The sequence below is a fragment of the Uloborus diversus genome, chromosome 4 (genome assembly GCF_026930045.1).
Source record: "Uloborus diversus isolate 005 chromosome 4, Udiv.v.3.1, whole genome shotgun sequence".
Lineage (NCBI taxonomy): Eukaryota > Metazoa > Arthropoda > Arachnida > Araneae > Uloboridae > Uloborus > Uloborus diversus.
Window position 1 is genome coordinate 157,041,445 of NC_072734.1, and position 247,362 is coordinate 157,288,806.

At 33.4% G+C, this 247,362-nt stretch overlaps 4 protein-coding genes across 4 annotated transcripts; 3 read left to right on the forward strand and 1 right to left on the reverse strand.

The window, feature by feature from the left end:
• The first annotated feature begins 678 nt into the window (after positions 1-678).
• Positions 679-11,622, forward strand: LOC129221396 (transmembrane protein 127-like). Its single transcript, XM_054855868.1, has 4 exons — positions 679-818; positions 5,007-5,344; positions 9,770-9,940; positions 11,276-11,622. The coding sequence occupies exons 2-4, from the start codon at positions 5,056-5,058 to the stop codon at positions 11,620-11,622; spliced, it is 807 nt and encodes a 268-aa protein (XP_054711843.1). The 5' UTR covers positions 679-818; positions 5,007-5,055.
• Positions 11,623-39,914: 28,292 nt separating this feature from the next.
• Positions 39,915-59,163, forward strand: LOC129221397 (centromere protein F-like). Its single transcript, XM_054855869.1, has 7 exons — positions 39,915-39,987; positions 47,386-47,572; positions 48,779-49,182; positions 51,615-51,777; positions 54,344-54,523; positions 58,336-58,491; positions 58,860-59,163. The coding sequence occupies exons 1-7, from the start codon at positions 39,962-39,964 to the stop codon at positions 58,992-58,994; spliced, it is 1,251 nt and encodes a 416-aa protein (XP_054711844.1). The 5' UTR covers positions 39,915-39,961; the 3' UTR covers positions 58,995-59,163.
• Positions 59,164-68,416: 9,253 nt separating this feature from the next.
• Positions 68,417-159,451, reverse strand: LOC129219886 (synaptic vesicular amine transporter-like). Its single transcript, XM_054854198.1, has 14 exons — positions 159,388-159,451; positions 134,920-135,073; positions 129,006-129,420; positions 127,017-127,075; positions 109,263-109,346; positions 107,724-107,906; positions 107,031-107,132; positions 104,521-104,695; positions 102,628-102,679; positions 102,477-102,540; positions 101,353-101,472; positions 92,466-92,511; positions 90,467-90,554; positions 68,417-68,558 (listed from the first exon to the last, which is right to left on the reverse strand). Exons 2-14 carry the CDS (start codon positions 135,047-135,049, stop codon positions 68,460-68,462), a joined length of 1,617 nt encoding a protein of 538 aa, XP_054710173.1. The 5' UTR covers positions 135,050-135,073; positions 159,388-159,451; the 3' UTR covers positions 68,417-68,459.
• Positions 159,452-160,992: 1,541 nt separating this feature from the next.
• Positions 160,993-211,047, forward strand: LOC129220945 (uncharacterized). Its single transcript, XM_054855379.1, has 10 exons — positions 160,993-161,167; positions 162,437-162,495; positions 163,878-164,019; positions 166,901-167,065; positions 171,311-171,447; positions 191,860-192,037; positions 193,312-193,370; positions 198,637-198,778; positions 202,556-202,720; positions 210,782-211,047. Exons 1-10 carry the CDS (start codon positions 161,018-161,020, stop codon positions 210,941-210,943), a joined length of 1,359 nt encoding a protein of 452 aa, XP_054711354.1. The 5' UTR covers positions 160,993-161,017; the 3' UTR covers positions 210,944-211,047.
• Positions 211,048-247,362: the final 36,315 nt, after the last annotated feature.

A 247,362-nucleotide genomic window follows, 5' to 3' on the forward strand; every position in this document is an offset into this window, starting at 1 on the left:
CTTCTGAGAAAACCAAAGCAATTATATGCTTTCATCTTCACCTGAATACATTTTGTGTTTAAAAGTTGAAATTCTTCGGTATGGATTCAAGTCTATGAAGCCATGCCGGAATGAAGCCTGCTCAATGAAAGCGTTAAAAACCCGCACATGCAAGAGACAGCCAGTGAGACAGCAAGTTTAGCAAGAAACCTTCTGTATTTGTTCAGAACACAGTGAACTTCTAACGTGAAATCTTTGAATAGTCTACAAGAGAATTGTGGTACGTTTTTCTTATGACACATGCCGAGGATCGAGACGTATGGTCTTCTGCGTGCTAAATATACCGGAGGTTTTCATGTAAATTTCTTTGAGTTCTTATTAAAATAGCTATATGTTCGAAGCATTTTTCTTCTTTATAAATGGCCAGCAGTAGAGTCCCTATTAGCCCATGTATTTCCCCATCCTCCCAAATGACCTGATGCTGAGCTTCAGGTCATTTCGCTTACCAAAAAGTTATCTTGTTATCTCAATGGCATGGTTAAGCGGAAATTTTCAAGGTGCGAAATTTAATAAAACATTACCAGAGTTTTGTTATCAGAAAGGTTACCAGAGACCTAACATTTGCTGTAAACTTCTAACTGTAACCGTACTCTTGTGTGACTTGTTTACCAATTTCTCCTGATTTGGCAACAGTTTTTTGTTGTAATTGTTTACAAAGTGTACTTGGGAAAAATGATGTACTTAAATACATATTTATGACATATTTGGCATAAGTTTATGACATAATTTGATTTGCGTGTACTAACATTAAAATACACAGTTAAACAATATGCAAAATAGTAAGTCAAAATCCGTCGTTTTTTTTGTTTCGTTTTTCATTTTTGTAGAAATCTGATTAAATGTTTCTCTTAATTTATAATAAACCAAGATCGTTTTCGTGTGTGTGTCTACATTTTATGAATCATTCAAAATGTTTTTGTTCTTATTTTTCAGTATTGATCTTTTGTTTTTTGTATGGGAGTTAAGGCTCAATGAATATATGAGCCAGTTCATAAATCCGTGACATCCACCTTCTTAAATTTCTACAGAACTACTTTTAATTTTATCTAATTTCCTCTGAGTGTTCCACATTGGCTTTTGTTGAATATTTCGTAAAATCGAAAAACTCTATGAATCAAAGGGATACTGTATTAATAACCTTGATTATTATGAAGTTATGATTAATGAAAAATATCATTTATTTCGTCTTAATGAATGCAAATTAAACTCTATACCATTGTAAAATATTTTTTCGATTTCTCGTCAAACGTAAACTTTTCAAATATTTCTCTTTCCTAGCATTTATTAAATATCTAGAATTAGAAACAACATACAATTCAATAAGAATAATGGGGGAGGGGGACAAAATTTTTAATATATGTATTTGAATGATTAATTTTCTTGAAAAAATAATTTGCCATGAAAAATGTAGTCCCAAAGTTATTATTATTCCAATTGTTTTATTCATTCTAAATGTTAAAGAAAAAAAAACATTTTCAATAGCTTCAGTGTCTATTTTTGATATACATGGCAGTTTCTGACATTTTAAATCAGGGTTTCCCAACCCAATCTGAAAACATTTTTCCATCGACCCCCTGAGAAAATTGCACTAAATTCTTCAAGAAAACCTTTTTCTTTTCTTTTTTTGTATCACAATGGATATCACTAGACTACAAAGTTAAACATTTGTTTGTTGCTTGAAGTTTTGAAAAAAAAAAAAAAGATTTTATGTCCTACAGGGTTGTTTGGTTTAAACCATGTTGGTTTAAACCAAAAAAAAAAAAAAATAAAATAAAATTAATTTGAATTCTGAAATTTTGAATTCAAATTATGTTTTTCGCAATCACGAACTCAGACAGGACCCTACTCATTGGAGTTATTGTTTCTAGAAACAGCTCCTGTCCCCCCCCCCCCCAAGCCTGCCTCTCCTCCTGGGCGGTTACGTGTGCATAGTTGTGTGTGTAAGTGTGTAGGATTGTGTGTGTGCATAGACCTGTGTGTATGCACATAGGCGTGTGTGTATATGTGTGAGTGTGTGAGCGAGCAGCCGCACCGCGTGCAGAGGACGGTGGGCAGTGGTGCTACAGAGGCTTCTGGTCCAAGCTGAAAAAGGCACGGAACATCGAAAACAGTCAAATGAGAACAATAAGCAATCGTGATTGCTCAAAAAAAAAAAAAACATGTGGTTTTTTCAAAACTTTTTTTTTTTTTTTTTTTGTAAAATTTCATTGTTTTCTCTCAAATGTTTTCATAAATTTTACATATTATTGCAAAGAATAAAATCTAATTGATGCAAAGTAACTAGCAAAGCTTTATAGATGAATTACAGATTTAATAAATTTAGAAACTTATATAATTGTTAAGGTAATGCAAGATTGCTAAATAGTTTTTTTTTTTTCTTTTTTTAAATATATGCAGCTTTTCTATTAGTTACATAAATATACAAGGCAGATCAACTAAGTTTTTCTAAAACTACAAGGGGAAAAAATCCAAGTAACTCTTTTATAATTTTTGATTATAATTATTTTTCAGTCTTTTGCATTTCAAAATGATCCAAAAAGCATATTTCAACCAAAACTTCATGTACTACCTAATTTACTTGATTACTTAAGATTTATTGAGATAGATTATGCAGCATTGAAGCGATGCATAGTGTAAAAATATCTTAACACTAGAATATTTAAATAACAAGAGAAAAAAAAATAATTAGAAAAGCCCAAGAACACTTAGAGTAGGCATAAAATTGTGCTTATACCTGCACAATTTTTGTATCCCTGATAGACGATGCAGTCAGAGCAAGTAAAGAAAATGTATAAAATTATGAGAATGGAAAACATTCATGTAACTCTGCTCTTAAAAAAATAAATTAATGCCAAATTCTCACCTTTCAAAGAATTTTTTCATCCCAATATAATAAAAGAAGTCGCATGTATGAATGGTGGAGGAATCAATAAACATTAATTTTTATGACATTATTAAAATGTGTATCATTATTAAAATATATGTTAAAAGAGTATTTTTGTTTAAGTTTTAACTGAGGCTTTTAATTAAAATGATTTTTTTTTTCTTTAAAAAAATATTTTGGGCATAAAAAAAATAGTATTCTTAAATGCATTAAACCAGGAGAAATAATGTCTGCAATGGAAAACATAATGATTTTCTTAATACTTGTCTTTTTTCTATTATTGTTGTTACTGATACATTAGGTAAATAAATTACATGATTTGTAACTTTTTAAAAAAATTTTAGACAAAATATCCTTAATCTTTTGATTTTCAAAGTTGTATAAAATGTACATCAGACTTACGATTAATTTGTAGATAGTGCAAAATACTTTTCCGTGTTTAAGAATGAGTGATTTAAATTTCTTTTTTACTTTTTGATTTATAGTAGATAGCTATGATTATGAGGAAATTAATTTTCAAGAATTTATTCTTGGTAATTTAACTAATGTCTGAACCGGCATTAAATTATTTCTTTGATTATTTATACCAAGACCCATTTATGTATTGTATTTTTTATAATAGTTAAAGATTTTCAAACAATATTCGCTTACAGAAATCTCTAAGTATGAGGAAATGAAATTATAAGATTTTACTCTTAATTATTTCATTAATTATAAATAAATTGGTATAAATATGAATGTTAAACATTCCTTAACAATTAATTCATAAAATCTTCATGATTTCCCTAAAATAAAATTAATTCTTACAAATAGTAACAAAAACCAAATAAACCCAGTTTAAACCAAAAAAAGTTTTTTTTTTGTCAAAAAAACCGGTTTTTATACCAACCCTGATGTCCTATATCGTTGGTGCTAAATCTGAATTTTCAATCCATTTGCTTCTACCGTGTAAAAGTTTTCTTTCATAAATCACTTTCACGTGTGTTATATTATTCAGCAAATTTCATTAAAAACATTTTCATAATGCTTTTTATTTTAAAGAGAAAAAATATGTAATTATATATGATGCAAAAGTAAAAGCATATTTTTTATAATATGTTGATTTCAAATTTATCACCTGACTGATGTAATATTGTTGCTTTATCTGGACAATTCGACCAGATAAAGCATTACGACCATTTCGATTATTAACAAAACAATTTCTTTCATTGGTTTGACTTGATTCTTGACATTTTGGTTTAAAAAAAAAAATTGAAGAACAAAACTGCAAAAATTTCCCAATTTTCTGATGTTTTAATACATATATAAAATTCTAATTATTCAGGTCCTGATTAGCGCGCAAGCCACCTAGGCCCCCATCTTCCTAAGGGCCCCCGAATTTCTTAAAGAATTATGCATAGCATTACAACTATATATGAAAAATGCATGTATTTTTAAAACAATAAAAAATTGTGTCTTATTAATTGGAAAAAAAACTTCCTTAAAGAGGAATTTTTTATCATTCTGCCAGTTACAAATTTATTTTGTCACAATTATGAAGGGCCCCAAAGGGGATTCATGAATGCACATAATAAATGATTTATACATAGTTCTGTGATTAGACAAAGAGGCCCCCAAAACGGCATTCCGATGTGCCCTAAACCTGTAAATAAACCACTGCATAGTCTTCAGGGGGCCTCCAAATTAATATGGACCTAGGATCTCACTTTTTGTTAATCAGGTCCTGCCACTATTGGTGGTTTAATCAGTTGGATGGAACCCTGAAGACGGCTCTGGTTTTTTGATCCAAACCAGAAATTTCTCGGTTTCTGGTTTGGTTCAGCACCCCCAGAGGTATCGTTTCACTTGGAGTACTGTGTGAGCACAAATATATTTAATGTCCCCGCAGTCACCATTAATATTAATTAAGACTGGCATACACCTATTTCTAAACCTAAATTGTAGTCTTCCAAAGTTGGGTGCAATTGAGGCATCAGCCTATTGAAAATCAAAGCAAATGCTTTTAAAGGAAACCTTTTATATTATTTTAATTTTAAAGAAAATGTATAATTAAATTATATTCTTATATACTTCTTCTTTTCAGGAAAGACATTACCATGAACTCATAAAACAAGAAGAAATTTAAATTTATCATGCATTCAGTGATTCCAGCTCCTTTTGCTCCTCAAGTAGCCCATAGAACCCAAGCCCGAGAAAGGCTGAGAAATGGAATTGCAGCTTCATTTAGCTCATTGCTTATCATGCTTATAGTCATAGCTTTAGCCCTCCCAAATTGGTATTTGCTGAAAGGGGGTGGATGTAGTCGTCAAACTCTTGGTGCTGAAGAATTCTTCTATGCTGGGTCTTTCAAAACTGTGACAGTTCCAAGTGTGGAAAAAAATGTTTCCTATTCCATGTTTACTTACTATGGATTAAATGAAGGTAAGTATCAGTTGTTCTTTAAATCAGTTCTTAAAACCCTATACAGTAAACTCTCGATTATTTGCGAGCAGACTATCCACAGGGTAGATTATCCACAAGTCAATCAACAACGAGGAGCTTGTATTTTCCCAGAAAAAAGCAAATACCAATGGCTTGTTGAAAATTGTAAATTTAAACACAGTTTTTGTTTTATTTATTTGTTTATTTTTTGTACTTTCTTCATGGTACATACACTTGTTCTAAGTTTTTTTTTTGTGCAAAAATATAAAACATTTTTACTGTATTTTTGTTGTTTGAAGAAAGCATTATACATCATCAATCACATCTGAGTTTTTGAGGAAGGGCCATTTTTACCTTATTTTGTTCCTCATTTTAGTCTTTTTGCGTTTTATCCGAGATTTTTCTTATCGGCGGCACTTGTGCCACCCTATTCCGTGGATAGTCGGAAGTTTACTGTATTTATTGGTAATTAATAAGTTACTAATGCTTTTATTGTTTAGTGAACTCTGCCATGGGTAGGTAAAGAGCAGTAACTGCAAGTTTTTCATTTTTCATTCTTTTTACTTTTATGTCATCTATTGTACGTTACCTTTACTGTACAAGATCTCTTATTCAGTTCCCGCCAGAAAAAAAAGCGTGAAAAAGAAGTCGAATTCCAACATTTCCCTAGTGTTAGAATCCAAACCACGTTTCATCAAATATGCCAAAAACTCATTCCATGGCAGAATTAATCTTCTGAAGTTTTTGAGGACAATTTTATTTATTGTTAAATTTTTAATTTGCATCAGTGGTAAATTGTATTTTTGCTCCAAGAAGTGCATTAACTAATATTAAATATTAGATTTTATTCCCAGTCTTTTTCTAAAAAAAAAGGGAAGAAGAGAATGGCTGGTGCATACAAGCTGGAAACATTTCGAATTTAAAATATTTTAAAGTTACGAAAATTCTTATTCCTTTAAAATGAATAATAAAGTCTTTCCAAAATGATTGTAAAATGTTTGGCTTTAACAAAGTGAAAAATTGAATCAGCATTGTTGATCCCCCTCTTCTCCTCCCTCCTCCTACTACCAATTTTAAATTTTCAACTTTTTAATTGTAACAAAAGTCTAAAAAAGTCAAGTTTTCAACATGTAATTCCATAATGATAAAGTGCTTAGATTGACCGTGCTTCATTCAAATGACACGCATGCTTGAACCAGAAGACAGTAGGCCGTGATAAGGTCAACCAGATGATCAAATTTTCAAAATTAAAATTTCTAAACAAATAAGGTATCCTTTTAAAGGTAAAGAGTTGTATATTTTGAAATGCCTATCCAAAATTTGTTAACTTCAGTTATAAATAAGTTACAGAAGGTTAAACTAAGGTCAACATCTTGAGTATTTTCAAACCATACTTGGTAACTCTCAAAGAAATTCTGTTTTTTTTTCCAAAAAATACATACTAATATTATGAATTGAGATGAATAACCATTTAAAGATACAATCTGTTGCTGGTGATGTTGAAAAAATGTGTCAAAATATAATTCATTTTTATTCCTCTGCGGTACATTGAGTGTGTTACATCTGACACTAAAATGTGCAATTAATTATGCTGATCCAATAATTTTAAAGCTACGTACATGTATTTTTGGGTACAAAGTAAGATTTTCAATCTCGTTGATGTAACCTATTTTCATTTTGTAACAAGTGAATATTTTTTATTAAAACTTAGGTGTCGGACGTAAATTTTTTTTTACATCCGACACCATTTACGTCTGACACTGTTACATTCCTTTAAACAGCATATGTTTTCAACTGTGTTTCTCCTTTTGTTGTCTTTAATTTCAAGATTAAAGTGAAACATGCATAAAAAACAGCTTAGTGAATTTACTGTATATTCATATAGGGTTGATTGGAATAAGTAAGACCCTTTTGAGAACAGTTCGTTTTTGAAAACTTATAAAAAAGTTTCGAAACAAAAAAAAATTAAGTTATTGTCTTATTTTATCTTGGATATTATTAATAACCAAAAGTCCATCATTATTTTCTAAAATAATGCTTTAATTATTCCCGAGGATTATATTTTTTAAAAAATTGAATGGGTGTCCCCACACTTCATAGTAAGGGGCAAGTGGGTCACCCCCCTTTTAATAAAATTTAAATGAAGCATATCTAAAAAAGAGTTAAGGGAGTTATACAAGATAAAGTATGTAAGTTTTTTGTGTAAATTACTTTTCAATGCATCAATTCATAAGATATTTACTGTCTTTGAAATCTGCATCAAGGAAAATTTTAAAACAAAAAACAAAACAATTTCATTTGCGAAATTTATTGAAACTCTTTTGGTACATATTTTACTTTTACATATAAAGGTGTGTTGAATGAAGGTGATTTGATTAAGATCAATTTTCGCAAATTAGCCAAAGTTATAAGTTGAAAAGAAATTGAAAACACTAAATGACTGTGTCTATGTAAAGTTGGCTAAGGAAGAACCATTATCAACATTAGACCTATATAAATCTTAATGGTTTTCTTTCACGTAAGTTTTACAAATAACTAATCACCAGTTTTAGCAGTTTTTGTAGCTGAACGATCAATTCCTACTAAGTCATCGTAGTTGTCTTGTATTTCACTAATACAAATATTTCATCAGAGTTTTTTTTAATTTTCAAATCCTCAGTTATGGGGGGAACCAACCTATCCTATTCCTATTCAGAGTCACAACTGACTACAACTGTATTTATGTCTAGGACTGCATACTAAGTGCCTTGCCTCCATTATTTTATATACCGATAGATGGCACCGGATCGAACAGTTAATGAGAATTTAGAACTAATCTAGGAGCTAATAGCTACCTAGTGCTAGCACCCCCAGAGGTATCGTTTCACTTGGAGGACATTGAGAACACGAGCATATTTAACGTCGCCCAGTCCCCTTTAATGACGACGGTGGGTCTTCGACCATCGAGGTTCGAACCCACTTACCCCATATTGTGGGGACATCAAAAAGCGAAGGCCTCCTCTAAAACAGTTAATTATAATATTTTGTTCAAAAATTCTGGTTGCAGTATGCACTTTAAATTAAACTGTACATGAAAGTTTAATGATCATAAAAAAATAATAAAGAGCTAACTGGGAAACACTTCTTTGAAAATGTTGCTTGAACTCGCCAAAAAATATTTTTCAGATTTTTTTTTTTATTTGACTAAGTTTTCTGACCTAGAAAAAAATTCCACAAAACCCAAATATATACAAAACTAATCACTGTGCTTATTTTAGGGTTCATGTTGCTTATTATACTTGACATACTACCTGGATTTTAGGTCATTAGGCCTTTGGTCCCAGTTAGTTTGAATAAACAAAACTGTACTGCAATATTTTTTGCATTAAAAAATTAATTGATTTAAAAAAAAAAAAAAAAACCTTCTACAAAATGTTTTTAGGAATTTCAGCTGGTTCACAGACCAAAAAAGGTTGAAAAACATTGTTGGAACATTCCACTGAAAACGGTTATGTTGTCCTGCACGTGACGCCTCATATATCTTTTAAAAAATAATAGGCTTTAAAATATCAATAAATAAATTACAAACTTGTGTATGATTTCTTTTGCAAAACATTTTGTCATTATCCTTTAAAATTATTGCTTTTTATTGAAATATATGAACCTTCACTTGTGGGACAAAGGGTTGACTTTTTTGTGGAATGGCCCTGTTCTAGATTATTAAAAAGTGAAGCATGTAGATAAATTTAAAATTCTTTCTTTTTAACAAGCTAGAACACTGCAATGCCTCAAATTGGAGAAAAACCTAATCAAGTGCCTTATCTAGTTTATCAATCACAGTGGCACCCAACCTCTATCTTGTATCCATATGCAGCTCGCAAGCTGATCCACGTGACCGTTGTGTTGAATGCTACAAATCAAAAACTATGTTCTGGAAAACTTCCAAATCTCCAAATCAGCTGATTATATTCATTCAGTATTAAGAACGACTGTAGCAAATTCAGAGCCCATTAGTGGGATACTGGTTTCTAAAAAACAGAAGGAAACTTCGTATTAAAATAAGCAAGTAGTAATGTTAGCGATTTTTGTAACGATTTTAAACAATTTCTCAGTTTATAATTTTCTTTCCTTTTCCATGTTTGCTAGAAAACACTTAAATGTATTTAAATTTTCTCAGTGTTTGGGTCTGCAAGGTTAATTTTAATATCAGATGTAGTTCTCATGGAAAATAAGGATCACCACTGATCAATAAGTTGATTGTTAGATACAAAGAGTGGAATGTTTACTATTATGATTTCAAGAGCCTTTTTGTCTCTTTTTCACTATTTTGTTACATTTATTTATTTTTATAACGTCTGTCATTTCATAATAAACATATAAAGGTAAATAAACATACTAAAGTAAAAAGGTTTTACGTATATTAATTGCTTGTTATTTTTTTTACAGGATTAAAAGACTGTGTTACACCAGAAATAGTTGTAGTTCAAAGGGTCATCATAGCTTTATGCTTCCTTACAATTTTCTTCAGTTTGTGTCAATTTTATTTTGATGTAACTGGAGTTACATTAAAAATGCTAAAGTGCACTAAAAGGAGTGGTCTTGGCAGTATTTTATCAGGCAAGTAAATTAAAATTGTTCATTATTTTACTTTTCTATAATTTCTGTTTTGATTAACGTCTGTTTGATTAATCTGAAATCATAATGCATATTTCTGTATATATATATCTATGTATAAAAAACAAAATATCAGGTGTCAGCACACTTCTGTAATACTCCTGCAAGTGATAAATAACTAATAGTGCCTAATAAAGTGCCTGTTGTTTGTTTCCTTAAAAGAAATTAACAGCGTAAATCAGTTGTTTTGTTGCAAATAATTTTACATGTTTGTTTTATCATATCATTAGCAGTGGTGATATTATAATCTTTAAAGAAAAGGGCAGCAAAAGGCCTTTTTCTCCCCCCCCCCCCTGCTCATGACAAAAAAAAAAGCATTTTGATACTTTTTAAGGCGTTACAAATTGATACATATTTTTTTGCTGCAGATTGGAAATCTATAAAGGGACCATCTTATTTTTAATTTTAATAGAGATTTTTGCTGTTGCTTATATACTGATTGTGAGTGTTAGAAAGAGTGTTAGCATTATTAAGGAATTGTTGTTCTGAGACTTGGGAGGATTTTAAAAGAAACATGTCTTCATTTGAATAGGGGGATTTTTCGGGACTGTTGTCCCTTTTCTGATGAGTTTTTTTCCATATCATGATAGAGATTTTTAGCGGGATGGTTGATGCTATTTGAAAACTTTTCTTTATTCTGTCGGAATTTTTAAGAACTCATGTCTTTAGTCTAATGGGGGTTTTGCAAAGTTCATTTAAAATATGTTTATTTAATTTTTTTATCTGCTTAAATATGACTTTTTTTTAATAGTGCATTCTTATTAATAATAATAGTATGTTTTGTTTAAATTATAAATGTTCCCATTTTTTACTGCTTTATTGTGGAGTGCACATCTTAAAATGTACTTTTTAAAGTATTATTTTCATCACGATCGAAAACCAGAAATGATTATCTGAAATTATGCAAAAATATAACTTTTAGTAGCATGGAGCAATCAGCTGTAAAACTTAAAATTCAAAAAGAAAAAAATCAAAATAAATGAGTAAATAAGAAAAGTTAGAAGTAAAATTGAAACAATGTTTAAAAACTTGATTGCAAACTTTAATTGTAAAAATTTCAATTTGTCAGAAATAAATTCAAATTGAGAGAGATGTTCATGCATTTGTAAAGATTATTAAGGGAACATATTTGTATAGTACCTATCCCAGTTAAATCACATTTCTGAAGTACTATTGCTCTTTTAAAATGCTTTTGATTTTTAAATGCAATAAAAATATTACATCATATGTTTTTTTTTTATTTCATTAATTTAGTTTTTCCTTATCTTGCTGTTTCAGTGATAACTATTGTTGTGATTATCGGCCTGTGCTACCATGTGTCAGAGCTCATGGAAAGGCAGCAAGAAATGACCAAACTCTATCCTGCCACAAGGATTGAAATAGCGTTTGGAATGAGCTATTACTTGATAGCAGCAGCTGGTATTGTTGCTGTATTAGCTACAGCATCTAACCTCTTTCGTTGTGATCATTTATCAGGGAATTCAGACATTAATGTACTATTAGATGATCAGAATGAGGAAGAAACTTTTTCTTTCTCACTACCAAATTCGCATTCATTTCCTCAGGTATCTGACCAAAGTGCTTACTTACAAGATCTACCCCCTCCGCCTCCATACACTCCTTAAATAATATTTCATGTTACCTTTGAACAAGTAATGCAAGATATTGTCTCTTACCTAATAGAAATTTTTACTCTTTACATTGTGTGAAAAGTAATCATTCTATGTGGTAAAGCACAAAACACTAATCAAGGAATATGTTATAATTTTTTTTAGTATGTAATTTTTTTATTACTTATCAATTATTTATATTTACTTAAATCAGATTATAGTCACCACTATCAATACTTTTTAATAGTTTATAATTATTTTAATCTTCAGAGAGGGCTCAAAAGTTGCATACTCAATGCAGATTATATCAAAAAAGAGCAAAAAAACACCTGTATATTTGGGAGTACATTGATTTTGTAAAGGGGGGGGTCAATTGCCCCACTTTAGCCCCCAAGTGACAAGCTCGCGCTTAATATTTTGTTATTGTAAAAAGGCTCACTCTTTCAAATAATCCTAACTAGTCCTTGAAAAATCCTTGAATGTTCCTTGAAAAAAAAAGTCCAATTTTATGGACAAACAATGAGCCACCAAGTTGTCAAATCATAATAACTTCTTAAATAAGTTTTAGAAGATGATTCTTTTTCTTGACCTCAAAATACAGAAATGAAATGAAACATGCAAATTATTTGTGTTAAAAGTGTATTCTCCCAATTATTTTCCCCAACTAAAGCACTGCAAGAGAGTTATATAAATATTTCTGTAGTTGCTTAGTTATTGCTTTTTAAATCTCTTCCATTGTGTGAGGAGCAAAAATCATTCTTCTGTTACATAAAAACATAAAACTGTAATCAGAATGTGGTATTTTCATCACTTTTTAAATGTAAATTTTTTATTTACTTGTGATTACATTAAAAACTTACTTTTAAAAATACTTCTTAGGGTATTGGTAAACCATGCTGATTTTTTGCACTATTAATGAGTCATCAATAGTAGGTTTTCGAAAGAAATATATTTTTCTGTACTTTGAAAATATTCTTTAGGACAATTGCAGTGCCTAAATTAATTTTTGTGCTACTAAAAAAAAATGTTCTCTTGATTTGTATTGGTAATTTTTTTATTCTTTATTATGCTTTTTACTGTTACTAAGAATTTTATGTAGTTATCTCCTTCTCTTTTAAAAATATTTGCATATGCTTCGAGCTTTGTCGGTACTTCATATTTCTAAGTGTAGGAAATTTTTATTTTGGCAGTTTTAAAACAAAAAATAACTCAACAAAGATCTTCTCTGCAAAATATTGAGTTTTTCATCTCTTGAAAAAAAATAGGAAAAGTTGAAAAAATTTTCCTTGCAACTAGAAAATACAAAGAATTTTTCATTTAAAAACTTTTTTGAAATAAAATTTTGTGTTAATGTTTTTTTTTTTTTTTTTTTTTTTTTTTGAGTTTAAGTTTATTTCTAAAAATCTTTTTTTATTTAGTGATATATTTCACTTTAAATGCAAGTTTAAAATGGCTTAAAAATATTATTGTGCTTTATAAGTTAACTTATTTGGCGAAAGCATCAATAATAAGAATAATCTTCTTGTTATAAAATTCGTTCAAATCAAAATCTAAGCATGTGGGACATTTATACTAAGTAACTACCAGCTTCTGCACAGATTTCTTTCTGTTGAATTATATCAGTATAACCTGCATTGAATTTAAATTAAAAGAGGTTTCAGTGCATTGTTGACCAGAATATACTTTCAAACTTTTTGATTAACTGTGAGTATGATATATTGTGCATTTTATTTTGGGAATAAATATTTTCTTATTGACACAATGCTGTACAATTTAAATTTAAATAGTAGGCTACAATCTGGTGAATATAATATATCTATATTCAAAATTTCTTGTGTGATTTTTTTTTCTTGTAAATATGATGAGTTTTGTTTTTTAAATCTTGTTTGTATGTACCTCATGTATATTCATGTGCCAGGGAGTATTGACGCCGTAATGTAATAGAACGTTGTTTGAGAACCCCCCCCCCCTCCCCTACACTCTCTCTCACACACAGAAGCACATGTGAATAATTGGAGTCATTTTTAAAAATAAAATTTTTTTTTAAGTAAGAATACTTATAGGAAGTGTATTTTATTTAAAAATCTCAAGTTCTATAAGATTACTTGATTAATTGAATATTCAATAGCAATCCCTGTCTCATTTTCTAAAAAATATGAGTGATGTGCTTTGTCTCTGTCCCAATCTCTTTTAAACTTTTCAAAAATTTTACTAATGTCTATGAATAAATAAATGCGTTTTTTCTACTATACTGATTGTTCAAAGTAACTGCTTTTGTGTGTGTGTATAATAGTTGTATTGGATTAAACTTTTCCATGAAAAGTACAAATAGTGCTATAAGAGCTTTGAATGCCTTAAATGCTCACTAATGATCAATAATGCATTGAGATATTAGTCAAGAGTTTTTCTAACTAGTAGTCACAGATATTCCAGAGATTGTAATAGTTGCCTGCTAATAATTTCTTCAACTAAAACTACACCTTTTTATATATATCAGTTCCAGTGTGCTCTGATTTTACCTTTTTGTTACTGTAGGCTATGTAAATTACTTTCCTTACAATTGGTATTTAAACCATTAAAACAATTTTTAGACCCCAAAAAAGTGATTATTCTTTTGGTTTCAAAAAACAATTACCAACCTGTTATGTTTATTACGGGAATGATATAGTTTATCCAGTATATTGACTTCTTTTAATTCTTTTTTTAAAGAGATCATGTAACAGTAACATATCTTTCAAAGACTTTTTTTTTCTTCCTAAAAGCTTTAAATGGCTTTTGCATTAAGTATTTATGTGCTTGAAAAGTTAGTGATGTTATTCAACGAATCTTTGTTAATCAGTATTGTACATTTGATCCAATGAGAGTGCACCTTGCTTTGTTGCATAGATGTTGTGAAAACATAAGGTACTACATGATATTTCAAATATTTGCACAACTCATATGTGTATAAATTTTGTGTCAATGATGAGCTTAGATATATAGAATAAATTGTGATATGCATAGAATTGTGCTGACTGAGGAAAACAAAAATTTATTTGTATCACTGCAATGTGTAGCGGTATTTATTTTTCGAGATTATTTTGCATTTAAACAATAGCATTATTTTAAATTTCATTCATACAGTGAAATCCGGTTAGAACAAATTTTAAGGGACTACAGATTTTTTTCAATGCAATGAAAATTTCGTAGTAATTCAATTCAGGCAATATAATGGCAATTAAATTGAGACTGTTCTGTTGTATTGTTATTTGTTGTAATGGAATTTCACTGTATTTCTTGATGTTGTCTCTTTTATAATTTTGAAACTAATTTTAGATTTTTTTTATTTTTTTTTGTAAGTCAGTATCATTTATATGTGAATAATTTATATGTTTATGCATTTCAACATCATATATATCATTGTGATAATATAAATGTTGAAATATTTTCAATGAAAATCGTTGTATGATCTAGGAATATTTCTGCTTATTTAACTTTTCTTATATATTTTCTCCCATGTCTTGTAGATTTCTATGAGTGCCTTTCAAATTTATTTTATGTTTACTTGTTTTTCATTTTCATCATTTTTGTATCCCTCTCCCTCTAATAGATCATATTGCTTTCCAAATTACATGTCACAAAAAAAAAAAAAAAAAAGACATGTAGTTCAATTAAATTTATTTTATGTTTTGTGCATTTCTACAATCGAAATCCCATTCTCTTTTTTATTTAAAAGGGACATAAAATCAGTATTTCAAATTTATTTATTTATTCATTCAGTTGTATGCATTTATATTTAATTTTTTTTTTAAATGTTTTTAAAATAAAATTGTATATTGCCACCAGTAAGATATCTTACTGCTATTTTAATGCCTAGATGTCTTACTATTGCTCTGAGGCAACGGTATGTTATATGCATAGTCATCCAAAGAGGTGTGTGAGCAGGGTCTGTGGCAGCATGACATTAGAGGGTGCCAAAAGCCTTATTGCAATTAGAAGTGCAACATCCATGTGCATTTGCAGTTAAAGAATAATTTTTACAAGTCTTAGTAATTCTGTTTGAAGTGCTGCAACAACTACTTTTACTTATGTTGCGTTTTTTTTTTTCCTTTTTTCATGCTACCTTTTGCAAACAAATTACTAATTTCTCTGTTATCTCTTCTTACTAATTTTCTCTTTCACATTAATCTTTAAGTAACTTATTTTTAGTTTTTGTATTGTTCATGTTAAACATTAAAGAGGTTGAAAGTTATTTCTGTTAATTTGTTCATTTAAATATATGCACAAGTTAAGAAATCCTTTGCATTACATAATTTGAAATGCTAATAATTTATCATCATTATTATTATTAACTTTACTTTGGCAGTTCAAAAATCTTAGCTATAAATTAATTAATACAGGCTGTAAACTCAATTTTCTCTTAAAAGCATTTAATAGTTTAGTACAGTGAAAAAAATCGCGAAAAAATTCGATGTTTCAAAACGTTGATGCTGCATCCCTAGTTACTAACTTTTAATGAGGCGAGATCTGCCTTTCTTAGAGAATTCAAAAATAAGTCTATGAAATCAAAAACCTTGACATGAAAATTGACAGAAATAATTTTGTTTTTATTTGCAACAATATAGAGTTGAGAATCATATTTTTCATCTAGTAACAATTCAGGGGGAGGGGTGAAAAGAAATGTGTGCTGTAACTTCTAAGGATAGTCCTGGATGTAAGTAAGCAAATATTTAATCAAATAAGAAAATTTGGCCTGATTAATTGGTATTCATGCATAAACAAGTATGGCTGAACTTTTTAGTGAAGTAAGTGCCTTTTTAAACTTTGAATTAGTGCCTTCTTTTTATGTGAAATTACATCTGTCTTTGTTAAGTTAATATCAAAATTTATCCTACTGTACAATGAATCTCCATTCATTAAAATGTGGATTTTTATGTGAACTGTATTTCACTTGTAATTTTAATGTAAAAGCAAGTTAAAGCATTTAATAATTATTATTATTACAATTTCTTTTATATTTGCCTTTTAAAAAATACTGTATACAGAAATCAGTGATAAAACAAAGCATTCACTAGATGATTTGCTTTGTAATGTTGTAAATATTTGTTTATATGCATACAAAGCTTGTAACAAAGAATTCAGAAAATAAAATGATACTATTTTATTCACTTGCAGAATTGTTTAAATTCCACTGTTATTTATTATTTGTTGGTGTACTGGATTCACTAGTGGGAGGTCGTGCAGTCGATTCCCGCCGGTGCCCTGGGTCTTATTAAGAACTGAAAGTAACCAATTATATGCTATCCGGCATGTTAAGTTTTTAAGCAAAGGGGGGAAAATGCCATTTGTGTATTATAACTTTATTGAACAAAAATGGAAAGCTCTCAAGCTGTTATTCTTTCAGAAACTATGTTTCAGCAGTTAATCTTCCTGAAAAATTCATCATAAGAAAATTTGTCTTATCACTTATTCAGGGGCGGATACAGAAAAATCTTTTGGAGGGGGCACGGGAAATTGAATCGCACTCCCCCTTGCCCACAACAAAGCTTTAATGACTTTATTTTTAAATGTGCGTGTTTTTTAAATTTTTTTCTTGGGATTCTTTCAGGTCAATGAATCTATTTCTAAGTACATGAATATTATGCACTAATATACTTTTAATGTGGACGGAAAACATCTTTAACGTTTCAAGCCATTTGAATACTAAACCCAATTTAATGTCACCGAGATGCTAGACAATGAGCAGCTTTTTACTTAGGAGCATTGTCATAATGATTATAACACGAGGGCAAGGTTATTAAATAAACCCATACCTTACTTGAGTTTTTTTAAATTAATTTATAAAGAAAATCATAACTTCATAACATATAAGTTTAACTGAAGAATTCAGAAACTATTTTTGTGTGAATTTCAAAACAGTTGCTGATTTGTTCTTAAAGCCATGATACAGTTGAGATAACATATTGATACCACATGCCGTTCCCATTGAAAATCATGGTTTTTCCAAGAAATGACCATATAATTCTTTCATTTTGCATTTTTTATAAGCTGAAAAAGAAATCTATTATTTTGCAAATAGGTTTCTGAATCAAAATGACTCTTTTAGGTGCGCCTACACATTAAAAAAAAAAAAAAAAAAGTTAATTATTGATTCCATCAAAGAAGAATTGGTGGACGAATCGCGATGATACGGTCCATTGAATTCGAAACCAGTGAGTTAAATGTATATTCTGCAACTGTGGGCCTCTGACTCCAGAAATGCTTCTTTAGCAAATAAAAATGCTTTTATTCAAAATATGCTGTGTGTTTTGTGTTCTTTTTAATTATCAACGTAAAAAATGCAAAAGAAGGGTCAATTAAAAAGTAGTTAAAATAGTGAAATTATTTCATCCTTTTGGGGGGCACGGACCCCCTGCCCCCCCTCCCCCCAAAAAAATCCGCTGCTGCATTCCACCTACTTACGATTATCCTATACAGGAGCGGACTGGCCCTTTTTATCTTATTTATTTATTTATTTTTTTTTTGCGCATTTGCCCCCCCCCCTTTTTTTTGTGTGCGTGTGTGTCAAACCAGTGCAACTTCGTTTTTATCTTTCTTTCTCTTTTTTGTGCCCTTGGACCTGAGCGCCTTCCTTTTCTATTAGCCCTCAAACCTGTGTGCTTTCGTTTTTTTTTTTTTTTTTTTTGCTCCCTCAAGCCTGTGCGACTTGACTTTTACTCCTTTTTGGGATTTTCATCTCTCAAAAACCTATATGCCATTCTTTTTTTTTCCCTTGAACGTGAGCGTCTTTTTTTTTTTTTTTTTTTTTTTTATTGTATTCGCAAAAAAATTTTCACCCAAAAATCGGCCTTAATTTTCATTTTGCTCACTCCCAAATGAATATAGAGTTATTTTCAACCCGACCACGCGTGGATATATGCCTAAGAATATATAGACAATCGAAATATCCATTTTGAAAAGATCCGCGAATTCATTATAACGAGTTTTCACGTGACGTCCGTATGTATGTGTGTATGTATCTCGCTATTATCATAACATACAAGTTTATTTTACAGTTAAATAAATAGAAGAAAAAAACGTTACATAGAAATAATACGGTCTTGTTTTCTTTCACAGGTTTTAGAATGTACACCCTTGTGCAAATTAATTGAAACAAACTTGAAAAATCGAGAAAACTAAAAAAAAATGGTTTTTTTTTTAATTTTTATAAAATCAGAAGTTTTTAGTGCATAATATAATGTGTTGGACTTTTTACTAACATTTGGACACGATTTGGCGGGGAATCCACCATTTTTTTACAATCATTTATGTTTTGGTCATTGGCCCAAACATGAATTAGAGCAGTTTTTGTCTTCTCCATAATTAAACAGTTCGTATGTAATAGACGATTCTTGTCTGTATACCAAAGATTTTCAATTGGCTTGATGTCAGAAAAGTTCCGAGACCATTCCAATGTCTCAATTTCGTTCTTAGACATGAATTTCGTGACCATTTTGGAAGAATGCAAACAATCTAAATCCCGCTGGAAAATCCTCGTTCCATTCGTGCATCGTTTTTTCAGCTCTGGTAAAACCATTTTTTCCAGAATGGTAATATATTGCTCATAACACATCATACCCTAAACAGGCTGCAAGGAACCAACACCATCGTAACCGAAACAACCCCAAAAGATATTCTTTTGGGGGTATTTTACAAATTGGTTCATGTTCTTTCGCCTGTGGAGATCTCGACACTTGTTGAGTTTTTTGGCCTAGGGCAGTGAAATTGCTTTCGTCGCTAAATAGAACTTTCCTTCAATATTCAGCAGATCAGTTCTTTTATTACTTCCTTTTACAAAAAAAGAAAGTATTGTATTCGCGAAAAAAATTTCACTCAAAATTCGGCCTTAATTTCCATTTTGCTCACCCCCGAATTAATGTTGAATTTTTTTTCAAAACCCGTGCACTCGCGGATAAGTGCCTAAGAACGTATAAACACTCGAAATATCCATTTTGACATTCCCCGAGTTAATTACAACGACTTTTCTCGTGATGTCCGTATGACCGCATTTATGTATGTGCATATCTGCGGATGTGCGTATGTATGTCGCATAACTCAAGAACGGTTTGTCCTAGAAAGTTGAAATTTGGTACGTAGACACCTAGTGGGGTCTAGCATCGCACCTCCTCTTTTGATTGCATTCGAATGTTCCAAAGGGGGTCTTTTACACCTCTGTTTGGAAGGGGAGAATCATTGTTAATTTCAATGCAAACAAATGGTGTTAATATTTGGCAAACACTTGGCGATATATCGCCAAGCTTTTGGTCGCCAAGTTTTTTCGGCAACTTGGCGGCAAATTTGGTGTTTTTGTTTTTGGTTTTTAATCTGGTTTCAATTTGGCTACCATTGGCGGTATTTTGAGAGTTAACTATTGAACTACATTAAAATGTCCAATATTCGCAACTCCAACGAACTATAGGGGGCACTGAAGTCACTGTCTAATGGCGGACTTAAAAACTAAAACAAACGCACATGGTAACGAAGAAAATGCTAAAAGTGTTGTGATTTTTGTTCGTACGTATGATTTTTTCGCTTTATTCTTTTTAAATTAATTTTCAAAGTCTTGTGGATATTCTGGTCCACGTAGAAAGAAATGATAATTCAAGAAGCATTACTAAACGTCAAAGATTAATGCAAACTACGTAGTTCGTAGTTCTGAGCAGCTATTTCCACGATGTTGAATTCGATATTTATCAATTCTTGATAAAACTAAATAATAATTGTGGCCTTACAAGAACAACAACTAATGCTAGAAAATTTAATATGATATTACAAATTATTATCGAAAGAAGATGATACTTCTTTGCCTTGCTTGGCTAGCGCTTTTTGTTTTCCATTTGTAGCTGAGTTATTTCTCTCGAATTCCCGAATCGGTTCATTTAAAAATTTTCTGTTTCGATTTTTCTAATTTCTGAATTGTGTCATGTTATGCAAATCATCAACGAAATTCTCACGGATATATGGTGGTAGTTTTCTTTTCAGTTGATTGACCATTATTTCTTTTCACTTATCGAATTCTGTAATCTTACTACCATTTTATTCCACTCATGATAAAAATTAAAAATGGTTTAACTAAAAACGCGAAATCTCGCCAAGGCTACTTTGCTCGCACAATACTAAAACTATAACCCTAAACAAATTTGGCGAAACCTTTCAGATGAGAATAAAAGGAATAAAGTAAATTCTTTCTCGGTTATTCATTTTGTTCTACGATAATATATTCAAGAAAATATTTTGCATACTGTCCATTCCAACTAAATGCTGCTGTAAAATATGGTAAGTTTAATTAATTTAAGATTTAAAAAAAACTCCATATTCTTACAAATTCATACAAAACAATAAAATTTTTTCCCTTGTATAACGTTATCCAAGTTTGTTAATCCAGAATTTTCGCTTTCACCATAATTATTAAGGAAATAATGAAAACTAACATTATTTTGAGAAGCTCGAGAATACTACTAAGGGACGAATTAATTTCTGTAGCTGAAAGCAAACTAAGACACATTGATTGCGTTAATAAATAATCAGAACAAACTGCCTGTGTTTACGTCAACAGACACACGTGGAACGCAACGTGGCAATGTTTTAGTATCATTTGCAGTTTTGTAAATCACCGCAAGGTAGCGTATTCGAGCGCTGGAGTTCCGAATTGGGAAAATTAATCTTTATAAAATGTTTCTTTGCTTCGGTTCGCAATATACTAGAAGTAAAAACATTTAAAGTGTTTCTTTACTTACTCCAAGGCGCTATTTTCATTGAATTAGCATAAAGAAAGTCATGTGATGCACACATCAGCTCGTTTTTTTCTTCCGAACCTTCAAACCTTCCGGTTCCAAGTTCCTTCGGTTTTCTTTTGCACCCTCGAGCGTGTGAGCCGTTTTTTTTTTTGTTTTTTAAGTTTTTTTTTACTGTGCTTCCTTTGTACGCTTTTGTGTCTTCTTTTTTTTAATTACTTTTTTCCATTTTTTTTATGTGTTTTGTATCTAATTTTTTTTAAAAAATTTTTTGCACCTTGTTTTTTTCTTTTTTTTGTGTGTGTTTTCTTTCTGTTTTCTTTTTGCGCCTTCGTTTTTTTTTCTTGTTCATTATTTATGTTTTTTTTTTTTGGTGATCCTTCTTGGGGTCCTCCCCCCTGGCCTCTTTTTTTTTGCGCCCTCCAGGGAGTCAAGGACTCCAGTCAAGGTTGGCGCTCTCTTGCGAGTCCCAGTACGTCCCTGATCCTATACTCATCAATTGTACCAATTTGAGACACGAAAATGTTTCGCAACTTAAACCATTCTTCAAAAAGAATTTAAAAATGAATAAAATATTTAATTAAAAAACATATGCCTTTAAAAGAATTCTCTTGCACAAGAATTCGCTTACACAGTACAATTCAAATGATAAGCAGTAGCTGAAAAATTATGTATATTTTTTCTCTGAATGCATATTTATACTGATAAATAGAATAACTTGATTTAATAATGCCTTAAAGACAACATAATCCTAACAAACCGAGCGTAAAATTTGTAAAAAAAAAAAAGGCAAGAATGTCACTGAAAACAATTACCGAAGTAATGATTCATAATAGTTGCTTTCCTGGTTGCTTCTATCCTGTTTTCAGCGTCACCTGTAGTTGCTTTCCATTCCTAATTTCCTTCTTTTGTGCTGTCTACAGGGACTGTAGGACTGGCTTCTCTCCATATATATTTTCCTTGTTCTATGTATATCTTTTTTTTCCTTCAATGTGCATGCTAATCTTGAAAATAGATCGTTACTTTTGGAACGCCTAATTTTAGTATTATTATTTTTAAAAGTCAAATCTATACTCTCACGTGACATTTTTCTTCTTTCCTCTCCCACAGTTTTTTTTAAAAACTTCACTGCGAGTCTTCGATTTAAGAAACTGAAACCGTGACGAGTTCCCGCTGTTTTTGAAAATTTCTCGCCATGTTTTTTCCTTTTTCCAATTATTTAAGTGAGTATTAAAGGCATTTTTTAACTATTAATTTGTTTATTGGACAGACCTTATACAACGTGCTCTGATGAAATGTTTATTTCTTTTGCGAAGCGTAACACCAAAATATATTTGCATTTTATTTTGACCCAGTGCGTGAAACTTCTTGAGTTATCACTATGATTTTGTTATTTTGCAGGATTTTGAAAGGAAGTCTAGATGTTATCTGATATGGATGAAAATTTGGCTTTTGGACCTTGCACTACTTCTAGTAATCTTAACAGATCTAAAAGTTTAGGTTCTTTGCTAGCAAAACCAGAGAGTAAATTAAGCAATTTGAAGAAGCGTGGAAATTTCAGAGAACCTCAAGCTCCTAAAACGTCTTACAAACCAAGCATACCTAAATTTATAAAACCTTCCACATATCTTAAACCTTCATATAATTCTTTAAGATATACTAATAACTCTGAAAATGTTCCCGTAAAAAGTGTTCATAATCAGGTTAAAGATTCACAAATTCCACCTCTTATTCGGTTGCCCTTGAGGAACTTAAATGAAAGATGGGTTTCAGTTAGATGTTCTTCTTCAGCAAAGCAAGTCACTATTCATGGAAGAACTCCAAAAATGAGAAAACCTGCTCAGAATACTTGCGATTTAGGTGATCAGCTAAAAAATTTGAGCCATGAGCATGGAAATTTAATGGTGAGTACAAAAATGGCAGGTAAGTGTCCAAAAGTAATTTAAAAACGGCCTTGTAGGAATTTCGTGTTTAAGTACTCTTTCTTGTAGTTCCTAATATTTTTATTCATGTTACGTTAGTTTCATTTCATATTTTTGCAATTAAAAGCAGCGTTAAAATGTAAAATAATAAATCCAAATCCATTACTAATCGCCAAATGACCACAGTACCATACATTCGCCAGAGCCTTGCCAAGTTTATGAAACTGAGCAAAATGTTTGTATATTCATAAGATATGATTTTTAATTCCAAACAGAAGATGCTATAAAGAAAATGTTTGCATGTATTTGGCCGTTCCTGTCGAAAAATAAATCTTTGTTCGACGGTAACTGGGGGTAGGGGGCGGTCTCTATTTCATAACTTTATTTAGTTACCAGATAATTATGCAGCAAAAATGCCCGGCGATGCCTGGGTTTGTAATAATTGTGAGAAACAATCACTACTTTTATTCGTTCTCTGCTGTAACTGAAACAACTCAAAACACGCCGCTTTGACTTGATTAAAAATAGAGCTTCTTTCTAACCCATAAAAGTAAAATGGCAATAAGTATGAAAAACAAAATAGTACTCTTTTAGAAACGAAAAAACGATACTTAAGCATGTACAAATTTGAGGAATTTTCAAAATATGAAATTAAACTTCACTTGTTTAAAAAGATTTATCTATCTTTTTTTTTTCGAACATAATCTAAAACCTTCTCTATATTGCTATTGAAGTACAAACTTTTAAAAAATGTAGCCGCCCGTTATTCCTTACTGCGATTTAAAATGGTATTAAATTTGCATTAATCGTATTAGGATACCTTAAATGAGGCTCCCCCTCCCTACTTTGTAAACAGGGGTCTGGCCAGAGGATATTTGGGTCCGTTAACGGACCCTTCACAAAAATCCAATCAACCAAAACGGACCTTTCACAAAATTCCGATCAACCAAAACGGACCCTTCACAAAATTCTTAAAAACAAGATCGGATCTTTCACAAATTGTTTATTGAAAGAGCAAATGTGAAAGCAAAATAACGCATATTTTTGTGTATAAACCGTTAATTTTTGGAACCTTTTCTGAAGTCAAATTAGAGGGATCAGCTTATACAAAATCGTCTAATTTTGCAAAAAAAAAAAAAAAACACCGGCACTCTTGCAATGCTCCTGCAAACGATAAATAATTGCTACTGCAAATAAATATAATGATTGTTGTTTGTTTTATCACAGCTAATTAGCAGCGGTGTTGTTGTAAACTTTTCTGAAAAGGCGTTGGTAAGCATTTTCTCCTCCCTCATGATTTAATAAACAATAATAATATATATCTGCGAAATGAACTTAAAACTGCAAAAGGATAGTAAGGGTGGGGGGGGAAAATATGATCGCTTCAGATAGGGTTACCAACTTAAAAATTATCACCACTTAGAGTCTGGCATTGAACCTTTATAATGACTGGATTAGAAAAAATTCTCATCATTTTACCAGCTTGTCAATATTTGCGTTTTTAAGGTGCGGTGCGATGTTTAACTATTATTTTGGGAGAAAATTATATGGGTTTTGATTTTTTGATGCTAACAAGGATGATTAACTTTAAATAAACTCTTTTAATTACCGTTTTTTTTTCTTTAGATGTCTACACTTTGAAAAATGCAATCCTTTAACATCCGATATGAGAATCATATTTTGTTCTTTTTTCAAGCTAACTTCGCTTTATTAGGATGCAAATAAATGAAAAGTCTTTTTATTTTTGTTAGATCTCTCATTTCAAGTTTTAAAAGCAAAATTCCATTCCCTTTTATGAGGATAGATATAGATGGTTTATTTATTTATTTATTTTTTTGCTTCAACCGTGTATACAGATATTAATGAAATGTTTATCATAGGACTCTAAAATGCAATTTTAAAAATAATTTAATCAAAAATATTTCTTTTACAAGCTGTTTTTATACTTTTGATGCCTTTACTTTGAGAATTGCGATCTCTTTGCATCCACTATGGGAATCCGATTTTTCGAATTTTTTTTATGTTTAGTACGCTTTGTAAAAAGGTAAACAATTAAAATATCTTTTTATTTTTGTTAAAATCACGGAATTTATAAGTTTTAAAACGAAATTCTGTGCTTTAAAAGTAAAAATTTGGCAATTGTTTGAATTTAAAGACAAATTAATGAGTTTTTTGTGCTGTTTATGGATTTGCTTAATTTAGTTGGCGAATTATTTTACGTGTTAACAAAATTAAAGAAAGAAATATTAAAGAAATGGCGATGTTTGGTTACATGGTGAAAACCGAGAAACAGTATTGAGTAGACTTTAGCTTCAAAAACAGCAACAGTTGAAAAAATTTCCAAATGCCTTAGCTATTGAAATGATTCCACAAAAAAAGTTTTTCTAGATTCCTGCTGATCGATTAAATACCCAGTCAACAGAAATAAATATAAAAAAATGCATTAATTGCCTCAAATGCTTTAAAATTGAAAATAATCAGCCAAATCCATGTATTATTTGCCAATTTTGTGCAAAAATCTTACTTCAAGATTTGACTTGAGAAAAGCCTTGAACAGTCACGAAAAGCAAAGATAATCAACAATACAACAGTTGTCGCTATTGACAGGGAGTTGAGATGATACACTTAATACTGTATTGAGTTGAGGAAAGCCTTCGAACATGGAACTAAAAAGCTCATAACTCGTTTTTTATTCTACTTAGAAATTTCGAAGAGATGCCATCATCAGCAGAAAAATCAGAGTTTTCGATGGACATATAATGTAAATATGTGCAAGTATTTTTTCATCCCTATATTAGAGAATTTATACAAAAATTGTGTTTTATTGCTCCCCTAAGGGGGTTTTGCCCCCATAGCAGGACGAAAACTACCCTATGTGTTATTCTGATGCATAAGCTATATTATTGTAAAGTTTCTTTAAAATCCGTTCAGTAGTTTTTGCATGAAAGAGTAACAAACATCCATTCATCCATACAGACAAACTTTCGCATATAGTAAGATAACTTTTTGGTTATTTTTAATAATAAATGAACAGTATTACTATGATTAATGTACTTTTTATATTGAAAGTACGGTAGATAAAAAAATAAATATTGAAATATGATATTTTCAAAATATATATCATGATATATTTCAGATCATGATTTATATATTGTGATTTTCGTGATTTATATATCGTGATGTATATCGGCAAACCCTGTTCGGGGGTGATGTAAAATAAAGAGTTCACGCAAGCAGGGTATTCTCAAGGGCAATGCGAAATAAAGACTTCACAATTTCAGTAAGAGACGGACTAAGTGAAAAGAGTGCAGTAGTGAATTGTTGTATTTTCCCTATGTCGTGGGATAAATGCTCATTTTTAAAAAATATGTAATATTGTTGCAGAATTTTTTTTTTCCTCGAATTAATTCAAAATAAGAGCAACATGTAACAAAAAATCGTAACAGCAAAATCGAACCCTTTGCGAAAATCATGATCTCAGAAGTGAGCCCTTTCTGTGAAAAAGAATAAAAATTGAACATTTTTTAAGGTAATAATGTTCATTCTATTTCATTTTTCTCCTGTTTATAATTTTTTTTTTCAAAATGAACGGTAAAACTTTCCCAATATTTTCTGAAAGTAGGATCTTGACTTAGATGCGGGTGGGTTTTCGTTGTGAACAATCAGAGAAAAGGCAACCTTCCTTTACAAGAATTGAGGAACAGAACTGCTAACATTCTTCTTTGAAATCTTCCAGCAGGTGATAACATATGTATAATCTGATTACACCAGGAATTCTTTCAATATTTCATTTTTAATACTCTCTGTTGATGATATACGATAAAAACAAAAAAATAATGGAGGATTCCCCTCAGCTGATCAAGTGATTCAAAGCATAAAAATTCTCTGAAATAATTTTTATTTGCAGATGCCAACCAAAAACCCATTTACAACCAGATCAAGAATCAAATTTGCAAAACATTGTTTGTACATAGAATGTGCTTTTAATGAAATTAATAATGCATATAATGTAAGAAGAAATATTACAATTATAGTAAAAAGAAAAATATTATAGTAAAAAGTAATTATAGTAAAAAGAAAAATATTATAATAAAAGTAATTATAGTAAAATTAAGAAAATATTTCTGTCTTCAATTGTTGAAATTTGCAAAATACACTACACAACTTTCATGATTGTTAGGAACTCCTTTTTAAATGCAAAAGAGTTGAGCTTATGAATGACAAGAATTATCTCGTCATTAAGAAAAATTTCGCATTTAATATAAGATCAGGGGTCTGGCCAGAGGATATTTGGGTCCGTTAACGGACCCTTCACAAAAATCCGATCAACCAAAACGGACCTTTCACAAAATCCCGATCAAACAAAACGGACCTTTCACAAAATCCCGATCTTACAAAACGGACCCTTCACAAAATTCTGATAAACAAGATCGGATCTGTCACAAATTGTTTATTGAAAGAGCAAATCTGAAAGCAAAATAACGCATATTTCTGTGTATAAACCGATAATTTCTGGAACCTTTTTTTAAGTCAAAATAGAGGGATCAGCTTATACAAAATCGGCTAATTTTGAAAAAAAAAAAAAAAAAAAAATCGGCACTCTTGCGATGTTCCGATGCTCCTGCAAGCCGATAAATAATTGCTACTGCCAAATAAATATAGTGGTTGTTTGTTTTATCACAGCTAATTAACAGCGGTGTTGTTGTAAACTTTTCTGAAAAGGCATTGGTAAGCACTTTTCTCCGCTCATGATTTAATAAACAATAATAATATATATCTGCAAAATGAACTTAGAACTGCAAAGGGATAGTAAGGGTGAGGAAAAAATATGATCGCTTCAGATAGGGTTACCAACTTCAAAACTATCACCACTTAGCGTCTGGCGTTGAACCTTTATAATGAGATTAGAAAATATTCTCATCATTTTGTGGGCTTGTCAATATTTGCGTTTTTACAGTGTGGTGCGATGTTCAATTGTTATTTTGGGAGAAAATTATATGGGTTTTGATTTCTCGATGCTAACAAGGATGATTAACTTTAAGTAAACTCTTTTAATTACCGTTTTTTTTCTTTAGATGTCTACATTTTGAAAAATGCAATCTTTTAACATCCGAGATGAGAATCATATTTTGTTCTTTTTTCAAGCTAACTTCGCTTTATTAGGATTCAAATAAATGAAAAGTCTCTTTTTTATTTCTGTTAGAACTCTCATTTCAAGTTTTTAAAGCAAAATTCCATTTTCTGTTATGAGTCAAAAATTAAAATGCTGAATAGATGGTTTATTTTATTTTATTATTATTTTTTTTTTTGGGGGGGGGGGGGGTCAACTGTGTTCACAGATATTAATGATATGTTATCATAGGACTCTAAAATGCAATTTTAAAATAATTTTATCAAAAATATTTCTTTTACAAGCCGTTTTTATACTTTTGATGCCTTCACTTTGAGAATTGCGATCTCTTTGCATCCGCTATGGGAATCCGATTTTTCGAATTTTTGATGATTATTACGCTTTGTTAAGAGGTAAACAATTGAAATATCTTTTTTTTTTTTTGTTAAAATCACGGAATTTAAAAGTTAGAAACGAAATTTCGTGCTTTTTAAGAGTGTCTTGGGTCAAAAAGTTGAATGCTGAACCCTATTCTGAATTTTGTTTTATTTATTTATATTTTTGTTACAATTATTTTAAATACTGTGCAGAAATATATCTAGTATAATTTAACATAATGCAGAATGGTAGATAAATATTGATACTTGAAAGAGCGATGCCCCCCCCCCCCCCGCCAAATATCAGAAAAAAAATCCAGAATGATTTTCTCGTCATAGAAGAAGAAAACAGTCAACTTTAAGTTTAATTGATGCAGTTTGTGCCATCTCTAAATTCTAAAATTTCGTTTTAACAAAAAAAAAAAAATTTTTTTTTTTTTTTTGCGAAATTTTTTGATTTTTCACAAAATTAATTCATTTTTCACAAAATTATTTGATTTTTCACAAAAAACGGACCCTGTGAAAAATCCTGGACAGACCCCTGAAGATGCTATCTCATTTTCATAAAAAAGTTAAATGGGTTTGACACCACAGATAAATGTTAAACCTGCATTTGATTTTCAATTTAAAAAATGTTTCTTTTAAATTAATATTTTATTCATATTACTCTCGCATGAATTGTATGAAACAATTTTTACTTTCAGGTGGAACATGCAACACTTCGAATGCAGTTGATAGAAAGTATTTCATTTGATAGATTATCACAGTTAAAGACAGATCAAGAATGTAGGTCCAATCCCGATTTGAAGCTGTTTTCTATACAAGAAAATTCTAATACCAATGCTCGTTTAAATTCACATGAGAAACAAATTAAAGATCAGAAGACACTTGCTCTTGATTTACAAAATGAAAATGCTCGCTTACAAATGGAAAACAGAAAGCTGCTCAGAATGAAAACATATTGGGAAAAGGTAATGAATTTTTGTGCAGATTTCTTCTTAATATTTCAGAAAACAAGTGGTAAATTTAACTGTCGCCCTTCACCCTGACTTGCAATTTTGTTGGTTGCTGGCAAAAAAAAAAGAATTGTGTGTATGTGGGAGAGGTTAGACTAACTTTTTTGTTATCTGAATTTATTTTTCTTATTTGTTTTTACTCTATTACCATTGTTTTAAATGGCCCTTTATGTATAGCCCCCTCAAATTTTCTCCTTTTATAAAGTTGAGACACAACATTCCTTACAGAAATTTGTTTTAAACCTTTAACTAGAGCTTTTTTAAGGAATATTCACTAGGCGACGCAAGTTTAAATATTAAAACCTTCCCAATAATGTTCCTCTTTTCTCAACAAATGTGTGCATCTATCGTCTCCTCAAAGTGGTATTCCTGTCAAGGACGGATCCAGAAATTTTCGTAAGGGGGGTCAAGTTTCAGCGGCCAACGCTATATCGTCTAAAACAGAGGTTCCCAACCGGTGGTTCGCGAACCCCCAGGGGTTCGCGAGGTGCAGGAAGGGGGTTCGCGAAAATTTCGGTGCAATGGCGGATTTTTCCTAGTTTGGTAAAAAATTATAAAATATTCAATTTCACACATAGTTACTAAATCTTTTTTTTAAATTTGAAAACGCGCCAGACTCTTGTATTAAAGCTTAAAAAAAAAAAAAAAAATCTTTCAGCGGTTTTATAATCTTGGTTAAAAAGAAATTTTCTCATTTTTTTTTCGATAGACAACAAAAAGAGATATCCTTCCTTCTTTATTGCGAGGCGCCATGCAGAAACGTTGTATTAAGCTGTGGCGGGGATCACGATGACCTTAAAAAGGCGCCACCGCGTGGAGTCAATCAAACAATATACATAATATACATATGTCGAAAAAAATAAAGAATTCTCAAACAATGCATCATAGGGGTATTATTTCTAATCTGGTTGAAATATAACTCGGGAATTTCCGTCGAATTCAGTCATCGAATAGCAGACATGACAGCAAAAGGCTTCAAACTTAAAATTTATTGCTGGATTTTACCCATCTGTTCGTTTTCAAAAATATATAACATCAGCATGCTCATAGTTCTGGGGAAATAGTTGTTAACAGGACGTATTTAGAGATACTTTAGAGATGCTGGAAAACAAGTGATTTTGTTTGTAATTGGTTTTGCTACGTGAACTTGCTACTCTGTTTGTGAAGTTATAATCGTGTTGGTAATTTTTATGATTTAATAACTTTCTGCTGTTATGGATCGATGGTTGAAAACTGGTAGTTTGGTTGAGCGACAAATGGACAAGCAGTCAATCGATCAACCCTCAACATCAGCAGTAACTTTCGAATCAACACAGGATATTGAAATAGATAGCTGTAATGAACTGCCTCCTCCCCTGACTAAACAGAAAAGTGAACTAGGGGAGAAAAAAGGAAAAAAGCGAAAATATGACAGTGACTATTTACAAATGGGCTTTTATTTTACTGGAGAAGAGTCTGAACCTAGACCGCTTTGTCTTCTCTGCAACGAAGTTCTAGCGAAGAGCAGTTTGAAACCGTCACTTCTGAGAAGACACCTCGAAACAAAGCATCCGACACACAAGGACAAACCTATCGAATATTTTAAAAGAAAATTGGAATATAATAAAAAGTGTAGCATCTCTACGTTCCTGTTAGAATCCAACGAAGATAGTAAAATGGCCCTTGAAGCTTCATATTGAGTCAGTTATAGAATTGCAAGATCTGGACAGCCACATACAATTGCAGAAAATTTAATTGGACCGTGTGCTAAAGATCTTGCTAAGTGTATGCTGGGAGAAAAGTCAGCAAAAAAAAATTAACCTGGTTCCGCTATCAAACAACACAGTATCACGCAGAATTACTGATTTGGCAAGTAATGTGGAGAAAGAACTTGTGAATAGAATAAAAGAGAATAATTTTGCGATTCAGCTTGATGAGTCGACTGATGTAGCAAACGCTGCAATATTACTTGTCTATGTTAGGTATATTTTTAACGATACAATTAAAGAAGATGTACTATTTGCAAAACCAACACAACTGGAGAAGCAATTTTCGAACTGGTCAACAGTTGTTTTGAAGAAAATGGAATAGATTGGTCTTTGTGTGTGGGTGTGTGCACGGATGGTGCAAAATCAATGACAGGAAAATTTGTTGGCTTTGTGGTGCGAGTAAAGAAGATCAACGAGAAAATTGAATGGACTCATTGCTGCATTCATAGACAAGCATTAGCATGTAAGCGTATTCCCGCAGAATTATCCGCTACTTTGAATGATGCGGTAAAAATTGTAAATTTCATAAAATCACGTGCCACAAACTGCCGTCTATTTCACGCGCTTTGTGAGGAATTGAGAAGCCTTCATGTTACTTTACTTCTTCACACAGAAGTTAGATGGCTTTCCCGTTGCAAAATTTTGACACGCTTATTTGAATTGAAGTCAGAAGTCCAAGCATTTTTTGTTGATCATCCATTTCACTTGTCCACTTGCATACTCGATCCTCTTTGGATGCAAAGGCTTGCATATTTAGCTGACATCTTTTCAAAATTAAATGAATTAAATCTATCCTTGCAAGGTGCAGTTGTTAATATTTTCGTTGTATATGATAAAATTGAAGCTATGGTAAAAAAATTGAATTTCTGGATCCAATGCCTGGAAATGGGTGAGTTTTCTTGTTTCACTTCTCTTAGTAGTTTTTTATCAGAAAACTCAATGAAACTTGATGAAAGCGTTAAAAGAAATGTATGTGAACATCTGCAACATCTTGAACTAACTTTTGACGAGTATTTTCCTAATAGGCGTAACGTCCCTCTCTCAAACAACTGGATACGCAATCCTTTTGAAGGAAATCCATGCTTAGAGAACACCCTGACATTACCTGAAAAGGAAATGCTCATCGAGTTATCCTGTGATAATTCATTGAAAACTACCTTTAAAGAGCTCTCGTTAATTGACTTCTGGCTCAGTGTAAGAAATGACTATACCGTTTTGTCCAAAAAAGCAATTCGAATTTTATTACCATTTTGTACAACATATCTGTGCGAGAAAGGATTTTCCTCCTATACTTATCTCAAAGATAAATACCGAAGCAGATTGAATGCAGAGCCTGATTTAAGACTCAAACTGTCAGACATTGAACCAAACTTTCAGTTTCTTTGTTCCGTCAAACAGCCACAAATATCGCATTAAGGGTTTTTTCCCCAATTTAAAGTATGCTTAAAAAAATAGTTGGTTTATAAAACTTCTTGTTTATAATTTTTCTTGTAGATGTAGTTTTAACTTTTTATTAATGTTTGCACTTAATGATATTTTACAATTATATTTTTGTTTATTGCAATCAAATGCTGCAAAAAATGGAAAGCAAACATGCTGTTTTTTTATTGTTTCTTACATGTTACTAATTTCAACATCAGGGGGTTCGCGAACTTTTTTGCCTCTTTCAAGGGGTTCGCAAAGAGAAAAAGGTTGGGAACCGCTGGTCTAAAAAAAAGACCGAAAAAATATCAGTTTCGCAGAGACTCCCAAGGGTGATGGCGAACATTCTCATATGCTACGGAACATCCCCCCTCCAAATGAAAGCAAAACCCTTCTGAATTCTTCCCCCCCCCCCTCTCCTAAATTTTCCAGTGGCGTAGCCTGCTCCATGTTCCCTCAAATTTTCATCCCGTTTCTTAAAGCAGACAAACTAGTCACGTTAATATGAGAAAACAGCTATGAAATAATTGGAAAAAGCACCGATAAAACACACACGCTAGACAGTGGTCTGAGGTGGAAGAGTGCTCTGAAAAAACGTTAAACTCTTTAGAGGTGATTGTGCATTTGAAATGAACAAAAACCCAAAATAGCATAGCCCAGTAAACAAACCCAGTCAATCCTTTGAATTATGACGCGCTGAGCAGAAATACCTTACAGAATCAAGCTAAAAACAGGTCAACATTGATTCCGTGTACCTACTTTTTTTTTTTTTTGATCTGAAAATTTGAAGTTTGGTATTAGTCTTAGCAAAATTCCTGTCACAGGGGGGTCAGCTGACCCTTTGACCCTCCTCTGAATCCGCCCCTGATTCCTGTAATCAGTACTGTTTGTTCTAAGGTGACTGTATAGGCCTTCTGATTTAAGAGGAAGCCGATATATGAACCAACCGTAAGTGTAATATTAACTCCGAAGTAAAGGGGACCAGGGGGTTTCTCCCCCGGAAAATTTTCTAATTTGTTATTTTAAAAATGCATTTTAGACGATCTTTGGTAATGTCAGAGGAGAAAATTTTCGGTGGCACTCCCCTGTCTATTTTTCGAAATTGTAGCTCCAAGAATGCAGTTTTCGACCATCTTTGATGTTGTTAGAGGGAGACACGGAGAAGAGATTTGAGGGCCCATCTAGGAAATTTTTTCTGAATCTTGTAATACCCCGCCCATTTTTCGAAATTGAAACTTCAAAAACTGAACATTATCTCCAATAATATTAAGAAGAGGGAAGTTCGGAATTTCTCCGGCGGACTTTTTTTTGCAATTGTAGAGCCAAAAACGCAGCTTTATACGATCTTTTCGTGATGGTATGTGGAGGAGAAATTCGAGGGCCCACACTAAGAAATTGTTCTAAGTTGCAGTCTTAAAGATGTATTCTAATCATCTTTGGTAATGGTAGGAGGGAAGAGGTTTGGAGCGTAGCCCCAAAATTGTAGCTCTAAAAGCCTGTTTTAGACGATATTGGGTAATGTTAAGGGGAGGAGAGAATAAAAGGCTCATCTCAGGAAATTTTACCAATTTATAGACTTAAAAAACGCATTCTAGACAATCTTTAGTAAAGTTACGGGTGAAGAGATTCTGAGGTCCACTCCCAAAATTTTTTCAAAATTGAATTCTTTAAACTGCCAATGTAGGCAGACCAGCAATTTTTCAAAATTAAAGCTCCAGAACGTAATTCTTGAAGACTTTCAATGATTTTAGGGAGGGAAGAGTTCTCCCCGGAAACATTTTGAAACCCAAGCGCTTAAAACAAAATTTAAGCCTATCTTGAACGATGTTGGTAAAAAGGACAAATTCCCTCCCCTGGAAACTTTTACAAGTTAATTTTTAAAAGGTGGTTTGTAGACGATCTACACACATGAAAAAGAAAATGCTATTAAGCTATTTAAATCAATTTTTGTCATCCGAAAATTCAGTACAGCGTGTTCTTGTTCTTTATAAATGTAATCTTTACTAATAATAATGCTGAAAGTCTGTGGGTCTGAATCTATGTCTGTGACGCGCATAGCGCCTAAACCGTTCGGGTGATTTTTATAATATTTGTCATAAAATTAGTTTATAGCATTATCATAACATGGAAGATTAAACCCGACATTGATTTATATTCTTATTAGACTTCCAAGAAATAAAAAGGATTTCTTCATATTTAGCTCTAAAAAAGATTTTTTCATATTTAGCTCTGAAAAAGATTTTAAACTATTTTTGAAACTTTTTCAGGGAGGTAATGGCTATCCTCTCATTGTTTTCCTTATTGTTAGACTTTGTATGTCTTATAAGCAGAGGTGCCGACCTAGGTAGGGTCATTTTCATAGCGCAGACTGCGCCATTAAAATTTGGGAGGGGAGGGGGGGATTTTTTCATTTGGGGGCTTTTACTTTGGGGGATCTGCGCAATATTGATCGGTTTTGCCCTTGCACTTAAGGGGGGCACCCCTGTTATAAAGGAATATTTTTGCGTTTTTTCTCAAAAAAAAAGGGGATTTTAACTTTTCTTGAAATTTTCTCGGAGGGAGCCATGGCCCCCATGGCCCCCTCCCTGGATCCGTCCATGAAAAATATTCAAATTGAACAATTAGGGATACCCAAAATGTAACAGGGGCCTGGAGCTGGAGTTTTAAATTTTTCTCTGCTCCAGGGCTCCTCTTGTTTTTATTAATAATTATTTACTTATAAAAAAATTATATTTTCCCACTCCTTTAAGTGGACTTGGAAATTGATATCTTTTGTAAGTAGCCGGTGGTTGCAGTGGCGAATACTGGGGGGGGGGGGGGTCACATGACCCCTCCCTACTGCTCCGGGTTTAACCCAGAACAGTATTTGAATGTTTGCTCGAAAAAATTAAAAACTTGATCGAAACCGTAAGAAATGGATACAAGGAGGGAAGGGGGATCATGGGGGTCGTGATCCCCCCCCCATCAAAATCTGCGACAATATTTTGTAATCTGCTTTAAGGTTCATTGCATTTGAGTAGTGAAAATAAGTGCTTTGAAAAAAAAAAAGAAAAGCCGAACCGAAACCATAATAAGAGACAGTAAATAATTTAGGAATTATATTTTTTTTGGGGGGTATTAACTGTCACTTTTCTATTTATAGTATGTAGACAGTAAAATAGCTTGTCATGACAGTCTCCAGTGCTGTGTTTAGGAGCCAGTATAATGAAAAGTAACAAAGAAGTGTGTGATGCCCGATCGCTTTTTATGCAATAAATTTAATCAACGATGGTTATTGTAAAACTGGATCCAAAGCAGCAGGCATCGCTTCAATCGATAAAACAATTAAGTGTGTAAATAATTTTTTTAATGTAAAGTCTCTGTAGGTTATAATTTCTTTCTGTTGTAATTTTTAGATAGTTTCATTTTTAGTTGTGCTGAGTTTATTTTTAAATGTGCTGTAAATAGTTAATTAGTTTAAATCAGTGTTTTGAATTTAATATCGTGCAATAAATGTAAAATTCCAATGTTGTGGTAGTGCAAATCCTCATTATACAAAACTTCTGGTAAACTAGCCCCGTTCGTTAGAAAAGACCTACTTATAACAGGGGTTCCCAATTTTTTCCGACTCACAGAACCCTTTGATGAATTACTATTTTTTCGCGGCACCCTAATCTATTTCAATAATACACGCATATTGAAAATATGAACAGCTTGCGGCACCCTTCGCCCCTCCTTGCTGTTAGCATTTTAGTCAAATTTCTTTTAGATAAATAAAAAAAAATGAAATAACCCACTGTTATTTCTTCTAAAATACATTTTTGCCCTATGCAGATCGTGTTCGGTCAAATTGCTCCGATGTAAACAACAACATTGAATCGGTAGTGACGTCATTCGGACGATTCACTCATCTGAACTGGATTGGGTTTTGATTAGTTCTGTATATTTTTTCAAAATGTGTCTATATTTTTTTTTAAAAATGCCCTATATTTTGTCAGTTGGTCACTTGGATCCCTGATAAAACAGTCTGACAAATGCAACATTTTTGTTTAAATCCATTCGCTTATAATGTTTTGATATTTTCTTTATATAATAAAAATTACAATTTAAATAATGAAAATTACCTCTGAAACTCAGAAGCATATATAGTAAAATTGCGACAGCCGAAGCAAACCCTGAGCTGGAATCAGAGTCATAGCTTATTATATAGGAGCAGAGCTGGAGCATCAAACTTTTTCGGCTCCTTGTCTCTGAATGGGGCACAGGTTTATTAAATAAATTAACATTCTTTTATGTGGGTTAGTTTAAAATTGTATGAGGGGAGGGGAGGGTTGCATTACAGATCTCAATCATTAAAGTTTAGATATCCAGTAATTATCAATCTACAGTTATGTATGTAATTGCTACATAATTTTGCTTTTAGATTTTAGGTACTGAATCACTTGGTAATGAGCTTGACAGTCATAATTCTCAGCAAGAAGTTACAGAGAAATTACAAAGCAAAGAAAATGGTAAAGTATATCTTTATTGGTATTTTATTCTTGAAGATTGGTGAAACATTTTATTGAATGAAGTAGCGGGTTTTAATTGTGAAAGGTTTCTTCTTTTCAATTATACATTTTGTTTTCTGCAGTTCTTTAAAAATAAGAGTTTTAGTAGTAGTTTTCTTAATTAGCTCTTATAAGAGAACCTGTTGTTTTAACTTGCAGTATTTAATCAAATAAGACTAGATTTGTAATAGCAAAAATTACCTTTATGGCTAGAAATCAAAATCAAGGTAAAGTAACTTACAATATTTATTTGTCATCAAATTTTCTGGCCATATAATCAGAGGACTTGTAGACTAAACATTTCATTTAATTTCATGTATCTATTGCAGTTCATATGACTACGCACAGCTTTTTATAATTTGAACGAGTAAAACCAGAGCTTTAAGTTGTCCTGAAATTCCAGATTTTGTTTTCATGACCTGGCCTATCCTTGAATTTTACACAATGTCCTGTAATTCCTGAAATTTCAAACCTATCCTAAATCCTAATAATCAAGCCAAGGTTCAGCGCATGTACTTTGATGGCATTCTTTCTTGTGAAACGATCTCGCTCTACTCGGTGATTGAAGGGTTCACACCTTCGCCACTGACACTGTTGAAAAACTGAGGTCTATTTCTCATACTCTCGATCGGAGTCGATAGGGGCGTGGTTTGTCACTCCTGACATCATCTGCTGACATTTTCGTCTACCTGTCCATCAAAAGCGTTTCTGGCACTGTTTGAGCGATGTAGATCAACATCAAAAGTTGTGTTCGTTGATAGGGTGGTTCGGAGGGGCCGATCACCGAGTGATAAAGTAAAATCAATGGCAACCAGCTTATTTTTCTGACATATCGTCGCCTCAGTGCAACAGTAAGACATCTAATCCCAGAAATAACACTAAGATGTTCTACTGTTTCTCTGAGGTGACGATATGTGAAGGTTTTATAGAAAGCATTCAATCTATATCTATTTAGTTAGATGTTCGAAGGAATATTCGAAATCACATCGGCAGTGATTAATTAAACTAGTAAATGCTAGTTACCCATATAAATTAAAATGTTTTTCAAAAAAAAAGTGATTATAAATGAATCAAAAAGTAAATAAAGAAGTTTTTTCTTCAAAATAATTAAATTTAATTGAAATAATTAAAATCAATAATTTTAATTTATCTGGCTTATCCTTATAATTAAACTATACCTGTAAAATAGATTATCGAATTTATTTTAATTTTTGCATCTTTTCTTTTTGTGCTATTTACAAATAATATTGTATGGGATAATGTTTCTGTTTTTTGATCCCTTTTGGCAAATTGTTTTTAAAAAATAAATAAAAAAAACTTGTAAATATTTACAAGAAATTTTACTTGTAATTTTTCTTGAGTGCTAAGCATTGGTGCACAAAAAAAGTGTATGTTCAGAGGAAATGTGTGGGGTGGGAGGGGGCAGGGTAGGTTCGTGGTGCCACTAAGGCTAACTTTTTTTGAAAAATTGATTATATGAATTATAACCTCATTATTAATTAAAGGACTATCTCTAAAACATTTGGGAAACAACCTCAGAAATCGTACAGAAGGCCTAAAGTAAGACTCCTTCCATCCAAATCAAAGCTCCATTTTTATTTTGATGAAATAATAACATGTAAAAAATACAAAACACACTATTATTAATAGAGTCATTCTTCATTTTTCTGTTAGGTCTTATAATTTTTTCTGGGTTATCGGGTACTAAATATATTTAATCGTATTTGTATGAAATATAGGCAAGTCTGTTTACAGCAGAGATGGAAGGACCAAACAAAAATTTTGTTATAGGTTTCCTTTTATAAAATTACAAAATTTGATCATTTATAATTTCATTATAAAAAGTTAAATACACATTACAATATTAAAGGGAACTGAAGCTATTATGTAGCCAAACTTGCCATGCATGTCTTTGCTATGAATGAGCATGACTGTATGTTTTATTTCTCTTAATTTTTTTATGGGATTGTCACCTTTTTTGGGGCTGTGTCCCAATTTCTCGCTTAAGCCTGGTTTCTTTCTGCTGTTAAAAATAATTTTGAATAAAATATTTTTTTTAAAAAAATGCCACAAACCCTCTAGAGATTAAACCTTTAGGAAGTTAAGTTTTATTGCAATTATTTATGTGTGCTCTCACTTTTTATTTTTTCAGAATTTTTGATTATTAATAAAAAAGTTCAAGAACTTGAGAAGAAATTAACTGAAGCCAACTTAGAGTTGAAAGAGTATCAGGATAATCTCCAGAGTAAACAACAATCGTTAGATGACCTGAAACGTGAGAAGGATGATCTTTCCAAAAATTTGCATCAGTGTAAATCTGCTTTAAAAAGTGCCTCAGAAAATATTGACTTTCTTCACAATGAGAGATCAACTACTGCTGAATCTTTACAAGAATCTGAAAAATCACTTCAGGCAACAAGAGCTGAACTTGTGAAAGAACAGGACAAATTCAAACATATTGCTCATCGTTATCAAAAGATGTGTGAAGAAATGAAACAAAAAGAGTAAGGTTCTTTTTATTAAAAGTTTTTTCGGGGGGGGGGGGGGGGGGGCTCACTTGAAAAAACCAATTATCTTGGGTTTTTTTTTTATTTTTTTTTCAGTTTTTTTCAGAATTCATTGCATATTGAGAGCATTTACTTCAGAAACAAACTAAATATTATAACTATATTAATCAATACTAAGTCGAGAAATTATCATCTTCTTTCGACAATTTATTAAGTATTGGAAAGTAAAACTGCATATGATTTCACAATTGTTTTTTAAAAATAAATTTCAATTTATTTTCATTTATTTATTTATTAGTTTTTTTTTTTTTTTTTTTTTTTGCATTGTTGGGGAAAATGCTTTGTTAAACTGTAGCAGGAAATGTCATTTTTAACAGAGCTTAGTGCAAGGTTGCCAAGTGAGAAAGCTAGGTTAGAATAATCAAAGGAAATCAGTCAAAAAATAGTAGACCTGTGTGATATGGCTGCACCATTGAGAAGGAATACTAATGGAGGGAGCAACAGCAAATGTCTCAATGAGATAAGCTTGGCGCCCGATATTTCCCAGGTCGGGTGACTAGTTTGGCTGGGAAGTTGTCGCGTTTTGGCACGCAATCGCTCTTTTGACTTTAAACATTTTTCATGCGGCGGCGCTATGATGTCAGGGCTACAAATCAGAGCTGAAGAGTTGTAGAAAAAATAAGACTCTGGCTCCAACTCCTTTACCCAAAACACAGTCCGACTATGATTTCAACTCTGAGTTTAAAAGCCGTGACTCTTTGCATCAAAATCAGTCCAACTCCACAGCCCTGCTACTAATTAGGGATGTGGAGTTGGAAGTAAAATGACCAACTCCGAGAATTTAGAGCATTCAAATCCGACTATTTTACTTAAAAATCAGTCCGACTCCGCAGCCCTGCTACGAATTAGGGTTGTGGAGTCGGAAAAAAATGACCAACTCCGACTCAGGGAACTTTAGAGCCTTCAACTCCGACTCCAAATCCTTTACGCGAAAAGCAGTCCGACTCAGATTTTGACTTGGAGTTTCGAAACCTTTGATCTCTGACTCCGACTCTTTAACTCCAAAATCAGTCTGACTCGGACTCCACAGTCCTGCAGCAAATTAGGGTTGCAGAGTTGAAAGAAAAAGAACCGACTCCAACTCAGGGAATTTTAGAGCCTTTTTTGACTCCAACTCCAACTCTTTCATTCCAAAAGCAATCCGACTCCGACATTCAACTCGGGAGTTTCAAAAACTTCAAACTCTGGCTGCGACCATTTTACTTCAAACTCAGTCTGACTCCAAATCCGGGAATTTTAGAGCCGACTCTGATTCGGAACATGCAAAACTAGCAATCTGTAGTTGTACACCAAGCTTACCAAAGTAGCAAATAATATGCAGTGCAAATCTTTTAATAAGGACTGATTTCGGATGAATTGTATTTTGAATTGTGCTTCAGCACATAATGTAAAGATTTGTTTGGTTTGTTGATTTTATTATCTTGAATTTCGACTCTTAAACATTGATTGTTTACCAGAAGGTTTTCAGAATGTGTCTTTCTTCCTGTTTTAATTATCTACGTAAACAAATATGCAACAGTTTTTAGCATTACTAATTTATATATAATTTTTACAAACATTTTCTGGTGGATCGAGACAGTTTGTGAAAATTAAAAGAATCTCTTTATTTTGGTAAAGTCTGCCTGTCTCTGTTCAGTTCAAATGAATATGAATTGTGAAAAAATATTGTCTGCTTCCAAGAAGCAATATTACTAAAAAAGATTAAAGCCAAGCAAGAAGAAAACAAAGAATTATTCAACTGCCCAATTTTTTAATTTATCGTCTGCGTAAATTAATTTTTATTATGTTTTGGAAACATGTTTTAATAAATAACTGTATGTTAGTTTTTCTGAGAACATTAGATCGACCAATTGTGTTGTGAGGTAAGCGAAAGTTATCAGACTGAATTATTGTGATGAGTTTTTATTGTTGTTCATCGTTATAGTTAAATTGAGTGCGTGTGTGTGTTTTTTTAAAAAATAGTACTGAAACTTTCCCTATAAGAATTATTAGAAGATTAACAGAGTTTTGAGCAATGCTGAAAGATAAGTTCTAAAAGGTATCATTTCTGATTATTGTTACTGGCATAGGCAACGCCGCAAACCTTTTTCCAGATTTAAATAATTGGACTCCCCCTCTCCCCTTCTTCTCGGGTTTTAAAATATAATATAACTGCATTTTTCATTTGTTTTGATGTTTATTCCTTGTAATGATGGGTGTAAAGAAATATATGTTTAAAATATTTTGTTATTGACTGAAAATTTATGGATTCTTATGTCTTGTAATCAATATTTTGAAATTATTTCATACGCAGGCATACTAATGTTTAAATTCAATCAAATCTAAAACTTGTTTTAAATGCATCAACTGTTCACAGGCACTTGGCGAGAAGCTACTCGCCAACAAAGCAAATGTACACAAAATACTTGAGCGCCGTTAAATTAATTAATAGTTTGTTAGGTAGAAAGTGTTTGTATGGAACTAAAATGTTATTTGCATTTATGATATACAATATTTTATTACATTTATAGGTAAAATCAGTACAAAAACTTAAAAATTATAGACAACTGTGGGATATGTACTCATTGAATGCATAGATAAGTTTTCTTTTTTTATTTAGAAGTAAGAAAACATTCGACCTGTGAAAAGTTACTAGACCTTCTGGTGTATCTTTTTTTTTCAGTTTATAATACTACAATACTGCACTAATGCTATAAATCTAATTTTTCCCTTCTACAGTTAAATGTTTTTATCATTCATCTCTTTAGCTAATGAAAACTTCTTCAGCGGTTACGGTCAACTCGATATTGCTGCCCAGGTCACATGGTACTGTTGCCGTATCGGGATAGTAGAGTTGCACTCTCTCCATCTATTCCTTCTCAATGGGCTGCACAATATTCCTTGAACTGTAGCACTACCTGCATCTATAAAAAGATATTCCCCTATTATTATACATTTATTTTACATTGATAATATGTTTGAGATTGTTTAAAAATATATTGCAAAAAAACATGTTCCAAGTGATAGCTATCGCTTTTGGCTGTTTTCTAGAATCATAAGGTAACATTCTAAAGTTAACTGCAGTGTGCTCAATCAGTCAAGTTCTACAAACATGTCAAGAAAGGCTATCTCTAAGATCAGTTAAAGTTCTAGTGTTATCACAATTTACAAGATGTTTCAAATACCTGCAAAGCTAAAAGTCACATTGATTGAGGTTTGCGTATTGGCAGAGCCTCAGCAAGAGTTAGCTGATGACATGTTCTTCTATGTAAAGTCAAGACTTAGGAATTTTCTAAGTGGCCAGTGGCCACTAGACCTCAAAAACTTAATGGCCCCTACTTTTGGCAGGTTTTGAAATACAAACTGGGGTTAGGGAGAAAGGTAGTTTTTGCCGCTTTCATAAAAATAAATTAATAAATGAGTAGAACTTCTCATTCTGAGAGAGAAGTATTCAATACTGTTTTTATGTATGTAAAATTTTAGTTAAAATAAATTTTTGAGTTTTTTCTCAAAATAATGAATAAATAAATGGAGAAGTCGGCAGGAAACTGCATTTTGAATGAAATAGTTAGTTTATGGCAAAGCCTCCAAAGCATTGAGGATTAAATACATATAAAATTTCCTTTTTCAAGAAAACTATTAATTAAAAAAACCCATATTTATTGCACATTTTATGTTATTTTCAATAGTTTGCTTTGGAATGAACATCCAATTATTGTGTTTTCAGAAGTTTAGGCAATTAAGTCTCTTCTACTTCCAACTTGCGAATGACCAAACATGGTGCTTACGCGAAAAAAATTAATATATTTTTTAAATTGTTGCATAAAGGTAATTATAAATGATTAATGAGCCTCAAAAAACTTCAATTTAGTTGAAACAGTCAGTTTTTAGCACATTTGTGTCTAAACCAAGGAGGATAAAATAATATTCTGAAGGGGAAAAAAATGCATTTTTCAAGAAAATAATTAAGAATTCCATTATTGAAAACTTGGGCACTTTGAATCTTGTGTACTTCCATCTTGGAAATAACCAAACATGGTGACCATGCCAAAAATTAATTTATAAATTTTTAAATTTGTAACATAAAAATATTTTTTAAATAAAAAATCCTCACAAAGCTACAATTTAGTTGAAAAGTTTATTGCACATTTGCTTCCAAAGCAATGTGAATAAAAATAAGTTTTAAACATAAAAAATTATTCATTTCTCAAGAAAACTTTAAAATACTCAAAAAAAAAAAAAAAAAAAAAGGTTTTGCATTAGTTACATTAGTTTGCAGTTGAGTAAATATCCAATTATGTTTTGTCTTTGAAAACTTAGGCATTTAAGCATCTTGTCTACTTCCATTCTGTGAATGACCAAATAAGACGGCTATGTTTTAAACGTAGATGTTACATAATGAAATACTGAAGCATCGCCTTTCCAATCAAAAAACGATGTTCCCCGACCTTCCCTCTCAGTGTTTACTCTCAGACTTATGCTTCAAAAGCAAATTTTCTTTTCCTCTGTGCATCATTCCTGTTCACCCTAAGAATTGTTTTCTTGGGAAAGAGAGAAAAATGGCGACTGAGGAAGTTTTTTTGAGTCGCCACGTGGCGAGTGGTGACCCTGAATCTTGACCTTTCCTTCTATGAAGTGATTTTTAAGAATGTCTTTAAAATGAGGGCTAATGTGAGGGTCCCAACGGGTAACATTGATGAAAATGAAGGTTAAATCTAAATAATTAACCAGTTGCAAATATTTATTTCATTAAAAACAAACTCTGGTGGCAAGATTTTGCTCAATTTTTCTTTTCAGTTCAGTCAAACAAATTTGTATCCCTTCTAAAGCTCAAAACTCGCGGTCGCCAGTCGCCAAATGCGACCAATTTCCAAATTTTGGCGACCATTATTTTCACTTCAGTCGCCAATGTGGCTACCATTCGCCAATGCAACATTCCCTGACCTATAGTCTTGATATATGACCTTTCCCCAAATTCTTTTGTCCACTAAAAGTTTGTCTATCGGATCGCCAGGGATGAAGGGGGGAAGGGGGGAGTATTGTCCAATTGTGCTATGTGTTCTTGTTCTGAATAGAAAACAAAAATCGCAATCACGATGGCAAATTCGTTACAAAACTTGCTATTTCGAAAACTCGGCTTTCTTTACACGCAATCGTAAAAATAGACAAATTTCATACACCAATTTAGTAAATTACGCTTTTTTGATCTTAAATTCATTTTTCAACATTATTTCTCCTTAACAAATGGCTATTTCTTCGTTTTGCGGTATTTTTAAACTACGCGTTTTCAAAATGGCGTCACTTTGTTATTGTTTATTTTACCAGTTAAGACGAAAATGTCCTTTCCAAAATAAAAAGAATTAATCTTGTACATTTGGTTTACATATGAATAAACAAAAATGGCGCCTTTGAGTCAAAATGCACCGAGACAAGGTAAAAACTATATCGCTGAAAAAAAAAGTTTTTTTGCAAGATTTTTGATTTTTTGTTTTAATCATATTGTTAGTTTTTCCTTTTTTTTTCTTTTTAAAATAAATCACCTACTGGAGGAGAGGACATATCCGTTTATTTACTTTATTTCTCCTTAAAAAAGTTGTTATTTTTAAGTTCCGCGGTAAATTTTCAAAATGGCGTCCCGCATTTTCAAAATGGCACCACGTTGTAGATTGTCCATTTTCACCATTTAGAAGAGGAAAATGTGTGTTCCAAAATAAATAAAGCGAAGTATAATCGTATTTATAAAACACATAAATAATAAAAAAAAAATGGCATTCCTGCATCTAGAGAAGGTGGAAAGAATACGGCCGAAACCCTTTTTTTCTTCTGCTGGATCTTTTATTTCACTTTTTATTTTATTTGTTTTCGTTTTGTTTTATATTGTTTACCTTTCTTTTATTTATTCATTTTTTGACACTCTGGCTTCGATTTTTATAAAATTCTGCATGCATTTGTAAAAACAAAAAAATATTTTTGTAGAATCGCAAATGGTTTAGGTTTTACATTCTGTTCAAGTTTTTGGTATTTTGTTGTTTTCTTTATCAAGGAACTAACTCGTGTTTTGGTTGAAAGCTGTGATGTTTCTAGAAGTTTTGAAAGCTGAAAAAAAAAATTAATAATAATAATAATCTTATTTATTTATTTTTTTTTTATCCTGATGTGTTTTGCTTAAAGATAAATTAATGCAGATTATAGTTTGCAAAAGATGTGTTAAATAATATCTGGGCAGGGGTGCCCGTTCCCCCAAGTTCAATTCCCCCCCCCTCCAAAATTTTTCCTCAACCCTCTTTTCCTTTTTTATTTTTAGCTCGTTTTTATTTTATTTTATTTATTTTTTTAATATTTTTTATTTACTTACTTATTTTTAATTATTATTTTATAAGAAACGTTCTTTGCTACGCCAATGACATATGCACAAATACTAAATAAATAAACGGATTAAAATAAATTAACTAATTTAAATCTAAATAAAGTTTGCTATCATTTTTTGAGATTTGGCTACCATTTTGTGAGGATCTGGTAGCCATTGGCTACCAATTCAAAATTTGAGTTTTGAGGTATAATCCCTTCATTGTGCTACATAAAATTGAGAAATAGTTTCAGTACTTGGCAATTTTGAAGTAGAGTTGATTAATTATTGCCGCCCTGTATATTTGGGTAGTTGAGATTTTAATATAGTCACCAATATTTAGACAATAACCGTTCTATTTCTATGTTCGCAATATGAACAAAACACTTTAATAATACCATACTCTTATGGGATATATTTACCATACTCTATGGCATTTAAAAGCTTGGAAACAGTTGAAAAATTTGCTAAGCTGTTCAGCTTTCAAAATATTTCTCAACTCATTATTGCAGCATTTCCATTTTTGTTAGTTTTACCATAATGTGAAATGCTTGGGGAGTTTTCAAAATATTTTGCTAAACTAGTTAAAACAAAGTACTTATCTGCTTATCAGAAAGCAGACCTAGATGAAATTTAAAATTGTCTGCAAAAATCAAATAATTTCTAAAAAAGATTTCTGGCACGCTTTTCCCTCTATGTCTAGATTTCTGCCAACAGCAAAGTGCAAAGATATATGTGACGTGACTGACATGGTTTTTCTGTTATATCTACTTCTTTTTCAAAATTATTATATCATTGTACTACAAAATTGGCACAGAAAATTCCAATAAAACAAATTAGAAAAGAAAAAAAAAAGAGTCACAACTGTGCAAACTTTGAAAATTTTCTTGAATGGGGTTCGTGTGTTCCTCTGGGGCAGTCAGAGGGAATACCTGGCTATAATTCTTGATTACAAAAACTTTTAGTTTGTCTGAAATGAATTTAAGTTTTATTTTTTCTTCTGTTTTTAGTTTGTCAATTGAATTGCTGGAAGCAGAATTAGACAGAGCTGAAACTACCCGTCAAGATATTCTTTTGAAACATTCATCCGAACGTGCGATGATGCATACAGAGATATCTCAGCTGGCAAAAGTTGTTGAATCTACTCTTGCTTCAGCTGCCCAATTTACAATAGATAAATTGTCCATTGGAAAAGATGTAAGTCATTTTGAAGACACAATTTACCACATTTTAAGTTTTGAGAAAATAAGTTTGAAATATTACATGCATTGTTTCTGGAACTACAATGTTCAAATAATGAGCCAAACTGTGAACTTGTATACCACCAGTTCATGGTTCCAGTACATTAAACTTTGCTTATAAAAATAAAAGGTGCCTGCTTCACCATCAGTAGCAATGACTCTGCTACTGATTTTAGGTATTTATTGTCATCATTGAAACCAAAATTTTATTTCTTTTCCTTCGGCTTGGTGGGAAAAAAATATATTCTTACAGAATTTAGGAAGTAAAATTAATATTTTCATCTTTAAATCTTTTGCTCTTTCCTTTGACTTACTTTCAGTGCAAGTGCCCAACACCCCAGCAAACAATGGGGGGGGGGGGGCTCAATCACCCTTTGATTGAGGGGCGACTACAGGGTGGACACCCCTGGTAATTGCAATACATATTTTTTACTTCCACCTTGTAAATTTTGAATGCTTATCTCATCTCTGCATGAGAAAACTGAAAATGTACCTGCTCACCACTATGAAACAAGATGAATAAAATAACAGTGCAATCATTTAGGTTTCTAAACAAGAATAAAAAAATAAACTTAACCTTGAAACTGTGGTAAATATTCTGTCATGTAATTGACTATCTGCAGAAACGTTTTTAAATTAGTGGAAGTTTAATACATTAAAAGCAAGATACTAATCGACATAGATATTTAACTTAGTTCTTCAGATATAAAAACCATCACTTTTTGTATATTTATTGACTTTTTAAATCAGTTAAGAATTATTTGAAAAGTGCTTAAACTTAGGCCTTTATTTTCTGGTTCTCACTAATTTTTCCTCATTAAAGTATACCTTTAATGATTATGTTGAATTTTTACAAATGGTTCATTCTTTATTTTTGAGAAATGTACCTGTGGAATCAACCTGGTGTAACAATCAAAAGTAAAAGTTGATGTTTTTATCAAGTATTTCTTTTTTTAAAAATTGGGACTCATTTTTCGAAGGGTAAATTTTGCAAGTGTACCTTCTTGCGAACATGTCCCCTTTCCCCTTTCAAGCTCTGTTTGAATGTACTCATTGATTTTCAAAACCTAGTACCATTGATAATTGCTATATAAGTTACTGTTATTTATCATATCTGTTTTATTAAAATAAAAGGTAGTTATTTTTTATTATTATTTTTTAGGTGTTTGAAAAAATAGTTTCTACATACGACAATGAAGTACATTCTGCATCTGAACGTACTCCAGAAACCATTTGTGATTCCACTTCTATAAAAAATTCTGTAGAAAATATAAACCCTACTAATGGTGAATTGAGTGATACTAATTCATCCAATAAAGACAACTCCCCTATCACTCCTATTTCGTTCACGCCTATAGGGAAGACGACTCCTTTCCGACGTGGGAAACAGCAAAGCATTGGTAATGATAGTTCTCTGACAGAATTTTGTAATACTGAAGAACTACGGAAGGCTTCACTTAAAAATGAGCTGAATAAACTAACTCTGCTGATCAGTAAATGTGGAGCAGCAACACAGTTCATTCAAAAGAAGTTTATTTCAAATGTTAAATCACTGAATGAAGAGATGTAAGTTCTTTATTATAATGTTTTATATGTGTTTAAATGGTATTTTTACAATTAAATTTTGTAATTTCATAAGCTTCTTAGCTAAATTGAGTAGAAAGTCTCCGTCAAAGCTATCGATTGAACAATACTAAAAAAAAAAATTCTTGTGCCACTTGAATAAAAAAACTAATTCTGATTTTAATCCTGCTTTGAATATTTTTAAAGATTTTGTTTACAGATGTTATGCACTTGTTAGTTTTCTTTAGTTTCTCATTTATAACCATACAATAATATTTTAAGCAGATAGTTAGAGAAAGACTTGTTTAAGTGAAATTTTAAGGAAACAGTAAGATTTTTCTTCTGACTGTATAGAAAATAAAAAGTTCTATATGAGCACGATATTAAACTATAGCTTGGTGATGAGGTAGTTTTCTCATAGCAATGAAACAAAATTATAATTAATTATAAAGAATTTTTGATACTTTTTAGAACTCTCATATGAGATGTTTTCAATTATGTAACTCCTAGCAATTGTAATATAGTAGATTAACATTCATTAATGTTAGCTTTATGTTAATTTTACCTATGAGTTTTTATTTTGCCTAAAAAAATTATTGGTATGCAACTTTAAGAAAAGTTTATTACATGTGTGAACTTGAAGTGAGAAAATCTGAGATCTATTTTTTGCATAGTAGATTAACTTTTGTCTTATTTTGAATATTTGCTGCATTGCGTACAAACTGAGAAAAAATAGTTACTCTCCTAAAATGTATTTATTTGTTTTAAGCATAGAAATGCACGACATTTTGTACACATAACACGTAGTTGAAACCATTGCAACTTGGCCTCTCAGTATCTATTTATTTTGGGAGTTTGATACGAGGCAGTGGTCTTAACTTCTTTGGTGATATCACATCCCTTTGGCAACTCTAGTTGCCCTTCTGTTTCCTTGATTGTTTTTTTTTTTTTCATAGGGTTGCTTTTTTTGCATTGTGCATTTTGAATAAATCTGCAACTTCAATCTAGATTTTTTTAAATTTTAAATACTAGATTTGGAATACATATTTTTTTCCTTTATATCTTATATGAGATGTGGGGGAGTATTACTCCTTGATTAGAGTTTTCTGAGCTGCTGGTCTGACTGACCGGCACTTGTTTGTGTCTGTGAGTATTTTTGACCAGTGCTAAGTTTTGTGATTCGTTCCCATAATTTTCTACAATTTATTTTAACTAAATCAAAATGAAAGTTTTACTGTTAAAATGTAAAAGTTCTTAAGCCTAGTAAAAAAATTTCTTGTTTAAAGTACCAACTTCAGTAGTCTGCAATTTTTTTTATAAGTTTGTATTCTATGCCAAATGTCAAAAGAGGTTTAGAAATGCTCTGTTAGGTCACTCTAGTGACTTCCCCGTTGCAACAAATTTCAAGGAACCGTCAATTTTGTTTGTTGTTACAGGAATTTTAATGCAATGGAATTCAAGCCATGTCAGGGAAATTAAATTAGGACAGAAGATATCATTTGTTGAAATAGATATTTTGTTGTAATGGGAGTTTACTGTATATGCTAAAACAGGGGTGCCCCCTAAGGGCAAGGGGTCACCCCCCTCAGCATTGCAGAGACCCCCCCAAAGCAAGAGCCCCCCCTCTCCAAAATGAGAAAAATACCCCTGAAAACACCCCTTAAAAATTTCAATGGCACAGTCTGTGCTATAGCCCCCTTAGATGGACACCCCCTGCCTAAAGTTTTACTTTGATGCCTATGTTCACATGATGTAGTCCATCTGAAAACAGGGAAAATCTACTATGATAACTGAATTAGTGAACCTGTGTAATCATTTCAATAAACTCGAATCTACATCTGAGGCAGTGAGAAGCAAAGGGATGTAAGTGTCAAAATTAAAAAATTTGGAGATTACCTGTGCAAATAATAGATGAACCTCTCTTCCGTCTTGAGGCAAGAGATGGTACTAGTGGCCCTGGTATGCTCTGTTATACAGCATGATTTAGAAAAAAAATTCAATGAAAGCCTACCTGGGACTGGAACTTAAGACACAATTTACTCAAAACTTAGAAAATGTCCACTTTCATTCTTTTGCTGCCTCACGTATAAGGTAAATTTCTATTTTGTAATAACTTAACTGCAAACATTTATTAAGCTAGGCAAAGTCTAAGTGAATCCTCAATATCTGATATTTTTTTTTGTTACCTTTCATCAAATTGAATAAAAACAGCCCTGCTGAAATCTATTGTTGGAAGAAATGAAATCTTAATGCAGCAGATATGAAACATTAATGGAAACTCCACCAAATGTCCCCCCGAAAAAAAAAAAAACATTATTTTTACATGTAGCATACTGTTTGGTGTATTTAAAGGTTAAAGGGTATAGTTTGTTTTTTAAACTTTTGTTGTTTTGCAGTTTCTTTGGTATGAATCTAATGTGTTTTGTGTTTTTCAGAAATCGCTATGCTGAAGAACTGCGTTTGTTTAAATTTAAACACTATGAGCTGAAAGCAGATTTTGACATTCGGAAGCACATTGTAGAAAAAAAAAGTAGTAAAATTGCAGAACTTTCTGAGGAATTGAGGAAGCATAAGAAAAACCACGAAGAAGAAAAAGAAGTAATTGCTTACTTTTACTAGACAATATATTTTTAAACAGAAATGCTCACTTTTTGTAATTACTTAAAAAATTCTTGACAGTACAGTCGAACCCGCTTGATGAAATGGCCATTTTGCCACGAAAAAATATTCTAATAAGTGGGATATTCTTTAACTGAGATCAAAACATTGCATTACATTGGTTTGGTGCATTGAAAATATATTATTTAAAGCGGGATGTTCTTTTAACCGATATTCTAACAAGCGGGCTCAACTTTTTAATTTTTGAGAATAGTATTTTTTTTAGCTCTGTTGATCTCTAAATATCTCTAATAAAATTGGTTAAAAGTTTAAAAAGAAAAGAGGTACAGCTACATACCTTGTTGTCTCTGTATCAGCTTTAAGATGAAACCTATGCCTGTTCAAAAATTTTAAAGTTACGACTAATTTGGAGGTTAAATTTATAGGTACCATATCAAGGAGATTTTTTTCTGATTAGAGCTTAAGCGATAATACATGTACAAAGGAAATCAATTTTAAGTTTATCATCTGTTTGACAACTTTAAGTTAATCTTTCTCAGAATGTTTACTCTAAAGGAAGAAGTGATTCCACAAACTTTCTTCAAAAACGTAATTTAGAGCCTATGTAAATTGATAAAAAGGCACCCATTAACCAAGTCTTGAGGTAAAAATTCTGCTAAATGCGTTTGATTACATCAGTTTTAAATATATGATGCATTCTGATACAAAAGGCTGTATTTAGGATTTTTGCTCTAAAATTGATTTTAACAATTATTCATTTTTAACAATTATTCATTTATTCTTTTCCTAAGGCATACATCTTAGTGAATATTGCTGGCAAGGTTAAAAATAGAATTTGTCATTCCTTGCATCAATTTTTGATTCTACTGTACTTCAATTTTGCGATGTGTGAAAAACTTAAATATTTAACTAAAACCTATGGTTTGTGACAAACATTTGTGTTAAAAAATTTAATTTGTAAGTTATCGTCCTCAAGCTGGGGTTAAGGCAGAACTACAACCAAATAGCATATGGTTCAAGGAACCACTTTTTTTGAATTTTCAGGTTCTAATTCTTTAGTTTTGTTCCAATATCTCGAAAGTATTTATAGAAAATTTATTCACAAATAATGTTTAGAGAAAGCTTAAATTTCCAAATTTTTGGTTATTTTGTCATTTTTTGTCATTTTACTTTGAAATATAGCTCCCATTTCAACACATAAGTTAGTTCGGTATAATTTAAGTAAAGCTCATTGTCAGCTCTATTGTAAGTAAAAGTCCAAAAAGTAATAAAATAACCAAAAATTATGAAACTTTGAGCTAGATTTAAATGTTTGTTTGTGATGAAATTTTGCTATAATTACTTTTAGATATATTGAATCAAAGTTGAAGGGTAAGAACCTGAAAATTCAAAACTATTTTTTTTTGGCCCGCCCTACCTGGTTTGAGGGCGGTAACTTACTGCTCATTACCTGAAAGCTATCATTACCTTTATCTGATCCGATGAGCTGCATCACACCACCAGCTTGCATACTCTTGCTGGTGTGCTAAATTAATTTTAGCTACAAAAGGCGAAAAACATATATAAAATTAACGTTGCTGCAGAGTGTTTGTAAATTTTAAAAGAAATCACAAAACATACTGTCGAATCTCGATAACTCGAATATTCCACTATCTCAAAGTTTTCATCCGGTCCCAAACTCTTGAGACTGTTGTGCAAACTCCTTATAACTCGAACGTTTGAGCCGGTCCCTTGGGATTTCAAGTTATTGAGAGTCGACTGTATTTAATAATACTAAAATTTTTATTGAATGAAGAGTTTTTGGTTTCAGAACAAAAGAAATAAGATTCATGTTGTAATTGTATGTATGAACAATGGATGCAGTAACTGAATAACAACAACAACAAAAGTTTGAATTGGAATGAATATTCCTGAAAATGTTTGGTGGGGGAAGAACCGACTCGCACCCATAACTATCCATTTCATAATCTCCTTTTGTTTTTTACAAAAATTATGCATCATTGCAATATTTAAAAAAAAAATGTATGTATTCTTTATTTAATTTTTTTTAATTCAATATTATTATTTTAATTTTTAATTCATAATTACATGTTACCTTTTGTTTTTCAGAAAATTACATTTATTTATTGTTTGTGCACTCAATTAGCCTGGTTACTTATTGTAGACATACTTGAAGTACTTTTAATTAAAACAAGCTTTTTCTACCAATTAATTGGTGAAAATTGCTAGATTATAAATAATCAGCAAAGTGGCGGATTAATCAGTGCATCCCTATATCCCATTAAAATGTTTATCAATAATTACTGGGGTAAAATCTGCTTAAACTCATTGTGTTATTTGTTTGGTTGCAGAAAAAATAGTTTAATTTTTTTAAAATGTCAAATGGATAAAATAGGATAGGAGTGCAAATTTTTTTTGTGCTATGTTTTCATGATCGGCTTAGTAATTTATTAGGCATATCATTTGTTCTTTTGCCTACGGAATTTTTTATATAAATAAAATTATATCATTTTATTTTTCTAACTGTACATACATATGTTCATAGAAATTGTTGCAGAAAATCCACAAGTTGAATGAAGAAGTTCGTTGCCTAGATGCAATTAATGCAGAGCAGTCACGGCAGATTTCGAATGAAGTTAAACAGATGATTAATGTTGTTGCCGAATCCAATGGTGATTTTGAATTTGCTCAAGCATTGTCTGATAGATTAAGTTACAAACAAGAAGTAAGTTAAAAATGTTTTAATTTGAATTCTTTATTCAATAAATAAGTAGTATGATTTTTAAATTTATGTTAATGTTTAAAAGTTAAAAAGTTTGGATTCCTCGTTTAGTTTTTGAGTTTGAAGGATACTTAACTATCTTTTTCATGCCATTTAAAATTACTTTTTATTGGAATTTAAATAGGACATTTCTTATTGGTCAACGTAGCAGTCAGGTCAACTTCAGTCCAATTTAGATTTTTTAAAGAAAATTCAATGGCTGAAGAATAAGAAATCTAAATTAAGACTCAAGGTAGCAAAAATTTAACTATCGGAAGATTCATTTCAAGTTATGTTTCAAGATAATAGTCAGCAGTTATATGAATGTCTGCAGTAGAGTCGAAGCTTTTGCTAGTCAGCAGATATGAAATTTAATGTAATTTTAAATCCAGATAAAATAAGTAAGTGGGGGGCTAAAATCGAGACTAGTTGAGCTCTTAAGATCACGGTCCATTTATTTAGGCTTAGTATGAATATCCTGCAGCAAACTTCCAACATCATATGAGTTGATTATTGAAATAGAGCAACTCATATGAACTACAATAAACACCTTAAGTAATACTTATCAGAAGCCAACCTGTCCCAATCTAAATTATTCTCTATTACTACAACCACATCTTATTGGAGCTATAACTCATTCCTAGGAAGGCAATAAGTTAGCTGATACATAGTCATCAGTTGAGGCAGCAAGAAGCAAAGGGATATAAGTGGACATTTTCAATTTTTGAGTAAAAAAGTTCCGGTCCTAGTTAGGTTTTCTTAGTTATGTGGTATAACAGCACCTAACAGGGATACAAGTACTATATCTTGCCCCAAGACAGAGGAGAGATTCACCTATCTTTTGTACTGATTAACTCCAAATTTTTAATTTTGTCACTTACATCCCTTTGCTCAAGACGGTGGATGGGCAAGTGCTGCTATGTATTTGGTCATTAGTTGCACTTCTAGACAAAATATCATAGATGATAGTGTTTTAGTTACTATATGTTATTTATCCGAAGTGAAAACCCGCGAAAGACATTTTGGTCATTTGCTGGCATTTCTACAGGGCATTATATCAATGCCGATGTTTATTTTCAACCATTTGATGTTTGAAAAACTCAACCTTGCAAAGGGGACTTTTTGACAACTATTATTTGTAACTTGATCTTAAATTAATATTTAATTTGTGCTTTTGTGTTTTAACATAACCAAAGAGTAGCTAAATATAGTAGTAAATACTTATTAACTGCTATTAGTAGTAAATATACTTATTGGTTATTGGTTTAGGGGTGGAAACATGTATTAATTTTACTAACCCTCTCGCTGCGTATCCTGCAATTTCGATGTACATGATGTAATTCAAAAACCTTATTCCTCTATTTTATCATTTAAATATCAGTAGTGTATTTTCCTAAGTATTTCCAGTGACCGCTCGTCCATTTTGCAAGCATACCTCTTAAATTAATAAAGAGTTTTACCAAAACATGTGGTGTTTGCTGCTCAAAAAATGGAGGGGGGGGGAGTTGTTATGAAACTGGAATTTAGAGTAAAGAATATGAAGTCCAAACTTTTCCTTGAACCTTGTCATAAGATTTATCATACCAAGTAATTTCTAGCTTAATTTGTCTAAATTTAATAGGGAAATGGTGAAATATTTACTCTGCTTTTACCGCCATCTATCTGGTAATATTTCAGCTATGTAGTAGCACATGTAATGTATTCCAGTGTGGAAAAAAATTAGCTCCTAAGATTAAAGCATATGATAATACAGGCAATATTCAAAAATATATTGTAATATTTTGCTCTAAATCAGAAATTATTTTTAATATTGTTTTTACTAGTATTTCAAATATTGAGACCTTCTAATATTCGATGCAGTATTTATTTTGTTAATATTTAAGCTAATTTGTATTTTAAATGTTTTGCACAATTAGTCAAGTACGTGTGGGACAGAGTGAATGAGGCAAAGTGAAATTGTTAATTTCATTTATTCATTCAATCATTTACTAAATCACTTACACATTCATTCATTTATTAATTTATTTGCATTCTTTCAATGCTCTTATTTATTCATTCAATTTTCCTTATTCATTCACTATTTTATTCACTCATTTTTACTTTCTTCTATATCTAATATATAGAAGAAAGTATTGGATTCGTGCAAATTTTCGAATTTCGAATTTTGACGGATTCGAACGTTTTGAGGTGTGCTGAGTCCATTTCGACTATTTTTGGAAAATGTCTGTCTGTCTGTGTGTGTGTATGTGTGTGTGTCACGTCTGTGTGTGACCAGTTTTTTGTGGCCGCTCTACAGCAAAAACTATCGCATAAAATTGAACGAAATTTGGTACACATATGTGACCCTATGTGAACTTGTGCCCATTGGTTTTTGGCGCGAATTCCTCCAAGGGGGGTGGAGCAATGGGACGTTTTTTGAGTTATGCGTGATTGCTATTCCTCAGGAAGTAACTGGCGGAATCAAACAAAATTTGGTCCATATGTTGCCCCTAACTGGAGCAGGTGCTGATTCAATTTTGGTGTCAATAGCTCAAACGGGGGTTGAGTTATAGAACGTTTTTTGTCGTGAATTGTGACTGCTGTATCTCAAGAAATAACGAACGGAATCAAACAAAAATTTTTTGACAAGTAGCCCTTAGTGGGTATAAGAGCTGATTTTATTCTGGTGTCAACAGCTAAAAAGGGGGTAGCGCAATCGCCCGTTCTTTTTTTCCATTGTGAGTGCCCTATCTCAAGAAGTAATGCTACGCTCTGTTTGAAATTTGGAATATATGTGAATCCATACGTAAACAGGCTTTGGTTCAATTTTGACTCCAATCGCTCCAAGAGAAGTTGATTTTTTTTTTTTTTTTTGCGAATAAAAATAGTTTTATTAATGCAACAATAAGAAAGATAAATCATAATAGATTGTCGTCTGCGTATTTCTCGTGATTTTAATTGTATGGAAATGATCGGAAATATTATCTCAATGATTTAAAATTTTTAACTGTTGCCATCTTATGTTTTTTAATAAATAAAATATTTGTAATTAATTCACTTAAGGCTTTTAAAGTAACTTTCAATTTTCGCTCTTTGCTTTGCTTTTACAATAATTCAGACATTGGGATGGTCGTCAAGTTTTTGCATGTGTCATTTTGTTTTTGTTAGGAATATTGCTTCCTCGTCAAGCATGGGGAGGGATCAGAAAAAGGAAAAATATAGAAGAAAGTTTCGTGATGGCCACAACATACTAGTTCTTCATATGTTATGTTTTCATTAATTTATCTATTTAATTATTTCCTTAATGTTTCATTACCTTTTCATTTATTCATTCAACCTTTTATTTACTCATTCAATTCATAATTTTTTTATAAAATGGAATAAAAAATATATAATTAGAAAAAAAATTTATTTTTCACTTAGCCCCATGAGAAAAAAAGTGATTTTTTTTTAAAGTTGGAATTTATTGCCAAAAATAATGTTTCAATGCAAGTTTTATCATAAAATACAATGTTCTATCTTCATGTACTGTAATTTATTTCCAATTTGTTCATTTTAAAAAAGCTCAGCCATCTCAACTATTTCACTTTGCCCCACATAGAATTTATATTTGTTTTTATTAATGAAAAATGTGCATATTTTTAACTGACTTCATTAAGAAAGTTGAGCAGTGAGAGGGTTGAAAGTTCTTATCTTAGTGGTTAAGAGTTCAGAATTTTTTATCGAGAAACAATTAAATGTAGTGTAGTGTAATTTTAATTTAAAATTTAACTAAACACGTTTGTAATTTTCTTAAGGTTGCAAAATTAAAGACACAGCTTACTGAAAAAGAACAGATTTTACAGCAGTTGGCTCAGAAATTTGAAAGGACTACTGCATCGTTGGAAGAAAATTGGCATGATGCAGAAAAAGAAGTTAACATTCTCGATGAAGTAATTAAGGAAGCATATATTGTAAGTAGATATTTATTTATGTTTTGGTTAAATTAGAATAAGTGTCCATCAGAATTGTTTCATAGTTTCATTGAACTTACTTAGTTGGTTAATAAATTCCTGTTACAGTGGACGCAGAGGAATTGAATCAACCACTTTAATGAATCAATTCATCAAAAACAAAACAAAATCAAGGTTTATTGAATTCGCCGCTTTATTGAACCATCCACTTTATGGAATCAAAACTGCTTTGAACAAACGTTATTCATATTAGCGGCGTCCACTGTTACATGCCTTAATAGCGTTAATTGTGTTTAGTATTAAAATTAAACATTTTGTTACAATGTTTGTGTTTATCATTTCCGTTAAGTGCATTTCTTTTCTTTTAGATTTTAAAATGTAATCCTGAATTAGTTGAACATAATGAACCTTTAAAGAAGTTATTCTCTTTGGTTTGTGGCAAGTGTTCATTATCTGACATAGATTCCCTTTTGAACTTAAAAGAAGAAGCACTTTGTACCTGACACTATATAAAATTTGGACTATAAATTTGCGTTTCTTAAATTTTATTTTTTATTTAAATGATGATCATATAATGAATGTGAGACATAAATATTTGTTGATGTATATTTTGATCTAAGTAATTTATGGACTGATCTTAATTTATTCCATTACATGTACAAATGTATTTCATAGATTTTAGAAAAATTTAGCGTGATTGTGAAATTAAATTTTATATAAATACTATGTAATCCTGTGTATAATGTAAATAACTGTGAATGATAACGTGCATTGATCTCATTATTTTGTGTGCATAAGAAAGTTTAACCAAGGAATAAAATTTTAGTAATGATAATTGTGTAAAACTGATTATTCAATGACTTGTTTTACTATGCTTAAATTTCAATCCTATACATGATACTATGAAACATATGAAGAACAAAATAGTAGCTTAAACCAAGGAGAAAAGTAAGCTCTTTGAATATAAACAAAGTCGCCCATATGGAGGGGAGGGGCAAGTGGGGGCTCAAGGCCCTCCCCCCTTGAAATTAGAACTTCCTTGCTTTTTGTACTTTTTCTTTGCCAAAATGTAAAAACATTTCTTCTCCAGCAATTAATAAATAAGTTATTAAAAATGTCCAATTTTAATAACTCTAATCTGTACTGAAATCGGTTTCTATGGGGAAAATATCCTGCTAAACCATGGGGAAAATATCTGAGCCCGCACCCCCCCCCCCCCCTTCAAATTTTGCATTATGGCACCCTTGAATATAAAATAAATGAATATGAATATATTTTTTCACAATCCTGCTGTTTAGGCTTGTAAAGTGGTTGATTTATTTGTACTTTTTATATTCCTATAAACTAAGCTTATCATTTTTAACCAACTTCAAAAAAGGTGGTTATGATTTCATCTTGCGACTTTTTATGTATGTTTTCGTAGTACTCCAAAAATATTGGACCGATTTCAAAATTCTTTTTTGTTTGGAAGGGTATACTTTCCAGATGATCCCATGTTAACTTTGTCTGGATCTGATGAGGGGTACAGGAGAAATCTAAGAAACTTTAAATTTCATATGCGTTGTGGCCAGTGGCGTAGCTACACTTTCTGCCGCCCGGGGCGGTTCCTCAATTTGCCGCCCTTTTTGATGGGAAAAAGTTGACACATTAATGAGTCAAAAGTATTTCAATGTGATTTTAATAAACAAGAAGAGAAACTTATTTTTTTCTCTCTTGTTTTTCTTGCAGAAGAAATAAAAAAGAATTCAGAGCCTCACCGAAAAATTCCTAAAGTTAAGTCAAAATTCAGAATTTTAAGTAATATTAAAATCGAAACTTAGAAAAGATGCTTGGAGCTCCTTCCAGATTTTTTTTTTTTAAATTGAATTTAGTTTTATGCATTCTTTGATGACGTTAGGGGGTCAAGACTTCTCAAGGAAATTTTCCGTAACTGAAGTGTTAAAAAAGCAATTTTAGGCTATCTTTGGATACGTGAAGATATTGGGGAAGGTTCGGAGGCGCTATCCGGAAAGATTTTCAACAAAACTGAAAAACAGGTAAATGTAAGCTGTATCTAGGGGTGTAAGATCCTAACTCCAACAAAGACTGGATTTTCCTGCCGAAATATTTTCAAAATTGAAATCAATTTTAATCTATCTTTGATGACGTTAAAGAGAATAGGAAACGTTCAGGAGCTTTCTGGAAATTTTTCGATGCCGAAGTTTCAAAAACGCAATTGTAGGCTATCTTTGACGGCATAAGTTTCCAAATATTTCCAAAAATATTGGGAAGTCAGATAGTGTTTCAGCCTCCCCCAGAAACTTTTTGAAAATTACGTCCTAACAACGTGATTTTAGCTGTTGTTTGATGGACAACATTTTGAGAGAGAGAGTTCGGAGGGGGATTTTCTCACGCGAAATCTTTTTCGAAACTGTTGCTCATTTTGTGCTTTTCACTACTGGGAAAAAAAGGATTTGCAGTCTTCCCTCAGAAATTTCTAAAAACGAAATTTGTAGCCAACTGTATTACTTTAGGTGATTTCGTGCACATCTGGGGTCCCTACCTCAGAATTTTTTGGAAGTTTAAGTTTCAAATTTAAACTAATTTTGGAGACATTGGATGAGATGTGGATTTTAAAGATCGAAGTTGATGTCCTAAATACACACTTTAGACTATCTTTAATCATTACACAGGAAGGTTCAGAGCTTGACCGCCCTCAGGAATTTGTTGATATTGAAGTCATAAAAACTCAATAACCAATATTAGGCTAAAAGAGGGGACGTGAAGGGATGAGGTGGACGTCATCCCTTGGAAATGTTTCGAAACTCAAAGCCTAAAACTGCACTTTTGGGCTGTTTGATGACGTTAAGGGATAGGAAGATTCGGTTGATGTGACATTTATGGAGGGTTTAACAATGAAATTTTAAGCAGTCTTCGGTGGTTCGAAATTCTCCGGGCCTCAAAACACATTTTAAGTTTATCTTTGGCACACTTTAGACAGCGAAATGGGGGGGGGGGGTGAAAATGGAACCCTTTAAAACGTTGTTTTAGCTATGTTTAGCCAAATTAAGGGAGGAAGGAGTGGTAAGTGGCTCTCCTCCTTAAATTAAAGTCATGGAAATGCATTTTAAACTTTGTGGCAATAGGAAGCAGCGTAAAAGGTCAATTGGGTTTCCTAAGGGAGTTAGACCCTCCCCCCCCCCCCTTTGGATCCATGCTTGAGAGACTCACCTAATGTTGACAAAACCAGAAGTTGCCACTCAGGGTACGAACAAGACTCACTTTCCTCCCCTTCTCTAGATCCGGTTCTAGGATCTAGAGAAGCTATATTATAAAATTTGGATAACTCTCTTTTTCACTAATAGAGGTCGAAATTTGAAAGACTTTGTAGAGATCATTTTACTAATTAAAAACCTTTCCTTAAAATAAATGACTAAATCCGAAACTCATTGTATAAAGGAATTTGTTGATATAATAGAGTAGCACAAGCAATTATTATTCGAGCTGTGAATTTTTTTTTGTAATGAACATAAAATTCACTCTGTCTTGGTGAAAATTTTGTAGTCAATGGTCAATGACCAATCAAAGCAATCGTTGAAACAGGTTATGCTATCCTGAAAATGAGCAACAAATCGCCCACCATTTGAGACCTCTCTCCCTTTACTCTTGTTGTCACTTTCTTTTAAAAACGGTGGTTTCTTAAGAACTTACTTAAAATCAAGTGGTAGCGTCATCATACAACGAAAGGTTATGAAATTTATTGTTTCCTCAGTAATAGTTAACCTTAACAGCAAAAAGAAAAAAAAACATGGTCCCTTGACTTCTCACTACCACCTCCCTCAGTCTGTAGCTTCAGATGAAAGAAGAGGGGAAAAAAACAATAGTGCTGAGATGTCCACAAGAAAAACACATGTTTTTATGAGTCATGACATGAGTCATATATGACATGAGTAATTTTATTATCATAGTCGTACATATACCTTACAATTCGAAAACATTTTTTTTTCTTATTTGCCTCCAGTAATAGATCAAAAGCATGATTTCCTTATTGTGATAACACGTTAAATGTTTTCGTATCAGAAGTGTGAAATTGCCGCCCCCAAAAAGTGCCCCTCCGCCCCTCCCTAGCTACGCCACTGGTTGTGGCTACGTAGCCCAGCTTTCGTCAGCTTTTATTGATGGAAGAATCTTGTCTTGAACAATATTTAATTCTCACACATTGGAATGTTTGATTTTCATGGCGGCACCTATTAATTTTAATTATCGTCTTACTAATGTTTTTATTACTCATGTATCATATCAGTAAATTGAATGAATTTTGCTACGAAAGTAGTTGAATTAGTTAACTTAATACAAAAAAATTTTTGCTAATAAATAACTTCGTTTAGCCATTATTATTATTTTCAATATTTCAGTTTTGAAATACATTTGTTCAATTCAAGGGGAATTGAAGACGAAAATCCCCCCCCCCTCCACTCCCTCCGATGGTTAAATATATATTCCTCAATAAATATATCGTAACTGGTGTCCAATTTCTGAAGTTTGACAAGTATTCTAGATTTGATATTTCATGATGCTGTCAGTTTAATTTACAGTTATGGCAATGCTAATTATCAGACTTCGTTGGAATTTTTTTATGTACTTTTCTCCCCGATTATTAGAAGACACCTGGACCAATTAGGAAAATTATTTTTCTCTTTGAAACGGTACACTTTTCCTGGTCGTCTAATGGTCTTCAAGTCCAGGTATGCGGGATCCTGGAATAATCAAGAAAACTCTTCAATTTTAATACTCGCACTTTGTTGTTTGTAAACTCATAGCGTCTCACTTAGTGAAACGATTTTTATGGATTTTTTGTTTAATGAATAGGAGTGATGTAACTTAAGTCCCAAAACTTTGCTTCACCACTTTTGTTCTTTAGAAAAAAATTATGGGCAAAAAACAATAAACTTCATTTAATTTCAATATTAAACGACTAAATATAAAATCCATTGTTAAAGAAAGTGCCATAAAACTAAGGTACTTTCTTTACTCAGTGTTAAAGAAAGTACCACAAAAAATATTAATCATGGGAACCCCCTTCAGGGCGGGCGGGGGGGGGGGGGGGGCGAGTACTTTGAGGGACAGTTTTAATTTTTAGGGAGGCTCTTGCTTTGGGGGGAACCCCCCTCCCTAAAGATTTCCCCCATATTAATCATTAGTAGTCATATCGCAAATTTTGAATAAAGACTCCTCTGAAGCAAACAGGAAATTCATTTAGCATCATTGCTCAAGTAGTATTTTGATCTTCATATATACAATATCACAGTAGATACTCTGTTTCTAGTGTGGTGTTGATCTATAACGGGGCCAAGTAAAGAGAAATGTGAGTTTTTTCACGAATTACATGACACGTATTATTGTGAAATATAATATAGTTAGGAAAACCATTGACTTTAAATGGTTCTAATTAAATTAGCGCACAAATAAATCCTGGAGAGAAACAAAGATCAGTTTTTAGTGCCAATCGTATAAAATGATATGCGCATTAAGATTTTTTCATTTTTTAACCGACTTCAAAAAAGATGTTCTCAATTTTTCGGAATCTTTTTATGTATGTCCCCCGTAAACTGAAACACTAGACCAATTTGGAAAATTCTTTTTCTCGTTTGAAAAGGTATATACTTCCCAGGTGATCCCATGGTCATTAGGCCAGTATCTGAAGATGAGATCTTTGAAAAGTCAAGAAAACTTCTCAAATTCTATGGGCAAAGTTAAAGCGATTTCTGTTGTTTTTTTAGTGACTTGTGAATTTGTTTCGGAAAGCATACTTTGATAAAGTCAATTTGATGATGAAGACTATTTTTTTTTGTAAATAATTGCACATTTTAAAAAGCCTTTCTTTGCAGTCTTCGGAATTCTCTGAGACTGTGCTCTATTTCTTTCTCTATTTTGCTCATCTTAGCTGTACCACATACTTAACCCTATGTACTTGCCAAAATTTTTGATCACTGAACATCGTTAATTAAAAATCTGAAAATTAAAAAGCATTATTTTCAATTATGGGTCATTCTCCAGAAAATGTAACTTTTGAACACAAATATTTTTCAATTTCGAAACCTTTTGTTTTCTTTTTCTTTTTTTTTTTTTAAATTCTTACATGAAAGTACTACCTGCTGGAAGTAACCATAAACAATGGCTCAACTAAGTTCCAATTATTTTACTCATAAATAAAATAATAAATTAATAAATGACTATTTCACGGAAATAAAAAAAGTAAAAAAAACTTTTAATATTTAAAAATAGAGACCAATTTAATATCAAAGTAGTAATTTTGTTAATTGTGCAAACAATCGGCTTTTTTAATGATTAGTGGGAACATTTTATTAAGCTCTCTTAATTAAAGTATGGCTTAATTAGTAGTTTTAAATGTATGTGAAAAATAGTATTTAGTAAATTTGAGGATATAATGGCAATTTATAATTTTGGTTGAATGCCTATTATTGATGTATTTCCCCTCCATTTAATTTCACCTCAGAAATTATGACATTGATAAGGTCTATCACCAGGGTTGGCAAGGTTTTAGAAACTATGGTAAAAATCATGGTTTTTACCGTCCTGTCCAAAACTGTCCGAAAGTATCCAAAACTAGATTTTTAGAAAGATTGTATTTTGTGAGAAAACATCAGAAAACAGAATAAAATGTATCAAAGTAATGTTTTATATTGAACATTTATTTAATGTGAACATTCAACTTATTTATGCAGCTGATTTTAATCTGGTTGTATAGAAGTTGAATTCTTGATTGAAATTTCAATTTGTATGCATGAGTTCAATTTTATTTATTTATTTTTTGATAATAGTTACCGAATTTCCCTTTGTTTATGCATGTGTGCAAATGAAAGCAGGATTGGCAAGGTTTTTACCGTCCTGTTCAAAACCCTTGTGTTGAAAACTCCAAAAAAAAAAAAAAAAAAAAAAAAATCCAAAACTATTGTTTGAGAAACTGTTTTGTGAGAAAATATCAAAAACTGAACAAAATATGTCAAAAAAAAATTTTTTTTTTTGAATATTTAATATATTTATTCAATGTGAACATTCAAGTGTAAATATATGGCTGATTTTAATCTAGTTACATGGAAATGAAATTCTTCAGTAAAAATTTCAATTTGTACGCATGAGGTTTTTTTTTTTTTTTTAAATCATAAACCAAATTTTTCGACATTTATGCATGTGTGTAAAAGAAAGTATTCAAAATATAGTGCAATAATTGACTTAAATGCAATAAATGACAGTTTTTTGTTGTTACAGAATGTATTATATTAAAAATGTGAACTCAAAAAAGGATAACACAAGTTTTAAAATATAAGTGTTTAATCATCAATTTCCTGTTTTTTAATCCATGATTTAAAAAAAATAATTTTCATTAAAAAATCATGTAAAACTTATTTGCACAAATCATTAAAAAAAAAAAAAATCAGTTTTTTTTTCACCTAAACATTGCACATTTGCTAATATTCCTTTGAGTTATAAATGGAACTGAAATGTGTTGTCCCTGTAGTGCTGTGAATTTCCTTTCATAGTTCTACCAACTGTTACATAAAGAAGTTTTTATGTAATAGAATTATTGTCAATTTTTTAAAAGATATTTTTTACATGAACATTTTGTAGAAAAATATTATCAAATGCTCATTAATTAAACCTCATTAATATCTGTATCTTCATGAGTATTGCAGTAAAGAGGAATTGATTTGATTACATCCTTTTAGCTTTAGGATAGTTTTGGACAGTTTTGAAGAGTAAAAACCTCCTGTCCTGTCTTAAACCAGTTTTGCACAGTCCAAAACCCAACTCTGTCTATCATGGAGGTGAGGAATTTTCCTTTAATATAGGCCAAATAAATACATTTTTCAGGGAATTTTTCTTTTCTTCATTGCTATAATCTGCACATGTTAAGCATATGAAAGCATGTTCACTTCTTTTTTACATTAATTTACATCCCTGAAATTCAAGTTCATGGAAGTGAAAGGTCACTAGTTTTTAAGGCAAAATCTATCTTCTTGTTTTTTGAAAAAAATCTCGCAACTTCAACTATGGCTGAAAATAAACAAGGGAGCTCCCTTGTATCATGAAAATAAAATTCCACATCATTACTGCCACGTGTTAATGAGGAATGGTATTTTGTGTTCAGGTAATGGAGGTAAGAGTTTATTCTGACTCCTGTGAGACATGACTCCTTGTCCTACTAATACAAACTAAAACACAATATTGAAAAATTAAATATACTTAAACAATTAGTATTTGAGACACTTGTGAAAGGAATAATCAATAAATAAGTATATACTTTTAATTAAACAAGTTATTAAGCAACATAAACAGTCACACAAGGTGTGTGACATGCCACGGAGGTGCGAATTCACATGTTGTGAACCAAAAATATACTAAAATAAAAATTATTGTTATAAAATTGTTGGTAGGTTTAAATAGTATATTTTTCGATGAAATTAAATATCTTCGTTAAATGAATTGTTCCTTAACGTTTTTACTGTAAAAGGCATGTGACAAAAAAGTTAACACTTTTTGAAGAATGACCCTTATGCAAAAATAGTTTGAAAAATTAATTTCTTTTCCGTTCTAATTTGCGCGACCGACATGACGCTTCATTTGGTAGCAACAGAAAATTAAAGGTTGGAAAATCTACCTGTAATTCTATACAACTGAAGTGAAAACTTTCGATTAGAACTTATACATCACATAAAAGGCTTCATCCTGAGCAATTCATTTTAGCCAAATAAATCGCTTTGAGAGTCTGCCCTCTATCAAATTCGCTAAGATCGCTACCCTTCCCCGTAACTCGCAAAAGAAAGAGTTCAAATGAAGCCTGACCTCCAGTCCTAGTTATAAACCAATCCACCTTCATAACCTGGTCTCCCCGTCATTCAAACGAGTTCTTTGAAAAATTTAAGGGTGGTCGTAATGCTTTGGCTCTTCAGTGCACATGTAATAATATCTGGAACTGAAAGTCGATTGTGTTCTTGTTGAAGTGAAATAATAATTTTTTTTGAGCAATCACGATTGCTTATTGTTCTCACTTGACTGTTTTGATGTCCTTGGATTTTATTTTCCCACCGCAACCCTCAGCAGCATCACTGTCGACCGGCTCCTCACGATGCTGCTCCTATAGCGAAAGCCGTCTCCAGGTTGCATCCATATCCTACACACACGCACATACATACACAACTACACATACACATTCATGCCTGCACACCGACACTAACACATATGCCTACACACACATACACATACCCCCCACACACACATTCATATACACAACTACCCACACACTTATGCCAGCACACAGACACAAGCACACATGCCTACACACACATACACGTACCCCCCACACACAAACACACATGCCTACATACACACACTCGTGATTGCGAAAAACATAATTTTAATTCAATATGTCAAAATTCAAATTTTTTTTTTTTTTTAGTAATTTCTTTTTTGCTCCAAATCTTTTATGTGTATTTACATGTAACTGAACCCCTTACTTGGAAGCAGCGGTATTCAAACCGGTGCTTCCAAGTGAGAGCCCAACAGCATTATTTTCCAATTCTTAACGATGGAAGATTGTATTTATATATAATAGTTGGGAGAAGATTTTAAGTGAGAAGTCACTGCAACAGTAGTAAACAATGTAGATGTAGATAAAGCAACTGATTGCAGAGGGGTTCCAAGGGACACCTTTCTCAATGCAAAGAAGTGCGAGCTTTGGAATATAAAGCCAAAATGGGGTTCCTTGAAACCCCGAAACACGTGTCTGCAATCAATTGGAAATTTGTACTTCATCTATGCTGTTTATTACTGTTACTTTGATGCAGAAAGGCATTTTTTCATATCGTAATTTACTATACTTTGGCATAAAACCAACAAAACATCGCGAGTGTTTTTATTCACACAGAAAAACAATATTTGTATTTATTTTATTAGTATATTTTTCCAACTTAATAACAATTTTTTTCTGGCTTCTGTAATGGGCTTTCTTCGTCCTCATCATCATCATCATCCACATATTTCCCTGAACTGATTCTCCTTGATATTATCTGTAATGGAAGTTTGTTTGATTTTAAAGTTGCAAAATAAAATTGATTAAAACATTTTTAAAAATTAAACTGTATGATTGATATAATAGGGAAAAACTATTTTACCACACAAATATTGAATACGAGTTTTTCGGCTTAACAAGGAGTCTTTACTTACATTGCTTTCATTAAAATGTTCATATATTTATGTGTTGAAGCTCTCTTCACATTTTAAAGCACTCCCAACATTTCTAGAACCAGCCCTATTTTTTTCTTTTTGTTCATTTATACAGAAGCCAATCAGCTTCACCTACATAGTAGGACTCGACCGATGCATCGGCGCCGATGGTTCAACAATTTAGCCATCGGCATCGGCGGCCGATGCTAACTTGCAGGAAACATCGGCCCATCGGCCTTAAAAACATCGAAAAGCCGATGGAATTGGCCGATGTTTTCGAAAAAAAAAAAGACCTTTTGCTGTTTTACTTTTTAATGCAAAGTAAACGGAGTTATTGTTTTCATATAAAATTGTTTACTTAAACTTCAGTATGAATTTCTATTTTAGTCACCCCTGAAAGAGTTTTTAATACTGCATTCAGGTACCAAACAAGTTAATTATTGTGTTGTTTATTGAGGCTGGATGTACATATGTATCTTTCATAAGTCATAGCTCAAAAATAGTAAGCTGTAAAAGGTTAAAATTTCGCATGTGGGGTGTGCGTACTAGGGTGGACCGAAAAAACTTTTTTTGGAAATCTGGTTTTGGATAGTGCGGAAAAGTTGTTATATGGGCCCGTTATTACCCATAAAAAATTTCGCTAAATTTGTTTAATATTTAGCCGGCGCTATTTGACCTTGAAAAACTGAAAAAAGGGCAAAAATGCACTTTTTTCAAAAAAAAAAAAAAAAAAAGAAAATGGGGGGAGGGGGGTTAAAAATAAAAACTTGAAGCTAGTTTCAGCAAACATTAGAAGTATCTGTCAGTGAATTAGTTGAAATCCTCAAAGACTTTTATACATTTCGTAGAATATTTAGCTACGCTCCTTTAAGACTGACACATGGGAAAAATGAAAAAAAAAAAATTTTTTTTTAAAGGTAGTTTCAAAATAAGTAAATACTGAAATGTTACGCAATACGTCACTTAGAAAAAATAGTGAAAATTCAATCAATTTTATGCGACATTTGTTCGCCAATTTTAAAAAATGCATACACTTAAATAAAAAATAGTTACATAAGATGCTAATTTTTTAATCTTCGGTTCCAATTGTTTCTCCTGGATAATAAACGGCGCTCAACTGCTTCTATTATTGCTAAGATTATGTTATAACTATTTTATATATGTTTGACAAATAGAGCCCTTGAATATTAAAAAAATGTGAATCCTCGGAAGTCTTTTAAACGGGAGCCTGACATTTCGAATGTCATTGCATTATTATCTTTGTTTTGGTATACAACACGACTGTTATGTAGAAACGCGCGAAAAAGAAAGTATTGCGAGCAAGCACAAGTAGTCTTCTATTTGGACCTGGAAGAGATTTGTCTCCTCCCGATGCTTTATTTCTTCCAACATATGAGGACATTATCAGATGTTATCAAATCACTAAGATGCAAATAAAGGGAGAAGGAAGTAAGCAACCATCTTCAGCAAGTGTGGCCGCTGTAGTTGCAAAAAAAGTTATTGATATTTGGGGGCGTGCTTCCCTTCCCCTTGTTTCGATAAGAAGAGTGATTGCCATGATTTTATCTTATTATTCTAAATATAATAGCGCAACAAAAAATGCTAAAAATATAAAGACGCAACTTTTACAATCAAAGCTAGGCAAATTTAAAGCAGAGGAAACGACTTTGTTTGACATTTGTGCCTGCAAATGCGCAGATTTATATTCGTGTAATTGCAGAAAAAAAGCAAAAGTCCCCGATAGAGAAAAACAATTTCTAATTGATCAAAGGACAGTTTGAAAAATGGCTATTGGAAAAGTGGATAAGGTAACAAATAATGCATATTTCGCTCATCCTGAAGAGCTACTGTTGACAATGTTGCTTGACTCAAGAAAATGCATTCGGGAATTAGCTGTTAGGTGCATTCTGAACTCTAGAAATAAAAAGACGAAGAGCTCGGATGGTTACGATTTTTTAAGCGTCCTAAACTCAATTTTGAAGTTATTGATTATGCTGATTTAGTCCATTGGGCAAACTGTGTTGCAGCAGAGCCACCTCTTACAATGCATCTAAAAGACCAACAATTGAAAGAAATGTACAAAGAACAGCCTACAGCTGTTTCGAGAAATTTCCCTGTCACACGGAAGCTGTGAAACGTTGTGTGAAACTAATAAACGAAGCTGCAATATAAGTTCGTGGTGAAACTGCACAAGATGGATACATTCCTGCCAAACTTCAAGCTAGGAAAGAGCTTCCATCATTTGATAACAAGAGACAATATTATTCCAAAAAATAATATTCATTATGCATGAGGTATTATAAATCAATGTAAGAGTGAAGGCTTTCACGGCCGGTGTCAATATTATGAAAGGATTCCGGGCTGTTGTGCCGTGGTCTGAGTGTATATTCTCCAAACGTTTCGGCTGCATCTGCGGCAGCCATCCTCAGTGGTTCCGAGTTCGTAATTTCCAGGGAAGAGACTTCTTGGCAACTGATGCAAGTGACGGGCGTCTAGCCGCAGCCCCAAAAACTTATCACAAATGCTCCGATTCACATGCGCATGCGCAGACTTGCTTAACTGTAGCCGTATTGCAGAACCGCGCTCGCTCATTCATTTTAGCGTTGTTGATTTTTTCGCACGTGCTGTTTCATCTTGTCACAATGAGTTTTATTTTCCATTGCGTTCCCACAAACGGCCCTTTTCAGGGCCAAACAAACGGCCCTTTTCAGGGCCAACAAAACGGCCCTTTTCAGGGCCAAACAAACGGTCCTTTTCAGGACCAACAAAACGGCCCTTTTCAGGGCCAAAAAAACGGTCCTTTTCAGGACCAACAAAACGGCCCTTTTCAGGGCCAAGAAAACGGCCCTTTTCAGGGCCAACAAAACGGCCCTTTTCAGGGCCAACAAAACGGCCCTTCTCAGGGCCAAAAAAACGGCCCTGCTCAGGGCCAAACATGTGATGCTTCTTCACAGGATGTGAACCACTGCCAAATTTGTGGTAAACATTTCAAGTTTATGAAAAATTTGAAACGTCATGTTGCTGAGAAGCATCCTGAAAGCTTGGAAACTTTATTTCCAACCAAGGCAAAAGCCTTCAAGTGCACTTTTTGCACTCGTCAATTTACCAAGTTGCACCATTTGAAATTTCATGAGCGGCGAGAGCATGACTTTTCAGCACCGAAGAATATTTATTTTCAGTGCAAGTTCTGCTCGGAAACCTTTCCAAACAACAATCAAAAAACTCTTCATATGAAAGATGCTCATAAGGAGGACCAACAATTTGAAGATTCAAAACGATGTGTCTGTTGCAATGCATTTGTGCCATCAAAAGAGATTCTTTCTCATTATGATAATGTGCATGACATTTCTGTGACTACGATCGAGTTAAATTTTTTGAATTTGGATGATTTTATGAAGTGGAAGGATGATGAAGAGAAGAAGACCTGCACTTCATACGTAAAAGCCAGAGCTTCGAAAGATTTAAAGAGTTCTACCTATTCATCATTTTATTGCCATCGATCTGGACACTTTAAAAGTCACTCTTCCGGAGAACGATGCATCAAATTGCTAGGTTCAAACAAAATCGATGGCCATTGTCCGGCGAAAATTTCTCTAAATCAATCGAAGACGACTGGCCAGTGTGTTGTGAAATTCACCAGTACACACATTGGGCACACCAATGATATTGGAAGGCTGAAGCTTTCAGCTGTAGATAAGGAATTTTTATCTGCCAAGATATCGGCAAAAGTTCCATTTGACACCATTTTGGATGAAATTAGAGACTCTGTTTCACCAGAAGGATTTCAACGCCTTCACTTACTGACCAACAAAGACTTGCACAACATTGAAAAGTCTTTCGGCCTTTTTAATGATGTCGTTCGACATGAAAATGACGCTGTTAGTGTCGAATATTGGCTCGAACATTTGAGGGATGAAAAGAATTGCACCATATATTACAAACCACAAGGTACTCTCTGTGATGACGAACCCCTGTTAAAAACTGATGACTTTATTTTAGTGATTATGAACAATGTACAGAAAGAAATGCTGAGGAAATTCTCCGGGGACTGCATTTGTGTTGATAGTACCCATGGCACGAATCCATATGGATTTCAACTGTCGACAGTTATGGTAATTGATGAGATGCGACAAGGATTCCCATGTGCTTTCCTTATCAGCAGCAAGGTGGACACAACTGTTCTTTCTATTTTTTTCAAAAAGATAAAAGATGCTATTGGGGAAGACATCAAGGCGAAAATATTTATGTCCGACATGGCTGAAGAATTCTTCAAGGGCTGGATATCTGTCATGTCACATCCAGACCACAGATTGCTCTGTATTTGGCATGTAGATAGAGCATGGAGACAGAATTTGAAAAAGATTAAGGATTTGGAGATTCAAGTCGTTGTCTACAAATATTTACGGACAATATTACAAGAAACGGATCCTGTTGCATTTGAGAAAATGCTTGCTAATGCAATCGCTATGTGGTCGAATGACCCTCAAACAGCAGAATTTGCCAAGTATTTTGACAAACACTATTCCTGTAACAAAAAATCGTGGGCGTATTGTTACCGAAAAAATGTTGGAGTGAATACCAATATGCATTTGGAATCAATGCATGGGAAACTTAAGCGAATCTACTTGAAAGGTAAAAGCGTGAAGCGGCTTGATAAATCGATCCATGCCATAATGCGCCTCCTTCGAGATAAAATTATGGATAGATTAATCATGCTACACAAAGGAAAACTAACAGTGAAACTTCAAGATATCAGAAGGCGACACAAAAAAAAGTAAAGAAATCAAAAATATGACCCTGTTGAAAGTTGGTGAAGGACTATGGAAAATATCCTCAACAAACCATACACAGTTATACGAAATTGAGGAAAACCCTAGTGAGTGCACATGTTCCTTAATTTGTGAACACTGTAAAGCCTGCATCCATCAATATACATGCTCGTGTATTGATTCTTCAATCAAATGGAACATGTGCAAGCACATACATTTTCTGTGTCAAGCAAAACTTCAAGAAACAGAAAGTGAAATTTCAAAGAAGCACTTAGATGTAACAGAGGAAAATCTAGTAGTGGATGATGGAAAGCTGCAAAAAATACAAGAAAGTGACTTTTTGCTTCAAGAGCTACAAACAAGCGAAGTCGATCTTCTGCCAAGTAAACAGAGATTGATTGAAGAATTCACAGCATACATTAATTCCGTGAAAAACTATGACGAACTTCAAAATGCGCGAAAGGTTGTTCAATCCTTGAGGTGTGACAAATTGCCGAAGCATTGTGCAGCAGTAAAAGAAAGTGCTCCTCCAAATAAAAAAATGTGTACACAGAAAAAAATTTATTCTGTCAAAAAGCAAAGAAGCAAACCTGTACATAACTTTTCAAAGCCTACCCTTGAAGAGGAACAGCAAATAGCATTGAGTTTGTTACTTTGTGACTCTAAGCCTGTACATGGCAGTTCTTCTCAAGATTCAAAAACTATGGACAATTAGCCAAAAGTTGTTGTGTATTTTGCATATTAATGTATTGATTTACTAATGAAATGAAACTGAGTGTGATTAATATAATATTTATGATTAGAGTTTTAAATTTATTCTGAAGTAGCAGAATATAAATAAAGCAATTTAATAGGTACTTCTCTCTCTATTTATTCTCTCTTTTCTAATATATTATATTATAGTAGAGTTGAAAAAATTTTCTTTGATTTTACATTATTTCAGCCTGCAGTATTTGCTTCTTTGTTGTTTTGTATCACTCCTGAGTATTGAAGTTTTAGCATTGGAATGCATCTATGATCCATAAGTTTTAATGTTCTTAATGTTACTCGACGGTTTTAGTTCTTTTGGTTTATAGTAAAACCAACTGATATGATTAATTAAATCACAGAACATTTTAACTAAATATTAAATGTTATTTATATTAACAGATAGCATAATAACATTGAAGCAAAGTGAATTTGTTAGAGTGGGATAGTTCAGATTTTTGCATGTCTCACCCTTTTATTCGGTTCCATTTTCTATGAAAATGATACATGAAAAGTTTGAACAATGTACTGAAATATTTGGAGGTAGCTCAACACCCGCAAAATTAACATATTAGCCAAAATGACTATTCCTTGAAACTTAACATATGCGTTTAAAATTATTGAATTATACCTAAACCTGTTTTTATGCAGTGGATAGGAACCGCGTAAAAAAAATTGTTCGAAACGTCACGAGTACTTTTAAAAAGTTGTTTTTGCAACAGAGTAAGAAAAGGCTTACATAGAAAATAACCCAAAATTGTAATCTTTAAACCAAATTCAAATAAACCAAGTAATTTTTTTGAGTAGTCAGACAAAATTTCCCAAATAAGGAAATTTTTGGGAGGTCACACTGACTTCCCATCAAAGTGCCTACGTCGTCCTCTTGAGAGGATGTTACCTCACACTCTTTTAAAAATAATTTCGGCACTTGAATTCCAATCTGATTGAAATTTTAATAAAACGAACAAAAAAAAATCGCATATAAACAGGTTTGAGTGTACTTTCAAACTTTTTATTTAAAATTAAAAGTCTTATCATTGCAAAGACTGAGACTTTTTTCTCTGCTAGCATAATATCTAGACTTTCAATACCTAGATTGTAACAGAAAGTGCTGATTGAGAGCCATGAGTTTGGTGAAGTGTCCCATGGTTGAATTATTTTAAACTACAGTAGACTAACATTACAATGCGATTTGACTTTTTCACCGACGACGATTTTTTCACCAGTAAAGAATTTTAGACCTAACGCGAATTCCTCGCCAGCAACACAAAAATTTTCAGAAAGGAATTGCGGTGTGAAAGTATTGGCTACTAAAAATATTTTTTCATGAATGGATCTTCATCCCTTTAGCATCACTGGCAGCGAAAGTTCCCACACCATACTAGTCTGAACATAGCTTTGTTTGCATATACAAATAACTATTTTGCCTTTAATATATTTCTTTCTTTCTAAATGCAAAAGTTGATGAAATATAATGACACCTATGAGCACTGTTCCGTCTAAAGTTTGTGAAGACCAAAAGAAAAAGTTTGCGACAATTAAAGAAAAGCTAAAGATTCTCAATGTGCTGGAACAACTAAAAAATGCGTGAAAGGTAGTACGACAAAAAGGTGTGAGTGAATCTTCCCTGTGTACAATTAAAAGACAAGACAAGAAGTTCCGTCTAGAACTAAACGAGCCTACTTTCTCGTATACCCATACAACTTTCTAATTACCTGATAAATATTCTCAAAAATAAGTAAAATCACAAATTATTTCAAACATATTTTTTAAATATTTTAAGCTGATTCCTAGGAATAAAATATTCCTCACTCATCTAAAAAGTTAGATGCGTAAAAAAAAAAAACGAACAAATAAAATATCAGCACCTTTTAAACAAAGTAGCTAATACACTTTTTTCCATTAAAAAAATTCTTTAAGAGCTTTCAAAATGAAAAAATAATGATTAAAATTAATAAGCTCATTAAAATAAATACATCATATCAAAAAAAAAAAAACTTTTTTTTCCCCCTGTTGCCAAAAATAATTTTTAAATGAATTAATGCCCTTACCAAAATAAATAAAAACCATAAAATGTCAAGAACTCATTTTCATTGTGAAAAAAAAAAATCGTCTGCCTATATCTTTATGTAGAAACATAAATGACTTTCAGTTTATTCCCCGAAAACTGAATACTTAAATTAAAACTTTAGCATGAAAATAAAAACAAGTCATATCAACAATTATTTCACAGTTAAAGCCATAGCTGAGTAGTCTGAGTTGGAGCCAATCTCATTTTGGGATAAAAGAGTCTGAGTTGAATATCCAAGAATCGGAGTCGGTCATTTGTCCTCCGTGTATAAATTTTTGCCAAAGCTTCTAAGTCGGGGAGTCAGAGTCCGATTAATTGTCGGCACAAGATTTGGAGTCAGAGTCAGTTGCCCCTAAGTTGTCGGAGTTTATCGTCAAGAGCTATTTCCACCAAAATTTGTTTGAAGTAATCTCGCCTTCAAGTACGGAATCTACATTGACTTTTTTTTTAGCCTTTTTGAATATGTTTTTGAGTCTTATGTATATATATCTTGTGTCTTTTATATATGTGTATGAACTATATAAAAGCAAACAAAATTTAAAAATAGATATCGAACACCAAAACTTAAATGTGAACAAAAGCAGTGATGTATTAAGAAAAGTAAATATGTGAACTAAATTTAAATCAGTGTAAGAAAAAAGTAGAGCAGGACATGGCTTGTTTTTTGTGAAAAATATTAGACAAAAAAGAAAATAAATAAATAAATATAAAATAAAAATAAATAAATAAATGTAATTAAGAGAGCTTCAATTAGTAGTTGGAGTGTTGGAGTTACGGTTTTTTGCATCTTTAATCTCCTGTTTTATCATTTTATATAATATAAATACAAATACAAAATACAAAAGTGACGACCAGCAACAGGCTCTGGGCCCAGCTAGACTGGTCCTAGTCAATTTACAATCCCCAGTGAAGATCAATGGCCCTCTTAAAACTGTCTACTCCTTTGCTCATTACCACCTCTTCCGGTAAGCTGTTCCAAGGTTCCACTACCCTGCTAAAATAATAATTTTTCCTAATATCCATGTTAGCCTGAGATTTAAATAGCTTAAAACAATGACCCCTTGTCCTGTTTTCAGTGCTAAACTTTAGCCCCGTAACATCTTTCGTTTTAATAAATTTAAACAGCTGAATCATGTCCCCTCGGTCTCTTCTTTGCTCAAGACTGTACATTTTTAGCCTTCTAAGCCTGGAATCATAATCTAAGTGGGAAAGTCCACTTATTAGCCTTGTAGCCCGCCTTTGAACCCTTTCCAATACATTAATGTCTTTCTTAAGATAAGGAGACCAAAACTGAACAGCATACTCCAAATGGGGTCTTACAAAACTTCTATATAAGGGCAGAAGAACTTCTTTAGATTTATTTGAAATAGATCTATTGATAAACCCAAGCATCTTATTGGCTTTGTTGCTAGCAATGCTGCACTGTTGGCTAAACTTTAAATCCTGACTTATTAGGACCCCCAGATCAGTAACTTTGTCTACCTGACTAATGACTGAACCTTGCAAATAATAACTTGTACACTTTTTCCATGCCCTAAATGTAGCACTTGACATTTCCCAACATTAACAGCCATACCCCATTTATCAGTCCACTCCGTAATATGATCTAGATCCTCTTGCAGCTGATTTGCTTGTTCTTCATTTTCTACAGTCCCCATAACTTTGACATCATCAGCAAAACAATTCATGTTCCCAGAAATATTTTTGTGAATATCGTTCATAAAGACAATGAACAAAACAGGCCCTAACACCGATCCTTGAGGAACCCCGCTTAAGACCTCACTCCAATTAGAATAATTTCCCCTTACAACTACTCTTTGTTTCCTTCCGGTCAGCCAATTTTTTACCCAAATGAAAGTTTTCCCTCCTATTCCTATATCAGCTAATTTGCTAACTAGAGCAACATGCGGTACCTTATCGAAAGCTTTTTGAAAATCAATGTAAACAACATCTACAGGCTTCTTATTGTCCAAAGCCATGGTAACTTTGTCATAGAAATGTAATAAATTAGTTGCACAAGATTTACCTTTCCTAAAACCGTACTGAAAACTAGTCAATAGATTATTAGTCTCTAGAAAATTTACTATCTTAATTTTCATCAATGTTTCAAAAATTTTGCAAACCACCGAAGTTAGACTCACAGGTCTATAATTTCCCGCACTCCCTTTAGATCCTTTCTTGAAGAGCGGTGTAATGTTAGCCAGCTTCCAGTCCTCTGGCACTGTCCCCGAATTATAAGAAGCATTGAAAATGTTTGCGATTACATCTGCTAATTCCTCTGCACATTCAACAAAAATTTTCGGATAAATATTATCTGGCCCCGGAGCCTTAGTCTCTTTAATTTTTTTCAAATGAAGTAAAACGTCATCCCTGGAAAATACGAAGTCCTCAAGCTGTACTATAGCTTGTGTCTTGTTGGTGTCAACTGTTGAGATACAGTTATCGTTAAAAACACTCGAAAAAAAGTTATTAAGAACATTAGCAATATCACTATCGTCCTGAATTAAAATTCTGTGCTCATCAACCAGTGGCCCAATATGACTATTTCGAACTTTCCCCGAATTAGCATATGCAAAAAACCTCTTGGGATTCCTGTTTATGTTATCTGCCAGTCTTTGCTCCAACTCTCTTTTCTGAATCCGTACCAAATACTTAAACTTACGCCTTGCCTTACAATATTGGAGCTTATCTGCATTGTGACCTGTTTCTCTAAACCTATGAAAAGCAGCTTGCTTGTAATTTAGAGCGTCTTTAGTTTCCCTGGAGAACCACATTGGCCAAATTTTAGTGTTGACACCCTTTCTCCTAAAAGGAACATGATCCCTAACCATACTCGCTAGATTTTCCTTAAACTCTGCCCACTGAAGATTCACATCGCTATTGTCCAATCCAGAAGAAAAAACTGCTTTCAAACTCTGCCGAAGTGCCACAAAGTCAGTATTTCTGAAATTGGGCACAAACCTAAAATTCTCTACTTTGTGCATATCAAATTTAATCCCAAACCTAATACTGTTGTGGTCACTATCTCCAATGTGTTCCCCTACACATAACCCCTGAACAGAGCCTTCCATGTCGCAGAAAACTAGATCTAAAATCGCGTCCTGTCGAGTACCCTGAGTTACAATTTGATCTAAGAAACAGTCACCAATTGCTTTCAAAAAATCCTCTTCTCTGCTATTACTATGGTAAAAATTATTCCAATCAATTTCTGGAATATTAAAATCTCCCATTATGATGACTGACCCCTTGCTAGAAATGTCACTAATAATACTAAACATCTGTTCGTCTTTACCCTGGCTTAAGTTGGGTGGCCTATAAATATTCCCCAAACGTAGTTTTTTGCCCTTATTACAAATCAACTCCATCCAAATCATATCAATCTCATCAGGTTTATCATTAATTACCAATTCATTGCAAATTAAAGTGTCTCTGACATAAAATAAAACCCCACCACCTTTTTTACCTACTCTATCTTGTCATGTGTGTCTTTATCATGTCACACATGTTTCTGTGTGTGAAATATACATAGTTGCTACAAATTGATGCAAAATTTAACTTTTCGCTGCTGCAAGCTGCTCCAAATTTGCAATTTTACTGCTCCAGGCTGCTCCAAATTCACTGTTTTACTTCTCCAAACTCACCATTTTCCTGCTCCCAAGATTGCTCTAAAAGCGAGTTTAGGACGGCACATCCCTGTGTTTGAAAAATCTAGGGAGAGGGGTAGCAATTGACCCGCCTAATGTCCCAAATGACGGGCCTGCTTTTAGCTTCAATTATTTTCATTCTTAGTTGCATTGTCAGGAAAACACACTTCAGTGTGCAAATAATTCTTCACTGTTTAAGGTCACAATGAGGGGCTGAGCAGTTTGGAGGGAAGGGGGAATGTTCAAATTCACAGAAGATTAGGTTTTAAGTAATATACTACCTATTCTATTAATGTATTTTACACACAGCAGAACCTCGTTTAGCCAGCGCCTGTTTATTCGGATCAAATTTGTAGAAAAAATATATTTACGTAAATAATCATTTAAAATTATGATTTCAAGAACAGAAGTTTAAATGCGCCAAATATTCTGTTTCATTTCAATTAAGCATACTACTCCTGCAAAGGACGTACAATAAAGTATAGTACTAATTTAGCAAACAATATGATATACTTTGGATGTCAGCCCAATACTATTGCAGCTGAATTATAACTGATGAAGTAATTGAGAAAAAATGGTATGATATAGTTTTGTTAGAAAGCATTGTTTTTTGGTGCAATAAAAGATAAGTCTGCATATTTAAGAATATTATTGATTATTATCAGGATTTTCGTTTATTAGGATTGCCTTTGGTCCTATCTAGTCCGGATAAATGAGGTTGTATTGTACATGTAAGGATCGTTATGAACCCCACCTCCCAGAAGGAAATTTCTGGTTGGGCAAGAAAACCTCAGTATTTATCCATTTTACTGCTTGTTTAGATTCAAACCTATTATCTGTTTACAATATATTGCAACAAGTACTGAGAAAATTTCACAAACTCTTTTGTAACATATGTTTTCAGGTTTTAATATTGTAAGATAATGCTTAGCAAACTAAATAGGAAGAGTTTTGATGCAGTTGTAAATTACATTAACAAACGTAATTACTTAGAATCTACAGAGCGGCAACAGTTATCGCTTTTTGTGAAACGGCCCAGATCAAAACCCCTTATGAGAAGCAATATTAAACAATGTATTGACAGCCCATTCAACTGTTCCTCCATCTCTGTTTTTCCAAAATATGATTTTAGTTGATTAAGAGAAGACAGTGTCGTAAGTTACCAGGCAACTTCAAAGAGAAAGCTTTTTAAAAAAAGTTCTGTACACAAATTTGAACATTAAAGCTAATTTTAAGTCAAATATGCACAATTCTTCATTTATTTTTTTCTCCAATGGGAGGGGTTTAACCCCTAAAACCCTCCCCTTGGACACGGCTCTGGCATCAACATCTTCATTTTATAAAGTTACAAATGGGATTAATGGATTTACTGCACAGTATTATTATAGTACATGATTTTATTATTACTAATGTACTGTATATATGAAGTAAGACAAAACAACGTTAGAAGAAGCACAAATCTGCAAAAGTATTTATTTATCTTAATTGTATATATGGTTTATTTTATGTCTCCCTTCCCCGTTGATCACTAATTTTGTGCACTGAAACGTTATTTTATGTTAATTAAAACAGCTTTTTTAAAAATAGAAATAAAAATTCATTACATATTTCTCCGTTAATAACCTACTTTTTCTTGCTACGGAAAGAATAATACTTTTTTCTACTAATAGCGGAGCAGCAATTCTCAAAGTGTGTTCTGTGGAACCTTCGCTAAAGTTTCCTCACCCAATGTTCTTCTCTATAGAAGAACCTAATTATGATAGCTATGCATTAGCAGATCCAGACCCTTAACATTCTGTCTTTTAGTCATTAACAAGAAGGGGGTGCTTTCAAGTGAATGTAAAGCACTAAGGATTCCGTGATGAAAAATGTTTGGGAACCGCTGGTTTACAGGAAATACTTACGAATTCAAAATGTCACACATGCAAATGGGGAAATTTGAAAACATGCTCTTAACTAAAATAAGGGACTTAACCCCTTAAGGGACCCCTTTTAAGGGACAGGGCTCTCCTGTTTCAATGTTCAGAGCCTGATTACCGCAGGGGCATGTGGGGCAAAGGCCCCTCCTCTTAGATTTCAGGGGGGCCCAAAATCCCCTTAATTTATCATGTTAATTAAAAATAAATGATTTAAATCAGAATCTAGAGTACAATGATATCATTGATAGTTTTGCAAATGCCAAAACAAGGAAAAAATCTATTTGTTGATAAAAATTCCCTTTAAAAATATGATCTCTTTGCAAATCAGAAAACTACTCCAAATTTAGTCAACGTTTACTGTAGTACATTTATATCATAGATAATTTTGGTATTTACGGTTTACTGCATTGGGCAAAGTTTAACCACATTTTTATATTTATCATATACTACTATATCTCTTCTACTTTTTAAATGTATTTATTACATTGTGATATGAGGTACCACCAAATTTAGTATGGTTGTGTAAAAACGCAAGTATTGAAATATTTTATTGATTCAACATGTAAAAAAAGCTGGAATGGGGGGGGGGGGGGGGCACAAAATGAATTTCGTTCCCAGTGTCTTCAAAAATCTTAGGGGGGCCCTGAAATAGAAATGTGCCCCATGTTCAATGTCAGGATGATCAGGCTCTGTCAATGTTCACTTGGAGCTTTTCATTATACGGGACAGAACCTTAAAATCTGGGACGTTTGGCAATCCTGCTAATAAGTGAAGTCAAATTGTCAACAATAGTGAAGTTTATTTTTCAGAATCGCTTTTCTACCATAATCTTCAAAAACAACTCTCTGAAAAACGCCTCAGTATTATAATCAAGAATATTCTTAATCTTAATATTTTTAGCATAAGCCTGGTCTGAAGGTAAATTTCAGCAGATATCTAAAAAACAAAAAACATCACTACAAGCATTTTTATTTTGTCGTGGATCGTGAATATATATAGCGCAAATGATGATAGATCATTTTTAAGTGCAATAATAATGAAAATTTTGTGTGTTAACATCAGATCGATAATCTATTTTGCGTAAGAAGAAATAATTTATATTTTTGTTTATACGATCGGAATCAAGCAGTTTGAAACTAAACACTTAGTTTTTGCGACAACGGGTTTGTCTTATGCAATAAATGACAACTTCTATGACAACTGTAAACAAACAACATGGAGGCCGGAAGTCCGAAACTCGGACATCCGCAATGCGCAGTATGAATGCGCAGTGAAGAAAGAGCATTTGTGATAAGTTTTGGGGCTGTCGCTAGCCGCGAGTATGCAAGTGTCGAAGTGCTGTCCACATTTATAGGGTACGGGTCCTCTTGGTTCTGGACTGGGATTGGCTGGTGAACGTCTGTCTTCATCGCTTCCTGATTGGAGCTTAGGCTCTCCTTTCCCTGCTCGGGGATTGGCTGCTGGGGATTCAGCGTTCAATCTCGCATAATAATGGCAAGTCCTTGAAAGTATTTTTGTCTCTTTGAATTTGATGTCATGGTTCCCCTCACTAAAAGTGTGTTGCTGGAGGTTCTTGTTGTTTTGATCCTTTTCAGTATGGGATGCCAGAGCTTGTTTATCTTTATTCCTTCTTCTTTCTTATCTTTTCCCTGTTCCTGCGGATCTACCTATATTGGAACTACTAAGAGAAGCGTCAACACTAGAATCAAAGAACATCAAAGAAATTGCCGACTAGGCCACACTCAGAAGTCAGCAGTCGCAGAACACACTTTTAGTGAGGGGAACCATGACATCAAATTCAAAGAGACAAAAATACTTTCAAGGACTTGCCATTATTATGCGAGATTGAACAGAGAAGCCATCGAGATATTCAAACATCCAAATAATTTCAACAAAAAAGAAGAAGGAATAAAGATAAACAAGCTCTGGCATCCCATACTGAAAAGAATCAAAACAACAAGAACCTCCAGCCAATCAGAAACAAGGACGGACCTTCAGCTGAATTCCCAGCAGCCAATCCCCGAGCAGGGAAAGGAGAGCCTAAGCTCCAATCAGGAAGCGATGAAGACAGACGTTCACCAGCCAATCCCAGTCCAGAACCAAGAGGACCCGTGCCCTATAAATGTTGACAGCACTTCGACACTTGCATCAATTGCCAAGAAGTCTCTTCCCTGGAAGTTACGAACTCGGAACCACTGAGGATGGCTGCCGCAGATGCAGCCGAAACGTTTGGAGAATATACACTCAGACCACGGCACAACAGCCCGGAATCCTTTCATAATATTATAAATCAAATTTGGATATTTCTTTTTCAAAATTTTACTATCTTTATATGTAATTCTAGGAAATGTATGATATTATTGCGTGATAATAATTACTATGATTAATAGTGCTATTTAATTAATTAGTCTATGATTCAATTTTGAAAAATAATTTTCACAATGGTTTTTAAAAAAATTCAATATTTTTTCATTTTTCTCATATTTTTTGATGTCCGAAAGGAGCGGTTAAATGCTCATTAAAATTAATGAAACATTTTATGGGATCGAACTGGCTCATTATATAACATTTTCGGTGCATTCCATCAAAATATTTGGAATTTAGTTTTTAAGAAAAAATTTCGACAAAAATGCATTTTTCTCATTTTTTTTTCGGTTTTTTAGTGTCGAATAGCGCCGGCTAGATATTTTTTAATATCCAAGAAATTTTTTGTGAGTGCTAACTAGATCATCACGCAACTTTTGCGCACTATCCAAAAATTGATTTCGAAAAAAAAAATTTTTCGGCTCACCCTAGTGCGTACGTTCCAGTTGTGCACTTTCCTTTTTGTTTTCGATCGGGTGTTCTAAAAACCTATATACTATTTTTTTTTTTTTTTTTTTTGTGGCTATGAATTACTTATTTAAATACAAAACTAATATAGCGTCTCAGATTGACGATCATTTGGTGATACATTCTATAACAAAAGAATCGACGCACCAAGAAGGAGTGATCCGATTGAGACGAAAATTGGTGGATAGGAAGACAATGCACAGAATAGTAAATGATTAAATTGTTAGAACAATTGAATAATTTATGTCAGAGTTACAGTAACAAGTTCAATAAGGTATTGACCCGCCTCTAGCCTAGGTACAAGCTGAAGCACGACGTGGGAAACACCGATGAAGCTCCCGGAGGTTGTCCTACGGTATTTCCGGCTAAATTCGCTCCAATTGCCGGACCAGGTTAACAATATTCCATCCCATCATATCCCAGACATGCTCGATGGGAGAGAGATCTGAGAATCTGGCAGGTCACGGAAGAGTTTGACAAGCTTGCAGACAGTTCATAGCAACATGTGCCGTAAGGTTATCGGGCATTGTCCTGCTGAAAACCAGCCGAGGGTACTGCAAAAGGAACGGCAGCAAAACAGGTCTTAGAATGTCGTCGACGTAAAACTGTGCAGTAAGTGTACCTCTAATTACGACCAAAAGGGTCCAGTTATCAAAGGAAATATCACCCCAGACCATAATGCCTTGTTGAGGGCCAGTGTGGAGTGCAAAAGTGAAACCAGGATCCCTCCTCTGCCCTGGGTGTCTCCAAACACGTCTTCGATGATCGTCATGACATAGTTGGAAGCGGGATTCGTCGCTAAAGACACCAAATCCCCAGTCGGCACCATTCCAACCTAATCGAGCCATGCACCACTGTAATCCAGTGTTGCCAGATTGGGGGAAATTTCCCCATTTTGGGGAAATTTGGTACTCTCTGGGAAAATGGGTTTTGAAAGGGAAATTCGGGGGAAATTTTTTTTCTTGGGGAAAACTTGGGGAAAAAAATTGTAATTTAATTTGCGTTTTGTATCAGACAGGTTGGTTTAGCTTTGCTCAACGTTATAGAATTCGCATTTCTTATTATGTGGAATATTATGCTACGGAATTTGCATTAATAATTTTATGTGAGTTATTAGTTGATACATGAAACAGGCAAAAATAAGTGTGATGAAGAATGTTCTTGGATAAATATATATAAAAATCATAGATTAAATGCACATACAGAAGCAGAGTAGAGAAAAAATATTTGATTATTTCATATCTCTCGGCCAGCCGCTTGTATTTATGACTAGTGGCACCCGCAGGGCTTTGCCCGTAGTAGAAAATTAAAAGGTATTTTGGTTTCCCTGTATATTTACAAATAATGCATGATGAATTTTTCGCCAATTGGCTTGCCCACGTTACGGTTCCACATTATGATAACTTGGTAATTTAGTCGTCCATCTTATGATAATTTTTCTCAGGAAAATGTACTTAAAATTAGAATAGAAAAAGAATAATATCGAATTTTCGAAAAATCGCTTAAATGTGTACACCCCATGCTACAAACTGATTCTTTGCCAAATTTCATGAAAATCAGTCGAACTGTCTAAGTGCTATGCGCGTCACTGAGATTCTGACAGAGAGAGAGATCCGGAGAGAGAGACTTTCAGCTTTATTATTAGTTAAGATAAAAAAAGGTAAAGACAAAAAAAAAAAAAAAAAAGCGAAAATGGGAAGAAAAAAAGTTGGGGAATTTTATAAGAAAATTTGGCTATTTGGGGAAAAAAAATTTTTCAAGAGACAAAAATATCAGAGGAAGTCGATTCATTTTGTGAAAATATTAGTGGAAAAATAATTTTTTAACTTGGGGAATTTTGATAAAAAACATCGCTTTTTGGGGAAAAGTTGGAAGGGAATTGGGGGAAATCTGGATTTAACCATTTGGCAACACTGCTGTAATCTGACTCGGCAGTGTGTAGGCGTCAGTGACAGGTGGCGTAACGGTCGGTGAGCGTAGATTTCGTTGTCCCAACCGTCTGTAAATGGTCATGATGGACACTGGTGTTTGGGTTGAATGTCTGATGGTTCATAGAGCTGAAGAAAACGCTGTGACAGCTGATCGGACAATCCCTCTGTCATCATGATCTGTTGTGACCCTAGGTCGACCGCTACCGTCCTGACGCTGAATTCTGCCATTTTCCACCCATCCTTTCCAGCATCTTCGAATCGCCGCATCACTTCGACTCTAATGACGAGCGATTCTCCGATTTGACCAACCGGCCTCTTTCAATCCAATGATGTGACCTAGTTTAAACTCTGACAGTTGACAGTTGCTCGTAATGAGTACGAACCATGCGACGAGGCATTTTTAAGTTGTTGAAAGGTAATCTGAATCGCAATCAAACCGAAAGTTTTAACAACTATTGAAGAATTGCTCTTTATATACATCTGGATGCGCAGTTTCGATGCGCTGGAGATCAAACTATCCATTCATTGGGCACCAAATTTTAATCATTTGCACATCTGGTCAAAACAATCATGCATACAAAATTTCAAATCAATCGGATAATTGATTTCTTGATGCTTCGAGTTTTTTTTTTTTTTTTTTTTGTTAGAGTGTATATTGCCGAATTGGAGACCATGGAAACAAATATGAGATGGCGAAGCCGGTTTTTGTGTCATTTTGTTAGATTCCCGTTGAATCGATGGTAATTTTTAGAACACTCTTGCGTGCCCCACCTCCCCCTGCCTGTATTTCTTATATTAAACTCTAGTTGCATTTCCGAGTTGTTTAAAACTAACACCATTCATAAAATTAGAGATTTTTTTTTCAAACGTAATCTATTGTTTAGGAAGAATTTAGAGCATTAATGTAAGAAATTGATTAAAGACGTTTTGAATGTTTACATAATTCGGAAATCAAAGAGTCTTTTGAATTTTTTTCTTCGGAAGTGCTGAAGTCGACTCAGAAACTCTTCCGAGGCGTTGGTGGTAGCGGTTTTGTACTAAACAAATGAGGCCGAAGGGAATGAGGGAACGAAGTTTAATGTTGTGAGTTCCTCCAAAATCAGCAGGTGACCCCCGCCCCTTCCTCGTCGTTTCAAGCATTTCTTAAATATTTAGTTATTATTTATTTTGCTCAAGAAATGTCATTTTACGTATTTCTCATTCTTGTTTCATCTTTATTTCGTAATTAGCCATCTTTTTTGCATCATTTATGGCGATCGATTTTTTCTATTGTAAGTAACTATTTTCATGTATTTTTATAAAATCAATGAACGAGTTATTTTCGTTTTCATCATATATTTAATAATATGTTATAGAAAAGTTTCAAGGATTTTCTATTAAGCAATTATTTAAATTTCAGCAAAATCTTGTTAAATTGAAAATTTTAATTTCAACTTGTTTGTAGTACTTCATAAAAGATTTTAAACAATCAAATTGTTCAATATTATGTGTGCAAACATCAGATCAAGTAGTATATATATTCAGTTATTATTAACTTGGAGTAAATATCGAGTTTGTTTATTGTAGCTGCGTTTTAAGAACCTCACTCTTTTCATGGCTATTTTGTTTTCTGAAAAATTCATGTTACTGTTATAGCTTTTATGAAAAATGCAAATGTTTTAATTCATAATTTTTAAATAAGTATAAAAATATTCCTATTACGATTTAATATTTTAATTTATCTGTTACCTTTTTTGTTTAATTTCATGACTAAAAATATCTACGTGCAATCTTTCCACTTTAACTGCGTAATTTGTTGACGGTTTCATATTTTTACTCTTAAATTTTTTTGAATGATTAAACAACATAATTTAATGTTTTTTAACTATGTATAGTGTACATAATCCATACATTATTACAATATTGCTAAAATCTTAGTTATATGTTCAATTTAAAAAAAAATCAGTTGGTTACTAAACAGTGTCTTTGTTTTTCTTCCTTTTTTTTTTTTTCTTTTCCTTTTTTTGGCTGTTGTTCTTTCTCTATCGTCATACAACAGTCAAAAAAGAGAAGCATAACTACATCCTATATAGATTGTACGTAGTACGCGATCCAAAATTTCGGGGACAAACTGCATAAAACTTGACCCAGAATAGTTCACATTACCGAAGCACATCCACCTTCAAAGGGTCACCTTGAGGGACAATGTACTTCTGCCAGTGTTTATATAACTTTAGGAAACACTCCTGGAAGCCTTTTTCGCAACCTACTATGATGCAGCTTTATCTTCTCCTGACGGAAGAAAGCGGCGTCCATGCAAATGTTTTTTTGCTGGGAACAGGTAAGAGTCACACAGAGCTAAGTCCGACGAAACATTATGTTATTTGTTTGTCGTATCAGAGCATTGATCAATCAAACCGTGCATCCTCAACATGAAAGTCGCTTTCTTCCCAACGATGAAATTAAAGCAGCAGCGCAAGAGGCTTTACAGGAAGTTCCGAAAAATGGCTGCCAGGAGTGCTTCTAAAAGCTATACGAACGTTGACATAAGTGCATAGTCGTTGAAGGTGACTGTTTTGTAGATAGATGTGCTTCGGTAATGTGAACTACTCAGGGTAAGGTTTTATACTGCTTGTCCTCGAAGTTTTAGATCATACTACGTACGTATGAGTTTTCAACTTACTATTCATAACGTTTCTGCGTGACGCAAGTTTACGCGTATAAAGACATCACAAGAGAACTTGCGATAATTAACTGAGGAGGTGTTCAAAATTAATATTTTGGTCATCTATATGTTCTTTGGTACATATGCTTGTACAGATGCGCCAAAAAAACTTGTGAAGTTTAAATTTGGTGATCGTAAAATAGAAAAGACGTCAAAATTTGATATTTTTTTGATTAGAAGTCCTCATTCGTAGAAAGGAAGTAAAGTGAAATGAATAAATGATCCTTTAAATCCCTGGCAATCTTATCGCTTTATTTCCGTTAGATTTTTTTTTTTTTTTTTGCCATCGGCCAACAGCATCGGCCATCGGCCATCGGCAATCGGCCATTTGGAGGAAAACCATCGGCAATCGGCCATCGGCCAACTTTGAACAATCGGCCAACAATCGGCATCGGCCCATCGGCCAAAAAATGCCATCGGTCGAGCCCTACTACATAGAGGACCGTGTAAAAATTATCTTTGCATCCAAGCAAACACAAGAAGAGTTTACAATACAAAGAGTAGGAAAAAACACTAAAGGAAACAGTCGGATTCGAACCAATCCTATGGCACATCACTAAGAGGTGGGGTGATGTGGTGCAAAGTCGGTATCGAACCCACAACCTGCAACAAATGAAGTGAAGCTTTAACCACATAGCAGTGCTGAATGTGAGATTTATCCGAGTCTGGCGAAAACTTGAAACTGTCGTCCTGACCCAACTTCTTTTGTGTTTTTATTGAAAAAGAAAAAAAACTGAAGCAGATATTGGGTGAATTTGCGCCCCCCCCCCTCCAGAAGTTTCTAGACCTCATTTCCAGAAGCAGGCTTTAGACCTCATATTTCGATAACGAGAGGGGACAGCAAATAAGTTATGCATCCAAATCAGGGGTGCACTCCTAAGAGCAAGGGTTCCTTCCCTACATATCGCAAAGACCTCCTAAAAAAAATTACCCCTTGAAACACCCACCCTAAAAATTTCAATGGCGCTGTCTGTGCCATGATCCCCCCCCCCCCAGGTGGGCACTCCTGATCCAAAAACATGTTTTACTATGAACTTCGGTAACTACTTAATTACATTCTTTTCATTTTTCACTATCGAATGATTTCCTGGTTAGAGTAGACAGTTTTTTTTTTTTTTTTTGCAGTATACTTACTTTTTGTTCATTTTTTCCTGGTGGATTTCTAAGGAATAGCATCAACGGAGCATACAAGAAACTGATGAGTGCTACTGCGCATACTGATCTGTAAGATAAGATAAATTCTTAGAATAGAAAAGAAAATGCTCATTTATGTCATTCAAAAAACATTTTGTGATTTTAAAGTCTTCTCTTCTCAAGAGTATTTAAAATTTCCAACCTAAAATTTTTAAAATAATCAATATTTGATGTAAATCTATGGGAAGTATTAAATTGTATTAGCTTAGGGTGCCCAACAGGGATGAGTTCGTAAATTTTGAAGAACCGGAGGGGTAAGTAATAAGGGACCAATCTTATGTGTAAGGGTAAATTATTTTTTCACCAAAAGGAAGTTCCGGTGCTGATTCAACCCTGATGCCCATATGTCCTGATTTTTCAAAGATTGTCCTGGTTCTGAAAATGCCTTGAAATGCCTTGAAATTCGAGTCCCTATCCTGATTATTTGTGCTGAACTTCTGCAAAATTTTCAGATATTATATTGTTAAAAGCTAAGCTTGCTAATTTTAGTCCATGGAAAGATGGAAAATTTCATTGCACTGCCTCTGAGTAAAAGTGACGATTTACTATAGTATATATTTTTCTGGCGCGTTGAGCAAGACTACAGGACATAATAGTGATGTTCGTATATTTTTTATCGGTTTTACGAATCCTTCCGTGCCATCGTTCTGCATTAATCTTATGCAGAAAACAAAAGCACTTTCGAGTGATATATAGAATGTTAAGATATGTGTGAAATCTTTCACCCCTTTGCAAGCTTAGCTTAAAAAAATTAATAACCAAAAAAAAAAACAATTCAAACTAAAAGAAAAAATGCTCCGAGATTCAAACTACCAGAGTTTGAAGTAATTTTGTACTAAATTCAATGCCTTAGGTGCTATAGGGTCTCCTAGACACAGACCCGCCTCAGACATCCTTTCACAATTTCTTGGACGTTACTTTTTTTAATGTACAGAGAAAATGTCTAATTCACTGTAAGATTCAGTACAGGTGTATTATATTAACTGTAATTTATCACATTTTCTTGGGAAAGAAATCGTTTTTACTTATAATTCTACTTTCTACATTATTTGAAAGCTATTCAATGGGTTACCAAAACGTCAATTCAATAATATAATGCAATAACTACTTACATAAATTTTATATCTTTTTAATTTTATTCTTCGGCTTTGAATTTTTTGCTTGAAAAAATTTAGATTGTAAGGAGATTTTTTTAGGGTATGATTTCTTAAGCTATTAGGTATTTCTATTTTATGATTCATGAAAAGTCATTATTTCCAAGTCTTCCCAATGTGTAGGAATTTATTAAAACTTGCTCTCATTTTTCTAGATACTACGCACAAAATTAATTTTCGCTGTAATGCTCATAACAATTTAACATGAAAAATATTCTACTTTATTGTTTTGTAAATGAAATTGGTGACAAAATTATTCTGTTACAATCAATTATAATTGGAGCAAACCTATCGTGGTAGCATTGAGAAGGGCGCCCATATGCAAAGTTGTAAGAGGGGGCTCAAATATTTTCCCCGTGTTTAGCAGAATATTTTCCCCATGGAAACCGATTTCAGGACATATTAGAGTCATTAAAATTTGACATTTTTAATAATTTATTCATTTCTGGATGGAGCAGAAAAGATTTTACATTTTTGCAAAGAAAAAAAGTACTAAAAGCAAGGAAGTTCTAATTTCAAAGGGAGGGCTCGAGCCCCCCCTTGCCCCCCTATATGGGCGCCCTTGGATCAGGCCCTGTGTGAAGGCTACGCTATCCTAATCACAGCATAATGACGCCGCCTGGTGGGGTTTGCCCCACCCAACTGTAGTTGCTTCCTTCAGAACATCAACTTAAAAGTTTCAAGTGCTTTGTCCCTGCTAATCACATTGCTAGGAATATTTCTAATGAAAATGGATAGGTTTTTTTACCATTAAAAAAAAGCTGAATTTCTTTTTGCACACTTACCCTTCAAATCCTAGTCGTTGGACAATCGTGGCACTGAGAAGAGGTCCTAGAAAGTAACATGTACATTTTAATAGACACTAGAAAGCTTTAAAGAAAGAAGTTTTCATAAAAGAGAAAAAGCGTTAATTGATAAAAATCTCTTTTTTATGTTTCATATTAAAATGCAGATTCTCCAACAAGAACTGGAAACGTCTATTGTATGTATGTCATTCTAACTTCTGGAGAACGGTAGCGATTTGAGGTTCGAACCAGGTATCGAAAGATTTGCAATTTTTTGGTGGATCATATTTAGCCAACTTGCATCTTTGTATGACTTTAACTAGCGGAGGTATTAATTAAAAACGTCATTTTCCTATCTCCTTTCGTCGTGCGAAATTTCGTATCTGCTACTGGCAAATTGCTTATAATTCCTCTCCCTGTCTGCTTAAAGCAGGAGTGACTAGTAAACGGGAGGAGAGAAAAATCCGGTAGAAAGTGATTAGAGGTACGCCGCGGAACTCGGAACGGTTCGAACGAAAGTGAATTAAGTAAGAGGGACTATGCGCCGAAAATTAATGTACAAATAAAAGTTTAGGGATTTTAAAAAAAAATTAAAATGTCTGTTACAATTAAATGAAATAAAATTATAGTTTAAAAAACTAAAAAAAAACACGGTTTCGTAGCAAAATGAACTAAAAAGTGAAAAATAATCTTTGAATGAGAGTAGTTGACCAATCACTCAATTTTAATGTAGTACAAAACCCCGTGGGGGGCTTTTTATCAGTTGTCTTGAATTTCTTCCATTTGTTGTCCAAGCAAAAATGTAAATAGACAGCACCCCACGCTTTTTTGTATTACATTAAAATTAAGTGATTGGTCAACTACTATCATTCAAAGATTATTTTTCACTTTTTAGTTCATTTTGCTACGAAAGCGTGTTTTTTTAGTGTTTTAAACTATTTTTTTTTTCTCTGCACTTTATTGTTAAAATATGAAAAACAAGACGGAGAAAAAAAAATTACATTCCTTTTCCTCAATGTTTGCGCTATTTTCTGCTCCGTGACGAAATGACACTTTTCTGAACCAAGTTTTTCGACTTCTTAGAACAAAACGCTATTTTTGTGAAATTTTGTAACAATTCAATCTTTTAACTGACGAATACTTTCGGGATAGAGAAGTAACAATAAGAAACTGTTAATTTAAATAATTTTTCATGCACTAGGTTGATAAATTCAAGTTTATGCGTTTTGACGGAATGACTGCGGTGGAATGGCTTTTAAAGTCCTTTCATTACTATAAAAATAATAGTTTAAAAAACTAAAAATACACGCTTTCGTAGCCAAATGAACAAAAAAGTGAAAAATAATCTTTGGTTGATAGTAGTTGACCAATCACTTAATTTTAATGTAATACAAAAAAGCGTGGGGTGCTGTCTATTTGCATTTTTGCTTGGACAACAAATAAGAGAAATTCAAGACAACTGATAAGAAGCCCTCACGCTTTTTTGTATTACATTAAAATTAAGTGATTGGTCAACTACTATCAACCAAAGATTATTTTTCACTTTTTTGTTCATTTTGCTACGAAAGCGTGTTTTTTTTAGTTTTTTAAACTATTATTTTATTTTATTTTATTTCATTTTTTATTTATTTATTTTTTTGTGCGGTATATGAAAATTTGTATCAGATTGGGACTCAATTAACGAAATCTTACTAATATTATATCATGGCCCCACTGAATACTTAACGGCCGTGGCAATCGCTGAAACTCATGGCAACAAAGAGGGCGCCACTGGCTACCCCTGTTTTTGTTTCCACTTGGCGTGATTGTGAGCGTTGGCGCTTTGGCATCTGTGAATACGTGATTTCTCGACTTATTATCGGGCGTACGTCATTTGATGAAAATTTTAATTTCAAAAGAAGGAATGAAGAGAAAAAGTGCTGAATAAACATTGTATTACAAAGGTGAAGAGCATTTCTTATTGTTATTTTAATATCATATCAAAAATTACGTGTAATAAGAAGTTTTAACTAAACACAGAAAACATATGATTTTTTTTAATATTAAAGCGTAATTCTTAATATATTTTTTCAATTTTTTTTTTTTTTTTGAAAGCTTTGCAAATAATTTCAAATTTTTTATTGAAAATCCCCTGGGGTTTCCTTTTTGGATACAACAGTTCTAAGATTGATGATGTATGGCAGGCAGCCCTCATTTCTAATTTTACATGCTCATTTACATGCGATTTTTTTCTGCTCAATAAATTACATCGAAAAAGAAAAAAAAAAAACACGCTCCGCAATCTGTAAATACATTCATTTTTCAAAACTTGAGAGGGTCATTCATTGCCCCTTTTGACCCTGATGGGGATTAGAGGGAGGGGGGGGGGTATAGGAATTTACGTTAACAATTGCCATTCTTTTCGCTCGTAATGTAGTATATATTTTACAACGAACAGAATCTAATTAAAAACGTACGAACAGGCCCGACATTTAAAAATTCGCGGGGGGGGGGGGCAAAGGTTTTGTGTAGGGGAAAAAACAACAAAATACGAGCAAAATGCCTAATTTTAGTATGTTTGAAATTTAGGGGTGTCATAATTGCCTCCTCCCCCCCGTGATATCCCCACTTGACAGGCCTGGTTAGAATTATTCTTTTTCAAATGAAGAAGAACAATAGAAAAGTTAAAAATATGATGGCAATTTAAGAAAATGAACCATTAACATAATTTTAAAAACATTTAAAATCAGAGTGTGACTAATACATGGTTCTACGACGGGTCCGTGGTTCTCGCACCAATATTGTACGGACACCAAAATAATGTCATTTATCTATTTCCCCTTCCATTTTTAGCACATCTCATGTTATAATAACTTTAGTATAGATTTTAGTAGTATATTAGTACACAATACGCATAGAGAGGCACAAACGCTTAGTGCACAAGAGCTATTTCGAAAAAGTGCAGATTTTTTTTCTTACAAAAGGAAATTCATAGCATAATCAAAAAATAAATAAAAATAACATGGAGCTAGAAAAAACTTTCATTTTCCCGAAGCTTAGTTTTTAATTAATTTTTTTAAATGTCCGATTTTGAAAATAAAGCGTGGTCTTTATGACGTCACAAATGATGTACTTTGGCGCATCTGTCTACCGCGTTTCTACGTTATGATGATCAAGAAGCGAATTACATATTGCACTCTACGCTTACTATCAATCATATAGTTGCCAACACTTGTGAGTAAAGAAACTAATTGAATATTGTGCTCTGTGAGTGGCATCAGTGAATGGCATTTCATCATTTGTGATGTCATCGGCAGAAGCGTAAACAATGAAAGCGCACCGATTAATGCATTTTTTAAAAAATATTAAACTTAGTCAAGTTATTTTAAAAAATGATCAAATCCTATGATTTTAAAAATGTTCTTTCAAAAAAAAAAAAAAAAAAAAACCCTTAAAATTTCGGAAACGACCCTGTTGCTTCACACGCTTTGAGCATTAAAAAAATGTATATATATACACCCAATCCTCTTTTTATGCGGTGAATAGGGACCGCATAAAAAAATCGTGTAAAAAAAATGCTTGAAACTTCACCAGTAGCTTTAAAAAGTTTTCGCAACTGAGTTAAAAAATATTTTTTTATGCGGTGGATAGGGACTGCATAAAAAAGTCTCACGTAGAAAATACCCAAAATATTATATTTAAACGAAATCAAAATAAACCAAGCGATGATAATTTTGCCGACTCCCGAAAAATTTCCCGAATCAAGAAATTTTTGGAAAGTCACAGTGACTTCCCATCGGATGCCCCTGTCGACCCTTGATGATACTACCAAGCACTCGTTTGATAAATAATTTTCGATCGTTTTATAAATATTTTTTTATAAACTACACAAAAAAAAGTCCGCACAAAAACAGGTTTGTGTGTACACACACACATCGGAAGGCGCACAGACCGGAGAGCGTTCACTTTAGCTCAGGTTCTATCCCCACCCCCAGGCTCCCACCTTACCTATAGCATCCCAGGTGCTATTACTTCAATATATTTTTCAATTGTTATAAAGTGTTCACGCAGTAAATAATTTTTATGATAAAGGTCAGATTCGGCCATAAAATATTTATCTTTCTTACGGCCTCGTATTACCTATTCTAAAAAATCAACAGTCATATTATGACGGGTGCAAATTTCTTGGTCATTTCCATTTCATTCCATTTGTAGAAACAAGAAACCCAACGAGTAGGATCCTATCGCAATTCATGATCGTGAATAACTTAATTCGAACTCATCAAGCAGCCAAAATTCAAATTATTATTATTTTTTAAAATTTATTTTTAACATTTAACAAATACATGCAATAGGGAAAGAAACTCCTCAAATATCTACACATGAATTTGTGAAACTAATTTTTAAAAAAAAATGGGGAACAGATTATTTTACAAAATATCAACACTGTTGATATTTTGTAAAATCCTAGCAGGGGAGAGTTCCGTACAAAATTTATTTTGTCCTTGCAAAAGCAAAACAATGATATGATTTTTTTTTACTTGCCATTTCTATGATATTTTTAAACATACATTCGATTTGCGATAGCTCGAATGCAAAAAGACCGACGGAAAACTTCGACTTATCGAAAGTTTGACTTGACGATAGTTTTGGTTTTTGATATTTTAATATTAAAAACCATCGAATACTTTAATTAATATGTACATATAACAGACAAAATTACAGAACTTAAGTTTTTTAGCACAATATGCACAGTTTAATCAAATGTATTGATAGAAAAAAATCAAAAGCATGCTGGAACCGCTTGAATAGAGCTGATTCTACTTCAGGAAATGTGCACATCTTCATTCCTTTCAAATTCGGATTGCAAGTGAAGGTGAAATCATTATTCTCCCATAGTCACTTCTTTTTTTTCTTTTTCTTTTTTTCGTTCTAAATAATTTCGAGTAATCTTAGAAAAAACTTCGAGTTGAAAGAAGTTAACTTCGAGTTATTCAGAATAATTAAAATGGAATTAAAGACTAAGTTGTCAAGACTTGATAAAAATTTCGAGTTATAGTAATATTCGATTTATCGGACTTCGAAGTATCGCAAATTTACTGTACTTTTAAGAAAATTAAAATATTTAGCGATGTAAAATCCTGTAAACATTGAATTCGTCATAAAAAACTATTTTCTACACTTTAAGCATGAATGAGAAAGGAGCTTTGAACTAGAAACTTTGCAGGAAATTTGATCGCCAAGTTTGGCGAAAATTAGAATATGAATTTTCTGTTGGAAAAATAAAATACACACACACAGTAGACCGTCAAGTATCCACAGGAATCTAAGATCTGCTTACAAATTTTTGTAATCTTGTTCTAATAGTATAGCATTAGGAGCAGCTCTAAATATCTAGCATTTCTTAAAATAAAAAAAAGTGTGGGGGGGGGGGGGTAATTTTCCGTGATAGGTACGTAGCGGAGCATTTTTTAATCTGGCGATTAGTTTCAATTTTATTTTATTGTCGGGGACTATTTCAAGTTACATATGAAGTATTTATTTGGCGATACCATAAACTAGTTTGTCTTTTTCAAAGACTTGTAAGCGAAGCGATAAGCAATAGAAACAAAATCTAAAAGTCCATTAAAATAAAAAATAATCCTCTGAATAATTATGTTTCTCCATTAAGCGTAAAATAATCCATCAAATGATACACAAGCTATAAATGAACATGTAAAATTAAATTAAAAGAAATTGCCTAACCAACTTTAGATCCACCATTTACGCATTAAATAATCAGCTAAATAACTTTACTAATTCGATTCGAATTGGTTTTCACGGTATATTTCTGAGCATCTTGCGAAATATTGATGTTTGTTACATGTTCCATTTATTAATTAAAATAAACAAGCTTTGAAACTTGTCGTTGATTGGTGGATGCAACCGTGGCTTGTGGCGCCTCCTTGCGGTCAGAATGGGCAAATATGAAGTTTTGAAGTTTTTCCATCTATAAAAATAACTCGATTGCAAGCTTTCTTGGCTATGGAGAAATGAGCTGCGGCCAAGTGAAGGAAATAGTTCCTTGCGCTTTGCCAGATAATCGGGGGGAAATTACGCACTTTGCTTTAGAAATCGGATTAGTTAGTTAAACCGACGCAAAAGGGACATTTTTTTGTCATAATTTCTGTGAATCGTCAAATATTTTCAATTTTAAGAGCGGTGCAGCGCGGATCCATACATTCATTTGCAACTGAACGAACCAGCCAATCAGAGCTCACAAACAGTTGGCGATCTCCGGATATTCTGCGTTTGGCGCGATTTTGCTCAAGTGCTCCACTCTCGTTGAAGTATGCCAAAGCGGATTAATTCGCCAAGCAGGCAACTGCGAGTGCGGTGTCTTATCGGAGATCCTCCTTACAAACCTACAGGCGGTCTTTTCACTCAGTGTTTTTCCTCCGCGCGTAATGACGTCACTGACAAGTTAACTTGCAAGCTAGTATAGTTTGACCATGTTCAAGTGCAGAAATAGTTGCCCCGGTTTAACACAAGAAAGTCAAAAATTGTCAAGGCCTGGTAAGCGCCAGCGCATTCAGTGGGGCCATGATTATATATGCGAAAGTTTGTCTGTATGGATGTATGGATGGATGTTTGTTACTCTTTCACGCAAAAACTACTGAACGGATTTTGATGAAACTTTACAATAATATGGCTTATGCATCAGAATAACACATAGGGTAGTTTTCGTCCCGTTATGGGGGGCAAAACCCCCTTAGGGGGGCAATAAAACACAACTTTTGTATAAATTCTCTAATATTGGGATGAAAAAATACTTGCACATATTTACATCATATGTCCATCGAAAGCTCTGATTTTTCTGCTGAAGATGGCACCTGTTCGAAATTTCTAAGTAGAATAAAAAACGAGTTATGAGCTTTTTAAAACCATGTTCGAAGGCTTTCCTCAACTCAATACAGTATTTAGTGTATCATCTCAACTCCCTCTCGATAGCGACAATTGTTGTATTGTTGACTTTCTTTGCTTTTCGTGATTGTTCAAGGCTTTTCTCAAGTCAAATCTTGAAGTAAGATTTTTGCACAAGATTGGCAAATAATACATGATTTGGCTGATGATTTTCCATTTAAACGGAACTTTAATGTAATTAATGGTTTTTATTATTATTTATGCTGATTGAACACTTACTCATTATCCAAACAACCAGCAGATCGCCAAAATTTTTGCAGACAGATTTCCGTAGCTGATGCATTTGGCAGTTTTTTCAACTCGCTGTTTTTGAAACCGAAGACTACGTTATAATGTTTCTCGGCTTTCACCATGTAAACAAAATATCGCCAATCAAAGAATTTTTAAAAGACTTTTTTTACTGTGTTAAATAATCCAGCAACTAAATTAGGCAAATCCATAAACAGCACAAAAACTTCCATTAATTTTCCTTTTTGTACAGTTTCAAACAATCACCAAATTTTATTACTTATTTTGGTAACATTTCGGATGAAACTGTTTAAAGCCATTTTATGGTGACCAAAAATATCTCAGCATCTGGCGACGATATCTCTGTAACGAAAATTAATGTCATATCGTCTTACAAAGTAAGGAAAGAATGGGGGAGCATCATCGAAGGTACCCCGAAACGACTTTCGCAAATTCGGTAAAATCGCACCAAGAGCCACAATGATTGAAATTTCCCGAAATAACTAAAGCAAGTATAAGGGGATTACGAGTGCAGCTACTTTTTTTTAATCACTTCGTACTTCATTAGCCATACAGAGAAGGTTTTAGACTCCATGTTAAAAAAAAAGTATCAACAGATTAATCTTTTTAAACATGAGAAGATTAATTTCATGTTTTTTAAATTTGTATATGCTTAAATATAGTGCTTTCGTTTCTAAATCAATACTACTTTGTTCTTAATATTTATTGCTATTTTAGTTTTATGGGTAAGGAAGAAACTCGATTTTTAATCACGTCAAAAAGATGTGTTTTAAATTCTTTCACTTAAAACTGAAAACAAAAGCAAGTAACGATTTTTTCTAATAATTATTACTGACCCAGGCAACGCCGGGTATTTTTGCTAGTTATTTATAAAACGATTGCGAGGTAATATCTTAAAGTTAAGACAAGGGCACCCCGATGGGAAGCTACCGTGAGTCATCGATGTATGTTTGCGGAAATCTTATTAAAATAACTTTGAAAATTTGAAATGCTGCATTTGAATAAAAGTTTTGTTCAACAATGGTTTGATCAGCAATGAATTTCCAATTGTAGGCTCACCTAAATTTTGGCATGAAATTAGTTAAAAACAATTATATTTCCTGTTCTAATTACCTTGGAACATTGGAACAAATTTTGTCTGATGCAGAAAAATTAAAGGTTTTTGTAGCTATTTTTAAATAATTTTTGCGAGTATTTTTTGACGTATTTTTTTAATTTTTTCCTTTTTCACATTATTGGATTTCTGCCAAAATATTGATTAAAATTGGAGGAAACTAACAATTGAAAGACTTGATTAATTAATTTGATTATAGAATATTGCATTTTCTTCGGGTCTGAGGTGGCGTGCCAAATTTCAAAAGAATCCGATCGCAGGAAGTGGGCGAAATTTGAGCTGCAAGATTCCGTTACAAGATACGTACGTACATACATACAGGTGAAGCTAATAAAAGCGTGTTAAAAAACAGTAAAGGATGGATAATCCATGGTGTAATAAATGGTACACCGATTACATGAAGTTCATTGGGTTAAACGCAGTGTGCAACTATAGCATTTGAGCGATATTTTATAGTTTATTTACTAAAATAAAAAGGAGCAGCATTTTTTTAAAAACCAGTTTTGTCTGGAGATACTCGATATTGGCTGTTAGATGCTATCTTGAAATCAAGCAGCGATAATGATTTTAGAATATTTTTACCTAGAATAAATCCCAGGCAAAAAGCGATATCTGCTATTGCGTAGACGCCTCCATAAACAGCAGTGTGTCTGATGTCCACCAAGTACCCCAATAACGGCATCATGGAAGAATCAACCATTCCTGAAAAAGCATTATTTAACAACAGCTATGTCAGTTATTGTAAAACTAGCTTACAGTGCGAAGCATTCGCTCACGAGAGAAAGAATTTAAAAACCTGTCTTTTTTTTTTTTTTTTGACTTCTTTTTTTAAACAGCAAAAATGAGATTTGTTTTTGGTTTATTTTCGCTGATAGCGGTGCAAAAAAAAAAAAAAAAAAAAAAAAAGCCTTTCTTTTGAAGTTTGATAAAGTATTAAAGAAGGTATGGCGTATCGCCCTCCCCCCCCCCCTTAAAAACACCTGTGAGAAATAATGTATGTGATTTGCCCTGTTGAAAACAATATTTCTGTTTTTCTGATTTCAGTGTAACAATACAACTGCGGTTTTGAGTCCTCCCCCAACGAGTTAAGATCATTTATTCATAGAAGTTTGGACCTGAATTCAGCTGAAGAATATATTCGAAAACTACACTGACCCACGGGAGGACTGATCCCATGACCGGTAACAGGACGCTCATCTTAACTACTGATCTAATGGGCTTCTATCTTTGGATGACAAATACTAAAATAATGCAGACTACAGCGACAAAATAAATTTAAATCGGTGCCTTTATTTTACTAAAATATATTTTAAAACCCATTCTACGGTTTACAATGTGAAAAAAAAAAAGTCCTTATAAAGTCAATCATGACCTTATTGGACTATAATATATTTTTTAGGACTTTAAAATCATATGAAAAAATGATGGTACACAGCGATATTTTTCTTCTTGAACTCATCAACTACTTAAACTATGCTTTCTAGAGCAATAAAAAAAAAATGCTAGTAAACTACAGTAAACCTTGAAAAATAAAATTTATTGCAAAATAAGATCAGACAATTATGACAAGTCCCTTTTGTTTTTAAAGTTACTGCATTTTGGCCGGTTGATAACAAACGGCTAGTTGTTAACTCTTTATCATCAGTTAGGCTTTCTGATGACGATAATAATTTTCAAACATTAAAAGAATTTCTTTAGTTCATTACCTATCGCAAATCCAATTCCCGCATTGGTTGGAATCAATTCCTCGACTGATTTCGCAAACGGAACCTGGAATAAATTTTAAAACTTATCAACAATTTTACATTCTACAAAAGTGAAGTAGGAAATGATTGAAAATAAAAGTTAAAGACTCACACAAATCAGGCAGACACCGATGACAAGTAATCCAACCATAGCTGTTAACCATCTATATAACGAAAAAGATCTTTGAGTATGGTGGCTTGGAGAAATTTGTTGTTTCCATACATGAAATGTACTACATCATTGTTCAAAACTAACTTTTCAGTATTTCATTGTAATTTATTATATGCATTCTATTCTTTGCACCAGTGGCGTAGCTAGACCCGACTTTCGGGGGGGGGGGGGGGTTACTTCTTATATATATATATATATATATATATATATATATATATATATATATCCTGCTTTGCACCATAGTTGTTACCCGATTATCGCCCAAACTGTGGCCTTCAAACCACCCGTATTTAGCAATAACTACATCTACAAAGCAGCGAAATTCAATTATTGTTATTGTTACTTCATAGAAAGGAATAGGAAATGCCCGCAAAACTGGTTAAGGGCATTATGTGGGTTATAAAGTGCTGCTATTGCGCAACTCCTGAAACTCCTCCCTATCAATTCCACTCCTTGCCGATAGTGTGCAGTCCTTGTAGATAATCAACTTTTTAGCTAAGACCGTTACAGCGAAAATCTCGCTATCGCGAACACTTTTGTAATGCTCAACTCAAGGTCAAACTTTATAAGCACAATGTAAACATTCCCAATGTTGGTGAAACGAAATTTTGTTACATCAATGGTTTCGCTTGTCCCTTCAACTTCGTTAAAAAGGGGTTCAATTATATTGCTGTCTAAGTGGACCTTGATCCAATATAAATATTCGATTGTTTTTCAAGAGTATGAAGTAGTTACCAAGTCCTACTTCAACCGTCAAATTGTTCCATCGCCTCTTTTAGCATGAGTTTTGTGCTATGCCGGGGTGTACATACGGGCTGGAGGGATTGGCACAACAGCACGAGGGCGGCAGATTTTCCCAAGATTGTTTCGAGGAAACTGCTTAGAATTTTAAGTAAATTATTTTATTGATTGTATTGGCAGAGAAATTAGTAAGAATATATAGACCTTGAAAGGAAAAAAAAAATCTCTAATTCTGAGAGGAGCAAAAAAAAAAAAAAAAAAAAGAAGAAGAAGAAGAAAAAGCAGAATTTTGCATGTGTTGTGTGGAGTATTCATAGGCTCCGCTTAAGACTCATATCCCCAGTGGGGTGTCATGAAAAGATGGTGGAGGACGGTTGCCCAGGATGATCCCTTTCTTCATTGAAGGGCAGACATCGTATTACTTGCGGTGGGAAAACAAGTATCAAAACACATTTTTCAAATAAGAGAAATGTATGCAATACTTTATCTGTTTTGATTGAAAAAGGGGGAAACAATTGTAGTCTGAATCTGAGGCATTAGTTTCTGAAGACAAATCTAATCTGATGCAATTCCCCCCCCCCCCTCTTTCCCTTCTAGACATCAAAGAGGTTTGTTTTTCGCACATATTGTATGTGCTATCATTTAAGTTCTCCAGGAGCGCACACTGCCATAAGTGTGCTACGTGTGCTACGGCGTCAATATCAACTAAAAGTGACTTGGATGAAATTAATTCGGCCCATTGTGGATCAAGAAGACCTTTTCCCTAAAACTGATATTCAATTTTAACGAAGCAAGAATACTGGATTCAAATCGAGGGCTAAATGTGTTCCTTTGAACCTATGAAGACTATAATGGTGTTAAAGACAAAAAGCAAACTAATTCTTCTCTAGTTTCAAGAAGTCAAAAAAGAAAAAAAATAAAGTCAATCATTGTAAGTTTTAAGGTATCTTTTGGTTACAGAGTAGATGTGAAGCCGAAGGTCTTTTTCATACACTATGAGCAAGTTTTCAAGGCTTAGTCAAATTAGTAAATTTTACTGATCTTCAAATTGCCCGATGAATCGGGAAATATTTCGACGGAAGAAAAAAATACCTTCCGATTTTTGTTCCAAGTGGTCCAAACAAATTTGTCCCAATAAGGTAAGAGAAGCTGGCCGGAAGGAAAGCTGCACCTTGTTGCCATTTTGTTGCATCCATAGTATCCATCATCCACAGTGGTAACGAAGGTTCTAGTACGGCTATTCCAATGTTGGAGAATGTGATTGCACCTGTCACAAAAACAAGTACAAGTAAACTACTGAGAAATACAACTGGAGTAAGTTCCGTGATGTATTTGTTTTCCATGAAACATTTCTTAATTTGATTTAAGAGACACATCAAGTGTCCAGTAACGGATAATTCAAAGATATGAATCCTCTTCCATCCGATAAAGAAGTATTCTATCTAAAATAAAATACCTCTCTATCGGAGGTATATTTCGATCTAAAAATGGCAATCGAAAACGTAAAACAGAATTGAAATAATTGAACAGACCCCAGTTTTTTTAACAAGGGGAGCGAACAAAATCAGGATGTGTCAGAGCAGTTGCTTGTCCACCATCTACATCGAAGGAGCCTATACTTATTGGTGACGCTCTTGCTGTTCATGTATTTAAGTACACACCAGTTATTTATTTATATTTAACCAATTTAATCACTCAATAAAATAAATAAATTACAGAAAATTTATCTAATCAGATTTTCTTACTTGAAGATTTCTTGTTAGTTTCGAAGATTCAGAACCAATTTGTGTATGGTGAGAGATTTAAAAAAAAAAAAAAAGAAAAAAGAAAATCGTTTTATCTTTAAGAATATTACAAAACAAATTAACTAAGTTTTTTATATTACGTACTGTGTGCTTCAAACTGACAGTGTTATTTGTATATATATATATATATATATATATATATATATATATATATATATATATATATATATATATATATATATATATATATATATATATATATATATATATATATATATATATTGAAAATTGAACTGAAATTTTAAAAGTTTTACAAGTACAAGAAAATAGTGCTCTTAGTGTTTTTACATTTTGAAGCACTCAGAAGCAAAAGGGTGTAATCGACAAAATTAATTGCTTGGAGATAACCAATACAAAGGGCAGGAAAAACTTATGTTAGTTATGTGGTAAGAGATGGTTCCAATAGCCCTGATAGTTGCTGCTGTACAGAATTAATTAAGAAAAATTTCCGATGAAAACCAACCTACGGTTAGAAATTTTCACGCTTTAAACTCAAAACTCAAAAAAGCATTAATTTGCTTCTCACTGCCTCATTTCATTTTTGAAATGTCAGCCCTCGCTTTTCTGAACACGACCCAAAAGCTTACGTATATAAAAGGGTGTGTTCAAAGTTTCAAGACTGGTCTGAGAATACAAAATTTACTAAACATTTTTGTACAATGGATTAAAAGTCTTTGAAATACGACCCTTTGGTATCAAAACGCCACTGCCAGCGTTTTTTCCATTGTTTGTAGACTCCTTGAAAGTCTTCGCACTTAAGGACCTCGTTAAAGCTACCTTGACCTCTGAAATCACGTCAAATTGCTTTCCTTTCAGTTTTGGCTAAGCTTAACGTGTCAATACTGTCGCAAGCCCCCTGCAGCACCGACATCGCGTTCAGCTACTTTATTTATTTCCCAGGATTAAGAAAGGCCTGAAAGGGAAGCGATTCGACCCGATTTCAGAGGTCCATGTAGATACGATACGTTCTCTTAATACTCTTGCGCACTAAGACTTCATGGAAGCCTATTAGCAGTGGATAAAACACAAGCACCGGTATGTTGATGCCCAAGGGTCATATTTCAAAAACTTTCAGTTGGCTGTACGAAAATGTTTAAGAGATTTTGTATTCTCAGACCAGTCTTGAAACTTTGTGAACGCACGCTCACAACGAACGTGCGTATGTATGGAGTTCTAGCCGAATCCCCAACTTTTCTGTGACGTTTATAATATTTGTTGACCAAGACCCACCTCTTAACAGAGCTAAAATATACGTTTTCTAAGAGCGTAGAAAAATACTTAATAAATATATGCTGATACTTTTCAGTTATAGAAACATCTACTAGAAAACAATGGTTTTGGTTTCCCCCCTTCTTTCTAATAGGGCTGTGTTAAAAGTTTCTTTTTGCAGACCTAGTGCGATCCCCCGACTTGCCATCCAGTCTTTCATGAGCCACCAATAAGGCGCAGATGTCTAGGTACAGAGAATTTTGACGCCCAGATTCCAACCAGATGGAGAGACCTGGGTTCTCTCCGACGCGAAACTGCACTATGGTTTTAATTTTGCCGAAAGTACTCAATGGTAAATGATAATTCAAAGGATCTTTTACTTGCCAAAAGGAAGTTTTTATGAAACGACATAGGCGCTGACGATTTTATGCAACTCGAAAATTCACCGACTGGTCACACGGTCCTTGGATCAGAACGAGATATTCAAAGGTGTATGAATGTGGTAAATGCGTGATGGTGCCTTGCCATCACGCCAACCAGTGCCACAATAATTTTAAAAGAAAGTAAGAGCTATTTGAACTTATATACCAGCTGCAACCATGATGTACGGATCTTTCAACAGAGACAATAGGGGCGTATCTTCCTGCTCTTGCTTCTTAATCTTCGGTTGTAATACTAGAAGCTGCAAAACTAAAAAGAAACAACGTGTTAAACGATACTCAAATGACTACGCAAATAAATAAAAACCATCTTTTAAAGCTAATAATGTGATTCAACTACCAAATTTATTTGTATTGATGCTATTTTATGCTCAATCCATATTCACGGTTGTGATATTTTAATGTATTAATTTGTATTTTATTCCCGAAATTTAAAGTTTAGCTTTTGATTCCTATATGTTTGAGCATAAGGAAAGGAATCTTTATGAGTCATAGTATGAAGTAACATTTTTTCCAAAAAAAAAAAGAAAATGATAAAAATATTTTTTAGAAAGTTGATACTCTATGTTATCATACTTAATGGTTCTCTTTACTCAAGCATATAGACACTAAAAGCCAAAGTTTTAAATTCCTCGAATAACGTGCAAATGTATATGTAAAAGTATCACATCCGTGCAAATGGAAAAAATATTAAATCCTTGTACAGTCGTGGCTGAGGGGGGGGGGCGGGGAGAGAGATCGAAACTCGTTTTTATTTGAGTACTATTTACAATAAAAAGCATGAAATGTGTCAATTTATCAAGAATAGTACAATAACAATACATTCTAGCAGCAAACTTACTTCCATCGAACAGAGCTAAACATGCTAAAATGAGAAAAGGCGAAGCTTTTCCCACAAATTCGTAGAGCGTTCCTCCAAACACAGGTCCAATGAGCACGCCCAATGCCAGTCCACCCAGGGCGATGCCCATAGCATTGCCCCTCTCCACGTCATCTGGATACTTTTCGGCCAACATACCCATACCTGTTAGAAAATTCACATATTATTGATTTGTGGAGTTGTTCCAAAAGGATATCTCCTCTAATCTCACATAAAAAAGAAAAAGTGGGACATTAACGTTGGAATTCACAGTGTGGAATACACTCATAGCTTCCTAATGGTTTAAGCAGGGGCGATGGGAGATCACGGTGACCATACAAAAATTTCCTTATTCGGCAAATTTTGTTTGACTATGCGGCAAAATTATCATCATTCGGCGAAACTTTCAGTTCCATTCTGCAAAATAACCATCATTCGGCTAAATTTTCAGTTCCATTCAGCAAAATAACCATCATTCGGCAAAATATTCAGTTCCATTCAGCAAAATAACCATCATTCGGCGAAATTTTCAGTTCCATTCAGCAAAATAACCATCATTCGGCAAAATATTCAGTTCCATTCAGCAAAATAACCATCCTTCGGCGAAATTTGCAGTTCCATTCAGTAAAATTATCATCATTCTGGAAATTGAGAATTTGAATTTACACCCTCCCAAAAATTTAGTTCGGGTACCCCTAGGTTTAAGTGTAATGTACAAAGTATGAACATTTTTTCCCTCAGGAAAACTAAATGTTTATCTATCTTGTTATAAAGTTCAAACGTATTTTATCTGTATTGTTAGATTGACTTCTGTTGAAAAAAAAAGCTTTTAACTACCTTGCTTTACACATATTTCTGTTGAAGCCCTCACATGAGAACAGTAACTGAAAATAGCTATGGGATGTTAGGAAGAAAATATAAAATGTCTCTTTAATATAAATCTGAATCTTAAAAAAATGTTACTTACGTCATCTCCAAGGGGGAAATGAAAGTTAACGATCAGTTTTTATCAACATGTAAGGAACACGTACTTTGAAGAAGCACATTTTATTTTGTTCATATACCATTAGAAAGTACATGGTTCCGTCTTCGTCATGTGGTATCCGACAATTCTATTTCACTGTTTTAGGAAGAAAGCTCATGATCATAGCATTTTGCGGTAAAAGCAGGAGTTTTTTTAATTTTCAGAAAAACCAAAGTAAATGCAGACAAGCTCAACAAGTGACGTAGAGGATACTAAGACTTTTTCTCACATTTAAATGCGCGCAAAAGTTTAGGTTGTCTCACTTAGAAACGCTGGAATATAATGTGTTCACCGATCGCCCCTGTGCTAGACAGAACTCTGCTTTCAAGAAGGCTAGACGAAGGGCCATTTCGTTGTGAACGCACAATTATGTTGTCTTCTCTGTTAATAGATCTAAATTCATCAATGTCCGCGTTATAACGACACGCTCGCATCAATTTACTTTTTTTTTTGCATGCAGAATTTATCTTGCGTGAAAACATTTTGCTAATACTCACCTGCTACACTTGTGCATGAAGACCCAATACCTTGGAATGCTCTTGCCAAGAACAAAGCAGTGTAGCTATTCCCAATAGCAAATCCTGAAATTAAATTTAATAGATAGTTATTTAGTTATATACATCGTACAGTTCGCTAAAACTAAAGCAATTATGCCGCGTCGTCTTAACTTCAAGAACATTTGTCATAATGTCTTATCACGATGTGAATAATTTTAGTTCCTAGTCTTGACGTTGGCGGACATTGAAGGAGCAAAATACATAATTCTTTTCATTTTATGTTAGAAAAACTAAAGTACAATCAATTTAGGAGATAAATGCTGATAAAAAGGAAAGGAAGAAAGTTCCATTCAGGTTTGTAAGCTGTGTCTCATTATCATTGGCAAATCTTTCTGTGGTACATATCAGATAGCTTTCATTTCTTATCGGTGTCATGTAACTCTGACTGGGAGTCAGTCCGGTTTGCAGCTTTCTTGTTTTTGAATCTAAATGTTACAAGCAATGATATATACCCAGACTTTATTGTGTGTAGTAACTAGCGACCAACTACATTATTTCCTGCTGTTAAAGACGCATTTTTTCACCTTAACATTTTGTTTTAAAACATGGAATATATCTTATGTACCCAAGGTGGAAAATTTGGTTCTGTAGTAAAATTTACAGATACTAGCCTTTATATTCTGCACTTGAATTAGAACAATGAACAAAGTACTGTTAAATCTTTTGTGAACGGTGAAATTAGTGACGCCATGATAGAGAGAGGAGTATTTCTTGTATTAAACTCATCACAATGAGAAAAAGAAGAAAAAGCAAAGGAGCTAAACGTGATAGACAGCTCAGAATTAGATGGTCAAGTACCCGAGCTTTTAATGCCTTCAGAGATATTTGAGGCAGTTGTCATGTTTGAACTACTTCAGCTGATGCTGCAGTTTTCCATTGAGTTCTTGTTCATTGTGGCTTTTAGACAACGAGCAAGCGGACCATACATTGAAGAATCAAATTATTATCTTCCAAGTAACTAAATTTACAATAAATAACATTATGCTGGACTTCGTATCAAATATGGGCCCGTCCTATTTCATCAAGTCACTGCTGATGTCAATTCAAGCATGACATAGCTGGAATGCCTGTACGTGACTCAACCTCAAAAAATGTTGTTCCCAAATCTTTCAGATTATAAGTACTGCAATCTTCTGATCCTTAACGCGAAATATCTGATTGCTTAATCTACATAATACAACACCTTTTTGATTTGATGTATAGAGCGTTGTTATTTTGTTTCCTTTTTTTTTATTTTTTGGCACTTTTTTTCTACTTATCGACAATCGTTTGGCGCAGTATAACCTACCAAGGCTCTGGCGCCAATAAACTCAATAACTCAATAGAACCAGTCAGCTAGCTGAAATGAACTGTGAGTGTCCGCGCGACTCCGAAGATATTATGGCCATATTCATGAGATGTACAGCCCGACTCTTTATAGGACGTAATCTATTTGCCATGATCATGTGTAACAAATAGGACTATAGAAAGTTTTAGCTCCCAATTGAAGAATGACACAGCTGTCAAGATCTAAGAGTCTCTATTTATCTTCGAAAATTATTATTCCTAAGTTTACCATTCCGCAGTTGTAGTCTTCAAACTCGTTACGAAATACAGGTAAAGACCTTAGGCAACATCTTTTATAAGTTGGACTAAGGAACACGCTCATTTTCAGTTTAAGCGTGATATGTGTCAACTTGACTCCCAGGATTTTTTTTTTCACCCAAATTTACTTTATGATTAGTGCAATCTTGAGGTTCCTTGCAGAACATAATTGATTGCGATGTACAACTTGTGCTGCAAAGGGAGAAAAAAAACGAGTTTATTCTGGGGCATTTATTTGTTTTTTTCCTTTCTAAATTACAAAAATTCATGTAAATTTTCAAATAGCTCATTTTAAATTTATTTTTTAAATTTGGCTTTTTAATTTTTAACGATTTAAATTTTGTTACTTGTTAAAGTTGAAAATGGAAAACACGTAACTTTTTTCCCTTAAAATTCTATGTGACATAAATTGTGACGAGCATAATAGTTACATTTGCATTTAATAACATGTTAACAATACAAGGTTAAGTCATACTGATGATATGAATAAATATTGCCTATTTTTTGGAGATCAACAACCAATTCGAATGAATTTCTTACGAAAAAAATATAAATTTCAACACTTGATTGTTTTTTTAATTTGAACAACCGTTTGTTATTGAGAATATCCTAAAATGTTTAGATAGCTGAAAAAATATTGCATAATCAATGCTGGCATTTATTAACTCAAAAATTTCCACTGTTTTCCGAAAGTTTATTCTCCGAAACTCCTAGTTTTATTCCCGCAGTAGAAAAGCTGAGTTTTAGCTTCTTTATGAGCAATACAAGTTTCAATTCAGACTAAGGAATTACTTAGCTGCTGCCTTATGTTATTCAAGAAAATTGACAACTCATATTCATCTACACACAAGGAGTTCGATTACCTTTTCAAACAGTACTGAGAGACAAACGATGGCAAAAGACTTAAGCTAGTTTCAAAAGCAGAAACTGAGTTCCTAATGGCAGTGACTGACTAAAATAGGAACTTTGTGTGAAATTCGTGTGATGGTCAGATAAGGGTTCCCGTTGTGTGACGATCGCGAATAGCCAAAGTCAACAACAGGTCGCAGCCACACCCAAATGTCAGCCCACGGCAACGTTACAAAGTGACATAGTTTCCATAGTGAAAACCGTGTGATGGTCCATGACCCCACTGAATACTTGCGGGCGTGGCAATTGCTGAAACCCATGGTAACAAAGAGGGCGCTACAGGGCACCCCTGTTTCCATTACTTTGCCATTGATTGGTAGATGCAGGGGCTCCGAGTGGCGCCACTTGCGGTCAAAATGGGCGACGTCCAATCAAAAATATAAACAAACTTTGAAACATTGATTATGATTGTTGGATGCATGAGCTGCATTGAAACATTGACATTGATTGGTGGGTGCATGAGCTGCATCGGTTTAACACAGAAAAGTAAAAAATTGTTAATGCCCGTGTCATGATGCGCGCGATTAATTTTGCAAAGTTATTCGAAAACCAAAAAGATAACAATTTTAGGCCGTGGAAGTGGAAGCATCGCAGCCGCGCATAACCACAGATCAACGACTGCCTTGAATGCCAAAGAACAAAATTTAAAAGAGACTTACCCAGGGGTTGTGTGTTTGTAGACGATATTAAGAACAAACTTCATTACCATACATTCATTTATTCGATGTTAACTTCAGAGCAGACACGAAGACAGGCATTTGGCATGGTGATCACCAGAACATTTCTCACTTAGTAAAAAAAAACATATGCCAGGAATACAGACTTAAGAGTTCAAAAAATGGAGCTGGGGTTTGTTGCTAAGTTCGTTAAAGATAAAAAAACGGAGAGTTCTCTCGGATGGTGGTGAAATAAACAATTTAAAATGGACGGAGGACGGACAGTTCACTATGAAGATGGTGGGGTGTAATTCAGGGATGGCTCATGGGTAAAGGTGTCCGTTGCAGGCCAATGTACGTTGAGACAAAAATGGCGCTGGCAGGTGATCTCTATGGTGACAATGTTGAGATCGTCACACGCTTAAAAATGAATCAGGGTACATTCGAGGTAATTGCGGATCCATGCCGTCACCTCATGCTATGTTGATTATCAAAAGGGTAGTTACTTAAGGGAACGATTCAGGTGCACTCTGCGTGCCGCCATCGGACGCCATCATACAAACAGGTTGTATTTTACTGTGCATATGCAAATTTATATATTTATACTTTTCCTGTGGCAACGCCTCTGGGATTGCAGTTTTATACTGCGGTCTCTGGGACGAGCGCCAGAAAGAGTAAGACTGCGGCGGCATGATGTATACAATATAATTGTTCTTCAATAAAACCAAGCAAAACTACAATTGTGTCAGCCTCAGCTATTTCTCAAAATAAGTTATTACAGTCCACTACCAGCGATCAACATATGGTCCAGCAGCCGGATAATAAAATGGCTAAAACATATAATAAAGCTGAGTTGAACCGATTAAGGGGACGCATAAAAGCAAAGCTCACGATTATAACTAAATTTGATGAGAAAGATAAAGAATTGTGTGAGAAGACTAAAGTTGAATGCGAAAGTAAATTACGTGATATCTCGGAATTAAAACAAGAATTGAAAAGGCTCTTCGAGTTATACGGTGAGTTAAAGTTGGATGAAAAAGAAGAATTCGAGTATGATGAAGTCTTCATGGAATTGGACTCTATCTGCGACACTCTGGAGGTAAACATTAAATATTTCCTTACTGGGTTTCCTGATAAAACGGATAAGTCTAAAACTGAAGACTTTAGCGCTAACAATTCATTAAAGTTTGATTTGGCTCCTAAATTGCCTACTATCCCGTTACCTAAATTTAGCGGTAGAATTGAAGAATTTGCTAACTTTAAGGGTCAGTTTCAATCCATGATTTCTGCTAATGAAAACATTTCAGAAACTCAAAAATTTTTCTATTTAAAAGCACAAGGTGAAGCAAAAATGTTAGAAACTAGTGAGGACACGTTTAAATCCTTGTTTAGTGCATTAGAGGCTAGGTACGAAAATAAACGTACAATAGTGGATCTCCATATTCAGGAAATATTGGGATTAGAAAAAATAAATTTCGAAAACTCAAAATTATTGAGAAATTTATCTGATAAAGTTAAAAAGAATTTAAGAGGCTTAAAAGCGCTTAATTTAGAATGTAATGATCTTTCAAATGCGATAATAACGAACATTGTTCTTCAAAAGCTAGACAAAGATTCTAGAAAGGCATACGAATTATCTGTAGCTACTAAAGAAATTCCGTCATTACATGAATTATTACAATTTATAGATAACAGATCTAATGTGCTTGATCAATTAAATACGAGTATTTCTAACAAAAATGTAAAAGGGTTTCAAAACCCTATGTCAAAACCCAGAAATTTATTTATTAATGCCGATAAAAACATTAAACTTTGCTTTATGTGTAATGAACAACATTCTTTATTTAAGTGTAACCAGTTTCAACAATTTAAATATTTCTCAGCGCTTAGAATTTGTAAAGAATCACAAATTGTGTAGAAATTGCTTAAGGCAACACAAATCTAATTGTCGTTCAACATTTAAATGCTCTGTATGCTTTGAAAGGCATAATACATTGCTACATTATGAAAAAGGCAATAATTGCGGTAAATTGAAACCTTCAAATGTAAATGTTAACAATTCGCTTTCCGCGATAAAAGAATTTTCGTACAAACAAGAAGCGTCACTCGTCAATGTGCTTCAAGGTCAGAAACCTGAAAATAGTGGGGTAAATCAGAATGTTTCTATTAAAGAGTTGTATAGCGAGGAATATTTCAGTAAAACGGCTAAACGCGATGATTCTGGTAGAGATATAGTAAAACTTCCAATAGAGGAAAAGAGTAGGTCATTAAGCAATTTGAAAAGCTCCAGAGATGTCGCAGAGAGATATTCGCCATTTCTTGCCACTCGTACTCGAGGGACTTTGATAGATGAAGGACATCAAGATTTTCCCGATGCATGTGAAGTTGCACGCGGGGACGTTTGTGTCAATGACGTTCTGTCAGGTTCGGAAATTTTGGATCAGGCAAAGTTCCAACAGTCTGATCTCATTCAAGTTTTGCATAAAGAAGAAATGGAACTCAATAAATCGATGTCTAACCATCCCGACTTACTACACACAAACTGTGAACATTCGTTTACGCCTCAAGAAATGACTGGAAAGACATTGGAAATGTTGCGTTCAAGTTCGGATTATTTTACATTTAAGGTGACTGTGAATCTCAAGGAAAATTACACGAAAGGTGAAGTTCCTTTTACGATTTCTAGAATTTTCGAACCCCAGGGTCCAATACAACCATTCATTTCGAAGGATAAAATGTTCCATCAGAGACTTTGGGTGTTTTTACTCAACTGGTCGGATCTTTATCCCCCTAAGGAGTGGTGGAGTTTTTTGAAACAACATCCAGTTATAAATCAAGTGCAAATTCCAAGGTACAGTCATCTTTCTATCGCAATTACTATTCAGCTACGCGGATTTGCTGTTGCTTCAAAACAAGCCTTTAGAACAGTCGCCTACTTGAATTCGATAGATGCGTTTGGATGCGCAAATACGAGTCTCTTGTGCAGTAAATTAGCTGTAGCTCCTCTAGAGACCTCAACAATTTCTCGTTTGGAGTTGTCAGCGTTCCTTCTATTAGCGCGACTTACATCCAAGATTGTACCTGTGTTGCAGTTGCTAATGGACCATATTCACCTGTATAGTGGCTCGACCATTGTTCTCACCTGGATTAAAACCCCTCCCGAGAAGTTGAAGCCGTTTGTTTCCAATGGCATCAAGGTAAGTCAACCTATGGATCGAAATTACCAGTATCAACATACCTCTTCTAAAGATAATATAGCGGATATTATCTCCCGTGGACAAGATGCAAGTGTTCTCTTGTCAAATCAGGAGAGGTGGGAAGGACCAAAGATTTTAATAACTCTATTAAGTGAACATTATTTTGAACTGAATGATCTCAATCAATCGTTATATTTCAGTAAACTGAAAGATACTCTTGAAACTGTTTTAATTGTTACAAAAAATGTGCCTTTGGTAAATTTCTTGAATTTGAGTAATAATTATCGAAAATTAATTAATGTATTTAGTTATATTCTTAAGTTCAATTATAACTGCAAGAATGAAATGAAGAAGGTTGAACCTTTTACTGCAGATGAGGTCACTGCCAGTGAATTGAAACTTTTATCGTTTGTCCAGCATGAATGTCTTAGTAATGAATTTCAGCAGCTAAAATCGGGAAACCCGGTTAAAATCTCAGGTAAATTAAAATTGTTACCTTTTCATGATAAAGATTTAAATATCATAAGACTTGGAGATCGTTTATCAAATTCCGAATTATCCTTTAATGCGAAGCATCCAATAGCAATGCCTAAACATCATAATTTATCAAGACTTATTTTATTAGATTTGCACGCTAGAATTTCCCATCTAGGTGTGCATGCACGATTGCATGCATTTACATTAAAATTTTGGATAATTCAGGGGAGAGATCTCTCTCGGAAAATTGTACATGAATGTGTGATTTGTGCAAAATACAAACCACGAATTTTAGAACATAAAATGGGAGACCTCCCGCCCGAAAGCTGCAAACAAACCTTTCTCTTTTTGAATACTGGCACTGACTTCGCAGGTCTATTCTATATTAAAATTCAATATCAATTTAAAGATGCATTGCAAAAGGTATTTACAATATTTGTATGTTTATCATCCCATACTTTTCATTTTGAAATTGTGTCGGATTTAGCATCTGATTCGTTTATTGCTTTGCTAAAGAGATTTATGCTTTGTCTGGGAAAATGTGCTGGTTTATTTAGCGATAACGCAAGAACCTATCTCGGTGCTCACAACGAACTCTATCGTTTGCACAATTTAGTAAGCCAACCAGATGAGACTTCATCAAATTTTATTTGCTTTGAAATAATCAAATGGAATTTTACTCCATCTAAATCTCAATATGGTGTCAAATCAATTAAATTTCATTTAGAATGCGCAGTGGGTAAATTGAATTTTACTTACGAAGAACTTTTAATAATCAGAAATCAAATCGAAAGAGTTCAGTGTAAAGTACATTTGCTTTATTGTGTATACATATTTTCATGTTTGAATGTTTTGATTGTAATTGAGTATTATATCTGTTCAATTTACTTCTGTGCATTTTATGGTATTTTACTGATAATTTTATTGGTTAATATTTTTGAAATCTATCAATTTCAACGCCGGGAGTATGTATTTTACTGTGCATATGCAAATTTATATATTTATACTTTTCCTGTGGCAACGCCTCTGGGATTGCAGTTTTATACTGCGGTCTCTGGGACGAGCGCCAGAAACTGTAAGACTGCGGCGGCATGATGTACACAATATAATTGTTCTTTAATAAAACCAAGCAAAACTACAATTGTGTCAGCCTCAGCTATTTCTCAAAATAAGTTATACAGTCCACTTACCAGCGACCAACACAGGTGATGGATCTTCTATGCTCTCATCATCGGCTGCGACGAAGTATAACGGTCTTGATTATTATATTTTAAACATATATGAAAAAATAAGACTTTCACCTCATCCTGAGGTCTTAACCATATTGCGGAGAGCAACGGCCGTCCCCTGACGCCGTGCACACTTCCATCTCTTTCGCCATCATCGGAGAGAAAACGGAGCAACGAGAAGCACGTCCGGTTGCACTGGAAGCAGCAAGCAGAGTGAAGTGGGGTGGAAAAATGAATCGGCAAATGAGCGATCAGATCCGGGTACGCGGCTATACGCGGGAACCAATGAGTGCGTTTGGCGCCCAAACAACGAAGGGAAGGGGACGCTACGTCATTTTAATGGCCGACAAGAAGATGCAAAAAATCGGATCGATGCTTGGAAAATTGTCAAAAAGCTAAACGATGTTAAAAGTGAATAAGTCACACATTTGATATCATAAAGTGCGTGAAATTTAACGGGGGAACGCGGGGAAAACGTGGAATGCACAAGAAAATAAAAAACAAAAACAAAATGGGGGAAGAAAACGATTAAAATGACCGAAAACATGGGAAAAATGTAAATGGGTAAAAAATGTGACATGCATTATCACATACACTGGCAAAGCAAAAGAAAAAAAAGAGAAAAAAAAGAAAATTTTAAGTCCAGCTCCAATTAACCAAAACATTACACAACAAATTCATACATCATACATATTCAAATGCATAAAGAGTTGTAACATCCAAAAAACATGGGATACAGCTTTATACTATCGTCAAGGTAGAAAATGGGTAAGTCAAAGAAAATGAACTGTTTGCATTTTCTTTTTGCATGTCATGATTGCACCCTGCTCACAAAACAATTTGCCACACACGACCAACCAAAAGGACAAAAAAAGTACACACAGTTGTGATTATGTGAACAACACATAGCATACCAAGAGTTAAAAATATAAACATTCAAAAAAAACTACACAACTACCCAACACATGTAGAAGGTACGAAACAGGGAACCCCGCTCTGCTATGCCATCTAGGGCTTCCAGAGAACTGACCTTTCGGCCGGGGCCCCCTTACCCGTAAGGGAACGAGATCTAAACCACTTACGACTCTAGACACCGTGGACCCAGGTACGGACCTGACTCCGGTGGTGCCCATTGCCTACTCACTGTCCCACTCGATAGCCGTTGGGCAGATACAAATCTGCTCACACGCAAGTAAAGAGTGGTCGTTTTACATACGTGGATGCTACACCATCGTAAAACCCTCCCCATTTACCCGGGCTTGGGACCGGCATAGGGACGGGCCTGGCCCCTAAAGACCAGACCCCACCTACGGCTGGGTTCACATGTAGAAGGTATGAATACAAAAAATGCAATAACCCTGAAATATGACCATTCTCGATATGCATTAAATTATACAGAAACATATTAATGCACAAAAAACATTAGAATCATTATCTTGACTATCTACGTCAAGTGTTACACATTAGGGTAACATGAGTAAAAAATTTCAAGTAGATTTTTTTTTTTTGTAAACAGTTCATATTATTAAAGAGTTCAACAGCGTAGTGCACCAAATTACCAGGAGCACACTCAGTACTAAATTTGTATTTGAAAAAAAATTGAATGTTGAAGACACACTAAGATTGAGACGGACAAATTCATAAGCATGAAGAGTAAGACATAATAAGGAAAACCGGTTGTAGATATTAGGACATAATCGAGAGATTGACATTATTTTGTGGAGGAAAAATTGTTACGTTCATGTTGACATACATATGTTGGTACCAACAGCAAAAAATATGACAGCGTCCTGTCATACGTAAAAATTAAAAAAAAACACACATAAAAATACATTTCCAAAAAATAGAAAAAATGAGAGCGACTTGCCGTGTATTAACAATAAATTCTCATCACTGTGCCCCTCAATGAAAACAAACATGGGGGAGAAAAAAATTACGTTCATAAAAGACATAGAGAGAGTCACAAGCAAAATGATACGGATTCCGGAATTACAATCACGACCAGCACGACTGCCCGTACATAACAGCAAGACAGCAAGTGGCACGCCCTATGACTAAATTACTTACGACTACGGAGAAAGTAACGGGTTTGTTGACTGGCATGCCGAGGTTGGTGGGACACATTGTTATCTGTGTTAACAGACATTAAATTGCTTTTGCGAGGTGGGGCTAAACGTAAACGATTGACATGAATTACAAAAGGTTGCGCAGAGTCATCGCCTAAGAGTTTAATTTTACAATTTACATCCCCTACTTTGCTTACAACAGTATAAGGACCATCAAATCTAGGTTTAAAAGTGTCAGCCGACTTCATGTAAACAATATCATTTTGTTTAAAATTTCGACTGTGAGAAGCAGGTGTTTTGATTGATCTGTTTGAGTTGTAAAGAAGAGTACGCCTCCTCATAGATTAGGCGAAGATCCTGCAGGACATTTTGTATATAATGTGATGTGTTAAGAAATCGAGGTAGCACGTCATTATCAAAAGTGTCAAAAAACAAGGATAGTTCCCTTCCCAAGTGCAACTGTGTTAGGAGTGAAACCAGTAGATGAATGAGTTGTCCCATTATATATAGACATGTGAACCATAACAGCAACCTCTAAAGACACATTTTGCTCAAGTAAGGACAGTAAACTAGACTTGATTTGACTATTAATTCTCTCAGAAATCGAATTGGACTGGGGATGAGCACGAGAAGAATGCTGAATTGTAACACCTAAGGCCTTGTTCAGAGAGTGAAACACATCACTGTCAAACTGACGGCCTAAATCAGACAGAAGATACGACATTCTACCATATAGAGAAATGTAATTCAACATGTGCTTAACTATTGTGTTAGCAGAAATATCTTTACAAGGATAAAGGACAACGTGACGAGAAAAATGATCAGTAACCGTCAAAATATATCCATATTGGCGAATTGGGCCTACCAGGTCGATTGAACAGAACTCACCAGGTCTCCTCGGAATCCAAATATTTTGCAATGGGGCGGGTTTAATGGAATAGGGCTTCAGTCGAATACAAAAATCACAAGATAAAACAAAATTCGATACATCCCGATACATTCCTAACCAAAAATATTTACTAACAACTACCTCATACGTTTTCTTTATTCCTGTGTGAGAAATGTGACAAATCTGCAAAACTTTAGCTTTCAATGTGTCGGGAACAACAATAGTAGGTAAACAAGTTTTGTTGCGAACATGCATTAATAGGTTTGTAGTTGGACAAATGAAAAAATCCTTAAGCTTGTAAGCATGCTGCAGATTAGGCTTTTGCAAAAAGGAAATAGCTTCTTTAATGTACGGGTCATTAAGTTGCTCACGTAAAAAGGTATTAATAGATATTTCATTATGTGCATCAGTTTGGGCACACACAAATGAATGAGAGCTTAAATTATGACCTGACTGAGGTTCACATAGGGAAGTAGGGTGCGGTCTTAAATAATTAACCACATTAGTGGATTCAACACAAGGAGTATTAGAGGGTATATCACACAGCATATTGCCTGGGGTGGAAATATCAGTAAAGGGAAGGATCAACTCCTTATCCGCATTGGGTTGAAGAGCAGATTCATGTAAATTGGGGTCAGGGCTCCGAGAACAGAAATCCGCTAAAATATTCTGAGGGCCAGGGATATATGAAAAAGTATAGGAATACTGACCAATTTCTAACAACCAACGAGTAACAACATCGGCTGGCGAGGTTACATTGCTGTAACGCTCTAAAGGCTTACTGTCAGACATGAGAATAAATCTTCTATTAAAGAGGTACGTCTTGATGCTTTCATTCCTTTATATATAGCATACAACTCGAGTTTAATTGGAGGATAATTACGTTCAGACTTTGACAAAGCTTTACTAAAATAAGACACGGGTTTCAGAATACCATCTCTCTTTTGCATCAATACAGCAGCAATTCCCTGAAGTGAAGCATCGGTATTTAAATAGAAATCATCATTCCAATTTGGAAGAATCACAAAAGGCTGCTTAAAAAAGGTAGACTGGAGATCATCAAAAGCTTTTTGGTGAACATCATTCCATTCAAAAGGTTTATTTTTTGCGGTTAATTGTGTCAAAGCATGGGTGCGTTCAGCATACTTGTGAATTAAATGCCTATAAAATCCACATAACCCCAAGAATTTCTTGACCTGTCGCACAGTGCGAGTGGGGCAAATTTGGTAATTTTGGCAATATTAGAAGTAATAGGTTGAATACAGTTGTGTGATATGTGAAATCCCAAATAATCAATTTCGGTCTGGAAAAAAACACATTTAGATGGCGATAAAGTTAGATTATGTTTGGAAAGAACAGAAAAGACGGCCTCGAGCTTAGATACCATCTGGTCAAAGTTTTCGGCACAAACCAAAAAGTCATCTTGAAAGGCATGAATTCCGTGAATTCCTAGCAATTTTAATTCATCAATTAACTGATCCACGGCAGATTGGAAAATGTTGCTACTTACCTTAAGGCCAAAGGGCAAACGGTTATGAGCGAAAGAGCCAAATTCGGTCGAGAAAGTCACAATATCTTGGAGATGATTGGGAAGGAGAATTTGCCAATAGGCCGAATGCAGATCTAAAACGGTATAGTACTTATAGGATGAGACGGCATTGATTAACGTAGAAATTTTGGGAAGTGGGTATGTGGAACTTTCGATGACGGAATTTAATAATCTTAAATCTAATGCCATACGGTACTTAGGTGGTTCATTAGGCCCAGATTTCTTACGTACCATTATCATAGGACTCGCATAGTGGCTCACATTTCTAGAAATAAATCCTGCCTCAATTAATTCATCTAATTCTTCCGGAACCTGTCCTTTTAACGCCTGAGGAATTTCAAAAGGTAAGGCCTTAATCGGATTATTGTTACGCAAAATGACTGAAGGAGTGACAATGTCAGAACATCCTAAAGCTTTGACAGATTTACTAAACACAGAAAATTTTTCATCAAAATGTTTAATAAAATATCTTGTTGTGAAGTATTTAAGTGATCTAATTTAAAATCTGAAGGACTAAGTTCCTCTTTCCTGATTTTTAATACTTCGTCTGATGCAATAATTTGGTGACAAAATTGGGATTGATTGCTTGAGCATGTAGTTTCATTCAAAGAATCATTTAAAATCTCAAACTGTTCAGTGACATGACCCATTACCATACCTTTATTTAAATGAAGTAGATTATTACCAATATTTCTAATAATAGAGGAGAAATTATGTTTCTCGACTAAGTGCACAGCGGGATGAATTTCACAAGTTATGTCATTAACAGTAGGAATAAAATAAATTTCAGATGATTTGACCGGTATGTCAGATAACGAAAAATTAGCAATGGCAGTTTCCCCCGGTTGGATAATTAATTTGTTTTTAAGAGCAACAGAAATAGCCTTGTCACTATGCAGAGAACTAATTTTGGCCAAATGTTGTGAGATGTCGGTTTGAGGCATTAAAGGAGCTTTAAAATTATCAAAAGTGGCACTGCCGGTCTTAGTGTCAATTAACACATTGAAACGGGTTAAAAAATCATACCCTAATATCCCATAAAAAGAGGAAGGTGCAAAATCAGCAACAAAAAATGGGTGCTTAAAGAAATTTTTACCAATTTTAAATGAAACCTCAGCGCACGCAGAAAATGATAAATTAGAATTTACAGTCCTGATTGTGACTGTGCGTGAGAGAAATCTGCATTTTGTCAAAGATATAATCTGTTCAAAAACAGCTTTGGAAAATAAGCTGACCGAAGATCCAGAATCCAAAAGCATTGTTAATATCTCATGACCAATTGAAATATTGAGTATAGGTAAGTCGCTAAACTTGTTATCAGAATGAACATTAAAAATGGATTCGGATTGTTTGCATTGAGACTCATCAGGCTTTGAAAATTTCGACAAAAATTCCCCAATAGTATCTTTACCAATGGAGCTATTTAAAAAGGTATGTAAATCTGGATATGTATTATGTTTCTTACATTGAACAGATTCAGTCTCCTGTACACTAATATTTTGAGGGACCAGAGATGAGAAATCAGTTACCGAGGCCAAGCCGTCCCTCATGGATGACCCCCTCGCCAGTTTAAATTGTCTCCATTTTGTGTTGGAGTATTAAGTCTTACTTCCGGTGATGAAAATCTGTTTTGCGACGGAAATTGTTGGGGTGGAACAAAATAGTTGGGGAAATTAAAGTTACCTCGTGGCCTAAATGGAATACGAGGGGCAAAAAAATTTTGACTTTGAGGCCTATTTTGACCTTGATTTGAGAAATTGTTAAGGGGTTGACCCCCATTGTAAATCCGACAATTAATCATTAAGTGGTTTGTTCTACCACAAAATACACAAAAAGTGTTATTAAAATTTTGAGAGACTTTTTGCTGGGGTTTGGGCAAAACAGTTTTCTCATTAACGGAAGAGACGCGGATGTACAAAGGACATTCAACAAGTGGGTGTGGACTTTCCCCACAAAGACGACAATTTGACATTAATTTAGTGACACATGTTGTTAAAGATCGTAAATTTTCGGCCAAGGCATCTATTTGCACTTGAGCACTAGTCATAGCATTTGTCAATTTTGGTTGGCCTGTTACATGTAAACAGTGTAACTTATTAGCCTTGTCGACTAAATCGGTAAACTTTGACGTGTCGACATCAAGTAGTTTGTCCTCGATATTCAATGGTATAGCCGCCAAAAATTGGTATGATTTTATTTGTGTGAGAGCAGCACTATCCGTAATAAAAGGATATGCTGAGTGAGCCGCACGTTCAACACGATGTGCTAAACTCTGTATACTCTCATGAGTTTCAAATTTGATATTTTGAAATTCTGAAAGGGACACAGAAGAAGGGGTATGCATTTTGAAAAATGCACGCAATTTGTCACAAGCCTGGTTAAAAGTCATAGACTCCTAGCAACTGGGATTGGTCGCAAAAAAAATACAAGGCAGAGCCAGAAAGTTTTGACTTCAAAAGCATATATAAGAGTCGTGGGATCATCCCAACCGTTTAAATTCTGCAAGTCCTTAATTTGTGATATAAAAAATTCAACAGTTTCTGGCTCGCCTGAATATGAGGGAATGGGGAAGTTAAAATTCCTACTCGCCACAGCACCTTGAGGTGACTCATTGGCCATATTCACACCTTGGGGTGGGCCGGTTTGAGTACTACCAGTTGACATGGCAACAAATGTGCCGTCTTTTACTTTAGCACAAAAATCAATGAGCATCTAATATAATTTTCACTTAATTCACACGGTGCAATCATGAGAAACAAAAATTTAAATGCAAACATTGTTGAAAGCACATGCACACATGAGAATAAATGAAACTAATAAAATAAAAATTGACATCAAATTTTTGAACTAAATTAAAAATATAAAATTCATATATCCCCCCATTAACATCATAGAAATACAAAAAGCCATATGAAAAAATCAACAACAAAAAGTGCATATGCATTCAACTTCAGAAAAAAAGGCATTCAAGACCTGGTCAAAAACGGCGCCATTTTGTCATGATGCGCGCGATTAATTTTGCAAAGTTATTCGAAAACCAAAAAGATAACAATTTTAGGCCGTGGAAGTGGAAGCATCGCAGCCGCGCATAACCACAGATCAACGACTGCCTTGAATGCCAAAGAACAAAATTTAAAAGAGACTTACCCAGGGGTTGTGTGTTTGTAGACGATATTAAGAACAAACTTCATTACCATACATTCATTTATTCGATGTTAACTTCAGAGCAGACACGAAGACAGGCATTTGGCATGGTGATCACCAGAACATTTCTCACTTAGTAAAAAAAAAAAACATATGCCAGGAATACAGACTTAAGAGTTCAAAAAATGGAGCTGGGGTTTGTTGCTAAGTTCGTTAAAGATAAAAAAAACGGAGAGTTCTCTCGGATGGTGGTGAAATAAACAATTTAAAATGGACGGAGGACGGACAGTTCACTATGAAGATGGTGGGGTGTAATTCAGGGATGGCTCATGGGTAAAGGTGTCCGTTGCAGGCCAATGTACGTTGAGACAAAAATGGCGCTGGCAGGTGATCTCTATGGTGACAATGTTGAGATCGTCACACGCTTAAAAATGAATCAGGGTACATTCGAGGTAATTGCGGATCCATGCCTTCACCTCATGCTATGTTGATTATCAAAAGGGTAGTTACTTAAGGGAACGATTCAGGTGCACTCTGCGTGCCGCCATCGGACGCCATCATACAAACAGGTGATGGATCTTCTATGCTCTCATCATCGGCTGCGACGAAGTATAACGGTCTTGATTATTATATTTTAAACATATATGAAAAAATAAGACTTTCACCTCATCTTGAGGTCTTAACCATATTGCGGAGAGCAACGGCCGTCCCCTGACGCCGTGCACACTTCCATCTCTTTCGCCATCATCGGAGAGAAAACGGAGCAACGAGATGCACGTCCGGTTGCACTGGAAGCAGCAAGCAGAGTGAAGTGGGGTAGAAAAATGAATCGGCAAATGAGCGATCAGATCCGGGTACGCGGCGATGCGCGGGAACCAATGAGTGCGTTTGGCGCCCAAACAACGAAGGGAAGGGGACGCTACGCCATTTTAATGGCCGACAAGAAGATGCAAAAAATCGGATCGACGCTTGAAAAATTGTCAAAAAGCTAAACGATGGGAAAAGTGAATAAGTCACACATTTGATATCGTAAAGTGCGTGAAATTTAACGGGGGAACGCGGGGAAAACGTGGAATGCACAAGAAAATAAAAAAACAACAAAATGGGGGAAGAAAACGATTAAAATGACCGAAAACATGGGAAAAATGTAAATGGGTAAAAAATGTGATATGCATTATCACAGCCCGTAAGCGTATTTAGTGGGGCCATGGATGGTCACATCCCGTTGTGTGACGAACACGAATAGAAAATGACAAATCAGCAACAGGTTGCAGCAACACCCGAATGTCAGCCCACGGCAACGTCACAAAGTGACATCGATTCCATAATGCTCATAGGGAAAGTCGTGCGATTTTTACAAAAGGGTTCTCGTTGTGTGACGATCACAAATAATCAATGTAAAGCTATCAACAGGTTGCAACTTAACCCGTATGTCTCATGTCAGTCCACGGAAATGTCACAAAGTGACATCGAATGCCAATAGTGAAAGTTGTGTGATGGTCACATAAAATGTTCCCGTTGTTTGACGATCACGAATAGCCAATGAAAAGTCATCAACAGGTTGCTGCGACAATCGAATGTTAGTTCACAGCAACGTTACATTGATTCCATAATGTCTTATAATGACCAATCATAAGTTAATTACTGCAGCGACGTCTCAGTGAAGTCCCATGAAACGTGTCACAAGTGTGACACTCAGTGACTCCTTTGAGACGCGACAATTCTATCTTTGGGACTGTGACTGTTGGGACTTGCACTTGCAGTGACGTCCGTGTAACCTTGCTGTGTCATGGCTTAATATCAGGTTATCAGGGATAGTGCGATCAACTCATTAATTATTTCTAGGCCTTTTAAAGAACATTTATCTTGTGAAATCAACAGAAAATACACAACTACTCGAAGTTGCCGTGATCAGAATTACCACTTTAATGGAATCATTTAGTAGGTAATCGAAATGAATAAATAAATGAAGAATTTTTAGAAGTAATACTCACCCACTGATGTTGTGAACAGAATTAAAAACCCCACGAAGAGTATGACACTATAACCTATTCTGAAACAAAAGAGATGAAAATACTAGCTCAGGCAAGTCATATGAGATTATAAACAATTCATCACTGTAAATGTGATGTTTGCAATTAAAGAATGTTTTCCAGATATTCCGTAAAAGTTGTCGATCGGGAAATACTCTCGTGTGGACTAGTCATGGACTATTTTGTATCCCGCTTGACAAAAATGACACTGAATACTGCTCATATTTCGCAAATTGAGGTAGTAAGACGCAAAGGGTAGCTGCAAAATTAAAACTTTGCAGTAACCAGTTACCAGTACAAATGGTAGGCCAACCTCTCCTCTGTCTTGGGGCAAGATATAGAACTAAAGCCCTGGTAGGTACTGTTATATAGCATGATTTATAAAAACTTTTCAATAAGAGTCTATCTAGGACGTTATCTTCAAACTCGTTTAACTCAAAAGTTGAAGATGTCCACTTACATCCCTTTGCCTCTCACTGCTTCAATTGTGCTTTGAATTACTATATTTAGTTTGAGTACTAAGAGTACATTACATTCATAGTAGGCTCTAACGATGCCAGATTAACGATCACATTATGGTGTTGAGGACGGCATATCATATATAGGGAACACAAAAGCAAATTAAGCCTGACTGGTGTTATGTGCGTTACTGTCGGTCATAAGCTTCAAAATATGACTTTATGATCTGCAGCAACGTCTAATCTACCAAAACAGAAACAAGTTTTGTTCTCAATTGTAGTGACATTCATAAAGAGTAAAGTAACGTTAACTGTTTTTCATAGATAATTTAAAATTGCATTCCTAATATTTTGATGCAACGGCTGTGACTTAGACCTTACACTACTCGAAAGAATATGCTCAAATTCATATTTATTTTTCGAATTCTATTTTTTCTTATTTCATTGTAATTGGCAGTATTTTCATTAATTTCTGATCACGTATTTCATAGGATCTTGCAAGGTGTTTTTAGCCATTAAAAGTAAGCTAATGCACTATAAAAAAACTATTGAAGTTGGGTTTATTGCAAAAGTTTAACCTCTAAAGCATAGGAGCGATTATTATAAGCAAATTATTTAAAGGTCTTTCTTTAAAAAAAATTCCCTCATTGCTTTTCCCTGCCAATGTATTGCTGGAAGAATAGTCTTAATTGGCCTACTTCTTACCAGAATGGATCGCATTTTGTTTTAGACCATTCATAAAATCACGGTGACGTTAAGAAATAAATAAATACCTCTGTTCCAGTAAGTAATAGGAAATAACCAACGTTTTGCAACACAAATATACAGATTATTGCTTACATATTACAGAAAACTTTTGTTTTCACCATACGAGAAAAGTTACGACAGCAAAATGCAAAATATTCCCTTGCCACTCTGCTAAATATATTAAAAATTTACTTTTTATTTCGCACTAAATGTTCAGTTAAAGCGATTTGTGATTTTTAATGCATAAGGGCAATTCCACGGGTAACTGACTGACATTTTTAGAGCAAACCAGAAGGTATTTTGTAACGTTCAACGCAAAAAAAAAAAAAAACTTGGTGCAGACGATCTTTTCTCTTGGAATATTGCATTTTTTAAGCTGAATTTAATGGTCTAGGTAAATTCTCAAAGTATAATTTGGTTGATTTTTAAAAATTTGTTAAAAATATGGTAACTGACTGTCATTTTAAAAAGTAGCATGTCAGTCAGTTACAATGCTTTCGGTAATTTTTTTTTTGAATCATCAAAAATGTATTTTGAGAATTCAATTATACCATTAAGTTAAGCATAAAAATACATTAATCAAGGAGTCAGTTATCCGTGGAATTGCCCATAAATAATACTGCAGTAATTAAACTAAAACGGATGAGCCAAAAGGTTATTTGAGAAAACAATCTTGAAAGAGTGAGATACAAATCCTTATTTATAACTACTAACTTTGTTATGGTAACAATCATTCATTACTAACTTGTTGCTCAGAGTTCCTATGAATGGATTTGCAATGGCCTGAGTAAACGGTTTGGAAGCAAACAAGATACCGACTTCGAAACTTTCATCCACCAGTTCTTGGTGCCTGATAAGTTTTTTTCTCTTCCACTCTGCATTTTTAACCTTAGTACCTTCAGACGATGTAGCGACCTCCTTTGGGATTGCTTCAGTATAACTCTTCTCGAACACATCGTCGGGGACCAGAGTGATTCCTGGAACATCCCAATCTGAATCTTGATCTTCGATTGGTTGGGCAAAACGACTCAAGAAATAGGGAAAGTTCGAATTCATTTGCGGAACTGGAACTTGATGGATTCCCTGACTCAGTTCGTGAGTGGAAGTAGTTGTTTGCCCCGGATGCTCCAGATGATATAAAAAGGATGGAATGATAGGAACTGGAAAAGAAAAGATAGAAAATATCGTTACTTTTTACTTACTGCCCCCCCCCCATGGTACAGTACTAAAATCATATCTTTTTCCGACACATCATTCTTGTATATTTTGTTGTATAAGGTTCATTCAAATGTAACCAGGTCACTGCGTCTAACTTTACATTAGACGTTAGATGATGCCACGTAACTGCATGTATGGAGACACCACATATTGGTGGTGAGACTGACGCATGCGCAACGTTTCATGTTGCACACTGACAGTGGGGTTTAACGTCGAAGAGACTCTGGTCACACAAGTTATCGTCCACTACGACACAGGTCCTTTTTTGACCACACGGGCCTACTCAGGGGGAGGGGGCTCACTGCTTGTCGAGTTCCTGAAACGGGGAACCACCATCAATGCCCAGCGTTATCATGTCACTTTACAAAGTCTTAGACGAGCCATTAAGTCGAAACGGCCAAGCATGTTGTCCAAAAGCTTCCACATACAGCCAATGCGGTGAAGAAGACATTGCAGTAGTTTCGGTGGGAAACGCTGGAGCTGGAACATCCACCGAGCACCCTTTCACCGTGCAGACCTTTCACTGTGTGACTTTCATGTTTTTGGGCCTCTAAAACAAGCTATTCGCAGATGATGCACCTGATATCGCGGATATCACAATGGACGACGAAGTGTGTGACTGGGTTCAATCCTGGATCCAATAGCAACCTACTAGCTTCTTCAAAGATGGAATTGTCCGCCTAGTGTTGTGATGGGATAAATGTGCCAACAGTTTTGATGACTATTTTTGAGTTAATAAAATCGTATCCGATACTTTAGGCTAGTGACCACGTTTCATTTGAATGCCCCTTATAATTCTCTTAGCCCCTATTATTAGTGAGGCACAGGTTAGGGTAACGGCACCAATCACAGACATGTTTAAGACATTGCTTTCAGGTGAACTCAATTTTCTGAGCCTTTTAATGTATTTAGCCTTTTTAAATTATTTTTCTCTCATGCAACTACATCTCATCTAACGTTTGGCTGCTTCTGGATCCTCTGAATCAGTTAATTCCATTTTTATTTTATCGATTTCGAAAAACGATCACACCCCAGTAACAGACACCGAAAAATCTGATGATTCCTGAGTAACAGAGAGGATGAGGCAAGGATGAGTAATGGACATAATTCCCCTTTTCTTTTAAACTGTACAAAAAGTTCTTTATTTTTAGAACTAAAGCTTTATTAAATTCAAATGAACATGAAACACCAGCTGACCTCGTGATGGCTGTTTATAACCTTCCACGACTGCCAACTGGCTCATAAAATTCACTCTGATAACACGAGATGGTTGCACCGCATTCATGGTTCACAGAAACCGCCGCAGTTTTAACTGTCTAAAAGGTTTATTATTTAAATCCAAACTTATGACTGTTACTGGACCCTTGTCCATTACTGGTGACCTTGTCCTATTATTTAGACACTCAATTGAATTACGTTAGCTTAAAATCTCAAATGGGCAGAAAAACAAAGTTCTTGTAAACTTTGAAAGGGAAGCATTTTAAAATGAATTAATCTTGACAGTTGTCAAAACAAAATTGAGTCTTGTATGATATCTTTATTCATCAATAAGATTCAAAGTATTGAAGTTTATAAGTAAATGGTTTAATTAAAGGTTTTTTACCGTCTTTCAGGTTAAAGCTTTAGCCATTAATATCAATTTTTCAACGTGCCTATATCGTGACAGCGACAACGAATGTAGTTATTTTCATGTCTGTTTTTGCAGTCAACCAACTATTTTAGCTTTTATGGCCACCAGTTATTAACTTCATCTTCATTTATCTACTCGATAAGCTGTATTTTATTGTAGATCATATTTTAAGCGTTAGGTGAAAGCTTAAACGAATCTACTAAAGGGAAAGGTGTACATATGGGCACCCTTTTTTGTTTTGATTTAAAGTTACTTTTAATTCGAAAAATTCTAGATTTTTGTGTTTCATTAACAACTACAGCAAGTATCCTATATGCGAGAAGGCGTAACAATGATTAATATCAATGATTTCATTTCAAAAACGGCAATTTACTAAAAGCTTTAAAAAGAGCACCAGAAAAAAAAGGGATGTAAATATGGACATCCTTCAAAAAAATTCCTAAAAATAAATTAAAAACAGAATAAAACTACACAAAGTTGTAGAGAACTTATTTTTTACACAAGAAAAAAAAATATTTACAGAAAGCGAAAACATAACCGGCTCTTTCAGCCCCGGCACAGTCGAATTGTGCCCACATTTGGCACACTTAGATTGTGCTGGATGTGGGGTACACATTTCACTCACACCTGTTCCCGAGTGTCTTCAAGGGACTTCCATCTCGAAAGTTGTAAGTTGCATCACTTGAGAAATAATTTTTGTTTCTTTAAAACAAGATGTGGCTCAGTTATGGGTAATTTTAAACTTGGAGCCCATATTTACACCAACTATAACTAAGAAAGATCTCCCATGCAACGTAAAAGCGAGCGTGACTAAAGGTGTAAGGTGTGCTTCTAAAAGTAGCTTAAGATCTCCGCTTTCCGGATGTCACTGTGAAATTGTTTTTAACTAAACATAAGAACATGAAAAGAAAACGATTTCACATAACTCTAAAAAGTTTGTCGTCGATAAAAACACAAATTTTTACAATAACTCATGCTGCATCCACACTTTGAAAGAATGTTTCCAACTACTCTCTGCTATCTTATATTAATAAATGGCACCATAAACAGTCCTCACCGCCAGTCTTCAGTGCCCCCCTTAGCCACTAGGGAGGGGCACTAATATTTACACCTGTGTCCATTTTTACACCTTTCCCTCTATTAGTATTGCAAACAATATTTTCTCAGGGGAATAAAAACTGCAGTTTCATGACTGTAGTTTGCAAATATAAATGCGGTATTTACGTTTATAACAGAAATAAAATAATAGTTTAAAAAACTAAAAAAACACACGCTTTCGTAGCAAAATGAACTAAAAAGTGAAAAATAATCTTTGGATGATAGTAGTTGACCAATCACTTAATTTTAATGTAATGCAAAAAAGCGTGGGGTGCTGTCTATTTACATTTTTGCTTGGACAACAAAGGGAAGAAATTTAAGAGATAAGAAGCCCCCCACGCTTTTTTATATTACATTAAAATTAAGTGATTGGTCAACTACTATCATCCAAAGATTATTTTTCACTTTTTAGTTCATTTTGCTACGGAAGCGTGTGTTTTTTAGTTTTTTAAACTATTATTTTATTTTTCTGTTTTTTAGTCTTATGTTGGAGAATTATCAGACGACGAAATTATTTATTAAAAGGAGTGCGAGGTAATATGTTAAAGTTAAGACAAGGGCACCCCGATGGGAAGCTACTGTTAGTCATCGATGTATGTTTGCGGAAATCATATTTATATTACTTTGAAAACTTGAGATGCATATTTGAATAAAAGTTTTGTTCTACAATGGTCTGATCAGCAATGAATTTCCAATTGAAGGCTCACCTAAATTTTGGCATCAAATTAGTTAAAAACAATTATATTTCGTGTTCTAATTACCTTGGAACATTGGAACAAATTTTGTCTGATGCAGAAAATTAAAGGTTTTTGTGGATATTTTAAAACAATTTTTGCGAGCATTTTTTAATGTATTTTTAAAAAATTTTCCTTTTTCACATTGTTGGATTTATGCCATTAATATTGATTAAAATTGGAGTAAACTAACAATTAAAAGAGTAAATTGATTAATTTGATTATAGAATATTGCATTGTCATCGGGTCTGAGGTCGCGTACCAAATTTCAACAGAATCCGATCACAGGAAGTGGAGGAAATTTGAGCTGCAAGATTCCGTTACAAGATATATACATACATACATACATACATACATACATACATACAGGTGAAGCTAATAAAAGCGTGTTAAAAATTTGAATCATTAAGTTATTTTGCTCTTTTAGAGCACATCTTATATATTTTGTAATGACTCTCCTATCCCCACCATCACTGACATAAGTAAGACATAGACTAACATTTGGACACTCAATTGAATTTCATTTACTTAAAATCTCATAGAAACGAGAAAATAAAGTTCTACAACTAATATTTTTTGAAAGAAAGTTTTAATTGTTAATTATTTTTTTCAATTCATTTGAATTGCTTCATTCGTTTATTCATTCTTCTCTTTTCATTCATTTTAAGAAAAATAACTTAAATGATCAAGTAGAAAGTTTTCATTGGGAAGATATTTAAGTTTACTTTTGTCCCATGTGTGAGACGTAGTGACAACTAAACTTTTCGCTTTTATACGAAGGTACAAATCGTCGCCTCGCAGCAACAGTAGAATATTTTATTCCTGGGATTAGATGTCTTACTGTTGCTCTGAGGCAACGATATTCACTGGGAAAAAAGAAAATAAACATTTCAATACGAGTTATGCTGTTAATGGTATTGCTCGCTTTTCATCTATTGTAATTTTCGAATCAAATTTCAACTTTATATTATTTCGAAAAAAGGTAAGTTACATAAAATATTTCAATTCGCAACCATATTCTCTTAACTTTAATCTCTTCCAGAAAAGACACCAGAATTGGCAACACAAGCTTTTTTTTAAAAAGAAGAAAAGATTCTGAGTGGTGTCAAAATAAAATTCTAAGTGGTAAGTGCATTTTTAGGCTTAAAAATAACTTTAATGTAATGGGCATAATATGTATTGCTTTGTAATTATACCGTTAATAATTGCGCAGAGAAAATACATTTGAATTTAATCCCACTTCAGAAGTAATGTCAACAGAACGAGCAATACGTTTGCGGTAATTTCGTAGCATATTACTTCTCATAAAGCGATTTAAACGTTGTTTTTGGTACTTGTGTCTTGGAATTTAGGAGATCTTGAGTTAACTGAGCTATTGCGATAAGAGTAAAATTAGTGGTAGTACCAAAAAAAAAAAAAAAACTTTGATGAACCGCGAAGAATTTTAAAATCTAAGTTTTAAAGGTTTGCATTTCATATAGAACTTTCTAAGTTGCATTACGATTGCTTTGAAGTTCTCATTTAATAAGTTCTTAAAGTATTCAGCTTTACAATCTACATATGAGGCAGTGAGAAGCAAAGGGATGTAAGTGGACATTTTCAAGTTTTGAGTAAAGCGTGTTTAAAGATAACATCATAAGTAGTCTTTCACTGAATTTTTTTTTCTAAATCATGCTGTGTTAGCAGCAATAACTACCAGGGCTACTAAAACCATATCTTGCTCCAAGACAGAGGAGAGGTTCACCTACAATGTGTATTGGTTATCTCCAAATTTTTAATTTTGCCACTTACATCCTTCTGTTTCTCGCTGCCGCATATCTCCTTGTGTAGATATATCCCTTGATTGTGAACTCTACAATGTACGTATTTCCCTCTTTAACACCTTTCGAAAATAAGCTAAAATTGATTTATATAATTAATTTTTATCCGATTTCTGTTAATTCTTACATTACTCAATTTCTCTGAAAATTTCAACTTACCAACAGAAGTCAAAAGCATATTATCCAGTAAAATTGCAACTGAAACTATAAATAGTATGAGTCCTCTTGATTCTTTTATGTGTGACAGACATCCACAGCAAGTAGATTCCACATTCCTGTCATCAAGCATTATGCAAATGTATCTGGTCACTGCCTGAAAATAAAATATAAAAACATGAATTTAGTTTATTTTCTTGTTTTGATTCCTCTTTAATATTTAGAACAATGTTGCTCAAAGTTTTTCTGTGCATCTACAGTTTCACAAACTAAACTTTATTAAATGCCTTTTTAGGAATAATCCTCGCCACGTAGACGAATTGTAACCATGATGACGAAAATTAGTCTATATAAATAAAAATTAAAAACGACCTGCTATACTTATTCTCGTCTTCATGGTTATTTGAAAAACTAAAGGAATCGACTTCGTTCAAGTGAGTTTAATAAACAATTCTAGATTTCTCAATATATTTATATATATATATATATATATATATATACATATTGGCGTCGAGGCCGACGCATCAGCTTAAGTTTAGCAATTTTGGATCGGATTTTTCATTGTTGCACTGCTAGGGTTACCACAACAAAAGTTTCGGATTTCGCCAAATTTGCCGAAAATAGTATTTATTTAATAAACAATTCACGTGCCGCTAATAATTGCTCACAGTGAACAGTCACCAGACGAGACAACTCGCCAGAAAAAACAAACCACTCAAACACGCGCGTCGATCCAAAAAGGCTGATCTTAAGCTGATGCGTCGGCTCGTATATATAGGGGCCTTAGGCCTATCTATATAGAGACTTTAGGTTGTTCTATGTAATGACGTCATCAGCGTCAATTTGATTGCTTAAAACAATCACAAAATATCATCGATAATTAGAATTACAGTGAAGCACCGTTTATACGTTTCTCTTTTATACGTTTTTATCAATGATACGTTTTTTAAATTGGTCCCTGCGAAGTCTAATACACATTAACCTATTATACGTATTTTCATTTGTACGCTTTTTTATTCAGTCCCTTCAAAAACGTATAAACGGTGTTTCACTGTATATGTTTCAGTTTGGACGAATCTTAAAGAGGTACATCAGTAGCGTGAGATTGAATTAGCACATATATTTGACATAAAATATTGATTGCAGAGGAATAAATGCTTTAAATCTTGGTTTTCTTCAGTTTTTAACAACTCAATAGTTATTATTCCGTTCTTAAAATCCAGTGTTGGGCATTAATCAACTAAATCCTCAATCGATTAAAGTAATCTGACTCCCATTTAGTTCAGACTAATATTTTAAAAATTTAATTCAATTGCAGACGAAGATTAACGTTAGTTTAAACTAACTCGTTAGTTGATTAAAAAAACTAATTTAGTTCAGATTGATTTAGTTCAGATTAAATTAATCAAATTGAATTTAGTCAGATTAAAAGTAATCAAATTGATTTGATTAAATTTTTAATTCAGATTAAATTCGTAAAATATAAATGTCACATGAACAAAGACACATTTGTATTTCTACGTGTATGTGCATATTTACGCAAGCATACACGAGTTAATACGTGTATATACGACTATGTGCGTAAATATATGTATATAAACGTGTTATCCCGCGTATGTTCGTGTACGGAGGTATATTTGAATTTTTAAGTGAATATACATATTTATGTGTGCATATACGAGTAAATACGTGTATATACGAGTATGTACGTGTATACAAGAGAATATGCATATGGATACGTGTTACCCCGAGTATACTCGTGTACAGAGGTAAATTTGCTTTTAATTGTGAAAACACATACTTATGCGTGCACAAAAGCGAAAATACGTGCATCTACGTGTACGCATGAGAATATGCGTATAGATACGTTTTATCCCGAGTCTAATCGTGTAAAGAGGAATATTTGTGTTTCGACGTGCATATACATATTCAAGCGCGCATATACGCGAAAGTACGTGTATATACAAGTATGTTCGTGTACACACGAGAATATGCGTATAGATATCTGATACCCCGAGTATACTCGTGTAAAGAGGTACATTTGTATTTGTACGTGTATATACATATTTGTGCGTGCATATAGGAGAAGGTACGTGTATATACAAGAATGTTCATGTACCTACGAGAATATATATAAACATACGTGTTACCCCGAGTATACTCGTGTACAGAAGTAAATTTGCTTTTAATTGTGAAAACACATACTTATGCGTAAACGCAAGCGAAAATACGTGTATGTACGTGTACACATGAGAATATGCGTATAGATACGTTTCACCCCGAGTGTACTCGTGTAAAGAGGTACATTTGTATTTCTACGTGTTCATGCATATTTAAGCGTGCATATACGAGAAAGTACGTGTTTATACAAGTATGTTCGTGTACACACGAGAATATGCGTATAGATATTTGTTACCCCGAGTATACTCGTGTAAAGAGGTACATTTGTATTTGTACGTGTATATACATATTTGTGCGTGCATATAGGAGAAGGTTCGTGTATATACAAGTACGTTCATGTACACACAAAAATATATGTAAACATACGTGTTACCCCGAGTATACTCGTGTGCAGAGGTAAATTTCCATTTAAACGTGTATATACATATAGATGCATGCATATAAGAGAAAATACGTGTATATACGAGTAAGTACGTGTACAAACGACAAATAAGTGTTTAACCCTAGTATACTCGTGTACGAAGGCACATTTGTATTTCTACGTCTGTATGCATATTTATGCGCTTATAAACGAGTAAATACATATATATACGATTATATACGAGTACACACGATAGTATGCGTATAAATACGTGTTACCCCGAGTATACTCGTGTACAGAGGTAAATTTGCTTTTAATTGGGTATATACATACTTATGCGTGCACACAAGCGAAAATACGTGTATGTATGTGTACACATGAGAATATGCGTATAGATACGTGTTACCCCGAGTATACTCGTGTAAAGAGGTACATTTGTATTTCGACGTGTATGTACATAACATATTCAAGCATGCATATACGAGAAAGTACGTGTACATGCAAGTATGTTGGTGTACACACTAGAATATGCGTATAGATATGTGTTACCCCGAGTATACTCGTGTAAAGAGGTACATTTGTATTTGTACGTGTATATACATATTTGTGCGTGCATATAGGAGAAGGTTCGTGTATATACAAGTACGTTCATGTACACACAAAAATATATGTAAACATACGTGTTACCCCGAGTATACTCGTGTGCAGAGGTAAATTTCTATTTAAACGTGTATATACATATAGATGCATGCATATAAGAGAAAATACGTGTATATACGAGTAAGTACGTGTACAAACGACAAATAAGTGTTTAACCCGAGTATACTCGTGTACGAAGGCACATTTGTATTTCTACGTCTGTATGCATATTTATGCGCTTATAAACGAGTAAATACATATATATACGATTATATACGAGTACACACGATAGTATGCGTATAGATACGTGTTACCCCGAGTATACTCGTGTACAGAGGTAAATTTGCTTTTAATTGGGGATATACATACTTATGCGTGCACACAAGCGAAAATACGTGTATGTATGTGTACACATGAGAATATGCGTATAGATACGTGTTACCCCGAGTATACTCGTGTAAAGAGGTACATTTGTATTTCGACGTGTATGTACATAACATATTCAAGCATGCATATACGAGAAAGTACGTGTACATGCAAGTATGTTGGTGTACACACTAGAATATCCGTATAGATATGCGTTACCCCGAGTATACTCGTGTAAAGAGCTACATTTATATTTGTACGTGTATATAGATATTTATGCGTGCATAAAAGAGAAGGTACATATTTATACAAGTATGTTCATGTACACGCGAGAATATATGTAAACATACGTGTTATCCCGAGTATACTCGTGTAAACAGCTACATTGTACGTGTACGCACGAGAATATGCGTTTAAACCAGTGTTGTGCATTAATCAACTAAATCCTCAATCGACTAAAGTAATCTGACTCACATTTAGTTCAGATTATATTTAATCTGATTTTTTCAATTGCAGACGACGATTAACGTTAGTTTAAACTAACTTGGTTAGTTGTAGGAAAAAAAAAAAAAAAAACTAATAATTTAGTTCAGATTGATTTATTTCAGACTAATTTAATCAGATTGATTTAGTCAAACTAATTTAATTAGATTGATATAGTCAAACTAATTTAATAAGATTGATTTAGTCAAACTAATTTAATCAGATTGATTTAGTCAACTAAAGTAAGCAGATTAAACTTCGTCAGATTAAACTTTGTACTAAATCTAGAGAGATTGAAATAAATCTACACCGTATGTACTTGTATTTTCTCATGCATGCACGCATAAAAATGTATGTACAATCTTAAATACAAATGTACCTCTACACACGAGTATCGGTGTAACATTTATCTACACGCATATTCTCGTGTGAACACGTACATATTCGTATTCTCTTATATGCACACATAAATATGTATATACACGTTTAAAAGCAAATTTCTCTGTGCACAAGTATACTCGGCGTAACAAGTATCTATACGCATATTCTCTCGTGTGTTCACATACATAATCGTATATACATACGATTATGTAGAAGTAAGCTATATAGTAAAAAAAAAAAAAAGATTAACATTGCTTGCGATTAAGATTCCATCGTAAATATCGAATCAAAACCCAAGTAGTGACGTCACAGGCATAAAAGATTGAAGAACGCTTTTTTCGACTGATGCGTGAAAGGACATGATGTGTTCAGCATTAAAAAAATTGTAAAAAAAAAAACTATTGCGTATTTTTAAGAACTTTTTTCTTTTGAAGAGGGCGAAATGTTTTTACTATAACCAACCTAAATTTCAGAAATGAGGCTTTGATACTTCTCGCAGGATGATATTAGAAAAAAATAAAACCCGGAAAAAACTGCAAATTAAAGGTTTTTTCGAAAATTCGTAAAAAATACAAAAATTGCTCTGTCTTCAAATTTTTTTCATTCATCATACTTAAAATTAAACTTCCTACACTACAGTACAAAATATATTTGTGTGGTGTGATTGGTTCGGGGTCTGTGAGGTAAAAAGTACTAAAAAGTGCAAAAAAACACATAAATTATTAAATAACTTTTTTCCTAATTAAAATATCAAAAATCGAAGCCCGAGGTGCACAACTTCAGCAAAAACTACACCTGTATACCAAATTTCATCTTTCTAGGCCTTACCGTTTTCCCGGGATACGCGCCACACACACACACACACACAAACATCTTATTTTATTATATGTATAACGAATATACTCGGGATAACAGGCAGAAATGCAAAAAAAAAAAAAAAAAAAAAAAAATGGGTTTACACTTATCTACTCGTATATACACGTATTTACTTGTTTTTACACGTACTTATAGGTATATACACGTAGAAATACAAAATTTCCAGTATACACGAATATTCGGGATAACACGTATATATACTGTAACGGATTCGGTGCGACTTCCACTTTCTTGAAATGAAGACACAGTTCTTGATAAAAACACAGGAAATTTATTTACACTATGTACAGGAAAGATCTTCAACAACTGCTAAATTATTCATCAGCAATTAAGCAATTATCACACAACACCGTAAACTCAACGTTTACACGCGTATTTACTTCCAAATACGAAAACAACACAGCGAAATGCCTCGCTATAAACAGAGCAAATCCGCTCTCAGTTCGAAATCTGAATCGAAACTCCAAACTCCCTATCCAGCGTAACCGTTTATATACACACCGAAAAGAGAGATCTCAAATATTTCAGAAAAAGCTACAACGTTCTACAACTACACTTTCATTGATAAAATCAGTGAATGAAATAAGAAAAAAAAAGAATAGGGGGTTGTATACTTTACCCATATGTTAAGGGGTTGTATATTCATTACGGGAAATTATTTACAGGTTACGTTACTACAATAATTACTATTTACAGGATTTGTAACATTGCCCCCTTCCTAAGGACTGCACGTCCCGGGCAGTACAATCCCCAGAAAGGGTGCAAACACAAGTCTATCACAAGTTCACAAATACACACATTAATTAATAACTAACAGATACAGAAAACACAATAATAACAAGAAATATTACTAAACATTAAAAGCAAAAATTAACTACAACTTTTATGTTATCAACCATGGTTGTTTACGTAATACTCATGAACTATGGCCATAGTATGGGGCTAACCGATCATAATGTACAACCCTAGGTTTTGCATTAGGTGATTTTTGGATCCTCACTACGACGTCATTTAGTCGGTTAAGGACTTTGTAGGGTCCATCCCAATGCGACTGCAATTTGGGTGACAGACCTTTCCGTCGGATGGGATTCCATAACCAAACCTTGTCGCCTTCGTTGAATTCATGTCCAGTAGACCTTGTGTCGTATCGGGTCTTCATCTTCTCCGCCGCGATGTTGATTCGCTCTCGTGCGAAGTTATGAACGTCTTCCAACCGGGCCTGGAGATCCTGGATGTATTCCTCTGGCGATGCAGGCGCATCCGGAGGACGACCGAAGACGAGATCACAAGGTAGCCGAAGCTCTCGTCCGAAGAGCATCTGAGATGGGGCATATCCGGTAGTCTCGTGGACAGCACTGCGGTAGGCCAGCAGGAACAAAGTGGTGTTGTCCTAGTTTTCTCAATTCCGAAAATTTGACATAGGCCCTTAAACACAGCAGAGATGAAATTCCTCCCTTGATCGGAATGAATCTGCAAAGGTGTTCCGTATCTCGAGATCCAATGTTGGACTAGGGTCTCTGCTACGGTGGTAGCTTCTTGATCTGGAATGGGATATGCTTCTGGCCATTTGGTGAAATAGTCGATGGAAACAAGAATGTATTTGTTCCCATCAGCAGTTCTTGGTAGAGGACCCAGGATGTCGATCCCAATTCGTTCGAAAGGAGCTCCAACGTTGTACAGATGTAGCTTCCCTCTGCTTCTCTTCTTCGGTCCTTTACGAGCAGAACAGTCGTCACAAGAATGGCACCACTTCTCCACGTCATCCTTCGCCTTGCTCCAGAAGAAGCGCTCCCGAACTTTATTGAGGGTTTTCAAGACACCAAAATGTCCTCCAGTCGCACTACTATGTATTTCTTTCAGAACATCTGAAATCCTTGATCGGGGAAGTAGTAACTGCCACCTAGATGTTTTGCCGTCGTCAGATTCCCATTTCCGGTGTAGCACGACGTTCCGTAAATGGAGTGAGTTCCATAAAGCCCAGTATCTTTTTGTTGCAGGACTGAAGATGGAAACGTCCTGCCAGCTAGGGCGTCGACTGTCACTTTCCATGAACTCTAAAATTGGTTTTATGTCGGGGTCTTCAAGTTGATCTTTTCGAACTTGGTCATCACTCCATGGATCAGGTTCCGATGATGTTGGAGTCACTGTCACCTGATAGGCGGTAGAGCTAGTCGTTCCATACTGTTTCTCGATTCGGGAACAATAGTGGCAGTTCTCAGGACAGGGTCTTCTTGATAAAGCGTCAGCATTACCGTGAGATAACCCTTTTCGATGCTTGATCTCCATGTCATATTCCTGGAGCCGCTGTATCCATCTGGCTATCTGGCCTTCCGGATTTTTGAAGTTCAAAAGCCAAGTTAATGAGGCATGATCTGTCCGAAGCAGAAATTTTCGACCGTAGAGGTAATGATGGAAGTATTCTATAGCTTTCACTATGGCTAGTAACTCCTTTCTGGTGACGCAATAATTTCGCTCCGACTTTGATAAGCATTTGCTCCAGTAAGCGATGACATGTTCATTTCCGTCAATTTCTTGGGATAAAACAGCTCCGATGCCCTCGTTGCTCGCATCAGTGTCCAGGATGAAGGATTTTTCAGGCTGAGGATAGGCGAGGATAGGCGTTGATGTTAAAGCCTCCTTCAGTCGTAGAAATGCATCTTCGCATTCTTTGGACCATTCAAACTTTTGCTTGCTCTCCGTCAGCTTATGCAAAGGTCGTGCAATGTTGGAAAAACCCTTCACAAACTTCCTGTAGTACGTGCAGAGCCCCAGGAAACTTCGCAGCTGATGGATGTTTTCGGGACGACTCCAACTCTTGACCGCGGATACCTTTTCTGGATCGGTTTGTACCCCCTCAGAAGAGATGATGTGACCAAGGTAGTTCACTTCCCGGCGGAACAAATTACATTTGGACGGACTTAACTTCAGATTGGCTTCCTTAAGCTTTTGCAGCACCTTCCTAAGATTTGCCAGATGTTCTTCGAAACTGCGTCCCACGATGATGATATCGTCTAAGTAGACCAGACAGGATTCGCAGGAAAGTCCTCTTAAAACTGTCTCCATAAGACGCTCGAACGTAGCTGGTGCATTGCAGAGGCCGAAGGGCATCACTTTAAACTGCCATAAGCCTTGTCCAGTTGTAAACGCTGTCTTCTCTCGGTCATCAGGGTGTATCTCAACCTGCCAGTAGCCGCTATTCAAGTCCAAAGTCGAAAACCACTTGTGTCCGGAAAGAGTGTCCAAGGTGTCGTCTATCCGTGGAAGAGGGTAACTGTCTTTCTTGGTGATTTCATTCAGCCGTCGGTAATCGACACAAAATCTGGTGGAGCCATCTTTCTTTCGGGCCAAGACGATTTGAGAGGCCCAGGGACTGGACGAGGGTTCGATGACATCATTCTCCTGCATCTCTTTCAGGAGGGTCTCGACCTCTTCCTTCTTGGCAAACGGTAGTCGTCTTGGATGCTGTTTAATAGGGGGGTGTTCTCCAGTATCGATCCTATGCTGCGTTAAATTCGTCCGGCCCACATCCTCCGATGTAGATGAAAACAGATGCTTGAAGTCGTCCACCAATTGTTCCGCAGCAGTTCTTTGATCATTCGATAACGGCGCACTCCCAATTAACTTCGATGTCAAGGACTCAGAAGACACAGTCTCAGGGGAATTGATTCTTCTAATGATGCAGTTTACTGGAGTACAAGTTGCCAACACTTCACCTTTTCGGATATTCCTTGGCCTTTCACTCACGTTGGCGACTCTCACAGGAATTACATCCTTAGAAAGGTCCACAAGCGCAGATGCTACCAGCACTCCTTTTAGGTTATTGTTTAGGTTGGGGTATTCAATGAGTCCAAATCGAAAACTATTGCTTTCTTCAATGGAGCCAGGTATTAATGATTCTGACCTTGAGGGAATCGATAAATCTGTTTGGGCTATTATTTGATGTGCGGATTTTACATCACTTTCTGCGGGGAAAATGGCTATGTCTTCTCTTATCGAGTGCAGCTCATTAGTCTTGAAGTCAAGGGTGAAGTCGTATTTCTTTAAAAAGTCCAATCCGAGAATGAAGGGGTCCGTGATATCCGCAACGAATGCCGTATGATGGTAGGTGGCATTCCCAAACACTATTTCTAAGTCCACTTTACCCTGAATCTCAATTTTGTCGCCTGTCACAGTCTGGAGACTTACGCGTGGCGATGTCCAAAACAGTTTCAATCCAAATTCACGAGCCACGTCTGTCCTAACGATTGTCACATTGGCTCCAGCGTCGACAATCAGTTTGCAAGGATTCCCATTTACATGGGCGTAAATGAAAAGTCCATCACTGCCACTACTAGTAGAGGAAATCTGCAGAGCTCTGGTGGAGGTGATTTCTTTCCCTCGCGTAGCTTGGCGAGCAGGACAACTCCTTCGCAGGTGCCCTTCACTACCGCATTTCCGGCACTTCTGCTCTTGTTTCTTGTGGGCTGTTATGCTGTTCAGATGTCTTGCCAAGTCACCGAGTTGTCTCTCAAGTTCAGCGAGATGGGACGACCTGGAATCAGACTCATCAGCTTCCAGAGTTCGGATGGGATGGCGATTCACACGGGTTGCTTGCTGGGCGGCCTCCAACTTCATCGCATACACCACAGCAGAATTCAGGTCTTTGACATCCGCCATCCGTAGAGCTTTCTGGATTTCCGGATCTCGAACCCCGTCGATGTAATAGTTGAGTGCCAGGTTGTCTCGAACATCCGCAGGACAGTCGCAAAAAGCAAGATGAGACAGTCTCTCGATGTCCGCCGCTAGCTCTTGCAGGGTTTCCCCGGTTTTCTGGAAACGGGACTTCAACTGGAGTCGGCTGAAATCTTTCTGGCACTTCTCACCGAAGCGAAGCTCCAACGCAGCTGTGAGGGCGGCGAAATCCAGGCGCTGGCTGTCCGGAAGGGTCTGAAGAATGTCCGCTGCGTCACCTCTCAGGGATGCTGCAAGATGGCAGGCCTTGGTAGCAGAGTCCCATCCGTTCGCTTCCGCCACTATCATGAACTGAGTTTTGTAAACCTGCCACGAAGTTTTCCCATCAAATGTGGCAAGTTTAATGGACGGTCGAGCAACCGATGTGGGAGCGCCAAACTGTACAGAGCTGCTTTCCGCGGTTGCCAATCTCCTTTCCAGGTCTTTAAAGATGTCTTCTTTAAGTTGATGAAATTTTCTATCTTCTTCTTCCAGTTTATTTTCTACAGCATTGCATCGGCCTTCAACGGAACTTAATTTTTCTTCAAGTTTCTCTTCGATTTTATTTTCCACTGCGATGAATCGGCCTTCAACTGTCTCAAACTTTCCTTCAATAGCATCAACTCGATGCTCTATCTCATTAAATTTATTTTAAATTACAGTCTTTACCGAAGTAAGATCGTTTTTAATTTCCTCTTGGTTAGAAACTAGGTCATTTTTCAGCACCGTTAAATCACTTTTTAATTGTTCTTGATTAGCTGTAAAACTTGCAGTCAAGTCACTTTTTAATTGTTCTTGATTAGCCGCCATATCACTCTTCACAGAGGTGATTGAGTCAAGAAGTTGTTTTAATTGTTCATCCATTGCGCGAGTAATCACCATAAAAATAAAGTCTATAAATTCTAACAGTCTTTATGAAAAAAAAAAAAAAATGTCCAAAGTCACACTTACTCCAAGAAAGTCCAGAAGAAGCCCCACGTTGGGCGCCAAATTGTAACGGATTCGGTGCGACTTCCACTTTCTTGAAATGAAGACACAGTTCTTGATAAAAACACAGGAAATTTATTTACACTATGTACAGGAAAGATCTTCAACAACTGCTAAATTATTCATCAGCAATTAAGCAATTATCACACAACACCGTAAACTCAACGTTTACACGCGTATTTACTTCCAAATACGAAAACAACACAGCGAAATGCCTCGCTAAAAACAGAGCAAATCCGCTCTCAGTTCGAAATCTGAATCGAAACTCCAAACTCCCTATCCAGCGTAACCGTTTATATACACACCGAAAAGAGAGATCTCAAATATTCCAGAAAAAGCTACAACGTTCTACAACTACACTTTCATTGATAAAATCAGTGAATGAAATAAGAAAAAAAAAGAATAGGGGGTTGTATACTTTAGCCATATGTTAAGGGGTTGTATATTCATTACGGGAAATTATTTACAGGTTACGTTACTACAATAATTACTATTTACAGGATTTGTAACAATACGGATATGCACAAAACTACTCGTTTATACATGTTTTTACTCGTATATAAAAGTGTATGCGAGCATAAATATGTATTTTAACGTATTAACGTACAAATACAAATGTACCTCTGTACACGAGTATACTCGGGTTACACGTATCTATTCGCATATTCTCTTGTGTACACGAACATACTCGTACATACTTGTCTTTTCTCTTATATACTCGCATAAAAATGTATGTACAATCTTAAACACAAATTCTCCTCTCTGCACGAGTATACTCGGGTTAACACGCATCTATATGCATATTCTCGTGTGTACACGAAGATACTTGTATATACAAATACTTTCTCGTATATGCAAGCCTTAATATGCATGAACACGTAGAAATACAAATGTACCTCTTTACACGAGTATACTCGGGGTAACACGTATCTTTACACATCTTCTCATGTGTACAAGAGCATACACATATTTTTGCTTGTGTGCACGCATAAGTATGTATGTACACAATTAAAGCAAATTTACTTCTGTACACGAGTATACTCGGGGTAACACGAATCCATACGCATATTATCGTGTGTGCACGTACATACTCGTATATACACGCATTTACTCGTTTATAAACGCATAAATATGCATATACACGTAGAAATACAAATGTGCCATCGTACACGAGTATACTCGGGTTAAACAAGTATCTATATACCTATAGTCGTGTGTACACGTACTTACTCGTATATACACGTATTTTCTCGTATATGCATGTATCTATGTGTATATACACGTTTAAATAGAAATTTACCTCTGTGCACGAGTATACTCGGGGTAACACGTATGTTTACATATATTCCCGTGTGTACATGAACATACTTGTATATGCACGTACCTTCTCGTTTAGGCATGCATAAATATCTATACACACATACAAATACAAATGTAGCTCTTTACACGAGTATACTCGGGGTAACACATATCTATACAGTTATTCTCCTGTGTACACGAATATACTTGTTTGTTCATGTACTTTCTCGTATATGCATGCTTGAATATGTATATACACGTCGAAATACAAAGTACCTCTTTACACGAGTATACTCGGGGTGACACGTATCTATACGCATATTTTCATGTGTACACGTACATACTCGTATATACACGTATTTACTCGTTTATAAACGCATAAATATGCATATACACGTAGAAATACAAATGTGCCATCGTACACGAGTATACTCGGGTTAAACAAGTATCTATATACCTATTGTCGTGTGTACACGTACTTACTCGTATATACACGTATTTTCTCGTATATGCATGCATCAATGTGTGTATACACGTTTAAATAGAAATTTACCTCTGTGCACGAATATACTCGGGGTAACACGTATGTTTACATATATTCTCGTGTGTACATGAACATACTTGTATATACACGTACCTTCTCGTTTATGCACGCATAAATATCTATATACACGTACAAATACAAATGTAGCTTTTTACACGAGTATACTCGGGGTAACACATATCTATACGCATATTCTCGTGTGTACACGAACATACTTGTATGTACACGTACTTTCTCGTATATGCATGTTTGAATATGTATATACACGTCGAAATACAAATGTACCTCTTTACACGAGTATACTCGGGGTAACAAGTATCCATATGCATATTCTCTTGTATACACGTACATACTCGTATATACACGTATTTACTCGTATATGCACACATAAATATGTATATTCACTTAAAAATTCAAATATACCTCCGTACACGAACATACGCGGGATAACACGTTTATATACATATATTTGCGCACATAGTCGTATATACACGTATTAACTCGTGTATGCTTGCGTAAATATGCACATACACGTAGAAATACAAATGTGTCTTTGTTCATGTGACATTTATATTTTACGAATTTAATCTGAATTAAAAATTTAATCAAATCAATTTGATTACTTTTAATCTGATTACTTTTAATCTGACTAAATTCAATTTGATTAATTTAATCTGAACTAAATCAATCTGAACTAAATTAGTTTTTTTAATCAACTAACGAGTTAGTTTAAACTAACGTTAATCTTCGTCTGCAATTGAATTAAATTTTTAAAATATTAGTCTGAACTAAATGGGAGTCAGATTACTTCAGTCAACTAATCAATCAATTACAAATTTAGTTGATTTTTTTAGTTGATGCCCAACACTGTTAAAATCTAATAACAGGGAATTTACGAAGCTTGCACTGATAAAGAAAATGAATTAAAAAACTATTTCAGATTTATGCACAGTGCTTTTCTTATTTTGATTTTTATCTCATCAAACCCCCCCCCCCCCATTTAAAAACATTAGATAAAAGGATGGATGTAAGTGGCGCAATCGTCGAAAACCGAAAATGGCGTCTAGAAAATAAAAAACTCCCAGGGGTGATAACAGGATCTCCCCCCCTTGACCTTTTGTGTTAACAAATATTGTTAATCTTAATACGACAGTTTTATTTCCATGTAAGGAGTGTTATGGTTAAGTCCTCTCCACAGTGAGCTAAATCCTGGTTGCGCTGTAGTCCAATCACATTCTACAAAAAAAAAAAGGTTAAAATCGTAAAGCACGATGTAGTTTTGATTTTTTAATATGTTGTTTAGACAAGTTAAGGTAGTGTAAATCTAATTTTGCAGTTTTCAAACACCATGTGCTCGCTGTGTAATTCGCGAAAAACTGCGAAATTTTCCTTTCTAATTCCTGAACTATACAACTTTTGATTCCAAATTTGAATAACTACTTTAAAGTACATTAAATTTCAAACAGTTTAAGTTCAAGTGGTGCTATGTACGACCAGTACTTCAAAAATGGGCGATGTTTTGCGAAAAATGAATAACATTTTAGGTCAAATATCGATATAATATCCCACACTACATGAAAAAAACTGGATATTCCGCTACAGTAAATTTAACTGGCTTTCATTTACGCTCAAAACGAAGTCTGTAGAATCAATACGTTTTTTTTTACAATCGCAAAACAAACAAATAACAGGAAAATTCGATTTTTGAAGAAATGAGACAAAACACTTCTCAAGACAAAATGGAAGATCCTATTCTAAAAAAGGGGCAAAGAATGATATAATAAGACTCTAATGTGTGTTTATAAAAGTTACTTGTGCAGGCAAAACACGGCTGTTATGAAAAAAAATGAAATTAAATGATCCGAAGACGGAAGAGGGACGAGCAGAGAAACAAAGAATATTAGATGAAAATGAGAATTCACTCATTCTTTTTTCAAAAGGAAATAATACTGTCCATGTTCATCATATGAAACGTAAAGCTTCAGCGGGAAACCAAGAATCAAAAGATCCTCCCTGTACACTTTGGGTGCAATATTATCGATTGACTGTAATTTTTGAAAAATCATTCAAGCTGAAAGAATGGAAAACAGGGATACACCTGGAAACATTAACCAAAATGCTTCATTGCTTGACTTGGCAGGCCTTGTTTTCAACGCAAAAAAAAAAATGCTAGGCTGCATTTACAAGAGATCTGAAAAAGGGAATGGATTCAAAGGATTTTTTTATGTACCCTGAAAGAAACTTCACGGTTTTTGCGAATCAATAATGTTTCGCCTAGTTTGTGAGCATACTTGTGTAATGAGCAGGTTCTAACGAAACTAATGGATAGCCTGAGAGAACTAATCCATAGTTGTAACATATTCAACAGTTAAACTGTGTGCTTTTTATGTGATTTTAATGAATTGAGTTCATGTTAAACTTTATATTGGAGAACTGGAATGGCTTTGAGACATTAGTACTGCTTTTGGATACACTAGAACGACTGCGCGTTAGAGCAATAAGGTCATATTTGACTTCTCAACATCAGAGTGCCCTCGAAGAAACGGTTATCCAAAACGTGTAATAAACAACACCTCAATAACGAGTTGTTCCCTACGTTTGAACTTGATTGCACTGAAAAAATGAACCAGCAGGAACAGATTGAAGCATTATCCGAACCGCCATAAAAAAAAGTACATCTCAACAAATCGTGATCGTTGATGGAGGGGATGTGGATCTACTTGTTCTTTTTTTTCTGTTTTTGTGTCTAACATTCAAAATATTTCCTTCCAGAATATTGCCTAGGTCCAGTTAATTTGTATTCAGTTTTATATAAAAAATTTTCAACAGAGGAAAAATGGAATCTCTTGGATTCGAACTATTTCTTCCTACTGTTAGTGGATACGATACCACATCTTTGCATGTCTGGCAAGAAAAACCAAACTGTGCGGTATTTTTCACACGAACCGGTGTTGGGTTAACCTTTCCACCATAGCTTTCCTTCCTTGAGTGAGCCATGAAGCCCTAGCCTGTCCTTTTCAGATTTCTCTTATGTTAGTGCAAGAGGGGATGTATGGGAATATGCTCTTGTTGCAGAGTTGGTCTTAGCTGCTCAGCTTTCTACAATCTGCCGTTTAAAAAGACTCCCCACAACATCTCTTCAAGTCTAATCGACAAAAATGAAAAAATAAAATAAAATAAATAAATAAATAAATAATAAATGAAAAAACATGACCTATCACTACCTTCTTTTTTTCAGTTCGGGAGGACGATAATATCCATAAACTCTAAAAACCAAGACATTAAGCGTTAATTTTTAAGAAAGATAAAACTAATATTTAAATACAATTTTATCTTTTAAAAATCATTCCGTTTTCTTTCTTTTGTCCAGATCTCCTTTATTCTAACGGGAAGTATTTTGTTTTGAGAAAGTCTTTTGTTCAAAAATATTCTCCATTCAAAATAAAACTCGGCAGGTAACTTTCCAGTCGAAAAACGAAATGCAGCCGAAAGTTTATCAATGTGAAAGGTATAGATACGTACAGGAAGGAATGTTTGCTCTACCTGCATAGGACCACATTTAGAATCAAAAGTTGCATAGTTTAGGAGTTATAAAGGAAAAACTAAAAAACGTCCGAAAATTTCGCAGTTTTTCGCGAATTACGCAGCGAGCACAGGTTTTTTAAAACTGCAAACTTAGATTTACACTACTCTAACTGGTCCAAACAACATATTAAAAAATCAGAACTTCATCGCTCTATGCGATTTTAATGTCTAATATGACTGGACTACTACGCCTAGCGCGCATTGAAAATCGTCTAAATAAGCATTTCTCAACCTTTTAGATCCGCGAACCTACACAAGCTTTTCGAAAAAATTCGCTACTGGTGATGTTTTTCTTTTCCTTTCCCCCTTTTTTGTTAATAATAATAATTAAAAAAAAAAAACCCTCATATTCGAGAACCGTTAAAAACAAGTGATTTTTTTTTTTTTTTTTGATCGATAAGGCTTTTTCCCTTCTATTTATTTCCTTCTGTCTTTTCTTGTAAAAGGAAAACAGAACAAAAAAAAAAAAAAAAAAAAAAAAAAAAAATCACGTGTTTTTATTCTCTTGTGAAAACATTTCACGAACGGCTGATGTGTGTTTTCTCCTCTTTTTACAGAGTAATAATAATAATAATAATTAACGAATAGATAAATATATAAAACTTAACATGGCATTAAAGAGCTTTATCACACATATTTCAATGTCAAGATAAGTAATTACCGTAAAATACGTATATAAAAAAGTAAAAAACACACTGCTGAAAAATCACAGAAAATTACTCGAAATTCACGTAAAAGATGTCGTGGATATTATTATCATTATTTTGGTGTTTTCTTTCTTTCTCTTGAAAAAAAAGTTTCTTCAAAAAAAAAAGAAATAAGTTTTTTTTTTCCTCCAAGCTTGGACAAGCATTGGGGACCGGTCAAATATTTCTGCGGATAGGTGCCGGTCCGCAGGATTCCCGGCTGAAAAACGCTGGTCTAAATCTTCTCAGAACTACAAAAGATGCACGCGTAGAAGTGTATTAACGTTAAGGGGGTCCGGGACACAAAAATCCTCAAATTTTGCAATTTTTTTTTATAATTTGAAAAATTGCTTCGTTTTGTTCTGCTTAAGAGGACGTTTTAATCTTGTTTCTACCTTACATAGAACGAAAGTTAGAGTTATTTTTGTTGCATGCATCTAACGAATGTGAACATAACTTTAAAAATTTAAACGCGTTTTTCTCTATGATGCAATTTTTCCCGATTTCTTGCATTCAAACTCTTATAAGTCAGGAACCGATAGAGATAAAGTAATGAAACTTGGAGCATATCTTTTTCAAGCAATTTACTTTAATTTTTATTCGGCGAATTTCAAAAAAACGTTTACTGCAAAAATTATGATTTTTTAAAAAAAAAGTATCTTCGAATTTTTCGAAATTTCTCTTCAAATATTTTTAATTTTTATTGAATCAATATTTTTAAAATCGCCGAATAAAAATTAAAGCTTAGATATTTGTGCATACTTTTTTGAAAAAAAAATTGAAAATTGACCAACAATATTTTGAGTTATAGCAATTTAAAGCAACCCCATTTTTTGAAAAAAACTAATTAAATTTAAATAAAAAAATATTTTTTTTCATATTTATGTTATGATTTTGCTTATTAAATAAATGATGAATCAGTTCAAAAAATTTCAAAACTCTAAAGTACATAATAAAAATTTTTTCAAAATGTGTCCCGGACCCCCTTAAGAAAAAAAAATCTGTTGAAGATACAATAAATAAATAAATAAATAATGTTTAAATCTGAAGTAGTTTATAAAATTGAGTCTTGGAAAACGCTCTGCATAGTTCCACCCATCCATATCTCGTTAAGAAAAGCTTGAGTGAAACTCTTTGAAAAAATTAACAAAGGAAATTGCTAAAATAATTTCATATCCTTTTATCGTTTTTATAAGTTTCTGTAAGAATTAACAATTTTCAAGTCACTGTCTAAAAACTTAAGAGAAAAACTTAAAACGAAATGTTTATTTCATAGCTTTAATTTCTGACTCCAGTAATGAAAGAGAGAGGCAGAGGGAGGGGGAGGGGGGTGACTTTATTGACATTTAAGCCTTCGATAAATAATATCACCGAAGATTCCATCACTTCCTCTATTTATGGTCGTTAAAAGAGCGAAAAATCGTTCCCCAACAAAGCATCCTCATTTTTCTCTTCCGATATATCTCCGGTTTTAATTAAATATCTTGATTTCCCCTCTCTCCCAAACGGAGCACTTCCGAGGCGCGAAGCAGCATAGTTGGGAGCTTTATATTGCAGATACCGCGGTAGGCGGCAGCTATAATTTGCTCTTGGAATTTTCAAATAACTGCGAGCTCCATATATTAAGTCCCGTACGCTGCTTTATGGCTTCAGATCATCTTCGGAAAGGTGGTTTCGCCAAGAACACAGACTTGTCGCCAAAGTTTTGAGGTTGGGATAGATCAGATGCTTTAAGATATCAGTAAAATATGATGAATCAAAATGAAAAGTAACAATTTCATTTACGTTTGTTATTGAGAGTATCAGATGAATTTAAAATTCAAAAATTCAAAAACTTTGTGTGTTTTTAGTATTTTATATAGCTGGGAAGGAAAATATGAGTTTAGAAATTTGCAGCCACATTAACATTTCATTAATGAGCCGCGCTTTCGGTTGTCTGTGTACATCGAATTTTCCAATTAAATTGCTTGAAATACATTAGAATTACATACAAAAATGGCTATTATGTCTGATGAAGTTATATCACGAATATTTAACTGAATGAACAGTTAATAACAATTTCGAGTATTTAAGTATCATATACAAGTTATGTTGTGTCCAGGGTAGAATATAATAGTAACTAAGACTGGCTCTCATAAGTTCACTTCCGATACAGGGTCGTAGCCACGGGGGGAGTGGGGATGTGGGGAGAAATTCCTCCCAAAACGCAGTTTTCCTTTTTTCAGCAACAGAAAAAGATAAAAAGTAAGCATAACCCATCTATTTTCTTTTTTAAATATTTTTTTTTTAATGGCTAGATACGCCACTGTCCCATTTGTCTGACGCTTAAGCGATTCCATTTGTTGTGTGACAAAAACCAATTCGCTTGCGGTAATTGGCGTTGTGCCTGTCTACGAAATTTGCTTTTTTAAATTCAAGCATATAATAAGCTCGTCCAAGGCAATCCATCTTTTTACCAGAGGAAGACTATAACAATTTTGTAACATTCTAGGGCAGGGGTTCCCAAAGTAGGTGCCGCGGCACCCTGGTTTGCCACAAGGAGGGCCGAAGGGTGCCGCTTAGTATCCATGATATCAATATATATTGCCATAAAAGACAGAAATAGGAGAACATCGACTTTTACCGTTGATTCACTGGAAATATTTGTTCTTTCGCCGATGTCTTGGGCATTTGAATGTTAATAAACCAGCAATTGTCGACATTTACCAGACTTCGGACTTTTACTGTAACATGTACACTTAGTAGAGATGAACTAAGGTATCGTGAAAAAATTCTACTTCTTCAGAGAGTGCAGCGAATTGGAAAAGTTTGGGAACCCCTGTGCCAGGGTTTCAACCATGAGCCTTCATTTGTTTCGGATTTTAACGAACGTTAGGGGAGAGTGTTGTATCTTGGGATACTCCTAATTTCTAAGAATCTATTTTTAGCAGCCGTGTTTTTGTAATCTCAAATAGTAACCTTCATCACTAAATGGTGCCATAGTAAAAATCAGCATCAAATAGCAAAATTAATGGTTTTGTGAGAGAAAGAAAATTTCATGACTCCAAAGTAAATATTTTCTTCCTTTTTATTTTATTTTCTGTCTTTGTATTTGAAAAACTAATCAACTGAATTTTATTTTGTTATAAAACAGAAACAGAAGTACTTTTTAAATATTTTGGTTAAGAGAAAATAGTGATAGTGCATCTAGTATGGCTACCACTTTAGTTTTTCTTAAACCACTTGGTGTTTGTACCTTGGGACAGCCAAAATTAGGACACGTTCCAAGGTACAACATATGCATGGTTCTTAATAATTGAGATATGTTCAGGAACATGGAACAATGTTCTAATCCTATGTAGTCTTTTAAACACATTTAATCTTAGATAATAATTCATTAACTCATTATTCATGTTATTCATATATATATTATTCATATATATATATATATATATATTTTTTTTTTTTTTTTTTTTTAATACAAAATTGATTTAAGTATATGACTGTTTCCTGAATCATGAAGACTTTCCCATAGTACAACAGGGTGTGTCCCAAGGCGCAATAGTACGTTGTACCTTGAGACAGCTTGGAACTCTTACTTTAATTGGCTGTCAATATTTTATTTTCAAACTGTCTGAATTTTAAAAAAATATATTGCATAGCAAGACTTTGGGTTGTTTTAATGTGACTTTTAGATTTTAAATTTGATTCAAATAACTGACGTTAAAAATTAAAATGTGAAAAGTGTCCTAAGGTACAACACTCTCCCCTAATATAAAGAACGCAACACGGAATAAATACGTTGTAAGTTACCTCCCCAAGCCGAAGCTGAGGTAGAATTACACACTTATACCGACAGCTCGATTACGGTATCCAGATATCGCAGTTTCACTCTTATTGGAGATTATCAGTCAGTATAGCTTTAATTCTATGGGCTATTTCAAACTGATAATCTTTAATAAGAGTGAAACTGCTGTAACTGGAGGCTGTATCGAGTGTTCGGAATAAGTCGTTAGTTTCAAATATTCAGGGTGTTTATAAAATCTTGCGCTAAAAAAGAATATTCATTAAAAAAACTATTTCAGATTTAAACATTTATTATTTTCTTCTTATTTTTAATTTTTAACTGAAAAAGTTTTTTTCCAACTTTAATACACCTCTACGTCTGCATTTTTCGTAATTTTGAGAAAATTTAGAAGAGTTTCAACTTTGGCCAATTTCTGACTGCGCTGGGCCAGGCACCAGCGCAGCCAGAATTCATCTTCAAAGGGGGGGGGGGAGGAGGTCATAACAGTCCTTAAATGGGCATAGAAAAACTGCCGGAGCTATAACCATATAAAAATTAGCAATATTTGTTAAAACCAGAGGTCCTGCGGGGTGACCCTGAAAACCCCCTCACTTGTCTTTGGGAGTTTTTTTTCTTTTGTGGACGCTATTTTCAGCATTTGATGTTAGCGTCACCTACGTGTCTTCAGCTAAATATTGTACCAACGAGGGAAAAATGACGAGATAAGGATCAAAATAAAAATTTTAAAAAATTAGTTTGAATTTTGAAATTATGAATTCAAAGTATGCTTTTCGCAATAACGAATTGCGATCGGACCCTACTCGTTGGGTTTCTTGTTTCTACTAATGGCTTTTATCGCAACCATAATTTGAGTTCAAGACGTCAAAATTCAAATGAATGATACTGGATGTTTTGTGCTGGACGATGGATGTTGTGTGCTGGATAATGTTTTCGTGTAAAGAGGTTTGTGGAAAGTCGAGAAAGTCGTTTATAAATATTCTGATGCCGAGGCACATGGACGCCTGCATTATAAGCATCCTCATATAGATAATAGCGAATTTACTGATCGAGTAACGCTCCTGACGTCACCAACAATGAAACTTGCGCCACGGCATGATAATTTGATAATATTTTTTGGCAATGCTCGATATGCAGAGAAATGCTTTATTTTGACGAGGCTGAACTGGATCCGGTAACTTAACTGTTTTACTGGTAATACTGTCATTTTAGGAGAATGAAGAAGCGAAAAAGTGGTCAACGATGAATGCTATCTTCTGGTGTTGAGGCTTAATCCACTGCAGCTAGGGTTAAAATTTCAACTATCAAACTATCACTAAACAGGCCATGGCTTCGCTCAAATGTAGAAGAAATTTCCAACCGTCATACATTGACGGACGATTTTCTAGTTGTAAAATAAGATCAAAAGACGAACGTTATTCAACAGTCAAATGAAAACAATAAAACTAAGCAATTCGAGATTTCTCATCAGTAAAAACTTCGTGATTGATCAAAAAACTAGCTTCTTTAGGTACTTAGCGTTAGGAACTGAAAACGCTTTTTGCGTTATAGTGTAAACAAATATTTTGTATAAATGCGCTTCAATAAGTTATTTTCCAGTACAAAATTTTTCTTACAAATCTCTTAATATACAAAACTGTCAAGGATTTTACTGAAAATATTCAATGATTGCAATTGCAGATACTTGTAAAGAATACATCTTATACATATAAAATCTGAGTATCTATCTATCTATCTATCTATCTATGTCCAAGCTTCTTCTCCCGAACGACAGTGAACTGACCATCGAACCAGGTATCGATGGATTCGTAATCCTGCCGTCTTCATGTTTGGCTATTTAACATAATCCTCCGATAATAATTAGCGGAGATATCAATTAAAAACTTTTAATTATGACTCTTAGATTTCAAAATCAAATCCCTATTTTTCGAAGGCTTTCCTCCATTCAAATTATTATTCAGTGCTTCAACTCAACTTTCCGGATGAACGCTTTTATTAAAATTTACAGCGTGAAGAAAATCATTGAAAAGAAACATCTGTTGCCATTTCTTTTTCTCGAATATAAAGAAATAAAATTAGGCTTTTGTTTTAAGGCTTTTCCTGTAATCAGGGTGTTTAAGTTGTTTACTTTTCGATTATTTTGCCGTAATCTGCAGCAAAATTTTGCTGTTTTTTTTTTTTTTTTTTTTGTTCAAGCCTGATTGTTAAATACGCGTCACATGGCATAACTTTCATTTTCGAGGAGGACCGTGCACGTCGTAAAGTAAATGAGTGATTTACAAGTTATTTGAGTTCTTTGAGGGTTTGTACCTGGAAAACGGATTGATGTAATTCTTGTACGACCATGTGGATAAAATCCATCCAAATATTTATCTGAGTGGTATGTTGCATTAATAAACACCCGGGCAACGCCGGGTAGTAGACTATTTTATGTAAAAAGCGGATTGTTATTGTGCATAAATATTTCCGATATAGTCTATCAGATGTAATTCAGTTTAACGTGAGTAAAAATTATAGTTGATAATGCATATATTTCCCCCTTTTGTGCTGACTGAAAATGTACTCATAACTTGTATCATTGATAACGATTATTAACGTTGATGAGGTGTTTTGGCAAAAATATGTTTTACTGGTGTTTTGCAAACCTTGCTTTACGCGCATTTATTTATTCCTTAACGCGTTAGAAACTAGTGTCAGTGTACTACAAAAGCATCAACTGGACTGCTCTTACATTTTTTAGGTAGCCCGTGCAACGCCGGGCACGCAGCTAGTTACTGATATAAAATCTAACAAAAGAATAACAACAATGGTTTGAAAAGTCATATTCAAAAATACGATTCATTGAATAAATAGTATGTTTTTAATGTATTAATAAATCAGAATTAATCATATTAATGAAAATAAAAATAGAATGAAATAAAAATAAATTTTTGTAGATTTTGGATTTTTTTTTTTTTTTTTTTTACAGAAGCACCAAAAGTGTTTCGCTCAAAATTTTACTGTCTAAATAATGATTTACAAATTATGTCTTGAAAATACTCACTGCTTAAACTGTCGAGAGAAAAAAAAACTAATTTGAAAGTTTATTCAACTAATATCTAATATTTTATTCATATAATACTATTTCAGAATTTAATTTAAAAAAAAAGGCTGAGCAAAACTATTAAAGTTTGAGACATTACTTTATCATTACTTAATTACTTAATAATCAAGATTCAAGAAACTCATTAACATACATTTCATTTCTGCTTGATAATTCAACCCTTTGGTTTTTTACAATAACGTGTTTTCTGTTTCATGTATTTAAAATTATTAAAGTCAATTCATTAATAAGGGCATTAAATAACTATTACTTCGAGTTAGTCTCATAATTGTAATATTTGCCACAACATCAAGCAAAAAATCCCGTTCGATTTTTAAAGCTTTCAAATGTATCAAATGTGTGTAGTTTAAAGTTTTAGTCGAGGTAATTAAAATCTTTCAGATTTATGCGCATATAAAAGTTTTTCTTAAACTCAGCATAAAATCCTGAATGCAATGAACAACACAACAATGAAAATAGCAACTGAAAAATTTAGCTAAAACATACCTTTTCAGTTCATTTAATCAACTTGCTTTAGCAAACGATCTTTTTAGCATCTAGACGTCAATGGATAATGCGGAGGATATGAGATATTGGCTTTTCAACAAAAGCTCGCCAATTGGCGCCAGGGGCTGTCATATCCATATTTCTTTGAAAACCTTTTTATTAAAATGGTTTTGGAAAGAAATATATGAAAATCAAATTTCAGAATATATGACATTAGCAGCACTAACAGAGAGGGGGCTTCATTCTCATGGTTTCTTGCATTTTATGCTATGTTTTACTTAAAATAAAACAATAAATGAATTTTAATTTATAAGAATTATGTAGAGCAGAATTTTAATGACATTTTTTGAGTTCCTTTTGGCATTTATGCTGACCACATTCTGTTGAAAACAAATAAAAATTATTCCATTATGAGAAAAAATCCTTTTAATGGTTCGACAAATGTTGCTCGTTGTTGTTATTATTATTATTATTGTTTTTATTGTTATCATCATCATCATCATCGTTATTATTATTACGATTATTATCGTTATTATTATTATTATTATTATTATTATTATCATCATCATTATCATCGTTATTATTATTATTATTATTATCGTCATCATCATCATTATTATTATTGTTTTTGTTGCGGCTGTTATAAGAATAATAATAATAATAAGAAGAAGAAGAATAGTAATAATAATAATAATAGTTATTATTATCACTATTTGTGATGCAACAATTACGTAAAGAAAGCTAATAGAGTATGAATAAATAACAGATATCTGCTTAATTTGAAATATGAATTAACACTACTCGTGTTTTTAAAGTTATTTGATTAATGATATTTTGAAACAACGTTTGAGTCACAAGTGGCTCCATAAGCCAGTTTTTTACAATTGTTTCAATATGAATACTGATAAAACCTCTAGATTTTGCTGCTATATGTTTAGTCTTATGTAACACTATTTGATTATCTTCGATGATTCGAAAAGGAAAAAGAATCAGATTATAAAGTTTTCGAACCGAAAAGACGGAAAACAAATTTTTTTTCTTTGGTTCGGGCAGTCGTTTGAAACATTTTTCCAAGTATTTTCCCATTACAAAATACTAACATTTACTTGATTACTGCACAATCAATTCCTATCAAATTGCTCATTTCAAAGCATTCGCAATTTCCGTAAACAGGATATTTTTTAAAACATTGCAAGTGTTCCAAATTGTTCGTGTTTTTCGTAAGTGTATTTTTAACTGCAAAGTTAACTCATCGTATCCGTGCACGTGCTTAAAACTAATTTATTAATTGTCACCACCAACTGGAAATCGTTAAGTGCACCAAAAAGGCATTAAATCGATCATATACAACTCCAAGGTCAACGACAATGACTTTCAGAAAGAATATCTTGAAATAAATAAGAAACGATGCTGGGTTATACAAATTAGCATTTATCTTCCATTACGGATTTTTAGACAAACCTATCGTGATTGAGAACAAGCAAAGATGGACACAAAGTTTCCTGGTTCGATAATCGAAATTCTCTGATGTTCTGTTTACGTGACTATATAAAGTAGCTGCATCTCATATATGAAGATTAAAAATCTTTGGTTTAGAGAGACGATCTAAGTTGTACGAACCAACAGCACCATGCCTGCGGCTACTATTATTATGTACGATTTTCCTTTGAGTCCAGCTTGCAGATGTGTGAAAATGTTAGCCTACGAGTTGAACATCGAGTTGGAATTGAAAAATGTAGATTTGTTGAAACGGGAACAGTTCAAGCCAGAATTTTTGAAGGTAAATTGCTTATATTTCACCATTTTCTTGTTGGAGTATTAAAGACAAAACAAACAGAAACTGTCATGAAATTCAATTGCATTTTTTTGTACAACAAAGAAAGATTGCTCAGAATTTTGTTAAAAATCTAGGGTAACTGAGAGAAAGGTTTTTGGATAAGCAAGGGGCTGGATATTTATTAAAAAAATGTTAATAAGCAAAACATTGGCGTCCCTTGCACACGTGTTACCCAGTGCCGAAATTTATCGCGTCACTCTCTCCCCCTTCTCTGTAAAAAAGAGTAAATTTTAATGTTTTGTGTGAAAATGAAGTTCGTGCAATTTTCAGAAACAAACCCTCCGAGGAGAAGGCAGCACTGGGCATTCTATTATTATTATTATTATTATTATTGAAGTTAAATGCGTACTAAAAAGTTTGAACTAGCGCAAAGTTTACCGACATGGTTCAAAATTATCTGGAACGACTGTACCTAGACTCGACGTTAAATCCCGGTTATCACAAATTTGCCATTTCAACTGCGCTTGCGCACGGACTTAGCGTTTTGGGCTTTCTGTTTTAAGATTTCGTGTTGCTTGTTTATATTTAGGTTGTGCTAGAGTCCCAACAAATTAATGAATGCGATTAGAGTATTTTCACAGCGATTTCGGGATACATTATATGAAATTACGGATATGAATAACTGATAATTTTTATAAAGAAAAGAGAAAAATGACACTTCAATATTTATTGGTTTGGAAATATTTATTTAACGTAAACGTAAAACACGTTATGTACTTCAAAAATGATCGGAATATTACAAATATCCGTCTTTTGCGGATATTTTACGTTAGGCGTAAACAGCTTAGTATTATTCATTTGTATTTAGGTTGAGGGTTCCGCTTTGTATTGGAAGTGATGCTGCAGATCGAATACGCTCTTCAGAGGTTAAAAATTTGGCATTGAAAAGGGCCTTTGTTTGATAGAAAAATCAGGCTCCGAATCCATTAATAATTAAGACGCAAAACTCAATCTTTACGGAGGCGTAAAAACTAAATCAAAGACAGCTTTGTAATTTCTAATTTTTATCTGTTCTCATCTCATATTAACAAATTTAAATGTTTTTCATTAGTTTGAGCAAGAGTTTCGAAATCAGCTAAGTCCGCGCGCAAGCGCAGTTGAAATGGCAAATTTGTGATAACCGGGATTTAACGTCGAGTTACCTTAAGTAGTGTTAAAACCCAATCCAAAATTTGTCTGCATATTTCATATAACATACGTTTACCTTTACAGATTAACTGCCAGCACAGGGTGCCAGTGATTAACGACAATGGGTTTTACTTATCAGAAAGGTAAAATTTCGAACATCAGTTATTAAAATGTATTCAACAATTTAATTGAATCGATTATTTAAAAAACGATCTAAGTCCAATGGATTCCCGTAGGACTTACGCTCTTTCTGAAATAATCGATTCAATCATGTTTGTCATATTTTCTAAAAATCTTTTCTTATGAAGTTTTTGGCCATTTGATAGGAGCTGTTGTTTTATGCAACTAATATACTTTTTTCAACTCAAAAGTTGAACCTCAATGGGGAGATTAAGAATAAGCTTTTATGTTATGAAACTGGAATTTCATGTCATTATTTCTGACATAAAAATTAAAAATACATTTTTCTGATTACCACTGAACTTATAAACTATTCATGTTCAGTTATTAATTTTAAAAGATGCTACTTTTCAGTTATGTTTAAAATTTAAAAATATGACTTTTGTAATAATCACATGTTGAAATAAAAATAACAGTAAGGAAATTTTTTTCGGGTATGATATATTTATACTACTTTCACGGGAAAGATAGACTAGAGGTAACCAAAGAGATGCGTCATTTGGCGACGTCAATCACGTGTTTGGCTTGAATAAGAACAAATAGGTGCCAAGCGAATGCGAATACTATTGATTTACACTTTTTTTTAATTCCGGAGAAAACCCCCAAAGGGGACGTAGTGGCTAACCTTTTGGCAACCCGCAAAGTAACTTTCGGTCTATGTTTTCCGTGAACGGAGTATAGCTTCATAATAGAAATGCCTCATTGATAAAACAAAATAACTTTATTGTTTAACACCACTAAAGCATATTCATAATAATTTTCAATAAAATCTCAATTATCCGAAACTCTTTTCACCGGAACCTCATTTAACCTACGTTTCGACTTCCTTCAGAGATGTTTTCTTTGAGGGGGAGGGGGGTAAGTAAACAATACCACTTCAAGTTCAGCGAAGGCAACAATTCCTACTTGAGGCACCGAAGAATTATTCGTGCTTTTATGTCACTTCTATTTTCTTCCCAAAATCCACCCGTAAATTTTTGGAACAATAAATAATTCTAGTTTTTAAAATTCTATTTAATTCTAAAGCTGAATGTTTTCTTTTAGTAATTGGTTTTCTACGAATTTACGTTTAAAATAAAGGGAAAAAAAGTTAATGTTATCTGCATTATTAATAACACAAGAAATATTAAAGATTTCTGACTAGAGTAACATTTATTGAACAAAGTAATTGCTCATAATGGTCTTAATACAGTCAAAAATAAGACATTTAGTAGTTATTTTGTAAGTTGTTCATTCGAAAAAAGATAATTAAAAAAAAAAAAAAAAAAAAAAAACGGAAAGGTGATTATACGATATTTGGATTCTAGACGCCATGAAAGTATAGTTTGGATTTCTCCATTTTCAGCCGTGCTATCATGATGTATTTAATTAGAAAGTATGCTCCTGAGTCACCACTGTACCCCACGGATCTCAAGGAACGAGCCATCGTGGATCAGACTCTGAACTATGACCTTGGAACACTATTCAGATCCATTGCGGATTTTCTGGTAGGTGCTCATAGAATTTATTTGTCCAAGATCGAAACTAATTTTTTGTCACATGTTCTGTTTCAATATTTTTGACCTCCTCTTCCTCGTGTCACATGTAACTCAGCTTTTCATAAACATATTCTGACAAAAAATGCGTGATGTCACACTTCTTGTTACCCCTCCCTCCTCCTTGTCTCAAACTGTCACAACTTTATGAACCCTCTTCCCCCTGAAACCATGACATCTTTTGTGCGCAGGCGTTAATGTACTAACTAGCTGCGTCGCCCGGCTTTGCGTGGTCTACCTCAAAAATAAAAGTTATGTCAAGTGACTCGTGTTCAACAATCAGGCTTGAACAAAAAAAAAAAAAAAAAATCAGTACAATTTTGCGACAGATTTTGGAAAAATAACCAAAAAGTAAACATTTTAAATCCTTCGATTACAGGAAAAGCCTTTAAAACAAAACCCAGAATTTTATTTGCTCGTATTCGAGACAAAAAACGGCAAAGATCTTTCATCTCAATGATTTTCTTCACCCGCTATGAATTTTAATGAAAGCATTGTTGCGGGAAGTTGAGATGAAGCACTGAATAATAATTTGAATGGAGGAAAGCCTTCGAAAAATAGGGATTTTATGTTGAAATCTAAGTGTCATAATTAATATATAGTTTTAAATTGATATCTCCGCTAATTATTATCGGAGGATTATGTTAAATAGCCAAACATAAAGACGGGAAGATTACGAATCCATCGATACCTGGTTCGATATTCAGTTCACTGTCGTTCGTGAGAAGAAACTTGGACATAGATGACGACATTGATACATATAAATAGGTACGTACATAGATACATACGCGCAGTTTTTAATTATGTAAGTACGACGATTAGTTCCTTTTCTTCCCCTCTTAATATTAAAGGGAAGTCAAGTGAATGCTTCAGAACAGCATTTCTTAAATTGTGATCCGCGGATCCTCTGAGTTCCACAAAACTTCCATTCTTTTAATTAAAATTAATCACTTAAAATAATAAAATTATGTTTGGCTGAAACTTTTAATGAGTAATTTTCGAACAAAAAGCAGAGAAAATATCAGGATGCAGTGTAGATTAAAAATTTATTTCAAAATATACGATTTCCAACTATGTCAATGCAAGGATACGAATATTTTAATCCAAAAGATATTAATACCTGATTCATCTTGACAACAAAAGTTAAAATTAATGCCTGTACTGGAATCCAGTGCAGTTTGAAAGACTTTTTGTGGCTACATCTGACACGATAATTCAATGTTCAGAAAAACATTCAGTATATCTGCTGCAATAAAATTAGTACCGCTCATCTTATTAAACTTTTGATCGAACGAGTGGCCATTCTCTGTTTAACTTTGCAGACCTGATGAAAAATATTCGGTTATACCTCTAGGAAGGTTGTGTCACAGAAAACTGTCACATCACTGCCATCAGACTTCTAGAAGGGATGCTTCTCAATTTTTTTTTTGTATCACATTATTTTTTCCTTTAAAGATAACTTACTAGACTTACTATCTATGCATACACATTTTGTATTTTAAGTTGAATAATAGAAATATCAAAAGAAAAATGAGGTTATTACAGCCGGTGACAACAACGCTTCCAGACTTGTTGGCAGTGGTTCATAGGATAAGTATGAGGGTTGGAAAACTTTTTTACAGCTAGAGTCCAGAACACTCCCTATTTTTTTAGACTTGCTAATAGTATTATGCTGTAAAAGTTTTAGCTTCTTACTCAAATTTTGAAAGGGTGCTCAATGACCCGTCAATTTAACATTAGCTGTAGCATAAAAAATGTCCCAAATTTAGAAATATTTAATTTTCCCAGTCGTTTTTTTTTTTTGTAAATAATTATTTTATTGCAATGTATATGCATATTACTAGTGTACATTACGCTATGTAGTATTGTTTTTTCTGTTCAATGTATTTTTTTAACCTTCTCCCCATACTTATGAAGTTTGGGGGAGGAGGTTGAGCACCCTCTTTCAGTTGAAATAGGAAGGTAAAATTTTTCCAGTAGATTACTATCCACAAGTCTAAAAATGTTGAGGGGTGTCCTGTTATCTAGGAGAAACTTTTTTTTTAACATGTATTTTTGAACCACCCTAATAAGCATCCTGGATGGAACACTGCCTACAAGTTTGGAAGATAGTTATAATAATGGTAATATTATTTGCTTGGATGGAAACAATTATTTCGAAGGGGTGTGAAATAGGTGTTTTGAAGCATGTTCATAGCCAGAAATTAAGTCGTTGAGATTGTTAGTTGTTAAAGAGGGCAGTACTTTTCTCCTTTAAAAGTTACCTATTGGCACAAAGTCTGAAGTTTACTTGGGTGTGTAGGCTTAGAGATGATTGGTAAAGCTCTAGATTAGCGGTCACCAGTCGCCAAAGGGAAACCATTTCATTGAAACTGGCTACCAAAGAATCAAGTTTCACTCACCAAAAGTGGCGAACAGTTGTTTCTTGATTTGTTAATAATAATATCGCTGTACAACAATACGCTTCCAATTCTATCCTTGCTGGTATCCGTCTCGTTCAGAGCATTAGTCTACCCTTCCTAGCCGACGTAATTCGGAAAACAATTATCCAGTGAAAATTTGTTTGTTGTTTTTGTAGAGTATTAAATCTTTTATTTCGTTGTTAAACTACCTATAGCGAATAGGTTACTTACTTTCTGCACTGCGTACATCCCATAAAAAAAAGGCTACCAAAAATACAAAAGTGGCTACCATTTTGTATTATTTTGGTAGTCAGTAGATTCTATTCAGAATTTCTAGTCTAGAATTTTAATTGTTGGGGGAATCATTGGTTTTTGGGAAATTGTGCCTATTTTCACTTGCTCTAAAATACTGTCTTTCAAATCTTCTTTAGTTCCCGCAGATATTTTTTTGTCAACCAAGCAATCCAAAGAAAGAAGGAAAATTCATGGAAGCTGTGTCTTTTCTAGAGGAATATCTGAAATCTACATCCTACTCTGCCGCCGATTACTTGACGATTGCAGATTACACCATCTATGCAAATCTTAGTATGATGGAGGTGAGTTATGCATCTGTTACATAATAATACTTATGATTGTCCGATGCGACTTGTACTTTGCACGTAACCTCAATGTTGTATATACCGGCACTGAAAAAATGGTTTTCTCGAGCATTTTGAGGTTTATCCAAGAAATCTAGGCTTTTTAAAAGGTTTAAGAAAGATGAGTCCGAAAAGTTGTTCTCGATAAGTGCTACGCTTATAATTAATACAACCAGGGGGCACCACGAAGTTAAATTTTCGGGAGAGCGAGACTTCTCGATTTGTCGAATAGAACTCCACATTTTGCCCAATGTTGATAATTTTGCTGAATCGACAGAGGAAATTTGCCGAATGATGATAATTTTGCCGAATTGCCATACAAAATTTACCGAATAAAGACGGCCGATATAGTGCGACTCTGGTTAGTTGATCTATGTCCTTGGCAGCATTTACCTCATTTTGTTGAGCTTAGTAAAAATGAACGCTATTGCAGCGGATTTGAGTCGGATAACTTCAGCAAAACTACAAAGGAAGTAACCCAACTTAACTCAGAGCCAATTACCCTACCCTAGTATCCAAAAAAAGAGAAAAACATTGAAAGGTCATAGCGGAACTAAGCAGAGTCGCACTATAACAGGAATTAAGCTTGAGCTGCTAGGTATTGGTCAGCCTGCTGAGCAGATAGAGACATTTTAGAGTTAAGCCAACTATTTTCCATTTGTTAATAGCAATTTTGTACATATATCTTAATATATAAAAATCAATGTCCTGAGATAACATATATATATATATATATATATATATATATATATATATATATATATATATATATATATATATATATATATATATATCAACGCACAGGCAATACCACTGAAGCCTCAGACTTGAAATTTGGCAGGCATGTCCACATGATTACGAAAGTATCCTTTAAGAAAGGATTTTTCGAAATATCAATTAGTTTGGGAGAAATTAATCAAAACTCCTTAATTTCTGTGAAATTAAAACCTGTCATTGAAATTTAAATCCCTTATTTTCGGAGGCTTTCCTCCACTCAAATCATTATTCAGACTCGACGTTAAATCCCGGTTATCACAAATTTGCCATTTCAACTGCGCTTGCGCGCGGACTTAGCTTATTTCAAAAATCTTGCTAAAATTAATTGCAAAAATTTAAAATTTGTTAATAAATGTGAGATGGCAACAGGTAAAAATTAGAAATCACAAAACTTTCTCTGATTTAGTTTTTAGGCCTCGGTAAAGATTGAGTTTTGCGTCTTAATTATTAATGAATTCGGTGTCTGTTTTTTCTGTCCCTTTTCAGGACCAACTTTTTAACCTCAGAAGAGCGTACTAGAATTGCAGCATCATTTCTAATACAAAGCCGAACCCAAAACCTAAATAAAAAATGTGTAATACTAAGCTGTTTACACCTAACGTAAAATATCCGCCAAAGAAGAACATCTGTACTCATATTCCAATCATTTTTGAAGTACGCAACGTGTTTTACGTTTATGTTAAATAAATGTTTCCAAATTAATAAGTATTGAAGTGTCATTTGTATCTTTACATTATAAAGATTATCAGTTATTCATATCCGTAGTTTCATATAATACTAGCAAAAATACCCGGCGTTGCCTGGGTCAGTAATAATTATGAGAAAAAAATCGTTACTTGCTTTTTTTTTCTGGTTCAAGTGAAAGAATTAAAACACATTTTTTTGACATGATTAAAAGTAGAGTTTCTTCCTTACCCATAAAAGTAAAATAGCAATAAGTATAAAGAACAAAATAGTATTGATTTAGAAACGAAAGCACTATATTTAAGCATATACAAATTTCCAAAACATGAAATTATTCTTCTCATGTTTAAAAAGATTAATCTGTTGATATTTTTTTTTTTAACATGGAGTCTAAAACCTTCTCTGTATTGCTATTGACGTTGCTCGTTATCCCCTTATACTTGCTTTAGTTATTTTGGGAAATTTCAATCATTGTGGGCTCTTGGTGCGATTTTACCGAATTTGCGGGAATCGTTTTGGGATATCTTCGATAATGCTCCCTCCTTCTTTCCTTACTTTGTAAAAACGATATATTATTAATTTTCGTTACAAAGATATTATCGCCAGGTGCTGAGATACTTTTGGTCACCATAAAATGGCGCTAAAGAGTTTCATTCGAAATGTTTCCAAAATAAGTAGCAAAATTTGGCGATTGTTTGAAATTTTCAAAAAGGAAAAATTAATGGAAGTTTTTGTACTGTTTATGGATTTGCTTAATTTAGTTGCTGGATTATTTAACACAGTAAAAAAAGTTTTTTAAAGATTCTTTGATTGGCGATATTTTGTTTACATGGTGAAAACTGAGAAACATTATGACGTAGTCTTCGGCTTCAAAAACAGCGACATTGAAAAAAACTGCCAAATGCATCAGCTACGGAAATATTTCTGCAAAAATTTTGGCGATCTGCTGGTTGATTGGATAATGAGTAAATGTTCAATCAGCATAAATAATAATAAAAACCATTAACTACACTAAAGTTCCGTTTAAATGGAAAATGATCAGCCAAATCATGTATTATTTGCCAATCTTGTGCAAAAATCTTACTTCAAGATTTGACTTGAGAAAAGCCTTGAACAGTCACGAAAAGCAAAGATAGTCAACAATACAACAATAGTCGCTATCGACAGAAAGTTGAGATGATACACTAAATACTGTATTGAGTTTAGGAAAGCCTTCGAACATGGAACTAAAAAGCTCATAACTCGTTTTTTATTCTACTTAGAAATTTCGAATAAGTGCCATCTTCAGCAGAAAAATCAGAGCTTTCGATGGACATATAAGGTAAATATGTGCAAGTATTTTTTCATCCCTATATTAGAGAATTTATACGAAAATTGTATTTTATTGCTCCCCTAAGGGGGGTTTTGCCCCCCATAACGGGACGAAAACTACCCTATGTGTTATTCTGATGCTTAAGCTATATTATTGTAAAATTTCATCAAAATCCGTTCAGTAGTTTTTGCGTGAAAGAGTAACAAACATCCATACATCCATACATCCAAACATCCATACATCCATACAGACAAACTTTCGCATATATAATAGTAGTAAGATATCACGAAATCTCTGTGAAAATATACTAATCGCATTCATTAATCTGTTGGGACTCCAGCTCAGCCTAAATATAAACAAGCAACACGAAATCTTAAAACAAAGCCCAAAAAGCTTAGTCCGCGCGCAAGCGCAGTTGAAATGGCAAATTTGTGATAACCGGGATTTAACGTCTAGTATTATTCAGTACTTCATCTCAACTTTTGGTCGATAGCGAATTTTAAATTTGATATTGTTTTTGTTTCTCACGTGATTCTTCGAGGCTTTTCTTAAGTCAAATAACAATGTTTCTGTCTTTTGCTTTCATTTTTTCAAAACTAGAAATGAAGTTTTTAAGAACATCATCACAGGCGGACTATCCTTTTGAATTTAGAAGAGTGCAGTTTCCTGTAAAAGTTTGCTTTGCAATAACCGTTAATAAGTCACAAGGACAGACATTAAAAGTAGCAGGGATCGATTTAAGAGAAGACTTTTTTTCAACACGGCCAATTTTATGTAGCTTGCTCCAAAGTCAGTTAGTTCATCAAGCAGCTTAATAATTTTAGCACCAGAAAAAAAAATGTTGTATACAAAGAAGTTCTTGCTTAAACATAGGTAAAACAATAAAATGTTGATGGCCTGTGTTTACAAAGATAATCAATACTTTTAAAGGATCGTTAATAACAATTAAAGATCGGTTAAGGACAAGGTCATAAAGATTTAAGTGATATCCCAATCGTTAGATAAAATTTAATATCTATTAGAGCTATGGGGCCGCTACATCTCCTAATTCCAGGGCCGATTTTTTCAATCAATCCGCCACTGGTCCGAGGAAGAGCTATCGTTCTGCTCTTTTATGTTTTTTTGAGGAGTTGTATAAGGAGTCCAGAGACCCCGGGATCCTCCCAAAATTAGAAAAAATTATAGGTAATAAGAAATTATAATAGGGGATTTTCAAAACTAGGTGCACCAAGCATTGTTAACCCCTGCTAATTTCATTACCCGAGCACTGCCGGGTACGGGAATGCTAGTTATATATATATTTCTTAAACTCTTCTGCTTAAATGCTTTTTATGAAGATATTTATAGGTGTACAGAATTTTGTCAAAAAATTTCACATAATTTGCTTATCTTTTTCAAAATATTTCCATTGAATCTTTTGTTTATTGCAGCTAATCAATTTCGACTTTTCTCCTTATCCGAGAGTTGTTGCTTACATGAATAAAATGAAATCGGAGATTCCATTGGACGAAGAAATTAACAGAAAGGCGATTGCAGATTTTGCAGAGATCATGAAATCGAAAATTTTGTCGAACTAACACTGAAGAGAACAAAATTTAGAACAAATGTAGGAACTTTGTAGATTATTAATCATGGTTTTAACGTAATTAAACTTACATGAAAAAAAAAATATATGATGCTACTAAAAACTATGTATACCTGAATAAAAGCTTTTAGAGTGTTTTTTTTTATTTTGTGTACCTATTCTTTTATATTTCTTTTTAAGAAATCTTGCAGCTCTTTTACAAACACCTTGTATTTTTTTCAACCGTATTGCTAATGTATTATTCAAAAAATTAAAACGGTTTAAAAATATTTTAAAATGTGCAAAAATGTAATCATGGGTTTCTTCGTATAATTTTTGAATACTTTAAAGATTTTTTTTTATAGTGTAGAAAAGTAAAGTATAAATGCTGCGAAATTAAGACAACTGACTCTCATCGGTGGTCATGTGGATGGAATGAGAAATAATATTGATATATATAAGTTAAATAAGAATTTTACGGAATTTAAGAAATCAGAGAATATAAAGTAGGGTCAGGTTCAAGGAAAGCGGGAGTAAAAACAAGCGTTTTTTAGAATGCCCATTGAAATCCAAAAAGGTGCAATTGACGGCGAGTGTAAAGTGGTGTAAGTCACTAAACGCTGCTTTTCGTATCTCAGTGAATATTGGTCATACTGATGTAAAACTTTCAGGGGTGTGATTATTTTTCAATGGAGATTATTTCCCTAAGCATAAGTTAGAGGACCAAGAGCCCGCGTAAAAAATTGATTTTTTTTTTGGCTCCCTTTTTTTTTCACTTCAAACTTTTAATATCATAACTCTCCATCCTTTGGGCATTTTTGCAGTTAGAATTATGCATCTAGGACTAACGGAAGCGGAAATAGAGATATCTGAAATAGGGTCATCTGAAATAACATTACACCACAAACTGACTAAAGCCTGTAATTTACCCCAAAGAAAACACATGGAATGGAATGTTTTACTTTTTTCTTTAGTATTATTGATCACCGCAAGGTAGTGTATTCGAGCTCTGGAGTTGCGAATAAGAAACAAACCTGAAGAATTTTACAACAAAAGATTTGTTTATTAGTTAAATATCGTCTGTTTCGTAATTATAGTTTGTGGAAAAATGAGTGTAAACTTTTTTTATGTATTCAAAAAGAATAATGAATTTATTTTTCATGTTTTTGACAATACATGTCAAACATGTTTTGTTTTAAATATTGACTGCGCTTTCTGCCAGTTTTAATAGCTTTTGTGAAACGTAATAGATTGGCAAAATTGTGATAAGTTGATGTACGTTAATGTTAGAATTACTTTTAGTCCAAGTACTTAAATATTTTTCTGAAATTTCCAGAACTAATTCATTAATGCATGCAAATTTATTTAACCAACAATAATCATTCTAACGGCCATGTCACCGTGTAAAGATCACGCCTAATGCTGGTTAATAATAAATGACTGAAATTTTGGGATTTTAAAAATATCCAAAGAAGTCTAAATTTAAATTTTGAGTCAGAAATGTGTTCTTTTCTACACATTGGTGGGAAATTTTACCCCGCCCATTGGCGTCGTCAGCTGAAATTTATTGGGGGGGACCATTCTGACTCTGTCATTTTCAAGTTGCATTAAGAAAAATTCGTGTATATATATATATATATATATATATATATATATATATATATATATATATATATATATATATATATATATATATATATATATATATATATATATATATATATATATATATATATATATATATATATATATATATATATATATATATATATATATATATATATATATATATATATATATATATATGTGTGTGTGTGTGTGTGTGTGTGTAAGGTAAATGCACCAGTAGTAGCCACTTTAAGGTTTATATTTTAAAAATAAGGATTCTAAGGGTTCCAGTGGATTCAAACTTGCAGGAGGCAGACCTCAGGTTATAGTGTAGTGGGAAGTTCAAGGAGGAGTAGGTAGAGCATCATGGAAAATTGTTATAAATTATTTAGTATGGTCATTTGGATTGTTCATGTTTTTTCAGCTGTGTTCTAACGCTTCTCCATAACGAGGTATAAAAACATTGTGTTGTATTATGAATAGAACAATGCTCAAAAATAATATTTTTAGAGCTGTAACAATGTTATGAAATGTGAAAGATCATGTTTGGAACGTTTTCAACTGGAAATAGTTGCGTTTTTTGCTGACAGTTTACCTGGCCACTACTGGTACCAAAAAAGTTGGGAAATTCAAAAGTGGCCACCTAGTGGCCACTACTGAATCAGGAAGGTTTTTCATAAATCAACTCAATTTTCTTTTTAATAGGTTGTAATCTCTTTACATAAAAACCTGCCTCATTTCTGACATAATATTATTGTGTGATCTAGTAGTGGCCACCCGGTGGCCACTTCTAAACAGCAATATGGCCACTACTGACTCATGTACATTATATAATGACCACTGATGGATCCAATTTGAGGTTTGAAAAAAATTGAACAAATTGACATTCTGGCATTTTTAAAAAATGGGACGTTTAAGGAAGAAAAGGGCTATAATATGCTCATTGAGTTTCAAATATGGTAATTGATAGTGTAGGCCCACAGTTTAAAAAAGCCACAAAAATATGCTTCACTGTGGCGACTGCGAGTGTCGCAACTGCGAGACCTTTTCTATGGACAGGCCCGGATTACTCAACAGGCCATTCCCTAGGCCCATACGCCCTGACCTAGGGGTGCATTTCACGGGCTGGGAGGGGGAATTATTAAATAGCTTGTTGGTATTAAAAAAAAACAGGAATTTGGAGTGCTAGTACAAAAAGAGGAGAAATATTCTACTAGAACCGAGAGAGAGATTGCAACCTGCTTGCTGAGCAGGTGAAAAAATGAAGGGGGAAGGGCATAATGCTTGATCGAAGTAATCCCTTTTCTAAGCAAAGCAGATAATTTGTAATTTCTTAGATTTAAGCAATCATTTCTTGAAAATACTGATTTTTTTAAAGGTAAAACACTTATTAGAAGTAAGTCACACACAGTAAAATTAAAAAAAGCCATGATATATAAAATTTCTAGTTATAACACTTGTTTATGGAACAATTTTTCTCTTAAATCATGTCAGTAAGTATGTGTTTCGCAATTTATAATCTATTGATTGATATTTATTTATGAATGCTAATAGTCAGGGACGCCCAAAATTCAAATTTTTGGGAAGGGGAAAATTATCAGTTTACCGGATAAAACTTCAAAGCTTACCGAATAAAAAATAGGAGCATGGTACTATTAGCAGTTTTCTAAATTATCTGTGACTAGCAATAATTTAGTAGTTACTAAAATTATGTTTACTATAAATAGCATAAATAATCAGAAAAAAAAATATTAAAGTACTTAAAAACTAATTTAGACAATAACAGATATTTACCGCCAAAGCTTTATCATAGGTTACAAATGTTGTAAAATTTCCGAATTTGTAAAATATGTAACATTTACGGACTTTTTTAAAATTTTACCTTTGAAAATTCCCTGATTTCTGTATTTTATTGATGTACAAAACGTCGGTAATTAATTCTTCAGACCAATTTTATTTTCTAAAATCTTCATTAACTTAAGACATAGCTGAGAATTAATGATAATTTTTACGAGTCTCTTGAATCAACACGGATGACTTAAAATTTTTGCATCGAATGCGATCGACAAAATTAGAAGTCTAAAAGTCCTCAACTACACAGTAAGACATATAAAGAGGGTTAAAAATAATGCTAAATACATAATTATAAATGTCTAAAAGGTAAAATCACAAGGAAAAGAAAAATGAGCGAGTATTAAAGAAGCAGATGCTATCGGATTAAGAAATGAGTGAAAAATTGGGATTAACACGTAATAGCGTAAAAAATGGCCAAGATGCGTAAGTTTAAGCTAATATGTAGAATTCGATAAATATGCATGTTCTTGAACTCAAAATCCATGACCAATTGTCAATTTCCATGATTTTTGAGCACACCGAAAATCATGACTTTCCATGACAATTTTTGATCATAGCCGAAATCCATGACTTTCTAGGTGCATGGACACCCTGCCTTTAGTAGTATTGAAAGCTTATGCTACCAATTTCCTATATACATTGATATACCTTGGTAAGTTGTAGGAAACAAATTGTCCTAGAATTACATTGAACTGTGTACTTACTATTTTTTTATGAACTAGTGGTATCCGCACGGCTTTGCCCGTAGTAGAAAAATTAAATGGTCTTTTGGTTCGCCTATGTATTTACAAATAATGTATGGTGACTTTCTCGCCAATTGGCTTGCCTATGTTACGGTTCCACGTTATGATAACTTGGTAATTTACTCGTCCATCTTATAATTTTGCTCCGGGAAAATTTTCTTAAAATTGGAATAGAAAACGAACAAAATCTAATTTTCGAAAAATTGCATTGAGGTGCACACCCACATGATAAAAACTAACTTTGTGCCAAATTTCATGAAAATCGGCCGAGTGGTCTTGGCGCTATGCGCGTCACAGATATCCAGACAGACAGAGATCCAGATATACAGACACACAGACTTTCAGCTTTTTTATTAGTAAAGACGATTTCGTAGTGATAATAATCATTCCGTTCGTACTTACCAAAGTTCATATGTAGAATATTTATATAAGTACATTAATTTTCTTTTACTTTATTTTTTACATTAGCGTACAAAAAATACAAATACAAATTTTCTACTAAAAACTTTTTATTTTATCCTAAGTACGTATGTACTTTGAAGAAAGAAATGTACAGTAAAAATGTGATTAATTATATTGGTACTTAATGTAACTATCATATTGAATCAATTTTATCCATCAGTTATTTGAATTTTAAGTGAGTAATGTAAATTCTAAGGAAAGGATGTCAGATGGCCACTACTGACTCATGCATGTGGCCACTACTGAAAATCTCAGATTTTGGAGTGGCCACTTTTGGATCAAATTTGAAGTTTGGAAAAAAATGGATAAAAAATTGAAAAAATTTAAATTCTGGCATTTTTAGAAAATGTGACGATTCAGGAATAGTTGGGCTATAATACGTTCATTGAGTTAAAAAATTTGAATTCATATTGACGTAAAATATGCTTAACTGTGGCCACACTGTTAAAATTTTTCCGGAAAATTTACGGTAATTGTTACTGGCATCCATGTTGCCATGTTGTTACTGGCATCCATGTTGCCAATAACTATTACCGTAAAAATCAAATGTTACTGTAAAATTTTACGGTTTCCTTGGTAGGCCACAGGAATCAATTGGAGCTGGGATCGCTTATTTTTCCGGTATAAATTACCGTAAAAATCAGCGATGCGTTAAGTCTGCCATTTTGCAGTAACAATTACCAGAAAATCTTCCTGAATTTTTAACAGTGCACTACTAGTGCATTACCTTATATATAATGGGTTTACATTTAATACGATACTTTTAAACGGGTACATCTTGATTTACATAATTACACAATAAGAAAAATAACTAAATACTAACAAATACATTTTTTCTAGACTGCACGTGGGATACGAATATCCGTGCTGTTTTTTTGTAATCAATTTCGTCCAAGATGTTTTTGTGAACTTAGCATAAAGCAACATGATTCAACCGCTTTTGTGTCATAGTCGACCTTAGATACAATTTCAGCTTTCTTAGCTCACTGAATCTTCTTTCAACTTTACACGACGAAGGGCGGCACACCAAGAGTAGCCGCACCAAATTTTCAACATTTTGAAACAGTAGACTATTGAATTAACCGTTCTTAATGAATGAAATCATCAAAAACGAAATCCAGCTTTATTGAATCAGTCGCTTTATGGAATCAAAGCTCTTTAGAACAAAATGTGACTCATATAAGCCGCGACAACTGTATTAATTAAATTTTTATATTACATAGTGATAAACCCTGCAACTCTAAGTTCTTGGCACAAGTTGGATTCGAAGGAGTTTAATTTGATGTTTTTTTAATTAAAATATTAAAGTATATAATTCACCGTTATGACGTTCACGAACTTACGAAAAACACAACTACAAAAATAAAATAAGACACAAATAATTAAGCTCTCATAATATCATATTTTAATAATGCTACCTTTTAAAGTTTTTTCTTAATTTTTTCAGGTTTCTTGTAACAAATGCACCAAAATTTTGCTTTTTTGTTGAATCATCCATACACTCAGTGCAGATGAAACCAAAAAACAGCAAAAACCATGCCCATGTAAATACATTAATTTCTGATTTCTCAAAGTCAGCAGGGAAAGTGCCCCTCCTGATCCTCTTTAAGTGACAGGCCTGCCTTGAGAGGCACACCTCACAGATTAAGTACTGGCCTACACAGATAACAATTTGTTCAGTAAAGCAGGATTATTAATGGATAATTTTCTGTTAAGCTTTAATAACTAAAAGGAGTATTATTTATTCCATTAAAATTTATAAAAGTTGAAACATTTCAAAAAAAAAAAGAGAAAGTTGAACGCAATAGCTCCGATAGGACTCATAATGTCAAAATATTGACTGTAAAGCATCCCTGATTAGCAGGCATTCAGGGGCTACTCGATAAGAGGTCACTGTGAACTTTCATAAACTTTCCTTTCCCAGAAAATTTTGTCTGACGAGTCTTCAAATTTCGAGTAGTTTTTTGCGAAATATTGCATTAAAAAGATATTCTCATTAGATGTAGTGATGTGGGTAATTAGGAATTTCATTCGGAAAATCGAGAAGTAACCCCCTCTGAATAGTATAAAATCTGGGAGCCTCTGCATGTATTACACTAAACAGAATGATACTTACCTATCACGGTCTTTTGATTTTTTGAAGATGGTTCCGTGGATGTTGATGATGATTCAGTTGTTAAAAATTGCTCAGATTCATTTGATGTAGAAGGTTTGCTATTTTTTCCCGTTTCAAGCCACCTTACCATAGCCGCAATCGAATATGTAAAAAAAGTATTTTTACCAAAGTAGGAGCGCTCTTCAGGTCACCTCCTCTCAAGGAGACCAAAAGATCACATGAAATTATCTTTATTTTTGTCGGAACGTCCTTTTATTTTTGTCTTTTTTTTCTGGTCATCTTGCGTTTCTTTTTTCGTTGGTCTTATGGAAGTGAAATCACAGTATCCATCGTTATGCTGGCTTACGATTTGCTTTTGAAATTGCACGTTAATTTTTAGACTCCTCCTCTTTTTTTTCTGTAATGTAACGCTTTTTTGGTCAAATTTGAGATGCCGCAAACACATTTGAGAAACCGCGCTTCGGTAAGGTACTTTGAAGCCACGTGTTGAATAAATGTCAAACATATGACACGTCTCCTTTCCCTTTCTACCCCAAACTTAACCTTTGACCAGCTAAGTGGTCTTCTAAATTTTTGTGCATTCTTTGGCCATGGTGTTGTTGCCAGCCGCAAAAAACCGCCAAAGAGGTCTGGTGTCTCATTTTGTTTGGGTAACATCGGGGTCGCTAGGGGAGGGGGGTGTCCATATACGCTGGAGACTCGACTATGGATGGTTGACATTGCACTCGGGAGAAGGTGTCCCCTTTCTAGCATCCTCCACTGAAGCTAGTGTGCGCAGATTGGTGGTTGGCGCAGAGCAATGGTTTGTCAATGGAGTTCACTTTCCGACTTTCCGTTCACTATACACATCACCTATTTTTTTTTTTTTTTTTAGTTCATTTTTTTTTCGATGTTCATTTCGTTTTAAAGTCTTCAAAGCAAAAATAATGAATTTCATCTTGACAATTATAGAGGGGGTCCGATTTTCAAACATTGAGGGGGTCCGATTTTCAAACATTGAGGGGGTCCGGTCCTCAAATATTGGGGGGGTCCGGACCCCTTGGACCCCCCCCGGCCGCGACGCCCATGACCCCGCCCCCTTTTTTTTCGCCTGTCAAGTGAACATGCGTCACTTTTCACAACTTTTATTTTTGAGGTAGACAGTGCAGCAAGTCATATATAAAGTGGCCTATGTCGGTTCTGCATGGCCAAAGTCCTGCAGTGGTACCTTTTCATAGTCATTCTCAACTTCCTTCCTTTTTGTAGCCCATTCACGTTTTACATCGGTAGAAGATAATTCCTCAAAAGTCATAATATCAAATCTAAAGAGTAAAAGGACTAATATCAAACAGAATCTAAAAGTCAAAACATTTAATCAAAAAAAAAGAAGAAATAATAATAATAACAATAACAAGGCAGAAGAAACACCTTCAGAAATATTTCTAATCCAATCAGGTGTACTGCAAAAAAAGATAAATAAAAAATAAATAAATAAATAAATGAACAAAGTAAGAAAAATTATTTTAAAAAAATTTCCTAAAAAAGATTTTAGTAGCTCAAAAAATAAAATAAAATAAAATAAAATAACGGGTAATCTAACCTCTTAGCCCTTAACCTAGCATGCAGTGACAAAAGTCGAGTAGCCAAGTTTTCCTATAAATTATATATAAAGAGAAATTTTTCAGCCATACATGTTTAAATTTCTTTTCCCTTTTTCGGTAAAGGCCAATTGCTCACAACTCTACACATGTTCTTATGTACATATTTTTCACTGAAGAAGTTGTGGCACCATATCGACCCATAACTTAACAATGGGGTAAGAATTAAAAAAATATACATATATGTGAACTTTCGTTTTGCAGTGTTGTTTTTTGATTTGTGTAAAGAACTGTTGTACAGAGCGCCCTCTTGTGGGAGAAACACTTTGCCAGAATGAGAAAACGCGAGAGACGGGAGTCGGATGCTTGAGGGGAAACAAACAAGTGTTCCAGACGGGAACTCTGTTGAAAATTATGTTGTAGTTCCAGATGGGAACATTCAGTGTTAACTTTTGTGTTTTTGTGTTTGAGTGTGTTCGTACTTGTATTTGAATTAAGTGTGAAATTAAATGTGAGTGTCGTCAAAGAGAAGGACTTGTCTTTTTTGTGTAAGCAACGAGAGTTGGAAGATCTATATTTACATGGGGGCCCGGCCGGGATGGAATTAGGATGGAATTAGTATAGAATTCGGATATAGTTCCGGAAAGTCTCAAGAAGTGGCCGTGAGTACTTTTTACTGATTTATTTTTACTGTGTTTATCCAAGTTCTGTAATTTTGAAATATGGCGTACCTAGCCAGAGTTAGAAAAAATGATCTTCTTACTCTAGTTAACGAGCTTGGGCTGACAGACGGTCAAAATCCTAAAGTGGCAGATTTAGTTAAAATAATAACGAGTGATAAAGAATATGATGAAGAGTTTACTAGAGCTATTCTCGAGCGAATGCAGGATGAAAAAGAAGAAAAAGCAAAATCGAAACTTGAGGATAGGGAATATGAATTAAAGAGATTAGAATTAGAATCTAAACAGCTTACAAGTTTAACACCGTCACCTCAAATTGACATTTCTAAGCTTATGTCTCGTTTCGATAAAAACAGTGACTTATTTGAATTGATATAAAGAATTGACAATATTGAAATAAACGATAGTAAATCACAAAATGATTGCGTCAACGTTTTAGCTACACTTGTTAACGGGATAAATATTCATGAATTAGATTTGACTCATATTGCTAATACACAGTTGAGAGCAGAGGTCTTAGAATTAATTAACTGTTATAAACCACTCAAGATAAAGGATTCCGAAGTGAAAATGAATATAATTTTGACAGACGATAAACCTGTTAATTTATCTCCCAGACGTATTTCTTTCGCGGAACAAAAAATTGTTGATGATCAGATTGAGGAATGGTTACGAAATGGAGTCATAAAACATAGTTCTTCAAACTATAGCGCGCCGTTGGTATTATGTCGTAAAAAAGACTTATCATACAGACTATGCATTGATTACCGACAGTTAAACAAAAAAATTATAAAGGATAAATTTCCGTTGCCTTTAATTGAAGATGTCTTGGATCATCTTGAAAAAGCTAAAGTATTTACAACGTTAGATTTAAAGAATGGGTTTTTCCATGTTGACATTGACCAGAAAAGTACCAAATATACTGCCTTCGTGACAACAAAGGGTCAATATGAATTTTTAAAAGCTCCATTTGGTCTTTCCGTATCGCCGAACGTATTCCAAAGATACATTTTCGATATATTCAGAGATTTAATGCGCGACAACACAGTCATTATTTATATGGACGATTTAATTATTCCATCAGAAAATGAAGCGGAGGGACTTATTAAATTGAAACGGGTTCTTAAAATAGCTTCCGAGTATGGAGTAGAGTTTAATTTCCGAAAATCTCAGATTTTAAAGAAAAGAATTGAATTTCTGGGCTACATAATAGAAAACAACACAATTCAACCATCTCCAACGAAAATACATGCAGTTCAAAAATTTCCTCGACCAAAAACATTGAAACAAGTTCAAAGCTTTTTAGGCCTTACAGGATACTTTAGAAAATTTATTCCGCATTACGCGCAGATAGCCAAGCCCCTAAGCGATCTTCTGCGAGGTAACAAACCCTTCGAATTTAATTGTGAACAAGAAGAATCATTTCTTAAACTTAAGGAAATGTTGATACAGAAGCCAGTTTTACATATTTTTACCCAAGGAGCCCCTATAGAGTTACACACGGACGCTAGTAGTCATGGGTTTGGAGCAATTTTATTACAACAATCGGAACAAGGACAATTTCACCCAATTTATTACTTCAGTAAGAAAACATCACCCGCACAAGAAAAGTATTGCAGTTATGAATTGGAGGCAATCGCAGTAATAGAAGCTCTTAAAAAGTTTAGACACTATCTACTGGGATCAAGATTCAAAATAATTACAGATTGTAGCGCTTTTCAAAAGACATTGGACAAGAAGGATCTTACCCCAAAAATAGCACGATGGGTAATGTTCTTACAAGAATTTGATTTCGAAATTAAACATAGGGAGGGTGAACGAATGAAGCATGTTGATGCTTTAAGCCGTAATGTTGCTTGCGTAGTAACGCGTTCGCAAGATGCCATTACAACACAAATTGCAGCCGCTGAAGAACTTGATGACTACGTTAAAACACTTAAAACACTCATTGAACAAAACGGAGAACAAAACGGTCATTTTCTTAAAAATGGTGTAGTGTATAAATACGAGAACGGTAGAGAATTGTTAGTTATACCTGAAGCTCTGAAATTGCAAATTATACAAAACATACACAATCAATGACACTTTTCCGCATCTAAAACTGAGGAGGTACTTAAACAAGACTTTTATATTCCTAATGCACGAAAATTAGTAGAGACTGTAGTAGCTAATTGTGTAAGCTGCATCTTATGCAATAAGAAGCGAGGAAAAGGGGAAGGAATGCTGAACCCCATCCCTAAGAATAATGTCCCCTTAGACACTTATCACTGTGATTTTATAGGACCTCTTCCGTCCACAAACAAACGATACCAACATATTTTTACAGTGGTAGATGCGTTCACAAAATTTGTATGGTTTTATCCAGTAAAATCCACATCATCTCAAGATGCTATTGAAAAACTGCAGTTACAGAAAAATGTATTCGGTAGTCCATCGCGGATAATATCCGATAAAGGTCCAGCTTTTACATCTCAGATGTTTGAAGATTATTGTACTGATGAAGGTATAGAGCATGTTAAAATAACGACAGGAATTCCTCGTGGGAACGGACAAATTGAAAGAATTCACGCAATATTAATTCCAGTTCTTTCAAAACTTTCTCTCGATAACCCGCAGCACTGGTACAAACACGTAGCTACAGTTCAGAGAGTCATTAACAGTAGCACAACCAAAAGTACTAAGTTTACACCATTCGAACTTTTAATCGGAGTAAAGATGAAAAATAAAGAAGATGTGAGAATTCAGAAGTTGTTAGAAGATGAAATTGTTAAATGTGTTATGGCAGACGGAGAAAAACTACGAGAAGAAGCTAAGAACAATATCTTAAAAATACAGCAAGAAAACTGCCGTCAGTTTAATCGAAAGAGGAAAAACCTCGCGAGTATAAAACAGATGACTTAGTAGCCATCCAGCGCACTCAATTTGGTCCTGGATTGAAACTGAAAATGAAATTTTTCGGACCGTATCGTGTGACAGCAGTGAAGCCTCATGATCGCTATGATGTCGTGAAGATTGGACACCACGACGGACCAAGCAAAACTAGTACAGCAGCTGACCACATGAAACCCTGGTCTACAAATATCCTTTAATGTCATGTTTAATTTGTTTTTTCTTATCTTTTCAGTTTTTCTTTTAAGTAGATGTTCTGTAGATGTGATGCTGACGAGGACGCCAGTATTGCAGGATGCCCGATGCTGTGAACTTTCGTTTTGCAGTGTTGTTTTTTGATTTGTGTAAAGAACTGTTGTACAGAGCGCCCTCTTGTGGGAGAAACACTTTGCCAGAATGAGAAAACGCGAGAGACGGGAGTCGGATGCTTGAGGGGAAACAAACAAGTGTTCCAGACGGGAACTCTGTTGAAAATTATGTTGTAGTTCCAGATGGGAACATTCAGTGTTAACTTTTGTGTTTTTGTGTTTGAGTGTGTTCGTACTTGTATTTGAATTAAGTATGAAATTAAATGTGAGTGTCGTCAAAGAGAAGGACTTGTCTTTTTTGTGTAAGCAACGAGAGTTGGAAGATCTATATTTACATATATATATATATATATATATATCTATATCTATATCTATCTATCTATCTATCTATCTATCTATCTATCTATCTATATATATATATATATATATATATATATATATATATATATATATATATATATATATATATATATATATATATATATGTATATATATATATCTATATCTATATCTATCTATCTATCTATCTATCTATCTATCTATCTATATATATATATATATATATATATATATATATATATATATATATATATATATATATATATATATATATATATATATATATATATATATATATATATATATATATATATATATGTATATATATATATGTGTGTGTGAGTGTGTGTGTGTGTGTGTGTTATATCAATATTATAGGTTATAGCAATAATATTTTTGTCACATAATTCTTCGATTCTCCCTTCGCTTGCAATGGAGACCCTTATAAATCTTATAAATCTCAATACCGAAAACCTAATATCAGTTTTAGTTTATTGATAATGCTTTACAGAAGTTTTACTTCAAAAAAAAAAAAAAAAAAAATGATAAAATTAAAACACAGTTTTTAAAAATCAAACTATATTTATATTTTTAATATTCCTGCCCCTGGTGAAGAAAAAAAAAACTTTATAGTATCAAAACCAAGGGAAAATATTTTTTTTTCTACGGAAATTTTTAAAGAACAAAGGAGGGGTGTCCCAAACTTAGTATTTAAGAAAAGTAAAAGCATAGGATACGGTACTTTAAATAAAAAAAAAAAAAGATTTTTTTTTTTTTTTAACGTTAAGTGGTTAAAAATAGAAACTATTGACAAATAGGGGAATGTGGGTTAAAGTGAACAGTGGGGCAAAGTGAACAGCATGGCAAAGTGAAAAAGCGGGGCAAAGTGAAATAGTTACTTTGCTAAACCTATCGAATAACATTTGAACTAGGTAGTAGCACATGAAATCTACTCTCCAGTCAAGAGAAAAATACGTCCGGTGAGCAAAGAATATGATAATACTAGCTGCGTGCCCGGCGTTGCACGGGCTACCTAAAAAATGTAAGAGCAGTCCAGTTGATGCTTTTGTAGTACACTGACACTAGTTTCTAACGCGTTAAGGAATAAATAAATGCGCGTAAAGCAAGGTTTGCAAAACACCAGTAAAACATATTTTTGCCAAAACACCTCATCAACGTTAATAATCGTTATCAATGATACAAGTTATGAGTACATTTTCAGTCAGCACAAAAGGGGAAAATATATGCATTATCAACTATAATCTTTACTCACGTTAAACTGAATTACATCTGATAGACTATATCGGAAATATTTATGCACAATAACAATCCGCTTTTTACATAAAATAGTCTACTACCCGGCGTTGCCCGGGTGTTTATTAATGCAACATACCACTCAGATAAATATTTGGATAGATTCTATCCACATGGTCGTACAAGAATTACATCAATCCGTTTTCCAGGTACAAACCCTCAAAGAACTCAAATAACTTGTAAATCACTCATTTACTTTACGACGTGCACGGTCCTCCTCGAAAATGAAAGTTATGTCATGTGACGCGAGTTCAACACTCAGGCTTGAACCAAAAAAAAAAAAAAAAAAGTCAGTGAAATTTTGTGGCAGATTGCGGAAAACCCCCATAAAGTAAACATTTTAAATCCCCTGATTACAGGAAAAGCCTCAAAACAAAAACAAGAATTTTACCTGTTCATATTCGAGAAAAAGAAATGGCAACAGATCTTTCATCTCAATGATTTTCTTCACGCTGTAAATTTTAATAAAAGCGTTCATCCGGAAAGTTGAGTTGAAGCACTGAATAATAATTTGAATGGAGGAAAGCCTTCGAAAAATAGGGATTTGATTTTGAAATCTAAGAGTCATAATTAATAGTTTTTAATTGATATCTCCGCTAATTATTATCAGAGGATTATGTTAAATAGCCAAACATGAAGACGGGAAGATTACGAATCCATCGATACCTGGTTCGATGGTCAGTTCACTGTCGTTCGGGAGAAGAAGCTTGGACATAGATAGATAGATAGATAGATACTCAGATTTTATATGTATAAGATAAGCCATTTTCAAAAATTGATACTAATATTGTAACATCATTATAATGTGAGTCAAAAGTTACTTTTGTTAATATTAAATGACAAAGCTTTTGTTACATTAACGTTTTAAATATTTTCTGAGGCCTACTAATATTCAGTGCAGTATTTTTTTTGCTAAATTTGTATTTTAAATGTTCTGTGCATTATTTAGTCAAGTGCTTGGGAGCAAAGTGAAATAGTTCATTTCATTTACTGATTTAATATTTTATAAAATCACTTATGTATTCATTAATTAATTACTAGCAGTACCCGCACGGCTTTGCCCATAGTAGAAAAAAAGTCATTTTGTTCGTCTGTATATTTACAAATAATGGATGATGAATTTCTCGCCAATGTTATGTTAATTTGCTCGTCCATGATATGGTAATTCGCTTGGGGCAGAGGAATCAAATCCACCAAATGGTGGCAAAAATAAAATCATAGAAAAAGATCAAAATCGAATTTTCGAAAAATCGCTTCGAGGTGCACACTCCCATGCTACAAACTGATTTTGTACCAAATTTCATGAAAATCGGCGGAATGGTCTAGGCGCTATGCGGGTCACAGAGATCCAGACAGAGAGATTTTCAGCTTTATTATCAGTAAAGATTTGATTTACATTCCTTCTTTTAATTATTCACTGATTTAATCACTCATTCACTTACTTTCTTATTCATCCACCAATTTATTTTTTCTCATTATTTAACTTTTTTATTAATTTATTCTTTTATTGTTTCATTTCTTTTCATTTGTTCGTTCATTCTTTTTTTCACTTCCCCCCCCCCCCCGCCCCTTTTTAACCAAAAAAACTTTAATGATCGAATGGAAAATAAATATTTCAGTAGGAAAATACTTTATTTTGCACTTTGCCCCTTGAAAAAAGAAGTGAGAAACTTACAAATTTTTTTCGAAGTACCAATTTACTGGCAAAGATAAAATAAAATATTTCAATGCAAGTTGTGTTATAAAATTGTTTTTATTTCTTTACGTACCATAATTTACAGAAAACATTTCCAACTTATTCATTTTGAAAAAAAACTTCATTCCCTTAACTACTATTTCTCTTTACCTCACATTACCTTACAACGAAAAAATATGATGATTTTTTAAGAAACAGTTTTTATCATTAGGAAATGAGTAGCAGTTTTCTCCTAAAAATGATCACAAACATCACAAAATACAAATTAAGTAAAAAAAAAAAAAACTCAACTATCTCAACTTCTCAAAGTTAACTCGTTCACTGATCATTTATTACTTTTTCAACATATATTTCGTTTCCCTCCGTTTCGAATAAAAAGATGAAAATCCCTCAAAAGACAGAAAATATTCACCCTTGAATGCTGAATGTCTTCCAGGGGAAGCACGTAGGATATGCATTAGAATGGAATTTGGTTTATTTGAGAACCACAGGACGCATTAAAACGAGAGCTCTTGGTGTTTCTAATCACTCGATTTTACCCATTTTCGAACACCTGAAATTCTGTTTCACAATTCGATATTTGCTAAATACAGTAAAACCCGTAAACGTAACCACCTTTGTCAGGTACAATTTTTTTTTTTTTCTGTCATCACCCTCTATACATTCACAACCTATCGAAGTTAACCACTGAAGTTCTGTGCCACCTAGTGGTGTCAGGGGCGCCCCGAACTAAAATTTTTGGGAGTGCGGAATGTCTCAATTTATCAAATGGAACTCCAAGTTTCGCCGATTGATGATAGTGAGGACGTTTCCAAAATTTTAAAAGTATTTTTTTCTGAAAGAGCATGCTTAAAAACATAGGATCTGACTATTTTTTGAAAAATTTGTTTACGTTTAATATTTTTTTAAAATTACTTAAATCGGTGCGCTTTCATTGTTTACGGCTTCTGCCAATGACATCACAAATGATGAAATGCCATTCAGTGTTGTCATTCACTGTGCAAAATATTTAATTCGCATCTTTACTCACGTGTATTGGCAACGATATGCTTGATAGCAAGCGTAGAGCGCAATTTTAATTCGCTTCTTGATTATCATAACGTGGAAACGCGGAAGAAAGATGCGCCAAAGAGCATCATTTGTAACGTCATCAAGACCATGACTTGTTTGAAAAATCAAACAGTTCAAAAAATTAATTAAAAAAAAAAAAAAAAACTGTTGGGAAAATGAAAGTATTTTCTGGGTCTATGTTCTTTTTTTTTTTTTTTTTGCTCATTCTATCCATTTCAATGACTAAAAGTAGTACTTTTGAGTGAAGGAAACCACCCCACTGTGCCGAATGAAACTCCTAATTTTTCCCGAATGGAACTTCAAGTTTTTCGATTGATGATAATTGTGACCTCCCATCGAGGCGCCCCTGAGTGGTATATCCAGGCAGGGGGATTTCAAAACATAACCACCTCTAAAATTCAGGAGTTTTCCTTTTTCGACTACTGAAAAGGACTAAAACTAATTTTTTCTGGCTACGCCAATGCATTGTTTAACTACAAGTCAACAAGCTGTTTTGGATGATAAATATCAGATTAAGTAGAGGAAGAATAAACAGTTATGGTACAGACAAAATATACAATTTCTTACAGAAAATCAGAAAAATATCCATAGGAAGTAAGCATAATACACAGTCAACTACATTATACAGTAACAGTACCCGACATTATTTTGTAGACTAAAAGGACAATATAAAAGATTTTTGCAACTGTAATGACTTGTTGTTTTTACCGCAATATTATTATAAATATCAAATCTAAGTTCACGATTTTTCTCGAATTTAGCAATTAAAAGACAAGCAATACTTTATTACTGCAATACTACTGCGTAAATATTGTTTGAAATTAATGTTTTTATGCATACCGATTACAGTGTAATAAAACGACCTGTTGTATTTATATTTCTAGTACCAGTTTTACAAATGCACAAAAATTTATCAATTCGAATTAATAATTCGCTCAGTTTCGGTGATGCAGCAAGAGCCTGACTGCCCATCAACCTATGCGAAAATTTCCGTTATGGAAATTCGCAATCCAGTATTTGAATTTGCCATTTCACTTAAACGTGAAGCAAAAATTCTTACTAAGGAAACCAATCTAGCTATATCTGGACAATTTACTAGACTATAAACTAAGTGTAGAAATAATAATAAGGTACTAAATCATTTTAAAACTATATGTAATGCTAAAATGTTAGCTAAACTCTGTTTTTATAGCCCACATCCAACTAACATGAAACATACGGGTACGGCCACAGTCAACAGCTCCAGTTACAGTTTTTCGTCCGGCATCGAAGGTTCCGGACAACGCCCACATTTTCTCGTTGGAATCGTGAATTACTCAGCAGTCAGGACTTGATTACAGTAATCAGATTACTGAATAGGCCAACTAAGCCATGGCCTTAGGCTCCAACTATTTAGTGGCCCCCAAATGGTAAAATTGTTTTATCCAATAGCAAAAATTGTAAACTTTGAATACAGGGGATCCTAAAAAAATGATTTGACCTTGGGTTCCTGATATTGTCCGTTTTTCACGGGAAGGCACTTCGCCACACCTCCTCGAGAGCAGAGTTCCATTTTACGCGGGGATGATCGATACGCAATCCACGCGCTTCTAAAGGAGACAACCAGACAACTTTAACTTGGGCGTGAACTTTAATGTGCAAAAAAGTCTTTACATCACTTGCTTCCCTTGGCTGTTGTCATTTAGTTATTCTTGCATTTTAAAAACCGCTACTTTTACAACAAAATGCTATGATCCGAATATACCTTCTACCGAAAGCAGCGAAATAGAATCATGGGGTACCACGTGACGAGGGAGGAGTCAAGTGCCTTCTTGTGAAAAACGGACTATACCTTAATCGGGTCCTTGTAGCACTGACATGATTTTAAGTAACTAATTGTTGACCACCCTTTAATCGCGAAATAAATGATTTGCTATTAAATAAATTCTTTTTATTTACTGAAAACAAGCATAGATAATCCGCATATATTTATTTAAAAAAAAAAAACAGAATTAAATTTAAACTTACGCAGTACGAATAAAAATTTCTCACCCCGGTAGCAGAAAAAGCGCGGCGCGACGCTGCGACGGTCTTCGCAGATTCGTAAGAAAGTCTGTGGACTAGTTTGTAGTTTGGAGATATAGTATAAAAAATTATGAAAATAATTGCAGTTAGTAAATCTAACTAATGCAGATTTTAAGCACATTTTCAAGTTTGAAACCTACAATTCTCGTACTTCAAAATGATTTAAAAAGTTACAAGATTATACAATGCGCCTTACCATTACGCAATATACGACCTGCCAATCATTTCAATGAAAAACTATACTTATATTATGAAATAACTTTATGATTTTTCTTAGTACACGTTGCATTGTTGCAGATATATTGAAGCAACAAATCGAATTAAGTTTCCTTTAAGGTAGGCGAACACACTAATTTTCGAAAACAATCGATTTTGAGAAATTTTGGGAGCTTTAGTGTTCTTCTTTTCAAATCCGCAATTGTTTTTTAAATCTACGAGTTGTTGAGAAAACTAGAAAAATTTAAACAACTCAAATGCACAGCTTATGATTGAAATTTGCTTTTTCTTTCTTGATTTTCTCATAACCACGTTTTCAAGTTTTATTTACGCCAACAGTTCTAGCAAAAAAAGTCTTAACTTTAAAGATTTGAAACTTTGCAAACATGGTAATTGAACAAATTACTGTGATATAAACTTCAAAGAGTTAATGTACATGCAATATGGTTTTGAAATAATTATCAATTAAACTTAGGGGGAAGAAAGCACGTTTTTCGGGGGAAATTTTCAAACATTTACCCATAAAATCAGTTTTTAGTTGATTATTTTCAAATTGGAGGGTCATATCACTCTATGAAATCTCACAAAGAGATAGACACAAAAAGTTTTTAAAATTATGAAAAAATTAAGGCACTGGAAGTGTTAAGAAAATGGTAGTTTTTTTTTCTAAAAATATGTTTTTTTTTTTTTTTTTTTTTTTTTTTTTGTGAAAACCTATAAAAAAAATTTTTTTCAACAAATAAGCAGTCAAAATGTGTTATTTATGTCATGTTCAATAATTGTATGAAGTTTCAGAAATGTGCAATGAATACTGAAGTGTTCGACTATACAGTTAAATTCATCAATATTGGCGCCTCTACGGAGCTGCTGTGGAGTGTGGGGGAGCATAGACTTGAGAGACTTTTACTGCGACATGGTATCATGAATCTGGTGTGGTTGCCCTGGACCAAAGAACGACGCAACACCCAATTTATCAGTTCAACATTATTGACTTCAACATTATAAGATTATCTTATTCAGTCAGACAATCCGGCGGCGGGTCCTCTTTTACATTTTTCCTGCAATTAAAACACCTAAAAGAACGGAAAGAATAAGTGTTGGTAAGTTCGTGATACCTTCAAAGACTTCCTTTTTATCATATTCTTAATTTTAGCGATACATGTAAACGAATTGCATCAAAGAAAGTTGCAAAATGGTTCTAGATTTTAAGTACAAGAGCAACATTAAATGCAAAGTAACACATAATTACTAACATGAAACAACGCAGTTAAAGAGTCAATACTCAATAACAATCACGGAATACTCATTACCATATTTTGTCAATTTCTACTTCGTTCAATCAAAATTTCAAGAAGGATACAGAGGATTACAATTTCCGGGAAGGACAAATAGAAGCACTTAATATTTCTTTTACGTGATTTGACCTCTTTATAAACTACGATGCTTGCTTTCTTAGAATAGAAACAAAAGGCTTATAGGAAAGATTATTTGTTCTTCAGTTTGCCCTCCGTCGCCATGCCGATCACTTTGTACGATTTCCCTCTTAGTCCGGCCTGTCGAAGTGTCAAGATGCTGGCTTACGAGTTGAACATCGAGTTGAAGTTGGTGAATGTAGATTTGGTCAAAAACGAACAGCATAAGCCGGAGTTTCTGAAGGTAGTAAGATGCATGTTTTCTTCTTCCTTTATTGAGCAATCACGAACTGCTCATTAATTTCACTTGATCAAAGTTGATGTTGCTCTGATTTTCCATTACCATGACGACAAGAGTATGAGACTAGCTAGTTGTTTTAATATTTATTAAGAGACCAAATTTTCGTCGCCATGGTTAATAATCGTTGGTGTTCGTTTAAGGCTTAATTTGAGCAGATTTTGCTTTTAAATGAGGGAGAGGTGTTTAAAATTACGTTTTTTCAGAAAAAACTTCAACATTTGAGGAACTTAAAACGTAAAACTTTAACTAAGTACAAAATTTCCAGTTTACTAATTCCCACTATTTAAGATTGATAAGAAATAAAAATACATAACGGTATACGATGACAAGTGTACTGGTGGATACCGGCCATAAAATCTTTATCTTTATTACCGCATCCTAATCACCATTTCTTTTTTTAAGGATATGACTCGTAATAACTACTTTTAAAATAATCACCAGTCATAATATGACATGTGCAAATGTCTTGGCCATTTCCATTCCATTCCATTTGTAGAAATAAGAAACTTTACGAGTAGGGTCCTATCGGAGTTCGTGATTGCAAAAAACTTAATTTGAATTCAAATCATGGTTTTTGACTTTCATACGTGCTTGACGCTTGGACATTCCATGCATCAGTTCAATTCAGTTTTACCTTATTTAACTTATTATCTGATTTACTTTATAGTCTTACTTTGTCAAGTTTTACACTCAAACCTGTTTTTGTGCTTTTTTTTTTTTTTTTTGTGACTTTTTTTTTTGTGCAGTATATAAAAATTTCAATTAAATTGAGATACAAACTGACAAAGTTATCTATAAACCGAGAATGAGGTAATACCTTCAAGTGACGAAACTGATTTTGCACTAGTTTACCAGTACCACAAGAAAGTTTGCTTGTTGTCAGACTACGAAGAATAAAGGTTTACGTTTTGAAAAATTTTGTATGAGGAAAATAAGAACACATGCGAATGAAATTTCAAAATATGTTCCAATTTGCATTTAAAATTCAGATCATAAAATTTTTTGCGAGATTCACAGTAGCTGCCGTGAATTGAATTCGCTTAAAGAAAAAATTCCTTGTTATATCGTATGTTTTTGAGTTGTTCTCTGCGTGAGCATTTTTTATCTGTCCCTATCCACTGCGTAAAATATATATATATTATTTGTGTTGCGAAAATCATTTTTTACAAGTATAGTGTTTTTAATTTTGACAAGTACACTGCTTTTTTTTTTTTTAGCTTAATGTTCAGCATTCGGTTCCAGTAATTGACGACAATGGATTTATACTATCGGAAAGGTACGGTTCAAAATGCATCCATCTCTTTAAAATGTTTTTTCTTTATTATTTCAAATTTCTTCCTGAAAGCTTTATCTTTACAGTTTGATATATATATATATATATATATATATATATATATATATATATATATATATATATATATATATATATATATATATATATATAATCTTTTTAATTCATTAATTATTTTTTAAAGTAAATATTTGAAATATTACTCCCTTTCGTTTCTTATGAAATTAATTAGTAGCTTTTATGCTTTTCTGAGTGCCTAATTGGCTGATTTGGTGCTTTTTATTAGTCCCCCAAACAATTTCAAAAAATTTTCCTTCCCAAAACTGAAGGTTTATTCATGGGGAGGGTCATTCTTCCACGTGACTCCCTCTAAAATGGCAGTCTGTATCCGCTTCTGTGTGTGTGTGTGTGTGTGTGTGTGTGTGTGTGTGTGTGTGTGTGTGTGTGTGTGTGTGTTTGCCTACTGCAATTTTGTTTAGCGTTTATTGTGGACTTCTCATCATTTACTTTGTCTTTTTTAAAAACAATTTGATTCACAACCAGTAGATGAAACTACCAGAGCTGATTAGTTCGAATTTCATTATTTTCTTTATTTAATTTTCTCCATATTTGTTTTTGTTATTATTTACGTGGCTTATTGGTTTAGTTGCATGTGCACATCTTTGGTCTAATGGCATGGTCTTTATTTTTTTTACTTTTAATCTGATTTATTAATGCGATTTAAGTATTATATACAAGGTGAACAATTGTTAGTTACAACGTTAAATATTCATATGTAAGGACAAAATATGATAAAGAAGTGCAGTTCACAAAAATGGGATCATTAGAAAGTGCGATATTTTAATAGCTATTTTTTTTATTATTAATATTTCAAAATGTCACCGGCAGATGGTGCTTTCAAATGAGATATTCTGCAGAATTATGCAAATTCTCTTTTGCATCACTAAGTCGATCCTGCATGAAACCAAAGATTTTTTTTTTTCTTTTTAGTTTCATGTAGATTGGCACACCGCCAACTATGCCAATGCAGTGAAACTACTCCCACTGAGGGCTTTTGATGAAGACAGAGTGGTGAGTCGGGAATGCAGGAACGCGTGGTTCCCATGATCACCCGACTTCACTCCGGTCGACTTCTGGTTGTGTGGCTATTTAAAAACACTTAATTATCGATCATCCTCTTCAACACTGGACGACCTCAAAGATTCATTCTGAAGCGAAGTTTTGCAATTCATTCACACATGCTGCATTCAGCTGTAAGAGGCGTTGTGAGTCACTTTAGTTATGTCAGGAAGTATAATCTAGGTCATATAGAGAAATTGTTATAGAAGAATAAATTAAAAAGTTGGGAGTACAGTGAACTATACCAGTAATATTTTGAAGTAAGAAAAAGTTTTGCAGTTTAGTAAAAATCCGACATTTCTGTGGGCTGATTTTTGTGAACAGTACTTCTTCGTTACAGTTTCTTCCCTTTTATGAGTTTTTACAATAAGAACGAACTTTTGGATTACTCTATATGAAACTTCAGTCTCTGGATGCTGTAACTGAGCAGTTTGATATTTCGTTCGATTTTACCTCTGCTCCAGTTTGTTAAAGTATTTTTAGCTACTAGTGTGACATTCGAGGTTATTTGTCTTCAACTCGATTATGACTATTCCTGACTGATAAGCCAAAAATAAGTGCAAAACTGCAGTCCCTGGAACCTCTCTGGTATTGCTTTCGAAACAGGGTTTGTTTGAATCACCTCAAAAATTACAGCGTGGGGGGGAGGGGAGGCTGAAATACAGACCGATAGACACTCATTTCCGAATCTCAAAACGCTACTTTCAAATTCTTTATTTTTCCATCTCCATTTAACTATAGTTGTTATTGTTATCATTGTATTTTTTGTTAATTGCAGTATTTTTATGCTGTGTTAAATCTTCATTCATGCTTGATTCTATTTTTAACTTTTACGGGAAAGTATACTAAAGTCGGTTAAATCAAACTACAAAAGTAATTTAACCTCATATCACGAACTCCAATCAGTATCGTAATTTATCTTTCATTCTTTAAGTGAAGTGAAAAAGGTATTCTGCCGTGCTAAGCACAGATGTGGTGTCTGCACATTTTGTCAAAATTGAGTTATTGTCACCAGGTGGTCGTTAGTAATTTAATTTACCTAAATCTCAAGTTTTTTGGCGATTTGTGAACGCGAAATATTAAAACAAGTTTTAAGAAAAAAGTCGTAACTGCAAATTTGCTTAGTTTGCTACGGCAATTTGAACGTAAATGACAAATACTAAGCCTTTAAAGTGGTATCTGCGCAGTTACCACTTTTTTCCTTAGTAATTTGTAGATACGACTTTTATACCTTAGTAAAGCAGCATATTTAATAATGTAGCATTTTATTGTGACACAGAATTTTAAAATTAGTTTACCGTTGAATAGTTGATACAGGTTGATAATAAAAACTAATACAACTTTGCATAATTGTTAAAGTAAATATTCAGCTTTCTCTATTTAAATGTTTATTTAAAATGCAAATTCTAACTAGTATGTTGTGGCCATCACGAAACTTTCTTCTATATTTTTCTTTTTTTTCCTGATCCCTCCCCATGCTTGACGAGGAAGCAATATTCCCAACAAAAACGAAATTACACATGCAAAAACTTGACCACTATCCCAATGTCTGAATTATTGCAAAAGCAAAGCAAAGAGCGAAAATTGAAAGTTATTTTAAAAGCCTTGCTTGAATTAATTGCAAATATTTTATTTGTTAACAAACATAAGATGGCAACAGTTAAAAATTTTAAATCATTGAGATAATATTTCCGATCATTTCCATACAATTAAAATCACGAGAAATACGCAGACGACAATCTATTACGATTTATCTTTCTTATTGTTGCATTAATAAAACTATTTTTATTCGCTAAAAAATAATGATAATAAAAATTAATCAGCACCTCTTGGCGCGATTGGCGCCAAAATTGAACCAAAGCCTGTTTACATATGGATTCACATATATTCCAAATTTCAACCAGAACGTAGCATTACTTCTTGAGATAGGGCACTCACAATGGAAAAAAAAGAACGGGCGATTGCGCTACCCCCTTTTTAGCTGTTGACACCAAAATAAAATCAGCTCTTATACCTACTAAGGGCTACTTGCCGATAAATTTTTCTTTCATTCCGTTCATTATTTCTTGAGATACAGCAGTCACGATTGACGACAAAAAACGTTCTATAGCTCAACCCCCGTTTGAGTTATTGACACCAAAATTGAATCAGCACCTGTTCCTGTTAATGGCAACATATGGACCAAATTTTGTTTGATTCCGCCAGTTACTTCCTGAGGAATAGCAAGCACGCGTAACTCAAAAAACGTCCCATTGCTCCACCCCCCTTGGAGGAATTCGCGCCAAAAACCAATGGGCACAAGTTCACATACGGGCACATATGTGTACCAAATTTCGTTCGATTTCATGCGGTAGTTTTTGCTGTAGAGCGGCCACAAAAAACTGGTCACACACAGACGTGACACACATACATACACACACACATACATACATACACACACACATACATACATACACACACACATACATACATACACACACACATACATACATACACACACACACACAGACAGACAGACATTTTCCAAAAATAGTCGAAATGAACTCAGCACACCTCAAAACGTTCGAATCCGTCAAAATTCGAAATTCGAAAATTTGCACGAATCCAATACTTTCTTCTATATATTAGATATAGAAGAAAGTAAAAATGAAATGCATGTAAAATAAAAACGCATTTCATTCTACGGCCAGTAATATTTTTATTTAAGTATCGTCTGCTGCCAAAATTATCTTCATGCTCGGTAAAAATGAATCTAGAAAATAAAACATTATATAAAAAAAAACACATTCTTTGAATATAAAAAACAGAAAATTGTTATGGATTACAGTTTTAACTGTCCGAGAGTTTTGAAAATGGTATCTTTCAAAAGGTAGATTCTGTTAGATTTGTATTAACAAAATAAAGCGAAACAGCTAAGTCCAAAGAAAGCAGATGTTTTCACAATACATCATTTAATGATATATTGAGCACGTTTTTCTGAGCTACTTTTGTCGTATCTGTGCAGATACCCCTAAAAATGCCTAGTAATTGTCACTTACGGCGAAAATAGCTTAGTATATGAAAAGGTTTTGAAAAGAAAATTTGTCGTAGCTACATTTATTAACTTTAAATTAAGATTTTTACAAAAATACTCTCTTACGGTTTTTAGATAAGTTATTTACGAAACGACTATCGCAAGTTGAACATTTAATTAAGTCATAAATCAAAGAAACGAGTTGTAAATCTTTAATCATCAATTTCTCATTTTGAGCTCTACTGCAGATACCACATCTGTGCTTAGCACGGCAGTAATTGTGCATTACAAAATTCATGTTTTTGGTTATTAGTTGCTCAGTTATACTCCAATTTTGGGGAAAGTGGAGCAAAACTGCAAATCGAAAAGAAATTAAAAGACATTTAGAGATATTTCTTCGATTAAACATTTATCAGCATATTTCCTTATACATTTGAGAGTCAGTCACGACTTCGAAAGTGTTTATGAACGTAATAATTTTTTTATTGCTTTTTTGTCAACCGTTACAAAATAACAACTAGGGCTATAATGCAAACCGCGGAATTTCATTACTAAGCTAAAATGTAATACTTAATAAAATGAACTCCTATATTTCCTTACTTTGAGGCTCAACATTTAGGGGAGTCATGGGGTTCAATTACCCTCCTGATAGATTGAAAAATATTCTTACATATAAGTGCGGGTATTTTGTCTTATTTCCCAATAAAAAATCTGCGTTGCGTATACCCCCTTCTCCCGAAAAATAGTTTAGAAAATTTTCAACAATTTTTCAAGCCTAAACTGAATAGCCGAAAGACACTAAACTCAGCGTTAACTGTTATTTTTTTTTTTTTTTAATGACAGCTACTTAAACAACTGATGCTCTTCTCATAAGATAGTATCATGTATTGTTACGGATTACGTAAAAACGAGAGGGGTTGACTGGAACCGCCGGTCCAGTTTTGCCCCACTTTCCCTCGATCTGTATCTCTCAGTTGTTAAATGGTCATTTTTAAGGAAATGATTAAATCTTTTTTTGCAAAACGCACCATTTAACAGTAAGCTAACTAAAACTTCCTGAAAATGAAGCTTACAACACTCAAATGTATTACAAAACTATACACAATATTAATTTTTTAGCCGTGCGATTCTGCAGTATTTGGTGGACAAGTATGCTCCAGACTCTCCCCTCTACCCTAAAGATCTGAAGGAAAGAGCCCGTATTGATCGGATGCTGAATTTCGACGAAGGTGATATGTTTAGAGCAATAGCAGATTTTATGGTAAGTATTCACACGAGACGACACCAGGCATTTTATGGTTTTATATACATTTAGGCATTTTATGGTGTTTTATTTTGTGGTTTTAACAGCAACAGTAGAATAAAAGACTGAAAATCTTTAAATGCATAAATGTTGATATCTAGAGTTTTACTTTAATAGACTTGGTACTTAAAAAATGAGTTAGATAAGACTAGCCTGGTTGCCCGGCTTTGCACGGTCCACCTTGAAAATAAAAATTGTGTCAAGTGACGTATGTTCAACAGTTAGGCTAAAATAAACAAATAAAAAAAAATGTCATGCAAAATTTCTCTCCCAAACAATGACGACAGACACTAAAATACTTTTAAGAAATTAAATCGAGAAAGATGGATTTAAAAAGCGTAACCATTTAAACGCGAAAATGAAATAAGTTTAAGGCATTAAAATGCGAAAGAAAATGCTTAACAATTTGAATGGAAATGAGATTTTTTGAACTTGATTTAAAAACACTTGAAACTTTTTTCTCCTTTCGAGATAGAAGCTTAGTTTCTCGACCATAGGTTGAGATGGATCTGGAGTAAAAAATATTGCTTTTTCCAATGGTGTCAAAAAGAAAACTGTGGGACAACTCCTTCACTTTTTATTGATACATTTAATGAAGAAAGTAGTGCCTAAATTTCAGCTAAGCCTGAAAAAAAAATTGAGCTGAAAACGCAAATAACCTCCTCTGTAATTAAGTTAGAGCATTGAAACAAATTGCGTAGAACGCGGAAAAATCTAACCTTTCCAACGATATGAAAAAAAAAAAAAAAAAAAACCCTACTCGTCGAATTTTTTTCGAACTGGTCTGCAAACCTTTCCGGGCTAAAAGAAAGTTACTGTGGGCGAAAACGGCTGGGTAGTTCTCGAGCTTTGCATTTTCACACAAACGGACGCTTTTTGGAGACTTCATTTTATACTATGTAGAGATGATAAACAAGCAATTCACTCGCCATCTTACCACATTCCGCCATTTTCGTTTTGAGTTCGTTTATAAGTGCCATCAACATCACACAACAAACATATGGTGTTTGCACCACAACTAGTATTTTGCAAAACGCATGCAAAAAAAGCAACAAGAAATTCCTTACGTTGTCAAGTCAAAAAAATACGTAATATCACGAGCAATCAGCATGGAATATCTCGTGGCAAATTTCTAGTGCAGTTTCGAATTGAATAGAACCCAAGTGTCTCCATCTGGCCATCTAGTGGGGAAACTGGGTGTCGAAATTCCCGTGGCAATGGCATCACACTGATAGTGGTGCCATGTGAAAGAGTGGATGCTATGCCAGGGGATTGCACTAGGTCTTCAAAAGGCACAATGACTCTACCGCAGCCCCATTTGATTTTTTTTTTAAATGTTTACTGAAATTATAATGTGTATTTTCGTTCATCAACGAGACAGGATGAAAATCAACTATTTGATGTCAAAAATGGCATAGAAAACACGAATTAATAGTGCAATATATATATATGTATATATATATATATATATATATATATATATATATATATATATATATATATATATATATATATATATAGCACATATTAGCAGCATATTACAATGCTGCAATTCTGCACCCTCTAAGTCTGTGGGGGTTCTCATTGGCAAACACCGAGCTACCTCTCTTTTGCGCAGCTGTTTATGTGAACTATGCTAAATCTGCAGACATATACTTGCAACACTATCTCAAACTTTTGAGTACATTATGCGAGAAAAAAATTTTTTTGATCACATCAAACATCAGCTAAAACATCAGCTATCCAACGATCTAACGCAGTGACCAAATTCAAGTGGTCTAGAACCTGTAGTGATTTAATGATAGAACAAGTCTCGATGAGAGCACTGAGCAATACAATAGAATGCTAAATATTTACACCTTTTTGTCTCCCACTTTGGAAATCACAATCCGTTTCTAAAGCCCCCAGAAGTTTCTTCTCTCTCAAGTTGGTGGTTGTATTGCTCGCTGATGATAAGATGAGTTGCGATGAGATCTTTAATGTTCGGGTAGTAACATCAAAGGATATTGAAGGCAAACAATTTTGTGGGATTTCTTTTCAAAGGAGGTAAACAGTTATGTCTTTAGCTTCTGTTACGAGAGTAGTTACTATCTGCAAAGATGTGTAAGCCCAAACCATCTTTTACACCGAATGGTATGAACAGTAAAGATGGAATAACAAATTGTTAAAAACTTCTGATACGAGTTATGCGCTGATCCTCCATCAGCATTCGATGAATCTGGTTTTAGAAGGAAAGAAATCTTTTATCGTTAAAGTGCTATTATTTGAAGCAAAAGGTTCATCCACCATCACAAAACGAGCAACTGGTGTCATATATGAGGCAGTGAGAAGCAAAGGGATGTAAGTGGATATTTTCAAGTTTCGAATAAAACGCGTTTAAAGATAAGATCGTAGGTAGGCTTTCACTTATTTTCTTTTCTAAATCATGCTGTATAGAAGTAACTACCAGGTCTACTAGTACCATCTTTTGCCTCAAGATAGAGGAGAGGTTCACCAACCATTTGTACTGGTTATCTCCAAATTTTTAATTTTGCCACTTACATCCCTTTGCTTCCCACTGCCTCATATGTAATAGATGGAAGATACCTCCTTGATCATATTTTGGTAATGATCTGTAAGCTTCAAGGAAATATACCAGAAATGCAGTGTATAGGTAACTTGTAATTATGGGAAAGCTAGTGTCATTTTTGATGGATGCAAAAAAAGCACCACAGAAATATAATCTGCGTCTTATTACAACAGCCAAGCCTTCTGCTCTAGAACACTTTCTGCGTCTCAAATCTTGTGCTTGCTCTGAGGGGTTAATTGGATATAGTGAATGTTTGAAAAGTCTGAAAGTGGACTGAAGTGCTCAATTATATGCTCAAACTGTTAGACATAGCTGCAACAATAACGATTTTGAGGAGGATCTAGATTCCAAAAAACATCTTGATAACAAAGACTTTTTGTTACAAGCTTAGGAGAAATCATTTGAAAGCAAAAAAACAGTTCAGCGTAATTTTTCTGGCCATTTAATCAAATGTGCACCATCAGAGGGGATGGGGGGGGGGAGAATAATATTTTAATTATAAATTATATAATTAAAATATTATTCGTCGAAATTATATTAGTATTTATATCGTATCGAAATTATATTAGTATATAATTTCGTTTAGGGAGGTGAGCTACTGTTCTTATGGGGTGGACAGTCCTGATTTAATGCATTTTAGATTTGCATTAAATAATACTTCTACTTGAAATAAAAGGGGGGGGGGATTTATTTTATTTGGCAGAGGAGGGGGTGCTGTAGCTTTGAGAGGAGGTGCGACATCGATCTTGGAGGATGGACACACTAGATTTCTAACTTTAACTTAGCATAAAATAATGTTTCCATATGAAATTTATGGAGTGGGGTTCGCGGGTACTGCTTCGTTTTACGAGGATAGGGGGGCTCTGTAGCATTGGTGGGTTATGTCATCCCTCTTGGGGGTCAAGCACCTTTAATTTCATGTTTTTAAATTTAGTATAACATAATATTCTCACTTTAAATTTACTCTAAAAATTCTGGAAAAATACCCAAAACAGCAATGTTTAGATGCCCCCCATTCCAAAACCCGACGCACAATGAGGTGTGACTTTTTACCTGTTCTTATTGAGAGGGTAATAAACAATTTGCACCAGGTTTAGCTCTTTTTTTTATGTTTGGGTCCGACCCATGTTTTTACTGTACTATATAGGAAAACTTGTTCTTTTTAGTTTGGACCAACCTTTCTTGGTAAACCAACTGTTCCTAAAAAGGAAAAAAAGCTTCACGAAGTTTTGGGTTTTTTGGAAGAATTCTTGAAAACTACATCATATGTTGCAACAGATTATTTAACCATTGCAGATTATGCTGTTTATGCAGATTTGAATATGATGGCGGTAAGTACTTTTTTAAATAGAATTATGTCTTGAAAGTAGCATAGGAACAAAGATTTTACTAGAGAATACGACACAAGAAAAGAAATAACTATATCATAATTTAATCTTGAGAACATTCTGAGGTCATCGTAACGCAGATATGTTTTAATAAATGGCTGCTAATGCATGACAAGGAAACTTTGCTTTATAAAGAAAAATCCAGTTATGAACATGACATTAACAAAAAAAAATAAATAAATAAATAAAATAGTATAATGAGGACAATATTAATACGGTAAAAGTTTAAATTTAGATCAATGAACATGAACAATGCTTAAGAACATGAATATTATACAACAAATTGAGTAACAAGTTTATGGTGAATTAACGATAAATTTCATTGAGTTGTCCTAACTCGAAACAGTTTAAATCCTACATAAATAAAACGCTAAGGTACGAAGTGTAGGATTTGAGCTTATTACTCACTGTCGGAATGGCAATAGTTAATTATAAACAAATTGCTGTTGAAAATTTCCAAACGTTCGATTAGAATAATTAGTAGCTCACTTTTTTTTCACTCATAAAATAGCTTTTTAATGGAGTTGTAAATATAATTTAAAATTCTCAAAAGAGGGCTCACTGTATGACTGAAACCACCATTCAGTCAGAGGAGAGTAAATCTAAACATCAGGACAGAAAAAGGCATCCAAAAGAATGCTTATCTGAACGCGAAGATCGAATAATTGCCACCTAATGCAATAAAGTAATCACGCTGACTTGCCTGTGCCCAATATTTAAGAACACAAATTCAAGTGAAAATCATCCGTTTTTGAAATGCGAATACGGAAGGTAGACTTTCGGATATGATGATTGTGGTGGCATTAGGAAACTCGGACAGAGTTACGATAACGTACTGGTGGCTGGTTTTCAATAATATTATGCTTCAGTCATTAAAGAAGTTCCATCAAAATGCAAAATTTCGTCAATTAAATACATTAGATCTCAACACACCAGTAAATTCCCTATTGAAAGTTCGAAAAATCCGCTAAATAGTTTGAAAAATAGTCATTAATAGCGTTGAAAGTTTCATCAAAATGCAAAATGATCCTTCAACTCCATTGTTTATAGCTAGAAAGAGGGTCATTTCATGGTATTTTGGATAATTATGTAGAGACCGTAGCATGACTTTTTTTAGCTGCATCATTTTAATTTACTGCTTGATTAGCATATTAGATTATTTTACGTTTGTCTTACCAACAAATAAAATCAAATTAAAATAATTTGCGAATCAAACATTAAATTAAATAGTTATGGCAAAAAAAGTGTCATGTTACAAACTCTACATTTGTCCAAAATGCTATAAAATGGCCATGACAAACCCGTGGCAAGTGTGTCACACTGTGGAAAGCAGTAACAGTGGTACTAGAAGATTTCTTGAACATTTTTAAAAATCGAGAAAATTATCTCAAAAAAGTTCCTTAACTCTAAAATCCTTACATTGACAGACATAATGATAAGATGACATCCTCCAGGAGGCTAGAATACAAATTGTCTCATCTTCAATATTGCTAGTACTTATCATTAGCTTCACAAAAAAGCTGTGACATTACAGACAACGCGTTGAGAATATTTGTGCATAACATGAAGGAAAATTTTGATATTCTAGAAGAAATTCCTGATTTGCGACAAATAGTTTCAGCTATAGGCAATGAAATTTTTAAAGAAGTTAACTCTAATTAAAATTACGGAAGTAGAGTGGGCAACATTCGGCATTGGTTGCGCGAATGGAGCGCCTTAAATGCTTTTTTGTTACATTGCTTGAAAATTTTTAGGAAGAAAAAAATGTTTAGGGACCCCTGCAGTCAAAAGTTACATTTTTAGCCATTAGTTAAAATATTTTTAGCAATTTAGGGGCCTCTTAAAAGTAGGGGTCAACGACCACGGCCTAGTTGACATTATTGCTTATTCAAAAATCAAATCAAACTCTGTTCGTTACCCCTAAAGACTAATTACTGAGATCGGTGAACATTATTTGAAGTGAAAATAGGAGCGTATATCATTTGCTTAAAGTTCCTTAGAGCTATGAAAATTAGAAGGAAGAAAGAACAAATGCGTTAAACATATTTATCAAAAGTGAAGATTCAATAATTATGCTAGAGAGCAACGTGTATCATGGCTGGGTCAGATTGAAGGTTCGGATAGTAATAATAATAATAGAAGCAGAAAGGCATAAATTTAAAAAAAAAATGCTTGTGGGAAGTTAAAGTTTTTGCAATCGATGATTTCAATTTTGACAGATATATATTTTTTAATTTGAAATGGGGTTATACTATCTGATTTCGAATATCTGCGCTCTAAAGTGTAGATTGATATTCTTTACCTTTAAAAATTGCAGTTTTCATAAATTTCAGACTATCTTTTCAGATACTTTATTCACACTGAATATCAAACGGAAAAAACACTACTAAACTGGAAACTTTAAATGTTATCCCAAAATACATATATTAATCATCATAAGATAATATAATCTGCGCAATAAAAAATGTGCACAGTTGTAATATTAAATAGAAACATACATTTATTTTTTAAATCGAAAATATGTAGTGAGGAAAATTAAAATCTTGAATGATTAGTATAAAATAATGCCTTTTTCGACGACACCTACAGTGACTCCCAAAAGTGTTCGTACACCTACGACTTTGAATGAAATAGAACCCTATCCAATGGTTATAATTAATATTTCGAAATAGATATTTAATTATAAGAGCTATGATCAAGTTTTAACAAAACTACATGAAATTTTTTTTTTAATATTAAAACTTAATTTTTTAAAAATCAAAAACCAAAAAATGCCGGAAATTTTATCTCACAAAAGTCTTCGTACACTTTAAAAGATGTCAATGCATTATTGAATAATCCCACTTTTTATTAATTTATTATTTAGTAGAATATTATGCAGTATCAACAAAACCTTTTAAACGACTAGGAATAGATTTAATTCTTTTTTTTTTTTTTTTGCGTAATTTCTGAGTAAGTGTTCAACCACACTTCGAGTCTTACTGTTTCTAACTCTATTTTCGTTTCAAAGCTGCATTTTCGTAATTTAGTCTCCAGATATCTCTAAATATGTTACATTAAGATCAAATCTGCAGATTGAAGGCGCATTTTCTAAACTTTAGGACAATTTTCGAGGCACTAGACGCAAATGTTGAAAACCGTGTACTTCTAATCGTTATCTTGATGAAAAACAAAGTTGTTTCCGACAACCAAATTTTTGGTTGAGAGTTTAAAATTGGTTTTAAAAATATTTAAATGAGCAACGTGATTCATTATTTCATCAAAAAATTCCAAACTACCAAGTCCTGATGCACCCACACACAAGAACACCTCCACCGTCCTGATTAACTGATCCAACTAAGTTCTTAAGATTAAGTTCATAATTTTTTCTTCTGTTTACAATTATACAATTTCCCCAAAAATGTTGAATTCATTTTTAGCTGTAAGTAAGACGTTTTGAGCTTATTTATCATTGATTTTTCAATGAAAAGCGTAAGCTTTTTGTTTCTCGCACGACCAAGAAAATTTCTGCTGGAAGAGGTCACATTTAATCCAGATAATCAGAAAACTTGGCGAACAATTTTAGGTGAAAATTAAATTTAAAATTTTTCATTTAACTCTGCAGAAACTTTTACAGCACTCAAATCTGTATTTTTCATAATTTTTTTAACTTTAAATCCCCAATCACGCTTTTTCAACTTTACCGGTTGACCCATTTTTTACCTTGTTTTGGTCCGATTCTTTTCTTTAAAGCATTTATCAAGCACTTTACTATAGAATAAAATAAATTTACTAATTTAGAGACATTTGAAAACAATTTACTGCTACTGTGAGGAAAAAATTCAAATTTCGAATGGTGTTTGTTGTGTTTTATGAATACCAGCCATTTAAAAATAATAAGCACAATATTAAGGAATAAATAAACAAAAAATTAAAGCCAAATGAATTTTAAGGGGAAAAAATAATAAAAAAAACTACATATGATAATTTTAATCATGAATTTATTCGAAAATATTTGAGTGTGCGATGACTTTTGTGACGTATTATTTCTCTGTCTCTTCGCTTTTTGACACATTTCAAAAAGAAGATCCGTCAATATTTTGAAAAAAATACAGGGTTGAATTTAGAATGACATAGGAATGATGTGAAAAAATATTGGACTTCAAATTCGAATTCAGTTTCGCGTTATTTTGGTTTTACTAAAAAATTTCAAAGTGACGAACACTTTTGGGAGCCACTGTATAAAATTTAAGAAAACGCCCGCTGCGAAAAAAAAATATTACTGAGATGAGAAAAGATCAATAAAATTTGTATAATAATAATAATAATAATAATAATAATAATAATAATAATAATAATAATAATAATAATAAAATGATAATAATAATAATAACAATAATAACAATAATAATAATAATAATAATAACAATAACAATAATAATAACAATAAGCAGAAAAGGACATAGGAGAAAGAGCCAGCTAATGATCCTGAGGTAAGCTTTTCGAATTTTAGACAAAACACTCAGGAAAAAAATAAAATCTTTTTGGTCCAATCGAAATGTAAAAATCAGGAAACAAGCTGTAAATTTCACAACATGGTTTATATGCTGTTCCTTCCTTCTCTCTTCTTAGAAAATCTAATAAAGAAATTTATTTCTGAATTCAATAATGAATTAATAAAAAATTTCACTTTCAATTACTTTTTTTTATAAAAGAAGATCTTTAAATACATAATTACGAAAAAAATTTAAATTGTATTCTCCGCCAACATAGGGTGAGAAAAACAACATTCATATTATTCGCAACTCCAACGAACTATAGGGGGCACTGCAGTCACTGTCTAATGGCGGAATTAAAAACTAAAACAAACGCATGTGGTAACGAAGAAAATGCTAAAAGTGTTGTGATTTTTGTTGTTATGTATGATTTTTTCGCTTTATTCATTTGAAAAGATTTTTCAAAGTCTTTTGGTTATTCTGATCCATATAGAAAGAGATTAGAAACCAAAAAGTATTACGAAAGTAAACAATTAATGCAGAACACACAGTAAGTTGTTCTGAAGCAGCCATTTTCACGATGTTGAATTCGGAATTCATAAATTTTTGGTTCGCTTCGAACGGCATTTTCATTTTGTACCGTTTTTTCTATACATTAGTACATATTGAGTTCAGTTTCGTGAGATTTCCGGCATTTGTTGACATTTTTGTCACATAGTGCACATACGTGGCAGACTGTCAAGAGTAACGTTTAACACCAGATAATTTATCTATGACTATATGATTGGATATCTAAAGAAATCATGCATTTATTAATTCATTCGTCATGGAAATGATTTACCTGATATGCGAAATCTTGTCAAGATACATTATTCTTTCACACAATTTTAAAACCATAACCTTATAAACAGATTTTTGGCGAACTTTTATTTTTTATTGTTCAAATTCTTAACGTTCTTTCTGGATTTTTCAATCTGTTCTGCGATAAATATTTTCAAGAAAATTTATTTGCATACTTTCTATTTCAGTAGGATACTGTAGTAACAAAGGTTATTTAAATCATTTATGTGGAATTAGGTTAAGGAAAAGTGTCCAGTCAATGTTGCTAAGTTCGTTTTTTTTTCTTCATCGAATTGAAAAACTGATATTTATTCAAATTCACTCAGAACAAAATAAATAAAATGTGTACTCACAGTTTATATATGGTGGTAGTTTTCTTTTCAGTTGATTGACCATTATTTCTTTTTACTTATCGAATTCTGTAATCTTACTATCATTTTTTTCCACTCATGATAAAAATTAAAAATGGTTTAACTAAAAATGCGAAATCTCGCCAAGGCTACTTTGCTCGCACAATTCCAAAACTATAACCCTAAACAAATTTGGCGAAACCTTTCAGCTGAGAATAAAAGGAATAAAGTAAATTCTTTCTCGGTTAAACATTTTTCATTTTGTTCTACGATAATAAATTCAAGAAAATATTTTGCATACTGTCCATTCCAACTAAATGCTGCTGTAAAATATGATTAGTTAAATTAATTTAAGATTAAAAAAAACTCATATTCTTACAAATTCATACAAAACAATAAAAATTTTTACCTGGTATAACGTTATCCAATTTTGTTAATTCGGAACTCCAGCGCTCGAATACGCTACCTTGCGGTGATTTACAAAACTGCCGATAGAATTAAAACATTGCCACGTTTTAGTTCCATGTGTGTCTGTTGACGTAAACACAGGCAGTTTGTTCTGAGTATTTATTAACGCAATCGATGCGTCTTAGTTTGCTTTCAGTTACAGAAATTAATTCGTCCCCTAAGAGTATTCTCGAGCTTCTCAAAATAATGTTAGTTTTCCTTATTTCTTTCAAAAAAGTATTAAATGGTGGACGCGTAAACAAGAAAACTCTGGATTAACAAAATTGGATAACGTTATACCAGGTAAAATTTTTTATTGTATGAATTTGTAAGAATATGAGTTTTTTTTTAATCTTAAATTAATTTAACTAATCATATTTTACAGCAGCATTTAGTTGGAATGGACAGTATGCAAAATATTTTCTTGGATTTATTATCGTAGAACAAAATGAAAAATGTTTAACCTAGAAAGAATTTACTTTATTCCTTTTATTCTCAGCTGAAAGGTTTCGCCAAATTTGTTTAGGGTTATAATTTTGGTATTGTGCGAGCAAAGTAGCCTTGGCGAGATTTCGCGTTTTTAGTTAAACCATTTTTAATTTTTATCATGAGTGGAATAAAATGGTAGTAAGATTACAGAATTCGATAAGTGAAAAGAAATAATGGTCAATCAACTGAAAAGAAAACTACCACCATATACCCGTGAGAATTTTGTTGATGATTTGCATAACATGACACAATTAAATCGTAACTCAGAAATTAGAAAAATCGAAACAGAAAATTTTTAAATGAACCGATTCGGGAATTCGAGAGAAATAACTCAGCTACAAATGGAAAAAAAATAAGCGCTAGCCAAGCAAGGCAAAGAAGTATCATCTTCTTTCGATAATAATTTGTAATGTCATATTGAATTTTCTAGCATTAATTGTTGTTCTTGTCAGGCCACAATTATTATTTAGTTTTATCAAGAATTGATAAATATCGAATTCAACATCATGGAAATAGCTGCTTAGAACTACGAACTACGTACTTTGCATTAATCTTTGACGTTTAGTAATGCTTCTTGAATTCTCATTTCTTTCTACGTGGGCCAGAATATCCACAAGACTTTGAAAATTAATTTAAAAAGAATAAAGCGAAAAAATCATACGTACGAACAAAAATCACAACATTTTTAGCATTTTCTTCGTTACCATGTGCGTTTGTTTTAGTTTTCAATTCCGCCATTAGACAGTGACTTCAGTGCCCCCTACATTTCGTTGGAGTTGCGAATCCAGAGTTTTCTTGTTTACGCTTCCACCATTTAATACTTTTTTGAAAGAAATAAGGAAAACTAACATTATTTTGTGAAGCTCGAGAATACTACTAAGGGACGAATTAATTTCTGTTGTTGAAGGCGTTCTTAGACATGTTGAATGCGTTACTCAGAACAAACTGACCGCGTTTACGTCAACAGATACAAGTGGAGCGCAACGTGGCAATGTTTTAGTTGCATTCGCAGTTTTATAAATCACCGCAAGGTAGCGTATTCGAGCGCTGGAGTTCCGAATATCATAATAACTCAATTGTTCTATTTCATTATTTTTTGCCGTTGGCATTACAAAAAAAAAAAAAAATAAATAGCGCTAACGATAAATTAGTAAAATAATACAAAGAATCAAATACATATCAGACGATGATAAATAGCAAAATTAAATGTAAAACACGGCAGACGGTGGGCAAATTTATAAAAAGCAGTATCCATTTGGTATGCACGCCACAATTATTCTACGGATTTTCGTAGAAACTGCGTATTATACATTCTTAAAGGCAGATCCACATCTTTTGAAATTGACAAGTTTTTCCTCGTGTTAATTTTCATTTCACTGGAGCTTTCTTTTCTCTTCCATTAGCTTCATGATGTTGATATATCTAACTACCCAAAGATCTTGGCTTATATGGAGAAGATGAAGTCTCATGTTCCTCTGGATGAAGAGATTAACCAGAAAGCCATTGCGAATATGAAGCTAATCATCGAAGACATAAGAGCAGGAAAAATACATAAAAAGGAGTAGTTTCAGAAGAAATTTATACATGTAGTTATTTGTAGCTCTCTTGTAAAAATACTACAAATTCAAGTTCCATTAATGATTTTCAGATGTAGTACTGAGCAGTATCTACAATAAATATCCTATAGTATTATTATTATTGTTATTATTATTATTATTATTTGCTGATATTTATTTTCCAATAGATTTGCACTAATGGGGTCGTTTCCAAAATTTTAATAGTATTTTTTTCTAAAAGAACATTCTTAAAAACGTAAGATCTAACCATTTTTTAAATAATTTGTTTAAGTTTAATATTTTTAAAAAAATTACTTAAATCGGTGCGCTTCATAGACTAATAATAAGAGTAGACCGAGCTTTCTCATTCTTGCTGATAAAGAAAATTGGTTCATAGATGTATCATGTGACTAGTGGAAGGGCTTGGCGAAGACTTTGGCAGCATGGTTGCTAGATGGCAGCATTATCTATAGTTTGGCACTCGACATGTATTTTAAGACAATGTGTTTTCATTAAAAAAAACTTCCAGGTGCAGAGATTAAACTGTTTTTCTTTTAGTTATGCATTATTTTGACATTAGTAATAGTTTTCGATCAGTTTTCGGTAACTTATATTTCATTTGGAGCTGTCAGCGTTGGCGTGAACGAAATGGCGTAAACGTTTTGCGTTAACGCAAAAATGTACTAATCGGTATCCTAAATTGAAATTGAAACTGTAGGTAAAAATCTTACGGTTTGCTGATTCTTCTTGGTCGCTTGCATCTTTTATTGCTTAGAGAGTTATTGAAATTGACTAAAGAAAATGCACAATACTATCTAAACGAAAAACTCACTATATTAACAAAATATTTACAACTTAGAATAACAAATTTACAAATCGGACTCCATAAAAGATCATTCTTCCGTGTTCCATCAATTCTATTTATTTTATTTCACGCTGTCGTTGATCGTCTGCTACGATTAACGCCCGCTGTTGCTAGGATATCCACCAGTCACATGGTTTGGTTTATGAACAGCAAAAGGGTTGCCATAGCTCGGTCTACTCTTATTATTAGTCTATGGTGCGCTTTTATTGTTTACATTTCTTGCCGATGACATCACAAATGATGAAATTACCATTCTGTGTTGCCATTCACTGAGCAAAATATTTAATTCGGATCTTTACTCACGTGTATTGGCAACGATATGGTTGATAGCAAGCGTAGAGCGCAATTTTAATTCGCTTCTTGATTATCATAACGTGGAAACGCGATACAAAATGCGCCAAAGAACATCCTTTGTGACGTCATCAAGAATACGCCTTGTTTGCAAAATTGAACATTTAAAAAAAATAATTAAAAAATAACTGTTGGGAAAATGAAAGAATTTTCTGGGTCCATGTTTTATTTATTTATTTATTTATTTATTTGCTTATTCTATCAATCTCAGTGACTAAAAGTACCACTTTTGACTGAAGGAAACAACTCCATTACGACGGCAAAAAAAGCGTTTCTGTAGATTTTCTGCAAATTGGTTTCATATACAGGTTGATTCAAAACGAATGGTGCGGTTTCATAAAGCAATCAATTTTCGAGCATAGGACCTTCAACTCTCTGGTGCAGTTTGAATTAAACATCGAGTTATAAAATTTCAATCGGCTACTTCTAGATGTCTCTACGTGTTATCGTATGTGTCATACTTATCATTTATTATTCAGTTAGTCAAAATGGCGATTGAGGATAGTGTTTTAGCACTTTGTGATTGTCCCTAGGTCACCAGACCTAACAACGTGCGATTTTTTGCTGAGGGGTATTGTGTTGAAACCCCGACACCTGTTGATCTTGAGGAAAAGAAAATTCGAATCACTTCGGCAATTCCTTCTGTGCCTGTGGATATACTACGACGCGTATGGCGGGAGTTTGAATTTATGTGTGATATCGTTCAGGTGTTAATAGAAGGACACTTAGAACATCTTTAAAATGATTAAAAAACATAAAAAATAACTCCTTTTTGTACCATTTTTACTCACAGAAATATACATGTTTAAAATCCCACCAATGTTTTAAATTACTCTGAAATTTTATTTCCATAACCTCGTATTTCTAGTCAAATAAAATAAATTAATATATTCTCATTTGGAATCTCATTAGGATTTTTTTGTCTATCATTAAAAATTATTTTCACTCACAGGAGAATAAGCTATTGCCAATGTACTTGATTGTAATGTTTAGTTAACGACACTGTTTAAACAATTGTAACATCGAAGGAAAAAACTTTATTTATTTTAAAGCAGACAAAATAGAAATAGAAAATAGATTCTAAAAGACTTCATTTAAATGACTTGGGTATCAGAAACTCGTAAGTTAAATAGGATTTAAAAAATTAATTGTTAATAATTCCGTGCCTAAGCATTTAAAATTAAATAATTTTCCAAAAATAAGCAGAAATAATTGCAAATGCAGCAAGAAGTTTCGTCCAAAACTAAACGAACCTACTTTCCCGTATACCAATATCGACTTTCAAAAAAAAAAAAAAAAAAAATCGCTTTTTTTCCCGTGTTGCCAAAAAATAATTACATAAATGAATAAATGTACTTTAAAAATAAATAAGAAAACAACAAAATGTCAACTTAAAGAAATAGTTTTCATCATCAAAAAAAAAAAAAAAGAAAATTAGTTTGAATTCTGAAATTTTGAATTCAAATTATGTTTTTCGCAATCTCGAACTGAGACAGGACCCTACTCATTGGAGTTATTGTTTCTAGAAACGGCTCCGCCCCCCCCCCCCCCCCAAGCCTGCCTCTCCTCCTGGGCGGTTACGTGTGCATAGTTGTGTGTATAGTACGTGTGTGCGTAGACCTGTGTGTATGCACGTAGGCGTGTGTGAGGGTATGTGTGTGAAGTCGTGTGTGTGTATGTGTGTGAACGTGCATGTGTGTAGGACATGGACGCCTCCGACCAGGAGAAGCGGGTAGCTCAAAACCGGAGCAGCCGCGCCGCGCCGCCAGCAGAGGACGGTGGGCGGTGGTGCTGCATAGACTTCTGGTCCAAGTTGAAAAAGGCACGGACACCAAAAACGGTCAAATGAGAGCAATAAGCAATCGTGATTGCTCAAAAAAAAAAAAAAAAATCGGCTGCTCAATTCTTTTTTATAGAAATATAAAGGATTCCGAATTTCTCTGCCAAACATTGAATACATAAATTAAAACTTTAGCAGGAAAATAAAAGCAAATTATATCAACAATAATTATTTCAAAGTAAAATTTATGGCTGTGAATTCGGAGTCGGAGTCAATCTTTTTTCGGAATAAAAAAAAGTCAGATTGGGTAGTCGAAGATTTTTAATTCAAGGACTAGGAGTCGGAATCATTCATTTTCTCTTGAAGGCAGCAACTCTGCCAATGTTTGCGGAGTCGGAGTTCGACTTGTTTTGGGATAAAGGAGTCGGAGACTTCGACTCCGACTCCTTTAAAAATTAAAATTTAATTTTAAATTAAAAAATTTAAAGTCTTCGACTTTAAATTTCCAAGTGTCTGAGATAGTCATTTTCTCCCGTGTTTAAATTTTTGCCAGAGCTACGGAGTCAGAGTCGGTGTTTTGGAGTTGGAGTCAGAGTCGGTGTTTTGGAGTTGGAGTCCGACTAGTTTTTGGGCACAGGAGTCGGATTCTGAGTCAACTGCCCTGAAATTCTCGGAATCGGAGTCGGGAGTTAGTCATCCAGAGCAGGGGCGTAGATAAGAAGGGGGTTTTGGGGACAACCCCCCCCCCGAAACGTTAGTCTCAAAAAAAAAAGAAAAAGAAAAGAAAAGAAAAGAAAAAGAAGAGGGAAGAGAAAGAAAGAAAAAAAATCAAAACAACTTTTTTCTGAGTAACAAAGGTCAAAAATTCACTTCGCAGCCCCCCCCCCCCAATGCCATTGAAAATCTGCTCCATGTGTGACCCTCAAGCATAAAGACGTCTCCCTCTGCTGCGACAATTTTTTGATAATTGAGTGAAATTTGACACTTCGCTTTAGAAATGAGATTGATTTGTTAAATCCACGTATATGCAGCCTTTCTTTGTCATAGCTTCTGCAAATTGTTAAATATATTTAATTGAATGAGCCGCGCAGTGGGAATATTGCATACAGTCGAATCTGTATATTTCGAATTTCACATTAAAGAAAAAAATCGAGATAAAGAGTTTTGAAATACGGGGGCTTAAGAAACTTTTTATAGAAATTTGAAATATGAAAAATGATGGTGAAAATTTGAAATCGATACTAAAGACAATATGGGCTCTTGATTAAAATTCCTCTTTATTAGTTTTATTAGGTATTTATTCTATTATTACATTATTGAGTGCTTTATTGCGAGTTTAAGGAATCATTTTGATAGTAAAAGAAACCTTAAGCATATCTTTTTCAGGAAAAAGTCTTTTATTGCTTTTTGGTCCCTGATTTTTTTTTTTTTTTTGGATTCATTATTTACCTTCTTGAGGTTAGCAATTGCAGCAAATTTAACTTGGCCAGTATTCTACGATTTTCCTTTTTTCATCACTTGAAAGAAACTTATACTTTCTTTTCACTCCTATCATTTCGGTTTTCTAAGGAATCGCAATTTTAAGAAAGAGAGCAACCAAAGAACAGTACTAATCCAGATAACAGCGAAATGGCTTTTAACTTGAAGGACCTTTAACCATGAACTTGAAATGCTCATCTTACATATGTCAAACCTGTGAATTTCATCCCTTTACTCTTCTTCCAAGAAAGTGCGCGAAACGACTGTCCTTTGGTTAATCTTCCTGGAAAGCCTATTCGTGGAACGCATTTCTAACTTTTTTCCACTGCCTCCTCAGCTCTTGAATTCCTCTGTTTCTGAGTTGAAGAAAATGTTTTTGTTTGCTGCTTTAAAGATCATTGGGCTTCGAATCCAAAAATGATAGCATAACCGGAATTCGAGACGATAGAGGTTTTTGTTGGTCTGGTCTCGTGTGTGTCATAGGTCATAGTCAAAACGACCTTTGCTAGCCAGAGTAACCATTGCAATCACATTGATTTTTCAGCCAGTATTTACTGAGTTTTCTTTTGGAAACGTACAGTCTGTTTAAAATAGTACATTCTAAGTGAAAGTTGTTGCATAATGAAGCGAGAAAAACCGATAACAAGCTTTTTCAATCCAAAGAAAAAAATTAAAATGACGAAAAGGATTGCTCTAAAAAGAGAAAGTTAACGTCGTGTGAAGAAAACGAAGTACAGTCTGCAAAGCAGCATTAGTCCCATTGGACCCCTCTGAAGGTAATTTTATTTTAATTCAAAAGAAAAACTGCATAGCATTACATGAATAAAATGTTTAAAAACGAAATGAATCTAGATTATTTCTATTAGCTTGGTTCGGATTAAAAAGTAGAAAATAAAAAAGACTTCTGTTTATAATACCCGAAACTGCAGTTGCTCTCTCAAAAAGATATTAATGTAAATTCTAAAGAAGCTAATAAAATTAAAAATAAAGACTTGAAAGGAGAACTGATGGTATGATGTTGAGCGAATAACTTTCTACCGCCAATATTTCTTCCCTAACTTTTTTATTCAAATTTTATTAACTGCTTTAGAATTAGCATAAATGTAAATACATAAAAAGCAACATATAAATATAACGATATGAAAAGCAATTTCATTTTTTGCGGGTTATAATTCAAGAAGTCTTTTTTTATTTTATTTCATACTTTTAGTGCAAACCAAGTTAGTAAAAATAGTCTTTATAGTCTGACCACCGATGAGATTGAAAGCCAAACATCCAGTTTACAGGCGGAAATGGAAGTATCTATTAGCTTTCAGGGATGCCAGCTTTTGTAGATGTGTGTTAGCCTCTAAATTAAGCAGTCACACTGAAATGAACGGAACACGCTCATCAGATATTTGATTTCCTCGATTTGGATAGACTGCTTTTGACAAGACGTTGCTAGAAAATTTCACTTTAAATTAAATGGAGGGAAAAGAAAAAAAAGTTGAATTTTCCACAACATTAAAAAAATAAAAAAAATCTTTGCTTTTGTTTTGTTTGACACAAGTATCGGAATTGGGGCACCCCATTCCAAAATATGTAAGATTCACCTCCATCTTATTTTTTTTAATACTCAAAAAATTTACATATATATACATACATATATAAATATACATATATATATATATACGTATACATACATATACATATATATACATATACGTATACATACATATACATATATATACATATATATACATATATATATATACATATATATATATATATATATATATATATATATATATATATATATATATATATATATATATATATATATATATATATATATATATATATATATATATATATAGAAAAGAAGAAACCCCCCCTCCCCCGAAAGTCGGGTCTAGCTACGCCTCTGATCCAGAGCTATTTCCAACAAAATGTGTTTGAAGCAAACCGTCTTTAAGGTGGGAATCTTTATTGACTTTTAGTTTCGCCGTAAGCACCAGAAAATTGCTCAAATCAAAAAGATATCTTCTATACATTCTCTTCTTGGAGAACTTTTTCCTACAAAGTTTGTTTGAAGCAAATACGCCGCAAAGTTCGGGATTTATATTTTCCTTGAATTTCCTCGTAGACGCTAATGGTAAGTTTTTTTGAACTGTTCAAAATTGAACGAAAAATAGTTCAAATTAAAAACAAAATGAAATATGGGAACATGGGAATGAGATGTCCTCGCCGAGATCTTTCGATTAAAAAAAAGTTGGTTCGAATCGGGCTATTCATTCAAAAGTTATTGGGGGGGGGGCAGACAGACCGACAGACATTTTCCCCCATCTCATTACCCTACTTTCCAATTTTTAATCTTTCGATTTCTTTTTTATTACTAAAAAATCGCCGTATGACTTTTTTTTTTTTTTTTGGTGACCATCTTTTTTTTTTTTTTTGAGCAATCACGATTGCTTATTGCTTTCATTTGACTGTTTTGATGTCCTATGATTTTATTTTCCCACCAGCACCCTCTGCAGCACCACCGTCGACCGGCCGCCTTACGATGCTGCTCCTCTAGCGAGCAAAGTCTCCAGGTTGCGTCAATATCCTACACTTACACGCATACATACACGCATGTACACACACACACATACACCTACACACACATACACAAACACATACAGACACCTACACATACACACACACCTACACACAACTACTTACACACTCATGCCTGCAAACAGACACAAACGTATATGCCTACACACACATACACATTCCCCCCACACACACAAACCCTCAAACACACAACTACCCACATACTCATACCTGCAAGCAGACACAAATATACATGCCTACACACAAACACACATACCCCTACACACAAACACACCTCCCCCCCCCACACACACACGCCTACATACACACACACTCGTGATTGCGAAAAACATAATTTGAATTCAAAATGTCAAAATTCAAATTAATTTTACTTTTTTTTTACTAGCCGCCTGTGGCGACCAGCTGGTTCGCATTTTTACGCTATTCGCCTTTATATGGTAGGAGTCGCCTACGGCGGCTGTTTGGCTTACTTGTCATTCACCATTTTACGCCAAGTCGGCGACTGTTTAAAAAAAATTGGCGGCGGTATGAATCAATCTATATCTGTTTATATCAATACTAATTTTAATGAAATATGTTCTATATCTATCTCCAGTACCATCGTTTGGAATTTTTCCAAAGGAGGGGGAGGGGGCAAAGGGTACTCTCAATGCAAATTTTGTCGAAAAATAACAAAAAGCATTTCCATTTTCATGTGAAAGCATTATTTTTTCAAAATTGTGGAGGGAGTGGTTTTATTGACCTCCGTTGACGTTCCGTAAATGGCGGACCTGTCTATCTCTTGCTGTCCATCGACCAAAATGACCTCGATGGACAGCAAGAGATAGACAGACGATATTTATCTATCTGTAGATCTATGCATATCTACCTTTGATGGTAATTAATTTTTTTTTCAATATAAAAAGTATTAATTCTTAAAAAAACATTTTTTGTGTGTGTGTTGCACTCAATATCTATCTATCTATCTACCTATTCGATCCATCTCTAAATTTTCTGCTTAGCAAAATGTTCAGGGGAGGGGGGGGAGAACAAATGAAATCCCTGGAAGAAAACAAAAACGAATAACTTCTTTGAAAGGAAGGGGAAGAAAAAGTTACTTCAGTAAGATCACGTGAGGCGCGTTACGTCATATTCGAAGCCATCACAACAGACAGCAGATCTTCGGTGAAGCAAGAGCTCATATCTTTGTTCTGTATTTAGAAAATTGTTAAAAAAAAGAAAAAAAAAAAACTATTGCGTATTTTTGATAACTTTTTTTTTCTGAAAAGGGTGAAATGTTCTCACTATTACATATTTAAATTTTAGAAAAGAGACTTTATATATTTTGTAGGATGAGTTTCGAAAAAAACTGAAAGTAGTGGGAAAAGGAGAGTTCTGGGCCAGGAGGGGGCTCTAGGGCTCATAGCCCCCTCCCACTCTTCCTCTTCCTCCCCCTCCCACCCCCTCACGATCTTCCTCCGACCTCCACTCCCCCTCTGACCTTGGGTTGATCTTCCTCCTGATAGCCGCCTCCCAGGGCCGCCGCGAGGACTCCTAGAAGGTTACGGGGGTTTTTCCCGCGTTTTTGAATATTTTCCCGCGCTTTTGGACTTTGTCGTTTTTCTAGTCATAGAAGACTAGGAGGTTTTTCACTTTTTGAATGGCAACGTCAAAGTTTTTGGTTGTTATGACAACCAGAGTTTTTTAGTTTTCAGTTGGCAACACTTGTTGCTATGCTTTAACTTTTGGATGGCAACTTTTAAGAACGTTCGTGGCGCCATCTATTGAGAGGTTGATTTTTTTTTTTCGGACTTTGAATAATTTCGACGAATGGTTGTCAAGACAACCAAAGTTTCGCGAATTTAATTATTTTTATTTTACAGAGTGTCGGGAATCGAACACCCAAACTTTGAGTTAGCAAAAACGTATGCTAACCACTATGCTATATTTTCCATTACTCTTTTAGTCTTAATGTGAATCTGTACCATGACAACGAATATTACAATTTAATTAATTTTAAAACCATCAGTTAATTAACTCTTTAGTACTAATCATGGCATATCATTAACTGAATTTCAGCTCATAATTGAAACTATCATCATTATTATTATTTTTCATAATAACAATGTTTTTCACTTAAGTAAAGATTTATTTAAATACAACCCATTCGAGATTTTAGATTTGGTTCAATGCTTTGTGGACTTGAAATATATTTTAAACTTTGATTTTCTTTTTCATGCATTTCAAACTTTATCATTTTTATTTTTTCTAACTTGTTAAATTTTCTTAACTAATTTCTTTTTTCTTTGTCAAATTGACAAATATTTTTTCTAACTTGTAAAAATTTCGAAGAAATAATTTTCTTAACTAATTTTTTTTGACTTTCATACAACAAAATATTTTTTCTTATTTGTTAAATTTTCGAAGAAATAATTAACTTAAATATACTTTCACACATTTTGAACTTTAACGTTTTTTCCTGTCATTTAGCACTTTGATTTTTTTTTTCACTATTTTAGCGTTTTTCAATTATTTTCAGTCTTTAACTATTTTCTTAACTTTTTAGTCTTTAACTAATTTCAAGCATTTCAGACTTAGATTATTTTTTCGTGATTTCGATTTTTTTTTTTTTAGTATATTTTAGAGTTTGATCATTTTCTCGCTTGTTTTTACTTTATCGTTTTTTTTTCCGATATTTTTAAACTTAGAAATTTTTCACAAGTAGTGACAGGAATCGAACCTTCAAATTTTTCAAAACGTTATCATGTCTTCAATTTTTGCAATCATGTCAAACTTGCAATCAATTTACTCGTAGTAGTAATTAACACTTATCATTAACAAATTTTCTCAGATTTTAAAAAATCAACTTAATTAATTTTTTCCAGTAAGCAAATTGCGCACTCAAGTTACATTCCAACACTGCATATACCTTTCAAGAGTTTCATTGAATTTATCACATTCCATTTAATTAACTCTAATAATTACTTTTTTCATTAATACTTAACTTAATCATTTAATCATACATTTATTCCAGTTACAAAATTATGCTTTAAAGTTATTTATTTTTCTTAGCACAAGAGATTTTAACATGTTCCTACTAAAATGCTTTTCACTCTAGTTTGAGTTTACTAAAATAGCAACTCATTTACGATTTAGATTCATTTAATCGTCTTTGATTCTTTTTCATTGTTAATATTTTAAATTATCACATACGTTATTATTTTTATACATTTATCCATTTAATTTTCCAAAATCTACAATCAATTTACTTTTCGTATTAATTAACACTTATCACTATCAAATATTTTCATGAATTTTAAAAATTATCTTCTTAAATAATTTTTTACTGTAACCAAATTTCCCACTCAAGTTATATTTTATCACTACATATGCTTTTCATGAGTTTCACTTAATTTATCGCATTTCATTTAATTAACTCTAATAATTATTTTTTATCATCGATATTTAAGTTAATCATATTTTCCTTTCTTTATTTTTTTTTTTCATGCAAACACTCTTGATGGAATAAAACAAAATTTTCAACTTTCATGAATTAAATCCCCTCTGACTATTTTATTTTACTTTACCATACTTTACTATTTTACTTACTGCGTTTTACTATTTATCATTCATTACAGCTTTTCCAAAATATTACTTTACAACCAACTAATTTCATTAACAGAATTTTCATTACAATTTATAAATTTCACTTTTATTTAATTATTTTTACCTACGGTAAAATAAAACACATCACATAAAAATGTTAAACATCAATGAAGAACCCAAGAAATGTTAAAATTATAAGTCGAGTATCAAAACTTCATGTCAGCAAATTTTAAAAATAGACTTACCGAAAAATAACTTCTACTGAAATTCATTTCAAAACTTGGAATCAATTTACTCTTAGCATTAATAAACACTTATCATTAAGAAATTTTCATGGATTTTAAAAATCAACTTATTTAATTTTTTCCAGTAAGCAAATTTCGCACTCAAGTTACATTTTATCACTACATATGCTTTTCAAGAGTTTTATTGAATTTATCACATTTTATTTAATTATTTTTTGATTAGTATTAAACTTAGTCATTTTATCGCTTAGTATTTAACTTAATCATTTTCTTGCTTGTTTTTACTTTATCGGTTTTTTTTCCCGTTATTTTTAAACTTAGAAATTTTTCACAATTAGTAACAGGAATCGAACCCACAAATTTTTCGAAACATTATCAGGTCTACAATTTTCATCCAACTAATTTATTTTAAAAACTTGCAATCAATTTACTCTTAGTAGTAATTAACACTTATCATTAATAAATTTTCACGATTTTAAAAAAATCAACTTATTTAATTTTTTTCCAGTAAGCAAATTTCGCACTCAAGTTACATTTCATCACTTTATATGCTTTTCAAGAGTTTCATTTAATTTATCACATTTTATTTAATCAACTCTATTAATTATTTTTTGATTAGTATTTAACTTAGTCATTTTATCGCATAGTGTTTTACTTTATTATTATTATTTTTTTTTTTTCATACAAGCACTCTTGTTAGAATAAAACAAAATTTTCAACCTTCATGAATTAGAATCACTTTGGCTATTTCATTTTCCCAATAATATTTTACTTTAACAACTAATTTCTTTAACAAAATCGATATCATTTATTTTAGTCTTTATCCTTTTCGAACGATGCATTCAAATGGACAGCTATACGTTAAATTAAGAAACTTAATCTAAATTTTGACAAATTAAGTTATAGCTAAATACTGACTAAAATTAAGTACAAAAGACTAACCTTTTTGGAGTGAAATCCCTCAAGTACCAGCTATCGCGAAGTTATTTAAAAACAGTGAATGAAATTGTAATAAGTGGATTGTTAATTATAACTCAATCTCACAAAATTACAATTACACGCATGTTTTATTTGAAATCGCTGCATACGGCTGGCTGCCCATCGTCGATTTGCAGAACGCATGCCGTGATATCGCAAATCAACTCGGCTGTTGAAAAAAACTACCGTAATCCTACAGCACTTCGGATCGTCCACACACACACCGAGGCGAATTGAGAAAATGACTTTATCAATATTGCTATCTACCCCTTTACCGATAACAGATAACAAACCCCACGTGCTAGTATTATTCACCACCTGGCCTACGTCTTTCAAGTGATGTCACTGTTTCTGACCAATTAAAATTAGTTCACGTTTCTCAAATATCAAGCACATAGATCGACAATAGTCTGATGTCAGGTTTTCCAAACAAAATTTTAGATTTTAATTCGTAGTTTCGAATTAATTTCTTTTTCATTTCAAACTTATAAAAAAAATTTCCAGCTTGTAAGAATATTTCTTTCAAAAACAGATTTTTGATTCAAAACAGTATTTTTTCAAACTTGTAATATTTTTCTACTTAGAAAATGAAATCAAAAATTTTTGTTTTCTTTAATCATATAAAATGTTTTTAAGAAATAATTTCTCAAACTTGTAATATTTTTCCACTAATTAAAAAAAATCAATTTTTTTTTCAATCATATAAAAATAAATTTTTAATCTTACAACAATAAATTTTTCCGCAAAAATATTTTTTTCAAATCAAAATAATAATAATAATATTTTTGTAACATATTGTTTTTTTTTCCTTTCAATCTTTTTTTTCAAAAATTTTCAAACTTACAAAATAAAATTTTTTCAACTGAATCTTCAAACGAAATGATTTAATTAAATTTAAAACTCAATATCACTTTACTCTTAGTATTAATAACCAATAGCACTTAACCATTTACTCTTTGCACTCTAAGTATTAATTAACACACACGCATTACAAATAATAATAATAATAATAATGTTTAAGATACTTACAAATCATCCACTCAAGCTTTCAAATATCCATCTAGCATGTTATTGTTCATTCGTGTGAGGGAACTTGTAATAAAACTTTACTTATCAACCGAAATTATAAGCGAAAATATCGCATTTTTTAGCACTTAATATAATCCTACAATTAACAAATTGGTTTTAACTTTGAATTTAAGAAAAATAAAAACTATTACACACTTAGTAACATATCTATCGATGTATATTATTTCATGACAAATCACAAATAGGTGAGGATCTTTTATCGATCATGTGACCAACTAAGTTAAGAAAGAGCGTTCTTATCTCATATGAGAATTTATAAGTCTTTAATATTTCTCTTTAATGTAAGTGTATTGATACGTACGAGTTTGTGTATGTGAATATAACTGTGTATTGTTTTCAAACCATTGTCATGTTTAAGCTTTACGGTTGTAATTTTGACTTTCCACTTAGCATTATTTGAAGTCCTTCGCATGTATTAAACTATAGAAATATCACAAAAATTATATTTTCATTCAGTCTTAATTACAAAACCATACAATAAGATGAAGACAACACCGATAGTATAAAGATTACTTACAAGAAAGTGCATATAAAAAATATATGTAAGAGTGATTTCAAAGTATAATCCATCAACCATATTCAACAACTCAATAAAAACACAAGTCTCTTTTAAAATGATAAACACAATTTATTCACACACACAGTAAAAGACAATTAAATAAACTTACATCTTTAAGTAAAACTCTTCAAAACTTTCAAGCATATTTTTAACATCGATTGCATCAAATAAATCAGACACATGACATTTTAAACATGGACTATCAACATTCAAAGTAACGAAGTCACGAGTCAAGTTTTCCCAATTAACATTAAAAAGAGCCTGTTCGAAAAAGTGTCGAACTTTCGACCCCTTGTTAATGATTCACATTCATGCACTCTCATGTAAAAAATGAATCCATTTTTACAACCCACACATTCTTTTTAGAAAGGTACTTTATGTTGCATATGAGCTCATCAAATAGTCACTTACGTAGAGAATCAGCCAGTTTACTAACTTCTTGTGATGTATATGTGCTGATTTTATCACATCGACAATCACAGGGATATTTTTTCTCAATTTCCGAAAGGATGTACTCTTTTAGAGTATAAGTCATAAGTTTGTCTTTGACACTACGTGAGATACAAGGGGACGCGTAGCACAATTTGTCAATCTGGCTTTCCAAAAGTAGAACTCTATCAGGCATCAACTGGAACACTTCTCGTTTCAGTTTGAACAATCTTTGCACACTAACACAGATGTTACCATTCGCACTCGACTCTCCTTTTTTATAACAAAAGCGAAATCACGGTCTTCGATTAATTTTTGATTTATATTTTTACGTAGGCTTGAAATAAGTGATCTCCACACATCTGGTTCATCTCAGTGTTCATTTTCATGTTCGTTGCATCCCATCTGTTCATCTTCAGACTTCAAAGTTTCAGAATGATTTTCACCAGCGTTAGCCATTTTTAACTCTCATAGGATTAAGAGTCACAATACTAAAACAACTTCCTGTGAACTTAAAAAATAAATCAAACTAGGTTTTAACACTGGCGGGTGAAGAAAAATCCTAAGTACATAGAATAAAATTTCACGACGTCTTTCAAAGCTCAGAATCACTCTGAAAATGATTCTCCAAACATCCACTATAAACCAATGAATATTCACTTTAACCAATGAGATTTACGTACACTTCTCATTGGTTAAAGTGAATATTCATTGGTTTATAGTGGATGTTTGGAGAATCATTTTCAGAGTGATTCTGAGCTTTGAAAGACGTCGTGAAATTTTATTCTATGTACTTAGGATTTTTCTTCACCCGCCAGTGTTAAAACCTAGTTTGATTTATTTTTTAAGTTCACAGGAAGTTGTTTTAGTATTGTGACTCTTAATCCTATGAGAGTTAAAAATGGCTAACGCTGGTGAAAATCATTCTGAAACTTTGAAGTCTGAAGATGAACAGATGGGATGCAACGAACATGAAAATGAACACTGAGATGAACCAGATGTGTGGAGATCACTTATTTCAAGCCTACGTAAAAATATAAATCAAAAATTAATCGAAGACCGTGATTTCGCTTTTGTTATAAAAAAGGAGAGTCGAGTGCGAATGGTAACATCTGTGTTAGTGTGCAAAGATTGTTCAAACTGAAACGAGAAGTGTTCCAGTTGATGCCTGATAGAGTTCTACTTTTGGAAAGCCAGATTGACAAATTGTGCTACGCGTCCCCTTGTATCTCACGTAGTGTCAAAGACAAACTTATGACTTATACTCTAAAAGAGTACATCCTTTCGGAAATTGAGAAAAAATATCCCTGTGATTGTCGATGTGATAAAATCAGCACATATACATCACAAGAAGTTGGTAAACTGGCTGATTCTCTACGTAAGTGACTATTTGATGAGCTCATATGCAACATAAAGTACCTTTCTAAAAAGAATGTGTGGGTTGTAAAAATGGATTCATTTTTTACATGAGAGTGCATGAATGTGAATCATTAACAAGGGGTCGAAAGTTCGACACTTTTTTCGAACAGGCTCTTTTTAATGTTAATTGGGAAAACTTGACTCGTGACTTCGTTACTTTGAATGTTGATAGTCCATGTTTAAAATGTCATGTGTCTGATTTATTTGATGCAATCGATGTTAAAAATATGCTTGAAAGTTTTGAAGAGTTTTACTTAAAGATGTAAGTTTATTTAATTGTCTTTTACTGTGTGTGTGAATAAATTGTGTTTATCATTTTAAAAGAGACTTGTGTTTTTATTGAGTTGTTGAATATGGTTGATGGATTATACTTTGAAATCACTCTTACATATATTTTTTATATGCACTTTCTTGTAAGTAATCTTTATACTATCGGTGTTGTCTTCATCTTATTGTATGGTTTTGTAATTAAGACTGAATGAAAATATAATTTTTGTGATATTTCTATAGTTTAATACATGCGAAGGACTTCAAATAATGCTAAGTGGAAAGTCAAAATTAGAACCGTAAAGCTTAAACATGACAATGGTTTGAAAACAATACACAGTTATATTCACATACACAAACTCGTACGTATCAATACACTTACATTAAAGAGAAATATTAAAGACTTATAAATTCTCATATGAGATAAGAACGCTCTTTCTTAACTTAGTTGGTCACATGATCGATAAAAGATCCTCACCTATTTGTGATTTGTCATGAAATAATATACATCGATAGATATGTTACTAAGTGTGTAATAGTTTTTATTTTTCTTAAATTCAAAGTTAAAACCAATTTGTTAATTGTAGGATTATATTAAGTGCTAAAAAATGCGATATTTTCGCTTATAATTTCGGTTGATAAGTAAAGTTTTATTACAAGTTCCCTCACACGAATGAACAATAACATGCTAGATGGATATTTGAAAGCTTGAGTGGATGATTTGTAAGTATCTTAAACATTATTATTATTATTATTATTATTTGTAATGCGTGTGTGTTAATTAATACTTAGAGTGCAAAGAGTAAATGGTTAAGTGCTATTGGTTATTAATACTAAGAGTAAAGTGATATTGAGTTTTAAATTTAATTAAATCATTTCGTTTGAAGATTCAGTTGAAAAAATTTTATTTTGTAAGTTTGAAAATTTTTGAAAAAAAAGATTGAAAGGAAAAAAAAACAATATGTTACAAAAATATTATTATTATTATTTTGATTTGAAAAAAATATTTTTGCGGAAAAATTTATTGTTGTAAGATTAAAAATTTATTTTTATATGATTGAAAAAAAAATTGATTTTTTTTAATTAGTGGAAAAATATTACAAGTTTGAGAAATTATTTCTTAAAAACATTTTATATGATTAAAGAAAACAAAAATTTTTGATTTCATTTTCTAAGTAGAAAAATATTACAAGTTTGAAAAAATACTGTTTTGAATCAAAAATCTGTTTTTGAAAGAAATATTCTTACAAGCTGGAAATTTTTTTTATAAGTTTGAAATGAAAAAGAAATTAATTCGAAACTACGAATTAAAATCTAAAATTTTGTTTGGAAAACCTGACATCAGACTATTGTCGATCTATGTGCTTGATATTTGAGAAACGTGAACTAATTTTAATTGGTCAGAAACAGTGACATCACTTGAAAGACGTAGGCCAGGTGGTGAATAATACTAGCACGTGGGGTTTGTTATCTGTTATCGGTAAAGGGGTAGATAGCAATATTGATAAAGTCATTTTCTCAATTCGCCTCGGTGTGTGTGTGGACGATCCGAAGTGCTGTAGGATTACGGTAGTTTTTTTCAACAGCCGAGTTGATTTGCGATATCACGGCATGCGTTCTGCAAATCGACGATGGGCAGCCAGCCGTATGCAGCGATTTCAAATAAAACATGCGTGTAATTGTAATTTTGTGAGATTGAGTTATAATTAACAATCCACTTATTACAATTTCATTCACTGTTTTTAAATAACTTCGCGATAGCTGGTACTTGAGGGATTTCACTCCAAAAAGGTTAGTCTTTTGTACTTAATTTTAGTCAGTATTTAGCTATAACTTAATTTGTCAAAATTTAGATTAAGTTTCTTAATTTAACGTATAGCTGTCCATTTGAATGTATCGTTCGAAAAGGATAAAGACTAAAATAAATGATATCGATTTTGTTAAAGAAATTAGTTGTTAAAGTAAAATATTATTGGGAAAATGAAATAGCCAAAGTGATTCTAATTCATGAAGGTTGAAAATTTTGTTTTATTCTAACAAGAGTGCTTGTATGAAAAAAAAAAAAAAAATAATAATAAAGTAAAACACTATGCGATAAAATGACTAAGTTAAATACTAATCAAAAAATAATTAATAGAGTTGATTAAATAAAATGTGATAAATTAAATGAAACTCTTGAAAAGCATATAAAGTGATGAAATGTAACTTGAGTGCGAAATTTGCTTACTGGAAAAAAATTAAATAAGTTCATTTTTTTAAAATCGTGAAAATTTATTAATGATAAGTGTTAATTACTACTAAGAGTAAATTGATTGCAAGTTTTTAAAATAAATTAGTTGGATGAAAATTGTAGACCTGATAATGTTTCGAAAAATTTGTGGGTTCGATTCCTGTTACTAATTGTGAAAAATTTCTAAGTTTAAAAATAACGGGAAAAAAAACCGATAAAGTAAAAACAAGCAAGAAAATGATTAAGTTAAATACTAAGCGATAAAATGACTAAGTTTAATACTAATCAAAAAATAATTAAATAAAATGTGATAAATTCAATAAAACTCTTGAAAAGCATATGTAGTGATAAAATGTAACTTGAGTGCGAAATTTGCTTACTGGAAAAAATTAAATAAGTTGATTTTTAAAATCCATGAAAATTTCTTAATGATAAGTGTTTATTAATGCTAAGAGTAAATTGATTCCAAGTTTTGAAATGAATTTCAGTAGAAGTTATTTTTCGGTAAGTCTATTTTTAAAATTTGCTGACATGAAGTTTTGATACTCGACTTATAATTTTAACATTTCTTGGGTTCTTCATTGATGTTTAACATTTTTATGTGATGTGTTTTATTTTACCGTAGGTAAAAATAATTAAATAAAAGTGAAATTTATAAATTGTAATGAAAATTCTGTTAATGAAATTAGTTGGTTGTAAAGTAATATTTTGGAAAAGCTGTAATGAATGATAAATAGTAAAACGCAGTAAGTAAAATAGTAAAGTATGGTAAAGTAAAATAAAATAGTCAGAGGGGATTTAATTCATGAAAGTTGAAAATTTTGTTTTATTCCATCAAGAGTGTTTGCATGAAAAAAAAAAATAAAGAAAGGAAAATATGATTAACTTAAATATCGATGATAAAAAATAATTATTAGAGTTAATTAAATGAAATGCGATAAATTAAGTGAAACTCATGAAAAGCATATGTAGTGATAAAATATAACTTGAGTGGGAAATTTGGTTACAGTAAAAAATTATTTAAGAAGATAATTTTTAAAATTCATGAAAATATTTGATAGTGATAAGTGTTAATTAATACGAAAAGTAAATTGATTGTAGATTTTGGAAAATTAAATGGATAAATGTATAAAAATAATAACGTATGTGATAATTTAAAATATTAACAATGAAAAAGAATCAAAGACGATTAAATGAATCTAAATCGTAAATGAGTTGCTATTTTAGTAAACTCAAACTAGAGTGAAAAGCATTTTAGTAGGAACATGTTAAAATCTCTTGTGCTAAGAAAAATAAATAACTTTAAAGCATAATTTTGTAACTGGAATAAATGTATGATTAAATGATTAAGTTAAGTATTAATGAAAAAAGTAATTATTAGAGTTAATTAAATGGAATGTGATAAATTCAATGAAACTCTTGAAAGGTATATGCAGTGTTGGAATGTAACTTGAGTGCGCAATTTGCTTACTGGAAAAAATTAATTAAGTTGATTTTTTAAAATCTGAGAAAATTTGTTAATGATAAGTGTTAATTACTACTACGAGTAAATTGATTGCAAGTTTGACATGATTGCAAAAATTGAAGACATGATAACGTTTTGAAAAATTTGAAGGTTCGATTCCTGTCACTACTTTGGAAAAATTTCTAAGTTTAAAAATATCGGAAAAAAAAACGATAAAGTAAAAACAAGCGAGAAAATGATCAAACTCTAAAATATACTAAAAAAAAAAAAATCGAAATCACGAAAAAATAATCTAAGTCTGAAATGCTTGAAATTAGTTAAAGACTAAAAAGTTAAGAAAATAGTTAAAGACTGAAAATAATTGAAAAACGCTAAAATAGTGAAAAAAAAAATCAAAGTGCTAAATGACAGGAAAAAACGTTAAAGTTCAAAATGTGTGAAAGTATATTTAAGTTAATTATTTCTTCGAAAATTTAACAAATAAGAAAAAATATTTTGTTGTATGAAAGTCAAAAAAAATTAGTTAAGAAAATTATTTCTTCGAAATTTTTACAAGTTAGAAAAAATATTTGTCAATTTGACAAAGAAAAAAGAAATTAGTTAAGAAAATTTAACAAGTTAGAAAAAATAAAAATGATAAAGTTTGAAATGCATGAAAAAGAAAATCAAAGTTTAAAATATATTTCAAGTCCACAAAGCATTGAACCAAATCTAAAATCTCGAATGGGTTGTATTTAAATAAATCTTTACTTAAGTGAAAAACATTGTTATTATGAAAAATAATAATAATGATGATAGTTTCAATTATGAGCTGAAATTCAGTTAATGATATGCCATGATTAGTACTAAAGAGTTAATTAACTGATGGTTTTAAAATTAATTAAATTGTAATATTCGTTGTCATGGTACAGATTCACATTAAGACTAAAAGAGTAATGGAAAATATAGCATAGTGGTTAGCATACGTTTTTGCTAACTCAAAGTTTGGGTGTTCGATTCCCGACACTCTGTAAAATAAAAATAATTAAATTCGCGAAACTTTGGTTGTCTTGACAACCATTCGTCGAAATTATTCAAAGTCCGAAAAAAAAAATCAACCTCTCAATAGATGGCGCCACGAACGTTCTTAAAAGTTGCCATCCAAAAGTTAAAGCATAGCAACAAGTGTTGCCAACTGAAAACTAAAAAACTCTGGTTGTCATAACAACCAAAAACTTTGACGTTGCCATTCAAAAAGTGAAAAACCTCCTAGTCTTCTATGACTAGAAAAACGACAAAGTCCAAAAGCGCGGGAAAATATTCAAAAACGCGGGAAAAACCCCCGTAACCTTCTAGGAGTCCTCGCGGCGGCCCTGGGAGGCGGCTATCAGGAGGAAGATCAACCCAAGGTCAGAGGGGGAGTGGAGGTCGGAGGAAGATCGTGAGGGGGTGGGAGGGGGAGGAAGAGGAAGAGTGGGAGGGGGCTATGAGCCCTAGAGCCCCCTCCTGGCCCAGAACTCTCCTTTTCCCACTACTACTGAACCCGGGAAAAATGCAAAATAAAGGTTTTTTCAAACATTCATGAAAAATATAAAAATTGCTCTATCTTCGATTTTTTTTATTCATCACATTTAAAATCAAGTTTCCTACACTATAGTACAAAAAATGTTTGTCTGGTTCAGGGTCTGGGAGGTAAAAAGTACTAAAAAGTGCAAAAAATCACATAAAACATTAAATAACTTTTTTTCTAATTAAAATATCAAAAATCGAAGCCCGAAGTACACATCTTCGGCTAAAATTGCATCTGTATAGCAAATTTCATCTTTCTAGGCCTTTCCGTTTTCCCGGGAAGCGCGCCACACATACACACACACACACACACACACACACAAACAACTTATTTTATTAATACTAGCCGCCTGCGGCGACCAGCTAGTTCACTTTCTTACGCCATTCGCCTTTCTGTGCAAGCAGCCACCTACGGTCGCTGTTTGGCTAACTTGTCATTTACCTTTTTAACCGACTTCAAAAAGGAGGCGGTTATCAGTTCATACCGTATGTATGTTTTTTTTTTTTTGTTTGTCCACTCACAGTGTCTCACCTAGTGAACCGATTTTGATGATTCTTTTTTTAATGCATGGGGGATGGCTCAACTTAGGTCCCACTACTTTGTTTGACCATAGTTGTTTTTTAGAAAAAAAGTTATGGTCAAAAAACAGTAAATTTCATGCAATTTCCCTATTAAATGATTAAATATGAAACCTATTGTTATAAAAGTTTGGCGCCATATAACAGTAACATTAATAGTAATTGTAATGATAATTTTGAATAAAGGCTTCTCTGAAGCAAGCATCAAGTTTCTTTAGGGTCATAGTGGGGGTGAACCTAAACTGGAAGCGAGGTGATGCTGTAATCAGGATCTGCTTAGCCTTCACGATACTACCAGGTTAGGTTGCCTCAACTATACAGGATTGCATCACAAACAACTTGTATGCTGTGAATTGCAAATTAGTTAGAGAAAACTTAATATTTAAATGATTGTTATTAAATTAACACACAAATGAATTCCAGAGAGGAACAAAGATAAGTTTTTAATGCCAATCGCTTAAAGGTTAACGAGTGTTTATAGTTTTTTTTTAGTATGGAGCATTTTTATGAAAAAATAAGGTGAAGTTTCGTGATGGTAACTGCTTACTGTTTCTGAAATACCTACATTTACACTAAAAAGAATGAAATAAAAAAATTTTGAAAAAAAAAATAGAACCGACTTCAAAATTGCTCTAAAAAGTGAAAAATAATTTTATTCTTTAAACACCATCGATAATGCTTTTAAACTTAATTTTTGAAGTTGGCGCAAAAACGATAGATAAAATCATTCACAGCCATAACTCAAGTACAACTATAAATTTAACCAGGCCCAGTTTCTTCACTATCACATACATTATGCATTGATGACGGCATATTTGAATAAGATATAAATGTTTCGTTCGTAACTTTGGATGCTTTTCTGAAAAAAATATGAACGAAGCCTGGTTACACTGGATTTTGCGTTTTGTTTTTGCGCCAACTTCAAAAATTAAGTTTAAAAGCATTATCGATGGTGTTTAAAGAATAAAATTATTTTTCACTTTTTAGAGCAATTTTGAAGTCGGTTCTATTTTTTTTTTCAAAATTTTTTTTTACTTCAAGTTTGCTGCCTTCGGCGGCTGTTTAAATAAATTTGGCAGGTGTCAGTCCGTCTTTCGATTTTATTTTTGCCCTCCCTCCCTCTGCTGCACCCTATGTCGACGGTCTCCTATGTAGGGTGGCCCTTATTTTTCAATTTTGTAAAAAGTAAGCTCCCACCCCCCAATTTTGTTTCAATGAACAAAAAAATGATGTGTGCTCAATCGGAAATGTTTAAGGAGTGCCTCAAATAGCATGAAATTATCGAATTTTTGCCGAAAAAAGGATATTTTCATCCATTTTCCAAAAAAAAACTATCAGATTTGAATTTTTTATGACCTTATTTCCTGTTAAAAGTGTTATTTTACTCAAACTGCCTTCTCCTGTGACCTAGTATACCATTCCAATTCCTGCCCAGGCTTCTTTTTAGGCGACGAAGCTTTTTCGCCAATACAATATGTTTCATGCTGCTGCAATCATTTCTAAAACACATAGGCGGATTTAGGACTGAGTTCCTGGGGGGGGGGGGGGTCAGGATTTTTTTTCTTTTTTAGCAACATTTTTATTGCACCCCACTCTCATGTTTTTGTCTGCTTCCTGTCATGCATAAGTCCATGCTTTACTTTTTTGTGTGTCTTTTCATTAATGCGTGTTTTCATGCTGTCCTTTTTGAATTGACCGTAAGAGAGGGAGCTGGTATTAAGAGAGTGACGCAGGGCTCCAATTTTAGGGGGCAAGGGGTTTCTCCCCCGGAGGAAATTTTGTACAATGGATATAAAATTCTGCATTTTGAAGCCTTATAAAGGTTGATTGCATAGACATTGAAATTGATAACTAGATTACACAGTTATACAGTATTGTTCAAACTTTGTAAGAAACAGCCATTTTAAGTTTGAAAGAAAAAATAAACTATAGATTTCTCATTACAACAACTTTTTTAAATTATAAGTAGTGCAGACAACGAAAAGGAATAGAGGTAGTGTATATTTTTTTTTCCTGGCTAAACAGATTAACAATATGCAGTAGAAGTAATTGGAGCCCACTTAGCTTAGGATTTTCAAAGAGTTATATAATTATTTTCAAGGACTCTAGAATAAATAAAATTATTTAACGCACTTCATTTGTACTTTCCAGTCTCTGATATTTTAGTACTTGATTGTAAATTTTTACAGTCCTGTTCAAACTTTATGAGAAATAGCTATTTTAAATTCAAAAGAAACCATAGATTTCTCATGACAACAACTTTTCTTCAGTTTCAAGTGGGGCAGAAAACGAAAACAAATAGAAGTAGTGTGTACTTTTTTTCCATGCTAAACAGATAGACAATATGCAGAAGAAGTAAGATAAAAACAATCAATACAAAAGAATTTCTAAAATACTGCATTCGGGATTGAATAAAGAGCAAGATATGAAACATGTGAGTCACAAAAATTTATTTCAAATAATATGTTACAAACGTGAGAACCATGATTTTTACATTTTTAATACAGGATGTGGCAAGGAGCTGAATTTAACATATTTTGGCATTCCTCCCCCTCTACCATTCGTTAGAGATTTTAAACTTTAAGGTTTGTAGCCACACATTTACAAATATTCAAGGTTTTCAAGCACTTAAAAATGAAAATCCATTTTTTAAAGTACGAATCATGTTTTTTTTTTGGGAGTTAGGGACCAACTTCAAAGCAGGGGCCCTAAGCAATAGTTTGTTTACCTTATAGGCAAATTCAGCCCTATTTGTAATTCACTCTTACCTGCAAATTTTTGCTTGATTTGTTTGTAATTTTTACAAAAATTCGTCAGTTTTTACTTTTAAAGGATTTTTACGATTTTACCAAGCTTTGTTAGGTTTTTATAGACTTTTATAAAATTTCAGCAAATTTTTCCGAAACTTTTGATGACCAATTATTTAGTTTTCAATAATGACAAGGTCTGACTCACTTAGACTTAGATAATTATGACTTACCTTACTTTTTAAACAGTATTTATAAAGTAAGTAAAATTGTACTCTCCCTCTAAGTAAAAAAATTCATTTAATCAGAATACTCAGATAACTGAAATTTATTCAGTTTGCGGTAGTATTTATTTTCTCTCTCTCTCTCTCTCTTAAAAAAAGAAAAGAAAAAGAGAGAGAGAAGGAAAAAAAACTATGTCTTTTGTTTTTTAGAATTTCTCAAATTGCCAATTAATCTACTAAGAACATAAATATTTATTGTGCATAAATATACTTGAAATGTGGACACAAATCATAACGAGTAGATCGGTCTGTTAGCGCTAATGGGGGGAAGGGAGTTTTTTCCTTTTTGCTTTAGGTTCTAATTTGTTAAAATAATCGTCAATGATTATAAGTGTTGCAGCTTAATGTATGGCTTGTTTAGTTTATATTTTCATTCATATACTTGCCCAAATGGTTTTCAGTCCAAAATAGTGAATTTAGACACACTTTTAGCATCCCAGTGACAGTTGTACTATTCGTATTTAATGTTCGTTCCCCTCCCCCTTTTTCTTTTCTCCCATCAGAAAAGGACATTCGCTTTTCTCTTCATTTTCATTGCACTATTCAAAAAAGAAAAAGTCATGATTTTTTTGTTTTAAGATTTTGGAAGATGTGTAGTTACTACATAAAGTCGTCCTAAACCTGGGGGAGCAATGCCCTCTATGCCCCCCCTATAAATCTACCCATGCCCTTCTAAACTATTCAAAAAAGAAATAATAATAATAATTTTTTTTTAATTTTTGGAAGATGTGTTGTTACTACATAATGTACTCCCAAAACTGGGGGGGGGGCATTGCCCCCTCAGACCCCCCACAAATCCGCCCATGCAAACTATCTCACGAAAGTTTATCAGTTAGTTTTTAGTTGATTTATTTTTATAAGAACACATAAATTTATGAGTGGTTTTAAAATTTATTAGAAATATAGTTTAATTTAAGTTTTAAGAACTTGGTTAGCATGTAGTGTTTTCTATAACATGGCATTTGCTTTTTTGTTAATTGAATGTGAGAAAAAACTTGATTTTTACCTTTTGTATTATGAAAAGTAATACATATTTTTTTACGAAATAAATCTATAATTCTCATATGATTAGGTTAACTTAATTTGTAACTCTATTTTATAAAATACGCATCGTTTATTTACTTATTTCTAACCAAGTATAACATTGCCCGTATCATTAATTTTTATTTGAGAGTGGTTTGTGTGGAAACTCTAATTTTACAAAATGTGCATCTTTCACTTGGTTTCTAACCAAGGACAACATTGTCGTTTATTAATAATTTTCACTGAAAAGTGGTTTGTGCTGCTGGTTACTTTTGCCTGACTTTTGTGACGATCAACCTAGACTTGTAAAACTGCACGAACTTTTTTCAGTAGCTCTTCATCAAATTAAGAAGTGATTTGTGTATTGATCTTCTCGGTTATACTTCCAAACAAGTTATTAGAGAGAAATTACCGTCGAACAGGCAAGTTTGAAGCATCTTAAAAAAAAAAAAAAAAGTGCAGCGTTAGAGATTCAAGAAATTTCTGTTTTCTGGCAAAACGCACGAATTCTTACTACAGGAGAACAGATCATTGAATTTATCAATTAGTCTGAACTCTATGAAGCATAGAAACAGTTACAGATTTTTTTTTTCTAGAATTCCAGCTAAAAATAGGGAGAAGAGATCTTTTTGAGGGGTGAGACCTGATATATTATGGATAATCTCTTCGACATTGTGAATTAGTGTTACATTGGAATGGAAATTTGCTACCATCATTCACAGGAGTTGAGAGGATCAATAGCTTTAATTATAATAGCTTTTCAAGGTATAGAGTGTGAGTTCCTGAAATCCTAACATTATCAGGAGAAGAAAAAATTATGGCTGCCCATAAGGGCAAGGATGCACCCCAGTGGCGTAGCTAAGGGAGGGGGCGGTCCGCCCCGGGCGGCACTTTTCTAGGGACGGCAAATTGGCCCTTTTGATGTGGAAAAATTGAATGTATTTTTCAAGTAAAAAAATTATGGTTTTAATCTATTACTGCAGGCAAGAAAATATCTTCTTAAAGCACTCAAAAGGGCAAAACTTTTCTGGGGCATAATGGACAGTTTAAGTATTCCTGTAGTTTTCAATTATTCCAAGAAAGTGACACCACAAACGAAGAAAAGAGCGGCTCAAGTCATTTCAAACCAAACTTTCCCAGAAAATTATGCGTGTTTCAACACTCAAATTTATGATTGAAAGCACGATAATAATAAGAAATTCTATACCTAACTTGAGCCGCTCTTTTCTTCGTTTGCGGTGTCATTTTATTGGAATAATTGAAAACTAAAGAAATACTTAAATATTCCATTCTGACCCAGAAAAGTTATTTTCTCTTTTTCAGTTCATTATGAAAAGTGTATAGTATTTTTTTAAAAATCTGTTATTTAGACTGTAGAGGTTAACTTCCAGAAGACAAAAACAATGAACTTTTCCAATTTTTGTTTTAAGAAAAAGCTAATACAGGATTTTAAGCTTAAAGTTTCTTGAAAGCCTGCTTGTGAAACAAATATTTCCTTTTTTTTATTTCAGGAAAATAGTGACAAGAGTAAGAAAAGTGGAGGAGGTGTAAAATGTTACACGAAACAATTTATTGCTCATCACACTTTATATGTTTCAGAATTTGCTTTGATTTCCTACTCTTTACAAGAGTTCTCTTTTTCAAACGAAGTTTAAGGGATTTCCGTTTCCTCGCTTTTGAGAGTAGATAATCTATCCTACAATTTTAGATATCACATGTTAATCTGTTCCTTATGGAAGGTAAGCGAATTTCATTTTTCAACTTATCCAAACATAGTCTAAAATGCGTTTTAAGGATTCAGTTTCAAATAATTCCGGTTGAGAACATCTCCCACTCCCAATCTGTTATGGAACAGTGCGAAAATGTTTATAGGCCAGGGGAGAGCTTCAATATCTTATCCCTTTTCTTGATATCTTCAAAGGTAGTTTAGAAATACGTTTTTAGACCTCAATGTTGAAAAATTTCTAGGCAGAGTGCCAAACCCTACCGTTTCCTCTAACGTAGCAAACACAGCCAAAAAGTATATATTTAGGCCTTTAATTCTGAAAACTTTCCAGGAGAAAACTCCCACCCTCTCTTCTAAAGTCTCGACATCTAGCTTAAAATTACGTTTCTAAAGCTTCGATACTTCAATATCAATTTTTAAAAACAGCATTTGAATCCTGACTGTCCTTGATCTCCTAAAGTGATCAAATATAGCCTATATGTTTTTAGGACTTCAATTTTGGAATTTTTCCAAGACAGATATCTTAGTCGCCCTCCCCCTCTCACCTAACGTCTCCAAAGATTAAAACTGCGTTTTTAAAACTTCAATTTTGAAAAATTTCCGAGGGACGAACACTTCACCCCTTTTCCTTACGTCCCAAAGGTAGCCCCAAAATTTTTTTCTTAGAAATTTGCGTGAGTAGGAGAGCTCGCTAACCCTTCCTTCTGACAGATAGTCTAAAATAATATTCAGTTTTAAGAATGATTTTCAGAGGGAAACCTCTCCCCTACTAGAAAAATTTCTTGCATCAACCTTGACAGATATTGATATTATACTGACGGCGTCAATATTGATGTGTTTCATACTGCATAAAGCTTGCATAAAGATTAAAAAGCAATATTACAATAACAACACGTATGCAACATTGCATTCATCTTAAAATATCAATATTGATATTACCTTACAATAACAACATTGCATACATGTTGACGCCGTCATACACAATAGAACAGGTGGACCTTCGTTGATACTTGCGCATGCGCACAGTTCTTTCTACCCAGGGTCCCTCGCTTTGCTGGCACATCTTTCTCCTTCGACCTCCGATTCAGTCGGTTCAGAGGAGCTGCACGTGGCGTTGCATTTCTTTGGGCTTCGTCAGGGTCGGACTGGGTCCTCAAAAAGGCGCATACCCCAAATTTTCTGAAGGCGCATTCCAATGGGGGGGGGGGATCGCAGAAAGTATATAGACGATCATTTTAGGGGAGCGATCAGTGGCGGATCCAGACGATCCTGTTGAGAGGGGCGGTTGAGTAATTCATTAAGGAGGGGAGGGGAGACTAATGAAAATAAAATTTTTAAAAAAGTTGTAAAAACTGAATCATGTTTTTTTTTTTCTTCCGAATAATGTGCTTTGTTCAAAGAGTTTGAATGAAAGTCATAAATGTTTCGAGTATCACACACACACAAGAATAAAAAATTGAAAAAAACTTTCTACTAATATTCTGGATCCATTATCAAAATTAAACCCTTTAACTTTTGATTCGTTTGAAATCTCGTGAAGTTCTTTCAGTTGTTATTCAGGTCCTCAATTGTACTTTTTTCCTCATAAAAGAAAGGTTGCAGCACCAAAATGGCATCTCTTTATACCAGTTTACGTATCGAACATAATGAAATACTAAAATTGCATTTGTAAATAAAATTTGAAGATAGTTTTGTATTTGTTTGTTGATTGAGTTTTGTTTAATTTTCGCGCAAAGGAAGGAGTGTTTGCAGGCTTTCTCCCGAAAATTTTTGTTCGGAACGCATTTTTAGACTATTTGGAGGTTAACAAGTGGAAAGGAGGTTTGGGGGTCCCGTTCCGGAATTTTTTTTTTTTTTTTAATTTAAGGGTATATTTTCGAAAACACAATTATTTGCTATCTTTGTGTTTTTGAAGGAAAAGATGAGATACATGAGTTCTCCTCAGTCGTTTTACGATAGCTTCAAAAACGCAATTTTAGATATCTTTAGTATTGCCAAACACCAGGGGGTTCTGGGGCTTTCCCCCGGAAAAAATTTTGGAATTGAAATCCTAAAAACGCAATTGTAAGCCATCTTTGATGACGTAGCAGAAGACATGGGGTTCAGAACTTTTCAACAGAAACTTTTCGATGTAGGAGTTCCAAAAACATTGTTTTAGACAATCTTTGAATTATGTTGAAAGATGAGGAAAGAAAGACATGGGGGTTTGAAATACGATGGTTAGCCATCTTTGGTAGAGTAAAGGGAAGGGATGGACTCAGGAGTTAACCCTCAACTTTTCAATATTGAACATTCAAAAATATAATGTTAGTGGGTTGATTTGAGTGGTTGTAGTTGAGGTCCTGCATTCACGTTAGGAGAAGGGCTCGAGATCGAGGGCTCTCCCCCGAAATTTTTTCGGAATTGAAGTTCTAAAAACGTAATTGAAAATCCTCATTAAAGACATTTTCGAAAAAGTTTTCAATTCCGGTGATGTTTTTCGAAATTGAAGCTCCAAAAATTCAAAAGTTTTGACAGTCTTTGATGACATTGGAGAGAGGGGGTTGAGGAACACTCCCCTGGAAAATTTTTGGAATTCAAGTCATAAAAATACAGTTGTAGACTATTTTTTGGGATGTGTTGGGAGGGGGAGAGAGAGAGAGAGAGAGAGATTTTGGTGACCTTTTCTCGGAATTTTTTTTAACACAATTTTAGATGATTTTTGTTTATTTGGGAGAGGAGAGATTTTGTGGACTTCCCATTGAAATTGTAAAAACTGGACTGTAGGCCATCTTTGTTAACTTTTAGGGGAAGGCACGTTTCACTAGTTTTTCGAATCGAGTGCTAAAAACGGCAATTCACAAAAAATAATGAATAAGTGCATTCGGAATTTCTAAAGTGTCACCCAGTGGTTTGATTTCGCATCTTCTGAGTGATATTTTTTTCACTAGGCGACATTTATGTCACGTGGTCATTATGTTATAAAATGCACTGCTACATAGCTATATGAAATTCAACTTTTCCACTATGAAATTCATTAAAAATAAGTGTAGAAAAACTCATAACTTCGATGATGTTAGAAGATAAAGAGAAAAGGTCTAGTGGCCTCCATCTCCAGAATTTTTTTAAATTTTAATCCTAAAACGCTTATGCCATCCATCTTTAATGACGTTAGGGAAAGAATGAGATTCGAAACTTTCTTCCAGAACGTTTTCGAAATCGAAGTTCCGGAATAGGCAGTCTATTTGATTGAAGATTCGAAGGTTTCTCCTTTTTTTTTTAAATAAGAGTCTTAAAAACGCTCTTGTCATCTTTGAAAACATTACGGGAAGGGAGGGGATGGGATAAAAGGAACTTTTCCCGGCAATTTTTCGAAATTGAAACTCAAAAGACGGAAAAGTTTAGACGATAACGTCAATGAAAGCGGGCTCGAAGGAAAATTTTCGAAACAAAAAAAACATGCCGACATATACACACTTGCTATTGCGAAAAACATAATTTGAATTCAAAATGTCAAAATTGAAATTAATTATTACTTTTTTTTTTCAGCGAAGGCGTTTGCATTGCATTTCATCTTAAAAAGTAGGAAGGGCGCACCTGCCCTCGGGCAGGTTGGCAGGCGGGCCAGTCCGAGCCTGGGCTTCGTTAAGTTGGTTGCTTAGTTATTAGTGTGGAATCGTATTGTTTTAGGAATAACTTATGAATGACTGATAACTGCATTTGTTTATTAATATAGTACTAAACAAGTCATATCGCAGACGATGTGCGATCAATGTTAAAAATGGCCGAAAATAACTTTTTTCGTCCCTTGACATTGAAACAAAGGACATGAAGCCCAGAATTTCGTATTATCACTTCAATCTCATGAGTAAGATTAATTTTGTTTTGTCAATGGGATATTTTCAATGTTGACATCCATTTGGAAATGTACTTTATTGTATTTATTTACTTATTTATTATTTTGCTTTCTTTACTCCTAAATCTGTTATAAAAACTTCCGCAGTTATTCCTAACTAGGCATTTTATGTCTTTATAATACAATTAGAAGCATGAATTAAAAAAATTAGTCAAGTATTACGCAAAACGAAGAAACGTTCATTTTTTAAATTGAATTGCGAGTACTATTAATACCCTAATATGAATTTCCGATCAGATGTCAGCTTTAAGAAAATATTCTTAGGCTAGAAAACTATCTTGAAAAATAACAGAAATAATTAAAGAATGAAATTTAATTCTCGAGTTTAAAGTGAAAATAATACAAATAAATAAATAGATAAAACACCTTGCAAACGTGCTGATTTCATACTGTCATGTCAATGTATCCTGACATTTTCCTGTCATATCAATACGTATGCAATATTACAAAAGCATCTTGCCTAGACCTTGATTTCATGCTGTCATGACAACATCCTGATATTATCCTGTGTCCTATCAATACGTATGCAATATTACAAAAGCAGCCTACCTTGATATTTTCCTGATATTATGCTGCATACACCTTGTCAGTCAATATTGTGGAAGCCTGCTGACAGCATAAATGGAATAACATAACAACATTGAGGCAGCATTAATGTAAGATGATTTTTCTTGCATGTCAACCTTTATGCTTTATGCAATACTGAGGCAAGATATTTTGCTTACTGGGTCTCTGTCCCCTCTTCCTCCTAACATTATAAAACAAAGCCCAAAATCGGACGTCAATTACGGACATTTTTCAGGCATGGGCGGATTTATAGGGGGTCAAAGGGGGGCAATGCCCCCCCAGTTTTGGAAGGACTTTATATAGTAACAACACATCTTCCAAAAATTAAAAAAAAAAATTATTATTATTTTTTCGTTTTTGAATAGTTCAGAAGAGAATGGGTGGCTTTATAGGGGGGGAGTTGACAATGCCCCCAGTTTTGGGAGGAGTTTATAAAGTAACAACTTATCTTCCAAAATCTTAATAACAAAAAAAAATCATGATTTTTTCTTTTTTGAATAGGAAATTAAAGTTTATTTTTTCTTTTAAACTTAAAACAGCCGTTTCTTACAAAGTTTGAACAATACTGTACAAGTGCATAATCAACTACTCAAGTGCAAATTATTGATAGGTTCTAAAATCCCAGAAAAGAATTGGCGTAGTATAGCCTTTAAGGGCTCTTGAACCAAAAAACCAATCTAACCAACCAAACCTTGAAAATAATTAGACAAGTCTTTGAAACTCCTAAGCAAAGTGTGCTTCAATTTTATTTCTTATCAAGTGTATAAATTAAGAATTGTTCAAATTTGTAGTATGTACTCTCTTGATACCTATTCTCTAAATCTGTGCACCATTTCTTTTAAAGTATTAACTTGCATCACAAAGCACTTTTAAAGCGTAAAACTTAAAAAAAAAAATTATTTGCCTATTATTTCCAATTAACCCTTATAAGACTTCAAAATGCAGGAGGAAAGTATCTAAAATTTATATCCATTTTAGATAATTTCCTCCGGGGGAGTAACCCCCGGGCCCCCTAAAACTGGAGATATTCTATATCCCACTTAAAAGGGAGCACTGTGTTACTCTCTTAATACCAGCTCCCTCTCTTTTAAGGTCAATTTAAAAAGGACAGCATGATTACACACAGTAATGAAAATGACACATAAAGAAGTAAAGAATGGCCTTACGCATCACAGAAAACAGACAAAAACATAGGAGGGGGGGGGGGGCAATTAAAAATGTTGCTCCAAAAAAAAAAAAAAAAAAATCCTGCCCCCCCCCCCCAGGAACTTAGTCCTAAATCCGCCTATGTTTTCAGGAGAGAACTGCTTGGCTTCGCAACATTTTTTAAGCCAAGGGAACTTCTCAACGTCACCAAAGACAGCCTGAATTCTGTTTTTGAGACTTCGGTGCCGAAAAATTTCCAAAGAAAGAACCCGAGCCTTCCTCTTTCAACCAAACCACCAACGATACCCTTAAAATTGATTTCAATAAAAAAAAACATTTCAGTAAGAAACCTCAGGGCTGCTTTCTCCCCTAACGTCTACAACTGCGTAAGAATACTTATGCAATTGCGTTGCCGAAGATAGCCTAAAATTGCACATTTCAGAGCTTGAAATTTTCGCATTGAGTATCCGACCATTCCCGATTTCTTTGACTTCTTCTACATAGCCTAAGCTGCATTTTAAAATTTCGTAAAATTTCCTTTCGTTGCCCATCGATCCCCTAACGTCAACAAAGAAGCACTAAAAGAGACTAATTCTGAAAAAAATCGGGAGCAAACTCAACGCGCTCTTTCCAATAATTTTACTAAAATTTCAGTTTTTGACTTTTAAGCAATTTTCTCCAAGTGTGGACCCTTATCCCCCCCCCCTTTTTTTTTTCTTTGGAAAGTATTTAGAGAATAATAAGGTCTTATTTTTTCTTCAATTAAATTTCTAGTTTTAATTTAAACACGTTTGACACTTTTGTGTATTAGCTATTTCACAACGAAAGGGCGGCAAATTGAGGAACCGCCCCGGGCGGCAAGCACGGTAGCTACGCCACTGACGCACCCCATAAATATTGAGAAGACGCTCCCTCCCTGCGCAAAAAAAGCAAGAGTCCCCAAAAAAAGTTTAAAATACCCCTCATAGATCCTCCCCTTAAAAAATTTTAATGGCGCAATCGGCCAGCAGCTCGCTGGAGGAGCAATAACATCAGGGAGCCGGTCGATAGTGGCCGAGGGAGGAAAAAATGAAATCAATGGATGGATGGATGGACGCCTAAAACGGTCAATAAGTGAGAACAATAATAAGCAACTCGTTATTGTTTAAAAAAAAAAAAAAAAAAAAAAAAACTTGTTTTTTAGGGACGCTTTTTGGGTTAACATGTAACTTTATTCGAACACGACCAATGTTTGGAAAATTTGACAATTGCTGGATTTAAAAAAAATTGAAAACAAATTTTTCCTGTATATCAATCAATTTATTTTAATAAAAACGAGGAATATTTTCTGTAAAATTCCCCTGCACCACAAAACACGGAGCTGAAAAACGTGTGAAAACTTTTTGTCCTGATTCTAAATTCTATGTTTTCTTCAAAATTAAACATAGACTAATAATAAGAGTAGACCGAGCTTTCTCAGACTTGCTGATGAAAAAATTGGTTCATGGATACATCATGTGACTGGTGGAAGGCTTGGCGAAAACTTTGGCAGCATGGTTGCTAGATAGCAACATTATCTCTAGTTTGGAACTCGACATGAAATTTTAATACGTAATGTGTTTTCATTATAAGTCCTCCCCCCCCCAGGTGCAGAGATTGAACTGTTTTTCTTTTAGTTTTGCATTATTTTGAAATTAGTAATTAGTTTTTGATCACAGTTTTCAGTAACTTTTATTTCATTTGGAAGTGCTAAGTCAGCGTTGGCGTGAACGGAATGGCGTAAACATTTTGCGTTAACGCAAAAATGTACTGATCGGTATCTTAAATTGAAATTGTAGGTAAAAATCTTACCGTTTGCCGATTCTTTTTCGGCGCTTGCATCTTTAATTGCTAAAAGAGTTATTGAAATTGACTAAAGAAAGTGCACAGTACTATCTAAACGAAAAACTCACTATATTAACAAAATATTTACATCTTAGAATAACAAATTTACAAATCGGACTCCATAAAAGATCATTCTTCCGTGTTCCATCAATTCTAATTATTTTATTTCTCGCGAGCGTTGATCGTCTGCTACGCTCAACGCCCGCTGTTGCTAGGATATCCACCAGTCACATGGTTTGGTTTATGAGCAGCAAAAGGGTTGCCATAGCTCGGTCTACTCTTATTATTAGTCTATGAAATTAAATTCATTCAGATGGTTAATTTTATTCAGTTATAAACTTTTAACACTGTCTGTTCCATCGTTCATCACAGAAAATAAATAAATAGTCAGAAATGAAGAAGAAACGTTATAATATTCCGTCACGTGACTAGAAAGTCACTTGCTTTGGTCTCACGTGACCGCATTTGGTCTCGTCTCACCTCTCACGTGACCAGAGTGTTTTGAGCGTAACAAAATAGCAAAAAGTTAATTAGTTAAAAATGTTTTGTTGTTAAATTAAAATTTTCATTACTATGCCTGCATATTGCGCTGCCGTGAATTGTTTTTCAAAATCTGGTCAAGGGATAAAATTTCACAAGTAAGTAATCTTTCAATATCTGTACAATGCACAACAAAGCTCCATTTGCAGGTGATGTTTATTTTGATTTGTAATATTCCAGTTTACTGAACCAAACGTTTCCAGATCCTACAATTTTCTATACTCACGCTTAGTAAAGATCGTTGGAAAATCATTACACTGTAAATATATATTTTTATATTTTTAAATGTTTTTAAGAAAATAACTGGTAGCGCCAAGTGAATGTTTTATACTATAACGTTCTGTATGTGGGTCTGTATCTTCGCCAAAAAGTATGCCAAATCGCTCTATTTTATTGATATCGGTGAATGTGGTTACTAATTATACAGTTGTAAAAAATTGAAGCGATGAATGTTTCAGTCTTTTCCTCTGCAGTTATTGAAAGTAGGGTGCGTTAGAATTGAAGTGAAAGTACGAAATACGTTGTCAATACTTAATCGCTTTTATAGTAAAACTAACTGATATTGATAAAACAAACTTAAAACTGAATTGAAGGAAGTTCAAGATAAGAATTATATTCCATCTTTCAGTTGAATTTTGTTATAAAAGTCCAAGTCCCATTCAATCAATGTTGATAAATGTTATGTTTGTTAAAAATGCTATGGTTTTTCTCAATAGAAAATCTTACAGCTGAATTTATGTCGAACGATAGCCCAAATACCCAGTTTTTTTTGTGTCTAACGGGAGGCAAGTGCCTAGCTAGAAAAAAAAATTAATAATAAAAAAAATATTTGAATTTTTGGCATCTTGAATTCAAATTATGTTTTTCACAATTGAGCATGTGAGGCACACATTTATATGTACAAGCATGTGTCTGTAAGCATTCGTGGTGGCTGTAGGCATTTGTGTATGTGTATATGTACGCTCCTGTGTGCAGGCGTGTGTGTGTGTGTCTGTATGTACACCTGTATTTAGGATATAGACGCAACCTGGAGACTTTGCTCGCTAGAGAAGCAGCATCTGGAGGGACCGGTTGATGATGTTGCTGCAGAGGGAGGGGGAATCAAAAGACATCTTTCTTTCTTTATTTATTTACACACAGAATTGAGGTCTCTGCTATTCCACTAAGGACG

Bases quoted from the DNA above. Each gene is read 5' to 3' on its own strand.
- LOC129221397 (XM_054855869.1), top strand. From the start codon at position 39,962: ATGTGTGAAGAAATGAAACAAAAAGA. The intron at 47,573-48,778 runs GTAAGTCATTTT...ATTATTTTTTAG, and splicing joins AATTGTCCATTGGAAAAGAT to GTGTTTGAAAAAATAGTTTC. The intron at 54,524-58,335 runs GTAAGTTAAAAA...AATTTTCTTAAG, and splicing joins GATTAAGTTACAAACAAGAA to GTTGCAAAATTAAAGACACA.
- LOC129221396 (XM_054855868.1), top strand. From the start codon at position 5,056: ATGCATTCAGTGATTCCAGCTCCTTTTGCTCCTCAAGTAGCCCATAGA. The intron at 5,345-9,769 runs GTAAGTATCAGT...TTTTTTTTACAG, and splicing joins TTACTATGGATTAAATGAAG to GATTAAAAGACTGTGTTACA. The intron at 9,941-11,275 runs GCAAGTAAATTA...TTGCTGTTTCAG, and splicing joins TCTTGGCAGTATTTTATCAG to TGATAACTATTGTTGTGATT.
- LOC129220945 (XM_054855379.1), top strand. From the start codon at position 161,018: ATGCCTGCGGCTACTATTATTATGTACGATTTTCCTTTGAGTCCAGCT. The intron at 192,038-193,311 runs GTAGTAAGATGC...TTTTTTTTTTAG, and splicing joins ATAAGCCGGAGTTTCTGAAG to CTTAATGTTCAGCATTCGGT. The intron at 193,371-198,636 runs GTACGGTTCAAA...TTAATTTTTTAG, and splicing joins GGATTTATACTATCGGAAAG to CCGTGCGATTCTGCAGTATT.
- LOC129219886 (XM_054854198.1), bottom strand. From the start codon at position 135,049: ATGCTTGATGACAGGAATGTGGAATCTACTTGCTGTGGATGTCTGTCA. The intron at 127,076-129,005 runs GTTAGTAATGAA...CTTTTGTTTCAG, and splicing joins ATAGGAACTCTGAGCAACAA to AATAGGTTATAGTGTCATAC. The intron at 90,555-92,465 runs GTAAGTGTGCAA...CTTATCTTACAG, and splicing joins CAACGACTAGGATTTGAAGG to ATCAGTATGCGCAGTAGCAC.